The sequence below is a fragment of the Cryptomeria japonica genome, chromosome 11 (assembly GCF_030272615.1).
Source record: "Cryptomeria japonica chromosome 11, Sugi_1.0, whole genome shotgun sequence".
Lineage (NCBI taxonomy): Eukaryota > Viridiplantae > Streptophyta > Pinopsida > Cupressales > Cupressaceae > Cryptomeria > Cryptomeria japonica.
In genome coordinates, this window is record NC_081415.1 from 108335542 (window position 1) to 108623899 (window position 288358).

Below are 288358 nucleotides of genomic sequence, written 5' to 3' on the forward strand. Positions count from 1 at the left end.
CAATTGTAAAACATCTTCTGATATTTGAAGGAGCATTTGTTAGTGTCAGGACCTTATCAGAGGAAACAGAAGACAAATATATAGTACAGTGGCTATACAAGGACAAAGAGGTTCAACAAAAGATCAACAATATTCACATACCTATAGAAAAGTATGGAAAAGGATTTAACACCCTCAAAAAAATGGGATACACTGGAGTAGATCCTATAGGGAAAAGAAAAGAAGGTATATCAGAACCTATCCAACCTTACACTCAACAGGCTACAAACAAAACAGGCTTAGGATATGGACAAGTTACTCTACCAGAAGATACATCTTTTAGTCAACAACAACAAGAATGTGAAAAAAAACAGGAACAACTAGCAATTAAAAGAGAAGAAATATCAGCTAAGTAACAAATACAAGCAAACATGAAATGGGAAAAGAAGCAAGCTTCAAATCAACAGGAAAAACAAACTAAAAGCACCTTCCAAACAGCCTTAAATCTCAATCAAAACAAGGAAGAAACTAATATTACTCAAGGAGAGCTCATAGCAAGGTTGACAGAACTCAATCTCAGTCCCGAAGAGGTCGAATATGAAAGAAGAAAATATATAACAGCAAAAGTTGAAGAAACAAATCAAACACTATATGAACAAATCTATAGATTGCAGGCTACAAGTGATACAGATTCTAATGAATGGGAATGGGATTCCTATCACTTTGAAGAATGAGCTGAAGAAAATTGCTTTGAAGAAGATGTAGGAGTTGATGTAGTTCACACGTATGCAGGGAAAACGTTAGGAACTAGTTCACTTGAATCAAAATCACATTCGGCTAACTTGGACTTAATCGAAGATGATCAAGAGATTCTTGTGTGAGGTCATTCTGATGAGAGTACCATTCTAGACATTGACATACATATTGAAAACTTTGATACATCCATCATGACCCTTGATACTCTTGAAACATCTCAACTCGAGGACCCCCTACCTCTAATCCACCTTGAACTTATTGATTGGGAAAATGAAGGACAGACTATCATTGATACCTTTCAAAATGACCATGCCATATTTGTATATCTCAATGCAATCAAACCCGCAACAACTCTCACCAGGAATTTCAGCAATGCATCTTCCAGTCAAGTGGGTGCCAAATCTCCTAGTCGCAAAAAGAAAAATAAAGAAAACAATATCAGGTCTAATGCTGAAAACCATTTCTTGGCAACATTAGATCAGGAAAAAGTAAAAAGAAAGGACGCATATAATGGTGAAAACCTCCTTGAGGCACCGGAAGATGAGATATTTGACACTTTACCTGCACACTATCAAGAAAGGTCATCCATTTTGATCAAACCAATAGAGGTAGTTAACATTGGGACAACAGAGCAACCAAAGATCCTACATCCAGCAACTTCTCTGTTAGAAGAAGAAATGTAACAATATATGGAATTCTTCAAATGAAGGCAAATCAATTTTGTCTGGTCATATGCAGACATGTCGAGGTTAGATCTAGAGCTTATTATGCATCACTTAAATGTCAATCCAGGAGCCAAACCAGTCAAATAGAAGTTAAGGAAAATGCATCTGCATATCGCTCTCCTAGTCAAAGCAAATTTAAAGAAATTATTTGATATCAGATTCATCAGACCTATAGCTTATCCTCAATGGGTATCCAACATCGTTCCTATTTTAAAACCAGATAAAAGCATTAGAATATGCACAAACTTCAAAGATCTTAATAACGCATGTCCAAAAGATGACTTTCCTTTGCCTAACATTGACATCATTGTAGATTTAACTACTGGACACTCCATGTTTTCTCTAATGGATGGTTTCTTTGAATACAATCAAATTAAAATAGCACCTAAAGATCAAGAAAAGACAGCTTTTACATGTCCATGGGGTACTTTCTGTTGGAACGTCATGCCTTTTGGACTAAAGAATGCAGGTGCTACATATCAAAGAGCTATGACAATGATATTCCATGACATGATGCATACATTCATGGAAGACTATGTGGATGACATCTTGGCAAATTCATACAATAGAGAAGACCATATAGTAATACTAGAAAAGATCTTTGACAAGTTAGAACAATATAAGCTACAATTCAATCCTAATAAATGTGCCTTTGGTGTCTCTTTATGAAATCTATTGGGATACATTTTTTTAGCTAGAGGTATCAAAGTAGATCCAACTAAGGTTAAAGCAATCATGGAAATGGCATCTCTCAAGAATATCAGTCAACTAAGATCACTTCAAGGAAGACTACAATCAATCAAAAGATTTGTTGCTCAACTAGCAGATAAATGTCAACCATTTACACATCTATTACACAAAAATGTTCATTTCGAGTGGGACCATCAATGTGAGGACGCATTCAACAAGATCAAGGCATATCTCATGCAACCACCTGTCCTAATGTCACCAATTCCAGGAAAGTTGTTGTTACTCTACGTATCGACCACTGAAGTTGTTAGGTCTCGGGGACAACTGAGAGGGGGGGTGAATCAGTTGTCTTAATAACTTTAAACCAAAAACAACTTAATCAATTACTGCTTTAAAATCGGTGAGATAGTCCATTATACCAGTGGACAGATTTAACAGATAAATGCAAGACCAATAAAGATTAATGCATGAAATCAAAACATAGAATCATCCACAACACGTGACACCAATATTTGTATATGGAAACCCTGTAAGGAGAAAAACCACGGTGGGAAACCTTACCCACAATCAAATGATACTACTGTAGATAGTAAGTGTACATAAATGGGGTCTGCACATGCAGAAAGGCCAAGCGCCTAGATCTCACTGCTCAAACACAAATGGGAGTCACACTGACTACAATTTGGATGGTTAAATCCAATAAGAATGTACTGCTTGAAATAGCATCTTCATATGTTGGATTCAGTATCGGTGTAATGTTGATATGCCTTCATAAAACCCTAGCTTCACCTTCAAATGATGTCTTCATGTATAGCTCTACTTAATCTCTCATATCCCTTCACAATATACCTTCTTCGCATTCCACACTTGATCTTACAATTAAGACCTTACATTTATACCATAACCTAGGACCAATTTTCGTAGGTCGGCTCTATAAGATATTACAGTAAAAACATTTTACAAACAATATAATATCTGATGCTATAACGGATTGAACATGTCGTTTTAATGCATTTACAACATTAATTAATCATCTCCATAGTGTGCCATGTTGATCTGGAAAAGATAAGCCTGTCGATGTAACCTTGGATAACCCTGGACCTATTTGTCGGTAAAAGCAAATATGCAAATATGAATATACCAATGACCAATCTTCCAAGATAAGATGTCCACACAATGTCTTTGACATTACCAAGTGTCTTCCATGTCATTCCAAGTGTCGGTGATCATTATGTCCTGCCGGTGTACCATATACCAGTAACTGTGCACTAGTTACTTGCTAACCAATGAATGTTTGCTGGATCTCCAAAAGTGCTTTTAGTAGGTGTTGACATCAATGACAAAACCATCCCAAAATACCAACAATCTCCCCCTTTGGCATTGATGGCAACACAAGATGGAAAAACCATCAATGTGCCAAAATAGAAATGCCAAGTACCAAAAACCAACAATCTCCAAAAAGATCATAACCAGAAATCAAAATCTCTCCTAAATAACAATCTCTCCCCCTGGGAGCAACATGTGATTTCCAAAGTTTTCCCATACCAATCTTCCTCAAAATATAATGTGTTTTTCCAAAGATATCTCTCCCCCTTTGACATCAAATGCCAAAATTTCAACATACCAATTGTTTTATACAAAATACCAATCAATTTCAATATACCAACTACTCCCCCTGAGAAGTAGCTTCCTCATCAAAGCCGAAGTAAGAATATATTTCTGTTAATTATGTTGGTTGATGATAGACATCAACTTTCTAAGTGTCTACCGGTGGGGATGTGACCCCAAGCTATTCTCTAAGATATTCAAAGGTCTCCTTAGGCAAAGGTTTAGTAAAGATATCTGCAAGCTGTTCTTTAGTATTCACATAAACCAGTTGTATTTCTTTTGCTTCAACTTTTTCCCTTAGAAAATTAAATTTGATAGAGACATGTTTTGTTTTAGAATGTAATACCGAATTCTTAGATATATCAATTTTTGTTGTGTTATCACAATAGATAGTTATAGGTTCTTTGCATTTTACCTTCAAGTCTTTCAACATTTGTTTAAGCCAAATTACCTGTGTACAATTACTTGTTGCTACAACATATTCTGATTCTGCTATTGATAAAGATGTACAACTCTGTTTCTTACTCAACCAAGAAACTAATCTGTTTCCAAGAAAAAATGCTCCTCCGGTGGTGCTTTTTTTGTCATCAATGTCTCCTACCCAATTTGCATCTGTGTATGCACATAATTCAAAGTTTTCATCTCTTGGATACCATAAACCAAGATTTGGGATGCCTTGTAAGTACTAGAAAATCCTTTTTACTGTTGATTCAAGATTTTCTCTAGGATTACTCTGAAATCTTGAAACAATACATACTGCATTCATGATATCAAGTCTTGTTTGTGTTAAATATAGTAAACCTCCTCTCATAGATTTGTACCTTGTTGGATTAACTAGTGTAGATTCATCTCTTAAAGATAGTTTGTCATTTGTAGTCATAGGTGTGCTTACTAGTTTAGATTTTTCCATCCCAAATTTCTTGAGTAACTCCTTTAAGTATTTTGATTGACTCAAAAATATACCTTTTTCAGTCTATGAAATTTGCAATCCTAAAAAGAATCTTACTTCACCAATCATAGACATTTCAAATTCTTGCTGCATTTTGATAGAAAATTCTTTACACAATCCATCTTCTCCTCCAAAAACTATATCATCAACAAAAACTTCAATAGCCAAGATGTCATCACTAGTCACTTTATAGTATAAGTTACTATCAGCATTACCTTTAGAAAAACCAATTTTCAAAAGATACTTATCCAATCTTGCATACCAAGCTCTTGGAGCTTGCTTCAATCCATATAGAGCTTTCCTTAACCTACAAACCATATCTTTGTCATCTATCAAAGAAAATCCATCAAGCTATTCAATATAGACTTTCTCTTCAAGATTTCCACTCAGAAATGCACATTTAATATCCATTTGATATACTTCGTAGTTCTTATGTGCTACAAAAGCCAAAAATAATCTAACTGCCTCAATTCTAGCTACTGGTGCAAAGGTTTCATTATAGTCAATTCCTTCTTTCTGAGAATATCCTTTACACACTAGTCTTGCTTTATTTTTGATAACCTTACAATCTTCATTAAGTTTTTTTCTGAATACCCATTTGGTTCCAATTACATTTTTATCTTTAGGCTGGAGAACTAATGTCCAAGTATTGTTTTTCTCAATTTGTTCCAATTCTTCTTCCATAGCTTTAGTCCAATACTTATCTTCACATGCCTCATTAACTGATGATGGTTCAATTTGAGAAATAAGACATACCTCTTCATTTGCCAATCTTCCTCTTGTCATAACTCCTTTGTATTTGTTTCTAATTATCTGATCTTCAGAATGATTCAATCTTATATACCGGGGTTTCATTGTTTGTTGTTATTCCTCAGTCACAGTGGAATTTTTAGATGATACCGACATAACTGGATCTTCACTCTGTACCAGTGGATTTAGTGTAGGTTCATTTATTAGAATTTCTGTTGTTGGTTCAGAATCTATCTACCTTGAAGTTCCTTTGAATTGTTCATCAATCTTTACATTTGTACTTTCAACAATTTTCTACAATCTCTTGTTAAAACATCTATATGCTTTACTCTTAGATGAATAACCAAAAAATATACCTTCATCACTTCTAGGATCAAATTTCCCAATATACTCATCTCTTCTAATATAGCATTTGCTTCCAAATATTCTAAAATATTTAAGAGTAGGAGTGATACCAAACCATAGTTCATGAGGGGTCTTACCGATTTCACCTTTGATGTGAACTTTGTTGAATGTATAGACCACTGTATTGATTGCTTCTCTCCAATACACATGTGGTAAATTTTCTTCTGATAACATACTTCTTGCTGCATCCAAGATAGTTCTATTTTTCCTTTCAACAACTCCATTTTGCTGAGGTGTCTGGGGTGCTAATAGTTGTCTTATGATTCCATTCACTTCACAGAATGTATTAAACTCTTTACATGTGAATTCTCCTCCTTGATCTGACCTTAAACACTTAATTTTCTTACCAGTTTCATTTTCAACCATTGCTTTGAACAGTTTAAACTTTCCAAGTGCTTTTGATTTTTCTCTAAGAAAAGTAACCCAACACATTCTAGAATAGTCATCAATGATTAGCATGAAATATCTATCACATTGTAGGCTTTTAGTTCTAGATGGACCACATAAATCAGTGTGAATTAAATCAAGAGCATTATTATATTTTTCAGGAATACTTTTGAAACTAGCTCTAACTTGTTTTCCAAATTGACATTCCTTACATATTGTATTGTGAGGTTTGACAATCTTAGGTAAGTCTCTAACTGCCTTAGTAGTACTGATCTTTACCATGCAATCAAAATTTACATGACAGAATCTCTTATGCCATAACCAACTTTCATCTATATGTGCAATCAGGCATGTATTTTCATTGTTACTCAAATGAAAGATATTACCTCTAGTCTGATTACCGGTTGCAATTTCTAAACCAGTTCTATTCATGATTTTGCATTTTTCATTTTTAAATTGTAACTGAAATCCTTTCTCAACTAATTGACCAACACTCAAAAGATTATTCTTTAATCCTTCAACATAGTAGACATTGTCAATGTTATGTTTACCATCAAGAGATATTGAACCCTTACCTCTGATTTGACAAGCTTTGTCATCTCCAAATCTTACTAAGCCACCATTGTATTCTTGAAAGTTCAATAATTTACCTTTATCACCTGTCATATGATGTGAGCATCCAAAATCAATTATCCATTCATCTTTTACTTCAATTTTAGCTGTCAAGACCTGTTCTACTAGTTGCACTGCAGGTGCCAGTTGATCTTCTACTATAGCAACAAAAACCCATCCATTGTTTGTCGAATCTTCTTCAGAATCATCAGTCACTCCTTCATCAACTACATAACAAGATTTGTCCTTATTTTTCTTGAATCTGTATCTTTGATATTCAGGGTTAGGTTTGTATGTCCTTCTAGCTTCCTCTCTTAGTCTAGCATGTCTATCAGGGCATATTGAAGCCATATGACCAATCTTATTGCAGATAAAACATTTAAAGGGTTTTTTACCTTCATACTTACTTCCAACTGGACCTTTAGGTATTTTTGTTGCAAATAGTTCTTCAAGTTCTTCAAGTTCTCTTGCATAAAAGGCTTTCCAATTAGATTTGTCAAATGATGATGCAGATGATGTTGATTCTTTGAAAGCTAAATTTGTCTTTATAGTAGCAATAGGACCAAATTTTCCAATTTCAAAGGCTGAAAGTTTTCCAATCAGTGTATCCCTAGTTACAGATGTATTAGGCATTGTTCTTAATTCATTTATAGTAGTAACTTTCATTTTTCATGTTGGTGGCAATCTTCTTTAAACTTTTGACACAATTTCATCTTCACTTAGAGTTCCTCCACAACATTTATACCCAAAACAATTTCATTTACTCTTTCCTGAAATAATTAGTAGACATTGGATTTCCTCAAGTTGTTAAACTTCTGCAAAAGAGGACTTGGCTTTAATACCAATTGTTAGGTCCCGGAGACAACTAAGAGGGGGGGGTGAATCAGTTGTCTTAAAAACTTTAAACAGAAAACAACTTAATCAATTACTGCTTTAATACCGGTGAGATAGTTTGTTATACTGGTGGACAGATTTAACAGATAAATGCAATACCGGTAAAGATTAATGCATGAAATCAAAACATAGAATCATCCACAACACATGACACCAATATTTGTATGTGGAAACCCTGTAAGGAGAAAAACCACGATGGGAAACCTTACCCACAATTAGATGATACTACTGTCGATAGTAAGTGTACATAAACGAGGTCTGCACATGTAGAAAGGCCAAGCACCTAGAGCTCACTACAAACACAAATGGGAGTCACACTAACTACAATTTGGATGGTTAAATCCAATAAGAATGTACTGCTTGAAATAGCATCTTCATATGCTGGATTCAACACCGGTGTAATGTTGATATGCCTTCAAAAAACCCTAGCTTCACCTTCAAATGATGTCTTCATGTATAGCTGTGCTCAATCTCTCATATCCCTTCACAATATACCTTCTTCGCATTCCACACTTGATCTTACAATTAAGACCTCACATTTATACCATAACCTAAGACCAATTGTAGTAGGTCGGCTCTATAAGATATTACAATAAAAACATTTTACAAACAATATAATATCTGATGCTATAACCAATTGAACATGTCGGCTTAATGCATTTACAACATTAATTAATCATCTCAATAGCGTACCATGTCGATCTGGAAAAGATAAGCCTGCTGGTGTAACCCTGGATAACCCTGGACCTATTTGTTGGTAAAAGAAAATATCCAAATATGAATATACCAATGACCAATCTTCCAAGATAAGATGTCCACACAATGTCTTTGACATTACCAAGTGTCTTCCATGTCACTCCAAGTGTCGGTGATCATTATGTCCTGTCGGTGTACTATATACTAGTAACTGTGCACTAGTTACTCACTTGTCGGTGAATGTTTGTTGGATCTCCAAAAGTGCTTTTAGTAGGTGTTGACATCAATGACAAAACCATACCAAAATACCAATAGAAGTATCATTAGGGGTTTTGCTCGCACAGTGGGATAATGAAGAAAAAGAATGAGTCATCTACTACATCAATAGAATACTAGTGGGATACAAGCTCAACTATTCTCCAATAGAAAAAGCACGCTTGGTGGTAGTTTTTGCTTCAAAAAAATTAAGACACTATCTATTATCTTACTCAATCAAGTTGATAGTTAAAATTGATCCTCTGAAGTATTTACTCAGCAAGGCAACATTAACAGGATGATTAGCAAAATGGATCATGATCCTAAGTGAGTTTGATATTGAATATGTAGATAGAAAAGCTATCAAGGGACAAGTCATTGCAGACCAACTAGCTGAGGCACCACTTCAAGATAATCATCCTTTGCAGATTGAGTTTCCTGATGCTAATATCCTAACAGTCACCACAAAAACATGGCCATTATATTTTGATGGTTCATATACACAGCACGGATCAGGAGCAGGTATTCTATTCATCATACCACAAGGTCATACAATTCCAAAAGCATACAAATTAAGCTTTCCATGCACCAACAATACAACAGAATATGAAGCTTTGGTTACAGGCACCAAAATGGCTATAGAATGGAACATTACACAACTTCAAGTTTTTGGAGACTCTTAGCTCGTCATCAATCAAATTAATGACAATTATCAAACAAAGGATGAAAAGATAATGCCTGATAAAAAGATGGTTGATGATATAAAGAAATACTTTGTAGAAATAACTTTTCAGCAGATTACAAGGAATGACAACAAAGCAGCAGATGTCATGGCTACACTTACTTCTCTCCTTCAGACATAGGAAAATCAACAGCACTATGAATTCCTGGTGGAAGAGTTATTTTACCGTGCTCATAATTGTCCTGATTCCCAAACTATCTGTTACCTTGTTGGGCATGATTCCTCCCGCTATGGCCAAACTTACACATACCTAAAAGATAATATCATCCCTCCTGACTTATCAAAAAATCAAAAGAGAAACTTTATTCGCCAATCCTCACATTATACTCTTGTCGTAGATACCCTATTTAAACAAGGTCTAGACGGTTGTAATGTCCCCTTTTTAGCGCAACATGATATGGGGTGTCATTAGCCTATTCTGACATGGTCCCGAAGGCTAACAAGGACATTGATGGGATCCTGAGGTGTTTTGGCCTAGGTGTTTTCGATTTCAGGCCAATCGGTGCTGCTTTGACAGGGTTTCTAGACAGTTACTATTTATAGTAAGTTAGTCTCCAAGCAGTGACTTGAAATTTTTAGTGTTTCCCTGGTTGGCATAACTATCAGTAAAAAATATTTGAAGGCGACAATGATTTAAAGGGATTATAAACAATGTTTTAATATTTAACGATAAAGTGTAAAGTTAAATTAAATATTTAACTTTATCGTTATTTTATAAGGTTGGGAATATAAAGTAATGTTTAAAATATTAAAAGTTCCCTTTAATGGTACATTGTGGGAAATAATATTTTATTCTAATTGTATTATCCCACATTTAGGAAATGAAGTGTTTGCATCCAGGGAGAAGATATAAATGGAGGTTGAGAGCTCTCTTTTGGGATATGCTGGGATGAATTAATGTTATACTGTTGGATTTCGTAGAGATCTGATTATTAGGCTTGGAGGACGGAATCCCTCTTTGCTAGCATTCTCTTCGCTGTTGAAAGACACAGTCAAGAGGATTAATGGTGTTTTCATTCAGGAAACATATTGGGCTTCATTTGGTGCTCTCGCATGATGTTTTTACAGGGGTTTGAAAGTGCAGATTTGAAAATAGTGTTTTTGCTACAGTACCACGTGAATAGTGTTTTTGCTACAGTACCGCGTGAATAGTGATTTGCTACAGTACCGCGTGAACAGTGTTTTTGCTACAGTACCGCGTGAATAGTGTTTTTGCTACAGTACCGCGTGAATAGTGTTTTGCTACAGTTCTGCGTGAATAGTAAAAATGCTACAGTGCCGTGAATAGTTTTCAGCAGGTTCTATACTTGTGGAGTCCAGGTTTGAATTTGTTTATTATCATATGGTCTGTAATATTCTTCAAATCTGATTTGTATGCTTGGAGTTGGAATTAAATAAATACCATCAGCATTAATCCTCTTGTTTTTGGTATTTGATATGTCTGGTTATTTTTATATTGAATAAACTTTGAAAGCTTTACAATAAATATCAGTTTACCAAATTTATCCTATAGCAAATCAAGAACCAAAAAATCCAGTAGTCAGCTTGCACGCCAACTGTTTGACAAAATTACACTAAGTAAAAAGGACATAAATTTAGTACCGAATAGGGGGTGCCCATTACAGTGGTATTAGAGCAGAAGATTCTGCCATCTTGTGGGAAACTTTCACCAAAACATATTGCAGAAATAAAACAGGTCCAGAATGTATGATTGAGCATGCGACAGGGGCATTATAATTTTCGCAATACCAGGGCCAGACAAAATAGAAATCCGGATAGTCAGAGTGAGCAGTCTAGTTCATCCATGCAGGTGGACATAGAATCCAGTCATACAGACATAGAGGAAATATTCTTCGATCAGGACAGCAGTATGGGTGACCGAGATGAGAGGAATATCGTTCCAGATCAGGGGGAGGTAATGTTCAGACAGTTGCTGGGTACGTTAGAGCAGGGGCAGCGTATGCAGTAGGAGCAGAATAGGCGAATGGACATGATGTTGCAGCTTATGGCTAGACAGATGGGCATCAATATTAATCCAGGTGATGCCAACAATGGAAACAATAACAATGGGGCAAATGATAACAATAGGGGCGATGATAATAATGGAGGCCGAGGCAACAACAATGGCCCTGAGAATAATATTAATGGTAATAATGGACATGGCAACAATGGGAATGAGGCGAATAACTTTAGACACGTTGCACGCCCAGCTCGAACAGCGAGCTCGAGACCTCTTCTACCCACCTTCCCACCTAGGGATCCAGTTCAACCAGTGAATGAACCGCAGATTACTGAGTTACAGGGTCAGTTCAGGAGGGACTGGGAGGCCAATGGACCCGAGTTTCAGGCAGATATTTCCCTCAGAGATTATATGGACTTGAGGATGAGACATATGCCTAGAGCAGGAGGGAGGAATCAGAATTTTGAGCTAAGAAAGAAAGTTGGAAAACTTTCCTTGCCTTATTATGATGCTTCAGGGAAGATGACTGCACGAGCTTGGGTGCAGAAGGTAGATACATACTTGCAGCTTAATCCTATGCCTGAGGAGGAGGCTATCAAGTATGCGGCTATGCATTTGGACGGCGTTGCGCATGAATGGTGGCATCATGGCATGGTGACTCTGGGGCATAATCAGATTACATCCTATGAGGAATTCACAGAAAGATTGATTGAGAGATTTGACACTAGGGATCCCGAGTTACATTTCAAGGAGCTAGTACAATTAAAACAGTCAGGTTCAGTGGATGCTTACATCACCAAGTTTCAGCGTTTGTCTGTACTTGTTACTGATATCTCTCCTAGGAGATTGGTGGTGTTATTTTGTGATGGGCTTGCTGATCCATTACGTGGTTGGGTGAAGGGACATGATCCACTCACCTTAGCAGAAGCAACTAAAAAGGCACGAGATTTAGCCCCTTCAGTATACAAAGGAAAATACCATTCAACAGATTCTTCCTACCGCAAGGACAAAGACAAAAAACCATTTCAGAAAGAGTATAACAAACCCAAAGAAGGATCAAAAGGACTAGACAGTGAAACCTTGAATGAACTTCGAAAGAAGAAACTGTGCTTCCAGTGTAGAGAGCCTTGGGACTTATCTCATAAATGCCCTCTCAAGGCTAAGGCAAATCAAATGGAGTATTTTTTAGTAGAGGAGTCAGAGTCAGAGGGGGAGGATCAGCACTCCGATTCAGATGAGGGTAACACGATAGAGGAGAGCAGCATTCCTAAGGATGATAGATCGTTGGCACGCTTGACAGGGGCCCAAAAGGCAATCACATTTAAGGTCAAGGGTACTATCCAGGGGCAGAAAGTGATATCTCTCATTGACACTGGGGCTACACATAACTTTATAGATACACAGTTGGTAGCCAGGAGAGGTTTACAGATAGAGGAGCATGATGGTTTTAGAGTCATGGTGGCTAATGGCCAAAAGCTATTATGTACTCAGAAGGTTTCAAATCTTCACATTAGATTTGGAGATGGCTATGAGTTGAAGGATGATTTCTATGTTGTGGACATGGGAGATTACGACGTCATCCTCGGTATGACATGGATGGCATCGCTGGTTGAGTTCACTTTCAACCTAGCGAAGTTGGAAATGAGGTTTCAGCATGAGGGTAGGACTGTTGTACTCAGGGGACTTTCAGATGGGAGTTGCAGGGTAGTCTCTTTGAGGAGAATGGAGAAACTTTTTTGACATAATGACATAGAGTGGGCAACAGAGTGCTTAGTTATGCCAACTTCACCGGAGCCTCAGGTGAAGAGTTATCCACCAGATATACAGGAGATTCTTGACAGGCATGCCAAGGTATTCAATGATATTCCTCACGGGGTTCCTCCTGACAGGGGTGCAGAGCATGTTATTGAGCTCGAGGAGGGAGCCAAACCAGTGATGATCACTCCTTATCATCATCCTAAGAAACATAAAGATGAGATAGAGAAGGCAATTAAGGAGTTGTTGGAAATGGGGCACATCAGGCCTAGCAAAAGCCCCTTTGCTTCAGCTATACTTTTGGTAAAGAAGAAGGATGGGACGATGCGCATGTGCATCGATTACAGGGCACTGAATAAGAAAACAATTAAAAACAGGTATCCCATTCCTAGGATTGATGAGCTGATTGATGAGTTGCATGGGGCATGCTTCTTCACCAAAATTGATTTGCGATCTAGATACCATCAGATCAAGATGAGAGCAGAGGACATTGAGAAAACAGCCTTCCGATGTCACTATGGCCACTTTGAGTTTATGGTTATGCCATTTGGACTAACCAATGCACCCGCTACATTTCAGAGTTGTATGAACCAGGTATTCAGGGAGCAGTTGAGGAGATTTGTCTTGATCTTCTTTGATGACATCTTGGTCTTTAGTAAGACCTGGGAGGAACATTCACAGCATTTGGAGGAGGTATTATCTATCCTAGAGAGAGAGTCTTTGTATGCCAAGGAGTCTAAGTGTGAGTTTGTTATGACAGAATTACTATACCTTGGGCATATCATTAGTGCGGATGGTGTTCGGGTTGATCCCGAAAAGATTAGAGCTATAGTAGATTGGCCTACTCCCATAAACCTCACACAGCTTAAGGGGTTCTTTGGTTTATGCGGGTTTTACAGGAGGTTTGTTAAGGGGTTTTCACAGACTGCAGCACCTTTGACAGACCTCACTAAAAAGGGAGCCTTTGTATGGACAGAAGCAGCGCAGCGATGTTTTGACCACTTCAAACAAGTGATGTCATCTTGTCTGGTTTTAGCTCTACCAGATTTCACGAAGCCATTTGAACTTCAGTGTGATGCTTTAGGTGATGGGATAGGGGCAGTATTGATACAGGAGAAACATCCCATTGCATTCGAGAGTAGGAAGCTTCGAGGTGTTGAGAGGAGCTATTCTATCTATGACAGGGAGATGTTGGCCATAATGCATGCATTGGCCAAATTCCGATCATACTTAGTAGGTGGACGGTTTGTGATCAAAACTGATCACAATAGCATAAAATATTTCATGAGCCAGCGTGATCTTAATGACCGGCAACAGAAATGGGTTACTAAATTGCAGGCTTATGACTTTGACATAGAGTTTGTCAAAGGTAAGAAAAACATGGTGGCTGATGCCTTATCTCGGAGACCTCACTTATGTGCTCTGGCAGAGATTTCAGGAGGTTAGAGAGATCAGATTATAGCAGAGTATGTCGGAGATGCTTGGGCTTCTGGATTGATTTCAGGTACTATACAGGATGATCGCTATGAGGTGATAGATGGATTGATCAGAGTTCAAGACAGGGTTTATTTGATTCCGTCATCACATTTGAGAGAGGTGATACTTAAGGCATTTCATGATGCACCCACAGCTGGGCATCCGGGGATCTCCAAGACCTACAGGCAGATCCGAGAGCGGTTCACATGGAGAGGGCTCAAGGATGATGTTCAGAGGTATGTCAGGGAGTGTGTGGTTTGTCAACAGAATAAGGGGGAGCACACATTTCCTGCAGGTTTATTACAGCCCTTGCCCATTCCAGATAGGAAATGGGAAAGTATTTCGATGGACTTCATCACTGGTTTACCACGAGTGCAGGGAAGGGATTGCATCTATGTGGTGGTGGACCGCTTGACGAAGTTCACTCACTTCTTTGCTATTCCGTCCATTTACACAGCAGCACAGGTGGCAGATCTTTTCTTTAGAGAGATATTCAGGTTACATGGGTTGCCCAGATTCATTGTCAGTGATCGGGATAGTAAGTTTATGAGTATTTTTTGGCATGAGTTGTTTAGGTTGTGTGGTACAGATCTTACACCTAGCACTAGTTATCATCCGCAGACAGATGGGCAAACAGAGATTGTGAATAAATGGGTGGAGGGATATTTGAGGAACTATGTAACTGCACAACAAAAAGCTTGGGTCAGATGGTTGCATATGGGAGAGTATTGTTATAACACCACTTATCATATGTCCATCAGGATGACTCCTTTCATGGCACTCTATGGTTATGATGCACCTGGCTTCATGGATTTAGTTTTGGGGGACAGCAGAGTGCCCAAAGCCAAAAACTTATTGCAGGATAGTCAGGACATCCTGAAAGTGCTCAAGGAGAATATACAGCAAGCCCAGAATCAACAGAAATTGTACGCTGATCAGCACCGAATAGAGCGCAGTTTCGAGGTAGGGGATATGGTTTACTTGAGGCTACAACCATATAGACAGTCATCACTCAAGAAGAGCGGAGCTGAAAAGTTGAAGCCTAGATTTTATGGTCCCTACAAGGTGATTCGCAGAGTGGGCGAAGTCGCCTATGAGCTTGAGCTTCCAGAGGGCAGTCGGGTGCACAATGTGTTTCATGTGTCTAGGCTTAAGAAAGCCATTGGTCAGAGTGTAGTGCCTTCTGCAGATTTACCCCCTTTGGATGAGGAGGGGAAGCTTGTGTTAGTACCCGAAGCTATTTTGGATATCAGGGAAAGGACACTCAGGAACATAATCGTTAAGGAATACTTGGTGAAATAGAGAGACCTGCCAGATGAGGATGCTACATGGGAGAATGAGCAGGTATTGCAACATTCAGGACCGAATTTGCTTGAGGACAAGCAATTTCAAGGGGGGCGGACTGTAATGTCCCCTTTTTAGCACAACATCATATGGGGTGTCGTTAGCCTATTCTGACATGGTCCCGAAGCCTAACAAGGACATTGATGGGATCCTGAGGTGTTTTGGCCTAGGTTTTTTCGATTTCAGGCCAATCGGTGCTGCTTTGACAGGGTTTCTAGACAGTTACTATTTATAGTAAGTTAGTCTCCAAGCAGTGACTTGAAATTTTTAGTGTTTCCCTGGTTGGCATAACTATCAGTAAAAAATATTTGAAGGCGACAATGATTTAAAGGGATTATCAACAATGTTTTAATATTTAACGATAAAGTGTAAAGTTAAATTAAATATTTAACTTTATCGTTATTTTATAAGGTTGGGAATATAAAGTAATGTTTAAAATATTAAAAGTTCCCTTTAATGGTACATTGTGGGAAATAATATTTTATTCTAATTGTATTATCCCACATTTAGGAAATGAAGTGTTTGCATCCAGGGAGAAGATATAAATGGAGGTTGAGAGCTCTCTTTTGGGATATGCTGGGATGAATTAATGTTATACTGTTGGATTTCGTAGAGATCTGATTATTGGGCTTGGAGGACGGAATCCCTCTTTGCTAGCATTCTCTTCGCTGTTGAAAGACACGGTCAGGAGGATTAATGGTGTTTTCATTCAGGAAACACATTGGGCTTCATTTGGTGCTCTCGCATGATGTTTTTACAGGGGTTTGAAAGTGCAGATTTGAAAATAGTGTTTTTGCTACAGTACCACGTGAATAGTGTTTTTGCTACAGTACCGCGTGAATAGTGATTTGCTACAGTACCGTGTGAATAGTGTTTTTGCTACAGTACCGCGTGAATAGTGTTTTGCTACAGTTCTGCGTGAATAGTAAAAATGCTACAGTGCCGTGAATAGTTTTCAGTAGGTTCTATACTTGTGGAGTCCAGGTTTGAATTTGTTTATTATCATATGGTCTGTAATATTCTTCAAATCTGATTTGTATGCTTGGAGTTGGAATTAAATAAATACCATCAGCATTAATCCTCTTGTTTTTGGTATTTGATATGTCTGGTTATTTTTATATTGAATAAACTTTGAAAGCTTTACAATAAATATCAGTTTACCAAATTTATCCTATAGCAAATCAAGAACCAAAAAATCCAGTAGTCAGCTTGCACGCCAACTGTTTGACAAAATTACACTAAGTAAAAAGGACATAAATTTAGTACCGAACAGGGGGTGCCCATTACAACGGTACTCTTTTAAGATGTCTTGAACAAGAAGAATATGAGAAGGCCTTACATGAAGTCCATAACGGCATTTGTGGCACTCACTCAAGTGGTCTTACCCTTTCGAAAAAACTCATACACTTGGGCTATTATTGGCCAACTATGGAATGAGATTCTTTTCAGATAGCTAGAACATGAAAACAATGTTAGATCCATGGGAATTTGATTCATGCACTAGCACAAAAACTTCATGCTTTGGCAACATCTTGGCCTTTTTGTCAATGGGGTCTTGATCTAGTAGGAAAGATAAATCCTTCTTCATATAATGGTCACAAATTTATCCTTGTCGCTATAGAATATTTCACAAAATGGATTGAGGCAGTACCTCTCACAAATGTCACAGAAAAAAAATTGCTCCATTTATCTTGAACTACATCATTTATCGCTATAGAATTACCATGACCATTATCACTAATAATGGGCAACCATTCAAGAATCAAGATGTACAAAAACTATGTAAGAAATTCAAGATCCAACATGGATTCTCCACTCCCTACTATCCACAAGGGAATGGGCAAGCAGAAGCATCAAACAAAACTATTCTGAAAACCAAAAAGATAGTGAATGATGCTGGCAGAGATTGGCATATTCAATTGAACCCTTCTCTATGGGCCTATAGTACTAGTTCTGCACACCAACAGGTGCCACACCTTTCTCTCTTGTCTATGGATCAAAAGCAATACTGCCAATAGAAGTAGAGATATCTTCTCTATGAGTATCATTAAAAGGTCTTATCTTAGATGAAGAATAGTGAGTATCTAGATTGCAAGAGTTAGAATTGATCCATGAATGAAGATAAAATGTCTTTGATCATTTAAAGGTATATCAACAAAGAATGTGTCGTAGTTATAATCGCAGGTTCAAACCATGAGTCTTTCAAGTTGGAGAACTAGTACTAAAGGAAAATTCACGCAACCATGCAAATTGAGAAAAGAAAGGAAAGTTTGAACCAAACTGGTTAGGTTCGTTTGTAGTCACAACAGTATTTGGGTCAAGAGCATATCAGCTATCAACACAAGATGGAGATCAGCTCGAGGAACCCATCAATAGCATGCATCTAAAGAAATTTTATGTCTGAAAAAGCAAGAAAAATCAAAAACTATGAAAAAGAAAGAAAAATCAAAAACGGTGAAAAAGCAGAAAAATCAAAAACAGTGAAAAAGCAGAAAAATCAAAAACAGTGAAAAAACAGAAAAATCAAAAACAGTGAAAAAGAAAGAAAAATCAAAAACAGTGAAAAAGCAAGAAAAATCAAAAATAGTGAAAAAGCAAGAAAAATCAAAAACAATGAAAAAGAAAGAAAAAACAAAAACAGTGAAAAAGCAAAAAAATAAAAAACAATGAAAAGGCAGAAAAATCCAAAAAAAGTGAAAAAGCAGACAATCCAAAAAATCAAATATGGGAAAAGTGCAATAAAAACAGACGGTGAAAACCTGGCAAATAGGCGATATCTATCTGCTAGCTCCTCCATCTATTAGTCCATGCATCCTTTTGCTTGCATTCATTCATTTTCCATCAGCACTCCAAATATTCATAATAAAGCCTTTGAACATACGCAGGCATCTCGGGTGGCTTCTCACCATGGTTTGGATCATTGGGTATATCATAATGAATTTGTTTCTAGGCTTGGGACAAAATCCTACACCTAGCTGGGGGCAAATTTTTTGATCATTTTTTAGCTTAATCAAACAAGTAGAACTCAAGTAAAAACTAAGACACATCTAACATCGAACACGAGATTAAATTATCAACTATCAAACTATCACAAGATCAATCGAAGCACATCACACACTTGACAATGGATGGTATCTTTTGGATAATGATTTAAAAATCATTGTTCATCTTTTCTATCTTGATTTTCACTATCATGATTTCTAAGTGACTCCAGAATGTCTTTGAGTAGAGGAACAAGGAAGGAACATGATATTTTTCTTGTCTGATGTCTATAAATTAATCATTAATATGTGTAAATTTGTCTGAGGACATGATCATCGGAGTATCATCGAAGACATTTCTAATTTACATATTGAAATGGTTAATACTACCTATTTTACGCAAGCAACACTCAGGTCATCTTGATTCAATTATACCTTGATGCTTGTGCTAACTTGCCATATCAAAATCCAGGAAAGCAGTGCTCAGGTCATCATCGTTTAATTCTACCATTGATTTTTGTACTCACTTCCCACATTTTAAAAATCTAAATGATGACAAAAATGCAATAACCCAGTGACTGGTCCGGTCGTAGCTTTTCATTTCATTTGCATTGGCATTTGCATTTAGCTTGCATTTCATTCTTGCATGGGATCTTGCATGCTCATTTTATCCAAGGTTAAATCTATCGCAAGAATTATAAAGGCATCATCACAAGTGTATATGCAATCAGACTGACGACTCATCTCTCTCTAGATATTGTCGACCTAGAGAAAATCTTATGTATCCCCTCAACAGAACCAACATCAGCATATCTAAATCTTCCTGCAACTTGATATCAACAAACTATAAGTTCTTTATCCAATCAACCTTATCAATTTTGTTAATCAATCGCATCTAAATCAATCATATCATGTCTTATACAGGAGGTATCTTTCCTGAAACCAGACGTTCTGATCATGTCTTATACAGGATATATTGTTCCTGAAACCAAACGCCTTGATCATCTTTGTCTTATACAAGAGGTGTCATTCCTAAAACCAGACGGAATCTTGATCTTATCAATCTATCAATCAAGCTTTATCAATAATCAAAAACCACATCACCGTGATCGTATAACTCGCATTTTCATCAACCACAGTTGTAAAAATCAAATCACTTTTAATCGGGATATCGATTTCGCAAAGATCCCAAAAAAAAAAACACTCCAAAGATCAATTATCTTAGTTGATCTCCTGAGGGGGCATCATCATACCACAATTTATCAATCAATGTTTGGGGCATCCTATTGAACCAATATCATCATCAAAATGAGATTATTCTTTGAATCAACGTGTCATCACACCTTGCTTCAAAGAGGGGCAAAATGTATACACATAAAAATGGTCTGAAGATATTTAATTAAATAAGCAATTATTTCATTAATCCCCCTTCCTAATTTAGGCAATTTGATTAAATCTCTCTTTCATCTAATTATTAATAAATCTAAGGATTTATTTAATAGGTTCATTTCAATAGTCCCCTTTGATTAATTAATTCAAATTAATTAATCCTCCCCCCACTTCAATCAACTCTTCTAATCCTCTAATTAATTAAAACAAATCAATTTATGAGTTGTTGAGAATTAATTAGTTTTTTCCTATTATTTGAATTTTTAAATTCAAATTACCCACATGCCTCCTAACTTCTAACCACCTAACCTAATCATCCCTCTAACCTAACCCATTCCACGTAACCTTGGGTTTAACTAACCCTATCCTATCTTGCACATTCTAACCTCCTTATCCTAACCTCCTATGGTGTAGATATTTTCTTCTTGAGACACATGGCACTTTGGCCATATTTCTCCTCTCTTGGACACTTGCCCTTTTATGAAAAAATATCCTTGACACTTGTCACAATAGAGATGACAAGTGTCTCTTCCTCCAACCTCCTCCAATTTCACCCTTGATATCTTCAGACCCAATCTTGACCGTTGATTCCTGCCTCCTCACCCCTAGCCTTGGAAATCCTATAAATATCCTCCATTTTGGAGCAATAAGGACCCCATCTCATTTCATCTTATGCATTGTTACTATAGGCATATCATTTGAGCATTGTTGTTTTAAGCAATTGTATCTTAGATTTAGCTTAATTTGATCATTTTCTAGCATAATTGTTGAATCATGTAGCTTAATCATGCATATCATTAGCTTAATTAGTCTCTTGGATAAATCTAGCATAATCAAACTCATCTTTACATATCATCATCATTTCAAATCCTCTGTCTAGGTGTAGTCAAGTCACCGGGATTGCTTATCCAGATCTGAGAGCAAATCCATACTCACATCTCTTAGGAGGTGATAGGTCTCTTTGTCATGGTTCATCTTTGTTTTTCTTATGATTTTCTAACCATACTTGTAATGATCTATTTAGTGTTTGTGTTGCAGTTGTAGGTATCACACTTCACGGGCATGACACCAATAGTTGGGTGAACCAAGTTTTGGTTTACCCTCTGCATAATAGTGCAGCTCCTCGTAAGATGTTCAATAAATTTTTATGCAGATTACTCAAGAAAAAAAAACACTTTTTACCAGAAAACGAAAAAGGCTTTCACATTCATTTGTCATTACAAAAGAATGCTGCAAAATATTTATTAATAAGTGTAAAGCTCACATACTTTACCTCTATACGTATTCATTCAACATAAAATTTATTTCACCCATAATACTCAAAGTAATGAAAATATTGATTGATTCTCGCTCATGCCTCACATGACAAGGGGGATCAGATTCATTTAAACAACAATGAAGTACTATTTAAACAAAGAGAATCAATGAATCCACGGACTAAGATAGAGTTGGTAATGAAGAAAGCATATTCAATGCATAAGCACATATCCCAACAGAGACTGCTAGTCTTTCAAACACACAGATTTGAAGATCAAACCACAATATTATTTCATTCAAATACTAGAATTGTCTATACTATAAATCCAAAGAAAATTAAGTTTGTTCCTTTCAATCAAAAAATTTTGGACCTTTAAAAAGACTTTCTGAACCATATAAATAACCCCCAGGCTATGATAGTTTGAGACAAATAAAACCAAAGTTAAATGATTAACTCTATCCCAAAGTTAAAGAAGTTTAGTTTCTTAAAACTGAAAAGCAATAACTAAACTAAAAATGTGACATGAGCCATGAGCAACGAAGGCACGATCAGGCTCCAGAAGATGATGTGGCTTCAACCTATATGTCTTGTGATGCAGAATTATTTCGAATGTTCCGCCATTCCAAGTGAGTTGTTGAGAAGTTTAAAATGAGCTGGTAATGTGGGAGGCCTATATATAAAATCATTTGTTTCCATACTTCTTTCTTTTTTCCTACCTGTAGGACTTTACTCTTATGCATCTCCAAATGATCAAAGCAAATATCCAACATAGATTCGATTCTTGCAACCTTGAGAAGTCCTCAATTGCCAAGGACTTTGCTTCCTGAATCTGTTGTTTTGATCTTTGAAAGCTTGGATCATCTGTGATAAATCCTCGAGCATTTTCTTATCCTCTCTTAGTAGTTGAAGGTCTATGCATTTCATGTCTTTTTGCATAGTGTCAGTCAATTCCTTCAATTCTTTTAAAATCTTGAGGAATTCCTCATGTCCTAGTTGAATGATTCAGTTCCTCCAATCAATGTTTTCTTTGTAAACGAAGAGTATGTTGTCATCAAGACCATGCACTGTCATTTCGGCGAGGAATTTCATTACCCCATATCTTTGTGTATCTATCATCTTCCTTAACACAACCAGCCATTTACTTTTCTCTTTCTCCCAGGCAACTATCTCTATTTCTAACTCTTTCCCAACAGATTCTACATTCTCAAACACTTTGACCAAATCAAAAATATAACTTTTTCCCTACTATGTGATTGATTCGAGTCATTCGCTAAAGACATCTATGATTATTCAGCTCCCTTGAACCTGATCAAGTAACTTCTTATTCAAATGTGATTTTGGATCGAATGATAAAGAAACTTGGGAAAGAGGCTGAGGATTTAGATTCTGGATAGCATTGATATATTGAGCCATTTGTATTATAATCTGCTTCATCTCATTTTTATCTTTCTTATCCTTCCAAGTCTTCATGAGAATCCTTTTAGTTGAAGATTCCAAGTGTTTAGCATCAGCAGCCTGAGAGGTTGCCCCTAGATCTATCTTTCCAATGATAAAGTCTTTCTCAGTAACATTATTGACCTCTTTATCTATCAGGGGTCTAGCTGCCTCTGCAACCCAGTGTCCCATTTACTCATCCACATCGATCATGGTTTCTATTTTGAGTTTTTTGGACTTTGAAGTCCTTCCCATGAATTTTCTAATCATATCCTCCATTGGGATTGAAATAGGAATCACATTCCTTTTTCTAGTGAGGCACTCAACCACTTAGGAGTGATGGATCTTTCCTTTGGTAATGGTGATTGTTGATTAATGGTGACAACAGCCATGGTATTCCCGAAATCTTCAAGTTGCATGATTTCTTTTCCTCCATCTGCAGCATCTGTGAGGGGTTGATCTTGCATCTGGGTATCCATTGCTTCTTGAGTTTCCTTCTCAGAATCTAAGTCCACTACCAGTGAACTTGCCAGGGTTTTCTGGTAACACGAGCGGAAGCTTAACCCACAGAAGACTCTCCTAAACTTTCAATTTTTGCCTTCTTCGTCCTCTATTTCCTCTCACCTGCAATATCAAGAGCAATGTTAGAAGAAGGAAGAGATGTTTGGGTAGTAGCACGAGTTCGACCAACTTTCTTATCCTTAGGTGCAAGGGTAGGCTTTTGTTTGAAACAACGATCCTTCAACCATTTCTTTATTCTTCTAATTACATTAAAGGTTCTGGAGTGAATTCTATCATCTCCTTTCCTACTCCAATCGATTTATGGGATAGGATGTCCCTATATCTTCTCATCAAACTTGGGGTCAACTACTTCTTCATCTCCATCTTCTTGCACTCCAAAAACATTCATGGATAAGCTCATTATGACAATTTGTTGAATCGTGAACCTTGACCACAAACTTCTTCGAACTTCTAACTCATCGGCATAGTTCTCCCAATAATCCTTCAATTAAGGTTCATGTCGGAAATCACTATCAACTTCTAAATTCTCTCTAGCAAATGCCCAACTATCAAATTTGTATATGGCAACATACAATTGCAACTTGAACCTTTTTAATTCAAGTTCAAGGTTCAATGCATCTGAAATAGATGCACAGCTATAGTGACCAAGTTCTACAGGAAATACCACCTCAGACTTTTCTCCACTCTTTTTGTCAATGTATGCTAATTGACGATAGACTTCAATTAAAACATAACTATCTAACACAAACTAGGGTAACCTAAAAGGTTCACCCTGAAATCTACCAACTCGAATATAAGTGAATTGAGAGAATTGGATAAAATAACTACCATAAATACCGATGAATTCCATGGCCTCCATTGTCAACCTCTTATTTGTGTTTCCCTGCAATTTGTAAACCAATCTCCCTACAAAAATGTCATTCCACCTCATTAAATTCTCTGCATATCTTTGTTCCTGCAAGTGAGGATAATATTCATACACCTTTATTCCATCAATCCAGGGTTCATGATGCAGTCCATTCCAATCCCGAGTACATGCAAGCATATAAAACAAATATGATGACATAAAGAAACCACTGATTCCAGCAAACCTGTTCAGACTCTTGTACAATCTTTCTACAATCACCTGCCCCCAATCTAGGTAGGCACCCCCATTCAACATGACTTGGATATAAAAGTACATCCAGTCTTCCAGTAGAAGGCATGGGCATTCCCTTTTAACCTATTCAATAGAATGGCAATGTCCCGCACTTCTGCTATGAAGTGTTCTCTAGTAAGCGGCCTTGGCAACCTGGACCCCCCTTTTTGAATCTTTAGTAACCAATTCCTATCAATCACACTTTTATAAGTGCTCTTCTTCTCAGAGAAGAATGAACATGATGTGCCAATAGTCCAATCCTCATATGGCTCTTTATGAGGTATACCCATGGCTGCCATTATGGTCTCTCTGTCAATTTTTAACAGTACTTCGACATTGACTTTCCTGATACATATGTGCTCTGCATCATACCTATTCATACATTCCAGTACTAACACTGGGCATGGTGCAGCAATGGGAAATGTAGCGGCCTCAATCAAACCACTCTTCACTATTCTCTCCATCATTGAATTCTGAACTGGGTTTTTGGCTCTTTCGAGAAAATCAGAGAGATCCACTAGAGCTAATGAAGTATCTCCCATTTCTGGGAGTGAACTAACCAGGCAAGAAGTGGGGCCTAGTTTTGGCAAAGTAGGCCTCATTATGGCCCCTCTCATTTTCAACAAACAATTAGAGGGATGCATTGAATTGTATACACAACAAAGAAGAACGAACGACAGCTAGTTTCCAGAATAAGAAAATACACCAGGAGAGAGAATGACTTAAACTAACCTGGTCTCAATAGCAAATTCTTGGAAAGCTTCTCCGTGCAAACACAATACCTCCAATTTTTCCTACTTGCGTTACTACTGAGGAAAATTCTAGAAACAATTACTAGTTTCCGCAACAAAGATAGACAAAATCACACTCAAGACTTAGCTGGCTATACTAATTAAGCAAGTTCATGTGAGCTATCGCGTGATTTGACGTATAGCACATATGCATTTAATTTAGGATCACTTCATCACACAACTCACGAATTATCATGATTGCTTATCATAATTTTAGAAACTAACATTTTGAATTCCCGAAATATTCTTTTTTCTCGCTGCCACATTTACTTTATGATGCATGTATCAATTTTGCATAGAACTTTTTAGTCTTTAAGAATTCAAACTTTGAACCTTGAACAAAGAACCAAGAGATTCAAAGGTTCAAGTTCAAAAATGAGAAATAACACAAAACACCAACTACGCAACAAGACAAATAACAATTTATGAGCAAAGACGAAACCGACGCATGACTAACTTTGAACCTTGAACCTTGAACCAAAAAGGTTCAACGGTTCAAGTTCAACACAAATTGCGACAAAGCGCTCGCCTTAAAATAGAACAAAGTTGCGAAGAAAAATTATTTAAAGTGTGTTTTGAACTTTGAACCTTGAACCTTGAACTTTTAAAAGATTCAATGACTCGGGTTCAAAGAAAGAAAATATATGACCGAAAGGGAAAAGAAAGACCAAAAGGCGACCTCCGTGTTTGAAATTTTAATGAAAATCGAGGGGGACTAACAATACCCATTAACTGCATCTCCTTAAAAATGTTCAAGGCTTTATCAACAAGCCCATTTTGTGTATATCCCACAATCATCATATTACATGATACGACATTTTGTTGAGGTATTCCTTCAAGGTTCAAACTTAGTCATGTGTTGGTTTCGTCTTTGCTTCCGCATTTTGCATACATGTCTACCAAGGCAGTCACAACTACAACCAGATAAATTCCACATTCAGCTATTCGTTGATGTATCTTCATACCTTGATCCAAAACTCCAATCTTGGCACAAACTAAAAGAATAGTGGCAAAGGTTGATGAGTCTGGCCTTACACCTGCCAATTCCATTTTCTCAAAAAATTCCAAAGCCTTGTCAGCAAGCCCATTTTGAGCATAACCTACAATCATAGCAGTCCATGAGACCAAATCTCTCTGAGGCATCTCTTCAAAAATCGTCAAAGCCTCATCAACAACACCACTTTGAGCATATCATGTTATCATAGCAGTCCACGACACAACGTTTCGTTGAGCCATTTTGTCAACAATCTGCGTGCCTTGTGAATGCTTCCACATTTTGCATACATGTCTATTACACTAATCATCACAATAATATTAGATTGAAACCCACATCTAGTAACTCTTTTGTGGATCTGAAAACTATGTTGTAGAGATGCCATGTTGGCGCAAATGGGTAAAACAATGGAGAAAGTGTACTGATCAGGTTGTACACCTGTTCGGCCAAAAGGCCAAAGGTTTGAGGAAGATTGACCAATACGGAGATAACCTTTAGGAACTTGCATTTGGTGAAACAATGTCAATGCCTCTTGAGGAAGTCCATGTCTTTTGTAAGCTGCAATTATCATGTTCCATGAAAATATATTTGGTTGAGGTATTTCGTCAAACACTTTCCGCGCATCAAATAGACTTACACACTTATCATACAGGTTGATAATGGTATTTTGTAGGAGTATGCTTGCACTAAATGGAAATGCTCTTTCGTTGATGTGCGTGTGGATTTGTTTTCCCTCTAAAAATGCTTGTTCTTTCTTGGCTATGCAGGCCTACAAGAGAAGCAGATATGTAGAAGAGTCTACACTTGGGTTGTGTGCATTTAGAAGAATTTTCAGACCTTCTTTTAACCAACCGGTTCCACAGAGTATCCTGAGATTGTGATTGAAATGAGCAGCAGATGATATTGAGATTTTCAATTACAAACTTTCTTTGACAAAAGTTTTGATCACGAAGTTTCAAGGAATGTGAACTCCCAAGGAAACATATTCACTCAATTGTAAGCTAGGGAAGCTATTTTACAGAGTGTTTCTTCAATTTTTAGTCTTTAAAGATATTTTCTGTAACGTTCTGCTTGGCGGATGTGAAGGAGAAGTCTTTGTATCAAGGTGCAAGAGGGTGCAACTGGAAGAATGTGTTGTTAGAATACTAGGATCACTGAGAGGGGTGAATCAGCTAACAATTTAAGACAATTAAAACTTTAAAAAATATGATTAATCTTTGCAACAGAATATAAAATAGTATTAATAACAAACAAGAGATTCAGATTAAGAATTCAACACAATGACACTAAAATTTTAGTGGAAAACCCTTAAAGGTGAAAAACCACTATGAACTAGTTTTTGTTTTAAGCTTCACTAGCAAAAATTTATAGTACTAATTTCAAGAGCATCAACTCTTTACAAGATTTTTAGGAGCACAAACTCCAAGGAACATCAATCACCTACCAACAGTAAACTTTGAAGAATATGACTTAGAGGGTTACTTTGTTTCAATACAATTCACATTGATATAATACAAGTATTAGTTCTGCAATTTCTCATATCAACGAACTACACATTCACTGTTCTCCTTTTTAGAAGATCTTTATGTTATTCTCAATCATAAAACTACCACCAATTAGAACATCAATACCATCATCGTCATCTACAACTATTTCTTCAGAGGATTATATATTTTACTTTTGTTTTCATCGATTCAGTTTCCATGATCGATTCAACTGTCAACTGTCAAACCTATCAAACATCAAAGAGACTTGTAAATCCATCTTGGACCAATCAAATGGTTTGACCAAACATCATTAGACAACTTAGCAAATTCAATACGAGTCTAAACCTAAGGACCTTACTGTCCACTCAACTGCTCATCAAAGAAGGTAAGCATGTCGGCAAGATGCTTCATAAGAACTACCAAACTTTAAAGTTACTTCGATATCATTTATCTCCAAGACCACATTGAATCTCATTAATATTCCCAAATAGCACTTCACCAAGACCGATCCAATGTTGTACCGACATAGGCTTATTGGTGAAGAATATAATGTCAACTATGAGCAAAAAAGGTCTTACCGAAACATTTAGTCACACTGAAATCAAATACTTTGGCAAGATGACTGCAAAGTCTCCTTGACATAACCTTTATCAATAAGAACTACAACATCGACTAGTGGTTAGAAATGTCTTCTTGAAATTGTATCTCACACCAAAAGTCGACTTTGCTAGGACAACTTCAACATCTCACTAAAACACCGAAATAGAAGTTCTTTGCCCAATAACTCCAGAGCTGACCAAGTGAAACTGTAGCTAGGATTTCACAAATAATATGTTCGATACACCTTTTCTTTAGTCACAAGAATGCCAACCCTAATCAAAGGGTATGATGACAAGATATACCCTCAATACCCTTCAATGTGTGCATACCAAACCAAACTCATATGTAAACCTCAGATATCATATGTGAACCAAGCTAAGATATCAAATGAGTGTCATCCTGACACTTGAGAAGATGCACATTGCCTTTTTCACATCAATAAGAAAACCTTATGCCAAGGGTCAACAAACTCCCCCTTTGGCATTAATGTCAAAACCAACCATATGACTCCCCCTTCTCCCCCTTTTTGATAGAAATGACAATGGGGGGCAGTAATAGGTTTCAGGAAAGAAATAATAGACCAATAAGAACTCCCCCTAAAACCAAGCCACTTTGGAAGGAGCTAAGTGATAGAAGAGATGGGTACGACCCCTAAATGTCATCTCAAGTTTTCAAACACACCTTTGGATAAAGTTTTTGTGAATATGTCCGCCAGTGGATCAATAGTTGCAACATACTTCAAAACAACATCACCAGTTAATAGATGCTCCCTTAAGAAATGATAGCTTATATCAATATGCTTGGTTCGTGAGTGCATGACTAGATTTTTGGAAATACTAATTGCACTATTATTGTCACAAAAAATTGAGACAGGTTTAGACACTTTTACCTTCATATATGACAAAGTTTGTATCATCCAAAGCAATTGTGTACAACAAGAACAAGCAGCAATATATTTTGCTTTTGTTATTGACAAGGAGACTGATGCTTGTTTTTTACTTCACCAACATATAAGTCTATTACCCAATAAGAATGTTGCAACTGAAGTACTTTTTCTGTCATCAAGACAACCTGCCCAGTCAAAGTCAGTATAAGTAGTAAGAGAGGAATCATTATGCCTAGGATATCACAGGTCGTAGTCCATTGTCCCTTTAATGTACCTAAAAATCCTTTTCATTGCATTAACATGAAACTCTTTAGGAGGGGACTAGTATCTTGCAACTAAACCAATAGATTGCATAATGTCAAGCCTAGATGTTGTCAGATAAAGAACACTACTTATCATGGATCTATATTCAGTTTGACCCACACTTGGTGATTCATCAAACTTACTTAGATTGCAGCCTGTCATCATTGGTGTGCCAACTGGTTTACATTCTTCCATGTGAAATTTGTGTAACATTTTTTTTGCATACTTGGTCTAAGATAGGAAAACACCTTTGTCCAACTATGAGACCTACAATCCAATAAAATAAGAAAATTCCCCCAGCATTAGACATTTCAAATTCAAATTGCACGAGTTCTGAAAACATTTTACTCATGTTATTATTGTTACAACCAAAATACAATGTCATCTACATATACAACTACCACAAGAAGAACATCATCACCTTCTATCTTAACATACAAATTATTATCCACTTCTCCTTTTGTAAACCCATTTTCCACAAGATGCCTATCCAACCTAGAGTACCATGCTATAGGGGCTTGTTTTAAGCCATAAAGAGCCTTTTTCAACCTGTAAACAAAGTTAGGATTCTCTTTGCATTGGAAACCTTTAGGTTGTTCCATATATACTTCTTCATGAAGATACCCATTGAGAAAACTTGTTTTAACATTCATTTGATATATTTTAAAATCTTTATAGATTGAAAAAGCTAAGAAAATCCTGATGGCCTCAAGTCTAGCCACAGGTGCAAAGGTTTCACTAAAATCAATACCTTCAATTTGAGAGTACCCTTTAAAAATAAGTCTAGACTTATTCCTTACAATTTTTCCATTCTCATCCAACTTGTTTCTAAAGACCCATTTTGCTCCTATTACATTTTTATCTTCAGGCCTAGGGACTAATTCCCATGTTTTATTATTTTCAATCTGCCCTAACTCCTCTTCCATAGCTTTAATCCAAAATACATCCTTACTAGCTTCAGTATAGTTTTTAGGTTCTATTTTTGATAATAAACATAGATTAGCCTGCTCACCTAAACTTGCAGTCTTTCTCCTTGTTTGTATACCTGCCTCTTTGTCTCCAATGATTTGTTCTTATGGATGATATTTTGTCAATGTCTTTAATTGAGTTTTTGACCCTATTCTTCCTACTACGAGAGCTGATTTGTTTGCTACCTCCAATGATTCATTTGATGTTCCCTTTTCTTCTTTAACTACTTCTATTTCAATTTCAGAAAATGATTCAATACTTTCCTTTTCAACTTCTCCAAGAGTATCTTTATCCACCTGCATTTCTTGATTAACCTGCACTTTCTCATCAACTTTAACATGAGCACTTTCAATAATTCTTTTCAACCTTTTGTTAAAGCACTTATATGCCTTACTATGTGAGGAATAATCCAAAACTATACCATCATCACAGAGTGATTCAAAACTTCCTAAGCTTTCATCATGTCTTTTAATAAAGCATTTGCTACCAAAAAATCTAAAGTGCTTAACAGATACAGGCTTACCAAACCACAATTCATATGGAGTATACTTGGTTTTGACCCTCAATTGAGCTATATGCAAAGTGTAAATTGCTATATGAACATCTTCCTTCCTATACATATCAAGTAACTTGGCTTCATCTAACATTGATCTTGCCATCTCCTTTACTGTCTTGTTTTTCCTCTCTACCACCCCATTTTGTTGAGTTGTTTTTGCAATAGCATATTGTCTCTTGATTCCATGTTGTTCACAATATTTCTCAAACTCTTTTGAGGTATACTCTCAACCCTTATCTAACCGCAAACATTTTATCTTCAAATTTGACTCTTTCTCCACCAAATTTCTAAACACCTTAAACCTATCAAAATCTTCAGACTTATGTCTCAAAAATTCTACCCAAGTCATTCTGGTATAATCATCTACAAAAAGCATACATTGATTGACCTTATTCTAGTAGGACCACACAAATCAGTGTGAACAAGTTGTAAAGGTCTAGTAGATGAATGTTCTTTTGAGGAAAAACTTATCTTTGTTTATTTTCCATGTTGACATCCCTCACAAACACTATGTGCATCTTTCTCAATGAGTGGCATACCTCTCACATTGTGATACTTGCTCATCTTGAATAGATTGTCAAAAGTTAAGTGTCCAAGTCTTTTGTACCATAACCATCCTTCCTCAACCTGTCCCATAAGACAAATATTATCATGTTCATTAGAATTTGTGATATCTTTTAGATTGTAAATATTCCCTTTGGTTCTTTTACCAGCTACAACCACCTTTCTCAATTTTTCTTTTATTTCATAGCCTTGATCATTAAATAGCTCATTGTAACCATTATCACAAAGTTGACTAAAACTTAGGAGATTATGATTTAGTCCTTAAACAAAGTACGCGTCATGAATAGACATATTTTCATTCAACAATAGAGATCCTACACCTTTAATTTTTCTAGAGGAATCATCACCAAAACTTACAGAACCTCCTTCATAATTATCCAATTTAATAAATTTCTTCCTATCACTATTCATGTAGCTTGAATAGCCACTATCTATCACGCATAAATCTCTCCTTTTGGTATGAAAGACAGCTTGAACAAATAGAGACTCAAAAATATTTATTATCATCTTTCGTTTCCAAACTTTATTTGTCTTTAAGTTTGTTTTCACAACTATTTCAGAATTGGGAACATTTTTTTCATTTGTCTTTCCAACTACATGTCCGCAATCTTTCCTCACATGACCAATGTTATTGCAAATGAAACATCTTAGTTTCATTCTATAAAAATAATTTCCAAAACCAATTCTTGAATACCTTCTCAAAGCAATTTTGCAGTCATTCATTATATGCCCAATTTGATTGCAATAGAAGCAATGACTAACAAAATATGAGTTAAATCTGAAAGAAAACCTTTTACCAGCAAATGATGGACTTTTGAACATGTTCATTTGTCCTCTTACATACATATTTGAACCTGTCTTTTTTAAGAAAGATTTATGATTAGACTTTGATGGTTTTTGAGAGGTTTTATTGTCCTTTGTGTGATTGTTTAAATCTGTACCTTTGCTTTCAGGTTTGAATATGTCATGCAAAGACTTATTATCACAAGCATTAGAACATTGTCCAACTTTAAAACCCAGACCACTACCATTATTGGATTTTCTATGTTTTCTCAACATGTCTTCTAATCTGGTATTGTCATATTTCTCAAGTTTCTTTCTAAGCTTTACAATTTCAGGCTTAAATTTTTTACATTCTTCATCCATGGATATCAACTCAAATTTTGTTACTTCTGTCATTTTCTTTTGCTCTTCTAGCTGTAGTTTCAAATCATAAATCAATTGTTCCAAAGTTTTGTTCTTGTTAATCAAACTTTCTTTTTCTTTCAAGGCAAGGTCTTTTTGAATGTTAATGTTTATGGTGAAAGTGGATTAACAATATTGAAAGACTAAATGAATTCAACCACAAAATCCTAGCCTAACAACAACAAAGATCCACCATAACATATGAAGATTACCTAAGACAATGCAAATCAAATGAAATCACAAAGATTATACCATCACATGTCTAATAGGGTTTGGATCTCCATTCTTCCTATCTCCATTGATCTTTCTTGATATATTTGCTATCACATTTTATATGTGCACAAGAGCTCAACAAAGAATGGAAATGTGGTTGCAAGTAAGATTGCATATGAAAGTTCAAAAGCGTAGTGTAGTCGAGTAATCATCGAGGCTGAATGCATAGTGAGGGTTTGATAATGAAGGAAGCATCTCCTTATATAGAAGACACTATAAGAAATGGAGGGATAAGATTGAGAGGTGTAAAAGAGGTCGGCTATGATTAGAGGGTAGGTAAAGAAAATAATAAAATAATAAGAGGGTAGGTAGTTGTTGGATTTTGCCAAGATCAAGAGCTCAATGAAATGTACAAAATAGAGACACAATATAGGACAAGAATAAACTGTATTCTCATCAATAGAAGATGATCAAAAATTAATGATTCAATAGTTACATACAATGAATAGAGGCCTGCTTATATAGGCAAGGCCATATGGATGTATGAGCACACAAACATGACATGTGGCTCAATAAGAAACAAGGGTAGGTAGGAGAAATAATATAATATTCCACATGAGGTGGATCACCCACCAAAGGTGGAATTATCACTCCACTATAAGTGGATATGATAGTGTAATAACAAGATCAACACCAAAAAAGGTGGAATTTCTCCTACACACACTATCCCAATGTGGCACAAACACCCAAGTGTCTCATATCCAAACTACTATGAAATGCATTGTCCTAAGTAAACTTAAGTAAGTGTAATAATATCCATGATGAATAATTATTTACACCAACACCCCCCCTTAAGTGCAACTTAGGGGAATGCACTTAAGTCTACAATGCAACTAAGCAATGCAAGATGGGTCCCGGCTACTAGGCCATGTTAGGTACCCATGTACAAATGCAAATGCATGAAAACCAATGCAATGAAATCTCTCACAAAGTGGGGAAAGAGAGAAAAACCCAATGGGAAAAAACCCTCCCCCAAAAAGAGAGAAGAAAGCTATACAAAAACTCTCAAAGAAGTATGTGAGGAACAAAACCCCATGTGAGGAAAAAGTCCCCCCCATATGAGAGAAGAATAGAAGTCAAACTGTGACCCCCCCTCAATGGAGAATCTGCACCAATGGAAGAAGCTCAATGTATGAAGAAACTGCTCCACGAACATCGAACAACATTCCTCCCCTTAGGAAGAAACAAAACCAAAGGTGTATCCATGAAGTCTCCCCAATCATGAAGGGAAGATGTATGAAGAAAACTCATGATGAAAGGAATCTCTGAAAACTACTCAAGTGTCCCCATGTCGATGCTAAAAGATACCCTTTCCAAAGGTGGTAAACTGTGCCACACTGCTGAAAAAGGCACTCCAACATCTAGTGAAGATGAATGTAGAACAATATCCAAAGACTCATGTGTCTCCTCAAAGCATAAAGAGACCTCCTCCAACTATTGTACATAAGTATCCACAATCATGTCAACCTCGAAAGAATGATCATGTAGAGAATGAACAAGAGGGTCAGAGTGTGCCCTCGCAACAATCGAAGAAGGATCACCTTCATCAAAGAGAAGATGAATGTCATCAATGATGTCTCCCAAATCTACAATGTAGGATTCCACAAATAAACCTGCAATATCTGTCAAGTAATCATCCCATGAATCTGAAGCTGGAAGACAATGAATATCCTGCTGCACTGAATCATATGAAGGCAAAACTCTCGCACTATCTAAATCATATGAAGGCAAAATTGGTGCAATAGGTCATGTGATGTCAATATGAGAAGATGAAATACAAGACTCAAGAACGGGGTTACATGTGAGAATCCCCATGTTCAAGTGTCCAAAGTTCTCCTCAAAATCTGAATCATCACAATAAGTGTGATCATCATGTGTAGAATCATAAAATGTGAAATCATCATCATCAACAAAATCTGAAAAGGAGTATAGCCGAGATGCATGATCAACCACCCCAGTTGCAATGATAGCTCTAGTCTCCATGTCTCTAATGAAAACTGAGTCAGGTGTGAACTCCACAACTCTCTTAGTTGTGCCATGTGTGATTTGATAGATAGAAAGGAGATTGTTTGTCAAGTGGGGTACACACAACACATCATTGAAGGAGTTATCCCCAATGTCAATAGATCCTTTCCCAATCACATCCATGTATGTATGATTGCCCATCAAAATCTGTGGCATGGTGCAAGGCTCAAATGTAGAGAACATAGACTGTGAATATGCCATATGATGAGAAGCCCCTGAATCTAGAAGCCATCTCTCTAAATCATGACTGATAGTAGCACATAGAGCTTTTCCTTTTCTTGTTTCAAAAGAGTGAGTCTTCCCACTTGTAGAAGCCATGAATGCTTGCCCTTTTCCTTTTGAATGTGAGGAAGTGGAAGTTGATGAATCGTCCTTCTTGTAGACTTTAGGCAAATCAATGTTATGCTTTTTGATGATATGTGTGAGCTCATCAATCTTTGTAGAATAGCAACGATGCTCCTCATGACCAATCTTTTTACAATAAGCACAAGTAGGTCACTCCCTCTTTGGTGAATTATCTCTCTTGGAAGAGGATGAATCTCCTTGTTGTGGAGAAGATGGTGCTTTTCCTTTAGGCTTTGATTGCCATTTCTTCTTGTTTGAGTTGTCCTTTCCTTGATTTCCTTTGTTCCCTTGATTTGCCACTAATGCTTGAGACTTAGAAGAAGCCTTAAGAATGCCCATGCTTATCAACTTAGTTTGTTCCATCATCAACATTTCATTGAAAGCATCAAATGTAGGCATTTTGTAGCTTGAACCCATTGTCATCCTATGAGTTTGGAAACTAGAAACAAATGCTGCATATTCTTGTGGAAGCTTCCCTATCAAGTTAAATATCAATTGAGTATCCTTCTTATCAATGCCACAATCTTTGAGTTGTGCCCTCAACTCATTTGCCTTAGTGACATAATCTTGTATAGTATCAAAATTCTTGGGATCTAACATGGTGAGATCACTATCAATTTGATATCCCCTAATCTCATCAACTTGACCATACAAGTCTTGAAACTTTTGCCAAGCATCCTTGATTAGAGTACATTTCTCAATATGAAAAATGAGATCCTTTGATACATACTTTCTTAAGGTACCAATTGCCATGATATTTTTAGTGAGCCAATCTAAGTGACCAACTGGATCAGCGGGAGCAACAATAGTTCCATCAGTGTAATGAGTGAGTCCTTTTTCCATAAGTTTACTCCATGCATCAATTTTCCAAGTAGCATAATTATGTGGAGTTAAGAGAGGAAACTTAGAAGAACCCATAGCAGCAAAAAGGAAGGAACACAAGAGCAAAAAAGCACAAGAGATACCCCCCAAATTCAATCAATCAAAGTACCCCCCCTAAAGTGATGATTTTGGCACTTTATACTTAGTGCGATTACAATGAGCCACTTGCAAAACAAGGCAAAGTGGACTTATGATGCAAATTTTACAACTTCCCAAATGAGATACAAGAGACTTCAATCAATAGTGCAATGAATCTAACTGAGATTCAAGCAAATATACAAGTACCAAGAGAGCCAAAAATGGCCAAAATCTGAAAGTACAATTTCTACTTACAATGACATCAATCTGATAGCATCATGTGAAAGTAGATGAAAAAATACGCACTTTCAAAAAAAACGGCACCTAAAAAGGAGGTCGGATGACCCCAAACGAAGCCTCTGAAGTTGCAAAAACTGGGATTACTCAGGGACAGTCACCAAAAACTGCATTTTCTGAAAAAAATCGAAAACATCATCAAAAAAAAAAAAATTCTCACCAAAATAGGCCAACTTTATAACCAAACTTCATGGAAACGGCCTTCCGGACGCAATGGCGAGGTCAGATCTGGTCTAGGACGCCTCCAAAAGATTCTGCTCCTTAGATCTTCCTCTTGACGTCGCAATAATGCCTCTTCAAGATGAATCAATGAAGCCCCAATGGCTCTGATACCATGTTGGATTTTGCCAAGATCAATAGCTCAATGAAATGTACAAAATAGAGACACAATATAGGACAAGAATAAACTGTATTCTCATCAATAGAAGATGATCAAAAATTAATGATTCAATAGTTACATACAATGAATAGAGGTCTGCTTATATAGGCAAGGCCATATGGATGTATGAGCACACAAACATGACATGTGGCTCAATAAGAAACAAGGGTATGTAGGAAATAGGTGTGGGTAGGTAGGAGAAATAATATAATATTCCACATGAGGTGGATCACCCACCGAAGGTGGAATTATCACTCCACTATAAGTGGATATGATAGTGTAATAACAAGATCAACACCAAAAAAGGTAGAATTTCTCCTACACACACTATCCCAATGTGGCACAAACACCCAAGTGTCTCATATCCAAACTTCTATGAAATGCATTGTCCTAAGTAAACTCAAGTAAGTGTAATAATATCCATGATGAATAATTATTTACACCAACAGTAGTGTATGAATTAAGAGATGAATGACATGTGTCATAGGTAGAAAAGGTTAATGAATTAATTAAATAAATAAACATTTATTTAATTAATAGAGGAAGTGGGATCAATTAAATAAGTAAAATATTTATTTAATTTAGGAAAAAGGATAATTTAAATAAATAAATGTATTTATTTAAATGAGAAATAAGGCTAGAAGAGGATAAATGAATTAATTAAATAAATAATGATTTATTTAATTAATAGAAGAATTAGGCTAAAATAATTAAATAAATAAGGATATTTATTTAATTAGACTAGATAATTTTAGCTGTCTACATTTTGCCCCTCTTTGAAACAATGCAGCTTGTCGCGTTGTTTCAAAGAAGATAATATGAACTGATACAAAGTTGCCCCAAGGTGGGAATGATATGCCCCCTCGAGAGATTGGATGAAAATGTCTGGAAAGATCGTAGACAATCTCTCGATAAGAAAGAAAGGCTAGAATGGACTGATTGGATAGAGTGACAGAGTCACAAGATAATGAAGACTGACACGGGAGACTAGGGCTAGGGCTAAGGCTAGGGCAGTCTATAAGATAGACCATGAGGGGAAAACATCCTCATTGTCATCCACACATCCAAGAGATCAGAGTGCAGAGAGAGAATAGAGCAGCAACAGTCAGCAGCGATGGCATTGGTGCACAGATTCGATCGCGTTCACCAATTTCAGAGGCTAGCAGATGCCGGAGAGCTGGTGAGTACCGCAAAACCTCCTTGTACTTTGTTGTAATAAATGTTGTCATTAATGTATCTTAGGTAGTGCAATAAATGCATTTTAGAATATGTCAAACAAGGTCGAAAAATGCTTAGGTGCGTCTGTGTTTGTGCCAGGCACGTCTGTGCAATATGTAAGCATGTTTATGTAATGAAAGCGTGTTTATGTCTTCTAGGCCAAATCAGCAGTTATGTGATGAACATACGTTGTCAATTGGATAAGTTGCTGAGAGGATACACTCAAGCAAGTCCTCTAGGGAAGACTAAAATATCAAATAGGGCTAGGATTGACAATTCTGTGATAGAACATACGTTGCCAATTAGGAAACTACTTAAGAGGATACACTCAAGCAGAGGCCCTAGGATAAGATAGATCAAGGCACTTTGTGATGAACAGGGAGTACCAAGACAGAGTACTTTGTGATGAACAAGGAGTACTAAAAAAAAGAGCAGCACTTTGTGGTGAACAATGAGTGCAAATATGAGCAGCACTTTCTGATGAGCAAGGAGTGTAAAAAACGTAGTACTTTGTGATGAATAGGGAGTACCACTAGGATAAACAACAACACTTTTTGATGAACAGTGAGTGTCACTAGAATAGAGCGCCATATGATAGATATAAGCACTAGGATAATAAGCAACATTTTGTGATGAACAGTGAATGCCACTTTGACTGACACAATTGATTTGCTTGACTGCAGGAGTACCTACCTATGCTGGAGTCATGGGAGAGATTCCCATTGACTCAGAGGTTACGACCAGAGCTAACATTTGAGGACAGAGCCGTGATTGAGGTTATGGGTTTACGATTCATTCTGTATGTGCTTGAGTTTTGGGCGAACATGGGTTTGTTGACTGCACTTGTTGAGAGATGGCACTCTGAGACATGCACATTTCATTTGCTGATGGGTGAGATGACAGTCACCTTGGAGGATGTTTATAGGATTCTGAGGATACCAATCGATGGGGAGTGAGTACCCTATGATCGAGACAAAGACAGGGACGCACTGAGATGAGTGTTCCAAGATCCGGGATTGGAGATAAGGGCTGGATATGTGGCATAGGACACGATTACATAGACTGAATTAGCATTACCAATAGTACTGGCAGGAGTGATCAGTGGGTTTCTCTGTCTGGATAGGGCGACACGAGGATTGATTGTGTAGCCATATGTATTTTGACACTTATGATTTTGATATATATATGAGATTCATCCTTGCAGCAGCTATATGCATGTGTACCTATGTGATGAGATGTTTCATGATGTATGTTTCTATGTGATGCTTATGATATGGATGCAAATATGTACATGATGGAATGCAATATTTTTGTTCTTTTATGTTTTTAATATGTTATACCAATGCAATTGTGAATGTATGAAATGCAAATGAATATGATAATGCAAATGATTATTTACATGATGAAAATGTAAAATGTGCTAATATGTGTTGTGTGTAGGATGTGATGCAATTGTGATACCTATATGTATGTATGAAATGCTTAATATGTGGTAATGCAAGTGCAACTACATGAAATGCAGATATTTTTTGGTGTGTCATTATACTCAGTCATGTGATAGCGGGCTATATGGACTCAAGAAGGATGATGGAAGTCAATCAAGAAAGGGGGATGGAAGATAGAAGATATGAAAGTGAAAGAGCTTCTTGTGTGTTATCATCATTGAGCTTTATTATGGAAAAATAGGTTATGACAATCGAGGCATATGTTTGACCCAGAAAGTCATTGTACCCGTTTGCATGGAGATAAGATAGTTGCAAACAAAGGAATGCCCCAGTTCATACTAGACTCTTAGTGTCCTCATATCCTTGGACAAGTCATAGCATTACTAAGAGACAATTCATAGACAGCAAAGAAAAATAGGTGACAATACCCCATCCTCACCTTTCTAGTCAAAGACATCCTAGAGATAGAATCTCTAGTCAAAGACATTCTGGAAAAGCTAAAAGACATGTCACCAAAAGATAAAATCAAAATAACACCAAGACTCGACACCAACATCCACTGTAGTCCTCAAGTTTAGTGTCTCTTGTCACTTGTATAAGTCTTATTTGATTATGGTCACAATGTTTACTTTGACAAAAGGATAGATAGTACTGAACCATAATATTGTCTGAGTCTATTCAAATATTTGATTTGTTGAAGTTCATTGTTGCTATTGTACCTCATCTGAAACTGATTGAATCCATGCAACTGATACTTTATTGCGGAGAAGATGAAACTTTATTGCAGATTCGGCGATGCAAATGTTGATTTATTGTGGATTGTGCACAGATAGACTGAAGAAAACTGGAAGAAACTGTACTTCTCGAAACATGTGATGCTCTTAGTTCCACACCCATCACTAGAAGTAGGATTTTCCTTAGCCACAGATAGGAGCTGATTTATTATGGATGGAAAGGGTGAAAAGGGAAGGATTATTATGAATGGCTAACCAATCTTAGGTAGATCAATAACAAGCCATGATGGGAATGGGTATGTTTATTATGGATGGATAGGTTGTAAGTGTGTGCAAAGTGAAAGGATGAAAGTGAATCCTAAAGGAGGGAGGAGAAATGTCTCTACACATGGCGTCGGTGACCCAGTTTTCACCATGGTACTTGCCCAGGGCGCCACCAAAGTGGTTTTCACCGTTGGACGAAATAGCTTTTTTTTGTTTTTCAATTTTTTATGATTTTTTTTTAATTTTTTTTTATGATTTTTTTTGTATTTTTGTTATATATATTTTTTTTTATTTTATTTTTTTTGAATTAGGATACTCTGAAGAGCTATGTGTAAAACTTGTGAAGGTGCATCTTGTTGATAGGATCCTCCAAAAGTTCACCATCTGGAGTTGAGAGCTGATATGCACTAGATCCATAGGTTGTTGTAATGATTGTAAGGACCAAGCCAATTTGGTTCGAATTTGCCCTTCTTCTCTCTGTCTTGCTGATTTTTAGGATTTTCTTTGAGAAATAAATCCCCTGCCTCAAATCTGCAAGGCTTTACTTTATGATTGTAGCTACGACGTTCCTTGACTAAATGATGTGTAGCTCGAGTGACTGTCTTCCTTGATAAATGAACTGAGATAGAATTACTAATGTGTGGACTACGCAGGCCCATATGCGTGTCACCCAAAGAAGTTTGGGCATCCTTGATGACAAATTCCTTCGAGTAAGCCCCATTAAAGGTCCATGATGTATCACCATAAGGGGATATATGTGTGGAACAATTGGATGAGTGATGAAGGCTTATGATTGTGAAAAGAAGTGAAAGTAGGATAGCATGATGGAGACTTAGGATCAACAAGTATGCTTTTTCACTTGGAATTTTAGAACTTTTGCCCCCAGTTATTTTGATATTAGGGGAGATCAACTCTTTCTCTTTTTCTTTCATAGAATTTTTATCCTTGACCTTGATTTTTTCAGAGTCCAATAGCTTTTGATTTTGATTTGGACTACAGGACTTTTCTTTATTTTTGACTTTTAGATTTTTCTTTCCAAAGCTTGATTTTCTATCCCTGATGAGTAAGGGCTTTTGTAATTCTTGTTCATCCAAGTCTAGGAGTGAAGTGGAAATGGAATGAGCAGATGAAATGGTAAGGCTATGTGAGCTCTCAAGAGGGCCAGCAATACACTCAATAGATTCTTCGCTGGAACCACTCTTAGGACTATTGATATCAAGAGTTGCTTCCACCACTAGAGGAGATTTGCATTCAGACTTAGTAGCCACAACACTAGGTGGTTCACACAGAATTCCTTGATATTGAAAATTGTTTGTAGGTTGTCCTTGTCGATTGAATACCTTAGGAGATAGTGGGAGTTGATCAACATGAAAGATATACTCACCACATCCCATGTCTTTAATCTTTAACTTTTCTGTTAGCTCTGTTTGCTTTGATGTTGAAGCTTTTCATGATTCTGGATCCACATATGCTAATGAAGGAATAGCTTCTCAATTAACTCGGATTGTTATTTCTGATCTAGGTCACAGTTTGTTGCAATATATGAATGGATTTGTGTTAGCTTTGACAGTCACTTCAAGTCCATTGTGTGGAAACTTCATACACCAATGATATGTAGATGGTACTGTGCTCATCTCATGAATCCATGGACATCCTAGCAATATGTTGTATGTGAGATCAAGGTCTAGGACTTGACAAACCACATCCTTTGTAACTGGCCCAACTCTAAGAGGCAAGGTGACTGTGCCTTTGGATGAACGCTCTTCATCATCATATGCTTTGATGGTAATTTTGTTTGTAGATTTCACAACTTTATCGGAATATCCCAATTGTTTAATAGTGCTCAATGTACAAATGTTTAGACTTGCTCCTCCATCTATCAGGACTTGTTTTATTCAATGTTTATGTATGAAGGCTTCAATGTGCAGTGGAGCATTATGTGGCTGACTTATGGAGGCGTCATCGGCTTCTATGAATGTAAGAGAGTGTGGAATGGAAAGGTATCCCACCATGGCTTGAAACTGGTCCACATTCAAATCAGTGGGGACAGTAGTGTCTCTCAAGATTTTATCAAGAATGGCTTTATGTGCGGGGGATATACGTAAGAGCTCAAGGATTGAAATAAGCGCAAGTGTCTTCCCTAACTGTTCTACAAGATCGTACTCAAGCTTGGTTGATGAGAAAGTGGTGTTTTTAGTTGGAGCACCTTGCAAAGTGAATTTACCTCGACGAGTTGTGACATTACATTCAAAGGTAGGTTCGGAAGAAGATCCAACACCTTTTAGGACACTCTTGGGTCTTTGGGTAGAATTCTCAAGTGTTTTGTCCTTGATGATAATGGTGGAGACATAATTGTCCATCGAAATGTGATTGATAGTTGAATCATAGTTATAGGATGCTCTGGTATAGTTGATTTGGTCATCTCTGGCTTTAGAATTTCCCTTGTCATGCTTTGGGAATGGTTCCTTAAACATTTCATGTTCTTGGTTGGATGAGTGTCCTTCAATCTCAATGTCACCTCTATCAATAAGATCTTGTATGATGTTCTTCAGTCAATGACAATTTCCTATTTTATGGCCTTTTCTCTTATGAAATTCACAATATTCATCATCATTCCACCAATTTGGTTTAACCTTTGGCTCATATGGAGGTAGATCTGGAATCATTATTATTTTGTTTACCACTAGCTTCTTGAAAACTGACTCAAGTGGTTCTCCCAATGGAGTGTACTTCCTTCGTGACATTGAAGTTGTTTGCGTATTCACTTGATTGTTTGTAGAGCTTGATCCAGAAAAAACAATTTTTGGTCGTATTGTATTAGCATCAACAACACCATCATTGACTATGTTATTGTTTTTGTTCCAAAATCTTGGCTTATCTTTTCCTTTAAAGCCATCTTTATTTTCCTTGAATATCTTAATGACTCCTTGTTCAATTAGAACCTTCTCTATTGCTAAGCCTTTTTCAATGACGTCCTTGAAGGTGGACAAACAAGCTTTTCTTAGGTCATAACCAATGTCCTTGTTAACATTTTGGGTGAACATTTCTACCATTTGTTTTTGTGGAATTTCACAAGAGCAACTGCTGGCTAGATTCCTCCATCTTTGTAAAAATGATGAAAAGGACTCTCCATCTTTTTGCTTGGTGTTGCACAAAGTAGTGATTGATATGTCTGTCTCTATGTTGTAGAAGAAATGTTGGATAAATGCCTCTGCTAAGTCACCCCATGACTTAATTCCAAGTGGGAGTTGAGAGAACCATTCCATAGCTTGATCACCTAAGCTTTGTGGGAATAATCTCATCAAATATGTCTCTTCTGATGCTACCTCAATGCACATTGTGAAAAACTGTCTTATATGTGCCTTAGGATCCCCTTTTCCTCTGTACTTATCAAACTTAGGTGTCACAAAGTGTGTAGGAAAAGGAGGCATTGGAATTCTCTTGTCAAATGGATAGGGACATATGTCTCTCATTGTGTAAGTTGGCTTCGGTGTATTTATGTCCTCCATTTTCTTTTGTAAGTCCCTGATTTGTTGCTCAAAATTGTTCTTAGGTGGAGACCAACTTCTTGGACCATACCCCATGCCTGAACCACCGGGTGGAGGAGGAGCATGTTGCATATATGGATGATATTGATCATACACATGTTCATATGGAGGAGGTCTATAATGATGTTGTGTATATGGACCACTTGGTATAGAGTCATGATGAGGAATGGAATATCTGTTTTGTCCATGTATACCATACTCTACAGGCATGTCATGAGTTTGTTCTAGTGTGTTGCCCCCAAATTTGACACGGGGTTTCCTTGTGTCCAAATTTTGAGCATTCCTTTGAATATCCAATTGCTTTGGTGGTTGATCCTTAGCATTGGTATGTGATTAAGCATATTTTTCTGCATAAGACTTCCATAATGGTCTGTGAAGGTGAGTATCATATGCTTGACCATGTGTGTATGGGACCTCTAGTTTTTGAAACAAAGATGATGGTGATTCAAGAACAAGATGTGGTCCTCTATTGCCTTCACTATTAGGCCTCCTTTGATCCATGTTGAGGTGAGGTTGTTGCAAAGGTCGATTTTCCATTATTTGAGACATGTCAAAATCATGAGGGATCTTGGCTCCACTTTGTGCCATCATTTGTAAGAAATATTGTCTATCCCTCTTCATTATTTCCTCAACCAATCGATTGAAACGGGGATCCATAATGGAGTCTTCCACTTCTGCTGAATGTATTGAAATGTTGTCCATATTGTCATTGTGTGTATCATTGTTGTTTATAGTGTCCATGTGCTCAACATTTGGAATGTTTCTATAGGCATCCATGTCAGGTAATGTAGTATGATCAGAATTGAAAAAGACATCATTGTCATACTCATAGGCACTCATGTTTACGGACTCTTGAGCCTCTTTAGCTTCTCTCCTAGATTTTTGGAAACGAGTTTCAACCATGAACTAGGTATTGACCAAGATGTGTGAGACTAGATGAAAATGGAAAGAGTATGGAAGACCAAGAGTTGGATGGAATGTAAATGAATCTAAGGTTTACTTGCAATGTCCAAAGTGTAAGACCAAGTATGCATGTAGTAGAGTAGGTGTGACTTCCAAAGAGATGAGAGTTTCTCTTGATGAGGTAAGTTGACCTTAACTCTAAGTAAGACCAAATGAGACCCAAAGGTGATAGACCTTGATGAGGGACCACTTAGCAAAATGTTGTTGTATGTAATGTGTTGACAAAGTATGATGGGGACAAGCAAGTGACCTTTTGACTCAATTTTAGACAAATGTGAATGTAATGTAAGGTGTAAAGCAATGATGGACTTTGTGAGACCCAAAGGTAGGTTGAATGCTAGATGAAAACTTGAAGAGATGGCCTAGGAAGCTCAAGAATACTAAAACTGATTGCTCTTGTTTGTTGGACTATAAATTTTTCCAATTTGTGAAGTTGTTGTTGTGACCCAATCTAAATTTTTGACTATTTTTCTATGACAAGAGGACACAATGTTGATGAAGACTCAATGTTTGCAAGTGTTTAGACTCAAAATGACTCAAAGAAAAGTGTGTTGTTTGATGTAAAATTTGTTTTGCATACACTTGAAGACACAAAAGACACAATGTTTTGCTGTTTGGTCTTGAATGTTTCATTGTTCAAAATAAGACAAGCACAATTCTTATGGTTGGCCAAGACAATAGTTGTTGATCCCACATGGAGTTCCCCCCGAGGCTACACTATTCAGAGCGGATACTTAGATGCTTGACCCCACTGGCTCCACCCTCAGCACTCACTTCTTGGGGCAGCCAAGCATCAGTCCCCACGAAAACTCCTCGTGGCAAACTTTGTATCTCTACTAAGAACTGTATGTGTGTGGGCCGCTACCAGAGGTCCGACCTCCTGCCCCAACAACTAGAAGGATTTTGGCTTCTAAAACAAAAAGGTGCTAGTAAGGGCATCCGCTCGTGTGGCCATACATGTAGCACTTTCAGCTCTATAAATACAGAAGGCTCCCAGCTGGTAGGGGTTACGCCCTACAACTAATCAAATAAATTTGATCAAACGGATTTATGGGGAGACATAGTGTCAATATGAACTAATCGAAACACGTTATCCATAGTTTTCACCATGAATACAGTTGTTTATAGTGGTTTGAAAGAGGTGGGTTTTCCTCACTACCACTTGGGTCCTTCTCTCCTCACTAGTAGTCCTAATGACCACATGGGGAGATAGACCCTCTAAAGATTAAACAAAAAGAGCCTATTGCCCAAGACACAAAGGACACTAGTTCAATTTTAGTGCACCAGTTGAAGTGTTTAATAATCTATGAAAACAAGTCACACAATAAAGATCAAAAAAAAATCCTTGTAAAGGTCCTGCAACAAAGATTTGTTAGTAGTTCGGAATGTTTCAAATGATCACCCCTTCTTGCAAGCACACAAGTTAGGTAAATTTTAGATCCAAAAGACTTTGTGAAATAGGGGCCTTCAACAATGTGTTTTGTTGACCAATTCAAATATCTGATTCATCATAGAAAAATACCACCTATAAAATTTCAAGAGATTTCCAGAAATGTAAGAAAATCCAAAAAAATTGCTAATTTGCTCCAAAAAATAAATTTTTTTGAAAAATCATAAAAAATTGATATAAAATGAAAATCGATCCAAAAAATCTGAAATTTTTACTGGAGAGTCCTAATGGTCTTCCAAACCTGCATAAAAATATTTTTGCAACAAATCCAAGCAGTTTGTGAGATATGAGTAAAATAACACAAAACCCTAATTTTCAAAGATCCAATTTTTGAGGAATGATTTTGCATCAAATTTAAAATCACAAAGAAAATATCCTATGTATAATTATGAGAGATTTCCAAAAATGTAAGAAAATCCAAAAAATTCACTAATTTTCTCTCAAAATTATTTTTTTATGAAAAATCATACAAAATTCATATAAAATGAAACCTTGATCCCAAAAATCTAAAATTTTTACTGAACACCTTTGATAATTTTCTTGACTTGCAAAAATATTTTGATGCCAAAATTCGAAGCTGTTTGTGAGATCTGATCAAAATAAGGAAAAACCCTAATTTTTAAAGATCCAATTTTTAGGGAAATATTTTACATCAAAATTAAAATCACAAAGAACAAATCATGTGTATAAATCAGAGATATTTTCAAAAATATAAAAAAATCTGAAAAATTTGCTAATTTTCTCTCAAAATTAATTTTTTATGAAAAATCATAAAAAAAATCATGGAAAATGCAAATGTGCTCCAAAAATTTTGAATTTTGGATTGAAAGTTTTTAATATTGTCCTCAACTTGCAAACAAAATTTGGTGCAAAAATTTTTAGCCATTTGTGAGATCAGATCAAATCTCTCCAAGATCTTGATTTTGTGTCCAAAACCCTAGCTGCACAAGGTTATTCTCCAAATTGTTTTACAAAACAGCAATATAGGGTTAGAAAAACTTGCAAAAAACACAGATCTAACAAAAATCCATGTCCCACGGGGTGTGCCAAAATGTTTATGGTGAAAGTGGATTAACAATATTGAAAGACTAAATGAATTCAACCACAAAACCCTAGCCTAACAACAACAAAGATCCACCATAACATATAAAGATTACCTAAGACAATGCAAATCAAATGAAATCACAAAGATTATACCATCACATGTCTAATAGGGTTTGGATCTCCATTGATCTTGTTTGATATATTTGCTCTCAGATTTTATATGTGCACAAGAGCTCAACAAAGAACGGAAATGTGGTTGAAAGTAGGATCGCATATGAAAGTTCAAAAGTGTAGTGTAGTCGAGTAATCATCGGGGCTGAATGCATAGTGAGGGTTTGATAATGAAGGAAGCATCTCCTTATATAGAAGACAATATAAGAAATGGAGGGATAAGATTGAGAGGTGTAAAAGAGGTCGGCTATGATTAGAGGGTAGGTAAAGAAATAAATAAAATAATAAGAGGGTAGGTAGTGTATGAATTAAGAGATGAATGACATGTGTCATAGGTAGAAAAGGTTAATGAATTAATTAAATAAATAAAGATTTATTTAATTAATAGAGGAAGTGGGATCAATTAAATAAATAAAATATTTATTTAATTTAGGAAAAAAGATAATTTAAATAAATAAATGTATTTATTTAAATGAGAAATAAGGCTAGAAGAGGATAAATGAATTAATTAAATAAATAAAGATTTATTTAATTAATAGAAGAATTAGGCTAAAATAATTAAATAAATAAGGATATTTATTTAATTAGACTGGACAATTTTAGGTGTCTACAGTTAATATTTCTCAAGTTTCTTTCTAAGCTTTACAATTTTAGGCTTAAATTTTTTACATTCTTCATCCATGGATATCAACTCAAATATTTTTACTTCTGTCATTTTCTTTTTATCTTCTAGTTGTAGCTTCAAATCAGAAATCAATTGTTCCAAAGTTTTATTCTTGTTAATCAGACTTTCTTTTTCTTTGAAGGCAAGGTCTTTTTGAATGTTAATCTCCTTCTTTAATCTCTTAACCTCCTTGAGAGCACACAACAATTCACCTTCAAGATCAATATCTACAGTTTCTGATTCACTATCCATTCCATATACAACCTCTGGATCCACATTAGCACTTTCAATTGCCATAAACAAAACCTCACCTTCCTCACTTGTAGAAATTTCAGAATCACTATCAAAAACATCTACAAATAAACTATTTTTCTTTTTGGAGAAAAACTTCCTTCTATTGTTAAAGAACTTCTTCTTACCTTTCTTATCATTAGTGTCTTCATCATCATTGGAATCATCATAAGGGTGTTTGGCTGCAAAGTGACCAATTCTACAACAGTTGAAGCATTTGAAAGGAAGTTTACCCTTATATTTCCCCAAGCCCTTTTTTATCTCTCTCGCAAGATGAGATTCTATTACTTCTAAATCTTCAAAGTTTGAAGATGCCTTACTCTTTTTATTGGCATTGAATGTTGCCTCTCTACTTCAAGATTCTTCTTTACATGTCCTCATCTCATATGATGTAAGTGCTCCTTGCAAATCATCCATGGAATACTTATCTATATCTCTTGCTTCTTTTATAGATGATATCTTAGAATCAAATCTAGTTGGTAAAGACCTTAAGACCTTATGTACTACAACCTTATCTTCCATCTCTTCTCCAAGCCCATGAATGGCATTCACTGTTTCATCAATTCTGAGAAGATAATCTGCAACTTTTTCTTCTTCACTCATCTTTAATTATTCAAAATTTCCTCTAAGAGTTTGAATCTTGTCTTTCTTTACCCTATTGTTTCCATAATAGATACTACTTAATTTGTCCCAAACTTCTTTAGATGATTTACAATGCATAACTTTGAGAAAAACATCTTTTGATAGTCCATAGAGAATGGCATACTTTTCTCTTGCATCAATTTCATATTACCTTTTACCATCAATATCAGCAGGAATAGTATCAAGAACACTATAACCATTTACAACTAAACTACAAACATCTACTCCTAGGGAGATCAAATAGGTTTGCATTCTCACTTTCCAAAAAGCATAATCATTTCCATCAAACAAAGGGGCTTTAGAAACTGACGAACCTTCTTTTGCCATGACAACCAATATTCCACTGAAAGGACCAACCTTGGGTTGTTAAACCTCTACAAGGAACCTATTCTTTGATACCGCTTGTTGGAATACTAGGATCCCTGAGAGGGGGGGTGAATTAGTGATCAATAAAACTAACAAACTTGAGACAATTAAAATTTAGAACAATATGATTAATCTTTGCAACAAAATATAAAATAGTGTTAATAATAGACAAGAGATTCGGATTAAGAATTCAACATAGTGACATCAAAATTTCAGTAGAAAACCCCTAAGGGTTAAAAACCGCTATGAACAAGTTTTTGTATTAAGCCTCACTAGCAAAAATTCAGAACACCAACTCTAGGAGCACCAACCCCTTACAATATTTTTAGGAGCACCAAATCCAACGAACACCAATCCCTTATAGACAGTAAACTTTGGACAATATGATTTAGAGGGTTACTTTGTTTCAATACAATTCACACTTATATAATACAACAAGTCTCAGTTCTACAATTTCTCACATCAACGAACTGCATAGTCACTGTTCTCCTTTCTAAAAAAAATTATGTTATTCTCAATTAGAACACTACTGCCAATAAGAACATCAATACCATCATCATCATCTACAACTGTTTCTTCAGAGGATTATATATTTTTCTTTTGTTTTCATCGATTCACTTTCCATGATCGATTCAACTATCAATTGTCAAACATCGAAGAGAATTGAAAATCCATCTTGGACCAATCAAATGGTTTGACCAAACATCATCAGACAACTCAGCAAAGTCAATATGAGTCTAAACCTAAGGACCTCACTGTCCACTCAACTGCTCATCGGAGAAGGTAAGCATGTCGGCAAGACGCTTCATATGAACTACCAAACTTTAAAGTTACTCTGATATCATTTATCGCCAAGACCGCATCACATCTCAACAATATCCTCAAATAGCACTTCACCAAGATCGGTCCAATGTTGTACTGACATAGGCTTATCGGTGAAGAATATAACTCCAGCTACGAGCAAAAAAAGGTCTTACCAAAACCTTCAGTCACACCGAAATCAAATACTTCGGTAAAATGACTACAAACTCTCCCCGACATAACCTTTATGGGTAAGAACTACAACATCAACTAGTGGTTAGAAATGTCTTCTCGAAATTGTATCTCACACCAAAAGTTGAATTCACCAGGACAACTTCAACATCTCGCCGAAACACCAAAATAGAATCTCTTTGCCCAATATGTAGTCAAAAATGGTCTCTACCAAAAACTCCAGAGCTAACCAAGTGAAACTGTAGCAAGGATTTCACAAACAATGTGCTTGATATGCATTTTCTTTAATCACAAGTATGCCAACCCTAATTGAAGGGTATGATGATAGGATATGCCCTCAATGTGTTCATTCCAAACCAATCTCATATGTTAACCTCACATATCATATGTAAACTAATCTAAGATATAAAATAAGTGTCATCCTGACACCTGAGAAGATGCAGATTGCCTTTTTGACATCAATGATAAAACCTTATGCCAAGGGTCAACATTTGTTTCATGGGGATGTTGCAGCAATTTAAATTCAAGGAGGATGTCTATTTTATTGGGAAGGGAGCCCTCTATTATTTATTCATAATAGCATCCCATCAAAATTACAGAATCTCTAAATCACAATGAATTTTTATGTGATTTCTTAATTTGTTTTTTGAATGTTGTAAAAATATAAAAAAACTATTGAAAAACAATTGTTATTTAAATTTGTGTTTTTAATCAGATGTCATTTTTTATGGAGAATAGTCATTGCCATTGGGAAGAACTGGCTTTAAGAAAGAGAATTTTATTTTGTCTTTATATAAAAAAAATTAATTGAAATGTCTTTTAATAAAAAAGAATTGAGTGTGTTTGATTTAGAAAGGGAATAAAAAATTATATTTTATTCAATTCTTATGGATTTAGTTTTATTGGAGGATTTGAATTTTTTTTAGTGTACAGATTATTGTCTTCTTGGAAACTTTCATGGGAATTAAATTTAACTATCAAGATATAACCTTATTTTTCCACTGAAATTGGTCTTAGTATTATTTAATAAGAATTTAATTGTGTCATATTTTCTATAAGCACTGCATTCTCATCAATTGATTCTAATCTTGTTAGCCTAATTTATCTCTTTAGATATAAATAAACAATTTAATTTATAAGAGTATAAACATAAAACAAAATACGCATATATAACTAGTAGTTATACTATTGGATGGAAAATTTTAGTTGTCTAATCTTGTACTTGATATTAGTTTGTTAGTTTGTTAGTTTGTTTTCACTCACCATTTATAATTTATGTTACATTTTTAAATATGATATCATTTGTTATGCTTATTATTAAAAATATATATATATATAATTTTCATGTTGGTGGAACTATTATTATAAGATCTATGACAATGATCGGAGGCCTTGACTTCCTATTAGGAATATCAAAGAAAAATGTCCATTGATAGATATTTTATTAATCAGCAATCTTGATATTCTTGTTCAAGCACAAAAATCATCCTTATTCCTCTATGCTAGGGTGTTTCCCTATCTTTGATCACCAAGAAATTGTATAACAATTCAAGAACAAGTCACATTAAAGTAAGATTATGAACTACTATTATAAAAGTGTGATACCTCATAGATTGAATTCCAATAATACTTTCATAATGTATGTAATGTTCCACTTCAGGCTACATGGTTAACAATATATTTTGGAACTATGAAGATTTATGAAGCACTAACCCTAAAACCCTATGATTTCTAATATCTATCTAACTCCATCTAAGTGTAATATATTGACACAAAAAAGACATGCATTCAACTCAAAGGACCAATAGATCCCTTATCAAGCAATCTTATATACATGGATGTGCTACATTTAATTATTAATCAGGGAAGAGTATCTTCTTGGATGATGTTGGCATTGTATGTACATTTGAAGAAACTCTAAGTTGTCCTACCAATTTTGTATATAAAATTAAACTAAATTAACAAACTTAACTAAAAGCATAATCATTCTAAAAGTAAACCTATTGATAAAACAATTATTGTAGGTTACATTCCTAGGGAAATTAAGTATGTTGTAGCTTGAGTACACATTACTTATTTCAAATAATTTATTAACAACAATGGAGTACGTTAATCTAAATTCAATGAAATCACCTTCACAATTTATTCTATCAACTAACAACTTAAACTATTATTAATAAAAAAAATTAAGCTACTAGGAATATTGCAGTATCCCATGTGATCCTTTCTTGAGTGGTTGTAATCCCAATTATAATTATTCACTTCTCAAATCAAAGATCCACTAGGTAAATTCATTATTTATTATAATTCAAAAAGTATATCTAAACTTGTAACAACTTATTAGTTCAACAAATATATTTATAACCAAAATCTAATAACTAACTAATAACTAAACAATGGCTCTAATAGATTCTAACATATATATAAAATCTCTGGAGTTGGACTATTTGTGAACGCTAAACAACTTGTATGGAAACATTAATTCTTCCAAGAACATAAAGAAATGTCTTACTCTATCCTAAATAACAATAGGAATCTAATTATGCAAAAATGAGTGTCAAAATTCTCTTAGAACTCTACAAACATTAAGGAAATAATTATAACCAAAAAACATGAAAAAATGGGTCATAATAAATTAAGATTCTGTAGCGTCATAAAATTGTGACCCTTGCAATTTTGATCACATTTTAGGTCCTCACCCTAGCGACTGCATCTCCCTAGTTAATTGGGACCCCTCTCTGCATCATTCTTCCAAATCTCCTCTTGTTTCAGCCCTTGTATCACCTTGTGACCTTGTCCAAGCCCCAAAATAGGGCAGGACAAGGGTGTCATGCCCCTATCCTTCCTCTTTGGGTGGCCCTAAAATGGGTCTATTTGACCCTTGGACCTAATTTTCTATTCGGGATTTAATTTCCCCTATGTCAGCCTTTGGTGAGATGAAAATTAACCCTTCTAGGCAAGTATAAAAGGGTATCTAGTCCTCTCATTTGCATAAGCAAAAATTGGGAAAACAAGTGGGAGGTCTCCATTATCATCATTAAGCATTCAAGTCTTCAAGTCTTCAAGCATCAATCAAGTCTTCTTCTTCATGTGCATTCTTCATTCATCCATTGGAGCAACATTACAATATTCATTTGCAAGCATGTATGTGTGTTAGGGTTTTGTCATGTTACATGCCATTTCATACAACAAATGTGATTACATTCAAGAAGCAAAGCAACCATCATCAACGAATTGTAGATCTACAAGGTATACATTTCCATTGTTCACATCTAAGTATTTACATTACTTTCTTTCAAGATTGATTCATCAACCGAGGTTTAACTAGGGCAAGCCCCTATCCACAACCCTTCTTCCCTTATTTTTTGTGTGCAGGTTGCAGGTGCGCGATTGTAATTGTAGATTTAGGCTTCATTTGCAGAGACAAAAAAACCCTTTTCGACTACCGGATATTTCGGATGACCTTGCATAACTTACGCATGATCCCGATGACTTTTCTCCAAATTTGCAGGGTAGATTTGTATCAATCTAAATATCTCAGATCCAGAGTTACAGCATGATCTTGTATTGGTAGCTCCTTATTTCATCCATTTTGTCATCCTTTTTTGCATAGTCAACAAGTCAACATATCTATTTACAAAAGAGGGAAAATTACATTCCAACCCTTGCAATCCACTTAGAATTTACATACATATTTCCCTTGGCTTTGGATCTAGTGGATTTAACCCCTCTTTTGAATGTAAAGTGCATTTTTGCATGAAGTGAAAATCATCCTAGTGGTTTCCTTTCTCTCCCTTGGGTGGGGAACCACTAGGGTCCATTTTTCCACTTTACAGATGCATGTTCTATGGTTCTCTTTATTCCTATAATTACAATTACTCCTAACAAGGGCATCAATAGAGGTGGAAAGATTCATAAATGAACCATTCTCACTTTCCTCAGCCACTACCACCATCAATTGCAAAAGTTATAATGCACTATAGATGATCATTCTTTGGTTGTGGCTTGACATTTGTTACAAGTTAGTTTTCTTTAAAATTATTTCATCAATGTTAATGGTGTGGTTCTACACATCAGGCCTAGAGAAGAATTTGCTACACTGGTTATAACGTTGAATTCATTCTTTATGTTGAGCTCCACCACTTAGCCATTGTGTTTCAAATGTTATTCATTGATCCCTAAAGATGGCACGTGATCAGATGGTTGAGATGGCCTAGAATGCTTTCTAGTGCAACTTTAAAACATGCTTGTTGATCATCTAAATCAACAATTAGTGCACTTGGATAGAAGAAACTTTAAATTCTTGCCACATGTCACCATATTGCATCCTCACAAGGTTGAAGAAGGAGCGAGTCCAATCATAATCAAATGGATCATGCAAGGTTGCGGCTAAACTAGCTCCAAAAAGTCATGATTTCCACATAACATGAAGGTTAGTCAAAAATTACAGATCTTGTTCATGCTCGGTAGAACTAGCCGCATCTTCCATTTTTCAGAAAAGTGTATAACATGAAGGTTAGTGAGTCATTTTGGAGCCAAATTAGTTGCATCCTTGTGCAGCCCCCTAGGGCTGACAACTCTAACATGATAGAGGATCACAAGCTCACAATGACCATTCATCTCTGTGGACAAAAGGCAAAAGATAAGGTAGGAAAATATTTTTTTGTTGCACTTAGGAAAATAAAGAACAATAGATGTGGTTAGTTGCTAAGAAGGGTCAGTGAAACACAACTTCAACCCCTTCAGGTTGTGACATAAGTGAATAGAAATTTGGACTACCAAGTCAATGTTAAAACATAATGGGTAGGTTTTAAGGTTTAAGCTAGAATGAGCAAGGTTTATCCCTAAAGAAAGGCTCACATTATATTTCTTAGATAAGATATCATCAATGCATATTTATGGGGTCATGAACGATGACAATAATCTTGAGATCAAGGTGGGTTTTTAATGCCTCTAATAGTAATGATATGTTTAATTTATGGTTGGCAACATGTTAGCAAAGATGCACAACAATTGGTGGTTTCACAAGTTCATTTTTATGACAAGAAATATGAATTGTATTGACTAAACTTTGATTAGGCTCTTTATTCACCAATACTTCATCTCTATCAATGATAGCATTGATAAAATTGTTAATAATATCATGAGTAGAATGACTTTTGGAAGATTGATAAGCATGATTCATCAATATTTCATCTCTAAGGGAGAACATTAAGAGAAGTGTTAATAATATCATCCTCTTGTGCCAAAATATCCTCATGAGTAGGACTAACTTTGGGAGAGGGACAAGCATGAGCCATATCAAAGAAGGAGAAAGGTGATGACAAGATAGATATATCAATTAAGGGAGATAAGAAATTGTTAAAAAAATTTGTTTTCTAATCTTAAAGAAAAGAAAAACTTGTTTAAGATATCCATGTTTTTTATATAACATATCAATGAATAAATGCAACTATCTCATCAATTAATCAACTAATCAAATCTATGCAATTAAATTTGAATACAATGTAGATAAATAAAAATAATTGCAAGTGTAAGTTAAGTTGAGTTGACCAAAATTATGTGTATGAAAAGTGACCTTCCACTAACATGTGCATTAACCTAGGTAGATCCTTCTCCCATACAATATTAGAGATGTGAGTGGGCCCTAAACTAACATGTGCATTTACCTAGGTAAATCCTTCCCTCCTACAACATTATAGATGTGATTGGGTTTGACTTATTATGTAGAAGGAAGAGCCACATTGTCTAAGACTCACACTTTTAATGATTACATGTGTTTCGGATTGGTTGAGTGTGTTTATAATGAAATGGGCTAAAGAAGGCTAAAGTGATTAAGATTGACATAATACAATAAGTACAAAAAAAAGTGGATAAGAGAGTTACAGATCTACAAATGAGACAAAAGAATGTGGTGTTGAAATCTAGTGCTAATTATGTTAGACTACGTGATGGGAATTTCTATAGTGAAGGTTTTTCTATCACAAGATGATGTAAGAAATGAGGCAAGGAAGCTATTGGGTTGTTGTCCTCAAAATTTTAAGAAAATTCCTTTGAACACTAGTGCTAAGCTCTAGCGCTTGAGCGTAATTCATAGTTCAAAATCTAAAATTATTCATCACTGAAGTGTCTAATTTTCACTGTTCAAGGTCTAAAATTATTTATCATTGTTTGCTATAACCATCTATATCATTGTCCCAATCTAAATCCTTCAAATATACACCTGCATATATGAATGAGGGAAAAAGGTTGTGTTGTATAGGGGCTTTCCTAAGTCAAACCATGTGTTGTTGTTCCCACCTCCACAATGACAATGATGATGATGAAAAAATATTGTCTTCTCCCTCAAGAGAAAAGGAAAATGAATGATATAAACTAAAATGATTACCTTAGGCATGAAGCCCTTGCTTGAATCTCATGTAAGGTGATGTTGACTTTATCTCACAAAGTCCCATAAGAGGTTAGTATAATGTGATAATAATAATGAATCATAAACAATCAATGATACTCGATAGCATATTGTTCTATGCTTGATAACACCTTCAAACTTATTCACTTAATTTCTCTTAAGTCCTTAGGACTAGAGACAAATTCTTAGCTGTTATAAATGAGAAATGAGAGTTGTTGTTTGCAACTAACACCTTTTTTCAATAATTACTCGAGAGATACTAACAACAAGGAATATAATTATTAAAGGCCCAAAGCCGACATTCACATATTTGAATTTGTTGGTGTTGGAAATAAGCCACACCCGAACCGATGATGGACTGGTCCAAGAGGGGCTAGTAGCTCAGTGGTAGAGCACTCCAACAGTGTATGGAAGGTCATAGGTTCAAGTCCTAGTTGGTTCATGTCTCAACATGGTATCAGAGCCAGGTTCAGGCTAGGCGCCCCAATCACACGGGAGGTGTGGCTTAAGGGGGGGGTGTTGGTGTTGGAAATAAGCCACACTCGGACCGACGATGGACTGATCCAAGAGGGGCTAGTAGCTCAGTGGTAGAGCACTTCAGTAGCGTATGGAAGGTCCTAGGTTTGAGTCCTAGCTAGTTCATGTCTCAACAGAATTTGGAGCCAAATTAGAAGGACAATAGGATTGGGTGCTAGTGTCCAACCTATTTTGGTTACACAAAGCATTTAGCACTAGGGGTGAGAACAATATTGCCAATTTGCACCTAGAAGAAGCTAGTTTGCATAAGATTAGGTAAAACTACCAAAACAGATGCTAAATACAACATGAAATTGTATAGGGTATACAATTTACTATTTTACAAAAGTTAATTGGTATTTAATTTAATTATAATTTATTCTCCAAGTCACATTGAGTTGTCATTGGAAGTTACAACTCTCCAGATTGCATACATATTGCATATTTGTAATAAATTGCATCAAGGAGGTCTACATTCCTATTGAAATTGTTCTTTGTCAAGCTCTAATGGAGAGGATTAATCCCATCCTTACTATAAACAAAATTGATAGGTGCTTCCTTGAGCTTCAAAATGGTGTAGAGGATGCCAATTAAACTATATCAAGGCCCGCATTGAAAGCAAAAATATGATTAAAGTGGCTACTTATGAGGACATTCTTAGTGATTTTGAAGTTTATCTAGAGAAAGGTACTATTAAATTCTTCACTAAATGGCATAAATGGTCTTTTACAATGATAAAATTTGTAAAAATTTATGCTAAGCAATTTGGGGTCAACAAAGTAAAGATGATGGAGAGAATGTAGAATAATAATTACTTTGACACAACTACAAGAAAATAGACTAGCACAAGTTGATGAGTACATGATTATATTGATGATAACATCATTAACTCAACATCACTAATCATGCACATGATAAAAACACAATACACGGTATTTACATGGAACCCTTACAAGAGAAAACCACAGCAAAATATTGCTTTTAATAATCTTCTTTTTATAAATTTTGTAGGCCCCAGTGCTAGAGACACAAACCCCTCATTCAATTTGTGAGCACCAACCCATAGGAAGTAGTAGCTTCTCACATCATGTTTGCTTCAATGGATGAGTAGCTCTTTCTATGTCTTTATAAAGTCTCTCTTTATTTTTTGCATAAACATCTTCTCTATCTCTACAAGATCTTCTTCGTTATCAACATAGATCTCTCTTTTATTTCTACCTTTAACTATCCTTTAAATTTTCTCATAATCTACTCAATTATGTCTCATAAAGTCAATCTAATATGCTTTCATTCTCAACTTTGAAAACAATACACTTCATAAATATGATTTCTAACAATGCTCTTTAAAAATTTGATTTCAAACAAACTTTCTATCACAATTTTGATCACAACCCAAACAATATCTTTCACAAATATTATCCATATCATACACAATCTTTTTTCACAAATTGGTCACTACATACAAAACGTTCCTTCAAATATGATCACAAATAATGTCAATATCTTCCTTCAAAACTGCTTATATCATCTTCTTGCAATTTCACATGCTTCCCTTTAAAATAAAGCTAATTTATACTTCATATTTATGCCCCTTCTCTTCTTCTAGATCTCCTCTTCAAATCTCTTGTTGTGTATGTATGATGAACCTTCTATAATTCAACACATCTTTTCATCACTTCTCAAATTTGTTTTATATTTTCAATGATTCGATGAATGGAGATATCTTTTGCAAAGGGAGAGAACATGCCTCTTCATAAACATGCAATTTTATTTTTATTTTGTCTTTATAGATCACCTTGAAACTTCTTTATATTTTCTCAAAACCCTCTTAAAGGTCTACTTAAATCTCTCTTTAAAGATATAGTATAAATATGTTGATTGAGGATATGATTTTGTTCCACCCTTCACAATCTTACCTTAAATGATTTTCCTTCAAGCATCTACTTATAAACCTTCTTCACATCTACTTACAACGTCCAATTAAATTCCTTCAAATCTAATCTTTAATCTAATTTATATATGCTCCAATATACTCAAAATTCTACTCTAATATGTTTTTGAAAAATCTTTACTATATTCTCTTTACATCAATTTGCTGGTATATATGTGATTTATCTATGTGCCTTCCACACAAACTCACTCCACATTCCACAAACTACCTTGTATATCTTCATGTCTATTATGAAGAGAGACATCTCTTTGAATAGTGATGTCTTTTGAAAACAATCATGACTTGATGGTGCTTCCAACTAATTACTCCAATGTTCCTCTATGAGAGGCTAATCTCAATCTTCAAGGCCTTGGATCAGTGGACCAACTGACAAAGTAATGACTAGGGATAAGGAACTAGTCACACTCTCTGCACTTTAGGCTCTGTTGAACCAAGGTGGATGTCCCTTACAGCAGCATCTTTGAATATTTTTAGGATTATGTGATGCTACAATAGTTATGATCTTAGACTATTATGTGAGGTAGTGAACTTTAAACCTCATAGGATGCGGCCTTCATCCTTATGCAATTCTGATCACAATGAGAACTAGCTATACTATGTACTTGAAAGTAGAAAATGAAGAAAATAAAATGGCTGATAAAACTTTCTACTTGACATAGTTAGCAACACAATATTATGATCAACGCCTTGTCCATTGGGCTAGATGCTAGATGAACCATTATTACAATACAAAATATGCATATTTTGCACCATCCTTTGTCTAGTATGATTAATACCTTATATAAGTCACAACATAAAATGAATTTCATAACTGTCACTTAGTACTTTCTCTCTACATAAAACCCTTTTGAATAAAGATTAGCAAATTTAATCCTCCACTTTAGAAGAAGCTGAAATTTATTCAAACTCAACAACACACTGAAGACATATGAACCAAAAAACACTTGATTTTATTGATTCATATAAGTTTATGGATAACAAGTAAAGAGAAAAAACTTAGAAATAATTGGATTGGATCTCAAGTTGTTTTATATCTGCAGAATATGTGCACATTATCCTTTGCAAAATTTATTGCACGTAGGACATATAATTGAATCACTACACTGCATTGCAAAACTTATGAACACTCTTGCATACTATTCACCCTTGGTGAAATATAAACATACAGGCTTCTCTGATAACTAAAAGTATTCTATTTTGTCTCAAGGAGGAAGAAGCTCTGGAATAAGGCCTTGATTATCCTCTTTTAGAAAAATGAGGATGCAACAAGCTTCTAGCCTTTTATAATATCGAAATTTAGGTAACTGGTTGACAGAAAAAGACAAACAACTTTCTAGACTTCCTAACACAAATAGTCATTCATCTATGTTGTTTTGCAAGTGCTAGATATTGAAGATAATCTAGAATCCTCCTTTTGCTTGCTCAAGCTCCCTTTTCACATTGAAAAGTGTGACAATCATGTAGACCTCTTGAATAGAAAGAAGAAGAAGGAAGCCCTAAATTTGGTTCTCTGTTGACACTTGGCTCCTTCAACATACTGAAGATCCAATTTACAAAATATATCTTTTGTAGTTGGCAGGTGTTTCCTCTCAAAATCTGATCTAATTTCAATATTTTATTACCTTGCTAATTACGACAAAAGGAATATATGATTTTTCTCTATCCTAACATATTGTTTATGTTACAACAAATTACTTTGTCTTTTCTTCATGCTTTGAATTTTTTTTTCCCTGCACATTCTAAAACCCTATCATTGTGTTGGTTGGTTATTCTTTCCATGTGCTCCTTAATGGCCTACAGGGTGATGGGGAATGCCAACATCCTTTTGTTCCATCTTACGCTGCAATTGTTTTTGGTGTGCATCAAAGAACATGCGGGGTGGCAGGAGATAGTCATTGTATTTCATATTTGAACGTTGGGGCCCATGTGCCACCCAAGCTCCAACATGGACCAATCACTAGCCTTCAACTTAGCAGGTCAACATGGGTCAACCATGGTCCCCACATCATGTCATGGCTTATCAGAAAAAGATAGCACTTCTACACTCCCTTAGAATCATCTTGTCGAATTTTGATGTTACACCAAACTTCCTTTCTCATCATCAAGACCACCAGAAGCTACACCAAAAATGGCTCATTGGTAGGAAATGTGACTTCGATTAACTACTTGGAAAGACTTACCAAAACCTAAAGTCACACAGAATCAAGTTGTTTTCAAGATTCTAAAATGTCTCATCAACATTGTGGCACTACAGAATTAGCATGGTCAAACATCTTCGTTTAATTGTGCATTCATGAGAAGATCACAATCGTTGATCCCATGCAAAGTTATCAAACAATACTACATATGAGAGACAAGTGCATCAGGCCTACCTCGTCCATGTGTTCACAAGTACCCATTAGATGATTGTTCATTGGTCCACTTGGGCCATGACCTTTTCAATTGGGACCCTTCTTTCTTTTCTTCTACATTCATTGTTTTTGATGTGACATCAACCTTCGACAAGACCCCCTACGACCATGGTAGACTTTCGGTGTCTTACTAAAATTAATACTTCGGTAAGACATGATCCTTCATCAATACTTCCTTCATTGTTGCTATAATTTCACCATCATATCGAAATTGATACTTTGGTAAGACAAAAAACATGTCTCCTCAAAAAGTCAATTTTTTGTGAGACTTTTCTTTTCAGCAAGATCTCCTTTGGCATTAGCAGACTTTTGTTGTGACACAAATATTCATGTTTTAATGAAACATGGGAGGTTTTTCTTCAATAACCCCTTTGAACGGCATGACTTTCACTTTCGGTAAGATCATGATTTTCATCCTGTCAGCTTTTATTGCTATGCCGATATGATTTTTTCTGCATATAAGGAGTTCATTTTTTATGGAACTATATCAAGTCTTGGCGAAATCCTACTAGGATATAATATTTTATTTTACATGGGCCCTCAAAACTTTAGCCAACTTTTATAGGTCTCGGCAATGGTTTTAGCTCAAGGATGCATGCCCCATATGAACATGGCAAGAATTCAGATCTCTTGGAAGTGGATTGGGTGCCTACTCTGTTGGGCATAGAGTTGAAAAGGTAATATTTGCCCCTAACTATTTTGGCTTGAACATCAAACCACATGTGATGGCCCAAGGCCATCAAAGAAGAAAGGATTACTCTTTCCTCTATCATAGACATAATTTTTCCTAGATCTTACTGAGGCCAATCTGAAGATGTGGTTGGAAGGTTGCTAATCCAATACATTAGCTTTCTTAATCCAACTACTATATTGAATATCATAAGTGTATTCATCATAATTAAACATTTGAAACTCATGCACAAACTAAAAATGTTTATTATCATGTGACAAAAATATGTTATGCTCGGCCAACAAAATACTGGCATGTTGAACATAACATTCCCTATGGCTAAAATCACTTTCACATTTCATGGAAATTTTACCCTGCTGAAAAAGAAAAGACTCACACTTTGGCATACAGTTAAGAACATAGGCTACATTTTGATAACTAATTTGCATGGGAAAAACAAAGCTTTGAAAAGAACCTCTCCGTAAATCAAACACACCATGCACACCAACTTTGAGAGTGCAAATTGAAAATAACTCACGCACAAGATTTTCAGGTAACTGCAATTCTAAATATTAGCAAGAATTATCATCTTGGCATTCTGAGTCCCCCTCAATTCTCTTTGCATCAGCAACTTGTATGCAAGGTATGCAATCACCATCACCTCTCCATGACCCCACATAAGCATGCACCTCTGACCAATCATTGAATTCTGATTTTAAACTCAATCCTAATTTCTTTTCCATGTGAATATTTTAAACATTGTGTTCATCCTCATCAAAAGATATGCATCCATACAAATCCATACCTGAAGCCTCTTCATTGACATCACTTTTGCAATGCACATCAGCATTTTCAGCTACCCAGAAAGTATCAAAATAAAATTCTGAGTTCACATCAACATCTATACCTTTAAGAGGTTCCATGCCTTCAATATCCTCATCATCTTGCATATCAACTAGCCCAAATGTAAGAGGAAGATCAACAACATGTGCATCATATTTAACATTATATGGAGTATTTTCATTGTCAAACTTTATACCAGTAGTGCACATGAGTTCTTGACCTCTTTCATTTCATACCTCTATATTCAATCACCAATAACCTTGAAACTCATTCACTACTAATTGAACATGTGTCTTCTTCATCCATATGTCCCATATGTTCTTCGTCGATGTCCTAACAAGAGTTGTGAGCATCATCTCCTTGCAAATTGAAGTCTTCTTTAGCATCATTGTCATCCTTGAAACCTCAAAACTCAGAGGACTCATAAGAGCATGTTCTTTTCCTAGTATAGGAGATTGAATCTCCAACACCTACATCAAAAAAAGGGTCACATTCTGTCATAGAAAGAAATCATTCTATGTTTTCATTCCGATTTACACTTGGGTCTTCATGGTAGTAGCTCACACTTGCACATTTGTCTTCCATGGACTGATTGCAATCCTCATTCTCATGATGTTCAATACTGTACTGGGTATTATCACTAAGCTTTGTATTAGCATCATTTGTTGATAGGTAGCCTCCTTTAGAATAAGCACAAATATTTTCACTACCATTCGTACCAATTTTGCACCGTTCTCCATCTTTAACCTCTACCCTGTCAACCATACAATTTTCTTCTTTTGAGGCCGAAATCACTTGACCACTTGCATCCATATTGTTGTTCATAACTTCAGCATACTTATTATCATCATTACTACTTATGGACAACAAACTTTGCATGTACTCATTTCTCATTTTGTCCATGATATCCAAGAATTCATAGGCCATCTGCATATCCACTATTCTAAAATCTTTCACTAATGCACTAGAACCTTCTTCAAAAGCTTCAAAACACATACTAATGCGAGCTAACATATCAAGCCTAAATTTTTTAGGGATTTGTCACAAGGTAACCGCAAACCTATGGCTAAAAGAAATGTTGATCTATCCATATTGCCTCCTAATTTGAGTTAATTTTGTGAAAACATCAATAGGTTCTCTTGAAAATTCTTCCCTATAAGCACCCACTAGTTCATCCCAATGAGCAGAGGACTTCTTAGGAAAACCTAAATACTAATCCTTAGCTCTCGCATCAAGAGACCTAACAAAAAACCTCATCCACATGTCCTCTTCTCTAAATAAATGTTCCTTCATGAAACTATGGACCCTTTTGACATGTGCATCCCCTTGTCATATATTGAATCCATCAAATCTAGTCATCTAATTATAAATATGAGATGGCATACTTTGTACTTTATAATGAACCCATGATAGGTTTAACTAATCATACAATGGATCAAAAGAATTAACAGGGGTTCAATGGTTTGGATGGAAGGCATACCATGGTTAGCATTCAACTAATCTTGTGGATACATTAACGTTTCATTCAAATCTACAATATCTCTATCAAACACTAGCATATTTGGATATACATTTGCATTCATGACACTTGTGATTCTAGATATTCAAGACTTATCCAACTCTTCAATCCTTTTATGAATTTTGGATAAGGCTTATGATATTATGATTATTCTATCATGGTTGTGCATAGATACTTTCATATTTGGATTTACAACATGTGCAGAACCATAACCATAACCCAATGAAGAATTACTAGGATACATTGTAGTATGAAAATACCCAGGGTTTGAATCATAAACAAATGAAGGAGAACCCATGGGATAAATAAAACCATTACAACCAACCATAACTAACAAATCGTAAAATACTGAACAAATTATTTTAGTGTGACAACAGTTGCATTCAACATAGTAGGACTAACAAATGGGAGCAAAAGAAAACCGTGTACCCTTTTCATCTCCAACTAATGCAACTTTGAATGGGGAAATTTCTTCTGAGATGCAAATAAAATTTTTGAGTTCTTCCAGCAAATTCTTCAAACTTTGTGTGAACCAAATAGTAGTGAAAACCACCATTGATAGCTCAAAATAATTGGACATGAAACCTCTTTGGTCTGCAACAATTTTTCAGTAGAGTCCTTTCATCATCTCGAATCTTGAGCTACTACAAATCAACATTTTCAGACCTGGAACCTCTTCAAAATCTAGAATCTCTTTTGCAACTTTTATCGAGTTCTTTTTAGGATAGAGTCACCACCTCCTTCCAGAGGAAAATTCTTTGAATAGTAGGGAGCTATTCAAAACATATTAACATTTTGGGTCTTCTCTTCAACATCTAGAGTCACTTGAATCTTCTTCAGATATGCTACTACAAAACTTCTTCTAGGTTGAAAACTTCTTAACCAAAAACTCTTGGACAACTTGAAATAAATTTTATGAACTTGTCCCCAGCAGAGTCGCCATTTTGTTGGTGCTTCAAACTAATTACTCTAGAGTTCCTCTATGAGAGGCTAAACTCAATCTTCAAGGCCTTGGATCAATGGACCAACTGACAAAATAATGATTAGGGATAAAGAACTAGTCACTCTCTCTGTACTTTAGGCTCTATTAAACCAAGGTGGGTATATCTTATAGTAGCATCTTTGAATATTTTCAGGATTATGTGATGCTACAACAGATATGCTATCATATTATATTGTGAGTCGGTGAGCTTCAAACCTCATAGGATGCGGCCTTCATCCTTATGCAATTCTGATCACAATGAGAACTAACTATCTTGTGTACTTGAAATTAGAAAATGAACCAAAAAAAATGGTTGATAAGACTTTCTCCTTGCTACAGTTAGAAACACAATATTATGATTGGTGTCATGTCCATTGGGCTAGATACTAGATGAACCATTATTACAATATAAAATATGCATATTATGCACCATCCTTTGCCTAGCATGATTAATACCTTATATCAGTCACAATATAAAATGAATTTCATAACTACCACTCAGTACTTTCTCTCTACATAGAACCCTTTTGAATAAAGATTAGCATATTTAATCCTCACTTTAGAAGAAGTTGAAATTTATTCAAACTCAACAACACAGTGAAGACATATGAACATAAAAACCCTTGATTTTATTGATTCATATAAAAATTTTGATAACAAGTAAAGACAAACAACTTAGAAATAATTGGATTGGATCTCAAGATGTTTTATATCTGTAGAATATGTACACATTATCCTTTGCAAAATTTACTATAGGTATGGCATATAATTGAATCACAACATTGCATTGCAAAACTTATGAACATTGTTTCATACTATTCACCCTTGGTGAAACATAAACATACATGCTTCTCTGAGAACTAAATGTATTATCTATTTTGTCTCGAGGAGGAAGGTGCTCTAGAATAAGGCCTTGATTATTCTCTTATAGATAAATGAGTATGCAAAAAGCTTTTGGCCTTCTACAATATCAAAATTTAGGTAACCGACAGGAAAAGACAAACAACTTTTTGGACTTCATGACATACATAGACATTCCTCTTTGTTGCCCTGCAGGTGCTAGATATTGGACAAAATTAGGAATCCTCCTTTTGCTTGTTTGAGCTCCCTTATCAGATTGAAAAGTGTGACAATCTTGTAGACCTCTTTAATAGAAAGAAGAAGAAGGAAGCCCTAAATTTGGTTCTCAATTGACACATTGACACATGGCTCCTTCAGCCTACTAAAGATTTGATTTATAAAATATCTCTTATGTAGCTGACAAGTGTTTCCTCTCAAAATCTGATTTGATTTCAACATTTAATTACCATGTTGATTACGATAGAGGAATATATGATTTTTCTCTATCCTGACACTGTTTATGTTTGCATCAAATCACTTTATCTTTTCTTCATGGTCTAAATTTTGTTTCCCTATACATTTTTAAACCCTATCACTACTTTGGTTGTTCCCTGTGCCTTCTCTTTTCTTCTTGCCCTACAGGTCTTTCTATGTGCTCCTTTATGGCTTACAAGGTGGTGAGAAATACCAACATCCCTTTATTCCATCTTACCCCATGATTATTTTTGGTGTGCATCGAAGATCATGCAGGGTGGCAGGAGATAGACATTGGATTTCATATTTGATAAATTGAGGCCCATGTGTCATGCAAGCTCCAACATGGACCAATCATCTACCTTCAACTTAGCAGGTCGACATGGTTAAACCATGGTCACCACTTCATGTCATCACTCGTCGACAGGAGATAAGACTTATGCACTCCTTTAGAATCATCTTGTCAAACTTTTATGTTACATCAAACTCCCTTGCTCATCGCAAAGACCACCGAAAGCTACACCAAAAATGGCTCATCGGTAGGAAATGTGACTTCGGTTAACTACTTGGAAAGACACTGAAATAGCTTGTCACCAAGATTAGGAAATGTCTCATCGACACTATGACACTACGGAATTAGCTTGGTCGCACATCTTCATTTAATTGTATAGTCGTGCAAAGATCATAGTCATTGCTCCCATTCAAAGTGATCACACAATACTACACATGGGAGATAAGTGCACTGGGCCCACTTCATCCATGTGTCTGTAGGTACCCATTAGGCAATTGTTCATTAGTCAACCCATGTCATGACCTTTTCAAGTGGGTCCCTTCTTTCTTTTGTTCAACATTCACTTCTTTCGGTGTGACATCAACCTTTGGCAAGACCCCCTGCAACCATGGTATACTTTTGGTGTCTTACCAAAATTGATACTTCAATAAGAAATGATTCTTTCGAAAGACTTCCTTTGTTCTTACCATACAACTTTTACCATCATACCAAAATTGATACTTCGGTAAGATGGAAAACATGTCTCGTTGAAAAGTCAATTTTTGGTGAGACTTTACTTTTTGGGAGGATCTCCTTTGGCAGACTTTTGTTGTCACACCAGCATTCATGTTTTGGTGAGACATGGGAGGTTTCTCTTTGATAATCCCTTTTCGGTATTACATTAGCTTTTGTCAAGATCATAATTTTCATCCTATCAGCTTTGATTGCTATGTCAATATGATTTTTCCTGCATACAAGGAGTTCATTTTTGATGGAACTATATGAAGTCTTGGTGAAATCCTGCTAGGATATAAGATTTCATTTTACATGGGCTCTCAAAATTTTGGCCAACTTTTGGAGGTCCCGACATGACTGTTCCTTCCTCATGCGTTTATATGATTATCTTCACAATACATACTTAATTATTTCCCCTTCGAAAATCTTCTTATAAATAGAAAGATGTTACTTTTTTGAATTTGTTCATTTATTGTTCCCCACGAGCAACTCTTTTTATACCTTCCATATATCTTTTTTTTTCACATGAAAGGATGCATCTTTTCGAAGAGAGATATCTTCTATAAGGATAAGTATTTTTGTTAAAACTAATTCCCAAATATATTCTTCATTCTAATCAACCATTGACTTTTATTTCATATGATATTTCAATTAGAAACTTGCCTTCTTTATGTTATGCGCATCTCCTATTAATACATCGTTGGAGGATTTATTAAAATATTGTTGGGTAAAAATTTTCCAAACTCGCAAGAGCTTACAAAATGTGGGTTTCTCCATAATATGTGAGACAATATCTCTCAGAAGGCGATATATGGTCCCTCCTACTTGTAAGGGAAGGATACCCCTTTGCACTACAAAACTATATCCTAACTTTACAATAATCCGGGATGATACAATTACTTTACTCTCTATTTTCAGAGTAAGTATTAACCCAATTCTCTATTTAGAATGGATTTTCTTCCCTAAGGCTGAAAACACTTCTTATTTGCAATGATATAAAATCTATATACTTGTAATGGTCACCAAAATGTAATGGTGGGTGAAAAATGTGTGAATGATAGATCAAGAGGAAATCTACCCTTTCCCTCCAAGGAGAGATCAGAGTTTCACTACGGATTCCCTTCAAACACTTTTCACGCATTACATTGGAAGAGGGGGGGGGGGAAATTCACTAGATTCAACCTCCAAAGAAGATAGAATTCTGAATGAAATAAGAATGATAAGTTAATCCCCTTTTCTACTTGAAATGGAAAGGAATTGATTGAATTATGTAGAGACTAAGTGAAAAGAGACAAAGAACTGATAATAACTCAAGATCGGAGTATGGGATGAAGTTGTGCACCTGGATTTGGCAGTAATATGTCAAGATGAAGCTCACTCACAACCTTCTATGAAAACTCAGGAAAGGTCCTGCCCCAAAATAGGGCAGGGATAGGGGTGCAATGCCCCTTTCTTGCCCTTTTCTCCAGGGCAAAGTACAGACAGGGTGGTGCGGAGGGCAAGGGAGGAGCAGTTTTCATTAGTTTAGCAGTCCCCGGTCTCTGATCAGGCTAGGGGATTTGATTTCGCATGCATGAGGACCCTAATGTGGTCAAAAATTTCTAGGCTTGCAATTTTATGACACTACATTTAGCCCCCACTTTAGCAGGAGTATGAGCGTATGCCAATACTATCAGTAAAGTACAAGGAAACAAGATTGAAAGACTTTTACCACGTCAAACAGGCAAGATGCGCCAAGCCCCTAGTGGACTTGGGATCTTACGACTTCCATTGACAAAGTAAAAGGGAAGATCAAGAAAGGAAAAACCATGACTGCAAGTAGCAAAGTTTCCCTCACTATGAGTCATGAAAGCAAGGATACCAAATATTACAATGCGAAACAAAGTACACTAAGTAACTCTAAGTATCAAGAAGGAAAATATGAATGGAGTGTATGCCCCCACATTAAATCGATCGCACACACCTTATCAGGAGTGATTTCTTTAAGGTAGGATATACCCAAGAGAGAGAGACAAGAGAGGGAGCATGTTATCACAAGGATTTAGCCCCTAATCGAGGAATAAACCCAAGGATAATGAACACAAAACACGAGGTAGTTTTGCTTTCCTCGGGGTCAGTATGTTGTATGATAACTCATGTATATCATATATGTATGTACAAATAATAATCATCACTCCCCAAAGAAGGACACTACCTTGGAAAAAAGGGAAGAGAGGATGTCTTTCGAGTCAACATGAAAGAGACCAAGAAAAGATCTCAATGCTTTGCATCATCCCCAAATAGACATTAAGGGAACAATAGAAGAACAGGGATACACATAGAAGAATGGTCACAAAAGAGCAACAAAGGAGAGAGAGAGAGAGAGAGAAAATCTACGGTGCCATGTTGCTAATCTAGAATGACATCCACCTCTTGATCTTGCTTATCACTATTTTGAGAAGTTGAGAAACATGCTAGAGGAGCGATAACGAGCATAGTAGATGGAGCTATCACAAGATCCAAACAAGGACTATGCTCATGTTGTAAGTCACTTTATTCGATTATAGGAGCTAGGATTAGGGTTTGTGAAAATTCAGTTGATAAATGCTTGTCCATATCAACATATTCATACTCACTATCAGAAGCATTAGGAGTTGTACTTCCATCATGAATATCATTTTCACTCATTTCCTCATCAAGATTTATAGAAAGAGGAGCTCGCACATGAATAGAAGTAAAACCATCACATGTTTTGTGAAACTTATGACTTGGAGATGTAGGTTGAACATGTTTCTTAGGAGAAAAGGGAATCATGTCAACTGTTGGAGTTCTAGGAGATTGAATAGTTTGAGGGGCAGCTTCACGAGCTCAAACATGACGTCTTTATCGGTGTTCTCTCACATGACGATTTCATTGAGTCCTAGTGGAAGGTTGGGAATAAGGAGGATCATTTGGTGAAGGAGGAATATTCTCATCTTTGATAGTTGAAGGTTTAGGTTGAGGTCTTTTAGGTTGAATAAGGGAGAAGCAAGCCTCTTCTCTCTATAGGAGGAAGGAGGCAGAACTGCACCATACAAAGGAGGAATATTAGGTGTAGGAAGGAGACCAGGTCCATCATGAGGAGGTACGGGTCTAAGCTTAGGAGGAATATTGTTTTGTTCCTTAGGAGAAGGCATAGACACATCCATAGGAATAGGTTGAGGATCTTCATTAGGAAGAAGATTACTTCTATATGTTAGGGGGAGAACTTCACTTCAAGAATGATAGGAATTTGAAGTGTTGGGGATCTAGGTTGACTTAAGGATAATATCATATCTTTCTTCCATTTTTGATAAGATTGAAAAAGAGCATCGCTCCTTGATGGAAGAGATTGAAATTTCTTAGGCCAAAAGAAATAAATAGGAATACCGGAGCTTCTTTCGAATGGTTTAAATAAGCTATGGTTCACAGTTATGATTTTGCCATTGTGAGGAAATATCAAACACTTATGGATTGGAGAAGCAATAGCCTTAATGGAAGATAGTTGAGGATAGCCTAGCTTCACATGGAATTTCTCAGAAGAAGGAATGATAACAAAGTTAACATTCATAGATTTAGTATGAACTTCAATAGGAAGGGCGATAGAGCCAATGGTAGGACAAGAGAATCCATCAAATAACTTCACAACCACATTAGAAGCATCATATATTGGTTTATACAATTTCAAAGTGAAAAGATACTCCTCGGTGATGACACTAAAGATGCAAGAGGGATCAATAAGGGCACCACGGAAAGGTATATCCTTAACCTTTGCAACTATGTATAAAGGGCCATCGGGTGCTCTAATGGTCTAACTAGGGTCAAATGTAATACAAGGATCCTTAGGCATATCTTATTTTTCTACCATATTTACCAAGTTCGGAGCCATAGACATGAATTCCTCAGAAGAGAAAGAAGTAGGCACAATCTTAATCATGTTAGAGGTATGAGAAGGTAAGGGATCAGTGAAAATCTTAAGATTTTGATTAGGAGGAGCTAATGATTTATTCCCTTTATCATTCACACCTGCCACAGATATAGTATTATTATCAATCAAATCTTGAGTCTTATTTTTCAATGCGAAACATTTCTCAATATCATGACTAGGTTAATGATGAAATTGACAAAATGAATTGTTATCAAAATAAGGGGATGCAAGTTTAGAAGGATCAACTGGTTTTATAGGAGGAATTTTGATAACATTTCTTTGCAACAACTGAGACATAATACTATGTAAAGATTCATTCAAAGGAGTAAATTGTCTTTCTCTTTGGAAAAATTTATAAATAGAAGGCACACCTATTGTAGCATTCACATTGTTGTTGTTGATTGTATTATTGAACTTGATGAAGCTTTTTGTTGGTTTGAACTTCACAAATGGTTGTTGAACACTCTCCCCCTTATTACTCAGAGCCATAGGAGTGGATTACTCCATTTGACTCACAACCAGTTGATAATTGTGGAGTGTTGCACACAACTTCAGAAAGGAAGTAAACTCAGACAAAAGAAGCTTTTCCCTAATATCTTTTTGTAAATTAGAAATGAAAATTCTTTGAATATCATTATCAGGTACATGAAATGAAATTTGAGCAAACAAATGCTTATATCTACTAATGAAATCAGCCACTTTTTATTTAATGCCTTGTTTACAATGCATTAAATCAGTCAAAGTGATTTTAGGACCAATGTTATTTTGAAATTGTTGGATGAAAGCATTTGCTAGTTGTTGAAAAGAAGAGATAGAATAAGAAGGCAAAGAGCAATACCATTGTAAAGCATTATCTCTTAGTGTTCTTGTAAACGGTTTTGCAAGCAATCTTTGATCATAAGCAAAGTCAATACACCAGGTTTGGAATGTTTTGGCATGCGTAAGAGGATCACCTTTTACATTGTAGACTTCTAATTGAGGGACCTCAACATGTTTAGGTGGTAGGATTTAACAATATCAAGAAAAAGTGGGCTCTCAACATCAAAGGTGGGCACACTAAACTTGGATTGACTCATAGAAGCAATTTGTTGTTGCAAGGAAGACACGGTTTGAGCAAGATTGTTAATTGTCACTTCGGTAGAAAAATTGATGTTAGACATAGTTGATTGAGAAGGTGGTGTGATGTTATTGAAAGAAGGCATGGACTGAGAATAAGGTGGTGGAACATTATGATAAGTAGGCATAGGTGATGATTGGTAGGAAAAGGGACACTTAAAGGAGGAACAAATTTGTTGAAGGAATTGTCCCTCTGTGTCACATTGATTGGTTGAGGGATAATAGGAACACTTATTGAAGACATAGGTAAAGATGGAGGATTTAATGAAGAAGAGGGATTGCCCCCATGACTAATTATTGTAGGGATGATATTTTGAGTTGAACTAGCCATGATGTTGGAGGTAAAAGTAGGAATACTAGTCATAAGAGTAGTCAAAGGAATAGAAGGATTGACTTGTGTTGAAGGTTGTGAATAACCTAGGGTTTCGGTATAACTCTTGATAGGCATGACATTAGAATCAACAATATGTATCAATGCCATTCTTATCACTTTGAATCATGCATTTAAGGCCTTCAATTAATGGAAGAGCTTCACTATTAGGGTATTCTTGGGACATCTGATGTTGAAAGTTCTCAAATTGATTGTCCAATTTAGAAAGTTCATCTATAGAGACTCTAGTTAAAGATTCTTCTTCATCATGGGATTCATCAATGGGGTGAATAGGCACATGATTAGGATTGGAAGAATTAGCATGATCCTCATTAAAGAAGTCACCCAAATTAGGCTCCATCTCCTCGGTAATTAAACCTTGGGAGGCCTTAATTCTAATGCTTTGTCTAACAGGGATAGTATAGGTAAGACTAATAGTGGTAAAACTCATGCACTAGAGGGAAATTTTGAATTTTCAATTTTGAATTTTGAATTATAGGAACAAAGCTTACAAAATTGAGCAATGCAAAATTTAAGAAAATAATGATTGCATAATTTGAACTTTGTTGGAGAAAGAAAAAGACACTTTCCAAAGATAATAAAGAAAAGGAAATTGGAAATTTAAAATTAGGGCCAAGGGGATACCACTTAATTTTAAAATTAACAAAAACGGAATTTTTAAAATTAGGGCAGACTATAATTAATCTTTGAATTTTAAAAATAATCTTGAAATTTAAAATGTTGAATTTTGGAAGTATTTTCGATTCTTGAGGAACCAAAAATTGACAAAATCATCCAATCTTCTGGATTTAGGCTATTAAATACAGTCACAACAGTCTCCCGAAATTTTGGGAAAAAAGTCGAGGACCGTGGCGGGAATGCACATGGTCCGACCAATTTTTTCTGAAATTTTCAAGGATGAATATTATGATGATTTCAAAGCTAACCCCAAAAAATTGGCGATTTTTTTGATTTCCAGATGGGCGAAATTAAGGTTCAAATTTAAAAATAAGACCGTATAAGGGTTTTAAAGAAAAAGAGGAATTGAATTGCAAATTTGAAAAAGGTCAAACCTAATGGATAGGGAAACCTTGGAAAATGTTTAGAAAACTGAATTTGAATGAAATTGATTGAAATTTGCACAAAATCCAATTAAATTTGAAAATTAGGGTTTTATGACCTAACCACTTAATTTTTAAATTTGAATTTTGGGAAAAAAAGGGAAATTGAACATTTGAATTGTAGGAATGAAACCAAGTCTGAGAACAATCAAAAATCTGAAAATTAAATGGAAATCCAATTTTTGCACAAATTCAAGATGATTTTTGAAAATTAGGGTTTCAACAAGTAACCGCTTAATTTGGTAAATTCGATTTGCAAATTGAACAAGACAATGAGAAAATTGAATTTGACAAACAAAACAATTTTCAGATCTAAGATAACCACAAGCAATTTTTACAAATCACAAGTTCAATTCCAATTTTTTTTAAAAACTAGGGTTTTGAGTGAATGAACCACTAAAATTGCAGAAAAATTAAACTTGTAAATGAAAAATATGCAATTTTGTTCAAAGGAAAGCATGCAAGACATCGGGTTCACCAAAATGTAATAGTCACCGAAATGTAATGGTGGGTGAAAAATGTGTGAATAAGAGATCAAGAGGAAAGCTACCCTTTCCCTCCAAGGAGAGATGAGAGTTTCACTACGGATTTCCCTTTAAACACTTTTCATGCATTACATTGGAAGAGCGGGGGGAATTCACTAGATTCAACCTTGAAAGAAGAAGATAGAATTCTAAATGAAATAAGAATGATAAGTTAATCCCCTCTTCTACTTGGAATGGAAAGGAATTGATTGAATTATGTATAAGTACTAAGTGAAAAGAGACGAAGAACTGATAATAACTCAAGCTCGAAGTGTGGGATGAAGTTATGCACCTAGATTTGGCAGTAATATGTTGAGACAAAACCGCCCTGTGAATTTGAGGAAAAGTTCCCGGGCCATGGCGAAAGTGTACAGTCCTCCGAAAAATCCGCGAAACGAAAAGGATTTTTCCGCCTCTACAAATAAAATCTAAATCTAAAAAATACAGCTGCACACCTATAACCTACACATAGAAAAGAGAGGAAAAGGGGTTGGGATTGGGGGTTTGCCTTCAAGTCAAACCCCATTTTTGGAATTAACCAAGTAACGAAAGAAAGTACTTGCAAGTAAATGTAAATGGAAGACTAAAATATAAATCACCTCAAGGGAGGTTGTGATAGAAATGTTGATAGAAATTCTTGTACGAAGATGAATGTTGAAATGGATCTCCTCTTCAATGGTTGAATCCTTGACTTGAATGCAACACATAGCCTTGAAGGGAGACTTGATATGCTCAATGCTTGAAAGGGATGCTTGAATGCTTGAATGCTCTTGAACGTTTGATCGCAATTTTCACCTCATTGACCTTTTTTTTTCAAATGAGAGGACAAATGCAACTTTTATACTTATCAATTAGGGTTAATGAAACTAATTTTTGTCACAGATCGACATCGGGGAAGTTTTCCTGCTCACTACACAACCTTCTATGCAAACTCAAGAAAGGTCTTTCCCCAAAATAGGGCAAGGACAAGGGCACCTGTCCTGGGTGCCATGCCCTTGTCCTATGGGGGACAGGGGCACCACACCCCTATCTTGCCCTTTTCTCAAGGGAAAAGTGCAGACATGGTGGTGCGAAGGGCAAGGGAGAAGAAGTTTTCAGGGGTTCAGTAGTTTGCGGTCTCCGATCAGGCTAGGGGATTCAATTTCGCATGTGTGGGGGCCCTAATGTGGTTGAAAATTGCTAGGGTTGCAATTTTATGACACTACAATACTAACTTAGAATCAAAGTGTCCATAAGAGTACAAAGCCTCATGTTGCTCCCTTTTTTTTCAAAATAACTTTGGGACGGGAAAGTAATAATAAAACTCAAAGTCTTCTTTTTATAACTATCCTATCAACCTTTACAAATAGATAACTATGTCTTACAATAAACTTTCAAGTACAACCAAGCAAAATTAACCAAGAAGCTCATGAAAGCTCAAAGTCTTTCCATGACTTCTTACAAAGCTTCAGGAAGAAAGATGAAATACGTGTAGCTCAAAGACTCCAACATACACTTCACCTTAAATGCACAAACGTAGAAGGTAAAAATAGCACAAAGATTGCAAGTTATCTCTTTTCTTGAGCATGAAACATTAGCTTCAAACGTGATAAGTAGCTCAAAGACTACAAGATCAAGTGTGACAATATATCATGAATTATAAACACAATAAGAAGGTCAAAGACTACAAGACTAGGTTTAAATCTCTTTCAAATAACACTACAATACTCACAATCAACTCTGAATAATGTCATCATATTACAACTTGTTCCAACACAAAGATTGAAAGCAACTTGTTTCTTTTATTGATTGCAATTTAATTTACATCTAAAAACAAAGTTTTAGAGTGCTTCCCAAACTGACAGAGTTTTATTGCATTTCCCAAAAGCTTAGTAAAGATCCTTATTACAATAATGACCCTCATATATAGAGAGGAGAGGTGTATCATGAAACTAGGAAAGTTACAACTAATTTGTGGCCAAGTCAAATTAGAGTCCTATTTGACTTAGGACACATGCAGTCTTACATGTGTACTAGTGAATACATAAAATGACACCTGAGGTGTCAAAAGCTTATTACAAAATGACACTTCAAGTGTCAATTGAAATTACAAAATCCCACTACACTAGACATGCATAAAAATGACTAAGTGTCTAGAGACACGTCTTTATATGATCATCCTTTTTCAGAAAATCTTTGTATTGTTGCCAGGTAGCCTATATTTTAGAATCATCTACCATTTGCAATGTTTCACGACACTAAGGATGAGAGGAAGAGCGGATAGGAATCTTGCTTCTCGAACTTCATTGTCTTTTCTCTGGAGAGGATCTTGACTTTTTGAATAGCATTGTAACATTAGGAAATCATTCACATTTGTGAAGTCTGATCACCAACCATCTTGACCATTTGAACTAAGTAGGATCACGTATGTGGTGAATTTGGTGCAATTAGGGTTTCCAAAACTCTCATTGTATCATGGTAGAACAAGTGTAAATTGGGTCTATGACCCCAATTTACATGTGTGCATTTGGTGTAATTCGGGTTTGTAGGTCCGAATTAAACTTGAGGCGAAGTGTGGCTCAAAGGTGTAGTTCAGGTTCTTAGATCCCAACTACAATTTGGGAAAAAAGGCTAGGTGTAGTTTGGACCTATAAACATGAACTGCACCTAGGGGAGAAACATGTGATTGGTGTAAATCAGACCTATAGGTCCAAACTACACCTAATTGAGTGCATATCAAAACCAGGTGTAAGTCGGACCTACAGATTCAATTTGCACCTAAGTGGAAGGATCAAAGTGTATGGCAGGTTTATAAACCCACCATGCACTTGAAAACTAAAAGCTAAAAAAATTAAAATCTCAGACACTTATCTTATTTCATGGAAGGCCTATTATACTCATATGGATGCAAAAATGTTTATCAATAAAAACTAAAATCATTTATTTGACGTGTTTGTGACACTTAAATGCATATATATATTCATCACCAAGCATTTCTAGGGGTCTTCAAGGTTGCATATTCTTCATTCATCAATCGTGGAGAAACATTATATCATTCATATGCAATCATGTGTGTGTGATTAGGGTTTTTTCATGTTCACGATATTCCATACAACATATGTGATTACATTCAAGAAGCAAAGCATCATTATCTGTCATTGCAGATCTGAGGTATATCCTTCTATCTTTTATTTCAATAATTGTAATATTTTAATCAAGGTTAATTCCTAAACCGAGGTTTGACTTGGGAAAACCCTTATTCCCAACCTATTTCCCCTTCTTTCTATATGTAGGAAATAGGTATGAAGTTGTGATCTTCTGAATAAGCATTCTTTACAATGGTGAATCAATCCCCCTTTGGTGTGCGAAAAGTGTGGAGGACTAGGGCAACCACCACCACAGTCCCAACATTTTAGGAGCTCCTTCAAGGATAAGATCCAAGTCTACTTATATTTCTCAGATCCAAGTGTGTGGCTCAATTCGACAACTATAGTTCACTGTTTCTGTCTTTTCATTTTCATTTCCACCACCTTACCCCAATTTCAACAATTCAACTTACAAAAAAGGTTAAACAAATTCATCCCTTTAATCCAATTATTATTTAGTCCCAATCCTTGTTGGTTTGTGACTGAATCTATTGGATTGTAAACCTCTTTTGAATATTATTGGTCCCTCAGTAAAAATTAGTGGTTTTGCTACATCTTGTGATGGAAACCCTAATTTTTCACCCTTTACATTTTGGTGAACTTGACTCCTTACACCTTAATTTCTGATTTATGTTCTTATATTTGAGTTCTTTGTGCATTTAAAATTCAAACTTTCACTTACAAGTTTAATTTGCAATTAAATTTTAAAAATTTAGAGGTTAATTTCACAAAAACCCTAATTTTTAAATTTAAAATTGAGCTTGCGGGTTTCTTAATTAATTATTTCAGATCTGATTATTCATGCAATTTCAAATTCAATTTTGCATTCATTGGTCTTATTTTAATTAAATTACATAAATTAAGAGGTTTAATTCACAAAAACCCTAATTTATTAATTTGATTTTTGGGTTGCATAATTTATCAAATCCATTTTCAGATATGATCTTTATAATATGTTATGCTATGATTTAGAGGCATTTATTTTTTAAATTCACAAAGTAAATCTCTCAATTAATTGGTTAATCAATCACTTTTACAAAACTTTGCATTGTTTAATCACATTTATTTTTATTTGAAATTCAAAATTTTCCTCCTTTACTCAATTTTACATGCATGTATTGAGTGAACATTACTTTTGTTACATGACATATGAGTTTTTTGTTTGATCATAAGTTCATATGGATTTATTATCTTATTTTGACAGTTCAATTTCAAGTTACATTAAAGATGTTCATGATGTTCCCTTTCATTCATATGATGATAACTTAGTTCTCCCTTTCATTCATAGCTATGATCTACCTTCTCCTAAAATTGGTCCTACCAATGAGGGAACGTTGGTGCAAGAAGAGAATATGAACACTTATTTCAAATATTTCCCTCCTAAAGAGGGAGTTGTGGGGAATGATGTTCATCCTTCTCATAAAATGTACCTCCCACATAAGGATTATTTGGTGCAAGAGAATGATATTGTAGCTACCTTTCCTATAAATACCATACCTTCTTTTCATCATCTTCCTCCTAGAGATGAAGCATTAATTACATATAATAGTCATTTTCGTAATGTTGGTCTTAATCACAAAGATACCTTAGAGAAAGAGGATGATCCTATTTCTCATCATTATAATGTTTCCAATGCTATCTCCTAAAAATGAAGAGCCTAACAAAGATCAAATCAATGTGATTCATATTGTTGAGAACCCTAAGATTGTTCCTAAATTTATGTCGTTCCTTGCACATATAATAATGAAGTGTTTGCTTTGAAAACTAATGAGAACATACGAATTCAAGCATAGTATGTTTTGTTAGTTCCTACAATCCTCTCTCCAATCCAAACAAATACACCATCTCCTACTAAATAAGTTCCTAAAGAAGAACTCTTGGAGGATGATTGGGGGTCATTAGATTTCAAACCTTCTTTTTGTTAAAAATCTAAGATGACTGAATTTGATAATCAAAATTTGTATCCTAACACATGTCTAGAAATTTATTGAGCCTCTTTAAACTTCAATCCAAATCCACCTATGAGTGGACCCTCTCTTGATCCTACACATGGATGCAATGGACAAGTTTTAGGGTGTGTGCAACAAAGTCTTGAAATTCATGAGAAATCACACTGTTCTAATGAAAAGCTAGGTCTCCAACCTCTTCCTTTTTCAACGTCCCCTCCTCCATTGTCTAGTGAATCCACATCTTCTCATTTCAATATGGTATTACAACAAGATAATTTTTTGTCTGATCTTCTTCACACCAATTTACTCTCTCTTCTTTGACCTAAAAGAAGAAGCAAATGTAAGCAACATCTTGAAAATTCTTCTTTTTGCAAGTATCATCAAATTCATGCCCATTCTACTAATGAGTGTCAAGCTTTGAAAACAAAAATACAATAGTATATTGATTTGGGTACCATAAAAGTAACATGTGACAATCAATGTCATATTTCTCATAATCATTTCAAATAGCATTCAAGTTCCTATTATGTTGCTCCTCACTATGTGACATTGTTAGCCTACCTATTGGGGGCTCATTGTCATTCCTAGTGGTACAATTTCAAGTGCAGTCATACTTAGTGAGAAACATAATGTCTATTTATTGTTGTCTCTATTATTGGGGGGCAACAATATTATATTTTCTCTTTCCAAGGTTTCACTATTTCCTTTATGGATTGCATTCTGCATAACCTCATGTCCTTTCTTACATATAACTATCCTTCATGTGAATACATGCGTGTTCCCTAGTTAGGACCTATTCTTTGTTTGAAATGGGATGTCTCTTATGAATAATCTCTTCTTAGGGAATTTGTGATACTTCATCCTAATCCTTCCTTGTCCTCTTTCTTGGGGGCTAAAGGATGGCATTTTCTTTATCTCTCTCTCTCCTTTTTAAAGATTGCCTCTTCTTTTTTATTGCATTCTTCAGAACGTGATGTACTTTCTTGCATAGAGTTATCCTTCATGAGAGTTTGTTCGTTCCTTACTTAGGACCTATTCTTTGTTTGAAATGGTACACCTCTTATGAATAATCTCTCTTTGGAAGTTGTGTAATTCTTCTCATTGTCCTTACACTTGGGGGGCAATGATTTCTCTATCCTATCCTTTCTTAGGATCTACTTTTCTTTTGTTGGTGGTATTTGCTTATGATTTGATGTCATTCCTTGTGTGAAGTTGTTGTTTTCTCAAGGATTCTCTCTTATGCAAGAGGTGTATACCCTTGGCTACAACCTCTTTTTCACTTGGCAATGTACATCTATCATAAACTTACCCCTCACACTAGTTCAAAAGTGTGTCATCCTTAATCAAGAATCTCTTTCACCTAGCAATAGGAGGAAGGTATCAATTCTTGTTCTCCTTCCTTTATTTTGGTAAGAAGATGTTATGTTTGTTCAAGAAACTCCTCTTGGAGGTAGATGTCTTTTGAGAAAAGATATCTTCTCCTCCAAGGATCCTCTTTACACTTGTTACAAGATATCTTTTTTCCAATTATCTTATCCTTGCTTGAAGAGTATTCCCTTTTTGGCTTGGATTTGTGAACATTATTGCCTAAAGGATATATCCTTGGTGTTGAAAGTTAGGTATCCTTGTCTCTAAGATTCCTTAAGACTTCAACATAGGGATATGTTGACATCTTAAGGGGGGGAGGGCACCCATATTTCTCCCTTTGTACCATATTGTGCCATATCTTTGCATGTCTTAAACGGGGTGTTCATCCTCAAAACCAGAGAAAACAAACTCGTATACGAGATACTTCACACCTAAAACCAGATGCAACATTGATATATGTCTTAAGTGGGTTTATACATCACTGAAACCAAAGAAAACAAACTCTTATACGAAATGTCCTCAAAACCAGGTATGTTTCTGTCTTAAAGGGGTTTACACATTCTCGAAACCAAAGCAAACAAACTCTTAAGTGAGATGTTCCTGAAACCACATATTTGCCCCTTAGCATTTACACATTCACCCCTTCGCATTTGCATTTACATTACATCTCTTAAACAAGTTGATGAAAGCTCGAAACCAGAGGAAACAAACTCTTATACAGGGTGGATTATACTTGAAATGAGACATCACTTTCACACACGCACAAGGATGATTGGAACTAGCGAAAATAGCTAAACTATTCCTATTCTCCTTTTGAACATGGATCACATAGAAAAACATATCTAGGGGAAAGTATGTGTGTCTTATCTCATTCTTCTTCTCATGGATCGCCTAAAAAAACACATCTAGACTGTGCATCCATGCTCTCTTTTTCCTTCTTCTCATGATCTCATCGCCAGCTATTTGTAGTTCATGGATGATGTGTGCTTTGATCTTTTATGTGACCACTTGTGTTCTTGAGATGGTATTTTGCAAGAATGATATTAGTGGTTGAGACATTTTGATATCGAGGTCTCTTCAGCTAATTGACTTGAGGTCTTGTTTTTTGTCCTTAGCTTTTGTATCTTGTGTGTCTTTTTGTCTCTTATGTTTGTTTATCTTGTTGCCTTTTTGTCTACTTGTTTGTTTTTGTGTACCCTTGCATATTATTGAGTGAGTTAAGCTCCTAACATTAGGGGCTTGGTTCCTCAAAATTAGTGATGTCTTATACTCCTTGTGATTTTTCTCCTCATTTCTCTTCTTCTTTATCTCTATTTCGTCTACTTTGTCGTGAGTATTTGCATAGGCTCATACTCTCACTAAAGTGGGGGCTAAATGGAGTGTCCTAAATTGTACTCCTTTACAATTTGGTCCACATTTGGGGCCCTCACCTTAGTGTTTGTACCCCAATGCTTAATTAAGACTTAATTATTCTTAGATCATACAAAGCAAGCCTTATTTTCACCTTACACCTTGCATGGCCCTTTGGTCCTAGTCCTAAAATGGGGTAGGACTAGGGTGTGGCCCCATGGTCCTCATTGGGACCAAGGTGTGGCACCTTGGTCCTCCCAAATAGGACCCCAATTTGGCCCCTTGCAACAGTCATAATGAGTTGGAGGTAATTTGATCTCCATGTCAACTCTTGTCAAAAAATTAAGATGTTTTCCCAATAGGCAAATTATATAAGGATTTCCTCTCTTATTCTAAAAAAGGAGAATGATGAAATTATAATGAAAAGGCATCAAGCATTCAAGCATTCAAGTATTCATCAACAAGCATTTCTAGAGGTCTCCAAGGTTGCATATTCTTCATTCATAAATTGTGGAGCAACATTACATCATTCATATGCAAGCATGTGTGTGTGATTGAGATTTTGTTATGTTCATGTCATTTCATATAGCATATGTGATTACATTCAAGAAGTAAAGCATCATTATCAGTCATTACAGATCTAAGGTATATACTTTCATTATTTATTTAAGTATTTGCATTATTTCAATCAAGGTTAATTCCTACACCAAGGTTTGACTTGGGCTGGGAAAACCCCTATTCCCAACCTATTTCCCCTTCTTTCTGTGTGTAGGAAACATGTACGAAACTACAATCTTTAGAATAAGCATTATTTACAGTGACAAATCAATCCCCCTTTGGTGTGTGAAAAGTGTGGAGGACCAAGGCAACCACCACCACGGTCCCGACATTTTAGGAGCTCCTTCGAGGATTAGATCTGAGTTTTCTTATATTTCTCATATTCGGGTGTGTGGCTCAATCTAACGACTATAGCTCATTGTTTCTATGTTTCCATTCTCATTTCCATCTTTTTACCTTAATTTCAGCAATTCAACTTATAAAAGAGGTTAAACAAATTCATCCCTTTAAACCAAATGGTATTTAGTCATAATCCTTGTTGGTTTGTGATTGAATCTATTGGATTCTAACCCTCTTTTGAATGTAATTGGTCCCTAAGTAAAAATTAGTGGTTTTGCTACATCTTGTGGTGGAAACCCTTATTTTTACCCTTTACAATTATTATTATTGTTATTAGTTAATTTTATACTATTTTATCTTCACTTCCACCTCTTAACTCTCACTCACCCAACAATCAATTTTGTCTATCTCCACCATATCGAATAATCTATAAAATGGTAATATAATAATAGATAAAAACAAATATAAAATAATAATATAATAATAATAATGTATATAGATTTTTTGCTTTGGTCAATAAACTAATATAATATTTTTTAAATGGAATAATGAATCAATATGATATATTGGACAAACTTTACCTCACCACATGCTTATTTGTTTATAGATTGCATTCACACTTTTCCCTCTCCTCCAAATCCTTGCATCCTTTGAATACAACCAATTGAATGGAGTATTTATTATCACTAACAATCTCATGTTGATCTTTTGGGTAGTGATAGAAGTACTATATAAACTCATCAACATGACCCAATACATAGATACCAAAATGCACCCTAAGATTAATGTGCCTTATCATCTTCGCGACTAGATGGCTTAAATAACACACACTAAGCTTTGATTTCGAGACTTAAAAGTGTTAAACATTCAGAGTTGACTAATATAATCTAAGCTTAATACGTTGCTTAGTGTATTGATTTAAAGTTGACCCTTGATGAGCCCTAAGATTTTTGACATCTCTGCGACTACTCAAGAACTAGTTGACGGTTGTGTAGCATATAAGCTAACTCTGGGGTAACTAAAGTGGTTGTGACTCTTAGTAACTATTGTGATAGCCACATAGTATTTTGTACTGCAATTGTCACGGCAGTTGACTCTAAGAATCAGGTGTATACAAAGTCATTCAAATCATCCTAACTTCCTCTGCTTTATTTATCTCTGAAGAACATTTTCTACAACAAAAGTGGCTATACCCTTTTACTTCTCTACAATCAAAAGATTCTTTACTTGCTAGTGTGGTGATTTTTCCCCTTCCATACGCAACTGAAGCTACAACATTGCTCTTTTTTTTTCTCCCTCCAATCTCATTTACAAGGGTATTCATCGACTTTCTTCTCATCTGTATTAATGAGATCCACCAATTTTCATGTTTATTACTCTATCTCTCAGCCCCTGACTTCAATACTATTCCTCTTATTTCAAGCTTTCAGTGGTTGAACTTGTAGACACCTAAAAATGGTCAACGCTTGCAGAGTCATATTTTAACATTTGTGCATTGCCTCATTTTAGGTTTTTGCGTTGCATTAACATTTCTCCTATGTCACGCACTTGGTCTTTATCATTTGCGAACATTGAGTCATTCTTCTACATTCTTCATTCATCTCGCTCTCAAATTTGGTCTTGTCGACAACACTATCCAGTCATGATTTTGATAGATATTATTTTGTCGCATCAATGTGCGTGCTAATTTGTCATCATTTTGGACATCGTCAATCCTAATTAGGTTTTTTTCCTCTTATCAATCTTGTCATCAATCCTTATCATTTTAAATCTTGTCATTTTATGATCGATTTGTCATTGACCGTTGTCATGTTCGATCTTGTCATTTTGCGATCGATTTGTCATCGATCGTGGTTATTTCCAATCTTGTCGTCTTGCAATCTATTTTGTCATCGATCCTTGTCCTCCTGTCAATTTTGTCATTTTGCAATCGATTTGTCATCGATCGTCGTCTTTCTCAATTATGTCAATTTGGATCAATTAGTCATTGTTCCTCGTCAATTGGCGCATTTATCAATCAAATCATTTATTACATGGGTCTTTTATCAATTCAAAATCATGATCGACATTAATTATCCTTCATCAAGACCTAATTGTCATCCTCGCATTGCTAATTCATCTTCTAGGGTTTTATGATTTAATCATTTAACCTTGTGTGTCATTTCTCTCTCTAGGATTAATAATTTATTTATTTTATCCTAAGTCTTCTTGTCACAATTAAATGTTTATTTAATTGGCTAATTATTCCTCCTTGTGAATTAATTAATAAATGAAAAATTATTAATTAATTTACCTAATTTCTAATTTCCATCAATTTCTTAATTCCTAATTTTCATCAATTTCAATTTTCTAATTTCTAAATTCTTAATTTCAATTTCCTCCTATTTTTCTCCTAATTTCATGGGAATGACATAGAAATTTGTCATAATTTGTCATAATTGACAATCAATCAATTCTTGACATAGAAATTTGTCATAAATTGTCATAAATCCTTGCATAGCAATTTGTCATAGACGTGTCATAATTTTGCTATTCTTGATTTGAATTTCCATTCGAATCACTATCATGCTAATTTGTTCATTTCTCCAATTTATCTATAAATTGGATGAATTTCTTCAATCAAATCCCTAGCCGCTAATGAGATTATCGAATTTCTAGTCAATCACGCTTCGAGTACTTTTGAGCAATTTTCTTACCTATTTGCTTTCAATCATGTATGTGCACTTGTAGGTGAGATCCACAACCAAACTATTTGAAGAGGAAAGAACAACAATGTAGCCGCATGAAAAAGCATTCAAATCGACATCTGGTTTGCATAATCTTAGTTTTGTATGCTTTGTTTTCATGTCTCTATTGATTGTGTTTTAGGATAGATCATTGCATGTTGTGCTTTCATGATTGAGCTAATAATTAGTTTTTATATCTGTTTGTGATGATTTCCTATTTCCTAACATACATTAATTGGTGAACCTGAAGTGAACACTAACCATCTAATCCCTTTATTGTGTTTTTTAGTGCTTTTGAGTTGATTTGCAGGCAAAAAAACCCAAAAACAAGGTCATGCAGGGTTTTCTGGAGACTTCTGCGCCTGTGTGAAGCAACTTGCGCCTGTGTTGAGCATTCTGCGCTTGTGTTAATGACATTTTGCACCTGTGTCATGGGTTCTGCACCTGTGTCCTGAGTTCTGCGCCTATGTCAAGTCCAGAACAGAGGTAAAAATACAGTGTTTTACTTGAAAATTGTCTTGTTTTTGCATTCTGTTTTCTGTTTTTTGGTTTTTGGTACTAATTATCTGTGTAGAATCTTGGCATACGCATGGCAAAGACAAAAAATCAAACTACTAACATGTTTTATGCAGAATCGATAGTCAAAGAATAAACACCTCAAAACTTCTAACTTGGGTTTTGCAGGTTGCCTTGGAGAAACAACTAAACTTGGTGTTTGTCATTAATGTTTTAGGCACCTAGTAATTTCTAAATAGGTTGGAATGAACATGTTTTTTCTTTGATTTTTGGGTGTGACATTGGAGTAGGAGAGTATGCTCTCATCCTTCTTAGGGTGATCAGAAATCCAGATCTTCGATACCATGCTCATGTCTTTGATTGTGTGTCACCTTTAGAGGGCCTACCTTCCTAACCACTTTGCTTTTGCAAGCAAGTGATAATCGTGAGAAGGGAACGACCCAAAGTGAGTACGGCTAGAATACCTTGGCATTCTAACTCACTATAAACAAATACCTGATGGGTGAAAGCTTTGAAGGAAGTGTTACATGGGAATTGCAGTTACTTGGGAAGTGATGACCCTTGAACTCTCTCTCATATCAACATCTAAGTAGGGCCTCTTGGTTTAAATCGTGCTTGCGCAACTACATTTGTTTGGTATCTTGATGGGCTTAATGTCTCAATCACGCTTGCGTAACATCAAGGAGTAACACTTAACAGAAATCCTTACTAAACACCTTGTTTTTAGAGGCCAAAAACCCTTCTAGTTGCTTGAGAAGGACAAGTTCGGATACTTGGAAGAGATACTAAGTTCGCCATGGGGAGATTTCCATGGGGACTGATGCTTGGCTACCCTGAGAAGTGAGTGTCGTGGAGGGGAGCCCGTGGGGTCAAGCATCTATGTATTCTCCTTGAATCCCATAATGAGTCTACCTCTCAAGTACCTAATGTCTTTGCCTACCATAAGAAATGTGTCAATGAGCATGATTGTCTTGAGTCTAAGTTGAAAATATCTTGTATTCTTTGCTTGTCAAAAGTTGAATTGTATCTCATTTTAAAAACAAGGCAAATTGATCCAACATAAGATTAAACACAAGAGACATTCATCCAACAAAAGTTCAACAAAGTTCAAAAACGCACCTTCAAACATGATTATCAAACATTGTTCAAAATCTTGTCTTAACATTCATGTCACTTACATTTAGGTTCATCCTAGGTTGCATTTTGCAAAATTCATTGTCAAGTACCAAGGTTAGGTTTCACCTAAGTCATACTCCTTTGCATATCAATAAGAGTCATTCATTTGTATATGTCCTCTTGCATTAGAGTAATACCATTGTCATTCATTCATATTTGCATACCCTAGGTCTCTTTACTAAGCTTAGGTCATTATCATATCATATTAGGGTCATTTGCATAGTAATTATCCTTTTGCATATAGTGTCAAAGCTAGGTTTTGTCATACTTGAGTAATCCAAATCTTTGATAAACCCTAAGTCATTGTTAGGAAGTCTAGACCTTATCAAACCTTTTGTCCTTTTGTCATCTATGTCATTTCGTCAAACCTAGCTTAGTATCCAAGCATATAGGGTAGACATTGTCATCTTGTCCTTTTGTCACTTGATCCTTTTGTCCTTTGAGGTCTAGACATCATTTCAATTTCCTAAGGGTCTCATTTTTAGAATTGCATTCATAAGTTTGTCAAAATCTTGAAAAACAACAAAAACATAGATTGCATTTTTCATTTATTTAGTTTTCATTTAGTTGCATATCATATATTGTCTTTGAAAATTTCCAAAAATATAACATTGCATAGTGACATGTCTATTGAAACAAGGTTCCAAGCACCAATGATGCAACAAAGTTTGACATATCAACCGACAATGCAATCACAATTCTATTCAACCCAACAACAAAGCAACATTGATCAAAATCTTTATGATGAAACAAGTCTCCAAATACAAAAACTAGAGGAGAAGCTAGCTCAAGAAGAGGAGATATTGGAACAAAGAGTGAAAAACATTGAGAAGAATAGATCACAAATGTCCAAAATGTTTCGAAAACTTCCAGGTCGAAATCCAAAGATTGAGCCAATTGATGTAAGATCTCTTATCGAACAATCAGACATACCAGCTCTCCTCTCACAAATAGAGATGATGAAACAATTTCAAGAAAAGAGACAACAACATTATGAGCCTTCACAACAAGAACAAGGAGGTGTTTACTATCAATCAGATTTTCAACCATCACAACCAATGGTCCAACATATACAACCAACGCAACCAATGGGCCAATTTCAACAATATGTCCAACCAATTATACAATGTCAACAAATGGTTCAACCAATGGTGGAATATCAACAAGTTCAATCAACATATCAACGTCAACAACCACAATTACAAATTCAAAAACAAAGGTTGCAGCACACACCAACCCAAGTTTCAAACATGTCAGAACAATTGAACCAAGTCCAATATCAAAACATGACATCAGATCAGGACCAACTTCTTGCCAAACAAGTTCAAATTCTAGATACCACTATGTCAAAGCCTCGAAAGAAAGGTGGCTTTATTGCAATGATCTTAAGGAAACTACCAAGTGAGTTTCTTGAGGAAGATCAAAATAATACACTTACGTCTAGCAATGCCTCATCCCCCCATAAACAAATTTATTCTCTAGTGGCATCTATCCCTATACCTTTAGAAGTTTCACAAGAACCTTCCATATTGTCCTCATCAAACAATACACCCAAGGATGCAATTATCCAAGAGCTATCCATAATTGACTGCCAAGATAATCCAATTCATGATGCACATCCTTGTCATGTTTCAGAAATACAAGACCCAATGCCACCATGCACTTTATTGCCATTACCTGTTTTAGAGGACCCCATTCAAAGTCCCTCTTCCTCATGTTCGAGCATTGATTCCTTGTCAGAATGTATCAAAAATGTTCAAAGTGCATTTCCTTCGTGCCAAAGCATTGATTCCTTGTCAGAATCCCCCATGCATATCCAAAGTCCAACCTCATGTCAAGAGGATAATTTAGAGCATGAAGAAACGTGTCTTGAAAAAGATCAAGATCAAGATCTTGAAACCTTATCATCCCATCCAATTGTTGACCAGGATCTCATCTTCCCAGACACTCACGATGATTCCCCTATTCTTGTCCATCCTATCCAAAGCCCTATTGACACTCCATTCCCCAAGCAAGATCAAGATATCCCAGTCCATCCAATCCCAAAAGATCCCCTTCCATTTCATGAAAACAATGTCCTTTCAAATCCCATTGGCATTCCACTTCCTAAGAAAGATCAAGATATCCCTTCCATCCTTTTCGATGATCCCATTGAAAGTCCAGAGCAAAGCACCTTTAAAGAGGATTCCAATGATCTTCCTCCTTGTCAAGATCCACTTGTTCCTCCATCTCCTTGTCTTAATGCTCCATATACACTCCAAGATCGCATTTCTTTTGATGATCCCATTATTTCTCCCATTCCATCTCTTGAAGAGCCTGTCATTGAACCATGTCCACTACACAATCCTAGTCCCCCTCATGATCCTGATACCCCTCATGATTCTAACGTGTCAGTGCAAGATGTTCATGAACCCTCGACATGCATAATGGGTTCTTCCACTTTGGTGCAATCTGATCCACTTCAAGATCTCATTATTTCTCTCATATCATATCCACCTCAAAATGGGCTCGCATCTTCTTGCCAAAGCAAAGAGTATCCTATTAGTCAAAATATTGATAAAGGCAAAGGGGTAGACCTTCACAAGCAAGAACCCCTTCATATCAAAGAGTATACTAATGGTCACGTCTACACAACTCACTCTCAAGACGTTGGTATCCCTTCAAAGTCAAAATCCAAATGTCCACCTTCCCCATCATCGCTTCCATCCATTCTAGGTCCCTATATCCCTCCATCTCCTATGCAACATCAGCAAAGGCACACATCTTGGATAACCTTCCATCCATCCCACATGCCTCCATATCACTCCCATCCACACCAACATTCATTCCCTCTTCCAAGCAATTTGGATGCCAAGTATAAGCATCATAAGTCTAGCAATCCACATGTATTCAAGGATCAACATGTCCAATATAATCGACATGTCAAAACAAAGAACAATATGATTTATAAAGAAAAAGAAATATCCAAAAGGTCAGAAAGGCCCATTGAGCAAAATAAAGAAAAGTCAAAATATATATGGGTTCCTAAATCCCTTGTGCAAGCAATGCACTCCAAGGAACCACAAAAGCATGAAAAATCAAAAACCATGTGGATCCCCAAGAAGCTCCTTGAAGCACAAAAAGAACAACCCAAATTGGCATCTAAAATTGTTGTTCCTCCATCCAAACCTTCCAAGTCTATTTCTCCACCACCTTCTTCATCCGTTTTGGGCCCTTATGTCCCAAAATCCATAGTCGTTCCTTCGTCAAAATCTCAATATCCAAAATACATTTGTCCTCCATCAGTCCATCACCCCTCAAGGTGTGTGCCAATGTCGATCTTGCCTTCATTTCCATCCAGTGAAGCCCAATTCTTCCAGTACCCTATCCATTATCCAATGCATATTTTCCATCCTTCGATCCCTTTGATCCAATCCTTTGCATAAATCCTTGCCTTAGTTTCATCTCATTTTCCATGTCCTTATCCTACCAATGTCTTTGAGCATACTTTTAAAGGTCATGGTCCATTTATTTCAAAGCTACTATCCAAACAAAAAAGTCGCTTGAGTCCTTCTTCCATCCCCTATCATGTGTCCATCTTCTTTTGAAAAAGTCAAAAATAATACAAAAAAAAAAAGTGAAAAAAAAAAAAGACAAAAAAAAAAATAATAAAGAAAAAATAATTCGTCCACTGGTGAAAACCTGGCAAACAGGCGCCTTGGGCAAGTACCGTGATGAAAACCTGGCAAACAGGCATCATGTGTAATCTATGAACTTCTTGCATACCACACTTGGGGGCAAGTTTCCTCCTATCATATCCTTGTGTCCTTCATTGTTCCATTATCCTATCGAAATCCCTGTCCTATTACTCACTCCATTATCCTATTGTCCCTCATGTCCAGTTTCCCTTTCCACCTTTGATCTTGATAAGGCTTAGGATCTTCATGAGTATCATGTATCTTGTTCGCAGCTTTTAGTCTATCATAGCTTTTGGTCATTTATCCATTTGCTTATTATACCCTTTCATCCATATTCCCTAGCTTATTGCAACTTTCTGCCACCATCCCGTATCCTATCCCGACCTTCAATTTATGTCTCTTATCCATTCTTGGTCTTGCTTATCACTATCCATATCTTATCCATATCTTATCACTATCTTATCACTATCCATACACTCTGTTTCATTCCTTGATCTTGATCTGACATAAAGACACAAAATTTAAACATGGTTTCAAACACCTCTTGACATGCCCCTCATGCCATGTTCCTGCTTTACATTGTCATATCCAGTCTCTTGTCCCATCATGCAATAGCCCTTGAAAATTGCATCTGTATTGTCTCCATGATGAAAGGATTTTGTCTTCCCTCTATCCACCATCATTTCAGCAAGCCTATTTATTCACCTGTCATATTCCTTGCCTTGCTAGACACTGGGGGCAAAATTATGAATAAAATTCCAAAAATATCAAAAACTGTCCTGAAATAATTCAAAAACAATTGAAAAATGTCCTGAAATAATTCAAAAAAATTGAAAAAACGTCCTGAAAAAAAAATTCATAAAAATTGAAAAATGTCCTAAAAAATTCAAAAAAATTGAAAAATGTCCTGAAAAAAAAGTTTAAAAATTGAATAACGTCCTGAAATAATCCAAAAAAATCAAATAAAGTCCTAAAAAAAGAACAAAAAAATTGTAAAACTCGAAAAGCAAAACAAAAACAAAAACAAATCCCCTTTGAGCATCGACAGCTCACTGAGTGTACCTCCAACAACACGCAATCACACATTGTGCTTTAATGGAATCACGCATTAATAGATGAACTTTTTCAATCCAACCAGACATTCAAACTGATCACAATTGTCATATCAATCGAATATCAGCATCAAAATCATTTGTCCTTGTTCCTACTATCATGGGTCTTATACAGGGTGTGGTATACTCGAAACCAGACTATGTCTTGTCTTAGACGGGGTACCACATGTCCTGAAACCAGACAGCATGATCATCCCATCAGCACTTTCAACTTTTGACAATGAAGATCAAGATGTTTGTTTGACTTGTTTGAATTTGTGCCTCTTATCATTTATTGATTTATCTTCGATCATGTTCCTATGTTGCTCGATGATGTCACTGAGTGATTTAGAGTAACCGGGATGGTTCATGGTCCCTTTCTTTTTGTTGTGATTGTTGTTTGTCTGCGATGTGTCTATCTTACGCAAAGGGATTGCATTATCGCTCTGGCCTTCATTGCCATGTACCGCCGCATCCATTTTGCCATATCAAATAAAGGTTCTCACCTACTTCTGTGCATTGGTGAAAGCAAGTTTTTCTTCATCTCTACCTGTCCTTTGTCTAATTTCTGCTTACTAACATTTCTTCGGTCAGTCTTGGCAGTCCATTTGATCCTATCATTTTCTATCATTCTTATCGATCAATTGGCCTCTTTTCTGCATGTTTCCGGCCAATTCCTCGAGGGGGCATGCATATGTCATTATTATTGTCTGGGGCATTTTTCATTATTATTCTTTGAAACAACGCTTAAAATCGCATTGTCTCAAAGAGGGGCAAAATGTAGACACCTAAAAATGGTCAACGCTTGCGGAGTCATATTTTAACATTTACGCATTGCCTCATTTTAGGTTTTTGCGTTGCATTAACATTTCTCCTATGTCACGCACTTGGTCTTTATCATTTGCGAACATCAAATCATTCTTCTACATTCTTCATTCATCTCGCTCTCAAATTTGGTCTTGTCGACAACACTATCCAGTCATGATTTTGATAGATATTATTCTGTCGCATCAATGTGCATGCTAATTTGTCATCATTTTGGACATCGTCAATCCTAATTAACCATCCCATCTGTGCATCCGTAGGTAAGGTCTCCACACTGTCACCTCAACTGTCAGTCTGTCAAAAATCACTCTCCAATACAACAAATCTCCAAATCTCCACTCGCTGGTAAGTGGATAAGCGAACACCCTAGGTCGCTCGCTCACTGTACTCAGTGGAAAGCTGACGGGCCTAGTGCATGTGAAGTGCTCTAAAATCCACACCTGCAGAAGTGTGCATGTCATCAAACTGCAACCCTGTCCGAATACATACTCCTCAAGGTCGTGATAGAGATGTGCAAGAATACTCCGACCCCAAGCATACACTCTCCTCTGCCTCTCCATCGCTCTGATACACCATGTGAGACCCCCATGCATGTCTGTCCCTCGCCCATTAGGGCAGACAGCTAGTGCTATGATGGCTATCATAAGGCGTCTCAGAAGGGGTACCTCCCCTATAGGATGTAAGAGCCAGCTGACCATGATACGACCTCTCGTCTCGCTCGGCATGACTCTCCCTATGCAATACACCTGCTCTCTCTAATGATCCTCCGCTGACTGATCGGTCGCGTATGTAACAGTCGCTCCCCTGATAGGAAGACGAAGTATACGGTACACATCCTCAAGTGTAACCGTCAGCTCTCCTACTGGAAGGTGAAAAGTGCATGTGTCAGGATCCTATCGCTCCATCAATGCCATCAGCATTGCAGGATAGAACCGAATGGCTGGCATGAGGATCACGTACCACAATCCCACAATCGATAGTGTGTCTCTCTCTGCCTGAGTAAGCCGCGGAATCTGATCTCGCAAACTGCGAAGAATATGTCCCGTTGTATGCTCTCTCATGTACGGGAGACCCTGCAACACAAAAACATGACCATAATCAGTACTCGATCATCAAAATCGCTAATGCAAACTGTCGCACATCGTATGCCAGCCCTGAAACCCCTCGCCAAGCCCTGATTGGGGACCATGGCGCCCTGAAGGGACCATGGCGCCCTGAGGGGACCAGGGCGCCCCACAGGGACCATGGCGCCCTGGGTGGGCCCCGGGTCAACCTTCAAGGCCCGCATACAATCACGAAAAAGTCAAAATGCGAAAAAGTCAAAAGTCAAATGTTCAGTCGACTCACCTCGTCCAGTGGCTCGTCGTCGATCACGGCTTGGCGTAGGATCTCAATCCTCGTGGGACGCTCCGGTCGTCATGAAGGCATGATGATGGCTATGTGGGCTCCGCTGCACTGAATAGTATTCTGAAATCAACAAAGTGACAAATGTAAGTGTCACTTTCAAAGTATATACTCTCATTTGTTTATCTTGACTTTTAAAACCCTAATTTACCTCTATCATTCATTTTATCATAACTTGGGTTTGGGAGATGCGATTTTCGAGCCGTTTGTTGCGTTGGAATCGTATTTTCATTCCCCTGCTCTCGGGATGTTCCAAAAAGTGCTCTGATGAAGCCTATTTAGTGAACACCCCTCATCAATACTATCTTACACAATTTGTCGCAAGTAAACATGCTACCCTGTTTCACCTCCCTTATAAGCAAGTCGAAATAGGGGGGGCATATAGCTACTCACAGATTTCATCACTTTCCCTAGTAAGCATTAGGTGATTTTGTGATCTAACGTGTGTTTTGTAGGGTGCGGTTCCTAACTGTGTACTGCAGATACCACTGGGGGCTTCGTCCGACAACTTATGGATATATCCTTTTTTCAAATAATGTTTACTTTTCTATACTTTAGCTTGCATATGCACGTAGTACTCATATGACCGCTAAAGTGGGGGCTAAATGTAGCATCGTAAATTGTACGCACTTGCTAGGGTGGTACAATTTCACACCTAGTTTAGCACCCGCCTTAGTGCATTTTGCATTTTGCATTGCATTTCTCCTTTAGCACTTAATTAATCAAATTAATTAGGTCTAAGGTCCTATTTCATCATTCTCTACATCATAAAGTTGGGCCCTTTCACTAAAGCGCGCCCTTCGCATTTTATTCCTCCAATACATCACTCAATCAAAAACCCTAATTAAGTCCTATTTCGAACTTGGGGGCTTGGTTTCGGGGTCAAAACATCTCGAAATCACCTGTAACTTTGGGATTCTCTCTAAAATCATCATATCCAACGGCCCTGAAAATTTGGTGAAAAGTTGTCGGGACCGTGGCGCCTGGAGTGCACATGGTCCCGGACATTTTTCCCGAAATTTTGGGAGCACGATCCAATCATAAAATAAAGCTTAACCCCAAGAAATTGGCGGGATATTCAATCTCTAGGTCGGCCAAAAGACGAATTTACGATCTAGGGTTTCCTACATAAGAGCTCTCTTTCTTCATTTGAAGGGATCCGATTTTTGTTTTCAGGAACTTCATAGGCAGCGAAAGAGCAGATCTTTGAAGACTTCAACAACATTCAACATCCTTCTATCAAGCATCTATCAATTTCATTCCTTCACTTAGGGCTTGGAAGACATTGAAGAACAATAGGAGATTACCGACTGAAGATTGGCTTGTACTCCTCCCTTGAGGGTTGGGTATGATTTCATATTGTTTTCATGTCTTTGCATAAGCTTTAATACATCATTTATTCATGCTTTAGATCACATTGCATCTTGATTTAGAGCATTTACATTGTTATTTACAAGCAATTAGGGTTTACTTTCTAGGTTGCTCTAGTTTGCTTTCTTGCATTTTAGGACCTTGCATACACACTAGGTCTGCACACACAATACATTTTACAAAACAACTTGGCTATTCGTGGAGGTGGAAATCACCGAAGCGGGGGTTTGACTAAGGCAAAACCCTATATAGCCGCCCATACACCCTTTTTCAGATATCATTGCAGGTTTCGGGATTCGGACGACGTCGCGGGATACAGATCCGAAGAGAGAAGGTCGAGACAGCACTCTGTATCAAATTGCAGAGCAGAAGACTGGGACAGGGGCGCTGGGTGCCCTGGTCCCTGGGACAGAGGCGCTGGGCGCCCTGGTCCTCCGGACAGACAGCTTTCAGACAGCTTTCCGACAGTGTTTCAGAGTGCAGAACGACAGTTTCCGGTGCAGTTTTCAGGACAGTGGTGCCCGCGCTCCCGTCCCGAACATTTTCAATCCGATTTTGACTCCGGGTACACATCTGCATTCTTATTTCATCCTTGTATTTACAGCTGTTCATTGTTTAATCTCAATTCTGCAATCTTGTTATTAGTTCATACTTGCACTTTGGGATTAGGGTTTGAACTTGCATTACTTGATCTTACAATTTCAACAAGGGAATAGGAATCCTAATAGATATCCCGTAGCTCTCTCTTTCACAAAAAGAAGTAGCCAATTGTGCGATATCTCTAGGCTCTTTCATATTCCGTAATGTGTGTCAAAAGGTAGGATTAGGGCATGTTAACCTAGTCTCGCTTTTTCCCCTACACATCCTCTTATCAATCTTGTCATCAATCCTTATCATTTTCAATCTTGTCATTTTACGATCGATTTGTCATCGATCGTTGTCATGTTCGATCTTGTCATTTTGCGATCGATTTGTCATCAATCGTGGTTATTTCCAATCTTGTCGTCTTGCAATCTATTTTGTCATCGATCCTTGTCCTCCTGTCAATTTTGTCATTTTGCAATCGATTTGTCATCGATCGTCGTCTTTCTCAATTATGTCAATTTGGATCAATTAGTCATTGTTCCTCGTCAATTGGCGCATTTATCAATCAAATCATTTATCACATGGGTCTTTTATCAATTCAAAATCATGATCAACATTAATTATCCTTCATCAAGACCTAATTGTCATCCTCGCATTGCTAATTCATCTTCTAGGGTTTTATGATTTAATCATTTAACCTTGTGTGTCATTTCTCTCTCTAGGATTAATAATTTATTTATTTTATCCTAAGTCTTCTTGTCACAATTAAATGTTCATTTAATTGGCTAATTATTACTCCTTGTGAATTAATTAATAAATGAAAAATTATTAATTAATTTACCTAATTTCTAATTTCCATCAATTTCTTAATTCCTAATTTTCATCAATTTCAATTTTCCAATTTCTAAATTCTTAATTTCAATTTCCTCCTATTTTTCTCCTAATTTCATGGGAATGACATAGAAATTTGTCATAATTTGTCATAATTGACAATCAATCAATTCTTGACATAGAAATTTGTCATAAATTGTCATAAATCCTTGCATAGCAATTTGTCATAGACGTGTCATAATTTTGCTATTCTTGATTTGAATTTCCATTCGAATCACTATCATGCTAATTTGTTCATTTCTCCAATTTATCTATAAATTGGATGAATTTCTTCAATCAAATCCCTAGCCGCTAATGAGATTATCGAATTTCTAGTCAATCACGCTTCGAGTACTTTTGAGCAATTTTCTTACCTATTTGCTTTCAATCATGTATGTGCACTTGTAGGTGAGATCCACAACCAAACTATTTGAAGAGGAAAGAAGAACAATGGAGCTGCATGAAGAAGCATTCAAATCGACATCTGGTTTGCATAATCTTAGTTTTGTATGCTTTGTTTTCATGTCTCTATTGATTGTGTTTTAGGATAGATCATTGCATGTTGTGCTTTCATGATTGAGCTAATAATTAGTTTTTATATCTGTTTGTGATGATTTCCTATTTCCTAACGTACAAAACCTTATCATTCAACTGTTGTAATCTTCCCTCAAATTGTGCATTTTGAGCAACTTCTCATTTTGTTATTACTGCCTAACTAAAATACAGTCGTGGAATGTCACAGCATCCCTACTTATCAACTGGAAAAAAGATGTTCCAAAAGTGGAGGAAATAGTTAACCCATTCCTAAAATGCATCAATACATAAATTATCTTCATACATCATAAATGTCGCTTATGTATTAATGCATTCTACGAACTGAATAGCCATTTGACAATTAAGGAGGACAAAACATCTTGTCCAACATCCCAAAACATGGGGAGGCTCTACTACAACCTTAACTGCAAACCGCATATCAAATTCCAGGTTAAAAAAAGCCTAATGGATAGTAAAATCTACTTGGGCTCTCATACATTCACTTATATCTAATTCATTTATCTCCACGAACCAAAAGTTTTCTCATGCAGTGTATTATTCATTTCAATTTTCAAAATTGGTGTGCCAGTTATTTGACTCTATGTCTGTAAAGTGATTCCCACAAGAAGTGGACTTCAGTTAGAACATAAGTGGTACACAAAATCCACCATTCATGAGCAACACCTTCTAAATGAAGTGTAGCAAATCTAATAGCATCCTCTTCGGGCATCGATCTCAATGACAAGTAATTATCCAACTTTTGTACCCATGCTCTGTTGTGCTTTTGTCGCTCCCATCAAAATATGGCATGGTGATCTTCCCAAGAGTATGTTGATAATCAGTCTGCGTCGGAGTGTGGTAATCATTTCTCCCACCGTTCCTCCTACTCCTCTAGTTCATAAACTGATCGAATGACCACATATCTCTAAAGTCGAGAGGCAAAGTAGTTTACTCTAGATATGCTTGTTGAGCTTCATGTGCATAAGGTATAGGGGCAGCAACCTGTGGTTGTTCTTCTCGTGGAGTGAAGGTAGGAAAAAGTGGTCTAGAGGCTAATCCTCTAGTGTAGTCATCACACTGATTAATCATCCTTTCTCTTTCTTCTACCTCATTGTGGCTACCACTCCCACCGTTGTTTTCACCTGAATTATTTGTTTGATGTGGCTCAGGTTGCTAAGTATGGTGTGTTTGTTTCGTTTTCCCAAGCAATCGTGACATCAAGTCAATCATAGTATCAAACTTTCATTCGATTCTAGCATCCTTGTCATCCTCGGCCATGTTTGGAGTTGCTTTATCTTTTTCTTTTTCTCTCAAAGCTTCTGAAAATAACTCAACTTCAGGTACCTATGGGATATGGTATTGATGTCTTTGTTGTAACCTGTTGTAATATCTTATTTCCTTTTCACTCATCAATCACGGGATGGCAAGATCTTGGCTCTGATACCACTGAAATATCCTTTGCAGTGATTTGAAGGAATATTTGTTGTTGATTGACTTATCAATCTATGTGTTATGTAGTTTTGTGTTTGTGTGTTATGTCGACGGGGTGTCTGAGAAATTTTCAAATTGATATGGAGGTCATCCAACACATATTTCTCATGAAAGATTAACTATGAATAACTCCTAGCTGATAAGATGGTTACCAAAGATGCATATGCCACCAAATTATAGAGTTCTATGCCAATTTAGACACACAAACATACATTCACAGTTGTTGTCATTTTATCAAACAATTTGCATGAAACCTCAGACAAATATGAAATCAGAATGCAGTCTTATTCCTCCTTTATTGCTATATATAATGATCAAGCAACTCATACAAATACCTTCACCAATGACTTAGACACTTGATATCTAATGCTCAGAATTTTCTAAGGATAGTGGACAACAAAGGAGAATTACAACTATTGGAAATAATGTACAGAATACTACCAAAAGGAACCTGAAATAAATCGCCCGACTTGATGCGTGAAGAAGAAAGCAATATCATGTAGTTTGATGATTCCAATATGCCAAATCAACCTAATCCAAAAGTCACCCATGTTGTCATATTGATGGTCTGGTAGCAATGGAAAAACAACAACTTACTTGCAATCTTTTCACCAAAAATAATCGCCTTGGCTTCTCCAATGTAGCGCTACCCTTCTTAGTGATTTTCGAAGCCAATCTAGGGAGTTACGAACCAAAGTCAAAGATGATGGTTGACTGCTACGATTTTGTCTCAGACTGATTAGGAACTGATTTCTCCACAAATACACCTTCAAAATCTCTCAAAAAAGATTGCCTATTTTCTCCAAAATTATAGCTGCCTTCCTTTGTATGATTTGAAGCCCAAATGATGAGGAAAGAACAAAATCATGGAAATAGGGGTGAAACCTGATTTTTGCTTCAGACCTGCAATTCTTATCAGCCTTCACCAATTAGCTCTTCCAATGATCCTAGATGAAAATCACCTTCCTTCCCTTAAGAATCGATGGTATTAGGACTTCCAATAAGCTATTTTGAAAATTCCATGGACTCCCACCACCATGACAATGTAATAACTCAATAAACTCGATATGGAAGACTGATTTGTCTCCCTCTCTCAATTGCAACCCCTCGAAAAATCTCTCACCTCCTTAGTTATGCTAATCACAGGGAGTTTTTGTTCCCAAATGATTGCCCGCAAAAACCCTTGGCTCCACAAATCTACACAAGAAGAGATATCCAAAACAACTGATGATCAACAAGGAACCAACCTCCACTATTTATTTTTTTCATATCCAATAAATTGCTTCCTTCCAGAAGATTCTCTTCTTATCCATTTGTTACACTTGAGTATTTTATTACACATTAATTTAATTGCACTTTTAAATATTATTACATTATAATTAAAGTGCACATGTCTCACAATATGTGTAGTCTCCTCATTTTGCCATAAAATCAAGTAGACATAAAAAGTGAAATCATAAATCCCTTCCAAGTCGACCCCTTATCAATCTCTTTTGACCTACAAGGGTCAAATGATAAGCCAATTCCATGAGTTTCTGCAAACTAAGGAGAAGGGGACATTACTAAAAAAAAAAAAAGTATACTCTTTCTTCCCCAGAATTTTAGTTATCCGTGAGATGTTGACCCTATGTAAGCTTTTTGAATTTTAATGTTCATGTATTCAACGTTTACTCATTATGTTAGTTCCGCAATTTATTCGTGTCCGCTTTAGGCACTCGAAACAACAGCTTTTAACAAATATATTTGCTGACTAAACATTAGAGCTAAAACACCTTATTCAGAGCGCAGAGGTAGGTATAAAATAGAGAAGCAGGATTTTCATTTTGTTCGCATTTCTTGTATGCAGGAATAAACCTTGTATATTCTCATTCAACACTGACGATTAAAATCACCCCCGAGATTTAATCTCTGCACGAATAACATTATCAATGGATGGCTGCAGCTGTAGTGTTACACCCCTCGGTATAATTATATCAATACTGTTGAATAATGCTCGCTTTTTTTCACGTGCATATTTGTTATTTGTCTAAGTTTGGCTGTGAGAATCTTTGTCCACCTCTATCATCTCATTGCTGAAATAACAGTTAATTATTTACAATATTCATGTTGATTAATAGACATTATTCTCTTATTTTTCCGTGTCCGGGCTAAGATGATCTTCTTGTAAATCTGGGTTTGATTGTGGAAAGTTAGTTGTTTGGGCATGTCAGATTCCGTTATGTCTAACAATTTTATGTCAGGTTTCAAAGCTAATGTATACTGAACGATATTGTACTAAATCTATTTGAGGTTAATAAAAATATTTGAGGAAAATCTTCTGTCTTATAATTTGAGTTCATAAGAAATTGTATAGAGTTTGATGAAATTGTATTGATTGTTAAAAGGTACAAAAACCAAAATACATAAATAACTTTAGGATCATTAAGCACAAAAGTTATTTTATATTATTCATTAAATTGCAATACAGTATCCAAAAAGTAAAGGGAAAAAACCCTGCATTGGGCAGTAACACAAAAAGTTATACCAAACATTGTCCAATGGCCAGTGGTATGGATGGAAATGCAATCTATAGAGGATATAAAATTTTACTAAGAATATTTGCAACATTCCAATACTCTCTTTCAGCAGCATTACCATCTCACAGTAAGGATTATGAGCAAATGCCCTTATAGGCCAAAATTCTTCTGAAGTAGACTGTGATTACGTTTATTGCCATTCACAACCCATGTAGCCCATGGGTATGCAACATATAGAACATAAATAATTTCACTAAGAAAATTCAGATCCTATCTCTCTAGCAGCATTACCACCTCACAGTGGGGTGTATGAGGAAACAAATCTACAGCCATCGCTTTTACTGGGCGGAAAGCTTCTGACATAGGCATGGATTTGGCACGCTGCCTAGCATGACCTAAGTTGCTCATATGTCTGAACCCTCGTGTATTCCCCTTCCCTTTCTCATTTTTCTCAGTTGATGGTGTGCAAAGTTCAATTGCATTTTCTAATAATGTCTCTGGATTACATGAGATATAGCTGCACATTCCAAACAAGACATTATAAGTACCTTCAATTCTCATCCCTATTCTTCGTTACATTTAAAATGCTTATTTATGTTTAAACGGATGGACCACCCAATCAATAGTATGATCATTGGATGGAATAGAACAGGGCTCTATGATTACTTACACAAGGCGTCGCAAGCATGGATGAGTGCGAAGAGCTTTGATGACCTATACAGTGTAAATCAAGAATTTCAGGGAAGTTAATCCAACCATGAAATTCATTCCATGTAGAAATCATGCATTCTTTAGACCCTAATAGAACATAAGAATCGAATTTACTTGGAATCTGAGTATACATACAGTAGGGTGTAGACCAGCACGTGGTGGGTCAACTATGGCAACAACATCATTAAACTGCTTTGGTGCACTATCATCCTTCTTGATTTCAGAATCACCATTTGTCTGAGAAGAGATACCTAAAGAGCTGGTGCCTTTGTTATCAAGTTCTTCACATTCCTTATCAACATTATTATCTTCTACATTTTTAGGCACTGAAGAATCGGACCTTTGTTCTTCAGATTGACTGGAGCATTCCTTTGTCATATTATCATTGCTCTTCTCACTGATATCTGCTTTGATATCAGATTCTGTCTGTGTTGTTATATCAAGATACTCTTTCAGCAAGGATTCCATCACATCTTCAGCCTGTATCACGTCCATAATGACTATGGCACATCAACTTTTTTACCAAAGATACCATCAGACAAGTACAATATTCATGGTTTCGAACAGAATACAAAAAAAATCCAGCTTTTCACTGGAAGTAAAAGTTCTCTAACCTTTGCACAAACAAACCGGCAGTTTTTTATACCATTAATTTCTGCATTCCTTTGAGCATCTGCGACAGCAGGGGCAATCATTTCAATTCCTACAACCTAACAAAAACACATCCATACATCAGTATAGCATATTTTACAATTTCTCTATACACTAATCTCATTGCTTCCATGAGAAATGAATACTACCAATCAGTTGCACAGGCAACTTGCTAGATGTCTTCTGATTTATTAGTTGAGATGAATACTGAAACATTATTAATAACCAAGTACACCTGCAGTGGTTTGGAAAAAAATTATTACCATGCCAGCACGGCTAGCTAGTGTCAAACCAATTGTGCCTGTCCCACAGCATACATCAAAAAGAAGTGTTGTAGGGCTAAGCTGAGCCCAATCACCAGCCAGGGAATAGAGTCTTTCGGCAGCAAGACTGTTAACCTAATAGCAGTTGCAAGTTATTTTAATTATATTATATAGGAATAATTTACAAAATTGTAAAGTACAATACTATAAAACTCATGTGACGACCAACCTGAAAAAAAGCAGTTGGTGATATACGGAAGCAAAGACTATTTATGTAATCATGAATTTGGCCTACAGGTTCTCTGCAATCACCCTCTACAATCTTACCCGCCACAACCTTAGGTAGATGTATTGGGAACAATGGAGCATCTGCAGGTGCTGCATTGGAAATACCCAAGTGGTCCTGCATAGAAAAATGCCATCAGAACGAAACAAACACACAAAAAGATGTGAATTTGAAATCCAAAAATTCAAGATTAGAATGACAACAGATAACATTCAATGATAAAAGAAACAAAGCATATGGACAAAACAGACCATATATATAATTTATAAATATACACGCACACACTTTTGGCAAGCATTTGTATCATTGCCAGGATTGTCAATCTTATGGGCAAATTAAAGATTGAAAGATAGGTAATGGAGTCCAGTTTCTACAGAGCTACTGTCAGCTGCTTCATATTCAATTCGTCAACAAGTTGACTTCATTCTCTCTAGAACGCACTTTTTGTATCATTCAGATTTTTCTCCATATATGCAAGATTTCTATCAATTTGAAGTTCATATGCTCCTTGACATCAAGAATGGTGTCCATGGAACAAATTGTTAGTGTTCAGTCCTCAGGCTTTCTTATTGAGCTCCTCACGAATAGAAGCAGCAGAAACAGAATGTAGCATTTCTTGAGGAATCAAGGGTGGCAAATTGAGGGAGACAGGAAGTAGAGTGGGATAACTTTTTCACACAGTAAACTTTACACCACTTATGTATGAACACCTCTGGAAAGCTTCAATTAAGACAGCACATTCTTCATTCTAAGCACCTTTGAGAAATTCAAGGGTATCAGTCATGTCAGTAAAGCAAGATTCAAAAGAGAAAGAAGGCAAGAAGATCCCAACCTTATTAATGTGATTTCTGAAACAATGTTCATTATTAATGAGGAAAATCATTTCAAACATCCAAAATGAGACATGAGAAACTGCAGAAAATGAGCCATCAGGCAGGCAAGGCATTCTCCTTGTAGAAGTTGAAACCTACAGTAAAATGATACTAAGCGTGACAAAAAAATATCAAAGAATGCAAATGGGCCACCAAATGTGGAAGTACCTGTTGTGACCATTTCACAACATCACCCCATCGAAATGGAGACCCTCCTTTCGGCTTTAGGTTTTGGGATTTTGCAGCATTCTAATTCTTGCAATTGGGTGACTAAGGCTAATATATGACAATTGCCTCATTTGATCAATACCTTGGATGGCAAGAGGTATGAGATGAGGAGTCAATCCGAGCATGGTAGGCAAGGAGGTTTGACAAGGTAAGTTAATTTGATGAAATTTGACTAATTATAGGGCATTCCTTTTGCCCTCTCAAAACCCTGAAAAACTTCCTTTGCTCTCCAAGAACCACGAAATCCTTCCTTTGCTAACACTGCCTTTGACCCCTTCAAGCTCCAATCTGGCCTACAATGCATTTTTTTTTTGACCTCTTAGAGATCCAATCTGGACAAAAGGGTTGTTTGAAGGCTAATTGAAGGTGATGCTTTGATGTTTTTGTAGTGATAAGCAGAACTTAAGCGAATGAAGCAAGTGTCCTGGACACTTCTTTTGGCTTGTCATGGCCACGACCTTTCCTTTGCTCATAAGCATCAATGATCAGCACAAAGTTTGGGTTTGAGATCGAAGCAAGGAAGGATCTTGATGAAAACAAGGTCTAGCTAATAATTCCAATAGATTTCCTTTGCCTCCTTGAAACACCGAAAAATTTCCTTTGCCTCCTTGAAACTCCGAAAAATTTCCTTTGCCTACCAAGAACCCTTAAATTCTTCCTTTGCCTCCCAAGATCCATTAAAAATTTCCTTTGCCTTATCAAAACCACGAAATTCTTCCTATGATCACACCCAGCCACGATAAAATAAGAGGAAATGTCAACACCTATCCCAAGGAAGAAGACGATTGAAGTGAAGGTGGCACCAAAGAGTAATCCCCATGCAAAATGATTAATGAAATAGCCAAGTCGGCCTCCTAGAGAATAAAAGAAAAGAATTTTGTAAAACAATATAAATGCAATCAAGTCGGCTTTAGGTGAAAAGATGCACCCCTTCAATTGGCACCTATAATGAGGCATTTTGATCATTTCATTTGATCAAGAGAAGAAAGACAAAACAAATTAATCCTTCATGTGCAGAGCAGCGATTTTTGTGCAGCAAATTTAATCAAAGCAAGGCAGATTCTTCCATCCATCTTCAGCGCCAGCGAACCCTGTCTATAATCAGCATCAGAGATCAAAGCTTTCTGGACAGTGAGTTCAACCTTAGCACCAGCAATAAACACACTAGATCAGCGATTTTGCATCAATAATCAGATTAGCATCAGCATTTGACATCACAGTCATAGTGAAAGCACATCAAAATAAGGGGTATTTTGCCAAATTGGAAATCAAATTAGAGATTACCAGCCACTTCTAAACTTGTTTGTAGGTCTGAATTGGATTTTGATTGATCAATTTCACTAAAATCAGACCTTAACTAGACACTTGTGCAGATTCAAGCTAATCATGTTTAAGAGAATTCATTCATAGGAGAGCATTTTATTGTATTTTGATCACCTAGTGTGCTTGAACACAATTCATTTTGGTTAGATGATCATTTTTCAGATTTAGGCAAATCTAGGGTTTATATCTATGCCTAAGGTTTTAGTAATATGCATCAATAATTTCCATGATTTTATCAACTTTTTGAAAAGAATTACTCACCTAGGGGCATTTTAATCATATCAATATCCTAACTTAGACAAGTCTCACAGGTAAAGCATGGCAGCCCCGAAGACTGGAGCAAGCACACGTCAAACCCTCATAAAGGAAGATTCAAGAGGTGAAGTGCTGGAAACCAAGATCACTTCCTTTTGGAGAAACATGGGACATACTAATCTTGGGCGATTTGATGTGAAGAAATTTCATAGCTCACTATACACAAGCAAACCTTCCGCAACAGCTAGGAAGATGATTGAGAGTGGAATGATCAAGGCAGCTGGTTTTCCTCCGGCCATACAATGCTATGAACTGATTGTTAAATGCGCTAAACACTATGATGCTCATATAAGGACAATAGTGGCACCTGATGTAAGAGTGCCTGCTTATCTATTTGAGGCGGCCATTAGTTAACCTTTCCACATACCTAAGCCAAGAAACATGATTTATAAAAGCATGGAAGGAGCTAAAGCAGTCTATGATGATGATCCTGAGAAATGTCTTGGAATCATCAATAAATACTGGCTATTGAAGAGTCAACCCGACATAAGCAAGGTTCCTACCAAGCTACATAGAGTTGATTTTAAGGAGGAATTCAGTGACTGAATCACTTTACTCAACCGAGTCATGAGAGCCTCTCGGGCATTCTACTTCGAGAATTGGATGCTCTTCTTCATAGAAACAATATCAAATGGGAAGGATATGATCAATTGGGCAAGGATTATTAGCAATAGCATTGACATACAATTGAAGAGACTCGTCTGCACTAAGACATTTCACATGAGCTCATATATCATATACTCTCTTGCCAGAAATTATGAGTATGCCGGATTGATGCATATAGGTCTAGTTGGAAGAGGAGCTGGAGAAATAAGAGCATTTGAATCATACAAACAGTTGCAACATCCTAGTAGGTCGCATCATAGGAGAGTCAATGACGCTTTCACTATGCATATCACAAGAACCCTACAAGGTGGAATCCATCAAAGATTATCTCCAGAGGCCTAGGAATTGGTCAAGAAATTTGGTGTTGGTTCATTCAGTTCCCAAAGTTTACATATATAAGAGTTCAAGGCTTCTCTTCCCCACCCTACATGTTGCCACGCTATCCTACGGATAAGATAGTGTTACTAGAAGTGGTAAGGCAGTTGGTGGCATATGATAAGGTGCAAAAGAATAGACACAAGACTGGCATTCCTTTTCCTATTTCGATTGGACAATCTATAGAAGTTTGCCCCTCTCTACCAGCAACTGACAACTCCGAAGAAGAATTGTCATCTTACTCATTTACGTATTATGTTTCTAGAGATAATTTTGATCCTCATGGAAACATAAGAAAGGCCAATGGGAGAAAGCATAAACATGAATGGCAACTAGAGGATTATTGGATGAACGCTCAAGATGATTTTGAAGTGAGAAGGACATGCTCTAGACTACCCATCGACATCATCCGAAGATGTAAAATCTTTAATGTTGCTGATCAAGCATAAGACAGCGGTAAACGTCTCCAGCCTACATACGAAAAGGAGAAAGACAAAGAAGTAAAAGTCAATTGGATTGATGTAGAGATCACAGATTTGAAGGATTTGATGAAGCCAGCCTTGGCCTACACATGCAAATGGGTAGATATCCAGCATCATAAACTGAAGGAACAAAATGTGCAATTGACATTTGACTTAATGGGAAGGGCAGACTTATCAGAGGACAATCAGGAAGATACAAGTGCAAGGGGAAGTACCACTCTTTCAACGCATCCCAAAGGTTCCAAGAGAAAAGAAAATCATGAGGAAGGATCATCATGTAAGAGACATAAATCAAACTCCAACCATCCTTCCACTAGTACCTCTTCCATGCACGAAGTAGAGATGAACCAAGATGAAGGCTGTGAGAACCAAAGACTTGAAGAAAACTTGAATCATGGAATGAATGAATCAATAGAATCTACAATCCCGAATGATACAATTGAGAAGCAAAACAAAGGGAAGCAGCCACAAGACCAAGACAATCTTGTTCCCCACATGCAAATGAGCAATGAGGATGAGGGTAATGAAGCTATAAATATAGAAGACGGTGATGAGACAACCTCTCCCCCTTGAGATGACCAATTACTTGAGGAAACACAAGTAGGAGAAGGAAGATCCGCTATCACAACATGGCTCAAAGAGAGGCTCACAAAAGAAGTAATAGCAGTGGAAGAAGAACCTTTGGGTGATTTGGATAGTCTTCTAAGTCAAACTCAAGAAATGACCGAAAAGAAGAAGGCAGCAAAGATGTCAAAAGTAATAAGGGATATTATAGGTTCTCGAGTCATACAAATCGCCACTCCAAGGGTAGATAAATTTGAAGGCGAGATCACAGCAAAAGAATACAATTTCGAAACTATTGATTTGGGTCCTCCTACAATTTGGAAACTAGAAGAGGGGAATACATGTTTGGCATCAGTTGTTTGTTATCTCTTGATTTTAGTTGTGGAGCCAAGAGTTGTCCGCAGGATAGATCCTAGGGAACAATACCTACCTTCGATCAGCATAACCGAGGAGGTGAAAGACCCTCTGAAGGGTTGCTTTGTGAGTGAGGAGCACTCAGCTTCTCACATCGGGCTTAAGGAGATTTTTCATATCAGTCATAATAGTTTGGGAGTTTGCTTCAGATTTTCACTAGTCACGATTTTGTCTTTGGGCATGTTAGATGCAAGTCTTCATAGTGGAGATCAGTGATTTGTCTAGAAAGGAGGACGATATTATTTGGAGGGCAAATCGAACTATATTGCTGTTGTTGGTTATCAGACATCCTTCATTCAGCAGCAAGGCCGACTATGGAGTGTTTCGATTAGGCATTGGAGAAACCTCAATTTAATGGATATTGCTTGATTCTTCATCATCTCAGCAAGGCGATTCATATCAGGTTCCTAAGGCATCATAATTTCATTGTATTTTCAGTTGTAAGCATGAGTCATGTGAGTTCCCCTTGTCCTCAGAAAATCTGAGAATTAATAAACATTATCAGTCAATGTGTTTTGAGTTTGTAATGATTCATTGAGCTAGTAAATGAATAAGGATCAAACATATAGGGCTGCACCATACATAATTGAATTCTGAGGTTGTATGTCACTCATTTGACAAAATGACAGCAAGTAGATATGCTTGATTATAAGCTTCATTGTTTCATAATACATTTGGGGTGGTTGTCCAAACATTTCTATATTATTATACTTCCCTTGTAAATGTTCTTACATGAAGAATTAGCGTTAGATATCCCTGATATCAATCTGAAACTAAGATCAGCAGACTAAAACAATGTTAGCCAAGTGTTTGATGAAATATCTAAGTGAAAAGAATTAGAAGTTTATATCAGAATTAGCAAGGGACATTACAGAACTGATGGGTTGGCAATGGAGAAACAGCTAGGCGACATACATGCACTCATGGTACTTGTTACCAAGACGAGAATTCGGGCCAAGATGGGAGACTACTTTTCTCTCGGCTATTGAGGAAGTCAATTATTTGGAAGAACAGTTGAAGAACCTGCCGACAGCTCCAGTAACCAAAATTGAATGCATAACGACTAGATTCATTGAATTTGTCAAAAGGGAAAAAGAAAAAGGCAACAAGATTCTAGATGACACTTTGCTATAATCCTATGTGGCAATGAATTTTCTTATTGGATGGTTTTTCCTCATAATTTGTGCCAAATGGATGTCACATTCCCATTGGCTAATGTTTTGGTGATGTTTATCTAGATAGGCTTTTTATTGTAGTAAATCCTAGTTAGGGTTTAGGTGGTGAAATCATGGCCTTTGATCTTCATTCAATCTTGGCCATTCGTTGTAATTGGGAGCACTATATAAGCCCCACTCATTTCCATTCGTAAGAGATTAGAAGTTTGGAGAATTGTTGCTTGATGCTGCAGAAGTTAATAAAATCGTTGAAGTGTTGGTGACTTGTTAAATTCTTGAGCATTTGCTTGTTTCTTCATACTTTTAAGGTAGAGTTTAATATTTAAAACAAAATAAAAATTTTAGTTTAGTTTAAGTATTAGAAGAATGAAAGACTCTTGTGCATGATTGAAGGTGAAGCTCCTTTGTCTGTAATACTAGCAGTTTGTTGATTGCAAATTTGCCTTGTGTAGTCAACTAGAGTTATTAGCTAAACTTAATTTCAATCACTACTTCTTTATCGATATGCTTTGTCTCGAAGGTGTCTATATTTTGGTGGTGGTTTGAAAATTATCAGCTATCCTTAGAAGATTGCACTATCTTTGTAGAGATGTTCACCGTATGTCAAAGCAGAGATCATTTGAGCTTCACTTAAAGTCGTCCATCATTCTTGCATTCTTAGTCTAGACTTGCTTTTCCAAACCTTAATCTCATTTGCATTTTTTTTATCAAATCGTAGCATTAAGTAAGAGAGTCACATTGCATATCAATTCAAAAAGGCATTCCTTGAGATCAAGACATCCATCTCTTAAGAAACAAATATGCAAGGCCCCTTGGATTACCAGCAATCACATCAACCATTGAGGTTATCCACGAGTCAAGACCTGACAGTAGAAACTTTGGAGTTGTCTCATTTGATCGCGAAGCATAGCATTTGAGAGACTTTATTCAAGAGAGGATAAGATACCTTGGTATTTTATTTTGAGTTTGAAGTGTCTAAAAAACACATCAACAGTACCTAGTACAACCATGGCCAAAATTAAAGGGCAACAAGAAACAAATTAAAAAAAAAACAAATCTCCTTGCAGTCAATCACTATGAGGAAACAAAACGTATATAGTAGATGAGGGCAGCATTTCACACATCTCTGCCACCCAAGTATTATCATCTTCTGTTCAATATCATTGGCTGCAGTCCAAACACAAGACTCAAAGCCATCCACTATTTCTTACTAAAATGAAAACATATTCACAAATTACGACACTGAATAAATACTAGCATCCAAGATCAATAGTAGGCATTAGATGTATTCATTTTCAATGTTTCGGTTCAGTGTTGTATGATGAAAAAGGCAACTACAAACAATATGACATGTAATGGGAAATTCCACGTTCTTATGAGAAAGAGACAGAATTCTTAGTCAAGCTTATGAAAGAGGCATTGTTCCTTTCAATTATATCCATGATATTCTTCAAGAAAAATAGTTCAGAATAAGAGGTATTTAAGGGCCACAGCTAGGCTCCCAATTCCTAAAGTTGAATGCTGACATTGTAGAGGGATAGTAAATAATTAATAATAATCAACATAAAATAGGATTCAGCTTTTTAAGATTTATATTTTGAAGACGATGTCAAAATCACCAAAAAAACATATTAAATGATTGAATCAAAGTTACTGCCTAAGATCATTTGAGGAACATTCTTCTCGGCATTAATCATTTGGACAAGAGTCTCTGGAGAGGGGCTATATCAAATCAGTGTAATTGTTGATCTGCAGCTTACTTGACTTAATATATATTGATTAAATTCAGTACATATCGTAACAGACAAGGTGCAATGTTCTGAAACTCTGTATTGTCTATGTTCTGCAAATAAATACAACGGAATGCTGCATTTTGTAATCTCAAAAAAAAAATTAGAAATAGTAATGATGCTTGCTCACTTTTGATGACGATGAGCTTCTTCTAGATTCACGTAAGAGCCAAGATAAACCCAGATTATTTTCATAATTTACAATTAAATAACAAAAGATAGAAGGATGGCTAGTTCTAGAGTTCAAGTCTAAAAAACTTAAGACCCCCATAGTATTTCAATTTGAATTGTATTCATCTTGACAATTCAACCCAGATTTAGAAATTGGATATAAGTGATACAAGCTCTCATATTTAAAAATGCCCTTAGATTTTCACAATACTTTTTGCCGAGTTACAACAAGAAACACTATTTGTTGTGTAGTTCAAATCCAAATACACCAATTTTCTGTCTGAGGCATTTGTACTTGGAGTGTGTGCACTATTACAGTATATCTTGATAAAGAAACCTAGGGCGGGAACCTTGACCTCTGTGTACAATTCAAACTAAACCAAGCATTGCTAGAAGATTATATGCCATGCAGTAATTCAGAAGTTTCAACTATACTTATGGACTTAAAACCTAATCCTCAGTCATTTAACAAATTTGTTCTCTAGCCATGGTGTTCCTGATTTGTTAGTCTTATCTAAGTACAATAAGACAACACTTGAAACTTCTGAATAATAATAAGTGTGCTGCTACACTTCAGATTAAAACTGCACTGCCTAAATGGATAGATATGTTGATATATCTATACCAATGTACCTTGAGAACTTAGTTGTCAAAATCTCCAACAGGTCTCCAAAAATCAGCCATCATCTAAACAGCACCATGCGCAGTTGGACAATGTTTAGTTACACATGTTACAGATAGAACTGTGAATAAGAAGGTGCTTTGACATGAAAAGTTTGCAGTTCCTTCACTGTTCCCAGCCGTAGAAAATCTTTACCAAAAACGGGGCATTGGCTTATCTGTTCCCAGTGTGCACATTTACTTTGTTCTGTTAATCAATAAGTAAAACAATTTTGGCAATTAATCACAGCACATAAGTCAAATTAACCTGTAGTAAATATTAAATTTGATTCTCCAATCTTTAATTTAATATGTTGGAACCTAATAAAAGTATTAATTCCACAAGCAAAAGATATGGTAGATGTTTTTTTTCTTGTTACAGTGACAGTTCATCAGTGGATAAAGTTAAGAACTGCACAAAAATAGCAGTAGAGTTAGTGTAACCATGATTGACAATGTTTTCTCAAAAAAATAATGGTTCATCAATATATAAGGAAAGGACCTGCACAAAAAGGGCAGTGAGTGGAAGTGGTGGAGAAGCTGTTGCTGCTGCGACTGTAAGTTCTTGAGCCATTCTCTTGAATTCACTTGACTTTAACTTCTCCTCAACACCTGCCGAGCAAATCTATGATTGAAACATTTCAGTTCAACAATATAATCACCTTTATATCACAACATTTTCAGCTTGTATACAAGAGTAGTGTTAAAGATGTGAGAAAACGTGTCAAAGCCATACTACAGCAAAACAAGTAATTCCTTAATTAACATACCTGCACAATAAGCATAACCTCAGCAATATTAGGCTGTTCATTTTCTGAGTTAGAAACCTGGATTGGGGCTCGTCCATCTCGAACCTGTTAATAGATGCTATCTATTAAACACATGACTACCTTACCTATACAAAATTATATAAATTTCTTTTAAGCAATAGATTCCAGATAAGCAAAGGGGAACACTCATATTTTCAGCATATTAATTTCAATCACAAAAACATTCTTAAGCACTTTTATCAAATAAAGACTATCATGTAATGATTTTTTTATAAAAGATTAAAAATTATTTTTAAAAATTAAATAGTTAACATGCTTGTATAGGCATAGCATCTGAAATCGACACATTTCAAATCCATGAATCAAGAAATCAGTGTTTGCCACATACGGGTAAACGATTAAACGCAGAAAGTAAATACACAAAACATAATGGAAATATATTAAAGAAACAGTCTCTATATTAATTCAACAGTCCATATACATCAAGTGCCATAACATCATATTTGATACCACTATTCTGATGCCACTTCAAAGGAAAGGTACGCAATATATAATACCCGAAGGGGTGCGACCAACCGTCGCATCCAACTGCCCTTCGGGACGACTAACTAACTGACTGTCATAACTCATTATTACCGACGACAACATAAACATAATATGACAACATAACATAATGATTATTCTCGGCAACATCATCCCCCCCAAGAAAAGAAGTCGTCTCTGGACGACTTAATACAAAATAGAGATGGCATTAAACAGAACCAAGCTAGAGAACTACAGGAACTGCTGATGCTAGTCGAGCCCGGAACTCATACACCTGTTGCATCCTCGCCTGAAAACCCTTTTCTGCTACCATCAAACTTGTCTGCAAAACACGCTTTTTAGTCTCAGCCTCCACCAACTACTACTCAAATGATATTGTCTCCCTAGCCAATTTGTCCTCGATAGCCACCTGCGCTGCCCTCTCGGCATCCAACTCCTGGGTATGCTGAGCTAAGTCTCACGCTACTCCTGCCTCCAACCTGGTGGTCAACTCCTCCTGAGCCCTCTGTGCATCCACCAAGGCAACCTCTCGTCCAGCCGAGACATACTCCGAGTTCCTCAAAGCATACCATTCATGCCGGGAAGTGGCCACAACCCTCTAGCACAAAGGCTAGGAGACGCCTCAAATCCTTCATCACACTTCCCAAAGGTTGATAACTGAACTGAATAACTCCTGGTGCCATATGACTTCGCGTGCCTACAATGCCTTCCCTCAGACTTTGTTTGTTCGCAACCTCCAAATCCGTCTCCCTCTACGGCTTATGGCTTCCCGCCAATGCTGAGCTTCAGGCTTCTTTCTCACAGTATGAGACAACCCAACAATTACCTTGCCTTCTCGGATGCCCTTCACCCAACTCAAAAAATGTATTGTAGCTCAAAAATAAACTGGGGTCCTGGGGGCAGTGCCCCCAGCGGGATCGAGAGGCAGCCCCCCTCGCGGGTTGTAAATTTGATTTAGTATAGCCTCCTCCGCCTCCAATCGGCTGGAAGTACCCATCATACCCTTCGCCTTCGCCCTTTCTCGTATCTCTTTCTCAATTTCTTCTCGTGCTTCCCGTACCCTTCACTTCTCCATCTCCAAGTCTGGGCACATTGCATGTCTGGCTTGGGCGCGGGTTACGGCCAGCACTTCCTCTTCTTTGGTTTCCTCGATACCGGACTTCTTGTAGGTGGCGTCTTCGTGGTCTCCCGGTCCGCACCATTTGCACAAATATTGTGTGGCCTCTCCCTTCGGGCAGTCTCGGGCAAAGTGCCCCCATTGGTTACACGCTCTACATTGTACCATTGGTTGACCTTTGGAGTCGTAGTGGATCCGGCTCCTTGTATTGTTATTGATGTTTCGTCCTCCTCACCGGTTATCTCGATAGCCTCCTGATGTTGCATTGTTGTTCACCTAGGAGCTGCCGGTACTGCTCGATGTAGTTGGTTGTTCCTACATAAGCAATACTTGTTGGTTTCGTGTTTTCATGTTGTAGGGGCATTCCCTAGTGGCATGCCCCATCAACTAGCATATATCACAATAGACCTTCTTTTGGCAAGAGCCTTTCGTGTGGCCGTCCGTCTTACATTCCGTGCACCAAAGCTCCCCTTCATCGGTCTTGCTCGGACCTCCCTTCATAACCTTCAGCTCTTTCATCATCCTCAGCATGTCCTTCTGCAAGGCTTGCACCTTTTTGCCGAACTCGCCATCGCTGCTGCTTCCCTCGGAAGAGTCATCATCCTCGGACGAGCTATCCTTCTTTTTTTTCTTGGATGTCTTGGTCTCGAGCTCAAGATCCATCACTCTATTATATGCATCTTCGTACAAGGTTGGTGGAACAATTTTCATCTTCTTCCGGATGGAGTGTTTCAATCCCTCCACGAACCATCTCTTTTTCAACCCATCTGCTGGTTGACTCTCCATTTTCCCCAATAGTTCCTTTAGCCGCCGACTATAGGCTCGGATAGTCTCGTTCTTGTTCTACTTTGTGCCATAGATTTCCGCTACTATTTCATTGTCATCTCTAAGGAGGCGGAACTCTATCCCGAACTCCTTCTTCAAGTCGGGCCATGTGCCGACTTTGGCCTTATTCATATCTGAGTACCAGTCGATGGCCACTCCCCTTAAGGTTGCTGGAAATTGTGTTACCCATTCGTCCTAGTCGGTAACATCGTTCGCTGACCATATGGTTTCGCAAGTGCGGCAATGGCGGACGGGATCTTCCTTCTCGTCGCCATTGAACTTCGGCAGCATCTTCTTACTTGCCATCCCACCGCTAGGTCTCGCTCCTCTGGTGCCTTGTGTGCTTGTACCTAGTGATCCTCCGCCTCCGCCTCCGCCTCCTACACCTAACCCTCCACTCGTGGGTTCTCCAGAGAAGGTTGTTGACCCCAAATGGAACAAATTGCCTCCCGTACGGCACCCTTGTGCTCCGTCGGCACCGTCGGCCGTACTGTCACCTTTGGTCGTCTCCCTCCGATTGTCCTCTAAAATGGACAAGTTCTTTAGTAGGTCTCTAGTAGCGTCGATCAAGTTTAGACTTCGCCTTGTTTGTTCCACCAACTCTTCGCGACTTCTTACCCTACGGTGGTGTTCTGGCGAACTGTAGAGTTCTCCTTCGGCACCCTCTGTGACTCCTAGGTTCCCTTCGGGCAACCCTACGACAGTGTAGAGAGTGTAATTCTCTCCGTCTATCTCTACCTCTACAACCTCCATGACACCTCCTGGGTTCCCTTCGAGCAACCCTCGGTCGGTCGTCCCTCGGCAAGCTGCCTTAGCCTACGCCTTCGTTATATTTGTCGTCTGAGATTCAACACTCTTTGTGCCACTTCCCATTCGTCACTTTGTATCTTTTTATTTTTATTCTTATTTAGTATATTTGGCATAAATCACTTCCCTACATAGCAAGCACACACCATGTACACAAAAAAAAACTTTTTTTTTTTTTATTTTGCCTTTCGGCCACTATTTATATCAACAGTGTGTCGGGATTATTACAGGGTTCAATTTCCCCTTCACCTCTTGCCATCACGCTCTGCGTCCCACGACAATTGTTCCGTTTGCACGTCGTCGGCCTCTAGGTTAATCTCACCGACGGGTAGGCTCATTGTGTCCGTACGCCATCCACTCCTTCCTTTCCCGAGTATGTCTAGGCAACGGTGCCAAATGTTTGCCACATACGGGTAAACAATTAAACGCAGAAAGTAAATACACAGAACATAATGGAAATATATTAAAGAACCAGTCTCTGTATTAATTCAACAGTCCATATACATCAAGTGCCATAACATCACATTTGATACCACTATTCTGATGCCACTTCGAAGGAAAGGTACGCAATATATAATACCCGAAGGGGTGCGACCAACCGTCGCATCCAACTGCCCTTCGGGACAACTAACTAACTGACTGCCGTAACTCATTATTACCGACGACAACATAAACATAATATGACAACATAACATAATGATTATTCCCGGCAACAATCAGCCCATCAAATCTTATTAAGGCTTGAGAACAACCTTCAAAAAGCAATCAGCCCATCAAAGCTTATTAAAGCTAATTTGTTTTAACTAGTGCATTCATGAGCAGAGGCTAGGATTCAGCAAGCAGTGGGAAGGGCCATGACAGTATCTGCTGATAAGGATGGCAACATGGGGAAGGAGGTAGCTTGTGACCACATCTATTTAGGGAAGTCTGCAGATATCAGTAGTTCTTTGTTTCTGAGATTATTTTGAACCTCTTGTAAACCTGTTGTGTCCCCATCTAAACATTCCAGATCTAATTGATTGATGTCCTATGGATGTGGTGTTGGGCTCCTCTGAAAGGATTCTTGATCTGGTCTGAATGTGATGCGGAGTGCTGCTGTAGAAGTTATGCAAAAGTTGGATCTGCCAGATGAGTAGATGATTTACCATGCCTGCAAGAATGCCTGCAACCCTTTTCATTCTTGTGGGGAATTCTGTTTGCCGTGCTGACCTCTTAAAGGAGGAAGGGTCTCCAACACCAGTTTGTTTAAACTAATAAACCCTCTGTGGCTGTGTTGAAGGGATCTAAGATTCATATTGACACTAATGTGGTACCTCAGGAGGGTGCTAGGCTTTATTTTTGTGATATCCTCCTTAACATGGCAGTCTCTCTAACTGATTTGTTTCTCACAGAAGATTCTGTGGCAAAGATGTCTTTGGTGCATGAGTATAATTACTTGGATTGCATAGTTCTCAGTGGATATTATCTTCTTGGCTGGAAATCAAGATGGCTCATATCTTTTGTCTTTCTAAAGATTCTTTTTAATTCACCTGAGGACCAGACTTTTGTTGAGATAATTCGATATTCGATATATTAACAAAGGAGATGATGGCTCTTTAAATAGATATTACATGATGATATATCTAAAAAGAAACAATCGTCAACTGAAGACGAAAATATAAACTAACTAAACTAAAAAAGATGACCATCATAGAACATTACATTATTTTAACACCCTACCTTAATGGTCATCGTACGAACTACCCTACAACCCTACAGAAGACAATCTGCAGGCCTTTTGATCACAAACGCAAAGAAGGCTGCCCCTTCACCTCAGAACACACTGCTGCTGCTGAGACCCTCCCTGGATCTATAGAATGTTAATGATCAAGAGTACCAGAATTCTTCCAATTAGATGCAACACTCACATGTGAATTACCGAATCGTCACACATGAATTATTGAGCCAAAAAAAGAAAACTGAAACCACGATTTTGAGGAAAAATTGGCAAACCCTCCAAACAGCAACAAACACGATTTTGTAAAAAACCGCAAAAACTTTTGCAGATGAGCACTAAGCATTGTTCACTCCAGCAACTCCAAAACAAGTTGCAAGATACCACATTTGTAGATGTTTGCACCAGCAACTCCAAGTGCAACCCAAAACAAACTGCAAAAAACCATGATTTTTGTTAAAAAAACCGTCAAACCCTGAAAACTGAAGTTACAAATCATCATTTTTGTGGAAAAAAAGGGTACAAAACCCTAAAAACGGGAACACCCATCATAATTTTTTTGTGGAAAAAAATTAGAAAACCCCCCAATAATTTTTTAGTAGAAAAAAATTATAAAACCCAAATAACCAAAATCCCATGCAAACTTTGCAAATTGCAAATGATACACGATTTTTGAGGAGAAAAATCGATCAAAACCAAACAATAATTTTTTAAGGAAAAAAAATTATAAAACCTAGAATGATTTTTTGTGGACAAATTATAAAAACCCAAAATAATATTTTGCGGACAAATTATAAAACCCATTAGGTAATTTTTGAAGAAAAATTATAAAATCCCTAGCTGCTGGAGACAAAGCCATGATTTAAAAAAAAATTGTCAAAAAAACAAATTCCAGTTGCAGCCGCGAGTAGATCCGACTCAAAAAAAAAAAACTCCGTCACATTGAAGAAAATCCTTCAAATGCAGGTAGGAAACGAAACCCTAGGTCGGGACTAGACACGAAGGGCATAGATTGCAAAAGGTCATACACACAAAAATTGCCACCCAACAAGAGAAATTGCTGCCAAAACCAAGTCACGAAAAAAGAATAGAACGCACGCAAGGTCACAGGTAAAAATAACTGTCCAAAAATGTCATCGAGCGAAATAATCGCACGAAATTTATGCGCAGACCCATCACAAGCAAAAATCTCAGGAAAATAAACTATCGTCGAAGATATGCAAATAGTGCCCAGAAAACGGATGCAGAAAAAAATCATGCTGCTCAGACGAACCCCAACGCAAGAGGATGCGGGACCAGAAAAAACGCACAGGCTGGTTCTTCAAACCTGTCGCACCCCGCAGGAAAACCCTAACACGACTCTTTCAGACAAAGCACCTCCACCAAGTTCCACCAAAAATCTTCTTCAGACCAAAAACTTGATTTCTCTATACTGAGGAAACCCACAAAAACCATTGAAAGAAAAAATGTCACAAAGAAGCCTCACAGAAAACTCCTTTGAAAACCCTCGAATTAAAGGAAATAGCCCACAAATATTTTTCATAAAAAAATCGAAAAAAAATTCGAGAAATAAATTCCAGGTAAAGGCATATGAATTTTTATTAAAAAGTTTGTCAAATTCTAAAAAATCCCATCAACCCGCCCATGATACCATGTTCAGATAATTTGATATTCAATATATTAACAAAGGAGATGATGACTCTTTAAATAGAAATTACATGACGATGTTTCTAAAAAGAAACAATCGTTAACTAAAGACAAAAATAGAAACTAACTAAACTAAACAAGATGACCATTATAGAACATTAAATTATTTTAATAACTTGTGTGGAGTCATGGACCATGGTTTCGTGGGAGATCTAATTTGTTTATATGTCCTTGGCACTCTTTCTTTGATCCTGATCGAATTTCTTTCTCAAAGGTTCCACTTTTGAATCCAAGTCTGCAATATTATGTTGGCATGTACATCTGTGAAGATGATTCAGCTATTGGCAAAGAAGACAGGTGCCTTTGTCAAAATTGGTTCAGACCTAGAAGGATCATTCAGTGGCTTTGCCAAGGTCTATGTGTATGTGGATATTTCATGTCCTATTTTTCACTATTATAAAATCCATTCTTCTCTTGCTATTTTGTTACAATATGTGGATTATAAGGTATTATCCATGAGATGCTTAAGTGCGACCCGATTGGGCATCAACACTCAATCTGTTCTTAGTGGATGCTTCCGAGGGGTTAAGTTAAGTTACAGAAATGGATTCCAGAATAGGATTTTGTTTGTAGGAATCATGGATGACTGTTGCTATGTCAACATGGAGGAGAATTGCATCAGAGCTCAATATGACCACCTTCTTAGTGGATGCTTCAGAGGGGCATGGTTATGTTACAGAAATGGGTTCCAGAAGAGGATTTTGTTTGCAGGAATCATGGATGACTCTTGCCTTGTCAACAGAGGAGAATTGCTTACTTCGGAGTGGAATGTGTTGGAATGTTTCAGAGGAATCACTCATGGAAATTGTTGCCAGTTAGCACTCCTAAGAAAAGAAGGGGTTGTAATTTAAAAGCAGAACTTCAATTGGAAGCTCAAGAAATGATTGATGAAGGATTCTAGTGAATGATGGAGGGCCTCCTCACCCATAGGAATAGGAGGATGCCTGTCACCAATGCTTGAGTTGTTTCTTTTGTCTGATTTTCTTAGGTTTTACCCTCTACTTCTTCTCTTGTTTCTATGCCTGTTTGGCATTGCTTTCGTTGGTGTGTTGACTGGATGTGTTATGTCCAGTGCTCCCTGGGGATGCATCCCCTGCCTTGGCACCCCCATCCCCGTCCTCGAAACATTGCATGGACTTGGGGACGTGGGATCCCATTGTCTAAGACAGACCCTTATGCTAGCAGTGACTCAAACTCGAGCTCCGATTTTAATGCAGACCTACAATTTGCATTTACTGATTAGGGACAGCCATATATTTTCTGTCTTTTTGTCATTTTATAATTGAATATAATGTCCCCTTTTGTAAATGCCCTAGTTTTGCCCTAAGATCACAATATCAAGCTCATTGAAAACATAATCCATAAAATAGATCTTTCCTAGCAGGGTTAGGAATATAAACTTAATCATAAGATATTTATAATTTTATTGAGGAAATTCAACCATAGGGAAGCTAGTATAAGGTGACTTGATGCGGTGCCCAAGAGATCCTCTAACCTAGGCCCAAGAGGGGATATACCATCCCTCTTGGCCTCATGTGGCCCTTTGCCATCCATATAAGGTGGTGTACCTAGTGAGGTGTCATATAATGTTCCCCTTCATCATGCCATCAAATTCCACTCCCTATTATTGGACTCCTTAGTATATTGATCCACCATGATAGAGGGTTGGGGTGCATTTATAATAGGGTGTCCCAAAAGTCCTTCCCTTATAAGCCCAAGGGCGATACTCCATGCACCTCCTTGGCCTCATGGGACCACCAATCAACCACCATGAGATGGCATACATAGAAGAGGACCTCATCGTTGTTTCCCCTCCTTGTAATCCCATACTATTCTTATCATGGCTGATTGTAGCATTTAAACAAACATATAAAGAATTTCACAGTGTGCCTTATATTCTATATATACAATAAATCATACAATAACATCATATTCCTAGACTGTATACACATTGTTCATGAGTGAGCAATTTAAGATTCATTATGCTATTAGCTATATATATCACAAGAATTCCATACCAAATCACGGTTATAACATCAAACTTTTGTAAGCCTGAATTCTGGTTATTTATATCGGATATGATTCTCTTCAATCTACTCTTTAGAAAGATCTTCAATGAATGTATAAACGTCCTCCCAAAAGTACTTACTTATACCCCCTTGACATGCCTTTTCATTGAGAGGTTATGCTCATTCAACCTGGTCGGCCAGCATATATAATATTTAATTTGCATTTAAAAACTTCACCAAAAGGGGCGCCAAAAACAAGGGAGGGACAGCCCTAGCAGTGCTTGAATATTATATTTTTATTTAAATTCACTTACCCTTCAACTTTGGGCACTCAAACAGCCTAGGTCAGCCATTATAACAAATTATTTTTATTTATGAATTTTCTCCTTCAATTTTGGGTGCTTGAACTAGAAGGTCAGCCCTAGCATCATACATATTTATATTGCTTTGCAGAACAAAGGGAGATCGGTCCAAATTTCTGGTTTCATTTATTAATTGCTCCTTATAATTGATCATTCCAAATCATAATTACCTTTATCCTGGTCAGCCCCTTGCATTATTTAATTACTCATGCTTATAAATCTGCAACTAGGTTTAGAACTGCTGCATCTAGGGTTTAGGACTGCTATGATCAGGGTTCTAATACTGCTGTGACCAGGGGGTATGACATTGAAACTAAGAGCCTTTGGGCATTTCTTATAATTCTTGTATAATAATTAATATGTATGCACATTGACAATGAAAGCATTTGAATTTTGTTGATTTGCTTGTCAATTCCCATGTGAAATCTCATTTCAAGTCTAATGTTATGCATTAAGCTTCTACAATGTCTATGATGAATGCTTTATCAATGTTAAGATAATGTATTCAAAATTCCCATGTGGAATCTCAATTCAAGTCTAATGTTATGCATTAAGCTTCTACAATGTCTATGATGAATGCTTTATCAATGTTAAGATAATGTATTCGAAATTTTTCTATTTATTTTTTCTAAATTTCCCTATTTTTTTGTTGTCATCCCCTGCACACATTGACAATGAAAGCATTTGAATTTTGTTGATTTGTTTGTCATTCCCAAGTGAAATCTCAATTCAAGTATAACGTTATGTATTAAGCTTCTACAATGTCTATGATGAATGCTTTATCAATTGATGATATCAGTTTTCCACAATCCATTATCAATTGATGATATCATTTTTCCACAATCCATTATGTTTCTTGTCGCATTTTCTGGATTTGATTGTGTTTCTCTTTTTGCATCAACGATTCAAATCACGCTCTGTGATTCATCATCAGAATGATAGAGCACTCAAGGAGTAGAAAGATGGATTGTTGCAGACCAGGGGTGACTAAAAAAATGTGGAGCGGAGAGATGGGAAGGGAGAGGTTACACATGGCAAGAAGTGGTTGGAAGGAAAAAAAAAATGTTGGTACAAAAAGAAAAATTTAATTAATAACAAGAACCAAAAACCAAAAGAAATAGACCAAGAGAAAAGGAAAGAGAGGCACAACTAAGAGACTAAAAGACAAATTATAAATATATAACCAAGAACTTAATAATAATAAAATAACCAAGGCCTAAACAATGAAGATAAAATAAAATGAAACGAGAGAAAAAAGAGGAAAATAAAGCAAACCACTAATTACTACAAAACCAACTAGAAAATTGTTAAATAGATAGAAAATCTAGTCTATTAAATGGGAAAAAAAAGAAGGCAAGAGATATGCTAAAAGTACTCTTTGGATGTATATTATATATATTGACGCATAAATTATTAGTAAGTATGGCAAACATTACCAAATAAGTGCATAAAATGGAAGAAAGTTTATAAATTGAAAATGTGATATCAAACAAGATAAGATTATAATGTTTAACGAATCAGTCTAAGAGTGAATGACATAAATTAATGAAAACAAAGTAAAACTATAAGCAAAAGAACACATAAATAATATAAACCATACAATTAAAAGAATATAATAAACAAACCTTATACATAAATGATCATAAATTACAATGGATTCATATAATTAATTATGGCTATAATATACAAATATACAAATCCATTAATAAATGATTATTTATTATGCTTTATCAATGTTATGATATGAATATTTGAAATTTCTCTATGTTATTTAAAATTTCCCCAATTTTTATTGCCGTACCCTATAGTCCCCTAAAAGATGGCCCAAAAGTACCCACATACACATCCCGCTGTCCCCTACAGTCCCCGAACCCGAAACTTGCAGGAATATAGATTCTGTCAACAAGTAGAGATTGTATTTTGGGTGGTTGAGGTTTTAAGAGTTCCTCATCCATGAGGTTCTTAATGTGGACACTTGAGTTCAAATCCCCATAGGGACATCTAACATGGAATTCTAAGTTGTGACTCTTTGTCTTCAATGGTTAGTTTCAAATGTGGATTGGTTTTTCAATAAAGTGGATTTCTTAGTGATTTTGTCTTCCATAGGTCGTTTCTAATGTGTTTGCTCACAAGGAGTTTGTAGCAATCCCTACTAAGTGCTAGCAAGAGCTTGTGTTGGTCTCGTGTTGACGCTTGTATAAGTAGAATATTTGTAAACAATATGCAATATTATAAAAAAGAGTGATGAACAGTCACTTATACTAAGAGGGGGAGGGAGGTGAATCAATGTAAGGCAATCTTCTACTTATTAACAACCACAATAATGACACACACAAGATCCACACAATTAAGAACACAAGATTTATGTGGAAACTCATTTGGGGAAAAAACCAAGAAGGACCACTTGGACCTATTGTCCAAATCCAGCCACAACAAAAATAAAGTGATCTTACAATATTTGCAGGCACCAACCCACTAGAGATACCAATCCACACTTACAGAATTTGTAGGCACCAACTTACTAGAGACATTGTTGATGCATGTTTTGTGACACTCACCAACACAGAATAAAATACCAAGTATTCTATCCTCCCTTGAACAAGGAAACCTCAAATGCTAAACAATGTTATCAAATAAGGCAACCCCAAGGTTTACAATGCGAACAATGTGACTTTATGATGGATAGACTCACTAAATGATATGATTTTGTTTATCTCACAAAAGGACTTAGACTTCCCTACAACACTAGAATACTTGACTTGAACTTTAAATAAAAGACAAAAGATAAGGATTTAGAGAAATTTAATCTAAACACCTAAGGTCAATGATGATAATAGATAATGCTAGATAGACGAATTCCTTAAATCAAGCTTTGCTTCGCCATGATAACAACACCTACACAAAATTGATGCGATCTCCAAAGGTAGTGAATGATTTTCATTATTACGATCATCCATTCAAATACCCAATGCTAGCGCAATCTAAATGAACATTCACAATCAAACTATTGCTTAAATGAGGTTCAAACTAACCATACACAACAATTTGCAATCAACAAACTACAAATGGTATGAACCTAGGAATTCATCAAATATCTCCACATTTCACCATTACAATCAATGAACTTCAACTAAAGCTTGAGAAGTAGAAACCATGCAAAATGTTGAAACAACACACAAAGATCCACCATATCTTCAACAAAAATTGTAGATTAATTCCATCATAGTCTTGGCAACAATTTTTTATCTCCTCCTACTACTACTACTTCTATTATATTCTCCTATTATTAACATCTAATATTAACTCTTACAAATGAGAAGGCAAAGCCTTATATAGAGTTCTTGATCACAAATGAAGGGCCCAAGTTCATTTCATATCAACAGCCAAGATAGTTCTATGAAACCCTAAAGTTGAAGTAGTTACAACTACCACCTACATACATTTAATGTCCTCCAATGAGATAATTACATTGCTTTAAATGTATGACCTTTTAGGTGAAGGAACAATAAGAAAATAAGTTGTAACATTTAATTTGTGCCTTCTGCATGTCTACTTGTCCTTCATGGGATGAGTCAGGTTCAATGAACTTGGACAAATTATCCTTGAATTATTTGATTGGTTGATGATGAATGGGCACCACCTCAACTTGCTTGTCTTGTAGACTTCATCTTTTGGGATGAGTCAGGTTCAATGAACTTGGACAAATTAACCTTGAATTATTTGATTGGTTGATGATGAATGGGCGCCATCTCAACTTTCTTGTCTTGTAGACTTCTTCATCTTTTCTTGTAAACTTTCTTCTCTCATCATCATAAAGAAGTCGATGCATCTCTAGCCATATCTCTTGATACTCAACATCATCCAACTTTTTGACTGTTTGTGATGGCTCATTTTCCCAAATTGCATCACCTCCATCATACTTTCTATCTCCAACGAATGAATTTCTAACTTTGATTAACTCTTTTGGAGCTATCTTCCTTGAAATTTCTTCAGCTTGCATGCTCCTTAGAGAGTCATCTTGTCTTGATCTTCATCATGTCATAGTTGAGCAATCCCCCATATTGTAATGCTCTTCATGTTGTAATGTCTCGTGCTTGTGCATCTTGATGTTGCCTTGCATTGATCCTATTGAGTCCTTCACCATGATCTTGGATGTCGTTATAGAATCCTTCATTGTTGTAGAGCAATGTTGTTCATTTTCCTCATCTTGGAATGTCGATCTTGTCTTTCTTGGTGTAATTCGATCCTTCATCCTTGGATATGCTTGACCTTGATTCTCCTTGCATTGTTGAGTCTTTCTCCATCGCTCACCATCATCCTCTTTGCAATCATTCTTGAAAAGACAAAAAAAAATACCATAGATTGTAATTGTAAATGAAATCCAATGAAAATACAAGGTAAAAGGCCTATGATGAATGAAAGTTCAAGTCTTGTATTACTAATTCATGTTATGTGAAACAATATCAACAACAACATTGCTTATTTATACAAAATTGCTTCACAAACACTTCCCTTCATCCTTCAATGTCAATCACTTCACTCTTTCGCTCAACACCTTACTCCCCTCGTGGAAGGCTTAGCTTTGCACCTGATTCACTTGAAGTTGGACACTTCTTCACTACTGGAAACTGTTCCCTCTTGCTGCTGTAACTCACATCACCTCTTTGTTATGCACTTGAATTTGTTTAGTCTGATTTGAAATCTGTACCTTTATCAGTCTTGAATCTGCCTCCAATTCGCCCTATTTCTGCTTGTAATTCGCTTTATTTCTACCTTTAATTCCTTTTGAATTTGTTTCGAACTGTGGTGGAAACAATACTTTGCCCTTTAAATTTACAATCCCCTAACAAGGCCGACCTGTGCAAGAATTTTGTATTCATATTTACAATTTCAACTTTGTCTTACTTCATGTCAAGTTGGCCAGCTTCATCTATGCACGTTTCATTACATTTTCTTTGATTTTCACCTTAATTCACATGTTTTGTGAAGATTAATCATCCAATTCAGCCTTTTGCAACATGTACTTGCATTGATTTAATTTTATTTCCAGGTCAGCCTTATTGAAAACCTAATTTCACATTTTTTGTGAGGATTTTTTACACATTTCATTCCTTTGAGGTCGGCCTTATGCATCTAGAGCAGGTTTAGTATTATTACAAGGATGTGTGAGCGCATTTAGGAGGTTATCTTGCAATGTGAAGCACAAATGAAGGTCTGCTCTGCATTGCAGAGCACATTTTAGGGTCTGTCTTGCACAACTGAGCACGTTTTAGGGGTCCTTCAGCAATACATTGCGTGAATTCATCATTATCCTGCATTGTGGACTGCAAATCGCCTATAGTGCAATTAGGAGGTCGTCTTGCATTATAATGCGCACTTAAGGGTCTGCTCTAAAATTTCTAGCGCAAATGCACCCTAAACCTGCATTATTGAGTGCAAATTCATGGTTGTTTTACATTGCAAGGTGGAATTGAGGGGGTGATCCATATTGCTGAGAGGATTTGCAATGTCCCTTACTAGGTCTAGGCTTGTTTAACCATAATTAAGCTATTTCAATATACTTATGACTTAAACTAAGTTGATTAGGAAACAAATCCATCTTAACATGAACCAAATCAAGGATATTCCATAGTTCAATTGGATTATCAATTATTAAATTCTTCATACTAGGTAATTAATTTTGTCATTCATAATTCTTCTTCTGTTTATCATCTAATGAGCTCTTTTGGATTTACAATCTAATATTTTATTTGTCTGATTAAGATATTACGTATATATATAACCTTATTGATATTTCATCATTATATATATATATAATCCTTATTCTGATTCGAACATAAATAAACAATTAAATGAATTATATTATATTATAAATTATTTATAGATTTATTAGTTACTTATTTATTCATTACTTATTATATGATTTATTTGTTTACTGCAAGCATTGCAGTTCTTACGAAATATTATAATAATTATAATATTTCTATTATTATATTATTTCTAAATTCTGTATAAGGACATTATCAGTCTTCCATATATTAAGCATGCATATTAAGCACATCACCATGCATACCACTGTTGACGTGTATTTTGTACACAATCATACACAGAATAAAATACCTAAAGGCATCTTATCCTCTCTTGAATAAAGTCGCTAACTGCTGAAGATTCGCAAGAAGGATCAGTTAGGATGACTCCAATGTTCTTTTTGGTAGGGTCTCTACGTGTGGATAAGCACCAGTGGTCGTTGTGATTGCTGTGTCATCAAGGGGCCTTACGTTGCCGAAGATTTTGCTGAACTAAACAAGCTTCTTTTTAAAAAAAATAACAAAAGGATAGGGTTTGCAAGAGATCTAATCTAGTCTAACCCTAAGAATGACTTAATGTGGACAAGGCTTGGTGAGATTCTACCAACTTCAATTTTGCCAAAAATCAACAACTCAATTGAAATTGATGCGATCTTCTAAGGTAACAAATGATTCTTCGATACATCAAAGATCAAAGACACTACCACGAAGGTACATATCCAAGATACATCAACGATTGAAGGTTAAGTGATTCAAGTATTCTCCAGTCGACCACGCAAGGCGTTCCTACAATCAGCAAGAAGCTAGTGGTTTGGAAAGCGAATCCTACCAAAGATCAAGTCCAACACTTTATCCTTCAAATTAACACACTATTTTGATTGAGAATGATTCAAGAAAATTGAACAACCATGAAGATAACCAAGAGAATTACAACAAAACACCATAACTTCAATATTTCATTGATCTCAAAGCCATCATATACAACAATTGTTTGAATTCTTTCTTCAAAGCTCAATCTTGCTACAAAAGTAAATTGCTTCTAAACTCTAATCTCTCTCTAATGCTGATATCTAATCTTCTTCTAATAATCTAATTACAAAATGAAATGAAATGAGGGTATAAATAGCATCCTCAATTACAATGAATGGTCCAGATCAAAACCAGATCAACGGTCAAGATCATGACACCTAAAACCTAATTAGGGTTTGTTACAAATAGCCTCCTTTTTACTGAACAATATTAAATGCATAGCCAAATATTAAATTTGGCACAAAAACCTAGGAGACATAGACCAATGACAATTAAGGTGCCATGTCATCTATAACAACCTCTCATCTAGAATCTTATTTCCTTTCCAATGCTCCTTTTTAGCATATGCAATGAATTTTGACACGATTCCTTCGATCTCAGCAATTGGAATCTCGGGAAGATTCTTCATTCTTTCTTCCAAGTGGATGACTTGATCAAATGCCTCTAGAAGAGCAGCGTCCCATCCAGGTTCAAGTTCCTTAGTCTTTTCAATCAGGAGCATGGTAGCAAACATCTGGTCCTGTTGCTCATCTGTGATATTAGCGTCCTTGCAAAAGATGACCTTGATTCTATCCTCCAATTCCCGCAAATCCACATCTGTCTCAACTTCAATCCTCCTGCCAAGAATGGTACGAAGTACCTCAAATACTCTGTCCTGGATCGGGTTGATCACCTCCTCAACATGGCTACATCTAGTACTGATGTCCTCAAAGAGAACACTCTTCATCTGGAGTAAGGTTGACCACTGAAGCAAACTGTGAGGTCCTCCATCCATAATCTTTTCCTGCGCTAAGACCTTTCTTGATGTTTGCCTGATTACTTTCAAGACAGGAATGATAACATCTTTGGTATGAGCAAAAGCGGCTACCGTTATCATCAAGTTGTGGATGATCTCAAGAATCTGGATAGCTCTATGAATAGTCTTCATCATCCTTGTTGCAAATTCTATGGCAACTGTATGAGATTTGTCCATCCAAGTACTCATACGCTGGACCATACTCCTGAATCTCTCTGCCTCATTAATTGATTGAAGGGGAAGTGCCTGTACGGGTGATCTTGCTGGATCCTGACGTCCTAAAGGCTCATTAAGATGGCTGAAATATGTTCTCCATGCACCGACCTCTCTCTCAAGCTTTCTATTCTTCTCCATTTCTTCTCTAAGCTTGTCCTTCAAGGCCTCAAATGAATCAATGGCATCATCCATCGTCTGTTCAGCTGTGGATGGACGTAGCTCAAATGTCTCTATATCATATTCCTCTGCTAGAATCTCCCCTTCATACTTGTCCACTGCCGGTGTAGCTATCTGTAATTTTCCGGATCCAGTCTCATCTCTAATCATCTTGGACATCTTGGTAGCCTTCCTCTTCTCTGTTATTTTCTGAGAACGTCCAACAAGGCTCTCCAAATCAATTACATTGTCTTCGTCCTCAATCACGATCACCTTAGATAATCTTTCCTTCAACCAATCTGGGATGGCCGATCTTGTCTCTTTGACCTGTATCTCTTTATGCAATGTTTCTTCTTCTCTGGGAGGAGATGTTATTTCATTATCTTCTCTATCTTCATGTAGCTCATAATCTTGGAGAGATCCATCTGGTGACCCCTGCGGTGCTTGTCCTTCTTTATCATTCTGTACCATTGACTCCATAGACTCTTCCACTTCAAGTGTCCTCTTCTCTTGTCGAGAAGATGTGCCGGATGAACAATCTCGGTTGGCCCCTTGCTTCTTCTTGGAAGATTCTCTCTTTTCAGGTCTCTCTTTCCTCTTCGAACCTCTTGGATGGAGATTGCCTTCACTTGCACTTCGAAGGTTGCCTTCACTTGTATTTCTGGGATTAGGATTGCCTTCGCTTACACTAGCTCCACCTTCGGCTGGTTTCTCTTCCAAAGTGAAAGTCATAGCTATGCCTTGCTCTCTCAACTTCTGATGCTGCACATCGACCCATCTGCGAGTACAAGACAAGACTGGAGCCATCAAAGCATCTAGATCCACGACCTCGGGCTCATTCCAATCTAACCTTATTGATTTGCTTTCTCGATCATAGGATGACTGGAGATGTCTGCCACTGTCCTGAGCTTGGTCGGCCACTCTGTAAATCTTGCATTTCCTGATGAAATCTGAAGGCAATCTAGAATGCATCTTTCTTTTCACTTCAAGATCGTCTAAGAGATTCATTATAAAATCTTCTATCTGAAACTCATGCTTAAACTTCCTATCGACTGTCTCCTCTATATATCCATGTGGATCAAAGCTTTCTCTCAAAGCAAAGAATGAAAAAGAATACAAAGCTAACTCCTTCTCTGCGTCATCCATGGCTAAAGCATTAGGACATACCTCAACTGAATTGCCCAAAATGATAGGTACCGGAACTCCATTTCCGTGTCTATGTCTGAATGCCTTCGCATATGCTGCCAACTGTCTTGTTACTTCAAGTAACACAATTCTGTCTGTCGGATATCTCGGCAACATGTATGGAGGTGAAGGACATCCATGAACTCTGATATAAGTAAACTTCGGAAATTGGATAAACCAAGCACCGTACCTCTTCACTAGTTCCTGTGCATCCTGAGATAATCTGTTGTGAATCCCACCTTGCAACGTCCTTGTGATGTTCATCGTGAAGGTATCATTAACTAGCTTGTAGTTGCTTCCCGGCGGATGATGCAAGTGGACATAGGAATCACAAACTCTGACCTCGCCGGGTCCTCTTCCAATCACTCCTCTGTGAGGTAGGCCTGCGTACTCAAAGCTCCTGATCAAGGCATATATGACATATGAACTCATGTGGAAGGACTTGGTAGCTTTGAGTCTCCTCAACTGTACGTCCAAGCAATGGCTAATCATCCTAGCCCAATGAATTGTTCCTTTTCCCTGAACTATCACCTGGATAAAGTAGAACATCCACTTCTCAAAGTAGAAAGCTTGAGGTGCTCCTGTGACTCAGTTGAGCATTGTAATCAAATCTCTGTACTCCTCCTGGAAATCAATCCTATGTGGTGTGTTCAGGATCTTGCTCAGGCGAGGACGACTCTTAAGTAACCAGTTCTTGTTAATGATGCTTAGGCAAGCATCTGGATCATCTTCGTACATGGACCTGGCTCCTTCTATACTTTTGTAGACCATATCTCTGTGCTCTGGAAGATGAAAAGCCTCACTTATAGCTTCCTCGGAAAGATACGCCAAAGTGTTTCCTTCCTTGGACACGATCGTTCTGGACTGAGGATCATAATGACGAGCACACTCGATCATCACTCATGGCACTGTATTGCTGGAGGGAAGCCGGCCGCCTTAGTGATGCCGCTTTCGATTATCCTCCGGGCGACAGGTGATGGCTTGCCAATGTAGGGGACCTTTCGAAACTTCTTCGTGCTGAAGTTGCCCAAATTGGTATCTCCAATGTTGCTCCACTTCGACACGATCTTGGTCTCCACTTCTTCAGTCTTTTGATCTTCCTTCATGAGAGTTGGACGGTTGGTGGATGGTCCCGCCTTCGGGGTCGCCATACCTACACAACATTTCATAATAAGTAATTAGATTTTGCAATATATAACATAGATTAGATTAATTTTAGGAAACCTCATGATAAGTCCTTGAGTTATCATTTCCTAAAAAACAATTGAGCTATTGGAATTCAAAATTTCAAAATTCACAATTTTAAGGCTATGACGATCAAAATTTTAAAATTAAAACAAGGGAGTCACATCGCCATACCTTACTTGAGAGTTAACTCAAAAATGCAAAATAAAGAGAATTGCCTAGGCAAAAATCGATGCTTGATGGCTTTTAACGTGATCTCTCTTTAAATGAACGATCCTTTTAGCAATTTCGCCACCCTTGAGTCTTTGAAGTAGCTTTGGCAAGTTCGCTCAACTCTAATCTCAAGTTCGCACTCCTTTGGATAATATTCACACCTTGTTTGGAATGGAAATTCGCACCACTTTGTCTTCTCCAAAATCGCATATGAAAGATGATAAAATGATAATTTGAAAATGAAATAAACACCTCCCTTTATAGGCGCTTACCCTTACAACTACCTCGAGGCCGACTTTGCAAAATAAGGCAATTTTAAAACAATTTTAAATAAAACCAAAGGCCGACTTTGTAGGAATTTAAATCCAAGCGCTCCAATTCGATTTTTAATTAAATTAATAATTAATTAATTAATGCCTTCGCTTTTTAATAAATTCGATTTTTTAAATAGACAAAAATTAATTAATTAAATGCTGTGCGTTATTTTTTTAAATGCTATCAATTGAATATTCCAATTTATCGATTTTTCTAGCATTTAATAAAATTCAAAAAAAATGTTTGTTAGCGCCAAATTTGGAAGAGGTAAGGGCACAAACCATTATCGCCCTGGTCCCTGACTGAGGGACAGGAGCGAACTATCCTTTTAGTCTTGATTCTTTTGCCTTTGACTTTCAAAACCTCCATCTTCACGTTGAAACTAGCATGTTTGCTGGGAATTTCAAACTTGATTAACTTGATTTTGTGGATGAGTGCCTTTTGTGACTAATATCGCCCTGGTCCCTTGGTGAGGGACAGGAGCGAACCTTATGTTTTCTCCTTGATCCTAGCTTCTTTGATTGTCAATCTTCATCATGTAGCAAGCAATGACGTTACCCTTTCACTTGGCTTTTGCAAAGCATATCCGATGTTTGGAGGATTATCGCCCTGGTCCCTTGGTGAGGGACAGGAGCGAACCTTGTATCTTAGCCTAAATTTGTCGTTTTGTAACCTTTGTTTCTTGTTCATCGCCTTCCAAACGATATCTTCGACCTTGTGTACCCTGGCTTTGTCATGATTTTAAAGGAAAATAAGTGGTTTAATGAAAATCGCCCTGGTCCTTGCCTGAAGGACAGGAGCGAACTTAGCTTCTTGGTTCAATTTGATCACCCTTTGACGTTTAACTTATTCTCATATCATCTTCTCAAGACACCTTAAACCCTGTGCAACCTTGTACGTCCTTGACTTGGCGTGAATTTTGAAGGAAAAGGCCAATATAATGAATATCGCCCTGGTCCCTGACTGAGGGACAGGAGCGAATTTGAGCATTTGGTGCAAATCCTTCATCTTTGCGACCTTTGATACTTCTTTCTTCATCAAGACACCTCAAAATGTCCTTACCACCTTACACCTTGACTTGGAGTGACTTGGACTTGGGTAGAAAGCAAGATAACTACTATTTCGCCCTGGTCCCTAGCTGAGGGACAGGAGCGAACTTGATGTTCTAGGCTCAATCACACTTTGCTAACTTCCAAATTTATCTTCAATGGACTCGTAGTACCCCCTTTCCTTCATCTTTGGCCTGGAGTTCATTCAAACTTGGCGAGAAATTGACCTAAGGCAAAAATTGCTCTGGTCCCTGACTGAGGGACAGGAGCGCCTAGGCCAATTTGAGTCTCCTGTTGATGTCTTGTAATCTTCAATTTGTCTTCAACGGATTCATTTCACCCTCCTTTCTTGCCTCAAACTTAATGTTCACTTGATCTTTGCCCAAAACATGCCTCATGAGGAATTTCGCTCTGGTCCCTGGGAGAGGGACGGGAGCTACCACTGAATTTCGCCCTGGTCCCTGACTGAGGGACAGGAGCGATTTTGCTTCAAAGTCATGTTTTCCTCATGTTTGTGCTTTCAAATTATATTCAACTGATGAATTGTACTTCCTTGGTTCTCCTCAAATCGTCAAATTGTTCAAATCCTGCAAAGACAAGGCAAAGTTTGATTTTGAGCTTCGGTCCTTCACTGAGGGACAGGAGCGATTTTTGCTCTTGGCACATTTCCATGCTTGTGAAATTCTTCGAATTATATTCAACGGAAAGATCATGCCTCCCTTTATCACTTCCAATTCGAAATTTACCTTGATACTGCAAAGACAGTAAAATTTTGAGAAACGGGCTCCGGTCCTTCACTGAGGGACAGGAGCGATTTTGCTTCTACAGGCCAAAATATCAAGATTTCAGGAGTTTAATCACTTCACAAGGCAAAAATAAGTCATTTCCAATGCCCGGGATCAATTATCAAAAATTTCAAAATTTGGTCAAAATTACTCAATCGGACAAAATCAAAAATCTCATCATTCATACTCAGACAAATTCGGACTTTGCATTCAAAATTCCAATTGAAAATAGACCAACTCACTTAGCCTTTGGCGAATTCACTTTATTCAAAATTGCATCCTACGAGAGGAAGCTCAAAAAAAACTCTCAAGATTGACTGGATACTGGCCTGAAAACGCAGTAACGGAAACCCTAAGGCTTGACCCTAATCCAGACAACTGACATACTACCAAAACCCTAAAAAAAGCAAAGCGAAAGGCGAGCAAAAACGAGCAAAAAGAGGGGGTCCCCATTTTAATGGGGCAATGTGTGAAATGGTCACAACAACCACCAAGAATAAGGATGTCACTGCCTGTAACTAATAACAGTTCTGATCTGATCTGATCGATATAGTTCTTTTGTCTTTTTTTTATTCTGCCCTTCGATTCCTTTATTCTCTCAATTAGAATTATTTTCACCATGTTCCTTTCCGTCAGATGTATGTGACTGTTCCAAATCATCCATCATCCGGGGTATCCCCCCTTAATGCATGATTTCAATCCCCTTATGTATGTACTACCCTCGAATGATTACATCTTGAAAGTCATACCTTTCTCTCCTTCATATCTCTTCACAAGTGATCATGGCTCTTCACCACAACTATTTCTGCTTAATCCTTATCATTGGTTTGTGCTTAACATTATTACCGCTGCTACTTTACTTCAATCATGCCTCTTGGTTAAACAGTGGTTGACTTATAAAGATCATTTTTCCCTTCTAATCGTTGCATGAGTTATTTCCTTATTTTTCTTAGGCAGTGAATGACTCTAATCATCAATCGTTCCCCTTCAGTTGAGCAATGATTAAATATTAATCGCTGTATTAATTCATATGAAACCATTTTCATATCGGTGTAAATGCTAGCCAGCTCCAAGCAACCATCATATTATTGGTTTATTATTCGTCTAAGATGGATAACTTATATAAAGCTATGGCTTATAATTTCTAATATTTAAATATAATATTTATTTATTTATTTTTATTCAAGAACATTTCAAGAATATTATTGGTAATAAATATTAATTAAATAGTATTTAATAAATAAATAAATAGTTAATAATTTCAAATAATCATTCAATGATAAATATATTAATTAATAGTAATAATTGATATCTATATATATATATACAACGATCAAGGAGGGGACATTTCAGGATTTTGCATGCAATGCAACATTTTGGGCGGAATTTGCAAGCATATCAGATACAACAAGCTCAAGCAAGATTTCAACATTTTGTTCACAATTTTGGGGGGCAAAATTCGCATGTTTTGCCTACAACATGAAAACTAGGTTTTCACAGGTTTTAGCATTTCATGTTAGGGTTGCATGCAATACTTGCAATTCCTAACAGAATCACAAGAGAATTTTCCATTTCAATCTAGAACTTTCACCCTATACTTGCAATTTCATAAAGTTATCTACACTATTGAATAAATTTTGAAGCTCAATGCAAACTTAACACATTTATCTTACATCACTTTCACACTTCCATAAAAGTCAAGATTTCACACTTTCATCCCTCAATCATCCTCAGGAGTTGACACAATCAAACCTTCATTCTAAGGCCCAAAACTACAAAATGTTGTCAAACTAAACTAATAAAGCAAAAACACTAAGCTACCAAGCGAAAAGCGGATGTCCCCATTTGCAATGGGGCCTGTGTGTTTACAACACAACAAACACCAATCTCTTCTTTTAGGAAGCATTAACCCCTTCTGTAAATTCCAGCTTCTCGATGTTGCTTTTTCAATGGACGATGAACATATTTTCTGCACTTTCACACTTCACAAAATCTACTCTATATTAAATCTGCTCTACTTTGTATTCAAATGATACTGTTGTCGGGTAATTAAGCAATAAGACATTTAATGTAATTAGAGTTAATGACGGCAATTAACCCGTCGGTTGTGGACAGTTGACACCGGGTAACTGACCGGTCACCTTTATATATTAGCAAGTCCTTGGTCATGGAGACAGGGCTAGTATGGTCATTGTCATTGTACTGACATTATTATGAATCAATGAAGATCTGAGTTTCTTTATATTCTGTCATGTTGTATTCTGTCATGTCTATTATTTCTGCAATGCATTGAATTACACTTTATTGGCAAAACATTTGGTGTCGTTGCCTAGACAGACTCGGGAAAAGGAGCGGATGGCGTACGGACACGATGGGCCTACCCGCGAGCGAGATTAACCCTGAGGTGGACGACGCACGAACAGAGCTCTACGACGGAGAAGAAAATACAACGAGGGAATTTTCAATCCTGCTTCAGGTGGCCATCGAAACCTATGTCCGAAGAGAGGCCACGGAGGCAGAAGTTCCAACAAGTGCCATGTGGACCGCACTGGAAGTTAGCCCTGCGGTGAATCAATTGATGAACCACCTCCCCCGATTGCTCGCACAAGTTTCACTCGCATAGCAGGCTCGCCTGGAGGAAATTGCTTGTGAAGAACGACACCAACAGATCCTCCTACAATATGAAGAAAACAACCGTCGTTGGGAAGCGCAATAGGATGGCATGCAACGGGACACTTGAACCTCATAAAGAATAAAGAACACTCATTGTAATAATTATGTCATATTGTTGACATAGACTTGTATCCCATAGGATGAATGAATAAAAGTGTTCTACTTTTTATATGTCATTGTTATATATAAAGTCGTACGGGAATTAATGCCCAATACATTGAATAAAGACAAAAATAAGCAAGAGTATATAGATGAATGTGCAGTAGCCCAACATGCCTTGATCCTTGAACAGCAAGCGGAAAGGCGACGGAGGTATAAGCTAAGGGAGGAGGAACGCTCCGAAGGGGACGGTGAGGCCGACAACCACCCACAGAGTCGGGAGGAGTTACTTGCAGAAACCCGCTGCAGGATAGAGTGTACTAAAACTCAATTGAGGGACTTGAGGGACTTGTCACGAACACCAGAGGCTAGGAAAACTCCACGGAGTGGGGAGGAGGCAAGGGAGGGAGAAGACACCGAGGCTGCCAGGAGTGTCCGAGGGACACCGGGGCACGGCGGTCAAGCACCTCTTACAGGATCTAACCCATCCGGAGTAGGACAGCAGCCACCAGTAGTAAAAAGACAAGGCATGGCGCAAAAACAAAAACTTCCAAAGTTCCATGGGGACGGGAAAGAAGACCCTATCCGCCACTGTCGCACTTGTGAAACAATTTGGGGAGCGAATGGTGTTACCGATCAAGACGAGTGGGTAACACAGTTTCCCGCAACCCTAAGGGGTGTGGCCATCGACTGGTTCTCCGATACGGAGAAGGCTACAATTAGCACATGGCCTGACTTGAAGAAGGAATTTCAAGCAGAGTTTCGTCTCCTAAGAGACGATAATGAGATCGTAGCTGAAATTTACAGCACGAAACAAAGGAAGAACGAGACGGTTCGAACCTACAGCCGGCGGCTCAAAGAGCTACTAGGAAAAATGGAGAACCAGCCCGCAGACGAACTGAAAAAACGATGGTTCGTGGAAGGTCTGAAGACGTCTCTTAGACGGAAAATGAAGATCGTACCTCCCTCTTCATATATCGACGCCTATAATAGGGCAATGGATTTAGAAAGCGTGCAGAAGACGTCCAAGAAAAAGAAAAATAAATCCTCGTTAGATGACGATTCCTCTTCTGACAAAAGCAGTAGCAGTGATGACGAGTCTAATTGGAAGGTACGGGCTCTCCAGAAAGATATGGAGTGAATGATGAGAGAGATGAAGGCAACCAAATGAAGCACAAGCAAAGCCGACGAAGGGGATTTATGGTGCACGGACTGCCGCAGCGACGGACACACCAAGGGGTCTTGTCCGAAGAAAGCATTTTGTGATATCTGTCAGATTGCCGAACACCTTACCAAGGAGTGTCCGTACAATATGAGGACCCGTAACCAACAGGTTCTCTTTACGAAACTGTCTACGCCAGCCGGCACATCCCAGCCTGCGATCAACAACGCGTCGTCTGGCGGCTATCGGAACAACAGGCGAGGAGGAAGAGGCAATAATAATAATAATACTAATAATAGAAGCCAAATCCAATACGACGCTAAAGGGCGGTCGATGATACAATGTCGGGCTTGCAACCAATGGGGGCATTTTGCCAGGGACTGTACGGCAGAGGAAGTGCCACAAAAACTTTGCAAGAGGTGCGGTCCGGGGGACCATGACGATGGCAACTGTCCGAAATCTGGAGTGAATTTGTTGAATGTAGAAACGGAGGATGTGCTCGCCATAACAAGATCCAAGACGAAAGCGGCCACTTACCCAGATCCTCGTATGGAAAAACGGAAGGCACTGGAGGCACGAGCGTAACTAGAGAAGGAGATGTCGACGAACAAGGACGCACACGAGCTTGCAGGTACTTCTCGCTTTGAAGTAGAAACAAATATTATAAACCAACTACAAGTCGAGATACCCGTCAAAATGAAGGATCTCCTGGAAAGTATGCCACACTTGCAGACGGCACTTCTGCAATCCATACTGATAACCCCAGTCGGCCGACCAACACATGGAAGGGACAACCTTGGCGAGACGGCGGCAAACCCATTAGCCCTGACGATCAACAATGGTTGACACCCAGCAGTGGTGGAAATGGGTATACTGGGCACCATCTTGACCGACACCATTGTCGACGGCGGGTTGGGAGTAAATGTCTTGCCAGAGGAAACATGGAAAAAATTGGGCAAACCTACTCTCTGGTCGTCCACCTTTAATTTATTGGGAGCAGACCAACACGGCATCAAGCCGCTTGGCACACTCATGGCGCAGCCAGTAACGATCAGAACACAATCATTCATCTTGAACTTTGTGGTCATCCCATTGAAGAAGAAGGGATATGATGCCATCCTTGGCAAAGGCTGGCTAGTGGCGGCAAAAGCAAACCACAATTGGAAAAAGAACACCTTGTCCATGTAAAAGGCCGGCAGAAGATATATCATTGACCTCAAAACGCAACTGGTCAGTGAAGAGTTGGCATTAGAGTCAGAGTCCGACGGGGACGACAGTACGGACGAAGGGAAGGATGGCAGGGAACCAGATGACGAAGGCATCTTAGGAATTCAAGCCTGTTCTGAGGACAAGACGGATTCTTTGAGAGGGCTCTTCCATTGGCAAATGGAAGACTATGAATTATTGTACGGGTGCAATGTGCTGGAGATCGAAGAAGAACCTGATGAGAACGAGTTCCCGCCAGAGTACGGACAATACAAGGAAGGGTATGCCCCTGTGGATGACGCACCAGCGCACCAGTTCGACAAGAGTAAGCCCATAAGGTACGAGGAATCCGCACTTAAAATTACAAACCTTGGAGAAACTTCAGAACAGAAAAATATTCTCGTCGGCGACGACTGGAATCCGGTCTTGAAGACGGCGGCGTTCAAAATTTTCACAGAGTACAAGGATGTGTTCCCCTGGACATATAAAGACCTCAAAGGGGTACCACAAGAACTTTGTGTACACCGGATCCCTCTGATTCCCGGAGCCGTGCCTGTACGGAAGAGGCCATACAGGATGAACAAAAATTATGCCGCTAGGGTAAATGACGAAATTGACCGCATGCTCGAAGCAGGAATCATCTTCAATGTCCAGACCAGCGAATGGGTATCACCCATTGTGATATGCTTGAAAAAGGAGGCCGATCAGATAAGAATCTGTGTAGGCTTCAGGTGTTTGAATGCTGTCACAATTAAAGATCCATTTCCCATACCATTCACAGACACCATCCTCGAGGAAGTAGCGAGCCACGAAATTTATTCATTTATGGATGGATTCTCCAGATATAATCATATTTCCATTGCAGAGGAGGACAAATTGAAGACCACCTTTGTCGTAGAAGATGGCATCTATGCATACAACCGGATGCCATTCGGGTTGTGCAACGCGCCAGCTACCTTCCAACGGATAATCCATATTTTCGACAAAATGTCCGTAGGAAACTTCGAAGCATTTTTGGACGACTGGTCCATTTACAGCACGGAAGAGGCACATCTCACTGCACTTGGCGAATGCATGGAAAGATGTCGACGAGCCCGCCTCACCCTAAATCCCAAGAAATGCAGATTTATGGTGCCTCAAGGCAAGTTGCTAGGGCACATCGTCTACAAGGCCGGACTGAAGACTAACCCTGAAAAGGTACGGGTCATTGGGGAGATGGAGGCGCCCGACAATGTCACTAGCGTCAAGTCATTTCTTGGACACATTGGGTATTATAGGCGGTTTATTAAGAACTTTGCCCAAGTATCATACCCACTTGATATGCTGACACGAAGGGGGGAGCCGTACATCTAGGGGACGGCCCAAGAAGAGGCTTTCCAGGAGTTAAAGTCACGGTTGGTAGGTGCGCCAATCCTAACATATCCAGACTGGGACAAAGAGTTCCATGTACATGTCGACGCATCCAACTTTGCCATAGGGGCCACACTGGTGCAAGTTGGTAGCCACGGGCTGGACCACCCAGTGTATTTTGCAAGCCGACTCTTGTCTAAAGCAGAGAAGAATTACAGCACAACGGAGAGAGAAGCCCTCGGGATGGTATACTTCGTCCAGAAATTCCGACATTACCTATTGGCGACACCATTCACATTTTATGTGGATCACCAAGCGTTGATGTACCTGGTGAACATGCCAATCATCCAGGGGCGGATTAGCCAATGGTTGTTGCTGTTACAAGAATTTACATTCAACATCATTGTCAAACCTAGCAAGAGCCATGTCATCGCTGACCAGCTATCACGGATCAAGTCTGGAGAGCCGGCCGAAGGTGTTAACGAGGATTTTCCGGACGCCCATCTCTTCCGCATTGCCATCCTTCCTGCCTGGTACACGAGTGTGGGTGAATACCTATCAACTTCAAAATTTCCTAAGGAAATGTCGTCAGGCGAAAGACGAAAACTTGTACTAAGAAGTAGAACGTTCCAACTTATAAATGGCCTTCTCTACAAGATGGGACCGAACCAGATCCTACGATGATGCGTCTTGGAAGAGGAAATCCCAGGAGTCCTGAGAGAAGCACATGAAGGGGTCGCAGGAGGACACATGGGACCGGACACGACGGCAAGGAAAGTCTTACTAGCAGGCTTATGGTGGCCGACAGTGCATAATGACGCCAAAGAATGGGTGACAAGTTGTGATACATGTCAACGCGCTAGACGACCGTTAAAGAGGGATTTTATGCCACTCAACCCGTCGAATGCTCAAGAGCTGTTCGAAAGATGGGGGATAGACTTCATTGGTCCGTTGAAACCAAGCCGGGCCCGACGATGTAGATACATTGTCGTGGCGACCGAATACTTGACCAAATGGGTCAAAGCGAGGGCCTTGGCAGACAACTCCGCCGTTAGTACGGCGAGATTCATTTATGAACAGAATATCACCCGGTACGGTATACCTATACAGTTGGCAAGTGATAGAGGAGGGCACTTCGTAAACCACATTATCCGACTGTTGACAACCGAATTCAAAATTTTCCATTCTCTATCAAGTCCGTAACTATCCTCGGGCAAACGGCCAGGCTGAGGCGACCAACAAAATCATGGTGTCAGTAATTTATAAGTCCTGCGGGGTTGAGAAGGAGGACTAGGAGGAGCGTCTACTGTCGGTACTTTGGGCGTACCGAACAACTTACAAGGTAACCACTAGGCAGACACCATTCCAATTAATGTACGACCAGGAGACTGTGGTGCCAGTGGAATTCATGGTGCCAAGTCTCAGAATTGCCATTGACAACAAGTTAGGTGACATGGAAAGCCTCCAGGAGAGACTATACGCCCTGAATAAGTTGGATGAAAGACGGACGATGGCCCAGAGGGCGACGGAGACAGCTCAGCAACAACGGAAAGCCTGGCACGACAAACATTTAAGAAGGATGCAGTTCACCCCAAGGCAATTGGTATTGAAGTTTAATAGTCGAAATGAAATTAAGCCAGGCAAGTTCACGGTAAAATGGCTAGGTCCCTTTAAGATTCGCGAAGTTGGCACGCACGGAGCCATCAAGATGTGGACGATGGACGGGATGGAGGTGCCTGATACTGTAAATGGCTCCAAGTTGAAAATCTATCACCAACGGAGGCAAGAGACGAGGTCCGCCCAGGCAAACAGGTAAGTGCGGTCGTATGGAAATGACCGTACGGTGGGTCCGTACGACCCCGTACGGTGCAATAGGAAAAAAACGGAAAATTAAAAAATATAAAAATGTTGTCGTACGGAAATAACAATACAGTGGGTTCGTACAGCCGTAGTGTACGGAATTTTTTTTAAAAAAAAAAAGATTAAAAAATTTTAAAACCGTACTGCAGTACGGAAAAAGGCCGTACGGATGTACGGAATTGAGTTTTAAAAAATTAATTTAAAATTTAAAAAATCTGTACGGTCGTACTGAAAGGGCCGTACAGAGGTACGGAATTGAGTTTTAAAAAAAGAAAAGAAAAAAGGGACGTACAGAAAAAAGCTAAAGTTTTTTTTTTTTTGTCATAAGTGTTTTATATGGCATGAATACTCAGGAAATTGCCAAGTTAGAAAATTGTTGGGTTATAAAGACGTCTGTACGGACAAATCAGCTACTTGCCAGTTAGAAAATTGTCGGGTGATAGCCGCACAATCAAATCAGCCGTACCACATTAGCAAGGCAAATCCGTACAAAACGAAAGACAGTTAAGACTCGAAATAGTTACAAATCGAACCCCAGACAAGGAATTTTTATTTTATTTTGATTAATGGCGACTGAACCTAGGGGATTGAAAAAGCTAGACTGGAGGAAGAAATTGCAAGAAAGAGAAGAGCAAACCAAGAAGGAAACTAGAAAGAAACCTGCTGTAGCAATGGGCGACCAAGACAAGGGCAAAGCAATTGCACAAGATGCAGGAAAGGGAAGAGTTACGTAGGTCACCGCAGATACAATTCTATTCGAGGGTTTGGCTGGAACGGTGTGTAGGCAATGGTGGGAAAATGCCACGAGCCCGTCAGATATTGAGGTAAAAATTGAATTAGCAAAAGCTAGGGTCCATGATGCTATTCAGATGCCCATTTTTAATATTAAGGAATTCGAACCCTGCCTACGACAAATGATTAAAACATATGATCCTGAACTTCGCACATCGTCATTCAATTTCCAGCACACTGACATCATTGTTTCATTTAACTCTGATGATTTTGAGAGAGTATTTGGCATTCCTGACAAGGGTAAAAAGATTGACAAAAAGGTAACAAAGTTGTCCGAGGAAAGAAGAACCCAGCTATTAAAAGAAATGTGTAGGGACAACTTGACTACAGAAGAATGGAGTCGCATCCTGGATCCGAAGGGAAGAGGTCTGAAGAAGACATTTTTAAAAATCTGGCATCTGGCAATGTTTACTTGACATAGTACAGAGCAGGCTGACTGGCGCCAACAGAGCGTCGGACACGACAGTACCTATGATCGCATTGATGGCAGGACTCAGAAAGGGCACGGTGTATGATTGGGCCAGTCTACTGTCAGACAGAGCCCACGACTGTATGATGCTGAAACATAAAGTATTTTATATGTCACATTACGCTATCGGATTATTTTTAGATTCCATGCGGGTACAGGTGCCACCACACCGTAGAGGATGGCAGCCGCGGGATAGAATCAACTCCCTTAAGCCAGCTATATTTTATTGGTCAGAGCTGGATATTTTGACTACCGCCGAGGGACAGACTAGCGGGAAGAGGAGGAGACAGGTCCACGTAGTGGCGTCGGCCAGTGACATGGATTCAGGACGACATGGCACTAGTGAGGAGGAAAGTGAGGGGTCGGATGATTCAGAGGAAGATAGCACCTTCAAGTTTTCACAGACCGAGCCTTCAGGTTTTCACAGACCGAGCAGCCAGTACCGCCACAGGAGACCCCCACCACTCAGACAGTATCGTTGGCAAGTGTACCGAGGGGGCATCGTGGAATGCCTGGAGGGGGAGCTGGCAGGACCGGCCAGGTGGTATTTACTCCAGCATTCCTGACCGTCGGAGGAGAGGGAGGACCATTGGCATCATTTGGAGTCACAGTGGGTACCATCTCTACCATCCCCATACCTGGGTTTGGTCAGATGCATCCTCAGCCTCCACCAATCCAGCCATCGCCAGTCACAGCCAAGATGACGACACCAGCGAGTGCATCAGTACGCATGCCTGTCATCTTGACAGAACCTAGGACAGAGGAGGCCCAGAGGACGGTCGAGGAGAGGCCAGCAAGGGACGATGTCGATTCATGGCTAGACAGATATGCGGCTCTACCTTCATCCCCACGTAGGCAGGTACCACCCACACCTTCCTACCCTTGTATTCCTTCACCTCCAGGGGTTATCGACTTGGACAGTGGCACTAGAAAGCAAGGCGATAGAAAGACACCGCTGGTGGAGGAGGGGGTGGTATCACCGCAGTAGCAGCATCAGGTTGGATGGATTAGAGAGGGGAGACCTACTGCCATGGTGCAATTCTTAGCCAGGATGGAGGAGGAGGTTCAATTACTGGTTGCCTCGACAGTAGAGGAGTCTGTCGGACAGCTCACTTTGCGGAGACTCCTTGCGTTTGCTACATCTGGAGTAGCAGTGGCATTTTAGCAGTGTTTTGAGCAGCATGGATGGCCGATGCTTGATCTTCCAGAGATGCGAGCAGAGTGGCAGAGCCAGGAGGTGGCCGGAGGGAGTCAGACGGATTGAGCAGGCTGTACAAGATAGGTATCTCGAGCTTCGAGAGACTCAGCTCAAGGCGGATAGGGCTTAGGAGGAGTTGGCCACTCGCATCCCTGCATTGGAGACAAAGTTAGAGCAGCAACGCACCCATGCTAGGAGTACAAATGAGATCCTTGCCACCATGAGAGGAGAATTGAGTGCCGTGAAGGCAGAGTTGGCAATGCAGTCAAATGAGAGAGCCTCAGCAGAATCGAGAGTTGCTACCCTGGCAGCCGAGTTGGAGGCGAAGCATCAAGAATTGATGGAGGCAGTGTTTCGAGTGAGGAGTTCCCAGGAGCGGCAGTTGCAAGCTGAGCAGGACCTCCGATACCGGACCGACCAGGTGGTACAGCTTCGGGAGCAGTTGGCAGTAGTAGCCCCAGCCCCTCCACCATCAGGGACGCCTCCCTTACCCCCTCAGCAGTCTGTGTGTAGTTGTTATTTTGTGGAGTTCGTAGTTGTTATCTGTTGTAGGCATATCATTCCCATTTTGTTGTTTGTCGTCCGAAGACGACATTTCTTTTTGGGGGGGATGATGTTGTCGGGTAATTAAGCAATAAGACATTTAATGTAATTAGAGTTAATGACGCCAGTTAACCCGTCGGTTGTCGACAGTTGACACCGGGTAACTAACCAGTCACCTTTATATATTAGCAAGTCCTTGGTCATGGAGACAAGGTTAGTATGGTCATTGTCATTGTACTGACATTATTATGAATCAATGAAGATCTGAGTTTCTTTGTATTCTGTCATGTTGTATTCTGTCATGTCTATTATTTCTGCAATGCATTGAATTACACTTTATTGGCAAAACAGATACAACATTTTCTCCCACATCATACTTCAAACACGCTTCACCTTTTTATACCCCTTTGGGTGCCAAAATTATAAAAAAATAGGTCAGCCCTATAAAATTAAATGATAAAATTAAAATTCCATGAGTTGGCCTCCAATTAAAGCAAACAATGCAACAACCTCTATCATTAATGACAACATTTCCATCAATCTCACTCTGACATCAATGACCATATTTCCAACAACCTCCCTTCTTGAACAAAACACACTTTGACATCAATTAAAACATTTCTAACAAAGAGTTCCTTTAGGTTTTTGGTCTACTTGGGTTTACTTGTATTTTTCTTCAAAACGAAAGGCATTTGACTTCACATGTGAGTTTTGCATGTTATCCAGTTTTCCTCCACATTTTTAGCAGGCGCATTGACTTTAACACATGCTACAAGAACATGCATCCCTGCATCTTCTCAAAAGACGATTAATTCCACTTATCATTTTAGCAAATTAAAAAGGGAATTTGTACCAAAAGATAAAGTTCATATTCCCCAAATCACTCCAAATTTGAGGCAGGAAATCTTTACAGATTGTAGAACAAAGAGAATGAAGAAGAAGATTACAAAAAACATTTAAGGAAAATCCAGTCATCTGATCAAACAATTTGTCTATACAGTCAACATCGGACTAGGAGTACAAAGAGGGGAACCTTGAACTCATAGACATATTCTGTCGACTATCCATCTTAGGGGAACCAAGAATTGGAGGATCCAAATTGCAGACCCCCGAACAAAGGGAGCACAAGAATGAGTCAAAGCCTAGAAGTACCCAAAATGTTGGGGATGTTGGAGGCGGACATGTAGAGGACATGCGTGTGGCCGAGAGTATCAGGAAAGCATCAAACGTGGCAATCAGAACAAGGGAGTACGCATGCAAGAAAGACGGTGACTCCTCCAACAAGTCCTAATGTAGATCGACAGAAACTATCGAAGTTCACGGGGAATGGGTTAGAGAATCCTACACGGCACTGCAGGACATGCGAAACCATTTGGTTGGCAAGCGGCCGGTTAGATAAAGACTACTTGTTGAGGACATTTCCTACAAAGTTATGAGAAATACGCATTGACTGGTTCTCAGGACTAGAAGAGAAACACATGGAATCATGGGACAGCCTAAAGAAGGCATTCCAGGAGGAATTTAAACTCCTGAGGGCCATTATGAAATTGTTGCTGAAATCTATAATAGCAAACAAGGAAAGCATGAGAACTTATGGGCATACAAACGTAAGCTCAAGGAGTTGTTGGGTAAGATGGAGAACAAACTAGCCGATGGGTTGAAGAAGAGATGGTTCATCGAGGGAAAAAGCACCTCATTATGCAAGAAGATGAGAGTAGTGACTCCATCCTCGTATGTTGATGCTTACAATTGGGATATGGCAATTGAGAGAGAAAACAAAACATCCTCCCAAGAAAAAAGGAAGACTGACGACGACAAGAGCACCGAGGGTAGCAGTGACAAAGAATCCAAAACAATTCAGGCCCTATGACGGGATATGATAAGAATGATGAAAAAATTGAAGGTAGAGAAAGGAACCAGTAAAGAAACTAATGAACTGTAGTGTACTGAGTGCAAAAAAAAGGGGCACATGAAAGGTAATTTTCCTAAAAAGATGTTCTGTGAGATTTGCCAAGTGATGGGTCATTCAATAAAGGAGTGTCCATATAATTTGAAGACTAGAAGTACACAAGTACTCTTCATGCAAGGAGAGTCTACTTCATCAAAACCACAAAATGTATCATCAAGCAGTTACGGAAATCAACGAGGGCAAAATCAAATACAGTACGACTCCAAAGGGCATCCTATCATATAGTGCCAACAATGTAGTGAATGGGGACACTTTGCGAGAGACTACTAGAATAAGAAAGACAACGTACAATTATTGTGCAAATGGTGTGGACTAGATGACCATGAAGACACCAACTGCCCAAAGTAGAAGGGTACTAATATGTTGGACATGGAGGAACAAGATGAGTAAATTCTTGCAATCACGAGAACAAGCAAAGAAGGCGATGTACTCGGACCTTTGTACAAAGAAGGAGTGACTTCCAAAAGCTAGGGCAGAAGTAGAACAAGCGTTGGCAAAGGAACAAGTAACCTCCAACTGAACTGCAAGTACGTCATTGTGATCATAGTCAAAGAAGAACATAGGTTGGCAAGTGCTACAGACAATTGTACCCATCAAGGTGATAGACCTTCTTCAAACTATGTCACAACTGGGAGTGGCAATTACCAACATGATCGGTGACGACAACTCCAGCCATCAGAAACAGAACAAGCCACAAGAGAAATTGACGGAGAAACTACCATGTGCAGGGGACGTGGCAAGTGACCAAATGTTGCTGACAATGAGCATTGGTAGGAAGCCAACCGTCATGGAGATGGAAATTAGAAGAATGAAATTAACAAACACCATTGTCGATGGAGGCTCGAGAGTCAATGTACTACTAGAGGAAACTTGGAAGGGCCTTGGAAAACTTCAACTCTGGCCACCAACCTTCAACTTGGTGGGTGTCGACTAGCATGGCATTAAGCCATTGGGGACTTTGATGGCATAGAAGTAACAATTGGCACACGACCTTTTTTCCTATATTTCATCTATTAGAATAATATTTAATATTATTACTATTAATGGTCAATAATGTAACTGGTTGTTAGACATCTTACATGTCTACAATAACAGGTAGTTAGAAGTAGGTGTCTTCATTAATATCTACAACATTTTGCAATCTCTATATATTGTAACCTTTTCTCAGTTAATAGTAACTAAGTTTTTTTACCACTTTATTTTTCTGAACATGGTATCAGAGCCTGGCGACTAAAAATTTAGTCTTCTAAAATTTCGAAAGGAATTTTTAAAGCTTTTGAAGATCATTTTTTCTGCCCTAAAAATCGCGAATTTTTTTGTAAGGAAAAATCAAGGGTTTTTGTTTTCTGCTTTTCGTGAGTCTTACTCATGAAAAAATGAAACCCTTCTCTGCAAATTCATGGTTTTTTTTCCAGCATTGGCTCTTCAAAACCCGCAACTTTTCGACGGGATTTTCTGTGCGAAGGGTTTCAGTCAAGATGCGCAACAGAACACGATTTTTTTCTACTAAATCGCGAATAACATTTTTGTGACCTGTAACCTACCCTTGTCTGTTTTGGCGCACCTATTTTTACGCGTTTTTCGCTCTTCGCGACCCGTGGTTGTTTACTTGCGTGATTTTTTTCGCGACCCTTGGTTGTTTACTTGCATGATTTTTTTCACGGCCCGTGGGTTAGTCTTGTCAGTGGCAACGAAACTTCTGCTATTTCCGATGTTTTTTTCGTGACGTCTTTGTGTTTCCACTGCCTAGGTTTTTTGTTTTTTTTTTACAAACCCTCTATGATTTTTGCTGCCTAAGGTTTCATTTTCTGGGTCTGCAAATTTTTTCACGGGTTCCACATTTTCATCTAGGGTTTTGACCCTCTGTTTCAAGTCAAAAAAAAAAAAAAGTTGCTGAATCTTTGTGGGTTTTTCGAGATCTGAATTGGGTTGTCATTTGATTTTTCTAGGTGCATTGTTTTCTGTACCTTGGTTTTTGAGCCCGCGGATTTGACCCTTCAATCGCAAAATTATTCTGATTACAAATTCCTTGTGAGTTTTTCAAGAGTTCTTCTAGGTCTTTGTCGGATTTTTTTGGGTCAGTTGGAAATTTTACCTTGAAAACCGTGCTAGGGTTTCAGTTTCTACCTTCGAATCCGACTTGCAAAATTTTTAAAAACCCTTTGTTTTCATCTACTGGTTTCCGTCTCTTGGAATTCATGCCTTCACCAATTCCACCTCGAGGTACGTGATGGCATCTCTAACAAATATAATGCTCGAAAGCAGCCAGAAATTCAACAGTTGCAACTACAACACTTGGAAGCAGCGTATGTTGACAATTTTTGAGTACCAATGTCTTGATGCAGTTGTTTTGGGCACGTCTCAACATCCAACCACTGCTGGAAAAGATCAGGACAAATGGGATGAGCGCAACCGTGAAGCAGTCATGCTCATCAAACTCTTCGGCACCGATGAGCAGCTACCTCAAATACCATCAGGAAAAACTGCAAAGGAGATATGGGATCATTTGAAGAGTCTCCATGAAACCTCTGACAAGAGCAAAGCATTATTTTTGAAGAACATGCTCTTTTCGATTATGATGGACGAAAGGACACCTCTGCAAGATCACTTGACAAAGATCAAGGACATTCGTAACCAAATTGAGGCGATTGGTCGCACAATGGAGGAAGAGGACATGGTCATCATCACTCTGAAGAGTTTGCCAAAATCTTATGAGCATTTCATCGAAACGCTCAATATCACTTCCACTGACGTCGATTTGAAGTTTTTCGATCTTTGTAACAAGCTTTTACAGCAAGATCGGTGGCGCAAGCAGTTTGGAAGCAGTACCAATTCCACCACCACCGAGTAAGTGTTCTCTACCAAATCTTTTGCGAAGAACAAAGGGAAGGCTCCATCTTCATCTTCTCAGTCGAAAGGCTCTAGTTCTTCTCAAGACAGCAAGAAGAAGAAGAACGTTCAGTGCAATTATTGTCATAAGTTTGGTCACATGAAGGCCGAGTGTCGAATTCGATTGGCTTCTAAACAAAAGAAGCAAGGAGGGTCTCAACAAAAGGCAAATGTCACAGAGCACTCAAAGCAAAAAGAATCTACATTCTATGCTTTTATGGCCAAGAGACAAACAAATCTAATCCATTCTTCTGCCTGGTATATCAATTCAAGGGCTTTGCGGCATTTTACTCATCGTCGGCATTGGTTCACAAAATTTGAACCATTCTCAGATTCAGTCATCTTCGGAGGAGGAGAAGAGTACACAGTTGCTAGTAAGGGCACTGTCCAAATTCACTTAGGAGGTAGAAATTTAATTTTTGTTGATGTCTACTATGTTCCAGGCATGGGACATGATCTCTTCGTCAATCAGATCACGAGGCATTCTCCTCAATTAGATGTTGTATTCAGTTTTTCCATTTGCAGCATTGTTGATAGGGAGACTCGTACTATAATCGCTATGGGACTTGAGGATCATGGTTTGTATAGACTTGCTGATTCTGGCAATTCTCAGGAGCACGCTTTGGTTGCTAGGAGTACATACATCAAAACACTTTGGCATCAGCATTATGGGCACTTAAACGTGCACACTCTCTCTCATTTATATCGGGAGGGTTTGGTTGCTAGTCTACCTGAGATCCAACCTCAAAATCATGGACTTTGTGGAGCCTGTCAAGCTGGGAAGCAACATCGGACACCATTCTCGGATGGTGATTCTTGGTGAGCCTCCAAGGTCCTTTAGTTGGTTCACGCTAATGTATGTGGGCTAATGAACACTCCATCTATTACTGGTGGCAAGTACTTTTTATTTGTTGACGATTTTAGTCGTAAAATGTGGGTGTATTTTTTGAAAAATAAATCAAATGTGTTCAGTACATTTCAGCAGTTTAAGGCCTTAGTTGAGAAAGAATCCAGTTCTCAGATTGTCACGCTAAGGTCAGATAATGGGGGGGGGAGTTTTTCCAATGACTTCTCTACATTTTGTGCTACACATGGCATTAAACGCCAACTCACCACACCATACACCCCTTAGCAGAATGGTGTCATTGAACGTAGGAATCGCACCATTACTAAATGGCTCGTTCTATGATAGAGCATCGCAATGTTCCTAAGTTGAGTTACCGGGTTCAGGTTCTAGTTTGAACTGGTTCGTGGTTCTGGGCCTGGTTTGACTGGGTTCGACCAAGGTTCTTAAAACCCAGAGGTGGTTCGTCCTAGATCGAACCCAGGCGAACCCATGTCGAACCAAAGAGAACCACAGAGAACCTAGGCATCTAGGCGGCCCAAAAAGTGATTTTTTATGCCAAATTTTTTTTTTTTCAATTCCGCCTAGGTGGTTCGTCCTCTTTTTGCTGTTTGTACAAAATTTTCCATCAGTCATTTGTATCTACGCATGGCACACGCGATAATTCCTCAACTTTCACCAATGGCAGCACTTATTCCACAAACTTAAACCTAGTTATGAACGATTTGTATCTTAATGCACCTAAAAATTCAGGGTTTAACACTTCTTCCCATGGCCAATCTCCTAGTAAGGTCTATGGTCTGCTCCAGTGCACTAGAACTATATCAGCAGATAGATGCTCAAAATGTGCAATGGAAGCAAATAAAACACCTCACAACCTTTGCCCCAACGACATAGGTGGGAAAATATGGTTGGATGACTGTTTCGTGCACTATCACAATTCTAATTTCATTTCAAGACTAGATACTAAAAGAATTCTCTTGGTGAACACGATGGATATTACTAAAAGTAGAGATGCTTTTGAGAACGCAACCAGCAGCCTTCTGTCAAATATGTCTGAGAAAGCTTACATCCCTGCAAATAAGTGTTTTGCTATTGGAACAACCAAATATAATGCTAGTGGAACATTATATGGTTTAGTTCAGTGTTGGAGAGATATATCAGTACAAGGTTGCAAAACATGTTTGGCTAGAGCAAGAGCAAATCTGAGCAATTGTTGTTCTACAAAACAAGGAGCCCAGTTTCTGAGCATGAGCTGCAGGGCAAGATATGAGATCTACCCAATTGAAACCTACTATTGAGATAGGGATACTTGAATATTTTGTCATTTTGATATTAAACTTGATGTATATGATGCTATTATGGTATGATTACAAGTTTATGTTTGTTTTGTTGTTTATATGACGCTATGTGACATGCTAATCTTAATTCATGCTTATAGGCTGCACAAATATTAAAATATATATATATATATATATAAAATTTACATGGTTTTGTACTAACGAACCCAAACCCCTTTTCAAAATTTTGTCGTACAGGCGTACCGGTTCTTCGAACCCAAACCGATGCCTGAACCCGAACCGGCAAGCTAGTTCCTAAGAAATACTGGGCTGAAGCAGTTTACACTGCAGTCTACCTTCGAAATCGGTCACCTACACATGTCGTCAAGAAGATGACTCTTGAAGAAGCCTGGTCAGGACGCAAGCCTAAAGTGGGCCATTTGAAAGTCTTTGGTCCTACCGCTCATGTCTGGATTCCAGACGCCAAGCATGCTAAGTTGGATTCAAAGAGCCAAACACTTATGTTTACCTGTTACAACGACAACCACAAGGCCTACAGGTTGATTGATGTGGAGAAAGATCGTCTCATTTTCAGTTGTGATGTTGTGGTTGATGAGACTACTGGTCCATTTATGCCATCTACTACTGGATGTGTTATGTCTATGAAGACTTCTGATGTTAGTATTAGTCTTCCTCTTGGTTCCCATGATGGGAGGGCTTTAGAGCATTCTGACTCTGAAGATGAGGAATCTACCGATCCAGCACCACCTGATTTGTCACAGGATTTGCACCCAAATGACTTTGTTCTGAAAACTCCAAGGGATGTTGTTCCTCCAATGCTAGATGTTGGTACTTCTACCCTCAGGCCTAAATGGTGGGCCAAGACAATAGGAGATCTTCGTGATGATGAGCTTCTTGAGGATAGGTCAGTTCTCCGTAAGAGAAAGCAGCAAAATGCAGTCAACTTTGCACTTATGGCCAACATCCACAGCATCCATGAGCCCCAAACATATTTCGAGGCTAAAGGCATCCCTGAGTGGGAAAAGGCTATGGAGACAGAATACCATAGTCTTCTGAAGAATACCACTTGGGTTCTTTCTGATTTGTCTCCTGGGAAGAAACCTATCAGCTGTAAATGGATTTACAAGTCAAGTATCATGCAGATTGTACTTTGGATAAGTACAAGGCCAGATTGGCTGCTTGGGGTTTTACACAGTAGGAGGGCATTGACTACGATGAGACTTTTGCTCCTACTTCCAAGATGAGCACAATTCGTCTTCTTCTCGCCATTGCAGCTCAATTTGGATGGAAACTTCACCAGATGGATGTTAAGAGTGCATTCCTCAATGGTGAGTTGCAAGAAGAAGTTTATATGACTCAACCTCTTGGCTTCAAGGCTCTTGGTAAGGAACATCAGGTTTGTAAATTGATAAAAGCCCTATATGGTCTAAAGCAAGCCCCTCGGGCTTGGTACTTCAAGATTGATCAGTATTTGGTTGAACATGGTTTTCAACGTAGTCCCTCTGACACTAATCTGTATGTCAAACTCTTCGATGATGATATCCTCTTTCTTGTTGTCTACGTGGATGACTTAATCATTACTGGCAATTCAACAGATTTGAATACAGCCATCAAACAGGACTTGTGCCAAGCTTTTGACATGACTGATTTAGGGCTTCTCCATTATTGCTTAGGTGTCGAAGTGTGGCAGACTGATGACAATATCTTTATTTCACAGTCCAAGTATGCCCACAGTTTGCTTGACAAGTTTCGAAAACAGGATTGTAAACTTGCTTCCACACCTATGGAGAAAGGGCTGAAGTTATCGGCCAAGTCTGATTCACCTGTAGCAAACGAAACCAAATTCAGGCAACTAGTAGGCAGCCTCATCTACCTCACTGCCACTAGACTCTTTTGTTGTTAGCTACATCTCTCGCTTCATGGCAGCCCCAAAAGCTGATCATTGGATTGCAGCGAAGCGAGTGCTAGGATATGTAAAAGGCACTTCAGCCTATGGCTGAAGTATAGCAGGTGCAACGATCCGAAGCTGATTGGTTATACTGACTCAAATTGGGCAGTATCGGTGGATGACAAAAAATACACTTTTGGGTACATATTTAGTTTGGGTACTGGTGTCGTCACTTGGAGCAGCAAGAAGCAACAGGTTGTGTCTCTTTCCTCGACCGAAGCTAAATACCGGGGAACAATCAAGGCCGCATGTGAGGCAATTTGGCTCCAAAGGATGCTTTCTGACATGCAGATGTCGCAAGCAGGTCCTTCTCCCTTGTATATTGATAATCAAGGGATGCTCAAACTGGCCAAAAATCCAATCTTCCATGAACATACCAAGCATGTCGAGCTTCATTGTCACTACATCCGCACGCTGGTAGAAGACGGATCAGTTCAGTTGTAGTATGTTCTGACAGCGGATCAAATTATGGATATTCTCACCAAGTCTCTGAGCCCAGATAAGTTTGTAAAATTTAGGGGGCAACTTGGTGTTTTTGATAGATTGACCATTAAGGGAGGATGTTAGAATAATATTTAATATTATTAATGTTAATGGTCAATAATGTAACTTGTTGTTAGATATCTTAAATGTCTACAGTAACAGGTAGTTAGAAGTAGGTGTCTTCATTAATATCTATAGCATTTTGTAATCTCTATATATTGTAACCTTTCCTCAGTTAATAGTAACTAAGTTTTTTTACCAATTCATTTTTCTGAACATCATCGTCATCCCATTACAAAAGGAGTTGTACAAGGCTCTCCTCGAGAGATGGTGGTTAATCATTGCTAAGGCAGATCACAATTGGAAGTGGAACACACACTCCATCGAGAGTCAGAGAAGGAAGTATGTCATCAACTTGAGGAATCACACAGTGAGTAAAGAACTGGCATCTTCAAACTGAAAGTCTGGAAATGGAGAGTGGAGTACGAAGGAAGAAAGCAAGAGGATGGAACCGAATGATGAAGGGGTATTGGAACTGGAAGATTGCTCTGAGGATGAAACAAATTCTCTAAATGGATCATTTTATTAGCAGATGGAGGACTACGAAGTCTTCCACCCCGACTGCAACATGCTACAAATGGGCGAAATTGAGGAAGTGCAAAGTTCGTATGCAAGCCAAGTCCTCACATTACGTACGAGGTCAGGCTCGAGGGAATTGTATGGGGTCGGGTTGTACATGAAGGTGAAGAGAAGTTGGAGGAAGTTGTATGAGAGTGGACGTGAGCCATATGGACGAGGGAAGGGAAAGCCATACATGAGCCTGCACATGGACCAAAGCAACATTTGGAAGCAATACAGGGTTGAGGAAAGGACCGCACATGAGCTAGGTACAAGAGCCATACAAAGAAGACCATACACAAGCAAATACAAGGAGCCGTATAGAAATAATGATGACACACCGTATGTGGAAGAAGGTGAACTGTACATGAGGAATTCGTACGAAAGAAAGAGAAGGTTGTACATGAGTACACCGTACAGATAAGTGGGAATGAGGTCATACGAAGAACAAATAACCAAGTTGTATGTCAATTCCAGGCCACACGTGAGAAAAAGTTGCAAGTCGTACATGGAGGTGCCACTTGGGTTGTACGAGATAGACCCTACCAAACAGCATGTGAAAACAATTTCGGGGTCATACGTTGTATGGTCATCTTAGTGCCATCCTTCCATACATCTTCAACACACAGTGGAACATGTCTTGAAATGTCACTGGAGAGTACAACTTGAACATAATGTTGACAAGAAATCGTTATATCTGGCTTCATCAGCATTGCTTTTGGCGTCTTAAAAATTAATTGTGCGCCATGGAGTTATTGGTATCTTAAAAAATCACAAAAATCATGTGTGATGCCCCCAGACCCCTGCAATGGGCGCTGCCCCTTGACCTTGCTAAGGGTGTTGCCCTCCAACCCCCATTTGATTTGGCAAGTACACTACAAGTTGGGGTTGTCCAGTCCAAGTCATTGTCTACACTCTTGTCATCAATCTTTCTAAATATTACTTGATCTATACTTGTCTGAAAGATGACTTTTTCTTTCGGGGGGAATGATGTAGTCATGTACAATGCCTATTGTTATGTTTGATAATATTGGTTATCTTCCAATGTATTAAGTGGGTTGTCACTCTCCGATAGTTATAAGCATTCGTTGGTTGATGGTTATGTTCCTGTTGGCAGCCGTCGAGACCTTTAAATATATTGTGTATGTCAAGGAAGGTAGTATGGTAGAGTCGGATCAATTGTAATCCTTGGCCGACCATCTTTGGTCTTCTTCAGAGTAATAATTTCATGTGCGAATAAAGATATATTTTACTCTTATATCTGGTATGCATTCTTATCTATATTATTATTTCATCCATTTAATTTATCAGATATAACAATAAACACTAGCTACATCTAATTTTTTTGAAATTTGTCCTCAAATTATAGGCTTGTTTTGCACTATTAAGAAGTCACTGTATGTATATATATTTTATATGCATAATATGCATTGGTAACTGACAAGCCAATTTGGGTTCAAAAATACACTTAAATTCTACCCTTAGTTTGCTACAGTGTGTCCATGCTCTGACTTGGCACAGACTAAGTGGGCTGATTTTTGACTTGGACTTGCACCCAAAACAGACTCGGCAGGTTTCATTTAGAACAGCTTTAAGTCAGACTCAGAATTGTCAGGTCCTCAAAGAGTTCTGTGACCTTCATTTGACATATTGGTAGAAATGGAAAAAAGTTAAAGAGAGATGTCCTGAATAGAATCTATATGATACCCGATTGAGGAAATTATGTGATAAGTCAGAATGGCATGACAAGGCTAGCAAAACAAACAAGCTAATTGCTGCACACATTTAAAAATCTACAAATGACAACTAAAAAGAAAATGATCAAATGCATTGTAGAGTAAAACCTTTTCCAAGTACATGAACTTATCAGGGATGTATGCAAATAAACAGAGAGAAGCTCTTGACTCTTACAGTGAAAAGTCGCCAAAAACCTCTGTTTTGATACTTGTTCCAAACTGGTAATGGAGATGACAGCACAAAGTTTTGAAAGATTGATGCAAATTTGCAAGCAGTGGTTGAAACATTTGGGCACTTTGTGGGTTCTTCAACAGCTGTCAATCCCTCCCTGGAGTTTTCAAATGATAAATGAGTAAAATAATTCATATAATTCTAAAAGAGATGGTAAAGAGGAAATTGCCTACCTGAAATTACCAAGCAGGAAGCCTACTGCAATTTCACCATCTGTTGAATGGCCAACAGTAAACTCACACTTGTTGCGATACCCATTTACAACAGGTGAATTAAGAATACCCTCAAACTGACATGCAAGTCCACCTGCAAGTTTCACGAAAATTTCTGTCACAAAACTGGAGCATTCAAACTGCTCAAATAATACAAGTTTGAAGGAAAACTAACACCATGTGCCTTCTCATCAAAATGGGCAAAAATGTCAAGATCCCAAGGCAACCCATAAAATGAAATTCTAGGCATTACCTTGAATAGGTAATTGTAAGGGTAATTATATCTCTTACATTATCTGAGACATGAACCTTACATAAGATTCCCATTGACATGAATGATCAAACAACTAATCTTTACTACAACAAGCTCTAACAACAGATCGAGTTAAAAAGCAACAATCTCCATGTGATGGAAGAAATTAAATGGGCATGAATTATAAAATAATAGAAAAACAATATACCGAATACAAAAGCAATTCATACTTGGAAATTGGTTCCACACCTATGCCAAAATGTAAGCATCAAGCAATATGTTGAAAGAAGTGAGCAGTAATTGTAAAACTATTGTACATAATCCTATGTATTAACCTTACATAAGATTCTCATTGTAATGTCCCCTTCTCCTTAGCACGTGGTCACTCACGAGGTTGGCCTATAATTGACCCTCATAGGCCAAGGAGTTGTGTAGGGGGACGACGTGGCGGAGATTGGTGGCTTCACATCTTATTATTATTTGGTATTTTGGTGATCCAAGGAGATAACACATATCATGAAACGTGTGCACTTAATTAATAATGAAATAATATTTTAAAAGTGCATTAAAATAACATGTATAATAAAATAATATAAAGTGTACCTACCCTTATCTTCTAGAAGGTGTCTATGATGAGTTATGAAAAGGGATAAATAGAAGAGGGGAATACATGTTTTGGCATCAGTTGTTTTGTTATCTCTTGAATTGAGTTGTGGAGCCAAGGGTTCGATCCGCATAACTAAGGAGGTGGAAGATCATCTGAAGGGTTGCTTTGTGAGTGAGGAGCACTCAGTTCTTCACATTGAGCTTCTGGAGTTATTATATCAGACTTGAGGAGTTTGCTTCAGACCTACATGCTGCCATGATTTCGTTCTTGGGTCATGATAGATGCAAGCTTACATATATTTGAGGGAAGCGATATTGCCTAAGGAAGAAAGCGATGTTATTTTGGTGTATTTGGAGGTGAATCAAGTTGAGTTGTTGACATTTATCCGATTGGTGCAGACTTCACCCTCCCCACGATTTTGATTCCTTCAACATCTTTGAGCATCGATTTCCACCTTGGAGGACAGAGACATCATTTAGGAAGCAAGGTGATTCCTTTTGGACATTAGTTTGAAGACATATTTCAGTGTGTGATCAGACGGACCTGTGCATCAAAGAACCCATCGATTTGGGTTATATCTTCATGAATGAGCATTGAGACTCACATTTCAGTGAGACGCCTTCATCTAGCATTGAGACCGATCAGCTTGGAGATAGTTTGGAGCCGCTCTACTGCCATCTACATTGACATCTCAGACTTCCACTTACAGATGCAGGTCGACATAGAGGGAGTTTCGATTTTGCACATTAGAGGAGGATATTGCTTGTTTCTTCATCGCCTCTCTTGGGCGATCCATACCAGGTTCTTAAGACACCATAATTTCTTAGTAATTTCAGTTGTTGTGCATGAGTTTGTGAGTACTATTTGTCCTCAGAAAATCTGAGACATAGTTATTGTTATCAGTCCATGTGTTGATCTTGTAATGGCATATTGAGCTGGCATATGAATAAAGTTTGAAGTGGTTTTGTGGTTTGTTGTGACCTTTTTCCACACATCACCCCATTGCAAATGGGGACCCTCTCTTTTCTTGCTTTCTAGGGTTTTGTTAGTGTCCTATGGCCTTCCGCTTCAGTTTTACCAAGCCTTGCCCAGTATTGAGCAGTTCAAGTCCTAAGGATTGAAAGTTAGTTTTTGCAAATCATATGAATCCAGAATACAAACACCACCAAAGTGGTTAGAAAGGCTGGAGGACGAAGATCGCAATTGATTTGGGTGAATTCGGACAACTTTCTATTTTTAGAAAGTTTGCTTTTTTGCTTTTTCCTATTTTTTAGGAAGTTTTGTTTTTGGCATTTTCAGCCCGATCCCCGATATGGCTATTTTTAGAAAGTTTTTCCTATTTTTTAGGGGTGCCTGCTTTTTGCTTTTTCGGGATGGGAATCTAGGGTTTGCACTAACACCACTGGCCAGCTTCGACCGGGACCCAAAATTTCCAAGTTTTGACCAAAAAAGCTAGTTCCCTACATTTTAGGGGGTGGTATCGCTTCAAATGGTTTGCCTAAATATAGATTTCAAATTTCAAGTTAATTGGGTTAACTTTGGTTAAAATGTGAAATTTTGAAATTTTCCAAAATTTTGTCTAAATGTGGCTAAATGGATAAGGTTGAGTGTCATGACAGTTGGCAAGCCTTCAAAGTCCGCCATGTGTGAGAGGTATCAAAAGTCCGCCCTATCCAAAAGGTGAGTGAGCCTTGTCTAAGGTCCGCCATGTAGAGGTTGACTAAAAGTCCGTCATGTCTTGGAGAAGCCATGAAGAGGGGTTCTCAAACTCCGCTATACCTTGGAGATGCCTTGGGAGTGATCTTAAAACTCCGCCATGCAAAGGTAGAACATCAAAAGTCCGCCCAAGATACTGTTGACATGTATTTTGTACACAATCATACACAGAATAAAATACCCAAAGGCATCTTATCCTCTCTTGAATAAAGTTGCTAACTGCTGAAAATATCGCAAGAAGGATCAGTTAGGATGACTCCAATGTTCTTTTTAGTAGGGTCTCTACGTGTGGTAAGCACCAGTGGTCGTTGTGATTGCTGTGTCATCAAGGGGCCTTACGTTGCCGAAGATTTTGCTAAACTAAACAAACTTTCAAAAAATGACAAAAGAGTAGGGTTTGCAAGAGGTCTAATCTAGTCTAACCCTAAGAGTGACTCAATGTAGACAAGACTTGGTGAGATTCTCCCAACTTCAATATTGCCATAAATTAACAACTCAATTGAAATTGATGCGATCTTCTAAGGTAACAAATGATTTTTCAACACATCAAAGATCAAGGACACTACCACGAAGGTACATATTCAAGATACAACAACGATTGAAAGTGTAAGTGATTCAAATATCTCCAGTCCACCACGCAAGGCGTTCCTACAATCAGCAAGAAGCTAGTGGTTTGGAAAGTGAATCCTACCAAAGATCAAGTCCAACACTTTGTCCTTCGAATTAACACTCTACTTTGATTGAGAATGATTCAAGAAAAATTGAACAACCATGAAGATAACCAAGAGAATTGCAACAAAACACCATAACTTCAATATTTCATTGATCTCAAAGTCATCATGTACAACAATTGTTTGAATTCTTTTCTCAAAGCTCAATCTAGCTACAAAAGTAAATTACTTCTAAACTCTAATCTCTAATGCATCAATAATTTCTAACTCTCTCTCTTTCTAGTTACAAAATGAAATGAAATGAGGGTATAAATAGCATCCTCAATTACAATGAACGGTCCAGATCAAAAGGCAGATCAACGGTCAAGATCATGACACCTAAACCCTAATTAGGGTTTGTTACAAATAGCCTCCTTTTTACTGAACAATATTAAATGCATAGCCAAATATTAAATTTGGCACAAAAACCTAGGAGACATAGACCAATGACAATTAAGGTGACATGTCATCTATAACAACCTTTCATCTAGAATCTTATTCCCTTTCCAATGCTCCTTTTTAGCATATGCAATGAATCTTGATACGATTCCTTCGATTTCAGCAATTGGAATCTCGGGAAGATTCTTCATTCTTTCCTCCAAGTGGATGACCTGATCAAATGCCTCGAGAAGAGCAGCGTCCCATTCAGGTTCAAGTTCCTTAGTCTTTTCAATCAGGAGCATGGTAGCAAACATCTGATCCTGTTGCTCATCTGTGATATTAGCGTCCTTGCAAAAGATGACCTTGATTCTATCTTCCAATTCCTGCAAATCCACATCTGTCTCAACCTCGATTCTCCTGCCAAGAATGGTACGTAGTACCTCAAATACTCTATCCTGGATCGGGTTGATCACCTCCTCAACATGGCTACATCTAGTACTAATGTCCTCAAAGAGCACTTCCTTCATTTGCAGTAAGGTCGACCACTGAAGTAAACTGTGAGGTCCTCCATCCATGATCCTTTCCTGTGCTAAGACCTTCCTCGATGTTTGTCTGATTACTCGCAAGACAGGAATGATAACATCTTTGGTATGAGCAAAAGCGGCTACCATTATCATCAAGTTGTGGATGATCTCAAGAACCTGGATAGCCCTATGAATAGTCTTCATCATCCTTGTTGCAAATTCTACGGCAACTGTATGAGATTTGTCCATCCAAGTACTCATACGCTGGACCATACTACTAAATCTCTCTGCCTCACCAATTGATTGAAGGGGAAGTGCCTGCACTGGTGATCTTGCTGGATCCTGACGTCTCAAAGGCTCATTGAGATGGCTGAAATATGTTCTCCATGCACCGACCTCTCTCTCAAGCTTTCTATTCTTCTCCATTTCTTCTCTAAGCTTATCTTTCAAGGCCTCAAATGAATCGGTGGCATCATCCATTGTCTGTTCAGCTGTGGATGGACCTAGCTCAAATGTTTCTATATCATATTCCTCTGCTAGGATCTCCCCTTCATACTTGTCCACTGCTGGTGTAGCTATCTGTAATTTTCTGGATCCAGTCTCATCTCTAATCATCTTGGACATCTTGGTAGCCTTCTTCTTCTCTGTCACTTCCTGAGAATGTCCAACAAGGCTCTCTAAATCAATTACATTGTCTTCGTCCTCAATCACGATCACCTTCGTCAATCTTTCCTTCAACCAATCTGGGATGGCCGATCTTGTCTCTTTGTCCTGTATCTCCTTATACAATGTTTCTTCTTCTCTGGGAGGAGATGTTACTTCGTCATTGTTCTTGTCTTCATGTAGCTCATAATCTTGGAGAGATCCACTTGGTGACCCTTGCGGTGCCTGTCCTTCTTCCTACCTATCATTCTGTACCATTGACTCCATAGACTCTTCCACTTCAAGTGTCCTCTTCTCTTGTCGAGAAGATGTGCCGGATGAGCGATCTCAGTTGGCCCCTTGCTTCTTCTTGGAAGATCCTATCTTTTCCAGTCTCTCTTTCCTCTTCGAACCTCTTGGATGGAGATTGCCTTCACTTGCACTTCGAAGGTTGCCTTCACTTGTATTTCTGGGATTAGGATTGCCTTCGCTTACACTAGCTCCACCTTCGGTTGGTTTCTCTTCCAAAGTGAAAGTCATAGCTATGCCTTGCTCTCTCAACTTCTGATGATGCACATCAACCCATCTGCGAGTACAAGACAAGACTGGAGCCATCAAAGCATCTAGATCCACAACCTCGGGCTCATTCCAATCTAACCTTACTGATTTGCTTTCTCGATCATAGGATGACTAGAGATGTCTGCCACTGTCCTGAGCTTGGTCGGTCACTCTGTAAATCTTGCATTTCCTGATGAAATCCAAAGGCAATCTAGAATGCATCTTTCTTTTCACTTCAAGATCATCTAAGAGATTCATCATAAAATCTTCTATCTAATACTCATGCTTAAACTTCCTACCGACTGTCTCCTCTATATATCCATGTGGATCAAAGCTTTCTCTCAACGCAAAGAATGAAAAAGAATACAAAGCTAACTCCTTCTCTGAGTCATCCATGGCTAAAGCATTAGGACATACCTCAACTGAATTGCCCAATATGATAGGTACCGGAACTCCATTCCCATGTCTGTGTCTGAATGCCTTCGCATAAGCTGCCAACTGTCTTGTTACCTCAAGTAACACAATTCTGTCTGTCGGATATCTCGGCAACATGTATGGAGGTGAAGGACATCCATGAACTCTGATATAAGTAAACTTCGGAAATTGGATAAACCAAGCACCGTACCTCTTCACTAGTTCCTGTGCATCCTGAGATAATCTGTTGTGAATCCCACCTTGCAACGTCCTTGTGATGTTCATCGTGAAGGTATCATTAACTAACTTGTAGTTACTTCCTAGCGGATGATGCAAGTGGACATAGGAATCAAAAACTCTGACCTCGCCGGGTCCTCTTCCAATCACTCCTCTGTGAGGTAGTCCTGCGTACTCAAAGCTCCTGATCAAGGCATATATGAGGTATGAACTCATGTGGAAGGACTTGGTAGCTTTCAGTCTTCTCAACTGTACATCCAAGCAATGGCTAATCATCCTAGCCCAATGAATTGTTCCTTTTCCCTGAACTATTACCTGGATAAAGTAGAACATCCACTTCTCAAAGTAGAAAGCTTGAGGGGCTCCTGTGACTCGGTTGAGCATTGTAATCAAATCTCTGTACTCCTCCTGGAAATCGATCCTATGTGGTGTGTTCGGGATCTTACTCAGGCGAGGACGACTCTTAAGTAACCAGTTCTTGTTGATGATGCTTAGACAAGCATCTGGATCATCTTCGTACATGGACCTGGCTCCTTCCATGCTCTTGTAGACCATATCTCTGTGCTCTGGAAGATGGAAAGCCTCGCTTATAGCTTCCTCTGAAAGATACGCCAAAGTGTTTCCTTCCTTGGACACGATTGTTCTTGACTGAGGATCATAATGACGAGCACACTCGATCATCAATTCATGGCACTGAACTGCTGGAGGGAAGCCGGCCGCCTTAATGATGCCACTTTCAATTATCCTCCGGGCGACAGGTGATGGCTTGCCAATGTAGGGGACCTCTCGAAACTTCTTCGTGCTGAAGTTGCCCAAGTTGGTATCTCCAATGTTGCTCCACTTAGACACGATCTTGGTCTCCAGTTCTTCGTTCTTTTGATCTTCCTTCATGAGAGCTGGACGACTTGTGGATGCTCCCGCCTTCGGGGTCGCCATACCTACACAACATTTCACAATAAGTAACAGATCTTGCAATGTATAACATAGATTAGATTAATTTTAGGAAACTTCATGATAAGTCTTTGAGTCATCATTTCCTAAAAAACGATTGAGCTATTGGAATTCAAAATTTCAAAATTCAAAATTCAAGGCCATGACGATCAACATTCAAAACAAAACAAGAATTCGCCATACCTTACTTGAGAGCTAACTCTAAAATGCAAAATAAAGAGAATCGCCTAGGCAAAAATCAATGTTTGAAGCTTTTCCACGTGATCCTTTTCAAACGAACGTCCACTTTAGCAATTCGCCACCTTTGGGGGGTCTTTGACGTAGTCTTTGGCAAATTCGCTCAACTTGAAACTAAGTTCGCACCTCCTTTGATGATGCTCGCACCTTCCTTTGAATGGAAATTCGCACTCTTTAAACACAATTCGCACACCTCTTTGTCTACTCCAAATCGCATGCTAATAAAGTTTGAATGATGATTTGAAAATGAAAATAATTCACCTTCCTTTATAGGCGCTTACCCCCCCATTACCTTTAGGCCGACTTGGTGAATAAATTGATTAAAAGCAATTTTTAAATAAAAACCAAAGGCCGACTTTGTAAGAATTTAAATCAAGCGCTCAATTTGATTTTATTTAAAATAGTAATTAATTAATTAAATGCCTTCATTTTTAATTAATTCGATTTTTAAAATAGGCAAAATTAATTAATTAAATGCTCATGCGTAATTTTTTAAATGCCATTTAATTGAATATTTAAATTTATCGATTTTTTAGCATTTAATAAAATTCAAAAAATGTTTTAGCGCCAAAATTGGGAGAGGTGGAAAGATACAAACCATATCGCTCTGGTCCCTGACTGAGGGACAGGAGCGAACTTCCATTTTTAGCTCAAATTTGCGATCTTTTGACGTTCACCTTTTGCTTGTCACCTTCCAAATGATGTTTTCAACCTTATGCAACTTCGTTTTGATGTGATCCTTGGGAGAAAATGAGTGATGTAGTTAATATCGCCCTGGTCCCTAGCTGAGGGACAAGAGCGATCTTGCTTCTCTCCTTGATCCTTGTTTCTTTGATTGCCAATTTTCATCATGAGGCGAGTAACAACATTATTCCTTCACTTCATGCAAATTTTACTTGTCGTTAACAAGGTACCTGTGACATTTGAATGGTTTTCGCCCTGGTCCCTTGGTGAGGGACAGGAGCGAACTTTATGTTCTAGCCAAAATTCGTTGTTTTTACACCTTGGCTCCTTGTTCATCTCTTCAAAATGATATCTTCGATCTTGTGTACCCTGGTTTGACGTGATCTTGTGGGACGAATGATAGATTTCATGAATATCGCCCTGGTCCTTGCCTGAGGGACAGGAGCGAATTAGCTTCTTGGCTCAAATTTGATCACCTTTTGATGTTTGGTTTCCTCCCATATCATCCTCTTAAGGACACTTTGACCCTGTGCAACTTTGTACGTTCTTGACTTAGCGTGACTTTTGAAAGAACTGGCTAGTGTAGTGAATATCGCCCTGGTCCCTGACTGAGGGACAGGAGCGAATTTTGGTATCCTGGGCTCATCCTTGTTCTTATCAACTTACGATCGCCTTCACAATGTAGAATGAAGTCCTTTGATCCCTCTTGAACGCTTGAAACGTGATTATCATTCAAAACTTAAGCATGTTTAGAGATTTCGCTCTGGTCCCTGACTGAGGGACAGGAGCGATCTTGGACATTTAGTGCAAATCCTTCATCCTTGGCGGTCTTTGTAACTTCGTTCTTCGTTAAGACACCTCAAACGTCATTGCCTCCTTGTATCCTGACTTGGAGTGGTTTGAACTTGAGTGGAAGGCAAGATAACTAACATTTCGCCCTGGTCTCTGGGAGAGGGACAAGAGCGAATTTGTACTTGTAGACTCAATTACACTTTGCCAACTTCCAAATTTATCTTCAACGGTCTTGTTTTGCACCCTTTCATTCATCCTTGGCCTGGAATTTGTTCTAACTTGGCAAGAAATTGATTTAAGGAAGAAATCGCTCTGGTCCCTGACTGAGGGACAGGAGCGAATAGGCCAATATGGAGTTCATCAGGTGTCTTGCAATCTTCAATTTGTCTTCAACAGGTTCATTACACCTTCTTTGTTTGCCTCAAACGCAAAACTTACTTGATCTTTGCCCAAAACATGCCCTATGAGGAATTTCGCTCTGGTCCCTGGGAGAGGGACGGGAGCTATCATTGAATTTCGCCCTGGTCCCTGACTGAGGGACAGGAGCGATTTAGCTTCTATGTCAAGTTTTCCTCATGTTTGCACTTTCAAATTATATTCAACTAATAAAACATATCTCCTTTGATCTCCTCAAATCGTCAAATCGTTCAAATCCTGCAAGGACAAGGTGATGTTGGATTTTAAGCTCCGGTCCTTCACTGAGGGACAGGAGCGATTTTTGCTCCTGGCACAGTTCCGTGTTTGCGAAATTCTTCAAATTATATTCAACGGAAAGAACATGCCTCCCTTTATCACTTCCAATCAAAAATTCGTCTTGATCCTGCAAAGACAATAAAATTTTGAGAAACGAGCTCCGGTCCTTCATTGAGGGACAGGAGCGATTTTGCTTCTACAGGCCAAAATATCAAGATTTTACGAGTTTAATCACTTCACAAGGCAAAAACAAGTCATTTCCAATGCCCGGGATCAATTATCAAAATTCTCAAAATTTGGTCAAAATCACTCCATCGGACAAAAATCAAAAATCTCATCATTAACACTTAGACAAATTTGGACTTGCATTCAAAATTCTGACTGAAACTACACAAACTCACTTAGCCTCTGGCGAATTCACTTTATTCAAAATTGCATCCTACGAGAGGAAGCTCAAAAAGCTCTCAAGATTGACTGGACTCTGGCCTGAAAACGCAGAAACGGAAACCCTAAGGCTTGACCCTAATCCAAACAACTGACAAACTAAACCAAAACCCTAAAAAACGGAGAAAAAAAGCGAGCAAAAAGGAGCAAAAAGAGGGGGTCCCCATTTTAAATGGGGCGATGTGTGAAATGGTCACAACATCTGGCGACACCACTGAGAAATGTTGAAAAACATTTGGGAATCAATCTTTCTAGAAGAAAAACTTAGAAAACCTCCCTCAACAAAACCAGGAGTTAAGAAACACTTACAAGAAGAGACTATCATATTGAGACAAAGTATCAAGTCCACAGTTACCCATGTGTGTGCAAATGCGTTAATTCCTCTCAACAAGACAATCATGATCTTCAGGTTCCCTTGTGATAAGCTACGTAGTTTGTCTGAACTCCAAAAGCATCCTGGATAGAGTCTCGCTGCCAGTCAAACGTCCATAGTCCCGACGAGGTTATCGCCGCAAGCTCACGAACATTGCTCCATTGCCAGCCAGGCGTCTATAGCCCCGATGGAGTTATTCGTAAATTCCCTTTTAGCCAATTTGATATTTCTTTGTCAGCTCATTTTCTTTTTGATTTTTTCTTTTCTCATTTTCTCACTTTTTCTTTTGATACTGCTTTTCAGTTCCGTCAATTCTTTTGGCTCGTGAGTAGTGAAGCTCACTAGGGTTTGAGGATTGCGGTGGCGCTGAAGTCAGACTTTAGATTTTTCACTGATCATAGCTTCGCCTGGAAACCATAACGACTCGGAGATTATAAGTGTGAAAAGATATAATAACTGGAGGACGAAAATACGTGAGTTCAATAAGCTAATCTTGCTTCAATGCAAATACGTCCTGACTCAAAGCTTTATTAAAAGAAACTCCCTTTGTAATTCCAAAAGACCTCATGATTGCCCAAATGCAACCAACAACCTAGCGGGAAGTCAGAGCGTTACATGATAAAATCACCCAATTTCAAATGGATACCCCTCAGGGCAAAACAACTAACCTAAAACAAAACACCTAAACTAAAAACGAAAACAAAACAAAAGACAAACCAAAGCGAAAGAAAAGCAAACGACAAAAACTAAAGCAAACTAAACTAACTATGTACAAGGAAGGCCTTGGGCATCTCAGGATTGGAAATAATGTTTGAGATATCTCCCATTGACAGGCAATGGGATGTCTTCTCCAATTAAAGTCTTCAACCTAAATGCATTTTCTCCCAAAATCTCTGAAATTTGATAAGGGCCTTTCCAAAGCTTATCAAACTTATCATGTTCTCCTCTTTTCTCGTGTGCCTTGTCCCAGTATAAGACAAGATCTGAAATTCGAAATGCCTTGACTCTAGCTTGTCGATCGAACCATCTTTTCACCACTCCTTGGTGTTTTGCGAAGTTTTCCAATGCTTGATCTCTCTTTTCTTCCAGATTCATTAACTGCGTCAATCGGGCTTGAACAGCATCAGTGTCTTCCATGTACTCCTGAATAAATCTCAAGGTCGGGATCCTGAGTTGCATGGGGAAGACTGGGTCTTGACCATAAACCAGAAAATAAGGTGAAATTCCTAATGCGTTCTTGGTCCTGATTCTGTCTGCCCATAAGGCGAATCTCAATTGGGTGTGCCATTCTCTCGGACTCCTTTCTAGCAATTTCTTGATAACGCTGAGTAGGTTCTTGTTGGTTGACTAAAGGTTGACTAAAAGTCAGCCATGCCTTGGAGAGGTAAGGAAAGTCCGCCAAAGTTTGATGAATATGAAGGTGAGTCTTCAAAAGTCCACCTAAACATGAAAGTCAAACAAAATCAACGAGAATGCAAGTGATGTCATGAAAATCCTTCAAGATTTTGAACTTAAATCCAAAATAGAAAGTTTTCAAAAGGAGAATATTGGAAGATTGATAAGGATTTCGAACTAGAAACCAAAATGGAAAGTTTTCTTTTCAAGGGAATATTGAGGATTACTAAAGATTTCGAACTAAATTCTAAATTAGAATCTTTTGAAGACATTCTTTTTACAAGCCTAGTTCGAGTTAACCAACTGAAAACAAAATAGAAACTTGCATTATTGAAAGATTTTCGAACTAGAGGACATGACAATACTTTCCCAAAATGCGAGCTGGATTTGGAAACGTGAGTTGGAAGATTTTAAGTGTTTCTAATCGATGATTCAACTTTTTTTACAAATACTTCGTTGTAACTTCATTTCTACACCAAGGAGTTCGAAGTTATTAAGGAGAGCATAGTAAAATACTTTCAGTTTGGAGTTCATCTGGAGAAAGTTTCGATATTGCTGGAGGTTGGACAAATTTCGTGACGAAGGATCCGCAGATTTGTGAGTGAAGCCAGCAAGTGTAAGGGAGAATTATTGAATCTTTTCTGGATTTTCTGAGTATTCTTGAGAAAATTCCAGCCTTACTTCTATCCATTCGAAGGTGAAATTGAATTCATGATGCAGATTTATGTATTTTCTGAGTATTTTTCAGAATTTGAGAAATGATTTTTAGTGAATTTACTTGAATTTCTAGGGGAAGAAAATCATTTTTTTTTTGGCTAAGTAAGATATTTTCGGAGTTATAACACTTGGTGTTGATTTACGATCACAATCGTCCTTGAAGATTGAAGGGTTTTAAGATGAAATTTCAGTTTTTTTGGCTAAGTATGAGAATAAGAAGAAATTTTCCGACAATTAGCCATTTTGCAGCCCCATCATTTTCTTCAAATTAATTCCTAACTTGAATTTTCATTGTTTGCTTGCAGATCCTAGGCATTATGAAATTTCAAGTGGATAAAGATGCTCCTCCGGAGTCAAGGATGACTTCAAAATGGAAAAATGTTAGCGACACCAACCTCGGACACATCAATCTGAGGGAATTTAAGAAGCGAATGTTTGGTCTGGACAGTGCCTACAACAATCGCACGAAAGATGATGATGAGCGGAATCGTGCACACTGCTAGTTTTCTCCCCACCATGCAATGCACTGAATTAGTGGTTGAATGTGCTAAACATTACAACCCCACCAGAGTATCACAATGCGGTGTATGTGACAAAGGATGAAGCTGGCAGTCTGTATCAGGACCAGGTGGAGGAATATGATGCCATAGTCAACAATTCCTAGCTGGACAAGCCAAGGAAGGGCACCTCCAAACTTCAAAGGAAGAGCCTAGTGCGAGCATACTTCAAGGAGGACATTGGAGACATGATCGTCCTGCTCAACAGAATAATGGGAAATCCTCAGGGAGCCCCATTCGAGCCATGGATGTACTATTTCATTAATGAAATAATGAATGAAGTAAAAATGATAGACTGGGCCAAGATGATTAGCGACAACCTAGATAGTCAGCTAAGGAACCTAGAGGCGAATAGGACTTTCTTCATGAGTTCGTACCTATTTTATTCCTTGGCCAGGACCTACAGATACAGAGGCCTCACTTGCAGAGGAGAAATAGGGAACAAGGAGAACCAGTTTCCAGTGTATGATTGCTATCCCCAGCTCCACATGGAAGAGAAGTTCCATTTTAAAAGAGTGAATGATACCTTCCTCATGCACATCACTCGAACATTGCAAGGTGGACTACAACAGAGACTCTCTCAGGAGTCTATGGACTTCATCAGTCGATTTGGGTATTGGTATATCCAATATCTAGAGTTCACTTACCTTAGAATTCAAGGATTCGCAAGGCCTCCCTACAAGCTTCCAACTTACCCTACCAACCGAGTTGTGTTACTCGAGGTTTTAAGGCAATTGGAGGAGTATATGGTAATTCAGAGGGAAAAACAGAAGAAGGCAGGGACTTCCTCTCTTACAATTGGTAATGGGCTGGAAACATGTCCATCGACACAAGCTGTTGCGACAGCTAAGAAGGAGCTAGCCTAGTATCCCTTTTATCAGTACAAGGAGAGAAGGAATTTTGATCCGTTCCATAGGATAAAGAAGGTCGAAGGGACAACGTATGACCACAGGGCCGATCTAGAAGATTATTGGGCTAACGCAGCCGATAGCTTCGAGATCAAGAAGAGATTCTGGTCAAGAATTCCTTTGAACAAGGTGAGGGCAACAGAGGTATTCAGAGTTGCCGATCAAGTAAAGGATAGCCCAGAGCTTCAGCAGCCAGGTTTTGAAAAGATGAAAAATCAACCACTAGTTTTAATAGATTGGACAGAGGAAGAAAAATCGGATCTAGCAGACCTCATGAGGACAGTGGTTGAGTATTCGAAGTGGTGGACATCTGAAAGGACAAGGCAATTAAAGGCCAAAGGTGTGACCTTGACCTACGAATTGATGGGAGTAGATGATTCTTTGTCCACCAATCCTTGTACCTCTGCAAGTAATGCCCGGAATCCAGAAAGTGTTGGGTCTCGGAAGAGGAAGGAGTTGGTTGGAAGCTCCGTAAAGGTCACAGGAAAGAAGATTGTAGGGGAAAGAAAGGAGTCCAGCGAAGGCTAGTCCATCCTAAGTGCCGCTTCTATTGTGCCCGATCAGAATGCAGTTGGGGAGCAGGAGATGAACATGTGCATGATTAATGATGAAGTGAGGGTGCCTTCTCCTTCGGTTGAGGAAGTAATGAAGGAACTTGTCCAAAGTCCAGACAGAGAGCAAACTGAAACACCTACATCTCCCGTAGTCTTCTTGGATGGCATAGCTACAAACCTGGGAGGGACAGATGATGGATTTGACCAGAACACCATGGAGCAGTCAACTATCCTGGATTGGCTAAGGGAAAGAATAAAGGCCAACGTTCCCAAGGAGGCCTGTTCTGAAGAAATTACAGCAGCATTCCTAGAGAAGGTAAATGAGCCAGCTGTAGCTAAACCGCCTAAGCCCGCCAGAAAGTTTTCTTTAATCCAGAGAGACAATGCAGGATACAGGACAGTCCAAATAGCAGTGCCTAAAGAAGGAAAAACTAGGGACAACGTCACTGCAGATGACTACAAGATCACTACCATAGAGCTGGGCAAGCCCACCCAAGACCAAGAGGTCCAGTATTTCGATGACTCTTGTAACGCTCTGAAGGCAAGTTTAGCCTAGGAGAAAGAGAAAAGAAAGAAGGGTTGAAGAAGAAAACCAGCAATGGAGAAAGTATGTTATCCATCTCACCAGGCCACTTAACCATGAGATCCCGGTTACTCCTCCATAGCCTCTTCAATAGGAATCGATGAAGGACTATGAGGATATGAAGGGTACATTCATGCAGGCCAAGGAGTGGATTTCAGATGCTTCAGCACGTGCAGATATACCGGTAGAGAATTTAGTATCGTCACATGAATCGGCCTCTTCACTGGTCAGTCGTATCCAGGATCTAGCTGCCCATTGGGAGGACGTGGAGGAAATTCAGGATGAAATACTTCCTCATCTGAAGGTTATCTGAGGTTTGTCAAAGAGAAGTCTGGTAGATGCAGGTATCATGCAGGCAGGATACAGGTACGACTTTAGCACCTGGTATTACGCCTTGGTTACCCGGATTGAAGTTTTGAAGAAATCCGAGACCAAGTGCTTTGAAACAGAGGAGTGTCAGAGAGATTTTGAGCAAAGTATTTCATGTAGCATCCGAGATTTGGAAGAAAGAGAGTATAAGGGAGAAGCACTTGCAAGCAGAGAACCTGAGAGCCAGGATTCAGTCAAGTTTCTTCAAGGATTCAGGGATGATTGACAAAGGCGATCTCTCGAAGATAGCAAACTTTCTCTTCATCGATGAAAATTTTCTTGCCCAAGCGGTTGAGTGGGAAAGCATCCTCGCCACATGTACTGATGATGTGGACATCATTGAATTCCAGATTGGCAGTTTGCCAAGTGTCACCATGGAGGAGGTCAAGTTTATTGTGTCCAGGTACATCGAATCTGTGAAAGAGGAAAGTGGATACTCACCTCAATGAGATTAGCAGTTGTGCCACATGTCACTTTCTTATTCATTCGAGCTGATAGTGTTTTGGGAAACCCTAATTAGGGTTTATAGCTTTCAATCTTGGTCCTTGATCACTGTTTGATCTCGGTCATTTATTTATTTTTGAAAAACTATATAAGGCTACCTCCTCTCATTTAGTGTGTGTGAGGTTTTTGATGTATTGTTACGTAAGGTCATTTCCAGATAATATATTGCATGTGCGCTTGCTTTGTAATCTCTATTGTTTGAATGATTTGCATGGTTTCAATTTCCTCAACACCTAGTTAAAATTAATCTAGATTTGTTTTCATTGTTGTTAATTTGAATGAAGGATTTGATAAGTGTCAATTGATGGTGTACCTCCGCTCATACTTTTGGTGAATGGATGATTTCCATTTCACAGTGCAAAGTTAGCCTAAGCTCATCCTCTATGCATCCCAACATCTTAATCATAAGCAAAATCCATTGAAGATTGCACCGGCTTTGTGTAGTTGTCCCTAGTGTGTCAAAGCAAGGTTTGGTTTCTCGAGGGCACCCAATTGATACCGTCTCCATAGTTCATAGGATTAGATTAGCCTTCTTGAACCCTATCTCTTTTCTCCTTTCTTTTGAAAGTCTAAACCCCGAAAATCAAAAAAAAAAAAGAGAGCCTAAAAATTGCTAAATCCATCTAAGTCCAGCAGTTCAAGACAGTTGTTAAACGTAAGTCCCCCTTGAGATTTTCAGCATACACTACCCAAGAAGCTATTTCACTAAAGTCGCTTGTTCGCACATATAGACCTTGGAATCAGTAGTGATTTTTCAGGAGAGGATAGAATGCCTTCGGGTATCCTATCCTAATGTTTGGTAGATGATAAAACAGACACCAACATGGTTGCATCTTATATGATCAGTTTCTGAGGTTGTATGACACCTATTTGACATAATGACAGTCCGTAGTTATCCATGTTTGTGAGCCTCAATTGTCTTAGGTTGCTGTCTAACACTACATAGTTGTCACACTTCACTTTCAAAGTCATTATGAATGATCTTTCGTTAAAAATTTAGTGTCTAATGTTCCTTATACCAAACTAAAACGAAGATCAGATAACTGAGAACTTGCTAGCTAAGTGTTTGACGAAATATCTAAGCCAAGAAAATCAGAAGTTTATATCAGAATTGATAAGGGACATTATACTCATAGACTTGCATGATCAAACAACTAATCTTCATAATAACAAGCTCTAACAACAGATAGATCTAAAAAGGAACAATCTCCTTGTGATGGAATAAATTAAATGGGCATGAATAAATAATAGAAAAACAATATACAAAATGCAAAAGCAATTCATACTTGGAAATTGATTCTCGTATCTATGCCAAAATATAAGTGTCAAGCAATGTCAAAAGAATGAGCAGTAATTGTAACACTATTTTACATAATCCTATGTATAGGTAAAAGATGTAATAACATATTAATATATTGTTATTACTAAAATACAATAGAGGTTGAACGGTCACCTTGAAAATGAACTGAAAAGTCGTTTCATATTGATAAATATGTACTTTGTAACAAATGTTGAAGTTAATGAGAATTGGATTTCAGTCTTTCATTTTCAAATTCATTCACAATCCATCTCTTGGCCTCACATTGGTATCAGAGATAAGGCAAAATATTTGCACACCTTTTCAATCCTCCAAATTTTCCATGTATTTTCCTTATCTCCATTATTTGTAAGAAAATAAATATCAGCAGAAGACTTCATCACAGCAGACAAAAGATTGAACATAAACGAATAAAAACTCAATTCATGTCAATGGAGGAAGAAGATGGCCATCTGCAAACAATAATTCTGTAACTGGACATGAGAAAGGCAATCAGCAAAGTTGCAGTGCTTGACGCAATCATAATGTAGCACAAGCATTCAAATCTGTGAAGGTGCATTTTTCCTGAAATTTTTTCTTCATGTTTAAATTTAGTTTTTCTTCCCACCAATTCCCAAAATCACAGAAGTTGAATTGATGCCTTTGAATGAGAAGTTGAATAATCATCTCCCATAAATCTTTGCCATTTATTTAGGCCATGAGAAAAAAATAGTTAAAATAACATCCATGGTACAATTTTATCCATGAAAGAAACCTGGTTAGATTAATTTAGACAAATTCAAAATACTCTTATTTTCTATGTTCCACAGCATTCCGGGGACAGGGATGGCATGTAAGGCCCATAAACATATGTGCCTTACCTTGCTGTTTGATTTTGACACTAACTATATCAATGATGTTTTGTATTCCATCTAGATATTCAACTTGTATATTTTAGATACATATCTTATGATTTTATGTTTGAACCTGTGGTAGTGCTTCAGTGTCACTGTTTTCACTGATATCATGTTATTAGCAATTATATTACCTTATTCAACATTATTGGTTATTGCAGATTATTTAATTACACATCTACTGATATCTAGAATTAGATAATGTTAGTAGTAGATGTCACTATTATTACTTACAGAAACTTATAAATTATTCAATTTTGCATTTGATATTATATGATGTAATTGCAGGGTGTGTTTATCACTTGCTTGATTTCATTCTCGTTGATTGTTCTATGTTGTGCTTCAACGTTCTTTGTATTGTGTTGGTATGCCTAGTGTTTTAACTGAGCATGTAGACACAGGTTCCATCGACAGCGATTAATTTTGAGACCATTGCTTCCCTAGTGCCCACTAGACATCGGCATTGTTGGTACTTGGAAACTAGATCGGTTCTTCTTTCTATTGATTGGCTACTCCCTTTCATCTACTCCTTAAATTCCCCCCTCGGAAACTAGATCGGTTCTTCTTTCTATTGATTGGCTACTCCCTTTCATCTACTCCTTAAATTCCCCCCTCTATTCCTTCCCGCTAAGAATTTTATCACTAGAACTGCCAAAGAGGAAATATACAGATAGTATATCCAAACCACCTAGGTCTCCTCTTTGAGTTGCTCAACCCCACGCTAGCTTTCCATACCAAGCATTTCATACAGATAGTGGATGGTATTATTCATCAACCTCACATTCTCCATCAGCATTGGACCCACAGCTTGAGGTTTCCCCTTTGCCATTTGAGAGTCTACTCTCACCAATTACAGGTTGAAATTGATCAAAAGAACCTTTTGTAGAACACAATTCTACTACTGACAGGGGGGGGGGAATCAGTAGTAGATATAAACTATTAAACTTTAATCAATTTTAACTTTTAATTCAACTTGTCAAACTTCAATCTGAAAACCAAAAGTAATCGTAACTGAATTTTAAATAGATGCAACCACACAAGATTTTACGTGGAAACCCAGTATTCGAAAACCACAGTGAGTAATGCTGCTAGGATCTACTGTCCTAATCCAGCCTCACAATATTTAGGGCACCAACCCCAAGGAATCACCAAATCCCTTATATGAGCACCAACTCATCCAAAACCACAATTCAATGATCTGAGCACCAACTCAGAAATCCTAAAGGCATCAAATATAAGGATTAAACAACTTATCAGTTTTTCTGATCTGAATCATTACATTCACTGTATTGAACATGTATAAACAGATTATCACAAATTAAATTTTAAACTCATAATATACTGTTGAACTCCTTTGCCCTTAGAAATCTGCAAAACAAGATGTCTATAGTCTGAAAACTATTTGCAATCTTCAACACCCCTGTCAATACAAACTCAGAATTGAAAAATCATCAATAAAATGTCAATATGTCACTGCTCTTGTTCACACTTCACAACCTGTATCTGCAATCAAGATTTGTTCAGAATAATTCTAAAACATTCCACATATGTCTCTTGGAATAATTTCACAAATGAAACATGACTGCAAAAACCTTAACAAACTTCTATAGTGTTACCCTTATTCATACTGCTGTTATCTGAAAAGAGTATTTGTCACGGTCACTTAATTTGAATCTCTGCAACAAACATATATTCTTTCTATTTGATTTTCCAAAGAATCACTATCACTAACTCCCCCTTCAATACACGTCCTTGCATTATATAGAATGCAAATACTGTTGTAGAAAGAAGTTATAACCGATTTTCTTTCGGTTAAAAGCCTTTTCAATAAACTTCAACCGAATATAACAACCCATTTTTAACATATCTCAGCATCATATTTCGGAATGTTCTCATCCTTCTCTTTACTGGGAGTAAAGATAAGCAGCAGTTGAAACCACCACCTATAACTGATAACTAACCCAACCAAATAATATAACAAAAACGCTTGCCTTATTACATGGATGACTTTTGTCATTCCTACAATCAACGATATGCTTGTCTTATAACATTGAGGCTTTCATTGATATAAATTCCAAAGAACCATGGCAAGACAAGTGGCAATCAGTTACACAATAATAGTTCAATCAACCAGAAGAAATGACAAACAAAAACAGGTCTGAAGATTTCTTTCAATCTGAAAATCTTTCCACAGTATTACTGCCAATTATACTTTATGCAGATTGAAAACAATACTTAAGTTCTATGTTTGATAAGAAAATCTGATTATTGCATCATCCTTTTGAACAAAAATATACTGCTCACTTCATCACTGTATTATTCTGAAACAAAACTATCTTCTCAGGTTAATAATATACTGTTGTTATTTCTCATAGGAGCAGATCAATACAGTGAACAATTCACGAAGATACAGAATTGTATCATTTCAGATTGTCATGCTGCAAGCAAATGGACATGGTAACTTCCAGAAAAGTATTGACATCAATGACAAACCACCAATGTAAAAGTGGCTAACACCTTCATCAAAGATCAGATCCTCCATCTGTGCTCCATCCAAGAGGTGAAGATCAAGGAACAATTTCAAAGGCCCCATTTATTATGAAATCCAAGGAAGGTATCACTAGCTCAAGCAACACAAGCAACTCTCAAACTACCTTCTCCAAATATTCAAACCAATGGTTCTTGACTCTTTTTCTCTGCAAGGCTTTCACCCTCTAACACAAATCCCCTATAATAGGCGAGTCTAGAGGGACACAAGCAACTCTCAATCTACCTTCTTCATAAATTAGATCAGTGGTGCCTAGCTCTTTTTCTTTGCAAGGTCATCACCCTCTAGCACAGATCACCTCTTTTTCCAGCCCAACTAGCATCAAACAACACAAAAGATCCTTTAGATACTAATACTTTGCATATAAATGCTAACAGATCAGTTAAGCACTGCTTCTCTCAACACACAATTACTGATAGATTCCTCAACCTAGTCTCCCTCAACCTCATGGCTTTGCTCATTCTCATCAAGATGACTCAGGCCCACTCTTGCAACATAGGTCTACTAATTACTAGCTACCACCTTGACCACAAGACAAACTCATATTACAAGTTTCTTTTCTGCTACATCAGCCTTGAATGTTAGGGGATTTCCTAGAGTGAGTGCTTTAATTACTCCTAGGATCTCTTAGCATGGCCTCTCCAACCTTGGATTCTCCCCAATGACCATTATCAAGTGTTTCACAATGACCGGTGATCACTTAGACAATTCCTACATTTCAAACACAAGCAAGGGTATTCAATAAGATTTCCTACCAGTCTTCACTGACACATGCTTTGGGGTCCTTGTATCAGCCTTCATTACCATTTTCTAGTGGCACGATGCTTTATTTAGTCTTGTATTTTTATTTTATTATTTTGCTTCTAAGGTTCTCAATTCCAAGAACTTTCTATTCTTAACTGCTGTATTGGCTAGTCCCATTGGACCTACTTTAGGTCATCCATGTAGATCCGAAGTCTAGTTGCAGGCTTCCAAGACCATATCAGAGCATAAGCATGCTGCCATGGACTTTATTGATTTTAATTGCCAAGGAAAACTTCAAAATTCTCAAAACTCATTCTGCCTTTAGATTTTATTTTCAGCAATTTCCATTAGCCTCGGTTGGCTATATGCTATGAATCTACAAGATCAAAATTGCCCAAAACAGGCGTATTTGTAGTATACTCATGTCGGAGGAACTCCCTTTAGGCTTTAAGGTTCACCTGATACATGCTACACAGAATGGAGGTAAATTTTAAATTGAAGTCTTCAAATATTTTATTTTATTTTGTCTCAAGAACAATATGTTTAGAAGGTTACACGCCACAATCAAGGCCAACTGACTCACTTGGAAAAGTAGTAAAGGAATTCATGGACCAGTTGGCATCAAAAATTACTTGTGGGGTAAGATCTGTCCGAAACATGAACAAATACTAAGCACTCCTTTTTAGTTTAGATGTGTTTGTAGAGTCATGGCAATCTATAATCAGTGACATGGAGATCCATATATCGCCACACATCCATCTTTGACATGCTGACAGGCTTAAGAAATGGAACTGTTGCAATAGCAGGTGGTATGCATCAATAGGATTGTGATGGTGGATGGAAACCCCATGTTCCCTCTCTTCCACTATCTTTTAATCAAACATGATTGATTTTACAGGTTAAAAGGCTTTGAAGATACATATTTACAAAGTGCTGTAGCTTATTGTGCTGGTTGGTTCCCTCAACTTGGACAAAACAGATCTGTTTCAAATCAGTGTGCTTTTATATGAAATTGTAGAAATAAAGCTAATTCGTGATTATTTTGGGAACCCAATGTCTTTTGCACTGGACATTATTGGTTCTAATATCTTCTTAGATAGTGTTATTGAACCTTTTTATATAATTTCTGCACCCAGTGTTTGTTTGTTGTTCACATATTAATTTTTTTAACTCATCATGGCTCACCCATATACTTGTCAGGAGAAACTAAATGTCCATAACTACTTTTGCCAAAAGAGATTACGGAGGCTACTTTATGCCTTAAGGTTACAGACTACAAACAAGATCAAACCAAGAAAATTCTAATGGATAATACTACTAATATAGGAAACTACAAATGAGTGCCGAGACCTGTAAATACAACTTATAAGGGAGATTGATGGATTTGTTGTGTCCTGTAAGAAACCACAAAACACTATTTAAGTGGACTTTATTCTAACTCAAAATTAAGGAAATTGGAAGAAGAAAATCCTTAAATCAAACCTTTAACTTTTCTTCTTATGTTTGAAATGTCATTAGAAAAAACAACTGAAAGAGGTAAGCTATTACTGATCTTCATGGGCAATTGTTACTAAATGGATATGAACAGATATGACAGTAGCATTAGACAATCATCAGTAAGTTTCATCATCTTCAAGAAAAATTCTCATCAATGAATAAATGATGAGTAAAACATTTTTACTCAGCAATTTATTCTATTGAAAAAGAACCATTACTTTCCTCAGAAAACAAGTTTATTAACAGGAAGGCCTTAAGAATTGCCGAAGTACCATAAACTTGAGACAAGCAGCTAAATCATGATGGCATCCAAAATTTCTAACCATTCTCAAATCATTTTTTTCCAAGCAAAATATATGCAACTAAAAACAACAAATTTTATAATCTTTCTATGAGATGGCACATTCAAGTTCTGATACTTCGCAATTAAGAAAATTGGATCCTCAAAAAAATATGATTCTCAGGATTTTAAACCATTCTCAAAGTTCTCTTCCCAATTAACACCATCCCCAAGCAAACTACAATAAGTAATTCTAATCAATTTCTAAAAGATTAAAAATTTCACAGCTTTTAGTAAGAAAAGAAAGGCACCATCACCTCTTTCCTTTGCAGAAAGAATCCATTCAGGGAGTGCCAATTCACTTGGACATGCCTTGCGGGCATTCCGAGCCTGCATGGAAATTCCTAAATTTAGCCTTAGAAAAAGAACAACAATATGGCAATAAAAAAGAATTTGTTTTCCAAATGACTGCATGCAATTTCTCTTGTGACATAAAACCCAAGTTAAGTAATACGAGAATGGTATAAATTCTTGAACTTTCCTATGGACACATACAGTAAGAACAAAAGTGCATATAAACATTTAATAAACAATCTTGTAGAAAAGAAAACCAACATACCAGTTTTTTAAGGATCTGCATTACAGAATTTTTCTTCTGATTTAGTTGCTCCTCATAGGGCATATCTGCAAGAGGGGTCACAGCATCACGGGCACTCCTTGTCTTTATAATAGATCCATCAGTAACCATATTTTGATTGTCTATAGTATTTCCATCACCAAGTTCATCACAGACACTCCTTGTCTTTACAATAGATCCATCAGTAACCATATTTTGGTTGTCTATAGTATTTCCATCACCAAGTTCCTCAGTCTCCAGTGTTTGAGAGTTTGATGCATCAGAATCATCCACATGTTGGTGATTTCTCTCTTCTTCAATTACTTGTTTAGCTTTTTGCTTCTCCCATGAGCGTGGAAGAACATCTGCAACCTTTAATTGCTGTTTGTTTATAGTATGCCCATTCAATTTCTGTCATTTGGAGCACATTAAAAATCTTAGATAAGAAAAGCTCAGGGAGGAGCAAACAAATAAAGAGTATCATCTACAAGCATATCAATGCATAGGCATACCTCTGTAGCTAACATGACATACTCTTCACTGGAGAATGTAACGAACCCAACACTTGCACCCTTTTTCTTTTTAGCATTTGAATATGGCAATTCCTGCTCATTAAACAGAAAAATAAGTATCACTTGACACAATACTTTTCCAGTGAGTACATATGAAATTTCCTGATAAAATAAAATAAACTGATCTAGGGCATACTTCTATGCCCCACTTCACCATGTTTATGTTGAGTTTTTTAGCTTGGATAGGAATTCTGCACAACTTCAGTGTGAACGTGTGGAAGGTTCAAGTGGTTCAAGTTAGTCTATTTTGCATTTCACTTTTAAGGACTAAAGTGAACGTCTTTTATTTAGCTAAATTAGTCTAATAAAGTGTAGATAAGCATTAGTGATTTACAATTTTCTTCCATTTCATCCTTATAAGGGATAAGGATACTTACATAAGGGATAAGGATACTTTTTGTAAGTAAAGCTGGTTTTTGAAAGATAAGAATTTTTAGCTAAATTAGTATAAAGATAGAAGCAAGATAGAAAGATTGTAAGATACTGAATACGGTAAAACTCCGTGTAGCTGTGAGTAACATCAGTTGTGGAGGTTGCTTTGTAAGTTTTTGGAAGAAATCAAAATGTAAAACTGATTTGAAGCTGTAATTATCTATGTATACTTCTACATTTTAAAGATTTCATTATTGTATGATTTATGCAACGTTATTTAGAATTAAGACATAATCATCCAGATTTGAAAATTTCTCCATCATATCAAAGCCTTCTTTGTTGCAATAAGAATTTGTGGGGTTTTAGGTGGAAACAGTAAAGGAATCTTTGCTGTAAGAATCGCATGGTTTATTTCCGAGGGTCATGTACGAATTTTCCAAGAATTCGCAGTGGAAATCATAAAAATCACAGCTAGTGTTTAAAAGAAAATTGCAGACTTTTGTTACTGAAAATCACACAAGATTTTCTATATGAAATCACAGCCAAGATAGGAGTAGAATCCAAGGCTAATTTGGATGAAAAATCATGTTTTTTGTTCTCTATAAATCACGGGCCTTCTGCAATTTTGTGGAGGTTTTCTTTATAGGAAAATCATGACAAAAATTTATGTAGCCGGAAACTCCTCTGTCCCTCCCTGGGTGTGTGTATCCCCGTATCCAAAACTGAAACATATACGATACAGCCCGAATACGTATTTGATACTGTACCCACGCATGTCCAAAAATCCTTGATTTTCCAGCCATGCCGGATACTATGTGATTTGATTTTTTTAAATTTGACATAAAGCTTCCCAAATTTAATAAAAAAAAAACTTCATTCATGCTTTTTCAAAAAAAAAAATTGGTATAAACAAAACCTACAACAAATGAGAAAGACAAATAAAATGTTCTTCTGTTTCAGCGACCCATTTTTGGGTTATCTTCCAATGCAACTCTACTATTTTTGTATATTGTAAATTATAATTATTTATGTAGAAATTATGTGTCTATATTACTTTTGAAGTAATGAAATCTCCTCTAATAACTTGGAAAATTGTGTTAAGTATATGTGTATGTGTTTTGCATGAATGTCATATCCAGCCGTATCCATATTGAGGTTCTTCAAAAAAGGCCGTATCCATATACAATACTGTATCCGTATTTGTATCCGTATCCATTTCCATGCAACTTTGCTTCAATCACAACTAGTTTGTTGCAACAGCTAGAGCCTTTATAAACCACAACAGAAATTACTTTTTTGAGGTACAAACCCACAGCCAAGGGTTTGTGAGTCATGGCTACAGGCTATAAAAACCTGCAACCAGGGTATTTTATCACTGCTAACAAAGATTAGATTGTTTTCTGCAGTACAACTTGTTGCTAGAATTTGCTAGGACAACAAATACAGGTTTACAACATTGTAATGAGTATTTTTGAAATTCTTTTGAGCATTCTTTTATTATTTCTTAGATTTGAGAGTTTGTTTTGGAAGAAAATTGTAATGTCCCCATTTGGGATTCACCTTTATTTAGACCTGAAACAACATTTCTAAATTAAAGTGAGAATTGTAATACATTTATAAATATAATTTCATTAATTCCGAAGACATTTTACTGCAATATTTAACTCATAACGCTAAGAATAGTTTTTGGAAGAAAGAACTTATCTTGATAAGTTTCCCAGATTTGACAATGGAGGATATGTAATGACTGATAGAGTTAATGATGCCTGCAGATCTGAAAGTGCTATTCCTGATTTGAATATGATTCTTGCGAACTAATATATATATTGATTGTACTACAATCTGGTGTACAACATAGATCTGAAATATTCTATTGCTAAGAGTCTTGAATCATGCAAGATTTAATGATTACATTGATAAAAGTATGCAACTTTTATTTGTGGGTGATCTGAGATTATATGCAGTCCCAGATATCCTCTTTATAACAAATGCAAATTATATGCTGCTGAATCAACCCAAACTGATAGCTTGTCTGATATATTAACTTTGTTGATATATTAACTTTGTAATGGCAATGACCCAATGATGGGTAGGCTGTACTGTCGCGGTTTCTGAAATAATTCTTTGTCACTTATGCGATATATATGCTGCTATTCCTGATACTAAACCATGTATTCATGCGATCTGGCTTACTGACTCTGCTCATGTAGAGCCATCCAAACTGAGCAATGATATTTCTCCTCCCTCCCCTTGGGGTAGCCCACAATCCTCCCTTTATAACAACTGGGTGGCTGTGAAATGAAGGGTCATGCCCCTTCCATTCATATTCCTTCCATCGATTGGCTTAATAAAATCGAACTTGACTATTATTCACTAATAATCCTTATTGACTAATTAATGTTTGCATCAACTCAACGCTATACTCATTGCTACCGATTAGCCTTCTTATTATTCGTTGTCCTCATGGTTCGATGCATACCACCAAGAACAAGGATGTTACTGCCTGTAGCTTAATAACTGTTCCAATCTGATATGATCGATGGATCTGCACTTCTTTCATATCTTTCAGTAGGACTTGATGTGAGAAGTTGTATCTCACTATCGCACCCTTTGCACTTAGTGACTCATGCGTGCCTCTTCATTATGATTAGTTTTGTTATTAGTTTGCTTACATATTTCTTGAACAATAATCTATTGAAGGCTTTGTGTACGATCTGTATTTCTTCCTTGGGACCACAATAAGATAGGAATAATCTATGCCTCGATCTTACTGGGTTCAACATTGTCTTTCATCTATTTTATTGATAGCTTCCATAGTCATCACTCATCATGAGAATAATGAGTGTAATGTCTAAGGATACCCGATACCCGATGAGGTCAGGCGATATGGGCAATGTTATCGGAAAAACCTATTCTGACTGGGGCGACAGAGAAGATAAATGATGATCCATCGGGAAAGGTTACAGTGAAGCATACCAGGAAGGCGGAATCATCGGCATAGGGATCACTATCAGAAGCACTGGAAATTTGTTATGTCGATAGCAGATAAAGTTGTCGGTATAACCTTCACCGATAAAAAGGAGTACATGGTCAAAACAGCAAAGTCATCGAATCAGTGGCAGGCACGAAAAAGAGTCATCCTGATGCCCAATGGGATTGACATTCAAGAAGGTGATGTCATCGACATAACGCACATTATCGGGAAGAGGTAAAAACAATCATTCCAATACCCGATGGACAGAAGAGGAAGACATATGTCAATAGATAGGAAAAGCGGAAAGGAAACTATGTCGCCAAGCCACAGGGAAACATAAATTGAGTCATTCTGATGCCCGAAGAGATGACCCGACAAGGGAAGCAAGGTGCGGACCACGAAGAAAGACTTATTGGGGTAACATGCATCATCGGAGAAACATTTTCGGAGTTGTGCCGATGCCCGATGGGCAGAATGCCACAAAGGGATAGAAGGTGGATGTATCAGAATAACTTGTTCCGATGGACATAAAGGCAAAAGTAAAACCCAACCGAGGGAGGATTCATCAGGATGACTTGGTCCATCAGAAGAGAGATGAATATGTTGTGCCGATGCCTGATGGAATGATTGGGGAGACCTACGCCGATAAAGTAAAAAAGACTTCAGATTGAAATATTCAAAGGGACGAAACCCGAAGGCGCTGCACTAATGATAAACATGTTGGGATTAATTAAATGCTTCCAGTGGTTAATAAAATATAATCAAACGTCCCAAAGGATGTACCTCTTCGGGAAGGCATCTTTTGGTCTCATATATATATATAAACTTTTGTAAGAAGAGGAGATTAGAATAAGATTTTCAGAATAATAACTTTTGAGACATTTTGTACTTACAGAAACTTGTATCAATATAATCAGTTGCATTTCTTTCTATAGAGTTACAGATTAATGCTTTCCTGTAGGCAGTTCTTTTGTGGTATTATCTCAAAGAGATAAGGTTACTTTAAAATCTTCATATGAAGTTTATTTCCTTGTTGTTATCAGTTTCAATAAAGAAGTGCCTGTGAAACATAATTGTTCCCTGAATGGTCTCCTAGGATAGGGGTTAAACTCATTTAGGCAAACTATTGCAAAAGTTGATTAAAACAGATCTATTGGAGGAAGGATAACTGACAGATTCATCCAAAGGGTGGGTTTAAACATTGTCCCATAAGAGTTACACATTAAGTCCTGGTGGAAATTTAGACTCTGTAGCCCAACAAGAGGTAAGGCACTGATCATTTGAGAGTGACAACCTTTTCAGATCAATTACACTTTTACTTTCAAGAATAGAATAGTTTCCATTAGGATATCAGGTAGGAATAGGAGTAACATAGACATTTAGATTTATAGAATAGATAACAAAGACCGAATAGCTTCCATTAAACAACAATCTTGAACTCATCTGCTATATCTCTATCCCAGAACCCAATGCCATTCTGAGGTAGGAGTCAAGCTTGAGTAAAATCACACAATCTGCTATAAACAGCACTAAGTGAACAACTAGTGAATAGGTACACCTGCCTAGGTCTTGCAGAGCTGAAAGTGAGAGAGTTAATAACTCTATAGTTGACCAAGCCAGTTGGGGAATTTAAAGATAGAATTTGGCATATTCTTAGAATCCTCCAATCTGCTGATTTGAGATCCAACATCCTCTAAGATTAACAGATGTAATTCAACTTATTCCATTATTTTGTGCCAATATAGATCTTCTTGACGTTTATAGAATTTACAAATGCATGGATGTACTAATGGGTGCAATGAGTATGTAGATTACAAGTGCAATGAAAGAATGAAGGGATGAAGAGATCCTCTAAACCACATGTTGCCACATCACCTTCTCTTTTAACCATGAAATGATAATATCTTGTTTGGGGAACCCTAGCTAGACAAATAGAAGATTAACGGTTAGGAAACTTTGGGGTTCACTTAGATTTACCCCTTAGAACCCTTGTTCTAAGATGTTTGGTGGAAGGGATAAAGCATCTTAAATTTTCAAACTCGAATTTCACCTTTAGGCAATTTTTTGGCAAGCTTGTAGTGTTAGGAAAGTGGATTTTAGGAATGAAAAGAGGGGGGTCTAATGGGGTTGTCATTAAAAGACATCCTTTAAATATTAATTAAGGCTTAAGAAATTATTAACACCCAAAAGTACAATTGCATTGAGGGGATGAAATGGGATTGTTGGGTCCCAAAACCACTACTTCACAGTCTTGAAACACAATTTTAGAATTAGGGCCAAAGGGGATTTCGAGAAAGTAAAACGAGGGTTCATCAAAAGAGTATGGAGGGTTTAAGGCCAATTGACAAGAGTGGATAATCTCTCCCACACTTCGGGCTCAGCTTAAACTCGAGGAATATTCCTAGAGGTGTTCTTAATAGGGCTTTACACAAATTAAAATGTAACATAAACGTAACAACAACTATACCTAATGTATGCTTGAACCCTATTCTTGTCACTAGGCCAAAGACTAACTAGCTACATAAGACCTCTTTATATAGTCAATGAGAATATCATTGCAAGAAATACAAGATGAGGGCAAATAAAAATGATTCACATAAATAATTAAATGATAAAACTAACAAATTATATTTCCCTTGTAAAAGTGTTAAATCATGAACTACACAAACACCAAAACTAACTTTAAACTACTAGTTGTAGATTTTGCTTTGTTTTAAAGAGTGTGATTTGTTAAATGTTTTGAAGACTGATGCCTATCCATTTGGTATAGAGTCAACTTTCTAGGATAAACAACAAATTAGAAAAACTATACACCAGGGATATAACATCAAGCACATAACATACTTAATAATCCATCCACATACTACAAAAATATGTGAAATGCAAAAGAGGTTGTTGTCATTTTATGACACCCTTGGTCCATCAGCGAGAACTGATCAAAGATACGTTCCATGGACCAATATTACCTCAGTTGATCAAGCGCCAAGACAGGGAATCATGAAGATGCTCAAGCATTCTTTCATTATGAGGCAAGCTTCAGGCCTTCCGCTTTCCCCTTGCATCTTGCCCTTGTACCTTGGAGTTTGTTGGCGCCTTCCGAACTCCGAAATACCGAACCTCCTTTCCTCCCTTCTCTCCTTCCCTTGGGACCCCAAAATCCGAGAACCCTGGAATTCCAAATCTCCTTCCCTTCCTTCCCTTCTGGACCCGAGAATTTTGGATCTCCTTTCCTCCCTTTCCTTTCAGACCCTGAAATCCCAAAACCCCAGACTTCCGGACCTCCTTTCCTCGCTTTCCTGCCTTCTCGGACTGACATTCTTCTACGCACACCAGGGTCAAGGCTTCCCCTCCTTGACCATTGGTCTCTTTTCTATGACCAGTTTGCTATATATAGGTTGTTAAGTCTCATTGTAAAGGGTTCTCTCCCTACTGGCTTGAGCTACTTCATGCTTTTTCACTTCTCTTGACGATTTGTATATTTTCTTGCATTTCTACAACTATAGGTTTGGCCATTGGCCTGAGAATGAATTGAAATCATCATTCTTGCCACTCCTCAACTTATGCATGGTGTGTGTATTTTCTTACCTTCATTATAAGTGTATGTTTTATGACTTTCTCTCATGTATATGCTGAGTTAACTTAATTCAAAGTGTGACTTGTGGGAAACCTTCTCCCCTTTTGACATTCAACAAATTCTAACCTCCATACATGCGTTTGGGACCATTCATGCCACTAAAATTTGTGCATCTCCAGGGTATTTCAATCGATTCTTTGTGTCATTTTGGGGTGGAGAGAGCAACATCCCTTATCTTGGTGCATCACCTCCTTTCATTTTAACATTTCCTTCTTACATTTTCCTCTGCAAGCTGTTAGGATAGGTTTAGAAGTAGAATTTGGAGTGTTGAGTTGGTTCAACACCTACACTTGGATGGTGAAGGAAGTTGGCCTTCTCCAGAGATTCAACCCCTTTGTGCAACGTCCCACACTTCGGGATTGTTTCCATGTTTCACGAGGTTGCTAAGTTGATAGCTCGGCAAGGGTGCAAACTTTTGTGACAACAGAGACCATTACAATGCTTGTAGTGAATTGAAATGTTGTCACATTTATCAAATATGCATTGCACTCACACCAATATATGTGGCAAGAGAAACATTAACTGATTTGAGAGTTCCCTGAAGATTTATAGGCATACATGGTGTAATATCCCCTACTCATATATGACTGAAAGTGTGCAAGGAATATCAACAAACAATTGTTTCCTAACCTTCAATCTGTTGTTCAAAGGTATTAGACTGTATAACTACGTGTTATGCGGTTTTCTGGACAGTTGAATAACCTTGCATGTTATGCAGTTTTGACTGATATAATACTTCAGACTTGTTTTGACAGCATTAACTTCGGCTTACAATCAAAAGATGACTTGCAAACAGCTACTAAACAATAGGACAATCCTCTAGAATGGAAGTACAGTTGTTTTTGGATTTCCCGATGCAATTACATGAATTAATATGCAATAATTGTACACCTACAGCTGACTGGAATTTTAACAAACAGCTGACATGCAACCATATAACAATATGTAAATGAGATGCAACCTTATCTCTCCTTTATTTAGAAATAATAGGCTGATTACAAATGTCCAATCAAGTGCCAAAACACTTGGCTACTTAACAATGATTTTTCAAAATGTCTGAAGACACATGGCAGCCATAGATTCATGCATACAAACTGAAATACAAGTAAATATTAATGCCAAATGAATCTGGAAAATATCGCCTAGATCTGAGATTGAAGAAGCAAGCAATATCTTGTCTTTTGGAGCCTCCCTTGAGCCAAATCGAATTATTCTCCAAATCGCCCCTGCTGCAGATGTGAATGACTGATAACAATTGATTGCCAGCAATAAAGTCTCCTTTCAACCACTGAATATCATCGTTGACCTTCTCCAATGACAGCGCTATAATCAAATGGTGATTTCAATGCTCAAGCAAGGTGATATTGAACAAAATCGTGGGTATGGGAGGTGAAGTTCGATTTGATTCAGACCTGCTATACAACCTGCAACCTCCTAATTTCTCCTTCAAATTGCTTCTAGGAGAATCGCCTAGCCTCCTCAATAGAAATCGATGCACTTGGGTCACACAATAATGATGAGCTGAATACACCCAACCCCGTCTACCATGAAGATGCAATAAAAACTCAATACACACAATGTGAAGGATTGAATTTATCCTCCACTCTCAGCTGCAACCCTTCAAAGGATCTCTCACCATCTCAATTATGCAAATCATAGGGAGGTATCATTCCCAATGATCAAATCTGCAGAAAACCTTGGCACCACAAGTCTAAACACGAGAAGATCTCAAATAACCAATGCCCAACAATGAGGCTGCCTCCTCTATTTATTCTTTTCCCTCAAGAGGTCGGCCTCCTTCAAAAAATAAAATAATATTTAATTGAACTCCTAGAAGATTCCCCTTAAATAATAATAATATTATTTAAGTGACTTTATTATTTAATTTGCACTTTAGATAATTAAAATATCATTATGAATATAAACTGCAACACACCTGACATCATACGTGAGAATTCATTATCTCACTTAAAATCATATGGAATGTGAAGCCACAAGCAACTGCCCAGTCAACCCTCTCATCAACCTTTTGGCTATGAGGATCAAGTAATAGGTCAAAGTCCTCTACAGATTGGTCCTCATGAAAATGGGGACATCCATGCATTGATGTCATATATACATCACAAATCTTGTGACAATCACAAAGTTGCTGCTCCAACTAGATTGGATTGACAGGAGTTGGATCTCTATAAAGCTCTAGCAGCTAGAGCCCTAAAACAACCAATTACCAACCACGTGAAAAGAGAGAACTTGTACATATAGCAGCTAGGAGTCACACCCTCAAATGCCAACAGAAATATACATTATACCTAGCATTTAAAATTAACCTATTGCATTGATGCTTGCACTAAGGATTAACAATAACCATTGAAGAATGCATTTTGAATGTTGCAGGGCTCAAGTCAAGGCTTAATGGTGGTCTAGAAGTTCTTAGGGTAGTTGGACAAGCACGCCTAACCATGGTAATGGAAATGACCTTCCGGGCATCAAATTTGTGTTCATGTCCTTACACCTAGTGCTACTATAGAGACATATTATACAACTCGACCAACTTAAGTGTTGTATGCTATGGTGGCAAACATGTGGTCCAATAATATTACATCTCGCAACACATATTGACAACTAAACCAGAATATGCCAAAATATTTCACCTTTTACCCATCATGCATTGCACATATGGAAGTGGGACCCACAATCAAAACCACAATGCAAAGGTGTTGAGGGACACAATTGAACACCACTAGCTAGAGACCTGTTGACGTGTATTTTGTACACAGCCTAACACAGAATAAAATACCCAAGGGTACCTTATCCTCTCTTGAATAAAGTTTCTGAATGCTGAAGATATCGCGAAAAGGATCAATCGGAGAAACTTCAAGGTTCTTGTATGTAGGATCTCTACGTGTGGATAAGCTCTCTGTGGTATGATGTGATTTGCTGGAATCACAAGGGGACTTACATTTGATGATTGAACTTCTGATTTGCCTTTGAATATTGCTGGAACACAGGATCTTACTGCCTTAGATTTGAAAAATGGAAAAAAGATGAGGGCGAAGAGAGGATCTAATCCTAATACTAAGAATGTAGGAGCAATGATTGATCTTTGATGAAACTCTAACTAGGTCTTGTTTTGACATCGCAGGACCATCTCCACAAGGCTAGTGTGATCTTCGAAGGGAAGATTTATGATGTTCAAATCATCACTGCAGGCATAGACACCATCAGGTTGATGCATATCAATGAAGAAGCGACAATTGAAGTTAAGCTTAAGCTGAACGATTCCAGTTGACTACACAAGGCAAGTCTACAATCAACAAACTGCTAGTAGTATGGATATACGAATTTCACCATCAATCAAGCATATTTCTTCCACTCATCTAATAACATGAAATCAAATATGAGAAGTATAAAGACCATGCAAATTGTCGATTCGACCCATAAATTTCACCATTTCTTCAATGAAGTTACAAGTCTTTTACAACAACATCTTGGCAACAATCTTTGCCTTCTCTCTCTACTCTACTCTAATTACTATTCTATCAACTAGCTAACTACTCTCTATTTGTCTTCTAACCGCTTTCCAACTCCTTCCTAACTACCTTTACAAAATGAAATGCCAGGGCTTATATAGTGCCCTCAATACAATTCGATGGCTTAGATCAATTCGAGATCAATGGCCAAGCTTCAACAATGAAAACCCTAATTAGGGTTTGTTACAACCATTACATAACATTTAATGCTTGACCAATGATAAAATTGTATTGCTTGGACACATGTCCTCTCTAGAAAAATCGACCAATGGATAGCCGGGGTAGGTACATCGGAGTTTGTGCCACCTTCCATGATTAGGTACATTGAATCTGGACATGCTGAGGTGGACCACACTGACTGGAGAAGTGATGACTAGGATGCCACCTCGTCTGACACTTGTAACTTGGTAAATATTCAACTTGATGTTGTTGAGAAGCTAGCTTCAATTAATTCTTCTGGAACTATCTGCTTCTTCAACGAACCCTTGCTCTGACTTCTTGTGTCCTTGATTTGCAGGATGATGATGTACCTCGCCTTGGAATGCTAGACTGGAGGAGGCCGCCCTTGTCCTTGCTTGATCGTCCTTGAGGAGACCGTCCTTGATCTGGCTTGATTTTCCTTGAGGAGAACCTTCCGACTTGTAGATCCTTCAAGCTTGGGAGTCGCCATCTTGATACCTACACAACATTTCAAAATTAGTAATATATCTTGAAATCTAAAAATTAAACTTTAAAAGGAAGATTCAAGATTTTAATTAGGAAACTTCATGATAAATCTTGAGTTATCATTTCCTAATTAACCATGCAATACTTAGACTTTTCTAAAAAATGTCTAAAAAAAAAAAAATCAAACCTTGAATAAGGGTGTCAAGATGATTTTGCCATACCTCTTCTTGAGAATTAACTCTAAGAAATGATGTAAAAATAGATTTCGCTAGGCAAAGCATAGATCAAAGCCTTCTCTTGAACAACTTGCGCCCCCTTTAGCTAGCTTCTTCAAGATCTGGAAATTCGCCTTCAAATGTAGCAAGAAATTCGCCTCTCCTTTCTTTGCCTTTTCCAAATCGCACTTGAAACAATGAGTGAATGATTTGAATAATGAAAACACACCTCAAATATATAGAGCGCTCACCATTTTAATTTTCCATAGGCCGACTTTGAAAATAAGTCAAAAATAAATAAAAATTAAATAAAAGAAGAGGCCGACTTTATAAATAATATTAAAATAATACCCCAAGCGCTCTTTCTTTTGATTTTAAATTAATAATAATTAATTTCAAATGCCTTTATAATTAAAAAATTTCGATTTTAAGGCTCAAAATTAATTATTAAATGCCATGCGCCATCATTAAATGTCAATTTAATTTCAAAATATTTCAAGGTTTTATCGAATTTGCAATTTGAAGGATATTGGCGCCCAAGCATGGGAAAATAATAGATATCAACAAGATTGCTCTGGTCCCTTGGAGAGGGACAGGAGCGCCTATACCTTTTGGACCTCACACTTCTTTTTTTTACGTCCAAGACCTCATTTTTGACGTCCAAGATGGCATTTTTACTTAGAATTTCGAGTTCAATTTATTCGATCTTTGAAATGAGTGCATTTTAAAGCATTTTCGCCCTGGTCCCTTGGAGAGGGACAGGAGCGATTTCATCTTTTGTCCTTGGTCCTTGTCTTTCAAATCGCCACTTCAAGTTTGGAGGCAAACAATGATCTTCGTTCGTCCTTTAATGCATGTTCAACTCCATTTTGCAAGGCAAACTTTGACCTTCTTAAGACTTTTGCCCTAGTCCTCCAATGAAGGACAGGAGCGATCTTTACATTTTGGCATAAGATTGTTGACTCTTTGGGTTATTTCTTTGTTCACCATCTTTCAAAAGACATTTCTCACTTTGCATCTCTTTGTCTTGGCATGATTTTGGAAGGAAATGATTGATTTGAAGGATATCGCCTTGGTCCTTGAGTGAAGGACAGGAGCGCCATTTAGTTGATTGTGCAAATTCTTGATCTCCTCGTCCTTGAATTACCTTTAAGGCACAAAACATGCTTTCTCCATTTTATCTAAAGTCGTGAAAATGAGAAATGGTATTTCAATCGTTAGGCACTTAGGCGTTTTGAAGATTTCGCTCTAGTCCCTTGGAGAGGGACAGGAGCGCCCTAGCCAATTTTCATCGATTTGGTGGTCTTTGCAATCTCGTACCCTCTTGAAGCACTTTAAATATCATTTTGACCTTGTGTCTTGACTTGGATTCGTCCAAATTTGGAGAGGAAGGACTGGATATTAAGTTTTTCGCCTTGGTCCCTTAGAGAGGGACAGGAGCTATTTTGCAAATCCAAGCTTATCCGTCCTTTGTTAGCCTTCCAAATTATATTCAATGCATAAATCATGTTTTCCTTGGTCTCTTCAAATCATAAAATTGTCTTGATCCTGCAAGAACAGTGCAAATTTGAAATTCAAGCTCCGGTCCTTCATTGAGGGACGGGAGCACTTTTGCAATTACAAGCCAATTCGTCCTTTGCTAGCTTCGAAAATTATCTTCAACGGATCGATTGTGTCTTCCTCCACCCACCTCAAACGCGAAACTTGCTTTCCTTTTGCCAAAAACTTGCCTTGAGGGAAAATCGCTCTAGTCCCTTGGAGAGGGACAGGAGCGCCCTTTGAAAATAGCCCTGGTCCCTGGGTGAGGGACAGGAGCGAACTTGTCATTTAGGTTGGTTTTCTCCTTTGTGGCCCACTTAAATTATATTCAACGGACAGAGCACACTCCCCTTGGCCTCTTCCAATCGCAAAATTATTTAAGTCTTGTGAGGATAATGCAAATTTGGGATTCAAGCTCCGGTCCTTCAGTGAGGGACACGAGCGAATTTTGCTCTCTAGGCCAAATCGTTACAATTTTCATCAAAAAATGTCTTGGCTAAGGAAGATATCATCTTACTTCATGCTATGAATAAAAGTTAATGTCCAAAAAAGGTCTAAAATTGTGCACATAAAGAAAAGCGCTCTGGTCCTTCAGTGAGGGACAGGAGCGAATTTGACCTTCTAGGTAAAAACTTCATCATTTCATTGTTTTTGATCAAGTCTGGATGCTCTATCATGCTCATTTCGTCCTTCACCATGCTTTTGATGTCTCAATTTAACCAAACAAGGCCAGGAATGGCTCAAATAAGTATTTTCGCCCTGGTCCCTTGGTGAGGGACAGGAGCGCTTTGCCTTGGTCCCTTGGAGAGGGACAGGAGCGAAATTCGCTCTGGATCCTCAGTGAGGGACAGGAGCGAAATTTGACTTTTTGAACTCTCTATCAGGATAATTTTTATGGAATATAACATTTAAGTATAAGAAATTTAAGTTATATTCCATATATACTTTCAGGATGTTTGAGAGTGGTTTCAGTCTTCAAACCTCCAGGAGTTATATTGCAAAATCTAGTTTTTTGAGGTTTTTCAGTTTCCAGACTTAGTCAAATTTCAGGATCAGGACATTCCAGACTTAGCCAAATTTCAGGATCAGGACTTTAGACTTAGCCAAATTTCAGGACATTCCAGACTTAGCCAAATTTCAGGACCAGGGCATCACTTAAGTAGGACTTGCTACCCTATTGATCTCCCCGACAGCACTCAAAATGCAAAGGCTAACTAACAAAACCCTAAAAAACCTAAAGAGACAAACCCTAAAAAGCAAAAAAAGCAAGGGTCCTGTTGTGACCATTTCACACATCGCCCCATCGCAAATGGGGACCCCCTCTTTTTGCTCATTTTTCGCTCGTTTTCGCTTTCGTTTTTAGGGTTTTGTTAGTCGGTTAGTCGTCTGGATTTAGGGTCAAGCCTTAGGGTTTTAAATGTTGTCTTTTCAGGCCAAAATCCAGTCGTTTTTGAGAGCTTTCGAGCTTCCTTTTCTAGGATGCAAATTTTGAATGCAATGAGTTCGCCAAAATGGTCTAATTTTCAATTGGAATGTTGATGCAGAGCTTAAATTTGTCTAAGTATTGACAGTCAATGTGAATTTTTGTCCGATTGAATATTTTGACCAAATTTTGACTTTTTTTGATTTTGATCCTGGGCATTGGAATTGATTTGTTTTCGCCTCGTGAAGTGTTAAAATGAGAAAAATCATGTTATTTTGGCCTGTAGGAGCAAAATCGCTCCTGTCCCTCAGTGAAGGACGGGAGCTCATTTTCAAATATCTCATCATCCCTGCAGAGTCCAGACAAATTTCAAGTTGGAAGTGATGGAGAACGGCGATATCTTTCCATTGAATATAAATTGAAGATTTTCATGAGCACAGAAATGCCTCCAGGAGGAAAATCGCTCCTGTCCCTCAGTGAAGGACCGGAGCTACAAATCAAATTTCGCCTTGTCCTTGCAAGATTTCGATGACTTAATGATTTGAGGACGTCCAAAGGAAGATGCTTTGCCAAATGAATATAATTTGAGATGCAGAAACGAAGGAGAATGACCTATATTGACCAAATCGCTCCTGTCCCTCTCCAAGGGACCAGGGCGAGGTACCTTGTAGCTCTCGTCCCTCTCCAAGGGACTAGAGCGATTTCCTTCATTATGCAAAATCCAGACAAAGGTCAAGGCAAGTTTACGTTCAAAAACAAGGAAAAACATGAGATAAATGCGTTGAATATAAATTGAAGATTTTTGGGACGTCCATAACAGTGCTAAATGCCTAGTTCGCTCCTGTCCCTCAGGAAGGGACCAGAGCGATTTTTGATATAATTGATTTTCTTGCAAAGTTACAAACAATGTCAAGGCATGAACGAATAGAGTGAAGAAGGACGAGTTCGTTGAATATAAACTCGGAACCTGGCAAGGTGAGATAAAGGCCACAAAAGGAGGATCGCTCCTGTCCCTCTCCAAGGGACAAAGGCGATGCAATGGTGATGTTACTTCCTATGCAAGTTCAAAGACGATCCAAGTCAAGACAAGGTGGCGAGGGACATTTCAAGGCGTCTTTAGCAAGCACAAACATTAAAAGGTCGTCACAATGATGAAATTCGCATCCTATAGCCTAGTTCGCTCCTGTCCCTCAGGAAGGGACCAGGGCGATGTTAGATGCATTGGCCATTTCATGCAAAATTTACGTAAGGACAAGACTTCGCAATGTTTTAGAGGGTCCAAGGCATCGTTTGAAGATAAATGCAAGAGTTTTTCAACGTCCAAACATCGCCAACCAAGGTGAAAAGCCCCCATCGCTCCTGTCCTTTGGACAAGGACCAGGGCGACCTTATCAAAAGCACGCATATTCCTTCAAGATCAAAGCTAGGCGAAGTTAGGAAGGGTGAAGGACGACGTTTGAAGGACATCTCAACGAAGATCAAGGTTTAAAGTTGACAAGGTCAAGGAGAAAACATGGATCGCTCCTGTCCCTCTCCAAGGGACAAGGGCGATGATCCCTTTAATACACCCAAAACTTCATGCGAGCAAATGGAATAAGCGCAAAAGACACGAACAAAGGATGTTATTCGCCAACAATGAAAGATCGAAGTTAAAAGATGCAAGATGAACGTGGAAACAAGAAGATCGCTCCTGTCCTTTGGACAAGGACCAGGGCGATGTACACTCAAAAGGCACTTAAGCACACATGCAAGATGATCAAATGCGAAGAACCCATCGAGATGATCGATTTTCAACGTGGAGATAAAGAAGTTGGACGTAAGAAATGCAAAAATCGAAACCAAAATGTGGATCGCTCCTGTCCCTCTCCAAGGGACCAGAGCGATGAGGTACGTCCCTTTGTCTTCCAATTTTGGCGCCAAGTAAGCAATTCGAATTTTCCTCAAATGCTAAATCGATTTAAAAAATTGAATATCCATTTTATTTAGCATTTAATATGGCGTTATCTTTTATTAATTATTTTTTGCCTTTATTTAAAAATCGAAATTTGCAAAATAAAAACGCAAGGCATTAATAATTAATTAATTAATTAATAAAATCGATTTGGAGCGCTCAATTAAGCAAGTCGGCCTTGTTATTTTATTGCAAATCATTTAAAATCATTTTTAAAAATGGTTTTATTTATCAAGTCGGCCTAGGGGATGAAAAGGTGTGAGCGCTATATATAAGGGGAGTGGAAATTTTCATTTTCACATAATCATTTTTACCTTTCTTCATGCGAATGGAGGAGAGGTGAACATAGTGCGAAGTGTGTTCAAAGGTGGTGCGAATTTCATTCATCCAAAGGGTGGCGCTTTATACATCAAGGGTGGTGCGAATTTGAAGACCACACCAAATGCGAACTTGAGGATACATTAAGGCGAATTTGCTAAAGACTTGGAGGATTTGTTTGAGCGATTTGTCAAGGACAAATTTGAAGATCATTTAAGACCACGTCTAAGGCGATACTTGAAGATCACGTTCACTCCAAAGGTGGCAAAGTCAGTTTTGAGGAGATCATATTAAAGATTATTTTATACCTCAATTTTGCCTAGGCGAATTTTGTTTTTGCATTCTAGAGTTAGCTCTCTATTGAGGTATGGCGATTTTAATTATTATTGCTTTATTCATTCATCGTCGTATTTCAAATTTTGAAGTTTTGAATTTTGAATCTCTTAGCTCAATCGTTGTTTTTTAGGAAATGATAACTCTAGAGACTTATCATGATGTTTCCTAAAAATTTATCTCTCTTATTTACGCTATTTATTGCAAAATCTAGTTCTTATAATGAAATGTTGTGTAGGTATGGCGACCCCAAAGGCGGGAGCATCCACCAGCCGCTCAGCTCTCATGAAAGAAGATCAGAAGACCGAAGAAGTGGAGACCAAGATCGTGTCTAAGTGGAGCAACATTGGAGATACAAACCTGGGGAACTTTAGCACGAAGAAGTTTCGAGAGGTCCCTTACATCGGCAAGCCATCACCTGTCGCCCGGAGAATAATAGAGAGTGGCATCATTAAGGCGGCCGGTTTTCCTCCAGCTATTCAGTGCCACGAGTTGATGATCGAGTGTGCCCGTCACTACAATCCACAGTCCAGGACAATTGTGTCCAATGAGGGAAACACTTTGGCGTACCTTTCAGAGGAAGCCATAAGTGAAGCCTTCCATCTTCCAGAGCACAGGGACATGATATACAAGAGCATTGAAGGAGCCAGGTCAGTGTACGATGATGATCCAGATGCTTGCCTAAGCATAATCAACAAGAACTGGCTACTTAAGAGTCGTCCCCGTCTAAGCAAGGTACCGAACACACCACACCGGATTGATTTCCAAGAGGAATACAGAGATTTGATTACCATGCTCAACAGAGTTACAGGAGCACCTCATGCCTTCTATTTTGAGAAATGGATGTTTTACTTCATCCAGGTGATTGTTCAAGGAAAGGGTACGATACATTGGGCTAGAATAATTAGCCATTGCTTGGACGTACAGTTGAGAAGACTCAGGGCTACTAAGTCCTTCCACATGAGTTCATACGTCATCTATGCCTTAATCAGGAGCGTTGAGTACGCAGGACTACCTCACAGAGGAGTGATTGGAAGAGGACCCGACGAGGTCAGAGCTTGTGAATCCTATACCTACTTGCATCATCCGCCAGGAAAGAACTACAAGTTAGTCAATGATACTTTCACGATGAACATCACAAGGACATTGCAAGGTGGAATTCACAACAGATTATCTCAAGATGCCCAGGAGTTCATCAAGAGGTATGGTGCTTGGTTCATTCAGTTTCCCAAGTTCACTTACATTAGAGTGCACGGATGTCCTTTACCCCCATACATGTTGCCGAGGTATCCGACAGACAGAATTGTGTTACTTGAAGTAACAAGGCAATTGGCAGCATATGTGAAGGCATTCAGACACAGACATCAGAATGGAGTCCAAGTACCTATTATTTTGGGTAATTCAGTTGAGGTATGTCCTAATGTCTTAGCCATGGATGACGCAGAGAAGGAGTTAGCCTTGTATTCTTTTTCATCTTTTGCTTGGAGGAATAGTTTTGATCCACATGGACATTTAGAGGAGACGGTCGGTAGAAGATTTAGACATGAGCATCAAATTGAAGATTTTATGATGAACCTCCTAGATGATCTCAAAGTAAAACGAAAGATACATTCTAGATTGCCTTTGGATTTCATCAGGAAATGCAGGATTTACAGAGTGGCCGACCAAGCTCAGGACAATGGCAGGCACATTCAGTCTTCATATGATAGAGAAAGCAAAACAATAAGTTTGAATTGGAATGAGCCCGAGGTCGTGGATTTAGATGATTTGATGGCACCAGTCTTGTCTTGTACTCGCAGATGGGTAGACGTTCAGCATCAGAAGTTGAGAGAACAAGGCATAGCTATGTCTTTTACTTTGGAAGAAAAACCAGCCGAAGGTGGAGCAAGTGTTAGTGAAGGCAATCCTAATCCTAGGAATTCAGGTGAAGGTAACCTTCGGTGTGCCAGTGAGGGCAATCTCCATTCGAGAGGTTCAAAGAGAAAGGAAAGATCAGAAAAGAAGGAGTCTTCCAAGAAAAAGCAAGGTGCCAACAAGGATCAAACACCAGGTACTTCTTCTAGACCAGAGAATAGAACAATTCGAGTAGAAGAGTCCATGGAGTCGATGGTACAGAATGACAGACAGGAGGAAGGACAGGCACAGCATGTTTCGTCAGATGGATCTCTCCAAGACTATGATTTAGAAGAAGATAATGAAGTAACATCTCCTCCCAGACAAGAAGAAATAGTACATAAAGAAATTCAAGTTCAAGAGACAAGATCGAATATCCTAGATTGGTTGAAGGAAAGATTAACCAAGGTGATCGTAATTGAGGACGAGGACAATGCAATTGATTTAGAGAGCCTTGTTGGACGTTCACATGTGATAACAGAGAAGAAGAAGGCTACAAAGATGTCCAAGATGATTCGAGATGAGACTGGATCTAGAAAACTGCAGATAGCTACACCGGCAGCAGATAAATATGAGGGTGAGATCCTAGCAGAGGATTATGATGTACAGACTTTTGAGTTAGGATCATCCACAGCAGAGCAGACTTTAGATGATGCCACCGACACATTTGAGGCATTGAAGGACAAGTTTAGAGAAGAAGTGGAAAAGAATAGAAAACTTGAGAGAGAGGTCGGTGCATGGAGGACATATTTCAGTCACATCAATGAACCTTTGGGACGTCAGGATCCAGTTAGATCACCAGTGCAGGCATTGCCCCTTCAATCGATCAATGAAGCAGAAAGATTCAGGAACCTGGTCCAGCGTAGATGTAGTTGGATGGATAGATCTCACACAGTGGCCATAGAGTTTGTTACAAGGATGTCGAAGATCATTCATCAGGCTATCCAAGTTCTTGAGATAATCCACAGATTGATGGCAACAGTAGCTGCATTTGCCCATACCAAGGATGTTGTCATCCCTGTCTTGAAAATAATAAGACATACATCCAGAAGAATTTTAGCGCAGGAGAGGATCTTGGAGGGTGATTCTCACAGTTTGTTCCAGTGGTCAACCTTACTCCATATAAAGAATGTTCTCTTCGAGGACATCAGTGTTAGATGTGGTCAAGTTGAGGAGGTGATCAATCCGATCCAGGACAGAGTATTTGAGGTACTTCGTACCATTCTTGGCAGAAGGATCGAGGTCGAGACAGATGTGGATATCCAGGAATTTGAGGATAGAATCAAGATCATCTTTCGCAAGGACGCAGATGTTACAGATGAGCAGTATGATCAGATGTATGCCACCATGCTCCTGATTGACAAAACGAAGGAACTTGAACCTACTTGGGACGCAGCTCTTCTAGATGCATTCGATCAGGTCATCCACTTGGAAGAGAGTATCAAGAATCTTCCCGAGATTCCAATCACAGAAATCGAAGGAATCGTGACAAAATTCATTGCATATGCTAAGAAAGAGAATTGGAAAGGGAATAAGATTCTAGATGAAAGGTTGTTACAGATGACATGACATCTTATTTCTCATTGGTTGATACCTCCTAGATTTTTGTGCCAAATTTAATATTTGGCTATGTATTTAATATTGTTCAGTAAAAAGGAGGTCATTTGTAACAAACCCTAATTAGGGTTTAGGTGTCATGATCTTGTCCGTTGATTTACTTTCAATCTGGACCTTTCATTGTAACTGGGGATGCTATTTATACCCCCATTTTTCATTTCATTTGGTAATAGTTAATAGTCGAATAGTCAAATAAGAGTGAAATAGAGAGATTAGAGTTAGAAGCAATTCTTATTTTGTAGCAAGATTGAGTCTTGAAGAGAGAAACTCAAGCAATTGTTGTATATGATGACTTGGAAATCAATAAAATATTGAAGTTATGGTGTTTTGTTGCAAATTTCTTAAGTTATCTTCATGGTTGTTGGATGTACTTGAATCACGCTCAATCAAAGTAGTTTGTTAATTTGAAAGACTAAGTGTGAGATTTGATATTTGGTGGGATTCGCAATCCAAACCACTAGCTTCTTGCTGATTGTAGGAACGCCTTGCGTGGTCGACTGGAGAACATTTTGAGTCCTTAACTTTCAAGCATTTTTGTATCTAGGATATGTACCTTCGTAGTAGTGTCCTTGGTCTTTGATGCATTGAACATCATTATTACCTTAGAAGATCGCACTAATTTCAATTGAGTTGTTATCTTATGGCAAAATTGAAGTTGGTTGAGTCTTGCCAAATCTCATTCACGCTAAGTCGTTCATAGGGTTAGGCTAGATTAGACTTCCTTAAACTCTGTCCTTTTGTTATTTTTTGAAAGCTCTTTTTAGTTTAGTAGAATCTTCGAGCCTTTGGAATCCGTAAGACGCCTTGGAGGAAACAGCAAATCACATCATAACATTAAAAAGCTTGTCCACACGTGGAGACCCCACTAAAAGAACCTTGGAGTCCATCTAACTGATCCTTTTTGCAGATCTTCAGCACTTAGAGACTATTTTCTCAAGAGAGGATAAGATACCTATTGGTATTTTATTCTGTGTATGATTGTGTATAAAATACACGTCAACAGGTCCCCATTTGCAATGGGGCGATGTGTGAAAACGTCACAACAAGACCACACTAGCATACCCCTAGGAAATACAAAGCCATTGTGCACTGTGCATTTGAAAGTGGGCTCTACAACTAAAGCTACAATACAAACATGACCAGATAGCATAACGAATAATACAGGTGCATGAAAACACCAATAAGCTAAAGCAAAGGGCTAGTAAGACTATGCCATTCAAGGGGAATCGAGATCAAGCTATAAGCTTAAGTGAAATAAACCAAAAAAACTAGGCAACAGTAGAATAGAAGAATGCTGCAACAACATAGGCAAAGGGCCAAAGCACAAAGAACTAAGGTTTTAGTCATAAAAATATGAAGGAAAACCCTTTACGGACTAGAAAGACTAAAACCCTAAGGATCTAAATAGAAAACTAGAACATTCGGACATGCCCATTGAAGATCTCTCAAAATGGATATAATTGATGGGCAAAATAGGGCAAGAGCATGCAAAAGAGGACATGGGAAAAACTGCAAATTTAGACACTAACAAGGACTCTTGCCCTTTTCCACTAGCTAAGAGGGGGTCTTCTTCAAATACTAGAAATTTGCCTTTTTGCACACCTTTATGCTGCTTGGGAAAGGAAAAATTCTTGAGCAGCAAGAGGAGAATCTGCAAGTATAGGAGATTCAAGTAGGTGCACTAAGCCTTGTGTTACAACAAATTGATTAATTTTTTTTGTATTTATGTTGATTGTCCTACTTCTCCTACCTTCTCATAAGTTTTTTTTTTTACTTTGCCAAGGATGGTTTTTATATTATGATTTTTTTTGTTTTTGGAATTGGCTGAATCTTGAATTAAATTGATTTAAAACCTAGGGTCCTATTTGATGGTATTCGGTTGTCGTTCATGGTGTTGTAACTCTTCCATTCTTACAAGCCGTTTTAAGATTCATGGATTCTTGTTTGAGTCACATGTTGGGATTGGGAGAGGATGGGAGGGATTGGGAGCAATGAAAGTTCTTGCTAATCCCTTTTTTGTTGAACACGCTTATAGAATTTACTCTTGGGAAAGCTACTCTTAGAGGGATAAAGCATGAAGTGTGGGAGAATATTGTAATAACTTTCAAGAAAGATATAAGTTCGTCACTTTAGACATGCTCTTCTATCCATCTATTCCTTTGGCAAAAATTTAATACTATTTTTTTCTTCTAAGTGACAAACTTTATGTTGTATTCTTCTAGATTCGAAAGGAGCACTACCAGAGTCAAGGATCACTTCACTATGGGCTAATGTTGGAGATACCAACTTCGGCAAGATTGACATGAGAAAGTTCAAAGGGCCTCTCTACAAGAGTAAACCCTCCGGAGTATCAAAGCAAATGATTGAGAGCGGGATTGTGCAAGCAGCTAGCTTTCCTCTAGTGATCCAGGGCAAGGAGTTGATAGTTGAATGCTCCAAACACTACAATGCAAACACAAGACAAATAGTAGCACAAGATGGCAAGGTCTCGGCATTCCTATCGAAAGCCGCCATTAGCGAGGCATTCAACATACCCGATCACAAGGACATGGTATATAAGAACAAGGAAGGAGCACAAGCAAACTTCGATGATGGTCTGGATAAGTGTTTAGGCATCATCAACAAGTATTGGATATCAAAGGCTAGATCTCATCCCTCCAAGATGCCCAACAAGCTTTACATAATCAACTTCAAGGAGAAATATAGTGACTTGATCACTTTACTCAACCAGATCATGGGAAGTCTCCAAGCCTCCCCTTTGAGAATTGGATGTTCTACTACATGGAAGCAGTGACAGCGGACAGAGAGAAGATCAATTGGGCAAGGATCATAAGCAACAACATTGATCTGTAGTTGAGGAGATTAGAAATTTAGAACACACTAAACCGTTCTACATAAGCTTCAACATCATCTACTCACTTGTAAGGGCTTATGAGTATAAAGGACTGATGTATATAGGCCCAATTGGAAATGGAGGAGAGATAAGGGTGTGTGAATGCTACACAGTTGCATTTCCACAACAAAGCACACTTCAAGAGGGTGAACAATGCTTTCTCCATGCACATAACAAGAACAGTGCAAGGTGGCATCCATCAAAATCTATCCCTGCAAGCAAAAGAATTAGACAGTTCATTCAATACCCCAGGTTGACCTACATAAGAGTTCAGGGATGCTCATCTCCACCATACAAGCTTCCACGGTATCCCACAAACAAAATGGTATTGTCGGAACTATTGAGACGGTTGGTCACCTATGACAAGATTCAAAAGAACAAGCATAAGGCTTGAATTTCCTTTCCTATCTCAATTGGACAATCAGTGGAAGTATGCCCATCAATACAAGCAACCCAGAGATCAAAAGAGAACATGAAATTCTATCCTCTTGTTGAATATCCTTCAAGAGCTAACTTTGATCCCTATGGTAAAATAAGGAAGATAAATGGCAACAGGCACAAGCACATGCCTCATATAGAAGACTATTGGATGAATGTTAGGGATGACTTTGAGATTAGAAGGAGATGTTCTCCAGGCTATCAATAGATATCATCGGGATTTGCAGAGCATTCTCCATCCCTGACCAAGTTGAAGATGATGAAGGCGCCTCCAACGTGCTTACAAGCAAGAGAAGGACAAAGAAAAATAAGTCAATTGGATTGGCATTGAGATCACCGAATTGGATGAGCTAATGAAGCCTGTCATGGCTTACACACAAAGATGGGTACATATCCAAACCAACAAGTTGAAGAACCAAAATGCATTGTTGGCATATCATATGATGGGAGATCCGGATTTGTCCGATGAAGAAACAAAGATCATAAGCATGAGTGAGAATGCTACTCTGTCAACTTGGCCTAAGAGCTCCAAGAGTAAAGGAAGTCACAATGAAGGATCATGACAAACGAAACACAAGACAAATTCAGATCATCCTTCTACTAGCACTTCATCCATACATGAGGTTACAATGAATACAGTAACCATCAATGAAGGGAAATTATTCAAAAAAGGCATGGATCAAGGCATGAATGAGTCCTTGGAATCTACAATATAGGACAATTGAGGTGAGAGGACGAATATGGGAAAGCAGCCTCAAGTATAGGATCCTCCAACAATGCAAGAACAAGCTATAAACAATAAGGACGCAGGAGACGAAAATGTGGAGATAATGGATGAGGATGATAATGAGGAAACAACTTCTCCACCCCAGGGAGATCAACAATTCAAGGAGATACAAATAGAGAAAGAGCAATCTACTATTCTGGCATGGCTCAAGGAAAGAATGACTAAGGAAGTGATAGTAACAGAAGAGGAGGCAACAGATAACTTGGATAGCTTCTTGGAAAGGATCGGTCAAACAGTTGAAAAGAATAAACCTACTAATCTTTCCAAGATCACAAGAGATAATGTGGGGTCTCAGATTATACAGATAGCTACTCCAAGAGTTGACAAGCCAGAAGATGAAATCACAGCTGATGACTATGACTTGGAAACAATTGAGTTGGGTCTTGCCACCACTAAACAAGAGATATAAGATGTAAGTGATTCAGTGAAGACAGTCCAAGATAGATTGAGGATTGAACCAGAAAACAAGAAGAAGCTGGAAAGAGAATTAAATACCTTAAGGAATTATGTGCAGCAACTTAGGAATCTGATAAGACAAGCTGATTCTTCAAGCATGCCTCCATCATTGCTTCCACCGGATTCAGTTGATGATTTGGAAGAGATGAGGAATAACTCTCACGTGGTGAAGAGTTAGATATACAATTCCTTCACCAAGGCAAATGAGTTTGTGGGAGAGTTAGCACATGCATTTGATATAGTTTCAGCTATCCTTGACAGGACTGAGGTTCTCATGGCTTCCTATGATGTCTTTTCTTACACTAAAGATTTCACCATTCTGAGGCTGCAAGTATTGATGGATATTCCCAAGCAAACCTTGATGAATGTTGGAGTAGTGAAGGAAGGGGAGTCATCTAACTTCCATAGATTGTATACTACACTCAGATTGAGAAGAGATAAGTTTGAGGGTATCAACAATAGCTGCCAAATAGAAGAGATGACCAAGGTGATACATGATAAGATTGTGGCAGCAGCTGAAACAATACTTGGGATGGAGATGAAGGAAGAAGTAGACATAGTTGTTGACAGGATGACAGAAAGAGTAAGAAGCATCTTCTTCGGGACAGCCAGATCACTTTTAGAGAAGCAGCTGGAGGACATTCAGTCATTCATGACACTTGTAGGCAAAATCAGCGACTTGAGGCCTGAGTAGGAGAAGATTTTCATCTCATCCTCGGCTGAGTTACATGGAGGATCAATTGAAGATCATTCCTAGTGTCCCAATGGGTGAGATTGACTGCATCATGTCCAGATCCGTTGAATATGCTTGTAGAGAAAGAGATAAGGAGAACAAACTTCTCATTGGAGGATTATTCCTTGTATTTTGTGCCAAAAAATTGTTAATTTCTCATTGGCTGATATTTAGTTGCATACAATAATTAGGTATTTTGTTGTAACAAACCCTAATTGGGGTTTAGATGGCATAATCTTGGCGCTTGATTTTAGATCAATCTTGGCCACTCATTTGTATTGACAGCACTATAGTTCAACTCATTTCATTTGTAAGGGATCATTAGAAGAGATTTTGGACAATTGTTGCTTTAATGCTGCCAAATATAATAAAATCATTGAAGTGTTGGTGACTTATTGTGTTTGGAGTATTTGCATGTTTCTTCATCCTTTTAAAAGAGAAAACTAAAAAAAAAAGATAGAATAGATTTGCTTAAGTGTTTTAGATGAATGAAAGCAACATTGTTAATGGTTAATGGTGAAATTTGTATGTTCATACTACTAGTATTTTGCTGATTGCCAAATACTTTGTGTGGTCAATTGAACTCCTTACTCAAGCTCAACTTCGGTTGCTACTCACCCATTGATATGTATCACTTTGATGGTATTTATGTTGTTGGTGGTGATTTGAGCATCCTTAGCTTACCTTAGTATTGAGACATGGACCAGTTAGGACTCGAACCTAGGACCTTCCATATACTGCCGGAGTGCTCTACCACTGAGCTACTGGCCCCTTTTGGACCAGTCCATCGTCGGTCAGGGTGTGGCTTATTTCCAACACCAACACCCCCCCTTAAGCCACACCTCTTGTGTGCTTGGGGCTCCTAGCCTGGACCTGGCTCTGATACCATGTTGAGACATGGACTAGCTAGGACTCGAACCTATGACCTTCCATACGCTGCTGGAGTGCTCTACCACTGAGCTACTAGCCCCTTTTGGACCAATCCATCGTCGGTCCGGGTGTGGCTTATTTCCAACACCAACACTTAGAAGATGCACTAGCTTTGTGGAGTTGTTCCTTGCATGTCAAAGCAAAGCTTAGTTGAATTTCACTAAAAATCGTCCATTGCCCTTGCATTCCTAGGTTTAGTTTAGCATCTCTCAAACCTTTAATCTTTTGCACTTTTTTTATCAAACATTCATTAGTAGTAGTAAGTGAAGAGCCGCATTGCATATTATTCGAAAGTATAAATTAGACTCATAAGGTGTCCTTTTTGCCTTGAAAGATTCATCTCCTAAGAACAACTACGTAAGTCCCCTTGGATTACCAACAACCACAACAACCATTGAGTTACCCACATGTCAAGACCTGACAATAGAAACCTTGGAGTCATCTTGGTTGATCACATAATTTAGCATCCAAGAATATTTTGTTCAAGAGAAGATAAAATACTTGGTATTTTATTCTGCATTGCATAGTGTCACAAAAACACATCAACACTTACCTAGTGATTTCTTGTTGCTAACCATGATTATTAATTATTCCTATCAATATTACGAAGGACTCATGGGAATTGCTCCTTTATTGACATGATTTCAACCTATATGGAGAACTTTTGAATATATTTCTCCTTTGTGATATAATTCAGTTCGCTTCCCCCCAAGTAGTGAACAAAAATTTCTTGAGGTCCAATAGCCAAGCTAACCTGAGGGGAAAATCAAAATTCAACTATTGTTCAATATTCGAATGATTTCAAACAGTAAGAGTCTTCTCACTCCTAAATCTGAATCAAACTGTTTGTCTGTTGCAGACAAGGAATGTTTTCTGTCAGGATAACAGAGGACTTGTGTGTGTATTGTCCCTTTATCAATATTATTTGAGCCTTTTCTCTTTATCACAAAATTAATGTGTTTGAAAAGGTTCAATAGTCAAATCTACCTCTAGGAAAGCTAAAGTTGGATGATTTGTTCAATTTCCTGAATATTTCAAACACTAAATTATGTCATTCAAAGCCCTTAGCATCTAATCAATTTCAATAAGCTCATGATTTGTAAACTCCAATGGTTATCCATTATACCATACATAAGCCATCAATATACAGAATTAAATGATAACAATCAATTCACTGTAATTAACTTGCAAGAATGAATAACATATAGCAGGAATAACAGAGAATAAGATACCACAAGACAAGTCTCACCAATGTAACCTGGAATAACCCACTTTGGGTACTAACTTCACCAAAATGTGAGCAAAATCTCACATAGAATCACTAAAAAATAGCAAACAATTTGGTCCAAACCTCTTGGGCTTTACCAACACCATCAACAAACTGATAATTCCCTCACAACATCTGAAGAATGCCACAACCCTGCTCTAAATATGCAACAGGTACTAGGAACTCAACAACACACATAAATGCTTAAATGCTACTCCAAAGCCTCTTCTTGCTCTCATTGATGCTCAACTCAAGCTTGCATTGCAAATTTATAGACTCAGAAAGCCATAGGGGGGACCTAGAAGTCAAAAAAGACTCAGAAACTGAAGAAAAAACTGAATACAGGAACGCCTCAGAAAATTTTCCTAAGCTCAAGCAAAAACAGCTGCTTTAAGAAAAGAGGTGGTTTTCAAGCTACTCCAGCACTTGAGAAACTGCCACTAGCATGAAACTGCCCCTGTTGGTAGTTTTTTCTCTCCAAACTTCCAGAAAACATAACTTTTGCATACAATCTTAAAACAAAGTGTCTCTTTTTTTCAATTGCATAGTTGTTCATGAGGAATTCAAATATGCAAAAACATTCAGCTTTTGATACCATTAGAGACTTGTTTTTGGACACAAAACACAAATACTGACTTTGTCATATAGTGAAACTGGATCCTATACTTCGCGGATTTGTTCTAGCGGTAAAGCAATAATACTTTTATAACAAAGATCCTAGTTCAAATTCCCAAAAGATATTGAATATCATACTACATTGAAATCAGGATGTGTCATACATTAATGGAGGACACGTGCAAGTCCAAAGTGACTACAAAAGAATAGTGGCAAGGAGTAAGTTTTTGGTGAATGGGACTAAATAAAGGCCACATGCAAGTCCTTGTGAATTATGACAATCCATATCGTTTTTTCATGTTAAGCCAAAGTACCACTTATCATACCTAACAGTGCATATCAACCAAAAGATAATTGCACGTCCACAGTATCTCATCATACCTACCAGTGCATAGTTAATTTAGAAAAACTTCAACATCCCAATTTCCACCAAATACTCCTAAATAAATCAAACATAGATCATATCAAACCCAAAACTCTCCAATTCAATTAAATGCCTACAAAAACACACTGGATATGTGGAATCAAACATGCTCACAAAGAAACTTGCCATAACCAAGAAGTCTTTAACTTACCAGATCATCAAGAAGCCTCTTGAATCTGCCTGCAAACCATCCTTTTGGGATATTAATGATACACTTACTCAAGGACGCAGTTCTGCTATCTGTGACCCCAGAAAGACCTTCAGGATCTTCAGAAGGGTTAAGATCAAGCTCTTTTTCTCTCTTTAGCCTTTTGGCCCGTTCAGAGGTGGGGTCCCATGAATTATCTGGTCGAGGCCTTAGCTCCTGCTCACTGTGAGCATACCTAGACATGATTTATAAAATTAATCTTTGTAACTTCTCATTTTCAAAACGTATATCAAGATACAACCATGTTCTATATGTACATGCATTTTTCAGATTACTGTCACAAGTTGTTACTTCAAAAGCATATATTAGTAAACAACTGTGTTCTTTATGCACTTAGATTTCTGCGATTACTTCCACTAATAATCGTTTTTGAAACAATTCTCTGACAAAAAATGTGTTCGATATCCACTTATAATTTCTAGATTATTTACACATGCTCTCATTTTTTAGACATATATCTGGAAACAGCTGCACTCTTTAAGCACTTATTTTCTCAAAATGAATTATGAAATTCTCACTTTCCAGACATATATGAAGAAACAAGTTCTTTCTACATGCACTCTCTGTTTGAAGTTTCTTTATGATAATTAATTAATTCCTAACCCATGATATTTGTGAATTAAATCTTGGATAAAACAGTATAGAATATTAAAAACATGAAGTTTCCACAGTCCATAATATTATCTTGGCAATATTTCTGAATTTAACTATGTAAGCTTTTTTCCTCATCAATGTTTCAGATCAAACTCCATGATCCATCATCAGGATGAATTAGCTAGACAAGAGATATGAATTAATAGTTTTCTATGATACTTGTCATCAGGGTGTAAAGATCTGAAAAATTAAACCTAATTCAAGGTGCATAAATAATCAATTGGTCTCCCTGATTTCACATTATCTTAGAAGGTTGGCCATTTGATTTAAGATTCAAAATACTACGGATATATATATATATATATATGATTAAGTGTTACTACTCTTCACGACAATTCAAAATTGCTCACCTCTTGGTGTAATGTTATTCAGTATCAATTATTTTGCTTAGTCAATACAAATGAGATGTTTTGTGATTCTGCTAAAGCTGATAGCGTACAAAACTTCAAGCAGTTTTATCCAAGATTCCATTCACAAATTTATTATTCATTAATATCAAATATGTCAACGACTTGTCATTTTCTATTCAGAGCACTTCATATCAGACATTTGTGAAGAGATAAAGAATATGGAAATAGTGAACTGATTAATTAATATTTAATATGTAAATGACTCAGTCATTTTCCATTCACAGCACCTCACAGTCAGACATTTGTGAATAAGTACAGAATAAGGAAATATTGAAGATTTGTAACAAAAGGAGTCCCTTGACTCCTCAAGGACAACTGGAATCTAATTAAAGGTTCTATGGAATGATGACTCTGCTGTTCTTTTTTGCTGTTTCCTGATGGTCTGTTTTTTATGGTGTGGTGTTTTCAGGCCTGCATGCCTGTTTTTTATGCTAAGTATTGGCCTGCATGACCCCTCATATACTGTTAGTTTTTATTGTGGTTTCAGGCCTGTGTCTTCTCTTTTTGGTTCTAGTTGGTTGCCTCTGGCCTGTGTGCCAGTTTTCACTCTTGGTGAGGGCCTGCGTGCCCTGTTGGGTTAAGTTTTTTGTTTTGTTGCTGTGACTATTGGGATCAGGGCCCTCTCCCTGCTTATATAATCAAAAACAAAAGAAGTCATCATCATCACTTATTCTTTTCACATGTTCTCATTTTTCAAACAAACATCAGAAAACAAACTGTTTTCAAGTTTTTCTCGAAGCTTCAGCGATAGGGTTTCAGGAATGGGAGACCAGCAGGAGATATCTATTAAAATAGAATGAAAAATTAATAATTAGATACAAATAACTTAAAAACACCTAAAATAACATAAACAAATGAAGAAGCTGAAATTCTAAAGAGTAAGTAAAATAACAATCCACCGATTCCCGAAGCCATCTGATAGACCAATATTCATAGACATGATATGAAACATGATTTATGTTGAGAGATGCCAAAAGAAGGAAATTTTGCATCATAAGTATAATGAACAACAAGCTAAAAATCAGAGGAAACATACGACTGACATTGCAAAACATGCTCCTCCTATCCTTTCCTGTACCTCCTTTTCTCTTTTCGTCTTTTCTTCTTCTCTTGGTTAATACAAAACAGCAACGGGTATAGACTTTAATTTTGGGTGGTCTTGATGGACCTTGGTGGCCCCCCTTTTAAAATCTTATTTGTTTTAGAATATTTCTCTTTGTTCTTTCTATTCATTTGATCTTGGGGGAGGGCATACCCTAAAAGTTCTGAAACAGAGACAAGATGGCTGGATGTAAAGGAGACACTAGGAAGTCACCATAAGGACCAAAAAGAGGGACATCTCTAGGACATTCCTCTTGTTAGGTGACATTTTGAGAATGTCCCCAAAATTTTCAGAAAAAAAGAGGGGGCGGGAGGGGGCGTTTCCTCTATCCTCAGAACAGCCCTCAGATCCAGAGGACGCATCCCCATGGGCATTTCTGTTTTCTATATATGCATACGTTTTTTAGATTATTTTCACAGATCGTCGTCTTTGAAACATATATCTGGAAAAATATTGTGTTCTATATGCATCAAGATTATTTTTTGATGCTTTTATTTTCAAAACATGTATTAGCTAGAGCTCACATTATTATTTTGGGATTATTTTCATATGTACTCATGTTTTAAACAAAAATATTGGAATACAATTGTGTTCAATATGTAATTTTATCTTTGAGATCATTTTGCAAAGTCTTATTTTCAAATATATCATATATTATAAAACAAAATGTGATGTATATGCACTTGTATTTTTCAGATTGTTGTCACGGGTTTCTCATTTTCAAAAGATATGTCAAGAAACAGCTGCTCTCTATATTTTTAAAATTATTTCCACAGCTCATTTTTGAAACACATATCAGGAAATAACTGCACTCTCAATGTATTAGTCCAGCCGGCATGACTAAGTAATGTAGTGTCACCAACATAGTTCTAAAACTCAGCAAGAACTTGTGGGTTTTTTTGGCAGACAAGTTACTCAACTACAATTTGCAAGATGAGGATACCCAAAAAACTCCCAAGTAATAGGCAATTTATGTGGCAAGTTTTAGCCAAGACTTGCTCAGACTCAGCAATTCTGTACAAGTAAGTCAGCTATCTTAAGAAGGCATGAACCCTTAACACCCCTCATTGTGTTTTTGTCATTTTCATCTTCAGCAATTAGGATCATGGCAACATGAATTGATTGCCGACTGACTGAAAGTGCCTTTTAAAGGATTTATCAGGATTGGAGTGGATTTGGACAGGTATTTGCTTTGTTTTCTATTATTCTTTTTCTCTTGTATTTCAAAATTCAAATTCAAAATAATTGAAACCGTCCTGGCATACTGCTGAATTTTTTTCAATGCCTGCAATCTACAGGGTTTAATGCAAGGTGCCAACAGAAAGAACCTTGCATGAAAGTATGGAACACCAAATGCAATCAAGGCTACTGTGACTTGCAATCATTGTGGGTGTAATATGAGAGAAAGTATCAATCAATTAAAATGTACCTTGCTTGAATTGTTGGCCAAGATGTCCAACTATGCACTTAACTGCAGGAAGAAGTGAAATAAGTAATGAATTCCCTACTTTTTAGCTTAACAGGAGGGAATTTGAAAGGAAAAAGGCAAGGGAAGTGATCACCTCAGTGATGTAATCCATGGTCACCTCTAACTCATCAAAAGAATCTCTTCTTGGCTTGCAGGATAGGCATTCCTCCACTCACACTGAGTGGATTTCAAGCCATATGAATTCCCCACCAAACTTCTTCATTCCTCGCAATGTTCTAGGAGCACAACCTTCACTTGAAGCCTGAAGGTATTACTTGGTACCAAGAGAAGCACCACAAGGCAAGGACAGTAGCTGCAAATTTTTGGTACTGTATCCTGAACATTTAATGTGGCCGGCAATTCATATTCAGATGTTCTACACAATATATAGTAGAAGATTATAATCATTAAGGACATAATGCATTAGTTGAGATGTGGTTGTTTGGCTGGCCCCCAAGTTCAAATCTTGACCTCGTCAAGATTGTTTGTGGGCCTTGTGCGCCTACTAGGCATTCACACTCACAAATATGGATCGTGAAGTGCATATTGTAGCATACTCAGGGACTCGACTCCCATTTCTGCCTTGTGTTTAGGTGAGGGGCCCACTTGAAAATCCCTCCATCAATTAACATAAAAAATATTAGAGGATCGTAAGAGAATATGACAGAAAAAGGGTTGAAACATTTTACCTAATATGCAAACAGATGGTAGGAACGTGACCCTAATTAACTTTCAAGTGGCTTTAAATCTCTAGTGGCTTTAAATTGAACATTAGTGTTAATGTAGTTCACACTCCTCACACAAAGTCAAGAACGCAGAGACTTTGTTGCGGTTGGAGAGGGTGATTGAAGAGGTTGAGATGGATAACAATTTCCAAATCGTAACAGGCAATGCAGCTGCATGTGTAGCCATAGGGAGACTTATCTAAAAGAGTCGTCCCAACTTTATTGGAGCCCTTGTGATGCACATTGCCTTAATTTTATGTTTGATGACAATGGGAAGATACAATGGATCAAAGTGTTGTTGAAGATGTTAGAAATATTAAAAAATTTACCTACAACCATATTTGGTTACTTAGCTTGATAAGAGACCACACCAAAGGCAAGGAGCTTGTGCAATTGGGGTTGACATGATTTCCACAAACTTTATCACTTTGCAAAGCATTCTAGAGGCACTACCTTCTCTATAGGAAATGTGTGTGAGCAATGTGTGGTTGGACTCTCCATATTCCAAAAGGGCAAGAGGAGTGGATGTTGTGAGCAAAAAGTTTAAGGCAGAGTTTGCCAAAAGCAAAAGAGGTACGCAAGGTAATTAAGAAACTTAAGTTTTAGAGGGATTTTTTATTTACTATTTTTTGTTATCGTTTTTATTTTTTGTATTTTCATATTTTTCAATGATAGAGCCTTTGGTTGAGGTTCTACAATTGATTAATGGACATAAAATGCCAATGAGTTATCTTTATGAGGCCATGGATAAGGCCAAGGAGGCCACATGGCATTATTAGGGTGGGAAAAAAAAATATGAAATCACTTGGTGCATTATTGATTGCAAATGGATGAACCAATTCGACTCATCAATAAATGTCCTTGGGTACTATACAGAACTTTTCCTCCTTGAGTCCGATGAGAATGTTGTCGCAAGCCTTTCCAAATGGAGGTCTACAATACTGCTACAGAGAGGCTCTTTGATTAATTTTTATGCATCTGAAGGACAGCAACCCAAGAGCCAAGTAATAGATATGTCCTTTCCTCAAATAGTTCTTTGATAAATACAATTTGAGTTTAACGTCGCAAAGTTTTGATTAATACTTACAATTATTTAAATATTTTATTTGTAGATTTGTGGTGAGAAAATTATGGTGCTCAAACACCCAACTTTCAAAAACTAACCCTCTGTGTTTTGTGCCAACCCTAGCACTTATGAGTGCGAATACAATCAGAGCCTATTTGAGAGTATTCTCACCAATAAGAAAAACAAGCTGACCAAGAAGCACCTCAATGACCTTATCTTTGTCCAACGCAAACTATGTCTTTAAATCAAAAAGGTGGAGGGGAAGGAGCCTCATGATGCCATCAACTTAAATGACAACAATCCATATTTGGATTGGATTGTAAACAACAGAAGTAATGTTCACTAACAAAGATCTGACTAAATTGGAGAGAAAAGCAGCAACAGCAGAAGCATTGGAAGATGGACCCAATAAACCACGCCCTGATTTTTATCGTATGGACAATGGACCCAATAAACCCTCACCGACCAATCAACAAAAAAATAGGTTTGACATTTTTACTTCCTACATTGTACCGGTTTGCCTACAAAAAGACCAAGGTCCCAATCCGATTTGAACCCAATCCAAGGTCCTCAGCTAGTTCGTTGTGGATATAGGCAAGTACCGGCCACAACTTGTGGGTCCAGCCCTATCAAACGCGGGGCAAATTTGGCCTCCAAAAAGCTGCATCCCATGAATTTGCCCAAAAAAAAATTTACTTTTTTAAACTCACCTCCCCACCCCCCACCACCCAAAATTTTGCCATACAAAACCTCTCTAATTTTTGCTATTGTGAATCAAAAAGAAAAAATCAGAGACATGAGATTTCCACAATCCATTTTGACATAAAAATTGTATTGTGCTTCTGGATTCAACAGCATAGCGTTAGTTTGCATCAACGTTTTGTATCACACTCCATAATCCATGATAATGATCCATCATCACCATGAGAGAGTGTTTATTTGCTTTCCACAACTCTCTCATCATGATGATGGATCATGGAGTGTGATCCGAAATGTTGATACAAATAAACACTACACAGTTGAATCCAAAAGCACAATACAATTTTTATGTCAAAAAAAATAATTTGCTCGATTGATAAACTTATATTTTTGCTTGCCGTTGCACAAATAGAGTTGAAGATTGATTGCTGAATGCTCCAAGCTAGTTGTTGTGTTATTCCTATACATTTGCAAATGTTGGTTTGTTGTCAAAGAGATCATAGAGGAAGATTTCTTCAAAAGAGCTACACTTTTTAAGTTTTTGGTTATTTTTCCTTACACGTTTTTTTACAAATGAATTGGCGTGTTTTGTTTTTGAGTTTTTTCTTTTTGGTTTGTTTCTAATGTGTTGTTTATTGAACTTTTCGTCTTAGGTATTAAAATGACAACTACTTCTAGCTCTGGGAGCCAACCCCACTTCAAAACAGACCCACACTCTCCCCTTTGGAAATATGTTGAAATGGTACAACTTCTGAATTGCAGAGGTTACATTTGGATCTGTGGTCATTGCAAAGCAAAATGTTCAAGCTCATACAATCAAGTAAAAGCCTATTTGTGCTTTATCCCTTACCAAGGCATCCAATATTGTCCCAGATCCCAAATGGCAAAAGCCTTCTTGCAAAGGAACAAGTCTTGGCATATGTTGAAGAGAAAGCAAAAGCAAACCGAGAAACAAGGAAAAAACCTATTAATCATCCTTTGCTAAAGACTAAGAAAGGATCAAAAGGGAAGAAGATCACCTTCTCATCTTCAACCTACAAAGGGCCATCCATTTTTGTCCATAGAAGAACAACTTGTGACCTCTACGCATAAGAGATCAAAGAGATCGTTGGAAATGGCATTTCACAATGAGTTTAGAGAGATTGCCGATCAAGACATAGCTAGATGTGTCTATGTGAACGGATTGGCATTCAATGTTGTTTGCTCACCATATTGGCAAAAAATGGTGAAATCAATTAATGAGGCTCCAAAGGGGTACAACGGCCTGAGATATGACATGCGTACTCCCTTATTGGACAAAGAGGTGAAATATCAGATATGTAGAGGACTCCTTTAAGCCCACAAAGGATTCATGTCAAAACAAGGATGTACATCGTATCTAATGGATGGAAAGATACAAAAAATTGCTTATTGATCAATGTTTGCAATGACCCCCAAAGGGGCAATGTTTTTGAAAGCAATGGATTGTGAAGGAGAGGTGAAGGAAGGTGCATTTATTGCTAACAGTCTTTGTCAAGCCATTCAGGAAGTGGAACCTCAAAATGTTGTGCAAGTTATAACAAATGATGCCAAAAACTATACGGATGTTGGGTTATTGGTTGAGGAACATAATAAACACATTTTTTGGACACCTTGTGTTGTTGTCCACTCCCTCAACCTAAGCTACAAAAAATTGACACCAAAATTGAATGGATCAAACAAGTGCATGCTAAGGCCAAAGAGATCCAAATCTTCATCACCAACCACCATATATCACAAGGCATATTTAGAACATTCTCGAGATTGGAGCTGCTAAAGGTAAGTTAAATTATAAATATGATTTACTTTAGTAAACTTTTAGATTTAATTTCAATTTTTATAATTTTTTAATTTTGATTTTGATTTTGAAATAGGTTGTTAAGACCTGTTTTGCCTCCAACACAATTGTGTTGAGATGATTTCTAAAGGTTCATGAGGCACTATCTAACATGGTAATCAGCCCAAATTGGTCCATATGGAGGCAATCTAGCACTACAAGGGCAGCAAAGGTTAAGCAAATGGTCATAGATAACATTTAGTAATATCATGCTAAGTATCTCCTCAATTTCACTGAGCCCATATTGAGCATGATCCATTATACTGAAATGGATAGGCCTTGTTTGGGTGAGGTATATAATGATATCAACTCAATGAATGAGAAAATGAAAGTCATCATAAATGTAAAAGCGCAAGATCCCAAAGAAAAATCTTCAAAGAACTACACCAAATCACGGTATAGAGATGGAACAAAATTACCACTCAATTACATCTTCTTGCCTTTACATTGAGTCCCGAGTATTAGAATTGCCATAAGAGTTCCCCCATATAGAGATCCTGAAGTTGCTCAAGGGTACAAGGCTGCACTTCGCAAACTCTTTGGTGATTGTGACATGCAAGATACAATGAGGGCTGAGTTTATGGGTTTTGCAAGCACAAAAGATTGTGGCCTTGATGCTACTCAAGACAAGCATATAGTTGATGCTTATAGTTGGTGGTACCTGCACCTACAACCTCCTGTGATCAAAATTTTACCATAAGTTTTATAAATAAAAAATCTTTTATCTTTTAAGTATTATTTTTATTTTAATATTATCATTTAAATTTTAAAATTTTATAGCTCTTAACTCTCTAATTTTGTCTACATAGGTTGCTAGTTAATCTTCATCTGAGAGGAATTGGAGCACATACTCCTTCAACTACTCAATAAAATGCAATAGACTGCACTCAAAAAAGGCAGAGGACTTGGTGTTTGTACATTCAAACTTGCAGCTCCTTACACATAAAGAAAGTGCCTACAAAGAAGGGGAGACAAAGGAGTAATATATCAAGCCAGAGCGTATTGAGTTAGATGCTTCCATTTCCCACCTTGCTGTACTTGGAGTTGATGATGACTATGTGCCATCCAGTGACCATGAGAGTGCTAGTCCCAATGCTGATGTCAGTGACAGTGGCATTATTTGTGGTTCTTCTAATTTACCACAATATAGATCATCTAATATGGAGGATGATAATATTTTTGATGACACATGATATTTGATGAATGATAGATAATTGTTGACACTTCACATTATTCTTTTTGAACTTTAAAATATATCATGACAGTCAAGTTTGACTAATATTTGACTATTAATATAGTGGTGTATTTTGCTGTTTTATTTAACTATTAGTATTATGGTGGTGCATTTTGAACTTAATCACTGCTGCAAATGCGTATGTATTTTTTATTTTATATGTTTTTGTATGGACTAACACAACCCCAAAATAAAATTTTACCCAAACCCAAACCGGTAACTTAGTAAATCATAATCAAATACATGTGAAGATACAAAGACAAGGAGGTGGGAAAGACTAGCAACAAGGAGAACTAGAGGAATAATATACTTGACAAAAAGGCTTAAGACAAATTACATTTTTCATACATTTCAAAAGGTCCTACAAGTCAATTTAGTTAAATGTTGATTAAAAGTAATCATCATCATACTTTACTTTTTAGATTATTTTCATATATTCTCCATATTGAAGAAAACTAACGTGTCCCATACGCACATGTTGTTTTGAGATTATTTTACAAGATTCTCATAGATTCTCATTTTCAAAACATATATGAAGAAACAACTCAGCTCCATATGCACTTCTATTTTTCAGATTATTTACAGATTCTTGTTTTCAAAACATATAATTAAAAACAACTGTCTTCTAGAGGCACTTAAAATTTTGAAATATTTTCACAAATTCAAAACATGTCTGAATGCAGATGTGTTCTATATTGACTTACATTTTAGACATTATCTTGCATGTTCTCATTTTCGAAACACATAACAGTAAGCAATTGTGCTATGCATGCACTTGTATACTTAAAAATTATTTTCAAACGTTTTTATTCTCAAAACATATCCCAGGAAACTATTGTGTCATTATTATCTTGAGATTTTTTCCTCTACTACTCATTTTTTAGACACATCAGGAAAGTACTGTATCCTGTTGGTTCTCTGTCATGCCCCCACCATAGGGAAGATATCAATGCTCAAGAAAATGGTCTTATTGATAAGACTACACCATTTCTGCTTCTCCTAAATCTGCATCGATGCATAAGTGCACAGTGATCCATAGGCAAACCAACTGGGCAGCGAACAAATTAAGAAGGGTTAAGGATTGTGTTACATTAACACATGTAACCAACAATTATTAATGAGGTGTGATTATGTCAAACAGCTGCAGGTTATAAATGAAGAGGCATGGGTGTTAGGGTGGTTTCATTAAGATAACAGCGGTTAAGTTAGCAGGTAAAGAAATCAGGGTAATCCCAAAAGAGGACACTACAATTGGTATCAAAGCACCTTTCCTACCAGCCTGAGGGATGAAAAATAGTTAATGCAACGTGGCCAAAGAGCTCAAAAGGCCTTGGGAAGAGAAAAGAAACAGCTTGCATCCACCAGTAACCCTACACAAATCAACACAATGAGTGAACAAATGGGAAATGAATTAAGGATCTTAATGGAGCAAACAACTCGAACTCTCACAGAGAAAAAGGAGGAAATAACCCATCTACTTCTCCAAGACATTCAAAAATATGAACAACAATAATCTGCAACCCAGCCAAACCAATGGGAGAGATACCAACTCTCTCACCATTCAGAAAATAACAACATCCTAGCAAGAGTATCAAACCCTAGGCCAACAAGACCTTCATTCATACCTAGGGAAGAACACATGGCAGAAGAAGAAGCAAATAATCAACCCCTTGATAATCTTAATGAAATTGCTGAAGCATACTCAAGACTAGATCTCGAAGTGCAGAGAAATGTCTCCTTTAGGGATTATTGTGATGCTAAAACTCCGACTGCCCCTAGAAGGGAAAAGGGACAACCTATCAAAGATTTAAGGCAAATCGTAAGTAAAATGACTCTACCCAACTTCGATGGATCCAGAAAAGTCACGGCACACTCAAGGGTCCAAAAGATAGACACTTATCTCACACTTAGCCTCATGACAAAGGAAAACGCTATTAAATTCACCATTCTACACTTGGAAGGAACTGCTAATGATTGGTGGCATCATGGCCTTATTACCCAAGGCCACCAACATATGACAACTTATGATGAATTCACTCAAAAACTTATCCAAAGATTTGATCAAAAACACCCCAAATGGTACTTTAAAGAGCTAACACAATTGAAACAACATGGAACCGCAGAAGATTATGCCACTGAATTCCAAAAACTATCAGTCATGGGACCCGAGGTTTCTCAAAGTAGACTTGCATACCTATTTGTTGAAAGATTAAAAGAAACTATCTAGGGCTTGCTAAGTGCCCTCGATCCTACATCACTTGAGGACGCGCTCAAAAAGGCACTAAAATTAGACATAACACCTACAAAAGACAAATACCATACAAAGAATCAACCTTCTAGCATTCATACCAAATCTTTTTACAAAAAGGACGAACAAGAAAAACCTCATCCCCCTCTATATTACAATGAAAGAAAGGACCTCATATATAAAGGATTATGTTTCCAATGCAAGGGAAAATGGGGACATGGGCACATTTGTAATCAAAAAAAACTTAAAAGACGATGATCTTAATGCATTAGTAGCTTCTGCAAGATAAGATTTTCCTAACTCGTTAATCATCTCTATTCTGTTTTGGTTTACTCATCTATACTATTAGATTATCTGATTTATCATTTCCGAACTGAATATGTTTATCAGACTGTAACTTTGATCTTGATTATGATATTGATATTGGATAAAGATGGATTAGATCGACGACTTGCTTAACATAGTTAAGCGTCAATCTAAATGCTATCGGGCTAGTACCCCGATAGCATATTAATGTCGATTCATTTATGAATCGGCATTAATATACTATCGGGGTATTAACCCGATAGCATTTAATGCTATTAGTTATTGTTATTGTTTGCTTTGACACCGATTCATTATCGGGTGTGTTTATATCGATCTGTTAACATATACAAATGGCACTAATTAGTTATCATTAACACCAAAGTGAATCGGCAGACAGTCACGACCAAGTGACATCTTGGTTGGACATGTCTAAAAGACATGTCTAATCAAGGTGCCACTTGATCGTGACTGCTTTGCTATATATACATCATTCAAAAGAAAAGGAATGACATTGAAATCGATACATGTTCATTCTTCAGACCTGCAGAAAAGAAAGACGATAATATTATTGTCATAGTAATAATACCAAAATCGGAAATACACTATCTAGCATATAACTTGTTTATTAAATTGGAAATTGCAATACATTTACATGGTATCAGAGCCAAGTTGATCGAACTTGAGGCTATTCAATTTTGTGAATAATTTAAGAACAAGGTTATATACTACATCACATTTCTCCAATGGCCAGCGCTATCAGATTCGAAGACAGACTCGGAGGTGGCGATGATTTTTTCAACCTAGAAGTTCAGAATCCAGATGATCTTAAAAGAGAACAAAGTGGATTCATTTGTTCAAACTAAAAATGATCAACCTGAAAATGAACCTGACAAAACCGCATGGATTGAAGGAAATGAAAAAGCCATCAAAATAATAGTTGATGGGGTGAGAGACAACATAATGCCCATCATAAGAAAACATCAGACAGCCTATAAAATGTTCAAAGCACTTGAAAGCACATTTGAGATATCGAATGCAAGTCGAACTCTGGCATTAAAACAAGAAATAAATCATATCACCATGAACAAGGGGGAGACAATCAACGCCTACTTTATGCGGATATCAACTCTAAGAGATGAACTAGCAACTCTGGATTATGAGATCCAAAGCAAAGAGTTAACACTCATTGCTCTAGATGGGTTGCCTAGTGGATGGAGTACATTCATCCAAGGCATCAGTGCAAGATCCAAATATCCTAAGTTTGAAAGATTAAGGGACGATTGTCTCCAAGAAGAATCAAGATTGAACAAGATGGGAATAAAACAAAAGAACATAGATGAAGACCTTCAAGTCCTAAATACTAACACAAATAAGACAACCAAGAAGAAGCAATTTAGGAAAAGGAAGCGTCATCAAGGCAAGAACACTTCAAAGAGAGAACTATCACATATTCAATGCTATAGGTGCGATAAGTTCGGGCACTTTGTTGTAAAATGTCCAGAGAGAGCCAAACAAGCCACATTTGCCAGAGCAGGAAAATCTAAAAGAGAAGATAACTCCCAGAACTATGTCCTCTACTCAGCACTTACAAGCCATGCATCAAATAAGTCTAACTCCTGGGTGATCGACAGTGGTTCATCCAGACACATTACAGGGTTTAGAGAAGTGCTAGACTCCATAACAAGGATAATGAAGAGGAAGTAACCATCGGAGATGATTCCTCACATCCAGTTAGAGGGATTGGTTCCTGCACCATCAAACTGAAGATAGGTATATCATTGCAACTCGAAGGAGTACTATATGGCCCCAGCATCAAGAGAAATCTAGTCTCCATATCAACCCTAGAAGATAACAGATACAGAGTAACCTTCATGGAGAACAAGGTGTTGGCTTGGCCGAAAAATTCTTCCATCAAGAAAGCTAAAGTCATTGGTCAAAGACGAGGCTATTTGTATGAGCTGTGCACAGAGCCCAACCTAGCCCTGATTCACGAAGCAACAAATGTAAATGAGGTCGGGCATAGAAGACTAGGCCACCTGAATTATAGAGTTTTGTCATCTATGGGAAACCTTGCCACAAGTTTACCTAAGTTGCGACAATATCATTCAGAGGCATGCAAGGGATGTGCCCTAGGTAAAAATATCAAGGGTGCCTTCCATAATAGTACTAGGAAAACAAGCAAAGTATTAGAGTTAGTTCATTCTCATGTATGTGGACCTATGTCCGCTCCTTCTCTAGGAGGATGTTTATATTATGTAATATTTGTTGATGATTACTCTAGGAAAACTTGGATCTACTTTCTGAAGTGTAAAGACTCAGAAGAGATCCTTAGTAGGTTTAAAGGGTTTAAATCACTGACAGAAAACTACTCAGGTAATAAAATCAAAACCCTAAGGACTGATAATGGGGGGGAATACACATCAGAATTATTTAGAGATTTTTGTAAAAACTCAGGGATTAAGAGGGAGCTAACAATACCTTATAATCCTCAACAAAATGAGGTAGTTGAGAGGAAAAATAGGACAATTGTACAAGCTGCCAAAGCCATGATTCTTGATCAGAATCTAAATATCAATCTTTGGGCAGAAGCAACTAACACTGCTGTGTATATCCAAAACAGATGTCCTCACTCACATCTTGAAGATAAAACTCCTGAGGAAGTATTTACCAAACTAAAGCCAGATATCAGCCACCTTAAGATATTTGGGTGTCCTATCTATATACATGTACCTAAAGAGAAAAGACTAAAACTAGAACCTTCTGGAAAAAGTGGAATACTTGTAGGATATAGCGAAACATCCAAAGCCTATAGAATATATATACATGGTCAGAGAAATATTGAACTTAGTAGGGATGTAATCTTTGAAGAAGACTTAGCCTTCAAAAGAGCCCTAAGTACAATAGAGCCTGAAATCTATATCCCCACTCCTAACATAGAAGAAGACCCTACTCCTGAGCTTCAGAGGGAGAATCTTGAGGAAACCATAGGTGAAACTTCAAACCCATCTAAAGAAAACCTCAAGAAAAGACCTATATGGGCCACCAAGACTGTAGCAGAAGCTCAAAAGTTTGTTGCTCCTTCAGGAACCTTCAGGGAAAGCAAAAGACCTACTAAATTCACTAGCTATGTTGCTCTTATGAATGATCTTTCTAAAACTGAACCAAACAATGTATCAGATGCACTTAAACATCAAGTATGGAAGGATGCCATGTCTGAAGAGTATCAATCCATTATGAAAAATGATGTTTGGGAGATTGTTCCTAGGCCAACCAAGAAATCTGTGGTTTCATCTAAATGGTGAGATCTCAGAAGAAGTCTACCTAGAGCAACCTGAAGGGTTTGAAATTTATGATGCAGAGTCTCATGTGTGTAGACTGAAGAAAGCTCTCTATGGGCTTAAACAGGCCCCCAGGGCCTGGTATGAAAGAATTGACACCTATCTCTCAGGACTAGGCTTCTATAAAAATGATGCAGATCCTAATCTCTACTACAAAAGAAATAAAGATGATATGCTAATGTTGATTTTATATGTTGACGACTTATTAATCACAGGAAATGATCATCTTATAGATCAATGCAAGAATGATCTATCCAAACAATTTGATATGAAGGACTTAGGACTCCTTCATTACTTCCTAGGATTAGAAGTATGGCAAAATTCTGACAATATTATACTAAACCAAGGAAAGTATACCTTGGACATTTTGAAGAGATTCGGAATGCATAACTGCAGACCTATGACATCTCCCATGGAAACAAATTTACATAAACTTAGGGAAGCAGCAGCAGAGTCACAATCCACTGATCCTACACTCTACAGACAGAAGATTGGGTCCCTGATGTATCTGGTGAATACAAGGCCAGATATCTGTTATGTTGTCAATGCCTCAAGTCAGTTTATGTGTGAGCCTAAGGAAATTCACCTGATTGCAGTGAAACACATTATGAGATACTTACAAGGTACTCTAAACCTTGGTCTCAAATATGAGAAAGTCAATCTAGACCTACACGGATTTACAGACTCAAATTGGGCTGGGAGTGTGACTGACAGGAAAAGCACTTCAGGGTGTTGCTTCAGTTTAGGATCAGCCATGATATCTTGGATAAGCAAAAAACAGTCTTTTGTAGCTCAGAGTTCCACCGAGGCCGAGTACATTGCAGCTTCCATGGCTACTCGAGAAGCAGTATGGCTTAGGAAGTTGCTTGTGGGACTATTTGGTGAACCTATGAAACCCGTTGTCATCCATTGTGACAACCAGAGCTGCATAAAGCTTTCTATAAATCCAGTATTTCATGACAGATCCAAGCATATTGAGATTCCATACCATTATGTGCAAGACATGGTAGACAAAAATGTGATCAAATTGGAATATGTTAGCACAAGAGATCAGACTGCAGATATTCTAACCAAACCACTTTCCAGAGTGAAGGTTGATCACTTCAGAAAAGGTTTAGATATGATAAAAAGGTAATCTGCTTTGTAAATAAGATGTTTAATGTGTAAACTTCTTTTGTCATGTTGGGACATTCTGGGTTTCACCCGCTGTGTTCATATCTAAGAGGTGACAATCTCTCAGATTATGAACACTTGTATGTAGACATCATAAGGTGACGATCTTATGATTCTCTAAACCAATTTTCATGATTGGATCTCTGGTATGTCATGGATGTGCCATGATGGTGTTGTGATAAAATATTTCTATAAAATGTTTGTGCACATATCACAACCTGGATAAGATGAGAATCTAACCATCCTCATATGTTTATCCTTAGTATTGCGTGTTTAGGCAATACTGATATCACGTGTTTAGGTGATATCTTGTCATAATGAAATGATAAATCTTTTATATCACATGGTTAGGTGATACTCTATGTCACATGCTTAGAGTGATGTTTTATATTTGTATATTATGTCCTGACGATACTTCATATCATATGTACAAATGATATATATTCTTAGAGACTGACATTATGGAAAAAGAAATGTGATGCAGGTTACTTTATCTATCTTCCAAAGCTAAGAGGGAGTGTTAATGCATTAATAGCTTCTGCAAGATAAGATTTTCCTAACTCGTTAATCTCCTCTATTCTGTTTTGGTTTACTCATCTATACTATTAGATTATCTGATTTATGCTTTCCGAACTGAATATGTTTATCAGACTATAACTTTGATCTTGATTATGATATTGATATTGGATAAAGATGGATTAGATCGACGACCTGCTTAACATAGTTAAGCGTCGATCTAAATGCTATCGGGCTAGTAACCCGATAGCATATTAATGTCGATTCATTTATGAATCGGCATTAATATACTATCGGGGTATTAACCCGATAGCATATAATGCTATTAGTTATTGTTATTGTTTGCTTTGACACCGATTCATTATCGGGTGTGTTTATATCGATCTGTTAACATATACAAATGGCACTGATTAGTTATCATAAACACTGAAGTGAATCGGTAGACAGTCACGACCAAGTGACATCTTGGTTGGACATGTCTAAAAGACATGTCCGATCAAGGTGCCACTTGATCGTGACTGCTTTGCTATATATACATCATTCAAAAGAAAAGGAATGACATTGAAATCGATACATGTTCATTCTTCAGACCTGCAAAAAAAAAAGACGATAATATTTTTATCATAGTAATAATACCAAAATCGGAAATACACTATCTAGCATATAACTTGTTTATTAAATTGGAAATTGCAATACATTTACAGATGAGAAGACCCAAAAGAGAAAGGTTTGTGCTTCAAATGCAAGGAAGAATGGAGGCCAGGACGCATATGTGAAAAAGGAAGCCAAATACATAATATAGAGGCAATGTCCAACGAAGAAGCAAAAGGAAATTCAAGCAAGAAAACAAGGCACGATGAAGAAGATCTTAAAAGCATCAAATCAAAAGAAGAAAGGACCATAAACAAGTGGAGCTTTGTGGAAGAGCAAATCTAGTAGTTACAACACTCTTACATCCTCAAGATCTAGAAACACCTTGCCCGACCCATCTCCATGGTAAAAATAGTAATATGTCAACTTGAAATCTCTTCATTAGACCCCTAAGGTTTCCTTGTCAAGTAAAGGGAAAACCTCTTCATTAAACATTACATAGATGTGTGTCATACTTCTAATCCTCATCTTAACATGTGGAAAGACTAACCTTCGCTTTGACTCACAAAGACATCCAGTGTGCAGACATATGGCCAACCTAATCAGTTTTTGCAAATAAAATTGGCACTATTGCAAGATGTCCTTGATTCTTTTCTCTGGAAGATGAGAGAAAATTCCTTAAATCAAACCTTGCCAATTTCCAACTATTGGATATAACTCACATTCGAAATGAAGGAGAAAACGTATGTCTTAATCGGAATCTACAACTTATGATAATATCAAAGAAGCACAACAAAAGGTGGTTTACAAATTAGACTCCATGTCATTGAATCATTGCTTGAGGACAAGCAATCTCGAGAAGGGCGGACTATCATGCCCCCGCCATAGGGAAGATATCAATGCTCAAGAAAATGGTCTTATTGATAAGACTTCACCATTTTCTGCTTCTCCTAAATCTGCATCAATAGAGATACACCATGAATTTATATACTAAATTAACCTAATTCTGCATTACCACAATATATGGAAATAGCAATAAGATAGACTCAAATCTGTTTATTTACTATAGCCTTAAGTACTCTGAATTTGTTAATTAGTTCCTTATGCAGTTCAAACTGTTCACAAACTATCATCTTCTTCTCTTCATCGATGAAGTTTCTGATATTATATTTATTAATTAGTTCCTTGTGCCCCTTCTCTTGACCGCTCGGTGTTGTTCCTTTATATTCTTCCATCAGGTATGTGTTGATGTGTTTTTTAGGCACAATCAAACACAAAATAAAATACCAAAGGTATCTTATCCTCTCTTGAGCAAAGTCCTCCCAAATGCTAAACTATGTGATCAAGTGGAAGACTCCAAGGTTCCTAATGTCGGGTCACGACTTGTTGATAAGCATAGTTGGTTATTGTGATTGTTGTTACTCCAAGGGGCTTTACGTACTTCTTTGAATGTTGAACGTTTGGATGTCACTGGAACTTAGATTCTAACTACTTGCTTGCAAAATAAAATGGCAAAAGGCATAGGATTTGAGAAAACCACACTACTCCTAAGAATGCGAGAGACAATGAATGATTGGATGAGATTCAACTAAGCTCTGCTTCACCATCAAAGAACAACTCCACAAAGCTAGCGCGATCTTCTAAGGAGAGCAAAATGATGATCAAATAGCCACCAACGACGTAGACACCATCAAGATAATGCATATCAAAGTGTGAATAGCAATTGAAGTTAAGCTCATTGAGGATTCCAATTGACCACACAAGGCAAACTTACAATCAGCAAATCACTAGTGGTATGGATATACAAATTTCATCATTAATCATTCACAATTCCTTTCATTCATCTAATTACTCATCATCTAACATGAAGATCCAACAAGAAACCATGCACTTGTAAAGAAATAACACATTCCAACATAACTTCAATGAAAAGGAAGTTTATTTACAACTTTGACAACAATTCATGCCTTCTCCTACTCTACTCTAGCTGCTATCTACTATTAAATCATTCATGAGCTACTAACTATTAATCTGCTAATCACTATTAACTATTAACCTTTACAAATGAGAAGTTTGAGCCTTATATAGAGAGCTCAATATAATTCAAAGGCTCAGATTGATTTGAGATCAATGGCCGAGATTACAAAATGAAAACCCTAATTAGGGTTTATTACAACAACTCCCTATGGCCAATGAGAAATTTACATTTAGGTTCAATATCGAACGTGAACCAATGAAACATGAGGGTAGGTAGCTCATAGTTTGTGCCTCCATGGATGAGTCAAGTGCATTGCATTTGGACATGCTGATGTGGAGCCCTCTGATTGATAGAGTGGTGACTAGGATGCCACCTCAACTCACACTTGTAGACTTGATTCATCATCATGAATAAGTGTTGAGCAATATCTCTTGATACTCAACATTATTCAATTAACTCAATGTGATGATGATGGTTGATCCTTCCTTATTCATTACCTTCGACCTCATGTTGTGGAATCCCTGGTTTATGGTGACCTCCTTGATGATGTTTGATCTTGAAATTTCTTGCCTTTGACTTGAATTCCTTGGTGTAGTTGCGAAATCCTTTGTTTTGAGCTTAGATTCTTCTTGTTATCCTTTTAAATTTATTGCATCCTCCTTCTTGAATGTCTTGAATTTGTCTTCCTTGAAGTTGTGATGGTGCTGACTCGCCTTGGAATGTAGAAAATTCCTTGTCTTGAGTGTGTAGAACATGTCTTTGTTGTTTCTCCTCCATCCTTATGCTTCCTTTGTATTCACAATCATACTTGCAAAAGAAGAAAACAGAAATTAATCTCTAAAGATTGTGGAATGAAAGGCATTCAAAATTACGTCATTTAAATCATGAGGTTAACTTCTCAAGATCCTCCTAAAATCTGGAAATGATCACTTAAGGGCTAAAAATGCATGATGTTGGTCATGTTTGCTGTGATTCACATCCTCAGGCCTGAGTTTACTGTCTCTTTTAGGTCTGATCACTTACACTTCACCTCTGATTTTATTGTGCTATCCTCTTCCAGGTCTTGATAACCGATGTTGAGGCTGAACTTATGGTCCAGAAAGCTTCCTTGCTGATGTTGATTGTAGACAGGGTTCGCTGATGCTGAAGATGAATGGATGAAATCGTCTTACTCTCGATCAACTTCGCTGCTCTATAAGATTTAGATTGGTGCTCTGCTCTCTTTAGAATAATTCACTTTGATGTGATGATCAAATGACTAATTTGAATTGACACTTATAGGCATTCAAGAGAATATGTGTGTCTTTTCAGTTCTTAGGCCGACTTCTAAAGGCTTAAATAAAATTAATATCATTTCCCTAAGTGGCCGACTTGTTTGGCATTTAGACATTTTCTTTTTAAATCCAGATTTTGGCGCCAAAATAAGTTTGTTCATGCTGCTGGGTGTGGTTATTGGAAGTTCGCTCCCTTCCATTGGCAAAGGAAGTGCATTGAATTCGCCATCAAGCTTGCTCTTAGCAACTTTTTCATCAATTTGCCCCTTTTCATCAATTCATGCCTTAAGGTTTTGTTCTCCATACGTGTAAATTCATCAAATTATCTTCAAAGAATGCCTTGGAAGCCAGCCTTGGAAGCCATGTCGCTCATTTCCATTGGCAAAGGAAGTAGGCTCGCTACCATCCATTGCCAAAGGAAGCGAATTTGCTGCAATGAGGAAGCAAAGGGAAATGACTTGAACTTCAAACTTTCCAGCATCATTCCATCACTTCTTCATCAATTTGTTCCTTCATTTGTTCAAGTTCACCAAATCACCTTCAAGCATGCAATGGAAGTCGTGTCGTCCCTTTCCATTGGCAAAGGAAGTGAATTCGCTCCTTTCCATTGGCAAAGGAAGTCACTTCGCTTGCTTCCCTTGGCAAAGGAAGCAAGTTTGCTCCCAAGAAGGAGCAATGGAAGTTTGCACATACTTAGCCGAATATTGCTGGTTAAAAATCAAATTCATTGCTTGACCAAGGTTCCATATTGCAATTCAAGGCATCTTGGACCTCCTAGGTGGCAAGGGAAGGAAGTTTGCTCCAATGACGGAGCAATGGAAGTCACATCGCTCCTATCAAGGAGCAAAGGAAGTCACATCGCTCCTGCCAAGGGGCAATGGAAACTTTCACACACTTAGTCAAATTTTGCCCTATGCGACCTGCCTTTCAACAAAGTGCAATTAACCCTCTTGGATGACAAGGAAATCTTGTATAATCGGTGAAACTTCATCCAAGGGATGCATCTATTAAACCTCCTCGCTTGTCATGCTCAAATTGATCTTACTTGACACCTCATCTCACATCACCTCATTTCACATCTCACATTTTGCTTCTATGAGGTCAAGGAAGTGCTACCACTGCCAAAGAAGGGCAAAGGAAGTGACTATCAATGCCAAGGAAGGGCAAAGGAAGTTACTGTCAATGCCTTAGTCATTCATTTCCTATGCCTTGATAACTGACTAACTTGACTTCATCCTAAAGAGACAAACCTGACTTGATTAACTTTTGACCCACTGGCTTCTTCAACACAAAGGTTAATAGCAAAAGACTCTACCACTATCCTAGAAAGCAGAAAAAAAAGTGGGGGCCCCCATTTGCAATGGGGTGATGTGTGAAAACGTCACAACAGTATGTAGGGTGGTGACCTTTCTTACAGCAGTAACCTTTAAGAAGAAAAGTGTCCTTTTGTTAATTCACTTGCCTCTTTATAACCACTTCCTTAGAATAGTGTCTGTCATTCTAACTAATTCCTAAATGTGTCTTAGAGGAGATCACATATCTCTAAGGAAATAGGAAGCAGATAATCATCTCTAATTGTATCACGTCTGCAATCATGCCCAAGCCTGGAGATTACAATGGTAGCATGAGTAAGACAATTTTGTTCCTTAGTTTGCTGTTCTTTAACTGTTATTATCTCCTCCTTGAAAGACATCTTACTCCACTTCATTAAGCTACTCCCTTATTTTCTAATTAGTTGCTTATCATAACTTTGGTGATATCACTGTTAATAGGGCAAAAGAAGAGGAGTGGTTAATGGTCAATACATGTAATAATTATCATTTTGCAGGGACGTGGACAGTTGCTAGCACCGTGATTGACGATTAAGGGGAAATTATGAAGTCCTACATATTGTAAGACAATTTCCACCTGGTAATTAAGATTGGTTCACTGTTTCGGTCTAGTGTCATGGTGGGGACATGACAAAGGAAAATCAGGATAGGTGATTCAATCAGCATCAGCATTCACTAAAGCAGATCAATTCCTATTATATATCAGCAATCAGGGACAAGAAATCGAACAAGTAAAAGAACTCCATCTGCATCTATTAGAAGTGCCAGCAATTGATCAAGGAATAACATAATTTATATTAATCAGCCAGGGAGTAATTTATCTATTGGGATAGGTCACCCAATAAGAGCAGAACTAAGATATAGCATTCATCTAGAGATTCAATTCTAATAAGGATTATCCATTATTTGTTGATATCAAAGAGGTATATTTTATCATCTTATCACTCCCTGGCAATTGCATTGTGAGATCATGGAAATGATGTAGGTAGGTCCACATGAGGGGATTCATGGGCAGCAAGGTGGGGTTAGTGTTAGGGTTTCAAGCAGATCCGAAGCAAATATGAACTAACAATTATATGCAGATTTAAATACAAAAGATAAAGAAATAAAACAGGACACAGATAACACAGAGATTTAACGTGGTTCACCCAGAATGGGTTACGTCCACCATACACAGCCGTCCAATCTTTCTTATTATCCAGCAAAAACAATACATCAACCTTACAATGCCTTAAGCATCCCAGCCACTTATAACATGCGTTTTTAGGGCAACAAACAAAGTCGGCCTTTGTAGGGTTTTATTACAATGTCAGTTTTCATCAACAAAAACGGCAAAAAAAAATTTCTCGGGGGCTGCCGCCCCCGAACCCCTGCCCGGGGCCCGGCCCGGCCCCGGACCCCGGCGAGGATACGTGCTGAGTGTACAGTACTTTGCTGATCAGTCACCACATTTCAACAGTTAGGCTCCCTTCCCAGCCCTAAATAGCTTCTACGAACAGCAAAGGCAGGGTTAGGGCCCCTTCCTGGCTCAAGGGAGCAGCAAAGCAAGATTGGCCCCCTTCCCGGCTCTGGGGCAAAATTGGGGAGGATTGACCTCAATATTGTTACCTACAATCTAACCTAGAAGCTCACTGTGTGAATGACTTAGGAGATGGTGTTATTACTGATTGAACCAACTATTGTCCATGCTATGATGATCTCATTATTAATGTTGTTATAATGTATGAATTGAATATGAATAGTACTATGTTTTGAATCTTGTCATGATTTGTTAATCATTAATGATTCTAACATCTGTTTCAAGTGTTAATACTGTTTGCAGGTAAAGAAATCAGGGTAATCCCAAAAGGGGACATTACATTCTCCAACCTGCTGCTAATTATTTCTAGTGGGTTATGAATCCCTATGACCAAAACAATTAAGATGTTGGGCCAACAAATGAGAGATATATTACTCTCCCTTGCACTTCAGACTCTGCAAAACCTAGACGGGTGTACCTAATAACACTGGATATCTGTAGAATAATGGGTTTATCGTAGTGAAAAGGCAAATAGATGGTTCATGCAAATACAACAAGGGTTTGAAGATAATTTCACAGTACTAACTTTCTTTACCTTTAATGGGCAAGCATGAACATATCAGAAATGCATAAACTAATATACAACACTAAACTATGATTCCTCATTTTGCTTTTTTAATGGATGGATAAGGATACTGGAGAAAATTGGTGCCTACTAATTGGGATAACAAAGTCTAAAAACTAATCCAATGTAATATCATGCTAACATTCAATCTCTAGGGCTTAATAATAATCTATTATTGTCTTATGATAATATAAAACCTTGTTATTAATTTACTAAATGAGATTCTATTTACTAATCCTTCACAAATACTGCACACCCCAATCATTGCTTGAAAAGTTTAACCACCCTCCTTGAAGATGAACTAATCAAACCCTCCAATCTACAATGAATGTGCAAATAAAAAATTTCTATCTCCTTGAGAATTTACTTGTTTCTAAGAATATGCAGTATAATAGAAGAGACAATCAAATCAATAAGCATGTATCTCTATCATTGAGCAAACTAGATATAATATATACAATGAAACAAAATCAGACTTTATTAAATTTTTGGAAAGAATTACAACCTTCAACAAAGTTTTCTTTACCGTTCATATCTCTCCAAAATATCCCAACCCCATAATACGCCAAACAAGCATATTTATAGGAACCCTTTTCTGGTGACCAAATTTAAGTGATAAAGAGACTTTAGAACTGACGTAATCAATACAACATATTCCTGAAGCAAAGATCCATGAAATATGTTGCAAATGGAGTCAGAAACAAAACCAGCACGTTAAAACAGCATGTTCATATCTCCATAGACTTAATGCATCAAGATTGGTGCCCTTATCATGAACAGTGGTTTCAAGGCGCCAACATGTTAAATCTAGTAATTGCAAGACACTAAGATGCATTAATGGTGCCAAGTCCTCTAGGAGAGAATAGGAGGAAGTCAAAGTTGAAAATGGTGGGAATGTCGAACTATCAAGGGTCAAGGGTAACATATACCACATGCCAAGGATTAGAGCATTGGGGATTCAAGGAATCGGGGATGACAAATCATGCTAGAGGAGATATGAGATGGGTAAAGCCGACAAGGAAAAGGCTTTCAAGATGTTGGGATCAAGAGTTCCAATAGGTCTTAGATTGCTACCGAGTCAATGAAATGGCTGAAACTCCGACTCCAATAGGTTATATATAGAGCAATCAACAGAGTTTTGAACTTTCAGGGGATTGATGGAAAGGGGTACCCAAATAAGGGAAGGCTGAAAGTCCAACTCTAATAAGTTCTATGCGACAATGAATTAAGTTTCAAACTTTTGACGGTTGCTAGAAAAGGGTACCTAAATAAGGGAAGGCCGCAAGTCTGACCCCACAAGACTTGTAACTTTTTTGGAGTGCAAGAGATCAAAGTTTGTGGAAATGAGGTGAAGGGGAATGAATAACAAGGGATGGGATGGATGAGGAATCCCGAATGTCCAATGGATACAAAGGACTTGGACTTTAACAAACTTCTAGGCTTCAAGGATTGAGAATGCCAAAGGAATGGTACCAAGGAATTGGAAACTCCAAAACTCTGATATTACAAAACTTAGACAAAATTTTAACAAAGACTTAAGTGAGTTGTTGAGACTGATTGGGAAGGTATGCAAGTATGGGCAACACTAAAAATCTAAAAGACTGTTCAAACACTCACTACACCATTCAAAACTTTGTCAAGTTATCAGAAAGTTCATAAACTCATAAACTATCTAATAATTGGAACTTCTTAAAACTTTGTCACACTTTTGGGAAGTTCACAAACTCACAAATGCACACTTCATCGACTTTCGGGAAACAACAAACTTAAGAACCATTTTAACAAAGGCATCAAACAAACTGAAGGATTGAGAACTTAAAAAAACACCAACACAAAAGTTTTTTCCCAAAATTGCAAGGTTCACAAATTGTATAACTTTGTGAAAGGTTTCGAAAAAGTTGAAAATGCTAACAAAGTCAAAGACTTTAATGGATTTTTGCATCTTTTGACACTTAGGGGACACATTTAGGATGTCTCAGATTGGTCATCAATAATGGGTCAAATATGACTAAGACACACAAAATGGAAACGACTCAAGAAAAAATGACACAAGAGTTTTGAGTCCCAACATGTCCCATAGGAGATCTAGGATAATTCAAAAAATTTACTTCCAACAAGTCCAAGGATGAATTACATTATCTAACCCTATACATTTTTATACATTCTATGGATCAAATTGGTTTGGAGAGCATTAACATCTTCACCCTCATCATCACTTACATTTTTTTGGTTGCTTTGACATGTTCTCATTTTCAAAACAAATAACAGTAAACAACTTTATTCTATTTGCACTTATTTTTTTATTGTTTTTACAGGTTCTCATTTTCAATACATATATAAAAAAAATGTGCTTTATATGTAATTACATATTTAAGATTTTTTTGCAAATCTAGACACAATTGTGGTTTAAATGCATATATCTTTTTCATTCTATTTTCAAAAGTTCTCATTTTGTCCAAGAGGTTAAGCTTAATTGGTTGAAGCACTGAGTTCTGATTGTAGAGACCCAAGTTCAAATCCCAAAGGGACATCTAATAAAATTCTAAAATGTGACTCTTGGGCTTCCACAGTTGGTTTCTATGTGTATGTGGTGTCTTAATAAGTGGATTTCTGAGTTGCGACTCTTGGTCTTCCATAGGTGGTTTCTAGTGTGGTTGCTTGAAAGGAGCTAGTATTAGTCTCATTGTTGAGCTCACATGAGCTTGTATTGCTTTCATGTTGATGCTTGTATGAGCATAATATTTGTAAATGATTATCAATATAAAAAAAAGTTCTCATTTCCAAAAAAAAAATATCGGCAAACACCTATGTACTAAGATTTTTTTAATTGTCACCATAATCGTCATTTAGTTTTTTGACTATTTCACACATTCTCATTTTCAAAAACATGGGTCAGAAAATATCTGTCTTCTATATGCATTTATATTATTGAGATTAGTTCAGAAGTTCTCGTTTTGGAAACATTTATGAAGAAACAACTCAGCTCCATATGCACTGCTATTTTTGAGATCAACTCCAACCCATATAACGGAGAACTGCTGTGCTCTAAAGGCACTTAAAATTTACATATATCTAAACACATATATATACATTTATACAATTATATTTCTGATATTGTTTTGGAAGGATCTCGTTTTCAAAACACAACAGAAAATAACTGTATTTTCAAAAGTTCAAATTTTCAGAACAGGCATCAGGAAACAACTGTGCACTTATTTTATTTTAATTTTTTCACGAGTAATCAATTTTGAAATATATATCAAGAAACAACTCTGTCCTATTACTATGGGAAACAAGAACTCCAAGAATATACTCCATAGAAAATCTACAAATGAATTACATTGACTATACAGTTTGCTCCATCCTACATATTAATTTGGTTTAAAAGGCGTGAACATCTCCGTCATCATTACTGAAGCTTACATTTATGAGATTGTTTTCAAAGTTTTTATTTTCAAAATAAGTATCGGTTAACGACTGTGCTCTATATGCATTTATGCTCTTGATATTATTTTTACATGTTCTTATTTTAAAAAAATAATGTCAGGAAGAATTGTGTTTTCTATGCACTTATATTTTAAGATAATTTTCACATATATGTAAAAAGCTGCGTTTTATATGCGCTTATGTTATTTATATTTTTTCACAATTTCTCAAATTTGAAAAATCTATCAAGAAAGAACTATGCACTTATGTTTTAAACTTAAAGATTACCGTACATTCTCTTTTTTTTTAAAAAGGAACAACTAAACACTTGTTTTCATCTTTTAAAACATTTATCAAGAAAAAAACTATATTCCAACTTCTATACAGCAGTGAGGATAACTCCAAGACTATACTTTGCAGCGAGTCTACAGAAAAATTACAAATGCCTACACACTTCGCTATGTCTTAAAGATCACTTTGGTTGGAAGGTCATTAAAAACATTCGTTGTCATTTATACCTTTTAGATCATTTATGTCAAATAATTTCATTACAATTTGTCATCATTTGTCATAAATTATATTTTTTAGATCAATTATGTCAAATAGGATAAGCTCAAGTGGTAATCATCAGGATTTTCTGAGTGGAAACCTATGCTCAAATCCTAGGAGACGTTAAATTTTTCATGTACAAGTTTTTGATCATATAAATGTTGAATGTTGAAAGGGCAAAATGTCACATCCAATTCTGGGTGTGGCGTACCTCAAATGAGGCCAGGTGCAAATACCGAGTAAATTGGACAGAATACATAGCCCTCGTTCATAACATCTAAACTTAAGGACACCCGCAAGGACGATTTACTAATCAACAATATTTTTTTTAACACTATTTCATCAGTTCTCCTTTTATAACATATATTAGAAGAAACTCTGCACTTTAATCAGACATTATTTTCATAATGCTCCTTTTTAAAACACATACTAGAAAATTTTATACTTCTGTCTTTTAGATTTTTTTGGTCCGTTCTCATTTTCAACACATTCATTAGAAAACACTATGAACTTTTAGAGGATTTTTTTGACAAGTTATTGTCGTAGAAACAATACTGAAAAAAACTTCGGGCATTCATCTCCTACATTATTTTACAAAGTTCTAGTTTCCGAACCGCATTACGGAAGAAATAATACACTTATATTTTTCAGTTTATTTATGTTTTCCTTCTTTTCTTCTGATTAAAAAAGTGTTACATACAATTTTCCGTACCTGCAATTTTCTCCATGCCTGCAGTCCCGAGCGTGCCTTCTGAAATATGAGCAAAGACTAGTTTTCCAGAATGAATCGGAGTTTTCCTTGCCGTCGTTCTTTCTCTTCACGCCGTGCTGTTCTTCAGAATTATGGTTTGGAGTAGGTTCAAGCTTAGGGCTTTGTTCAGAATTAGGGTTTAGGGTTTCAGGGTTTAGTCCAGAATTAGGATTTGTGGTTTCAGTGTTTTGATCCGCCATTGACGTTGCTAGATTTTGGATACCAGCTTCCATGTTAAAGTCTGCAGTAGAGTTTTCTTCAGCCATTGTTTATGGCAGGATTTTGGTGTATATCAGAACCAATGAAAAAACCTAAAACGAACTGTGATTTCAGCAGAGAGTACAGTCAGCGATTTGTACTGGATTGAGTTCTTTTCATTGACACGTGGTAGCTTGAAGGGGTCGTCCGGTCTTAAGAGGAGGGAAAAATTTATGTTAAAGAGGATATTTTAAAATTTTGTGTGAAAAAACAAGAGTATTTTTAAAATATATATATATATATATTGAAGAAAACCAAAGCTATCATTAAGTATTTGAAAGAAAAATAAGAATTGGCATGTCTTTATTTATAATAATTTATGTAAAATTAAAATATCATATTTGTTCATTAATCTATTTAAAAAATTATTATAATATTTTAATTAATATTAAATTATTATTTAATATGATTATAATATTTAATTTTAATATATTCTTATTATTATAGTTTTAAATTTCTACTAAACTCTTTACAAAGGTAGAAAATTATTAAGATTAAATTATTATTATTATATCATATCATTATATTTCTAAGGAATTGTAAGAAATATATATAAAACTAGCATACTTAATAGAAAAAAATCTATGTTAAAAAAAATCTAGAGATATTCATATTGAAAAGAATTTTTTTTAATTTTAATTGAGCTCTTTAGCTATAGTGTTCTTTGTTAGTCTTCTCACTTGGTGCCAAAAATGTATTGTTGAAATAAATTCATGTTGCAACAAGTAACATACATACAATTGTTAAAATAAATTCATGTGTTGCAACAAATAACATACGTACGATCCTTTCATACAATATTTTTCCCAATATGATTAGGAGGAGAAGAAAATAACAAATGGCTAGTAAAAATCACTTCCTTCTCTCTAAAATCTTTATGTATGCATTTCATCTTTGATTGGAAATGATTCATGGTTACTATTGAAGTGTTTTTATGCACTATGCAACACATAATAAAATACCAAAGGCATTTTATCCTCTCTTGATCAAAATCTCCTTGGATGCTAAATTATGCGATCAACAAAGACGACTCCAAAGTTTCTATAGTCAGGTCTTGGAGTGCGGATAAGCTTAATTGGTTGATGTATTTGTTGGTATTCCAAGGGATCTTACGTATATGTTCCTTAAGAGATGGACTTCTTGATTTCAAGGAATGTTTTTCAAATGATATGTAATGTTGCTCTCTTGCTTACTAATACTTAATAGATGATGGATAAAAAAATGCAAAAGGTTGAAAGGTTTGAGGGATACTAAACTACTTCTTAGAATGCAAGGACGAAGGATGACATTGATAAAACTCAACTAGTCTTTGCTTAGACATACAAATAACAAATTCACAAAGGCTAGTGAAATCTTCTAAGGGAATTAGATTATTTTCAAATTACCATCAAACATAGACACCATCATTTGAATGCATATCAATGATTGAATAATAATTGAAGTTAAGTTTATATGAAAATTTAATTGACCACACAAAGCACTTAACAATAAGCTAAGCCCAAGTAGTATGAATATAAGAGTTTCACCATGACTCATGCACAATTTTCTATCTATAGACACTTAAATTAATTATTTTTAATTAATTTAATCCTCCTATATAATTAATTTATACAATTATGTTAGCCTTTATTCATCTCAATATTAATTGAATTTAACTCAATTAATATTGTCACTATAGTCCATATATTGGATTTATTTAATAAATAAATTTTCCCTTCTCCTAAAATACTCAAAAATTAGTTCTTCTTAATCCCCCCTTTAATTAATTGATTTTCAATTAATTAACTAATCCATGTGATTCCTACAAATCACCTTTTTCTAATCCATCATTAGCCTAATTAATTCTTCTAGAAACCCTCATAGTCCTACTTAGCATTATTCTTCAGTTTTTAATTGCCTCCACTCATTCTCTCTCCTAGTCAAATCCTCTTACAGATACCACTTACTCCTAATTCCCACCTAATTCTTCTAAATAGTCTCTTTAATCCCTTGTTAGTGGCTAATCTCTATGATTAGGCACAAAAGTCAACCATGGCCATTTATGGCCAAATCCTCTTGTCCCCTTCCTCACCTTCCACCTTAAATGCTCTCTTTTTTTATGAATGTGAGATTTTCAAAATCTCACATTCTCCCATGTTTCCCATCTTCTCAAGGAATTTTAAAATTCATTTTCCCTTTTCCAATCCCCATGCACACAATATCTTGAGATTTTTTAATTCCATGTGCATCCCCCAAGGAATTTTTAATTCTTTTTATCCTTCCTAGGTACATTGGGAACTCTTCCCCATGTATCTTGAGGAGGGTAAAGATGAGAAATGCCCTTATGGTAAATCTCTTGATCTCCACCCCCCCTTGTCATGTCATTGTCTCTCGATCCATGTGATCTCTTCCTCTCAATTCTAGCCCTCCATTGCCTTTTAATCTTGACCTTCCATTTTTTTCCATCCAATTCTATAAATTGGGGTATCCATCCCCTCATTTGATATCTCCAATTTTAGTAAGTTCATGCTGCCACCTTGAGTCCAAGAATCCATTCAAGAGCCAACACTATAGCCAAATTTCCTACATATCCACACTTAACCATTTTCATCCCATTTGAGCATCCATCATACATTCACTAGTCCAATCCTTTGATCCATTTGTTGTGCACATTGGAGAGCCATCCACATCAATCCATTGAACTAATCAAATCAGGTTGGAAAAGGGGCGCTACTTCAACCTCATCAAGAGCTCAATCTGAGGAAGTAGGTAAAATTTGGAGAAGGTATAATGGTTAATTATGATTTTTAGTGTTTATGTTTTGTGTTTTTTATCTCTCTAACCATTACGCATTCCTTAGATTTTTCTCGTCTTCATTTTGGCATGCTCGGTGGGAGCCATGTCCCAAAAATCTAATTTTTTTTGCAAGTTTTTCGTGAATTTTAGATGCAAGTTGCAGATCAGCACAGGTGTCCGCACAAAAGCATATGCGCTTATACATCGATGTGAGAGTTTGAAATTTGAATTTCGCTAACCCGCCTTTTTGCAGGACTATCGATCAGCGTGATCATCACGACCTCAGCGAGTCTGTGGTTTTGAATTCACCTCGTTTGATAGATTAGATTTCTTTTTAATTTTTGTTCCCAATTAGTTTAAAAAACACAAAAAATCAGTTAAAATACTAAAATTCAACCAACTAATTAAATTTTAAATTCATTTTTTTTAGAAAATTTGACTTTCCGAGTTAATTGTACATTAGCGTGTGCATAGGCGAATCAACACCTGCACCCTTGTTCCAATGCATCCACTGGACCCTATTAGCCCGCTCCCTCGCATATTTAAAATTTAATTTTTTTGGTTTTCCCACTAATTGTTTATGTGTTTTCTTTTTTCTTAACACGTACGCACGTGCTTCAGCACGTAGGCTTCTGCATCAGCGTGTCCCGCCAGGTATAACGGCGGTTGAAATCTTTTAATTTTAAATCTTGTCTTTTCTCGCTTTCTAGTTTTTGTAGGCAATGAACTTACTTCAGCGCCTGCACAGGCACTGCGGCACATCTGCTTGTGGAACAACGCCTACGTTGTATCCTTAGGGATTTTTGTTTATTGATCAAATTTTGAGTTTTGTAGATATGTATTGTTTGTCCAAGACCAGAAACTAAGACTAGTAACTATTTTTGCTACAACACGTCGGTCCAAGACATACTTTTTTCCACTAAAGTAGTTTGTTTGTTGCATTTCTAGTTAGAAAACTATGAAAATGTGGGATTAAAATGAACCATTATCTTTTGTGCTTGGTGCACTTGCACATTTAGTGTTGGGTGGACCCACCATTGCACTCTAGTATCCTCTCCCCTTGCCTTCATTGATCTTGGGTTTAAGAGAACGAGTGATCAACAACACCTTTTTTATTTTGGTAGTTGAGGGGTATTCTTGATTGGGGATTTCATTACCCCACAAGGGTTTCTCGAATTGGGACACGTTGGGGATATTGACTCTCCCGATGCGATCTCGAGTGGGTTTTTCGAGCCACTATATAAATAAGTTGGTCGAGCAGCTAGAGTGCTGAGTAATTTTGACGTATGTGGAGCCTTCCCTGCATCGATAAGCTCAGTTAGAGCCTTAAGTGGCTTGCTTCGAGAATAGGTCATCGGATTGGTGATCCCTCAAAAATTACACTAGACGCTAGTTTTAGTAGCCAAAATCCTACATTTGGTAGTGTAGGGGATGCGAATCATACCCCAAAGTTACTCCTCATGTATTCACTCAGGATGAGACATAAATTCCCCATCTAATAGATCCTTGGATCTTTGGGGTAAGAGAATCTAGTATGCCCAAGAAGTAAGTGTCGTGGAGGGGAGCCAATGCTACCAAAATCTCTACTTGTCCACCTGAGTGAGGTATTGATTATGCGAGGGGCCTATCAAGTGGTTTCCACTTTCCAACCTAAGTTGTGTTGTCTTCAAGTGTCTTCATTTGTGTAATACTTGTAAAATCAATTTGGGCTAATCTAGGCCCCACATCACTTGCACACTCGACATTGAGTGTTACACTTGGCCAAAGTATTTGCTATGCTTGATGTTTTCTTTCCAAGAGTAAATTGACAAACAACCTCCCCACTTTGCACATTTGACAAATGTTCTCAAATCCAAATTTTCACACCTTGCATAGTCAAAGTCCAAATCTATTCCACCTCATTTCCACCTCATATTCAATAAGCCTAAGTTGTAAAAGCATCCCAAGAAGTCTATCCACCGTCCAATCAAGACAAAGAATCTCACTCAAGCCCAACTTATTAAACATTGTAAGTTTTGGTACATCAACCACAAACCCTTGCTTAAGCATAGGACCTTCTTGCATAGATATCATGATTATATTTATGGTAATAGCAATGATTTTGATGCTAGTGATGAACTAAGAGTCTATGCCCTACACCAAGGATGAAGCTTGTCTTTCAATACCAACTATCGTCAAAATCAAGGTGGTTGCAATCTTTCATACAATTTATTGTCTGAACCTATCACTCATTGAGTCATTTCCATCCCAAGGATAATCTAGTCATCAATTTATTCTAGCCATCACTATCATCCCTCTTTGATCTTTCTTCATCAACATTTTTCAAGGACTTGGCATAATCAAACTTAATCAAATCAATCCTCAATCAATCAAATTGATCCTTAATCAATCATCCAAATTAAATCAACCTCACTCTAAGGTTTTATACATTGTGAAGTTTTATTTAGGCCTCATCTTAAATCAATTAATCATTTGCCTTTTATGCATGGGAAAGAATCTCCCTCGAGTGCCTTTGCTTCTTCTTTTGGGTTGATCAAGACCCCAATCCTGCGTATTTATTTTTCTTGGGATCATTAGTCAATCCTTAGTAGAAAGAGACTGTGATCATTGTCCTAAGGTCTAAATTTTACCCAACTTGGTTGTCACCTTGTTTGTGGTTTTTCATCAACATGTCCCACCTAAAAATCCTCATCCAAGGACTAAGGTGCAATCTTAATCAAATTTTGTCCTAATCTAAGGACCTAATCAATCATTCTATCCAACTTCATTAGATCCAAATCAAATCAAAATCCAAAATTTTCGATGTCCTTTCATCAAGTTTTTCTTCCAACAAATCTTCCCTAAAGATTATTCTTGTATAATCACAACTCGATCTCAAAAGAAGAAGATGGTTGAACTATAATATGGCATGTCAAACATTAGTGTCCTATATCAAGACCCTACACAAGACCCCACGCAAGGGCAAAATGTGCAACCCAATGTTCAAGATCCACGACCACAAGTGGACCCTAACATGGTTGATCAAGATGACCTATCCCTGAATGTGTGAACATTCTTAGAGGATTCTTACAATCAAGAAATGATGGAGAAATTCATTTGCCACAATCCTGTTGGTCTCTTAAAGACCCTCATTGAAAATGGAACTCGTCTTCTCCCTAATTTTGATAGATCCTTTCTTGATCAAGGACCATAGGGAGAATTTGCTCCTACTTACATTATTGTGTCGATTATTCATCTTCAATCTATAGCACCCATGGTATCCATCCATGTGGTTTCCATCCAACCTTCTTCCTTTTTGGCATCTATACCATTATCCAACCCGATCACGTCATTCTCCAACATTCTTCTATGTCATCCTCTTCTACTCACCCACATGTCTCTATTCCCCAATCTTCCATTCCTCTCAACAATACCACTAATTTCATCAATACTTCTCTTCCTCATGCTACCACATTTTGCGGGTCACGACCAATCATCACCTCTCAAGTCCCCATCACATCGGTCATCACGTCTCACATTCCCACTTCTCATCCCACCAATACATTAATGGTGGTGGTATACCTTCCACGACTCACCAAATACCCAGGGCAAACATGGTTCGTCATGTCCAAGACCCACAACATGATATAATCAAGGAAATTCAAGACATGAAGAACATCATCAAAAACATGAAGGAAGGGACTAACAAAAGAAAATCTTATTCATTTGAGGAATTTTGTCCTTGTCCTTATGATCCTTCAATATTGGTTGCACCTTACCCACCAGGGTTTGAGATGCCTAAGTTCATGAAGTGTGAGGGCCAGGGGGACCCCCAAGACCATGTTCGTGAGTTTCACATCTTATGCCAAGAAGTCTCCTATAGTGATTTATATCTGCGTGGACTCTTCCCTAAGAGTCTCACGGGAGACACTCTTGCATGGTTCTCGTCCCTGCCTAGAGGTTTTATCACCTCCTTTCTGGACTTAGCAGAAAAGTTTGTGGCCCACTATGCTTACAACATTGTCAACGATGTTTCCATGTTGGACCTTTGTAACACAAAACAGAGGCCTGGAGAAACTTTTGCCAACTTTTTGCAGAGGTGGTGACATCTTATCAATAAATTTTAGCGGGATATGCTAGAGGAACACCAAATTGAATTATTTCAGAAAAATCAAGTACCGAACTATCAAAACCTTTGACACCTCGGTGTATAAAATCCTTCCAAAAGTTGACTAACAAAGGCTTAGCCCTTGAATGTGTCTTGTTAGAGGATGGAACTCTAAAGCATCATCGAAAATCAAATTAGAATACTTCCTCTTATCACAATGATAAACCAAAATTTTGGTCTAAGAACAAGAACGTAGTCAATGATGGTGTCACTTATGTAAAGCGGGTCCAAACTGCGGTTGCCCCTCTGAAACCCATGTCCAACAATCAATCCAACAATCGCTAAAACAATCAAAACAAATCTCAAACACCCCCAACAATGTCTTCATCCAGGGGAGACCACCCCGATCTAACAATTAGGCTCCAAGGGAGTATACTCCTCTTGATGAGCCCATTGAGGTTGTGTTTCAAAAGCTTGTCCAGATTGGTGTGGTTGTCTTTCCGATAACTCACCCGTTTGATCCTAACCAACCCAAACTTGGGTGGTATAATGAGAATGACTATTGTGACTATCACTGTATCAATGGGCATGAGATGCGAAAGTGTATGAAACTAAATAACTATATTTAAGATCTCATTGATAAGGGTGATATTGAGGTAGCAACAACAAAACTTGGTAACAACAATGATAAACTCAAGATGTACCAGGAACCCTTCCTGAAGCATGACAAAGACAAGGCCTCATCATCTAATGTTGTGAACTATGATTACACTAATTATATATCCGACTTTGACTCCTTGGTGGGTTGTATAGAGCCCACAGATAACCATGTCAGCATCATCACTATCTAAGGAGCTAACCCTCCATCTTCTCAAAACAAACCTAGGGTCACTATTCAAGGTGGTCCTGCCCCTCCACAACCGACAAGTAGACCCAACCCTGCTAAAATAGTCATTCAATATGTCGCACCTTCCTCGTCCCATTCTCATAATGATTGTAATGTAACCACTCGTCGTGGAAGAGTAACTATCCAAGGAGATTCTCCCCCATCGAATCCTCCCCCCTTGTCATCCACCCGTCGATATGATCTCCTTGATCATCTCAGGAAGACTCCTACACAAATTTCCATCCTAGAGCTCCTCAAGACCTCCCCCGTCCACAAGGAGATTTTGGAACAAGCCCTCCCTGAATCACGTGTTCCTGACAACATCAATGTTGCCTAGTTCCAAGCCCTCATTGGAAACCTCATTGCCTAGCACTGCCTTGTTTTCACCTCCAATGATGCTCCCTCTAATGATGAACATAATAATCTATTGCATATTGAAGCTCTTATCCAGAAACACAAGGTTAAACGTATCTTGATAGACAGTGGATCTGGACTCAATCTTTGTACATACAAGTTAATAAAGCAATTGGGACTTTCTGAGGACTTGGTTGATACATCAAGATGAATCACAATCAAAGCCTATGATGATGCATAAAGTTTCTCCAAAGGCATGGTCACTTTACCTCTTCAAGTGGGCCCTGTTACAATTGAGACCCCTTGCCAAGTTTTGGATCTTGATCTCCCTTATAACATTCTCCTTAGTTGCTTGTGGATTCATTCTCTTCAAGTGGTTCCCTCCACTTACCACCAATTCCTTAAATTTCTCTTCAACGGTAAAGAGATCACTATCAGAGGTGATCCACAACCCTTTCAATATTGCAAGCTCCTAGAGAGGAAACATCCATACCACTACACATTAAATAAACCCACTCCACTTCCTCCATCTGATGCATCTAAAGTTGCCTCCACTTCATCCCAAATAGAAGCTAAGGTCAAGATCGTACAGGATGGTTGTGGAGAACACAAACTTGAGGATGTCTTACTAATAACCAATCTCCCCTTGTCTCCTAAGTCATTTGGCAAGCCTAAAGAAATAAAAAAAGATTAGAAGCCCACTATACAATGCAAAGACACCACCTTCAAGCAATAGGGCCCACTTGATGAAGAAATTCTCAAGGTAGATGTTTCCTCTTGGTTGTATCATGAAGAGGATGAAGAACCAACAAATATTCCCAATAAAATGCATCCAAAAGCACAAGCCATAGTGGATAAGATGGGTTATAAATGACACGACTTGGGGCTAGAAGAAAAAGGAATCAAAGCATCAATAAGTCCCATCTCGTACAAGTATAATAGGGGCTTGGGTTACACTCTGAAACCTAAGATCACTATCGTCAATACCCCTTCAAGTCCCTCCTTGGATGTCAAAGATTCTGATGAAGAGGAATTTCATGAAACACCTTTTGAATATGAAGATGACATCTTCTTTGACACTCATATCAATACCATCACCCCCGTAATCCCTTCCACTCCACATGAGCTGCAACTTGTCCACCCTGAGCTTATAGATTGGGACCAATGAGACAAACCTACTTTGGACATATGTGTCGATGATAATGCCCTCATGACTCTCCTGACTATGCACACTTTAGAAGACTGCAATAGAATTCATGGGATCCAACTACATGAGAATGAATACTTTGGTAGTCAGGTCAATGCCCTTAGTCGCAAAAATGATAATAAAAAGAAAAATCATGATTCCTTAGGTGAAAACCCTTATGAGGCACCTTTGGATGAAGAAAAAGTAGAAATAAAGGGCGTATCCACAAGTGAAAACCTGGATCAGGCACTTGAGGATGGGGGACTTGATCTCCCTACCATTGTTCCCCTACAACAAGAAAGGTCAACTTTACTGATAGAGGAAACAAACACTATCAATGTGGGCACTGAAGACACCCAAAAGAACGTGCTCATTGCTAAATCCCTGTCAAATCAAGAAAAATAGAACTTCATCAATTTTCTCACAAAAACAAAAACCAACTTTGCCTGGTCATATGCCAACATGCTAGGCCTTGATCCCGACTTAGTAGTCCACGATCTTGTTGTTTGTCCAGATGCTAAACCTGTAAAGCAAAAATTATGCAAGATGCATCCACACATTGTGCTCCTCGTTAAATAAGAACTTCAGAAGATGTTGGATGTTGGATTCATAAAACCAATAGATTATCCTGAGTGGGTATCCAACATTGTCCTTGTCGACAAAGCTATTGGGGGCATCTGCATTTGCACAGATTTTCACAACTTGAATAAAGCCTGCCTTAAGGATGACTTCCCGCTCCCCAACATAGACATGATTGTAGATCTCACAATGGGACATAAAATGTTATCACTTATGGATTTATTTTCTAGGTACAATCGATCAGGATCGCAGAAGAGAACCAACACAAAACAACATTCACAAAACCTTGGGACACCTTTTGTTATCAAGTCATGCCTTTTGGTCTCAAGAATGCTGGAGCAACATATTAGTGAGAAATGACAATAATCTTCCATAACCTTTTGTATGAAATCAAGGAGGATTACATGGATGATGTCCTAGGAAAGTCCAAGACGAGACATGAACACATCCCTATCCCAAGGCAAATCTTTGAGAGATTAGAAAAATATAAGTTGTGCTAAATCCTAAGAAATGCGTCTTTGGTGTAACATCTGGCAAACTATTAGGTTTCATTGTTTCCTGCAGAGGCATAGAGGTTGATCCTGCAAAGGTGAAAGCTATCATGGAAATGCTTCCCTCGAAGACTCTTAGACAACTACGCAGCCAGCAAGGAAATCTCTAATCATCAGACGCTTCATTTCATAGCTTGCAGATAAATGCCACCCATTTGCACACTTATTATGCAAGGATACCAAATTCAAATGGGACTTCCTATGTCAGAAGGCTTTCGAGAAATTCAAAGAATACCTAGCATCACCTCTGATTCTTATGCCTCCTATTCTAGGACAACTGCTCCTTTTGTACATATCAGCAACTACAGTGGCACTAGGGGCATTATTGGCATAGACACATGATCAAGGAAAAGAGCATGCTATACACTATATCAGTTGCACATTGGTAGGGTATGAGCTCAATTATACCCCTATTGAAAGAGCATGCTTAGCACTTGTCTTCAATACACATAAACTTTGACACTACACGCTTAAAAACAAAACAAAATTGATTGGTAAGATTGACCCTCTCAAGTACCTCTTATCAAAGGCTTCTCTCACTGAGAGAACTACTAAATGGGTCATGTTACTTAGTGAGTTTGACATTGAATATGTAGATAGAAAATTAATCAAAGGACAAGTGATAGCAAATCAATTGGCAGATGCTCTGCTTCAAGGTGATAATCCTATCCTTATAGAATTTCCAGATGAATCCATAATGACTGTCACTATGTCTTCCACGTGGCAGATGTATTTTGATGGTTCTTGCATGCAGAACGAATCAGTGGCAGGCATATTGTTGGTCACACCTCAAGGAGATTGCATACCTAAATCATACAAGATAGCCTTTGCATGCACCAACAACATTGTAGAATATGAAGCACTAATCACGGGACTTCGTTTAGCTATCCAATGTAAGATATTGGAATTACATGTCTGTGGTGATTCCCAACTTGTCCTTAAACAAGTCAATGATGAGTACCAAACAAAAGACGACAAGCTTCTTCCTTATTGCAGTATGGTTTAGGATACTAAGCAACACTTTACATAAATCAAGTTTGATCATATTCGACGCACAAACAATATAGCTATAGATGCAATGGCCACTATTGGTGCTCTCCTTCATATGCCTGCACATCATCAGAAATGTGAGTTTTTGGTTGAGCAACTCCTCATACCGACATATGACCTACCCGAGTCTGAAATGGTGTGTGTACTTGTTGGTCCCAAATCCCTTTGGTATCAAGAGAACTTCACCTACCTAAGGGACAACACCATCCCTCCCCACCTCACCAAAACCCAACAACAAACCTTTATCCGTTGCTGCACCTTTTACACTATCCTTGGAGACACCCTATTCAGAAGGCGTTTCGATGGTTCCCTCCTAAGGTGTCTAGACAAACAAGAGGTTGAATGGGCACTACACGAAGTGCATGAAGGTATTTGTGGGGCACACTCTAGTGGTCTCACTTTGGCTAAAAAGCTCTTGTGAATGGAATATTGTTGGCCTACAAAGGCATATAATTATGTGAATAAATGTATCCCTTGTTAGAAGCATGGCGACGAGATTCATTCTCCATCACAGGTTCCACAACCTTTTATGACACCCTGGACCTTCTCATAGTGGGGGCTTGATCTCATTGGGAAAATCTACCCTGCATCCTCCAACAATCACAAATTCATCATCACCGCCACTGGATAATTCACCAAGTGGGTAGAGACCATCCCTCTTAACTTCACCACTGGGAAACAAATCTCTAAACTCATTTTGAACTATTTAATCTGTTGATATGGAATCCCCAAATTTATCATCACGGATAATGGAAAGCCTTCAAGAATCAGGATATTAAAGAGCTTTTCAGAAGTTTGATATCTAGGACTGCTTCTCCACCCCTATTACCTGCAAGACAACAGTCGAGTTGAGGCTTCTAACAAGGCCTTAGTCAAAATCCTTAAAAATACAGTCAATGAAGTTAGTCGTGACTGGCACCTCCAACTCCATCTTGCTTTGTGGGCTTACTGCACCTCCATCCACACACCCACAAGTGCCACTCCATATTCCCTTGTCTTTGGCTCTGAGGTTGTCCTCTCTCTTGAGATCGAGATCCCCTCTCTAAGGGTATCCCTGTAGAATATCCTCCCTGATGAGGAATGTAGAGTTTCCAGGCTACAAGAGCTAGAATTGTTGGATGAAAGGTGCCTCAAGGACTTAAATCATCTCTAGGTATATCAAAATTGCCTACGCTTGAGCTACAACAAGAAGGTCAAAACTTGAGAATTTGAAGTTGGTGATCTTGTCCTTATGGAAAATAAAAAAAAATCTTCAAGAAAGAGAAAAGAAAGGCAAGTTCGAACCTAATTAGCTTGGACCTTATGTGATCACAACAAAATATGGATCAGGGGCATATCAGTTAGCTACTCTCGAAGGCAATCCCTTGGATGAGCCTATGAACATCATGCACCTAGAGAGATTTTATGCCTAGTCCTTAGAAGGTTGCCAATTGTCAAAAAATCAAAAATCAAGAAAAATACAAAAAAAAATGAAAAAAACAAGAAGTAAAAAATAAAAAAATAAAAAAATCAATTCGTCCATTAGTGAAAACCACTTTGTGGCACTATGGGCAAGTACCTTGGTGAAAACCTGTTTACATGTGTCAAGGTAAATAATCTGGATCCATCGTTTATCAGGTCAAGACTCTATCTTCCTCACCCACCCACCCGATACCCATATTCTTTAATCCACGCCACTGCATAAACCTTCTACCATGGCATCCATCACCCTATTTGTTGTTGGTTGTCTCCTTCATTCTAACAAGAAAATCATCCACTCATCCACTAAACTACCCTCAATAAACCGATTATCCATATGATGATGAGTCTTTTCCTGAATCATGAATAAGGATCATCTCATCAAACTAAGCTTCCATCCCATCCAACTAATCTTCCATCCCAGTTAGTTGATCTTAATTCCTAGTCCTGAGCTTAAGCCTCTTCTTGACTTGTGCGTTATCCACACACTCATCCACATGTACTCCATCAAACCCTAGTAGTCAAGTGCCATATCACTCAGGTTTCCATGTCATTTGCTCTATTTCATTTTTAGATCCATTAGTCACTCCTGCCCATCGGGATGCATCCTTCCCTAGTCTGACACTTTATCCACAATCATAAGTCTTACTCTTGGCAAGAGATGTCAGTTGGCCATGTGCATTTTGTTTTTATAGTTTGATGCTTTTACTTAGACTTGCATTTTGTTATCCCAAGACCACACCTACTTACAGTCGTCGGGATCTTCTATATCTTGATATGTTATGGAGTGGTGTATACTGGGGCATGTTTTTGTGGTATGATGTGTTTGAAGGTTTTCCTTGTATGAATCGACAACCCTGCATTAGTGTTTATCAGCACTTGCATGGTTGTGTGCAAGGCATACTTGTTTGTCTGAGAGTTAGTCCATGCCTTGGGTTTTTCATGACATCCTGGTTCCTATAATTAGTGGTGTAGACTACCCTTGTTAATATCAAACTAGGTCGGCTCTCCACATTTGTGCACAACAAATCTCCCTATCCATTTCCTATCATTGAATTTCTTCGATCATTTCTCCCTTACACATTTTGGAGACCTCAATTTATTCCCCCCATTTTCTTATATCCCACCTCAGGTCATTGTATTATGATTGGCATATTCTAAAAAATTATGCATTGTCCATATAGGTGCATTATTCATTTTAGTTTGTCTGGTGCATTATTTATTTTAGTGTGTCTAGTGCAATATTCAATTTTTATTTGTATGTTGTGTACATCATTTAGTTTGCATTAAAAAATTTGTTGCATTATTCATGTGTCCATCATTTAGCTTGTATTACAATTTTTTTTCCATTATTCACTTAAGGTGCATTATCCATCATAGTGTGCGTATTCATTATAGATTAATCCATGTAATCATATAATGCATTTTCAAATTTTAGTCCATTACAACCAAAGAGAAACTATGCATCATATATTATAAATCCTTATTTTCTTCAAAATCATCAAGGAATCCAAAAAATAATACATCATACATCAAACATTTTATAACATGCATCATAAAATCCAAAATATATATCCATATAGCTCATATAAGATGAGATAATCATCTTGCATCCATCAAGGTGTCAATAAAATATCATAAGCACATGCATACATAAGCATCCATCCTGCATCATAAATAGGTCAACACAACATATGCATAATCATCATCAATACATCACGTCATAAATAATGTCCATCATAATGTCTGTAATAAATTACATGGATGTATATACGCTGCCAAAAATTATATATCATATATATCTCAAAAATGAATATGACAATCATGGTACAATGGCTGCCCCGAAGGATCAAAATAAAATACAATGTCACATAGAGCTAGCTCTCCTCCTATCTCTCCACCCCCCTCCTCATCCCCTCCTCCTCCTCCTCTGGATGGTCCTGCACCTTTTGTCCTTGGTGGCATCATACCCACTGACCCCCCTGTCTACTGACTCTAACTCGAGCACCGACTATATGCCCTGTGTGATCGCACACTCTCTGTGTATGATGTTGTCCTTTGCTCAACTAGGATGATTTTGTGGTATAATCCCTTATAGTATGCAACCTCCCACACTTCTCTCTCTTCCCTCTCTCGTTGCTACATCATATTCACGTACATCTGACTCAACCCTACAGGGACTAGCATCTATCGCAGTATATCTCTCTCTCCCCGCAGCCGGGTCACTTCCACCTCTGCCCTCTGGACTCTAGCCCAGAGAATCTTTGACTCCTCATCCTGTTGTTGAAGTGTACTCTACAACTCTCCAATCATTGTCCCCATCCTGGGCTCCTCCAACATCCTCTCTACATCCTCCCCCTCCCTTCGTAAGTCCTCCACCTCTGTTTGAGCCATCTTAAGGCTCTTCGTCAAATCCTCCACCTCCCTTTGGATTCTCCCCACCTTAGCCTATAGGTTATCTACCCTCTCTTTCTCCACCTACATCTTCTCCTCGAGGGTCTACACCATCTCTTTGGTTGTATCCCTTTCTTGTATGACCCTGTCATGCTCCCCTTGAGATATCTTGTCATCAATCTGCATCCCGACATATTGTACATGTACACCGGGGATATCCATGGGCACTTCCTCATCACCTCCCCCCTCTCCTTGTCCTACCACCTAGCCTATGGCTGTAACTGGTACATGTGCATGTCTGGCATGGCCACCTTTGGTCCCCTCCCTTGTGCTCCTCCCCTCCTCGCCACTCCTCTCCTTTGCCTTTGGGCACCCCTACCTCCTCCCACCACAACTATATCTGTAGGAGCATCCTCCTCTCCTCCAACTATCTCATCCACTGATGGTTGAAGCTCATCATACTCCAGTACCTCTGGAATGGTCAATCGCACTAGCTGGTGGGCCTCCCACTAGTACTTGTAGGCTCCTGTCATACCAGGATCCTCCCCCGCACCTCTCTGCTCATCCCAGACCATGTAGGTTGCAGTTTGAAAGCTATTCCTCGCCTCCAAAGGGCTCACAGTCTTCCCCCATGTCCCTGCTTCTCGTGTCAATCGTGGGTACAATGACACATCACCCACTATGTCCTGGACCTATCCAAACTATCGGGCCACCCTATATGGCGCATAATACTCCATGACATATACTGATCTCCCAAAAAGATACATGTCAACCCCTGCCCAATGTAGGTTCTAGTTCCCTCTCCATCGCTCGCTATCCAAAAATGGTCTCCAGGTAAATTGCACAAGCTCATAAAAAATATATCTCTAGAACCATATAGCTCTCATCTTGGTATAATGCACCATCCCCCTGTATCGGTCTATATAAGGGAATCATCATCGTCTATCTTGTACCCCAACTGGACGAGTCACTGCAATGTACTCCCACGCCCATATATGAAGCAAGGTCACCCTTGTTGATAGACTCACATGCTCTCGATATACAATTAGATGAATATCATGATACGGTTGCATGAGCATCGTTGCTCCCCATGTATACTTTACACAATCGTGTACCATATAGTATACACACTGGCTCCATCCAATCGGAAACTCGTGTCCTCCCAAGTTAAGCACCACTCATCCACTAAGGAATCTGCAAATTACAAGCACCAATCATGGAATGTGTCGAACCTCCATCGCCCTCCCTAAGTGCATTTGTGTCATGTCCTCCATTGGCAGCACATCCCACTTACAAACCACCCGTAGAGAGAAATATGTTGCGTCCAACATGTACTCAGGAATCACGCCATGAATGGGGATCTTCAAGATCCTCCATACGTCCAATAATGTGATAGTGGCCTCTCCTATGGACAGATGGAAGGTACAAGTCTTGCTATCCCACTACTTGCCCAACACAATCACCATGGTTGCGTGTGCCCTAACCCTCGACCATCAGCCGACGAAATCCAAACCCACCACACTCGATATCTCTAGCTCATATGTCGCCAATTGCCTATATAGGATCATCATTGTTGGCCAGTGCTCCCTCGATCCCAGCGGTCCTAAGTCCACCTGCATTCAGACAAACCACTTCATTAACTCTTATCATCCTTTCTAAGTTCCACTCAATTCTAAGCCTACGTCTATCCTATCCTATGTCTAGGGCATCCATATTCCCCTCCAATTTATGTTCTCCCTTTATATCTTTCCATTTCTTCATTTTTCTACCCTTTCTAGCGCTTGCACTGATTTACTCAACGCATGCGCCAAAACTATGGCACTTGCACTACGCCATAATCAGATGCACCAAAGTCCATCCTTCCACCCCCAAAGCTAGACCCTACCCTTGACCACCGCGAGTGCTCACGCCACTCGCGTATGCCCACCCTGAATCCCCGTAGATCCCCAAAACCCCATGCATGCTAGCATTATTCACCAATGCTCGTGCTAACCTATGAACACGAACGCTAAAACAACAATCAACACGTCCACCTCGCTAAACTTTTAGTCTAGCCCTAAAATTCTACCCTAAACTACCAAATCACAAAGTGGGCCCAAAGTACATACTAGTGGATCATAGTGGGTTGGTCTCTCATGCCGGTGGACCCTCTCTACGCGATGCTCGTGTGTGGGAATGTGATCCATCTCTCTTTCTGCTCTTTGGGCTTTGTTCTCCTCCAATAGCTATGTGTGACAATGACCCTTCATTGGGCCCTGTGTGGCTTATATGGGCTCCCTCGCGGGCCTGCTCCTTCACCTTTCCCCTTCTCCTATTGGTGCAGGAGCACCCACTTTTGGTTGCATTTTCAAAGGTTTTACAATTTTGGTGTGATTAGGTTCAAATGTGTGTTTTCTCAGTTTGAAGTAGCATCCCATAAGTGCATCAGGATAACCTACTTCGATGAGTTATCATTGGCTTGAAGCGGAGCCATCGGGTATCGGTGAGAGTGTTTTCAACCTACCCCGACGACCCGATGAGAAAACATAGGTGCAGAGTATTGTCATCAGTTATCGGCGAGAGTGGCTTCAAGCTATCCCATGGACCCGATAGGAAAATGCTAGTTGGGGAAGGAGTTATCAGGTATCGAGAGGAGTGTCTTCTTATTACCCCGACAACCCGATAATAAGGCGCAAGTGAAGGAGGTTGACTTTGGAGACACTGACCATCAAAAAAGCACAATGTCATGCCACCCGATGACTCGATGGAAAGTGCGAAGAGTTGGAGGTTGTCATTAGACATCGGTAACCTTGTTTGGATGTTACCTCGATGCTCTGATAGAACCTGCTCAAAAATTGCTGTTGGAAACTGTTGGTAACAAAATCAATCCTGTCCAATAGGAGGAGTTCATGACATAGGGATGAATGTATAAAAGACCCAATGTGCATCTGTAAAAGGGTTGTTGTTGTTGAATGTAATAACTTGCCACAAAGAATGCATCTATTTTCCTGAATAAAAAGAGAAGTCTATTTTTTGGTTTCCATTCAGTGTTTGGTTCCTGTTGTGAATTGCATTAATGTTTTAAAATCTTTAAGTTCACTATTGCAGTCTATGTAAACACTTCATTTCTTTGTTTTGTGAGTTACTAGGTTGAACCCGGGAATAGGCTCAAAATCTATAAATAAGTTTTCCTTTTTCAGTTTTGGTTCTCTGTTTGTAAATAACAGCATGGCTCTGGCTTGAAACTCCACATGACCATTGGAGGTGGTCAAGTAGAGCCAATCATGTAAAATAGGTTTTCATTTGTGGAAGTCCAGGAGATGGCATTAGCTATTCCTACAAACTGGCCCTAGGCGAGCTTGGTGATAGTCCAGCTAGGTGTCAGTAGTGTGAAGGAGATAACTTGTAGGGGAGGAATCTATTGAGAACTAGAAGAAGGTCCAAAAGGTTATAAGCCTTAGAACCTTGTCATTTTGTAACCGAAGGGTGAGAGTTTGCCAAACCAAACATGAAAGGTGGTTTTGCAAAAAAGAGAGAACAAGTGTTGATTGTCCTGCACCCCTGCAAGGATATAGTGAGCAAGCTTACCTTGTGAGCTCGAGGAAGGTGAAACAAGCAAACTACTGGTAGGGGAGTACATAGGAGAAGACTATGGGCCCTAATAATGAATAGGATTACACCATCAAAGAACCCCAATTGGTGGTAAATTAGGACTCTCTCTATCAAAGTGGTATCAGAGCAAGTTAAGACTTTGAAAGAAACTTGTTGATGACAGACACTGAATCTGTAGGAGAAAATAGTCTTAGAATGGCGACCAATGCAGAGTTAGCCAAGAAGGTAGAAGATTAGGAGGAAGAGAATAGACTCCTAAGAGAAAGATTGCTACAATTGGAGAGAAAACTAGACGTAGTTGAGGATAAAACTAAGAAAGTAACAATTAAGGTCAATGAAGGGAAGAGTAAAGAAACAGTATAAGAGGATAGGATACCTGAACCAGACCCTATTCTGCCTGAAGAACCTTTCCTTATGGAAATTAAATCCTTAGGAGGAAAATCTTTAGAAGGAGTGCCACTTTTTCATGAGAAAATGGAGCCTAGAGTAGTTATGGAATGGATCGAAGGAATGGAGAATCACTTTGAGTGTGATGGAATCAATGAAGCCCAAAAGGTGAAGGTAGCTAAGTCTAGATTGAGAGGAGCAAGCTCAACTTGGTGGAAATTTGTACAAGAAGAGAGGCAAAAAGAGGGTAAGAACCCCATAGCTACTTGGAAGGGCATGTTAGCCAAGGTGAGGGAAACCTATATCCCTGAAGACTGTGAAATCTAGTTGCACAAGAGGAGACAAAACTTGAGGCAAAGAGACTTGGATGTGAGCAGCTACACGGAGGAATTTCAGAAGTTGTGTATGAGATCCAAGGTGGTAGAGGATGAGAGCATCAAGGTAGCCACATACTTGAATGGCTTGAGATGGAATATTCAAGAGGAGTTAAGTTTGTTATGTCCCAACACCATGCATAAGTGCTTTCAATTGGCACTGAAGGTGGAGGAAAAGATGGTAGAGTTCATAGAGGTAGCTATAGTGGTAGAGGTGGAGACCAAAGACCCCAAGAGGAATCCAAGTTGGTAAAGAAAAATAGGGATTCCAATAGCAAGAGCGGCTACAGAGGAAGGGGATCTAGCAACTCTAATAGAGGAAGGTCTAGTGGATCAAGAAGAGGGTCCTAATTTGCCACAATGAAGTGCTACAACTGCTATCAGCTTGGAGATCGAGCTTATAGATGTCCTGAGAAGTCTTCTTCATCCCAAGGAGGTGAAAGAAGAGTAAATTATATTCAAGAAGATGCAGCAAATGTGAAGGCATCAGAAGTGAGTTTAGATTCTGAGAGTGGAGAGAATCTCACGATGAGAAGAGTATTGATCAAAGAACTGGTTAAGGAGGAACCTAGCCAAAGAAGATCCTTGTTTAGGATAAAATGCAAGATTATGGGTGAAGTGTGTAAAGTGGTGGTAGATTCAGATTCCATTGACAATATTGTGTCAGAAGAAGCAATAAGTAAACTTAACCTACAAATACTTTCACATAGTGATCCTTATAGGGTCACTTGGCTCAATAAGGAGCAACATATTCTAGTGAATGAACAAACTTGGGTGGAGTTCACTATAGGAAGTTACAAGGACAAGATTTTGTGTGATATCTTGCCAATGGATGCATGCCACCTACTCTTAGGTGGATCCTAACAATTTGACAGGAAATCAGTACACCACGGAGAAAATAATTCCTATACTTTCCAAAAAGATGGAGTTACTTACAAAATTCAGTCCTTAAAAGATGAAGAAGGAAGCAAACCTAAGGGTTCCAATGTGCTGCTAGTTGGTGAGAAGGAGTTCCTTAATACCCTGAAGGTGCTGGCAAATGCACACTCCAATGAGACATTGTAGGTGATTGAAGGTTTTGTCATTGATGGCAACCTTACAATCCTATGATATCGGCAAGGCAATCCACCGACACCAGCAAAGTTAGACTCTACACCGGCACACAAACCACTGGCACCGGTAGTGAAAGGAAGCATATCGACACAGAAGCCGACAATAATTTTATTGTTAATATATTTTGTTTATTATTGAAAAATTATTGCAAGCCGACTTGGAAAGTTGTAGAATGACTCTTATATAAGAGAGATCATTGTAGAACATATTGGAATAGATAGAGGAATGTAATTAGGTGAAATAAGGTAGACCTATTATGCGAATTATAGGTTAAGGGTTTATGTAAGAAGCAGAGCTATAAACCGGTACTGGATCTGGCATAGTAGATGCTATTTTGAAGTAGTACAAGACATTGGATTTATATAATCCATTTTGTAAGTCAGTGAGACTTCCCATTTTGTATTTGAGTAGTGAGCTCTAGGCACTTGGCCTTCCTGCATGTGCAGACCCCTCTTGTAGCAGTAATATTCTCTTATTGGCCAGTAAGTGAATATTGTGGGTCACAAATCCCACCAAGGTTTTTCCCACATCGGGTTTCCTCGTTAAAATATTGTGTTATGGTGTGTTTTTCATGTGGTTGTTTTTATCTCTGTTTATTTCATTACTTTCTGTTTACCAGTACACAGTATTAATATGCTCTACATGTTTTAAGTTAAGAAAATCTTACAACCAATTAGATACTGATTCACCCACCCCCCCCTCTCAGTATTTGTGGGAATCCTAACAATTGGTATCAGAGCCTGGTCCTCTATTTTCAGAAGCCTAACAGCTTGAGGAAGATCTTGACATCAGTAGAGATGGAAAACTTGATGAAGAAACTTGAAGGAGCTCTCTCGGACTATGATGCAGAAAAATTGAAAAATATCAAACTTGAAGATGATCTAAAGGCTGCTCAAGATATCATTCAAGCACTTCAAGAAAATCTTACTATTTCAAGAAATAAGAGAAGAGAAATTTGTGAAAAGATGCAAAATGAGAATGATGAAAAGGAAACTCTTAGTGATATGATGAATAAGATGAAACAAGAAAACATGACAACAAAGAATGAGATGCAGGATATGACTATGAGATTTTGTAAAGAAATTGAAGATAGAAAGAAGAATGAAGAAGACTTGACTAGAAGACTGAATGATGCTGCAAATGAAAACACAAGACTTAGTTATGAAAATGATATGTTGAAGATAGATTTGATGCATGCACAGAATGACTCAAATGAACTCATGAGACAAAAAGGTATCTTGGAAGGAGAACTGGCTGCTGCAAATCAACATAAAGAGAAATTCAAGAAAATCTCAGAAGAACTTGGTGACTTATTGAAGATTCAGAATCCTACTGGTGACACTAATGGTCTTGGCTTTGAAACTGGTGAAAGCTCTGGTATTGCAAACACACAGGATCATAGCAAACCGGTAAGACAACCTACTACTTATAAATTCAATAGAAAATGCTTTAACAGTAACAAGTATGGTCATAGAGCAAATCAATGTAGATCTAGACATTATTAGAATACCAATACACCCACCAGTCAATGTTCTAAATGCAACAAAATTGGTCATAATTATGAGAATCGCAGAATGAATGTAAGATGTTATGTTTGTGGAAGATTTGGACATTTATCTAATCAACGCAGAACACAAACCGACATAGGTTATGGAAAGGCTATTCAGAGAAATAATGTGACTTGTTATGCATGTAACAAAATTGGGCATATTGCTAAATTTTGTAGAAGCAAGTCCTCACCAGTAGACAACAAAGGTCATGGTTTGAAAGGTAAAGAAAAGGTTGAAGAAGTACAGCAAGAATTCTCAAAATAATGGATCAGGAAATCAAAACTAAATGGTGTTGGGAATACTCCTCCACCGGTAGAACCAAGCAACACTCCATCGACAGAACAGAGTAGCACGCCACCGGCAGGAGTCTCTTCATCTAATTGAAGAAAATTCTTTTGTGGGTTTGGCAATCAATGAGAAATATGCTATTATTCCCTCGGTTGATGGTAAGAAGTTGAAATTACTTCTATACCGGCATATATGTTAAGTAAGTACTCAATCGACAAGCATTAAATGTGGTAGTTGGCAGATTGACATTATAAATTAGTGTTTTTGGCTCCATTTTACTTCACTGAGCATTCAAACATTCGAAGAGCGCGAAATTTCCAGAGCTAAGGCACTTCGAGCAAAGAGGCAAAGCATTTCAACAATCAATCTTTCCAAAGGCAGAAATAGGTATTTATCATGGCATCCTCTTCTGTACCTGAATTCATAGTAAACCCTACTGTAGTGGAAGTAATCAAGCGCCCTAGGCCCATTTTTTAGTTAGTTCCCAAGATAGCTAAAAAGGATGATAATGTTGGTGCATTTTCCCAAATCCCCAAAGGAGTTGTTTTTGCAGAAGACCCTAGAATGTACATCCATTGCCATATAGAAGAATTAGGAGATGAGGAAATCAAGAACATGTACAAGACTGTCATATGTAATGATTTCGGTAATGTGAAACCTGAACACAAAATAATTGAAACCCTAGGATTCACAGAAATTCTCTGCATTCCAAAATTCCCCAAGGAAGTGATAAGGATAGTGTTGAGCAGGGTACATGGTGAATTTTTCTGGCTAGATTCAATTCACAAAATCACTAAGGAAGTTGTAAAAGTTGTAACAGGGTTACCCTCCATCGGTAACAAACCTAACAAAACAAAGAAGGTCTCAAATGACCTGGTAATGAACCTAACAAGTGCAACATCCAACAAAAGGTCTTTACGGGTGAATGATGTAACTAACATAAATGTGAGATTCATTAGCATGATTTTAGGTTACAAAACAACACATGCAAACAGACTAAATTCAGTTTCTAGCTTATGCATAAAGAGTGCTCATGATATGGTTAAAGATAATGTGAAAATTGATGTGTGTGAATGGTTAAAGGATGAATTGATTGACAATCTGGGAAAGATCAAGAAGGATAAGAAAGGGACATTTAGATTTGGCAACTTACTTGTTTGCTTAATGCTACATATAACCAAACAAGTGCCCAGTATAGGTAATAAGAACCTTGGATTTGACATACCGGTAGGCAAACAACTATCTGACTTATTGAACAACATGGGTGAAAACAGAGAAAAGAATATTAATGAATACTTTCAAGCATTAAAGGCCAGAATAAACACTAGAGTAAGATTATCACAAACAATTGTAGATAAATATAAAGATGACATATGCTTTGTGATTAAGAAGGATGTGATCTGGATGGAAGCAGTTATCCCAAGAACAATTTGGGTTACTGAAATAGGTTATGAGATAGATGATCACATCATTGAAACATATGCTAAATCCCTTCTAGAAGCACCCAATGAACCTAAGGAAGAAGTATTTGGCAGTGCCGAAACCATTGAAAATCAAATTCAATCCAAGAAGAGAGTGAAGAAAGTAGAAGCAACGACGAGGAGAGGTTCAAGGCAGGATAAGGTTATCAAAGAAGATGTACTGAAACAAACCGGTATCACTGAAGATGAGTTACAGGCACAACAACCAGAAACTCATCTTTCACTAGTAGCAACTTCTTCAGAGAGTGACATGCCAGCCACATTTAAAAGAGTTGTAAGGAAAAGACAATCTTCACTGGTATCCACACCTTCACTTAGAAGAATCAGACAAAAACAACATGTAGTGAGGCTCCCAGTCAAGAAGTCTACTCTTAAGAAGAAAAAGTTGACACTATTAGATGAAATAATAGAGGAAGGATAGCTGAAAAACATCAACAAACTATATGACTCACTATCAGTTGATGATAAAGAAAAGGTTGAAAACAGTGTTATCTTACACTTGGATATCTACAAGAAGTTCTTGATGCAAGTTTTAGATGAACTACCTGATGAACTATTCAAGAGACTGGAAGCAAGAAGACAAGCTGTTGTAGAGCTTGACAAGAAAATAAAAGTTGAAAAATTACTTGCTGTCTACCCAGTTAACTCTCTAAAAGAAATAGATTTTCTAATTGCAGAAGCTAACCGGTCAGTATTCTCTACTGCACACTGACATATTGCACTAATGGTTGGAAGAGTAAATGAGGTTATAGAGGAAACTGAAAATGGATGGGATATATTCCTTGTTGAGAAGGAAAAACAAGAAGAGTATAAAAACCCTAAACCAATCAAGGTATATTAGAAAGACAAGGATAAGGGAAAAGGAAAGGTTGGTGGACCTCTAAGCATCAAAATAAGAGATAATTTATCCCCACCACCTCTGGTTACTCCACCAGTAACAACAACTGAAGATCAACCGGCTGATGAGAGTATGGATATATCATAGGAGGATACAAATCCTAATTCTGAGGTACTATATACAGTAGATGTTTATACTCAAAAGGTCAACATTGTGGTAGATAAGGACACAACTGGTAAGATAGATAAGGCTAATGAGCCACCGGTAATTGATAACATAGATAACACAGAAGGTAAACCGACAGATGGGAAAACAGAACAACAAGTAGAACAAAAAATAGAACAACAAGCAGAGCAACAGGCTCTAGCACAAGAACAAGTTAATACAGAATCAGTGCCACCGGCAACTACTAAGCAAAACAAACCATTGCTTAAGGAAATGGAAACATATACTGACCTACCAGAGGTCATTGCAAGAAAGGATATTGCTCCCACCGGCGGAATTCGGAGTGTTGGATCTTCAACTGTAGGATTTAAATCAACAAATGTAACTGAAGTTCTTTTAGATTCTATAAAGAAAATAATAGATTGTAGTTCACAAGCATATAAAGCTATAGATGACACAATTCCAATTTTGAAGATGATAGCTCCAAAATGCAATGTAGATAATAAGGATTCTTTGAGTCAACTTGACACTTTGTCTAAGTATATTACTGAAAACATAGTGACAGTTGAACAAATAAAGGAGGAAGCATTCAAAGAGAGGTTAGAAAAGGAAAAACAAAAATTCTTTGAGGAACAAATAAAGAAGTGTACAAGGCAGTTTGACACACTTCTATCAGAACTGTGCAACACACTTAAGGAGTTCAAAACTTTGTACAGAGACACTTGTAAGACAAACTTTTTGACAGTTGACATAGACAAGAAAATGAGCAAGATACAGGAGGAAATTAATAAGCTAGTGGACAATTTTATTAATTCATTTGATTCATTATCAATTGTTGAGAAAAAAATAACAAGTCTTGAGGAAGAGTTACTAAAGCTAGAAAGAGAAAAGGAGAAAATAAAAAGTAAGGCTAAGGATCTGAAATGGAGATTAAGGCCAAAGTTGGACTACCTTGCATGTTTAAGGAAAGAAATATTTAATGCATTAGTACAAGGATAGAAAAGACCGGCAGAGCAAATGCAACACCTCACCGGTATAGTTCAGAGAACAAATAGTTCAAAGAACAAAGGCAATAATAAAAGATAGTTAAAAGTTCATTGAGAACTTGAATTTGGTTATGGCAGAACTTTTTCAAATTGTAACCAACTGGTTACAAGGTTGAGATAACAAACTACACTCTATTGACACTTTGACAACCTTTGTCATTGATGCCAAAGGGGGAGTAGTGGTATGAGAAAAATCCAATAACTTATGGATCATCTGCTCAGGGGGAGCACACATTTTTGGTAACAATTTTTGGACTTCAATTTTTTATACACTTTTGAATTTTTCTCATGAGTGTTGCTATCAATGCCAAAGGGGGAGATTGTTGGCAAATGCACACTCCAATGAGATATTGTAGGTGATTGAAGGTTTTGTCATTGATGGCAACCTTACAATCCTATGACACCAGCAAGGCAATCCACCGCCACCAGCAAAGTTAGACTCTACACTAGCACACAGACCACTAGCACTGGTAGTGAAAGGAAGCATACTGACACAGAAGCCGACAAGAATTTTATTGTTAATATATTTTGTTTATTATTGAAAAATTATTGTAAGCCAACTTGGCAAGTTTTAAAATGACTCTTATATAAGAGAGATCATTGTTGAACATTTTGGAATAGACAGAGGAATGTAATTAGGTAAAATAAGGTAGACCCATTATGCAAATTATAGGTTAAGGTTTATGTAAGAAGCAAAGATATAAACCAGTACTGGATCTGGCATAGTAGATGCTATTTTGAAGTAGTACAAGACATTGGATTTTTATAATCCATTTTGTAAGTCAGTGAGACTTCCCATTTTGTATTTGAGTAGTGAGCTCTAGGCACTTGGCCTTCTTGCATGTGCAGGCCCCTCTTGTAGCAATAATATTCTCTTATTGGCTAGTAAGTGAATATTGTGGGTCACAAATCCCATTGAGGTTTTTCCCACACCGGGTTTCCTCGTTAAAATATTGTGTTATGGTGTGTTTTTCATGTGGTTGTTTTTATCTTTGTTTATTGCATTACTTTCTGTTTACCGGTACACAATATTAATATGCTCTACATGTTTTAAGTTAGAAAATCTTACAACCAGTTAGATACTGATTCACACCCCCCCCCGCCCCCCTCTCAGTATCTGTGGGAATCCTAATAGAAGGAAGGAGAAGGAGTGGGGTTTGCACTTGTAGTGAAACCTAAAAAAGAAAGTAAGGAGAAGAAAGTATGCATTCGCAATGAAGTGCAACAGATACTAAAACAATTCAAGGAGATCATTAGTTATGGAACACCTACAACATTGCCTCCTCAACGTGCCATCAGTCACCAAATTGACTTCATACCTGAAGCTTCTTTGCCTAGTAAGGCAGCCTATAAGATGACACCAGAGCAGAACCAAGAGATAACTAAACAAATACAAGAGCTTTTGGACAATGGTTTGATAAGGAAAAGCATTAGCCCATGTGTCATTCCCTCTATGTTGGCACCAAAGAAGGGAGGTACTTGGAGACTGTGCACTAATTCCAGAGCCATCAACTAGATTACAATCAGGTATAGATTTCCTATTACCAGAATTGAAGATTTGATGGATTGTTTCGGGGGTGCTAAGTATTTTACCAAGATAGACCTCAAGAGTGGTTACCACCAAATCTGAATCAAGGAGGGAGATGAATGGAAGACAACCTTCAAGACAACAAAAGGAATTTATGAATGACTCGTTATGCCATTTGGACTCACAAATGTCCCTAGCACATTCATGAGACTCATGAATGAAGTACTCAAGGACTACATTGGTAAATTTGTTGTTGTTTACCTAGATGATATCTATTGGTATAAATAATTATTCATCATGGATATTATTACACAAATGCATTTCATAATAGTTTGGGTATGAGACACTTGGGTGTTTGTGCACATTGGGATAGTGTGTGTAGGAGGATTTCCACCTTTTATGGTGTTGATCTTGTTGTTACACTCCACATTCAGTGGGTGATCCACCTCATGTGGAATATTATATTATTTCTCCTACCTACCCACACCTATTTCCTACCTACCCTTGTTTCTTATTGAGCCACATGTCATGTTTGTGTGCTCACATATCCATATAGCCTTGCTTATATAAGCAAGCTCATATTCATTGTATTTAATGCTTAATGATCCAATTGATCATATTTATAGAATATAGTTTATTTCTATCATCTATTTTGTTTTCTCTTATTTGTGCTTTCCATTGCCTCTTGATCTTGGCAAAATCTCACATGGTATTAGAGCCATTAGAGTGTCATTGGTTTGCCAATTGAGAGAAATTTGATGCTATTTGGGGTTTGCATTTTGGATCTTTTTATTGCAGGTTATTATTGAAGCTTGATGGATCAAATATGAGGTTACCATTGGATTAAGGAGGTCTAAGAAAGTCATTTTTGCCTTTTGTTTCATCCAAATCAGACTTCGGAGGCCAAATCTAGAGGCATTTGAAGTTTGAAGTCGCGACGGAAATTTTCCAGAAATTATAATTTTGTAGGCGATTTTCAAATAGCGATATCTCACTCATCCGAACTCCTTTTTTCGAGCAATTTTTTTTGTTTTAGAGTAGAATTTCATGATCTATACAGTGATGTAGAATTTTTCTGATTTTCGGATATAGGTTTTTCGGAAATCATGAAATCTCAATTTTTACAACTTTGGAGGCTTCATTTGGGCTCATATGGACTCCTTTTCAGGTGCCATTTTTTTTGAAAGTGCATATTTTTTCATCTACTTTCATAATCTGCCATCTGTTTGGCATATTTGGTACTTACATTTTTCTTGGATCTTAGTTTAGATCACTAGCAGTATTTGTTGAAGTCTCTTAGATCTCATTTTGAGAAGTTGTAAATTGAAATCAGAAGTCCACTTTGCCTTGTTTTGCAAGTGGCCTATTGTACACGCACTACATATAAAGTGCCAAAATCATCATTTTTCGAGGAGTACTTTGATTGAGTGAATTTGGGGGGGGGGGGTGTGTCTCTTGTGCTTTTGTACTCTCGTGTTCCTTCCTTTTTGCTACTATGGGTTCTTCTAAGTTTCCTCTCTTAACTCCTCATAATTATGCTACTTAGAAAATTGATGCATGGAGTAAACTTATGGAAAAAGGACTCACTCATTACATTGCTGGAACTATTGTTGCTCCTGCTGATCCTAAGGTTGATCCAGTTGGTCACTTGGATTGGCTCACTAAAAATATCATGGCAATTGGTACCTTAAGAAAGTATGTATCAAAGGATCTCATTTTTCATATTGAGAAATGTACTCTAATCAAAGATGCTTGTAAAAAGTTTCAAGACTTGTATGGTCAAGTTGATGAGATTAGGGGATATCAAATTGATAGTGATCTCACCATGTTGGATCCCAAGAACTTTGATAGTATACAAGATTATGTCAGTAAGGCAAATGAGTTGAGGGCACAACTCAAAGATTGTGGCATTGATAAGAAGGATACTCAATTGATCTTCAACTTGATGGGCAAGCTTCCACAAGAATATGCAACATTTGTTTCTAGTTTCCAAACCCATAGGATGACAATGGGTTCAAGCTACACAATGCCTACATTTGATGCTTTTAATGAAATGTTGATGATGGAACAAACTAAGTTGATAAGCATGGGCATTCTTAAGGCTTCTAAGTCTCAAGCATTAGTGGCAAATCAAGGGAACAAAGGAAATCAAGGAAAGGACAACTCAAACAAGAAGAAATGGCAATCAAAGCCTAAGGATAAAGCATCATCCTCTCCACAACAAGGAGATACATCCTCTTCCAAGGGGGATAATTCACCAAAGAGGGAGAGACCTACTTGTGCCTATTGTAAAAAAGTTGGTCATGAGGAGCGTTGTTGCCATTCTAAGAAGATTGATGAGCTCACACATATCATCAAAAAGCATAACATTGATTTGCCTAATGTCTATAAGAAGGATGATTCATCAACTTCCACTTCCTCACATTCAAAAGGAAAAGGGCAAGCATTCATCGCTTCTACAAGTGGGAAGACTCACTCTTTTGGGATAAGAAAAGGAAAAGCTCTATGTGCTACTATCAGTCATGATTCAAAGAGATGGCTTCTAGATTCGGGGGCTTCTCATCATATGGCATCTTTGCAGTCTATGTTCTCTACATTTGAGCCTTGCACCATGCCGCAGATTTTGATGGGAAATCATGCATACATGGATGTGATTGGGAAAGGATCTATTGACATTAGGGATAACTCCTTCAATGATGTGTTGTGTGTACCCCATTTGACAAACAATCTCCTTTCTATCTATCAAATCACACATGACGCAACTAAGAGAGTTGTGGAGTTCACACCTGAGTCAGTTTTCAATAGAGACTTGGAGACTAGAGCTATCATTGCGACTGGGGTGGTTGATCATGCATATTGGTTATACTCCTTTTCAAATTTTGTTGATGATGATGATTTCACATTTGATGATTCTACACATGATGATCACACTTCTTGTGATGGTTCAGATTTTGAGGAGAACTTTGGACACTTGAACATGGGGATTCTCACATGTAACCCCATTCTTGAGCCTTGTATTTCATCTCCTCATATTGATATCACATCACCTATTGCACCTGATGATGTAGATAGTGTGACAGTTTTGCCTTCTTGTGATTCAGTGCAGCAGGATATTCATTGTCTTCCAACTTCAGATTCATGGGATGATTACTTGACAGACATTGCAAGTTTGTTTGTGGAATCCTACATTATAGATTTGGGAGACAACATTGTTGACATTCATCTTCTCTTTGATGAAGGTGATCCTTCTTCGATTGTTGCAAGGGCACACTCTGACCCTCTTGTTCATTCTCTACATGATCATTCTTTTGAGGTTGATATGATTGTGGATACTTATGTACAACAGTTGGAGGAGGTCTCTTTATTTTTTGAGGAGACATGTGAGTCTTTGGGACATGTTCTACATCCATCTCCACTAGATCTTGGAGTGCCTTTTTCAGCAGTGTGGCATAGTTTACCACCTTTGGAGGGGGTATCTTTCAGCATCGACATGGGGACACTTGAGTAGTTTTCAGAGATTCCTTTCATCATGAGTTTTTTTCATACATCTTCCCTTCATGATTGGGGAGACTTCATGGATACACCTTTGGTTTTGTTTCTTCCTAAGGGGAGGAATGTTGTTCAACATTCGTGGAGCAATTTCTTCATACATCGAGCTTCTATCATTGGTCCAGATTCCACATTGAGGGGGGGCTTCCTAGCTTCTCTTCTTCTCTCATATGGGGGGGACTTTTTCCTCACATGGGGTTTTGTCCTTCACATACTTCTATGAGAGTTCTTTGTATCTAGTTTTTTCCCATTGGGTTTTTTCTCTCTTTCCCCGCTTTGTGAGAGATTTCATTGCATTAGTTTTCTTGCATTTGCATTTGTACATGGGTACCTAACATGGCCTAGTAGCCGAGACCCATCTTGCATTGCTTAGTTGCATTGTAGACTTAAGTGCATTCCCCTAAGTTGCACTTAAGAGGGGGTGTTGGTGTAAATAATTATTCATCATGGATATTATTACACTTTACTTAAGTTTACTTAGGAAATGCATTTCATAATAGTTTGGGTATGAGACACTTGGGTGTTTGTGCCACATTGGGATAGTGTGTGTAGGAGAATTTCCACCTTTTATGGTGTTGATCTTGTTGTTACACTCCACATTCAGTGGGTGATCCACCTCATGTGGAATATTATATTGTTTCTCCTACCTACCCACACCTATTTCCTACCTACCCTTGTTTCTTATTGAGCCACATGTCATGTTTGTGTGCTCACATATCCATATAGCCTTGCCTATATAAGCAGGCTCATATTCATTGTATGTAATGCTTAATGATCCAGTTGATCATATTTTTCATCTTGATAGAATACAGTTTATTTCTATCATCTATTTTGTTCTCTCTTATTTGTGCTTTCCATTGCCTCTTGATCTTGGCAAAATCTCACAATATCTTAATTTTTAGCAAGTATAAAGATGAGAATCTTAATCATATAGAAATTGTATTGGAAAAACTATATGATGAACATCTAACCATCAATTTGGAGAAATGTGAGTTTAAGAAACATGAATTAGTGTATCTTGGGTTTGTAATCTCAAGTGGTGATTTGAAATTGGACACTTCAAAGGTGGAAGCAATAACCAATTGGCCTACTCCTAAAACAACAAGTGAAGTAAAGAGTTTTCATGGTTTGGCTCAGTTTTACAGGAAGTTCATCAAAGGGTTCAGTGAGATATGTGCACCTATGCTAGAGATAATCAAGGGAGGTGTGAGAACCATGTTTGTATGGACAAAGGAATCACAAAAAGGTTTTGATCTCTTAAAGACAAAGGTGGCTACTTAACCAGTACTAATCCTACCAAGCTTTGACAAACTTTTTACAATTGAATGTGATGCCAACAACATAGCGGTTGGAGTAGTTTTGAGTCAAGACAATAGACCAGTTGCATTTTTCAGCGAGAAACTCAATGATACAAAGAAAAGGTATTCTTCCTATGATTTGGAATTGTATGAACTTGTGTAGTCACTTAGAAAGTGGAGGCATTATTTGCTACCTAAGGAATTTGTGGTTTACACTGATAATCAAGCTCTTAGCTTTCTTAATTCTCAAGAAAAGTTAAACAATAGGCATATCAAATGGGTAGAGTATTTACAGTCATATACTTTCACCATCAAAAAAAAGAAAGGTCAATGTAATAAGGTAGTTTATGCATTGAGTAGGAGGTTACTAACAGTGCAAGAAGTGCAGCTCAAAAGCATTGGAGTGGATAGTTTCAAGAATTTGTACGAAGAAGATGAAGATTTTGTTGCTGCCTACAAGGTTTGCCAAGAGTTTAGGAATCATTTTCATAGTTAATATGCAGATTTCACTTTGCAGGATGGAATTTTGTTCAAAGGAGGAGAACTTTGTGTACCTAGAGGGTCTATGAGAGAAAATTTGATGCAAGAAAAGCACAATGGATGCTTGAGTGGACATTTTGGTTTGAATAAGACCTTGGAACTTGTTTAAAGATTTTACTATTGGCCAAAGATGCAAAGGGATATCAGGAGATATGTGGAGTAATGTGTAATTTTTCAAAGAGATGAGGAAAGGTATTCTAATGCTGGACTGTATCAGCCTTTACCTATCCCAAACAGGTCATGGGAGTGTGTAAGTATAGATTTTGTTGTGGGTTTACCCAAGACCAAATCTGGATTTGATAGCATCTATGTTGTCATAGATAGATTCAGTAAAATGGCTCATTTTATTCCTTGTAAGGTTAATCATGATGCCAATCATATTGCTCATTTTTTTTTCAAAGAAGTCATTAGGATTCATGGTTTACCCATCAGTATAGTGTTAGACAGAGACAGGAAATTCATTGGACATTTCTGAAGAACTTTATGGCAGAGATTGGGAACTAATTTGTCTTTCAACTCGGCATATCATCCCCAAACGGAGGTGGTCAATAGAACATTGGGGAACCTTCTGAAATGTTTGACAAAGGAGTACGGGCAAGCTTGGGATCAGATCATTTATCAAGCTGAATTTGCTTACAATGACAGTGTGAATAGATCAACCCGTAAGAGTCCTTTTGAAGTAGTTTATGGCTTTCATCCCAGAGGTGTTTTGGAGCTTCGAGAAATTGAGAAGATGGGACAAAAAAGTGGACATGCTGTTGACATGGCTCAGTCCATGAAGGAGATTCATGAGCAAGTTAGGCAAACTTTACTAGACAACTCTCAGAAAATCAAAGACAAAGTAGATGAAAAGAGAAGAGATTTACAATTTGTTGTTGGGGACTTGGTAATGGTTCACTTGAACAAAGAAAGGCTTCAAAAAGGTGTCCCTAGCAAACTTCAAATGAGGAGAATTGGACCTTGTAAGATTTTTTGCCAAATATGGAAACAATGCCTACAAACTTGACCTACCTAGAGACATGGCTTTGTCTCCTATTTTCAATGTTGCAGACTTGGTACCATATAAGGGTACACTTTTAGAAGAATGTCAATGATTTTCAGAGGTCTCACAGGCACTTTCAGACCTACCTTTACCATCGACAAACAGGGTACAAGCTGAAAGGGTGTTGGATTCACGAGTCCTCAAGAAGACCAGGCATACCACCTATATGAAGCATTTAGGTAAATGGCAACATCTTCCAAAATCTGAGGCCACTTGGGTCTCTGAGGCAAACTTTTTGAAGCTCATAATTCCCTCCTCTGTGTTTCCGCACAAAGTCAGTTGACTTCTTTTTCATTGGGGGAGTATGGTGCAGGAGCACCCAGTTTTGGTTGCATTTTCAAAGTTTTTATAATTTTAGTATGATTAGGTTCAAATGTGTACTTTCTTGGTTTGAAGTAGCATCCCATAAGTGCATCGGGATAACCTACTCCGATGAGTTATCATTGGCTTGGAGCAGAGCCATCGGGTATTGGCAAGAGTGCTTTCAACCTACCCTGACGATTCGATGAGAAAACAAAGGTGCGAAGTATTGTCATCGGCTATCGACGAGAGTGGTTTCAAGCTATCCCGCGGACCCGATAGGAAAGTGGACAGAGTTTCAAGCTATCCCACGGACCCGATAGGAAAGTGCTAGTCGGGGAAGGAGTTATCGGGTATCGAGAGGAGTGTCTTCTTGTTACCCTGACAACCCGATAATAAGGCGCAAGCAGAGGAGGTTGACTTTGGAGACATTGACCATCAGAAAAGCACAATGTCATGCCACCCGATGACCCAATGGAAAGTGCGAAGAGTTGGAGGTTATCATCGGACATCGGTAACCTTGTTTAGATGTTACCCCCATGCTCCGATAGAACTTGCCCGACAGTTGCCACTGGAAACTGTTGGTAACGAAATCAATCCTGTCCAATAGGAGGAGTTCACGACAAAGGGAGGAATGTATAAAAGACCCAACGGGCATCTGTAAAAGGGTTGTTGTTGTTGAATGTAATAACTTACCATGAAGAATGCATCTGTTTTCTTGAATAAAAAGAGAAGTATATTTTTTGGTTTCCCTTCAGTGTTTGGTTCCTGTTGTGAATTGCATTAATGTTTTAAAATCTTTAAGTTCACAATTGCAATCTATGTAAACGCTTCATTTCTCTATTTTGTGAGTTACTGGGTTGAACCTAGGAATAAGCTCAAAATCTGTAAATAAGTTTTCCTTTTTTAGTTTTGGTTCTTTATTTGTAAAGAACAACATGGCTCTGGCTTGAAACTCCACATGACCATTGGAGGTGGTCAAGCAGAGCCAATCATGTACAATAGGTTTTTATTTGTGGAAGTCCAGGAGATGACATTAGCTATTCCTGCAAACTGGCCCTAAGCGAGCTTGGTGATAGTCTGGCTAGGTGTCAGTAGTGTGAAGGAGATAACTTGCAGGTGAGGAATCTATTGAGAATTGGAAGAAGGTCCAAAAGGCTATAAGCCCTAGAACCTTGTCATTTTATAACCAAAGGGTGAGATTTTGCCAAACCAAACATGAAGGGTAGTTTTGCAGAAAAGAGAGAACAAGTGTTGACTGTCCTACACCCCTTCAAGGATATAGTGAGAAAGCTTACCTTGTGAGCTTGAGGAAGGTGAAACAAGCAAACTACTAGTAGGGGAGTACATAGGAGAAGACTATGGGCCCTAATAATGAATATGATTACACCATCAAAGAACCCCAACTGGTGGTAAATTAGGACTCTCCCTATCATCTATCTTTCTCGTATTTCCTCAACCATTTCTTCTTTTCTTTCTCGTTTGTTTATCATTCCCCATCTTTCCTTTCTTCTTTTCCAGAATTTTTTTTCAATTTTTTTTTAAAAATTATCGAGGGAATAGATACCACCCGCACTTTATGCTGGGGCATCCTCTTTCTTCTATCTTTTACCCACCACCAATTTTGTCGTTTCATAAAAGATGGGAAAAATGTAGACACTTAAATTAATTTTTTTAATTAATTTAACCCTCCTACATAATTAATTTATTCAATTATGTTAGCTTTTATTCTTCTCAATATTAATTGAATTTAACTTAATTAATATTGTCACTATAGTCCATATAATAGATTTATTTGATAAATGAATTTTCCCTTCTTCTCCTGAAGTACTCAAAAATTAATTCTTCTTAATCCCCCTTTTAATTAATTAATCCATGTGATTCCTACAAATCACCTTTTTCTAATCCATCACTAGCCTAATTAATTCTTCTAGAAACCCTCATAATCCTACTTAGCATTATTCTTTAATTTTTAATTGCCTCACTCATTCTCTTTCCTAGTCAAATCCTCCTACAAATCCCACTTGCTCCTAATCCCCACCTAATTCTTCTAAATAGTCCCTTTAATCTCTTGTTAGTGGCTAATCTCTATGATTAGGCACAAAAGTCAACCATAGCCATTTATGGCTAAATCCTCTTGTTCCTCTCCTCACCTTCCACCTTAAATGCTCCCTTTTTTGGTGAATGTGATATTTTCAAAATATCACATTCTCCCATGTTTCCCATCTTCCCAAGGAATTCTAAAATTCCTTTTCCCTTTTCCAATCCCCATGCATACAATATCTTGAGATTTTGTAATTCCATGTGCATCCCCCAAGGAATTTTTAATTCCTTTTATCCTTCCTAGGTACATTGGGAACCCTTCCCCATGTACCTTGAGGAGGGTAGAGACAAGAAATGCCTTTATGGCAAATCTCTTGATCTCCACCCCCCTTATCATGTCTGTTGTATCTATTCTGGCTCCAAAACAACATGCCTTTACATGATGTCGAAGGCATACCATTCATGTTTGAAATGTACATGAGATTGACGTGCCTGGTACCCACAGATGGCATGGACGTATCGACCTCAATGATGACGTTGATGATGTTGCCTTTTTTGCGTTTGACGAAAAAGCTTGCTCGCGGTTAACATTTTCCTGGCCGATGTCATGGTGATGCGATAGTTACATCGGGCAAGGCAGTTAACATACCATCGGCCACGCGGTTTACATTTTTGGTAACCATCTTTATTGCGTGGACGAGTCGACTAACATCGGCGATCATGTGTTATGGGCACAATTTTGAAATTTATTTTTTTAAATGGCCACGCGAGTTACATTTTTGGGGTAACCTGCTTTATTGCATCCACAAGTCAACTAACATCGGCGGTCATGTGTTATGGGCATAATTTTCAATTATTATTTTTTTTTAAATTTTGAATGAAAACTCGATTTTGCAAAAATTGAAAATATATTTCATATGGGAGCTGCATGCAGAATGCAGTGGAGGCGAAACAAAATATTCAACGGTGTAAATTCATGTCGATCGTAGTATCATAATGTCCCCAGTTGAATCACTGAGGGAAGGAGCTACGCTTCCATTGGAGTTATAGGTATATATTATCAAAATATCTGTGGCTTCGAAGGGGAGGACAAAAGCTGACCGCATGCATAACGTGAGTTGTCTGGGTATATTGGTATCGCCTATTAACATGCGGGTTTTTTCATGTGCAGGGAGGAGGTATCATAGCGCACAGGTGGGTGGTACGATTCAAGATTGTTGTGTAGGCTTATGGCGACATCAGTAAATTCAAACCCTAACAGATAACAATAGTTTTATGATTCCTTCGTCAACCCCTATGTTTTTTATTGTAATTTTTTTAATAATTTTTGTATCGCAGAGGTGGTTGTGAGTGTGCCCTTGGGAGGTGTCAAGAGGACAACGATTTGGGTGGAGGCTTAGATGGCTGCAGTAATTTGAAACCCTAAGACATTCAATAAATTTTTATTTATTTCCTGTGTCATTTTGTGTTCTGTCTGTGAAAATTAGGCATCATTTTGCAGCATGGTCATGTCAGGATACCAAGGTTCCCTGTTTGTGGGTTGATGGAGTGAAGAAGATCTACAAGATTTTAAAGGTATGTATATTTCCATAATTATATGTGTCAGTTTTCCATAGTGGGTAGAGTTGTTAAAGATGAAATTCTCGTTCTTATACATGCACATTAAAAGCCAGAAAAAAATAAACAACCGCTGACGTGTGTGTGCGTGTCTATGTGTATATTGCTTCATATATATATATGGGTTTAGCAGGCTGCGTATATTTTGGCTCATTGTTGAAGGGCATCTGATTTTTGAAGGCTTGATTGCTGACGACTCATTGTTGAGAGTGGATTTTGGGGATTTTGTTGAAAACCTACAAGGTTTGCATTGTTTGTTTGCGGTTTGGCGTGTGCTAGTATATATATATATATATACACATACACACACACACACACACACATATATATACATGTATATATATGTATACGTATATATATGTACATGTATATAGATGTATATACATATACATCTATATACATGTACATATATATACGTATACATATATATACATGTATATATATATATATACGTATACATATATATACATGTATATACATGTATATGTATATATATATACATGTACATGTATATATATATATACATGTACATGTATATACATGTATATATATATGTACATGTATATATATATATACATGTACATGTATATATATATATACATATACATGTATATACATGTACATGTATATATATATATATACATGTACATGTATATATATATACATATACATCTATATACATGTATATATATGTATACGTATATATATATATATACATGTATATAGATGTATATGTATATATATACATGTATACATATATACATATATATACATATACATATAGATATAGATATATATATATACATATGGATATAGATATGTATATACATATAGATAGATATATCTATATGTATATATATACATATATCTATATGTATATATATACACATATATATACATATAGATATATGTATATATATACATATAGATATATCTATCTATATGTATATACATATCTATATCCATATGTATATATATATATATCTATATCTATATGTATATATATATATATCTATATGTATATGTATATGTATATATATGTATATCTATATGTATATGTATATATATGTATATATGTATATATATACATATACATACATGTATATATATACATATACATACATATATATATATATATATATATATCTATATGTATATATATATATATGTGTGTGTATATGTATATATACATATATACATATATATGTATATATACATATATACATATATATATATATATATACATATATGTACATATATATACATACATATATATGTACATATATGTATATATATGTATATATGTATGTATATATATGTACATATATGTACATATATATATAATATATATGTACATTTATGTACATATATATACATATATATGTACATATATATGTATGTATATATATATATATATATATATATATATGTACATATATATATGTACATATATGTACATGTACATATATGTACATATATATTATATATATATGTACATATATGTACATATGTACATATATGTACATATATATGTACATATATATGTACATATATATGTACATATGTACATATATCTGTGTGTGTGTGTGTGTGTGTGAAGCAACACACACACACACAGAAAAGGTGATGCAGATGATCCTTTGACCCTGCAATTCAACATACATGCCCTCTGCAATACAGAGGAAAACGACAGAATAAAACATAGATAAAAGAAACTATGGAAATATTATGTTCTGTTTCCATTATTCTCACGTGCTCATTAGATAAAAAAAGAAAACCTAACCCTAGCAGTCTCTAACCCTAACGCGACGGTATGCATCTATTCTGGTTCCAAAACAGACAAATATTTGACATAGATTGAAGCTATTCTGGCTACATATAGAGGCAAACATGAAACACAAACAAACAATATAAACCCTGATGAGTATTGCAGCTAGGAAATGTGGAAATCATCAAAGCAAATATAACATTAGCCTAGTTCAATCACGAAAACTCAAATGCAGTGATAACAATCCTAAAAACATTCAATGAAAACATGAAAACAAGACATTTAAAATGAAAACTAAGCAAACCAAATGCAGATGTCTTCTTCATGTGGCTCCATTGTCCTTCTTTCTCCTTCAAATAGCTTTGTTTTGTGGATCTCACCTTCAAGTGCATAAGTATAATGTGAAAGCAAGATTGACAAGATAGCATGACAGCATAAGGGTACTAGAAGCGTGATTGATTCGACCAGGGATCAGGGACCTTGATTGAAGAAATTCATCCAATTTATAGTCAAATTGGAGAAAATATCAAATTAGCATGAAGAGATTCAAATGGAAATTGCAAATCAAGAATGTCAAATATGACAAATTATGACAAATTTGCACTTTCTATGCAAGATTGATTGATTGATAATTTTGACAAAATTATGACAAATTTCTATGTCAAAATTGATTGATTGTCAATTATGACAAATTATGACAACTTGAAATGTCATTCCCATGAAATTAGGAGAAAAATAGGAGAGAATTAAAAAATAGATGAAATAGAAATTAGGAAATTAGGAATTAGAAATTGATGAAAATTAGGAAATTAGGAATTAAGAAAATTAGAAAATGAGGAAATTAGGAATTAAGTGATTTAATTAACAATTTTTCATTTATTAATTAATTCACAAAGAGGGAGGAATTAGTTAGCCAATTAAATGAACATTTAATTGTGACGAGAAGACTTAGGATAAATAAACTATTTAACCTAGATGGAGAAATGACAAAGAAGGTTAAATGAATAAATCATGAAACCCTAGAAGATGAATTAGAAATGCAAGGATGACAATAGATTGCAAAACGACAAGATTGAAAATGACCTTGATTGATGACAAATTGAACGCAAGATGACAAGATTGAAAACGAAACGATCGATGACAAATCGATCGCATGATGATAAGATTGAAAATGACAACGATCGATGACAAATCGAACGCAAGATGACAAGATTGATAAAAGGACAACGATTGATGACAAATCGATCGCAAAAAGACAAGATTGATAAGAGGACAACAATCGATGACAAATCGATCGCAAAAAGACAAGATTGATAAGACGACAAAACCCTAATTAGGATTGACGATGTCCAAAATGATGACAAATTAACACGCACATTGATGCGACAGGATAAGATCGATCAAAATCATGATTGAAGATTGTTATCGACAAGACCAAAATCGAAAGCGAGGCAAATGGAGAATGTAGAAGAAGGACTCGATGCTCGCAAATGATAAAGACCAAGTACGCAACATAGGAGAAATGTTAATGCGACGCAAAAACCTAAAATAAGACAATGCGCCAATGTTAAAGTATGATTCCGCAAGCATTGACCATTTTTAGATGTCTACAAGTATAAACAAAATCCAAACCAAAACAGGAAAAATACGAGTTATAGAGGCGGATTTTAACATACCCCAAGCCGCAGCACGACACAGAAAACTGCAATCCCATAAATCCCCCTTCAACAATGAGCCAGAATAGACACAGGGTGCTTCAACAAGGAGCCCTTCAACAATAATGTTTTCGTTCATGCATTAGTCTTCCTTTTTCCACATTAGGTAGGTAAAAAAGGCGTCATGTTTGCTATTGTCAAACAAACAACAGATCAACTCCTAATTCTTAGCAAACAACAGATCGACTCCTAATTGTCAGCAAATAGCAAATCAACTCCTAAATAAGAGCAGGTCACACACAGTCAAGGAATGGTTGCATCAACAAGTCAACAACCTGATTTTTCAGAAGTCTGTTTGCATCAAAAGGCAAACCATAACATGCAAACAAGGTCAAGACCACATAAAAGAAGCTCAATTTGAAATAGAACATTTTACCTCACGTTCTCTTTCATTTAGCTATTAGGTGCCTGCCACATGTATTTGCATGTATATTTATTCTCGGACATGTATGTTGATGCATGTCATTGGTACGATAGGTCCGTTTTGGAGCCAGAATGGACGCGTCCCATGCATGTTAATTCATGTCATTGGTACAATAACATTTTGAAGCCAGAATAGACATGTCTGACACAAGTTGGATGCACCTAATCTCACTCGAAAACCGCAGAATAAACATATATGCAAATATATGTGGGAGGTTGTCATGTCCCCTCCTTAATCATTATACATACATATGAAATGAAGCAATTATTATTATTAATTAATATAATTACCAACAAATAATTATTTATTTTTTAAATATTATTATTTAATAATATTTATTACTAATAAAATTCTTGAAATATCCAAATGAGAGTAAATTATTATTATATAACAAACATGATTTATATATATTATAAATTATGTTTATAATTTACATATTTTTAATTGTAACACAATTTATATATATTTAAAATAACAAATATATATAATTTATATAACTGATGTTATACTCAAATTGTGAAAAGATAGGAAGCAACGACTTCTTTAATTGGAGACTTCTTTAATGGGCAATCCACTTCATGAATAAGTTATTGGACTTTCACGTTACTCAATGAACCATTTATTTAGAATATAAATCATTATTAAGGGTAAGAATTGTGTGTGTGGAGGGATGCGATCTTGGTAAAGATCGTATTAATCAATAAGCGATATTATTACCAACAAATTGTATTACATGATTCTTCAAGGAGAAGAGGCACGATTTGGTGAGGGGTTCCCACGTCTCTCTAAAGGGGCACGTATATGTATAAAATACGTCTCAATTCCATTTGCATAGGGAGAGGAGAGGACGGAAAGATGGAAGATATTAATAGTCAACAAGATTGTCCAGATCAGAGGAGGATATCATCTGCAATCATCGAATAGATGGGAAATGATATAGTATGTGCTCATAAAAGGAGGACAATAAATAACACCTTTGTTCTTGGGGTTATTTTTCTAAGTTTGGAGTATAATTTGGGGAATAAGACAAGGGAGGACAACAAGGATAAAGTGCTGACAAAATAAAAAACTTTCAGAAAGTTATAGGCAGCAACATCCCTGCTCACTGTAATATGTGTGGGTATCACTTTAGCAATGTATGAGATGCACTTAATTAGTATGTTTAATATAAGAAGCCTAATGAAATAAAATATTAATAAATTATAATAAACAAATAAATAAATATTGATAATAATATAATAATTATAATAAATAAATAAATACTGATAATAGTATAATAGTTATTATTATTATAATACTGACTGAGAAATGTTTTGCAGAGGAATATAATAATAATAATATATAAATATATAAAATTAATGTTTGGTTAGACAAATAAAATTGGAGTATAATCAGAAAGAAATCCTAAGTTAATTAGTTTAAGAAGAATAAGTTTGTATATATGCAATTTCCCCATTTTGAAGCAAGATTTAATAATAAATACTAATAATAAAATTAAAATATAAAAGAATAAAAATTAAATTAAAATAATTATAATTTAGTTAAGTTTAATGAATAGTTAAAAGGCATGAAATGAAAAGTTGTTACTCCCTCAAACATGAGATATAAAATGGAGAAGAGAACCTCATTTGAGGAGGGAACATGGGGGGATGGAAATGTAGATCTATTTGTGAAAGTTTGTATCCCTTCAAAGGGTAGAATTAATGAAGAGTTGCACTCCTTCAAAAGGTGCTAATGGTGAAAGAGTGTATCTCTTGCCGAAGGGCATACATGATGAAGAGGTGTGACCTCTCCCTCATATTGGGGGATATAAAAGGGAAGTGACGAAGACGTGAGGACGGAAAACTGCAACTGCGGACTGCAAACTGCAACTGCGGGCTGCGGACTGCGAACAGGTAAGCGGTATTTACTGGCCACAAGGGTATATATGTGTGTGGATGTGTGTGCCACACAGACACACATATATTACCGAATATTCTATCATACATAAATATATACCAATTCCTTTAACAGAGCTATAGTAGGATAGTGATATTATCTCATGTGTATGTAGCAATGAATATAGGTATGTATGTAGAATATTTATATGTATGTAGGATCATGTAAATGTAGGCATAAATTATGGATTGAAAAATGATAATGAATTGTAGAATGCTTTATGAATAATGCAATTATATGATGGAGGCTATTGGGAGGAAATTCCCTTAGCTTAATTCAAGGATTATGATAATCCCTAGTAGGCAGTATACACTGAATATCTATATGCATATATGTTATGGCTTGGTTGAAAAAGTTAATCCAAGATGAGAGGGATCTGGCCGGTCCTCTCTGGTAGACTTGGATGATGGGACACATCATCCAAGGCAAGGAATTGATCATATATGATGGTCTTCCTTGGTATGGCTTGGGTGTACACCCAAGACATGAATCGAATTAACCTTTGATTTCCTGGTATGGCTTGGGTGTAAGAAATTACATCCAAGATAGGAATCAAATTAACCTTCGATTTCTTGGTATGGCTTGGGTGTAAGAAATTACATCGAAGATAGGAATTGAATTAACCTTCGATTTCCTAGTATGGCTTGGAACCAAGATGGGTTCCAAGAAGGCGAGCATTACAACCGCCTAAGGACATGTCCTAGTATTGCACTCGTATCCTTTTTATTAAATAAAAATTGAGATTAGTTGTAATTAAGTAATTAAAGTTTAATTGCAAATTAGATTAGTTATATATATATATATTTGTTGCATTCTAACAATCTATTTTGCAGGACAGTGATCTCTAACTAGTAGGGACATTACAAAGGCTATGTGTATTGTGGCTTGACAGCGGACCTATTGTACCAACAACATGCATCGACATACATTTATGAGACATGCGTACCATGCCAACTTGTCATGGCACTCAAACCCATGGTATGTGATGTGGAGTTGTTGTCGAGTTCTCAGTTTCACTCCTCAGGGCCCACACAAAATTATGTGGACATGCCGGAGGACGGTCAAAGCATGATTCATGGTTACTGCTGATTTATTGTACATAACACGCACAATAAAAGCTTGTGAATGAAGGAACCACATTCGAATGACATCCTGACAAGAAGAAGAGGCCACATGCTACAAAACGTGGTACATTTATTAGAGAAAAGACTAGCATGAAACTCAAGTTAGTCTCGCAGCGGGACGCCTCTATTGTGGCTACAAAAAACAGTATGAGGGGACTAACAACCCATGTTTGTGGAAGGTTTTTAATCATAGGTTTTGTATTTGATGGTTGATTTTGTCTAACATGACGCTGTCAGTCTATATGATTTGTCTATTTCGGAGCCAGAATAGACACAACCTCTCAGACCATTGTTCATGTACGGTTTGTGATTTGATGCAGCTAACAATGGTAAAGCCAAAGGCTAACACGTGATACAATTTACAATTGGATTTGGAGTTAGTCAATAACAAGGATCAATAATAGACAAATGTTACT

At 37.6% G+C, this 288358-nt stretch overlaps 2 protein-coding genes across 2 annotated transcripts; both read right to left on the reverse strand.

Annotated features, from left to right (window-relative positions):
• Nucleotides 1–26348: 26348 nt before the first annotated feature.
• LOC131037642 (pentatricopeptide repeat-containing protein At4g18840-like) lies at nt 26349–31394 on the reverse strand. Its single transcript, XM_057969829.1, has 3 exons — nt 30921–31394; nt 26913–27259; nt 26349–26676 (listed from the first exon to the last, which is right to left on the reverse strand). The coding sequence occupies exons 1-3, from the start codon at nt 31392–31394 to the stop codon at nt 26349–26351; spliced, it is 1149 nt and encodes a 382-aa protein (XP_057825812.1).
• Nucleotides 31395–103165: 71771 nt separating this feature from the next.
• Nucleotides 103166–243050, reverse strand: LOC131037601 (zinc finger CCCH domain-containing protein 24). The gene is made up of 15 exons (XM_057969784.2): nt 242607–243050; nt 213751–213982; nt 184532–184624; nt 184023–184430; nt 183721–183793; nt 160282–160414; nt 160052–160205; nt 114917–115000; nt 114649–114771; nt 105115–105288; nt 104886–105020; nt 104586–104681; nt 104107–104451; nt 103931–103974; nt 103166–103777 (listed from the first exon to the last, which is right to left on the reverse strand). The coding sequence occupies exons 1-15, from the start codon at nt 242909–242911 to the stop codon at nt 103531–103533; spliced, it is 2646 nt and encodes an 881-aa protein (XP_057825767.2). The 5' UTR covers nt 242912–243050; the 3' UTR covers nt 103166–103530.
• Nucleotides 243051–288358: the final 45308 nt, after the last annotated feature.

Bases quoted from the DNA above. Each gene is read 5' to 3' on its own strand.
- LOC131037642 (XM_057969829.1), bottom strand. From the start codon at position 31,394: ATGGCAAGATCAATGTTAGATGAAGCCAAGTTACTTGATATGTATAGG. The intron at 27,260-30,920 runs GTAGCAAACAAA...CTTCTCTTGTAG, and splicing joins CATCAAATGAATCATTGGAG to GCCTGCATAGCCAAGAAAGA. The intron at 26,677-26,912 runs GTACACTTTCTC...ATATGCTCAAAG, and splicing joins ACAGGTGTACAACCTGATCA to TGGTGTTGTTGATGAGGCTT.
- LOC131037601 (XM_057969784.2), bottom strand. From the start codon at position 242,911: ATGGCTGAAGAAAACTCTACTGCAGACTTTAACATGGAAGCTGGTATC. The intron at 184,625-213,750 runs GTAAGTTAAAGA...TTTAATGAGCAG, and splicing joins AGAGGCTTCTTGATGATCTG to GAATTGCCATATTCAAATGC. The intron at 184,431-184,531 runs GTATGCCTATGC...TCCAAATGACAG, and splicing joins ATGTCATGTTAGCTACAGAG to AAATTGAATGGGCATACTAT.